The 243,521-nt window shown below is 41.8% G+C and overlaps 4 protein-coding genes, 2 long non-coding RNA genes and 1 pseudogene across 15 annotated transcripts; 4 read left to right on the plus strand and 3 right to left on the minus strand.

The window, feature by feature from the left end:
- Positions 1–22,141: 22,141 nt before the first annotated feature.
- golt1a (golgi transport 1A) lies at positions 22,142–26,313 on the minus strand. The gene is made up of 5 exons (XM_063911442.1): positions 26,102–26,313; positions 24,305–24,396; positions 23,595–23,773; positions 23,257–23,320; positions 22,142–23,128 (listed from the first exon to the last, which is right to left on the minus strand). Exons 1-5 carry the CDS (start codon positions 26,124–26,126, stop codon positions 23,099–23,101), a joined length of 390 nt encoding a protein of 129 aa, XP_063767512.1. The 5' UTR covers positions 26,127–26,313; the 3' UTR covers positions 22,142–23,098.
- A 2,140-nt stretch (positions 26,314–28,453) lies between these two features.
- On the minus strand, positions 28,454–162,749 carry plekha6 (pleckstrin homology domain containing, family A member 6). Of its 10 annotated transcripts, none has more exons than XM_063910092.1 (26): positions 162,581–162,749; positions 107,723–107,836; positions 94,258–94,338; positions 92,016–92,130; positions 91,393–91,509; positions 90,466–90,538; positions 64,743–64,843; positions 53,062–53,243; positions 52,073–52,603; positions 50,827–51,307; positions 50,385–50,471; positions 44,869–44,940; positions 44,448–44,528; positions 44,087–44,236; positions 43,866–43,961; positions 43,364–43,475; positions 43,111–43,250; positions 41,283–41,450; positions 40,626–40,674; positions 40,263–40,357; positions 39,479–39,637; positions 38,082–38,234; positions 35,685–35,818; positions 35,146–35,294; positions 32,835–32,937; positions 28,454–31,626 (listed from the first exon to the last, which is right to left on the minus strand). In XM_063910092.1, exons 4-25 carry the CDS (start codon positions 92,112–92,114, stop codon positions 32,879–32,881), a joined length of 3,288 nt encoding a protein of 1,095 aa, XP_063766162.1. In that variant the 5' UTR covers positions 92,115–92,130; positions 94,258–94,338; positions 107,723–107,836; positions 162,581–162,749; the 3' UTR covers positions 28,454–31,626; positions 32,835–32,878. The 10 variants fall into 10 exon arrangements, with proteins under 10 accessions (XP_063766162.1, XP_063766164.1, XP_063766161.1 ...); XM_063910094.1 differs by having other exon boundaries at positions 32,835–32,942; positions 53,062–53,177; positions 162,581–162,748; XM_063910091.1 differs by having other exon boundaries at positions 32,835–32,942; positions 162,581–162,747.
- On the plus strand, positions 113,930–156,743 carry LOC134883013 (zinc finger BED domain-containing protein 5-like; annotated as a pseudogene).
- A 15,217-nt stretch (positions 162,750–177,966) lies between the features above and the next one.
- Positions 177,967–180,769, plus strand: LOC134883574 (uncharacterized). Its single transcript, XM_063912000.1, has 4 exons — positions 177,967–178,349; positions 178,727–178,892; positions 179,470–179,585; positions 179,818–180,769. The coding sequence occupies exons 1-4, from the start codon at positions 178,191–178,193 to the stop codon at positions 180,622–180,624; spliced, it is 1,248 nt and encodes a 415-aa protein (XP_063768070.1). The 5' UTR covers positions 177,967–178,190; the 3' UTR covers positions 180,625–180,769.
- A 5,794-nt stretch (positions 180,770–186,563) lies between these two features.
- LOC134882293 (uncharacterized) lies at positions 186,564–186,888 on the plus strand. The gene is made up of 2 exons (XR_010168137.1): positions 186,564–186,743; positions 186,849–186,888. It is a non-coding gene; the product is annotated as an uncharacterized LOC134882293 (long non-coding RNA).
- Positions 186,889–199,433: 12,545 nt separating this feature from the next.
- On the plus strand, positions 199,434–201,456 carry LOC134882388 (uncharacterized). The gene is made up of 3 exons (XR_010168151.1): positions 199,434–199,616; positions 199,723–199,866; positions 200,887–201,456. It is a non-coding gene; the product is annotated as an uncharacterized LOC134882388 (long non-coding RNA).
- Positions 201,457–227,381: 25,925 nt separating this feature from the next.
- Positions 227,382–228,571, minus strand: LOC134882212 (uncharacterized). Its single transcript, XM_063909820.1, has 4 exons — positions 228,369–228,571; positions 228,098–228,269; positions 227,875–228,002; positions 227,382–227,737 (listed from the first exon to the last, which is right to left on the minus strand). The coding sequence occupies exons 1-4, from the start codon at positions 228,468–228,470 to the stop codon at positions 227,420–227,422; spliced, it is 720 nt and encodes a 239-aa protein (XP_063765890.1). The 5' UTR covers positions 228,471–228,571; the 3' UTR covers positions 227,382–227,419.
- Positions 228,572–243,521: the final 14,950 nt, after the last annotated feature.

Genomic DNA, 243,521 nt, shown 5'->3' on the forward strand with positions numbered 1-243,521 from the left:
AATTGCTATATTTATTCTCACTGAACAGGACATTAGGGCTTTATTTCCCCTCAGAAATATAGACGAATTGTGTGACAAACCCTAGTAAATATAATGGACAGATGTTTGTATGAGCTGCGGGAGCAACTTAAAGTGTTTTTCACTGATGAAAAGTGTGATTACGCAAAGCTGCTTGCAAGTGATGAGTGGTGTGCAAAGCTGGAGTAGGGTTCGAAATTCTATAGTAGGAATAGGCTAAAAGAATCCAAGAGACTTCTCATCTAAATTGAACAGGATTTATTCATACAATGATATGATAAGTTTACAATGGACTCTCGGCCGAGGTATTCTCCTATTTAATTGGTCCACAGTCCACTTTGGACTGGTTAGCTGTCTACAGCGTCGTAGGAAGAACGACTGATCTCAAACTTTTCAAATTGTTTTCTACTCTTTTTCCGGTCTCGTCTTCTCTTATTGGTTAGTAGCAACGGGGTGGGTCTTCGGCACATCTGACTTCGTCATCGTCTTCTGTCTTCTTCTATTGGCTGACGTCGACGGAGGCGGGCCCATTGCACGTTGAGCTTTCTGCTCTCATGACGTCTCTATTTATGATATCTTATTATACAATTCTTCTGAGGTTTATTATTTATTAAACACGTAATAGTATTATTGCAGCGTCAAGGAGTGAGAGGTAGAGGCGGTGTGTTAAGTATGTAATCCCACGCAGCATTCTCCCTCTACTCATATATACAATACAAGGTGGAGTCTAACTACAAGGGCTCCAACGCCAGAAATATGTGGTCTGGACTAAAAACAATAACAGACTACAGAAGGACAACGAGTGGTGCTGAGGAAGTGTCTGCATCTCTCCCAGATGAACTGAACACATTTTATGCACGCTTTGAGAGGCCCCTGGCTGTGGAGGCACAGAAGGCCCAGGATCCCTGCTCACTGGTTTTAACCAGTGCAGATTTGTGTAGATCTCTGGAAAGGATCAACACACACAGGGCTCCTGGACCTGATGGCATCCCTGGCCGTGCTCTCAAGGTGTGTGCAGTTCAGCTGGCAGATGTGTTCACAGACATTTTCAATAGGTCACTGCTCCAGTCTGTAGTCCCCACATGTTTTAAAGAGTCCATCATTGTCCCTGTCCCCAAAAAGACAAACCCATCTGCCTCAATGACTACCGCCCAGTTGCACTCACCTCCATCACCATGAATGGCTTTGAGCATTAGTCAAAACTTTTATCACCTCCTCCCTCCCTGACTCACTGGACCCCCTGCAGTTTGCCTACAGGTCAAACAGGTCCACGGATGATGCCATCTCCCTCACCCTCCAAACTGCCCTCTCCCACCTGGACCAGAGGAACACTTATGTGAGAATGCTGTAAATTGACTACAGTTCAGCATTCAACACCATTGTGCCCTCCAAGCTCATCATTAAGCTCAGGGACCTTGGGCTCAACAGCGCACTGGATCCTGAGCTTCCTGACGGGCAGATCCCAGGCAGTGCGGATGGGGAACATCACATCCTCCACCTTCACCGTCAACACCGGAGCCCCTCAGGGTTGTGTGCTCAGCCCTCTCCTCTACTCCCTGTTCACGCACAACTGTGTGGCCACACACAGCTCCAACACCATCATCAAGTTTGCTGACGACACGACCGTCATCGGCCTGATCACAGACGGCGACGAGACGGCGTACAGAGAGGAGGTCAGAGCCCTGACATTTTGGTGCGAGGACAACAACCTCCATCTCAACGTCAGCAAAACAAAGGAGCTGATTGTGGACTACAGGAAGAGGCAGAGAGAGGCACACACACCCATCACCATCAACGAGACTCCTGTGGAGAGAGTCAGCAGCTTCAGGTTCTTCGGGGTAAACATCAGTGAGGACCTGACATGGACACATCACACCAGGGTCATATCCAAGACGGCTCGACAGCGGCTCTTCTTCCTCCGCAGGCTGCAGAAGTTCAGCATGGACTCCAGGATACTCTGCAACTTCTACAGGTGTACCATCGAGAGTATCCTGACTGACTGCATCACCGCCTGGTATGGCAGTTCTCAACCGTAAGACTCTACAGAGGTGGTGAAAACTGCTCAGCACATAACAAAGATGGAGCTGCCATCCATGGAGGACCTCTACACTCAGCGGTGTAGGAAGAAGGATGGTAGGATATTAAAGGACCCCCATCACCCCAGCAACAATCTGTTCTGTCTGCTGCCGTCTGGCAGACGGTACCGCAGCATCCGGACCAAGACCACCAGACTCAGGGACAGTTTTATACCACAGGCTATAAGACTGCTGAACTCCTGAGCTCTGTGAATGTCTACTCACATCTATATATTATACACATCTGCCATAAATATCTGTTTATACGTAATATATGCATCTGTCTATACCTCCTCATTCAACAGTGTAAAGTGTATTTAAATTACTGTACAGTGTATTCCACTTATGTATATATTTCACATCCTCAAATCTTTATTGTTGTTATTGTAAATATTCTTCTCTCTTTTTGCACTATTTTATTTATCTTATTTGCACCATGTATGTTGAGTTGTTGGAGGAGCATGGGATATAAGATTTTCATTGCCAACATATACGTTGTATATGATGTGCATATGACCAATAAAACCTTGAAACCTTGAAACAATATAAGCTACATGCTAACTAAGGCTAAAAACACGGCCGGAAGTTCAAAATCTTGTCCGTTGGAAAACAGTGAAATATATCATTTAATGTTCCGTTTCAAAATATTGATTTATTCTCACTCTGGCATACATATATATATATATAAATAAACATTTGAAAACTCTTGGGATAAGTTGTCATTCTATTTCCCTCAACCTCCACCGAAACTTTGACTGGGTTAGGGGCCCTTATAGCTCAGCAGCAGTCTTCAGAACGGACATGACTTTGCATGAGTAGGAGGAACTAACTGAACTGAGACAAGACCGTGATTTAAAGTTAAGCGTGGCTGATCAATCTTTGAACAGCTTTTGGTTGACTGCTGCCAAGGGGTTCCCCATTCTGGCAAACAGAGCTATTGTGACATTGCTCCCGTTTTCCACAACATATCTATGTGAGCTGAGCTTTTCAGTGCTATAAAAACTAAAAACAGAGAGACTGAGAGCTGTTGAGGAAGCGCTTCGTGTGTGCCTTTCTTCAGTTCCTGCCAGGATATCAGCTTTGTCTGCATCTGAACAGTCCCAGGTTTCACACTGAGTGAGTATAAATAAATTAACAGACTATTGACTAACTGTCATTGTAAATATGTGATTTTATAACATTTTTGGTTGGTGGTGTGACTCAGGATTTGTATTGTGTTAAAAATGTGCCCTGGCTCCAAAAAGGATGAAAAACACTGCTTTACATAATGTTATAAGCACTGAGTTCATTTTGTGTTGCTGATGTGGTTTTATTTCTTTCTCAAAGAAATGTCTTACTTGTAAATACCTGAATAATCACCGTTATCCAGATTATATTACTCTTTAGGTTTTTTGGAAGCTTTTAATTTGAACCTTATCAATTATAGTGCTGATTGCTGTAATGCCTTGTATGACCATTGTTTATATGTTTTATCGAACATTCCAGGCTTAAACTTCAAATCATAAGCCAACCAACTAAGAATTTTTTATCTCTCTCTCCAGGTTTTCCAACTTCTGTAAACCAGGTTTCAAGAGTGAAGTTAGTGATTGGGTCGAGCAACTAAAAGCACAAGTTCTTGGAAGTATATTCATCTTAATGATATCTATTCTTGAGCTGAAGTCTAGTGTGAGTACTGACAACCTTTCCATATCTTTCTAGATTTCCTGATTTAGGGTCCTATAGTTTGCTTCATTTGGTGTTGTTAGTTCATTTGTTATATTCACACCTAAATATTTGATAGCCTTTGCACTCCACCTGAGTCTGTACACTTGTTGAATAGGAAGGGAAGAGGAATAATTGATAGCCAACACCTGGGTTTTTCCAACATTGAGTTTATAGCCTGAGATGTAACTGTATGCATCTAGTACATAGTTCACTAACAGGCGGACCGCGGTCCGGGTCCGGACCCTGACGGTGACCTATACGGACCCGGACCTATAATCAATACATCAATAAGGGATTTTCATTTTGACGGGGCAGTTCCATTTTAACCGGCGCGAACAGGGGGCGAAAGAGACAAGTGAGTGATACAGGGAGATAAACACAAGGAGAAGAGACAAGTTAGCGTGAGAGGGAGAGAAGACGGACTGAAACTCATGCTGCTGCTGCTGCACTTTTTTAAATCTTTCTAAAATGAAGCTCTTTTAAGATGCACACATTTTCAAAAGCTATTTTATTTGTTTTCTCAAATTTATTTTAAATGCAGCCCGTGTGGAAAATGAAAAATATCTACAGTGTTAAACTGTATACCTGTATAGTTCAAGTGACAATAAATATTGTTGTTTTTGAATTGTACTTTGTTTGTTTGATGAGACAGTCAGTTGTTGATTCCATGCAGACGTTGATACAGCTGCTAGGTCACAGCTCATTATCATACTCATTCATAACGCCAGTTAGACATTTTGATGTTCTGGACTTTTGCTTAAGGAAATTTTCTCTAACTGGACCTCGTTGAATTTTAGCTGACTACCCCTAATCTAGTAGTTTCATAAGTTTTGGAAGGCAGCGATCTGGCTGATTGAAGTAGATCAATATGTCATCCGCAAAGAGTCCAATTTTGTGTTCTGTGCCTCTAATCACAACTCCGTCTAAGCCTCCATATTCTCTAATAGCTTGAGCTAAGGGCTCAATACAGATTGCAAATAGAGAAGGGGACAGACAGCACCCCTGCCTGGTAGACCGTTCTAACTTAAACCTTTTTGTAAGGTTGCCATTTATTTTTATTCTTGCCTTAGGATCTTGATAGAGCAATTTAATGCAGTTGACCGATGTAGGGTTCTAAATTCTGTAGTAGAAATATGCGAAAAAATCCAAGAAGCTTTTCATCTAAATTTAACAGCATTTATTAATAAAATGATATGATACGTTTACAAACAAAACACAGCAGTGGTCCTTCCCCATGTCAACTGATCCACAGTCCACGTTGAAGTAGTTAGCTGTTGAAGGATATTATTGAATTATTATTTATTGCCCATAAAGACATGTTTATGTATAAATGCTACCAGAGAGGGTTTTAAACTATGAAGAGAAGTGAGCTCCATGACAGAGCTAAAGGTGAGCTAAAAACATAAGAAAGGAACTGCATTCTGCTACTTTATTCACAGTGAATACTAACTACACATTCCAGAATTGTTGGAGGAGGCAGAGAGGCCCAAGCGAGGGCAGAAGGAGATAGCGAAGAGAGGCCCCTGGGTGCTTCACAAATGACAGGAGAGTTACGGCAAGGGTAGAGAGAATCAGGAGACAGGATGCAGAACCGGAGATCGTGGATGCGAGAGGAGGACTTCTGCCCGTCCTGCAACAACAAACCAGCATGCACCATACTCATTAATATACATTTAACATGTCATAAGGGACTGCCCCTTTTTCTTCAAAAAGTATAAATATTATGTGATGTCACATGTCGAAGCTCTGGGTGGAAGGAAACACAGAACCTGCTTGCAGTCTGTGGCTCACTAAACCCAGAAACCTCAATACAGAGAATGTATATCTTCATCACAACTGAAAATAAATCAGCTTTATTATAACCTTACTACTTCGTTTGGACTCCTTGCCTTGTAGAGAAATTCAAGAACACAATACTGTCTACAGCTGCTTGGAAAAGACCTCAATCTTCTGTTTACATCACGCATTTCTACTCTCTGCTCCTTCCGGTCTTGTCTTCTCTCGTTGGTTGGCAGAGGGGGCCGGATACTGTTGGCCCCTTTTCGTCTCATCTGTTGGCTGACGTCGACGGGTCCAGGGCACGTTTGCTTAGCTCTCTTATGAAGTCACCACAAGTCAAAATATATTGATTTATTTTCACACCGATTCTTTATTAAAGCTACATTTTTTTAAAGCAGATACTGTATAGAGAAACTTCCAGCTAACGCTGTCAAAAGCTTTTTCTGTGCCAAGACTAAGGACTAACGGCCCGTCCACGCGGTTCCGTTGCGTTGACGCTTGACGCACCTTCACATTCACTTTGAACGGGGTGACGTCAAGTGTTGCCGAACAGCATTGTGGTTCCGTTGCTTCGCTTTGCTTGCGTTGCTTGCGGTGAAGGTTGAGATAAGTTCAACTTTTCAAGCGTTGACGGAAGCGCCAGCCAATCAAATCCTGCATATGCAAATATGCCAGTACACGCCAGAGTTGTGGACTCGAGTCACATGACTTGGACTCGAGTCATGGATTTGATGACTTTAGACTTGACTTGACAAAATCTAAAAAGACTTGCACTTTGACTTGGACTTTAACATCAGTGACTCGCATTTGGACTTGGACTTGCCCCTTTTGACTCAAAAAGACTTGCTACTTTCCCCAAACCCAAAGATTAAAAAGTATGTTGACATGGACAGCGCTATCTCCCTTTGCACCTGTGTGCATCTGTGTGCGTAACGTGTGGCATGACATCCAATCAAATTAGATCCACGTTGTTTTGATCTGACAGCATCCAACCAATCAAAGTACTGGACAACCAATGAGGCGGAACAAACTATAAGGCGCCAAGTAGGCAACAATGATACCACAGGTAGTTTCGTTTGGATTTAAAAACTTTGAGGTGGTCAACAAAAAAAGAACTGCAGTCTGTAAAACATGCAGGACGAAGATAACAGACGGAGACGCGACAACTTCCAACTTCGTTCGACATTTGAAGTTGCACAAAGAACGATAAGTTTTGAATGAAAGCTAACACTAGCTTATTGGCTAATTGCTAGCTAGCTACATATCAATGATACTGTAAACGTCACTTTGGCTTACGAACACGCTAAACGGTATCTCCTGTGGGTTCATTAATGGATAAGTTCACTATTTTGCACTTTGAGCCCCCTTTCTGGGTCGTCTTGGATGAAATAGAAATGTTGACGATTGGTCCAGTCTCCAGCTTTTGGCTAATTTGGAATCACCCCCTGCTTCAGGATGGTTGGCTACAGGCATTCATAACATTGTCCTTAAAACAACCCTAAACATTCGTTTTCAAGGATGAGCAACTCACCGAGTGGTAAGTGGTGTTCGTAGTTGTTTTTAAAAAATATATCGGCAACATATTTGGTTTCCATCCGTGTTATTTGCTATTGTGGAACTAGCTATGTTTTCAGATACCTCACTGAGTAGGCTATTAACTTCGCTTGATATTTGGAATACAAAAAGGCAAATTAAACACGACAGAAACTGTATTTCACTAAGACACTCGTTTTGGAGCATCACCACTAACCAGTGACCACTCGGTGAGTTGCACATCTTTGAAAACGAACGTTTAAGGTTGATATAAGGACCGCTTTATGAATGCCTGTACATGAAGCATGGGGGACCAATCGTTAAATGTTGGTGTCAAACACAGTATTTCATCCTAGACAAACCAGAAATGGGGCTCAAAGTGCAAAATAGTGAACTTATCCATACTCATATTGTAAAAGGATAGTTTAGGATTTTTTGAAGAGAGATTGTATGTACTTAGCAGCTAGTCAGTGGATCATACACAGTAGACTGCTGCCAGCAGCAAAACTAAAGCAAGCCTAATCAAATCAAGGTCAGTTTAATGTACTTTATACTATAAATATGTGTACCATTTTAGCTTGCTGCCAGACGATTTTTTCGGATAGGAAAACTAAGTATATCTCACTCTCTCCAGCACACCAGATTCCATTGACAAAAATGGCTATTTTACTTTGCAGCACAAAGGAGTTGCTAGTCTACTGCTGCTAGTCTATCGTTTATGCAATTTAAGTAAATCGATAGATAGAATCGGAGGATGAAACCCTCTTTATTGTCACATACATGCACACAGCAGAGCACACACAGTGAAATTGGTCCTCTGCATTTAACCCATCCTAGTGCTAGGAGCAGTGGGCAGCTATTGTGCAGCGCCCAGGGAGCAATGGGGAGAGGGGATTGCAGGTGTCCGGTGCGTTGCTCAAGTGCACCACAGCAGGGCCTAGGAGGTGAACTGGGACCTCTCCAAGTAGCAGTACACTTTCCATATTTCAAGTCTGTTCGGGGAACCGGTTGAACCGGCAACCCTACGATTCCCAGTCCAAGCCCCTACTGACTGAGCCACTGCTCAAATCACAACAAAGCTGAACTATCAACGAAGACATAGAATAGTACAATTAAACTTAATCATTGAGCCAGCAGTAGACCAGCAATTTCTGTGTGATGCAGGTAAAATTGCTGTTTTAGCCAATGGAATCAGGTGTGCTGGAGAGAGTGAATTAACAAGCATACTTCAGTTTCCTGTCAGAAAGGGCTGCTTGATGGCAAGGTAAAGCAGGAACAATATAAATTAATATAGTAAGTGTACACTGAAAATGGAAATGTATTGTATCAATGTAATGTTAAAACAAACACAGTCTTACAGTATACAATACAATTCATAATAATACAAAAATAAATATTAACACAATGTTAGCATTGATATATGAGGAGATAGTTTCAAATGCAATTTATGTGTGGCTATAAGAGACTTTCTGACATCGGTTTTATATGCTTACCTGTTACAGATTTGAAGAATACCAGATGAGTAGAAGCATCACAGATCAGATATGACTATCATGATATGACTCCCTCAAGTCATGTGATCATTTCTTAGTATTTGATCCTTCAACATGGCCTCAGGAAATGCAAGACCTCCACAGTTTTGGAAACACAACAGTTTGCAGCATTCTCAAGAAATATGAGGCCATCTTGCAACTTGACAAAAACACCACTGTGACAGAAAGGATGCGCTTAAAGCAGGCAGTAAAACGCCTGGGAGCCTCTTCTGTGTATGACTTGGTCCAAATAGTAAATACAAGTAACCCAGATGCTTACTTCAACATCAACAAGGTGGTTAAGCTGTCTCCTACACTGCCTTTAAGCAGTGCAGCTTGTGAGAGGGGATTCTCACATCTCAACATAATAAAAACCAAGTACAGATCTCGTCTGTCACATGCTCGTCTCAGCCCTGACGCACATTCACCTGTCAAAGCAGACCACAGAGACATTTGACCCAAAGCAAGCTGTTAACCTGTGGATGGAGACAGCTAATCGGAGGCTCAACCAAGGACAGGGAGGTGCATCTGCAGCATCATTATCATCTACCATGCAGGAAGCTGAAGCAGAGGACAGTGGGGTGACACTGAGGAGGACAGTGAGGAAGACTGCACTTATTAAGACCACGCTACATATTGGGTGAGTACCAAACACCATCTCCTGGTACTCACCTGAGTAACTCATTGAAAAAGTTATGTGCACCCCTGGATATAGACATGCAACGTCCCCTCTGTAAAACGCTAGGCTCTGCTTTATCCAATGTTCAGCTTTCTAACCTGGAAATATGTATGCAATGTATGCATGTTTCAGTTTATAATGTCCGTTTGCACATTTAAACATAACATTTCAAAAGACTAGTAATACTGTCTGGCGCTTGGGGTTAACGCGACCAACAACCAATAACATTAATCTCCCGCCCCGGACACACATACACACGGTTTGATTGGCTAGTGCTTGTACTGGCATATTGCATATTGCATTGAAAAGTTGAACTTTTCTCAACTTTCACCGCGAGCAACCGAGCCAAAGTGAAGCAACAGAACCAATATGCAGTTCGCCAACGCTTGACGTCACCCCATTCAAAGTCAATCGGAAGGTGCGTCAAGGTTCAACGCAACGGAACCGTGTGGACGGGCCGGAAATACTGATAGAAATGTTTGTAGTTAATACATTGCTGTCAAAGAGACGGTGACACCAGCAGACTTAAAAAACTAATTAAGAAAGCTGGCTCTGTCATCTGCATCAAACTGGACCGTTTTGAAGCTGTGGTGGAGAGGAGGACTCTGAACAAACTGTTGTCCATAATGGATAAATATTAATACTACGGCAGAGGATTAGGGCCACAAATCTTTTTTCTTCACCCCCCCCCCCACTTTTTTTTTGCTGCTAGCTAAACATGGTCTGCATTTCACATTCTAACGCCTTTGCATTGTTTTTAGGAACGCCAAAACGACACGTAGAGATTTATAATTCCCCTTTTGTTCTGCTATTTGGAATATGGTTTCCTCCGAGACCCCTCTGGCGCTCAGGAACTCTGTTACCTCCTCCATCGTTCCATAGTGCATTATGAGAGTCTCTCACTGAAGTTGGGCCACTACAGGTACCCTTACTTCTGACTTTAAAATCAGAACAATAGGAAGAGAAAAAATCCCCCAAAACAATATTTTTATTAGTTCTGAGATTATTATGATTATTAATCATTTTGATGAATTAATTTCGCTTAAGGCCCCAAGTTGGCCAGGGGAGGCCTGGCCGATGATGTGATGTTGGTTGCTTTTATGTCATTTTTATTTCTAGCCATAAGACGCAGGGCAGCAGAGCCACGTTTACAACGTAATACAAAGAGACTGCTTCTGGTGCAGGAGCTTTATTTATTTTTCATTCTGTCATGTGACGCTATGATACTAGCTGTGTTAGTCCTGTCACTGGTTTATACAGCTTTCCATTTTATCAAGATTGTTAGGAATAATTGCCAATTCCAACACAGAGAAATGTTGTCAGTAGTTTATAGAATACAATAAAAAAACAAACACCATTAAACTAAGACATCCCTATAAATAGTAAAACCAGAGAAACTGATAATGCTGCAGTGGTCTCTTAATTTTTTCCGGAGCTGAATATCATTTGTAATGGTCAACGTCAATATGATGAATTATAAAGGGAATTCCTTTTTCACAATTAACATCAATTTTTTAATTAAGCCAAACTCAGCCAAGCTAATGTTGCACTGATCTCAAAAACTGGCTGAATGTCCATGATCACTGGAAGATTAGCCACAGTCATTGGTCGGTGTTGTGAGTTACATTGTAATCCTGGTAGTAATCTGCATCTTTTAAAATGTAACTAATCGGATAACTTCTTTTTTTCTGTAAATGTAAAATACTTCAACAAATGGGATCTGGATTTTATATGGTGTAGTTATATTCACTTGAAATATATGTTTGACATAGTTTTACAAATGTTAATACATGGAAAATGCTTCCAGTGCAATGTATTAAAAATAGAGACTTTATGTAATTAAATACCATTCTCAAGAGCCAAATGAATGTAGTGATGTTTACTTAGGATAGCCTGCTTCCCCTGGAGAATGACCTTAGCCATTGACGATCTCTGAATCCACATGATGATGGCACAGATCTTTGCTGTACACTGAGTCCACTTAAAAAATGTTTATGGCTACATCCATATTGGATGCATTGTCAGCTGTGCCACTTCATTTTCATAAAGAATAAATCTGTCAGGACGTCTGCAATTTTCCTCTGCTACGACTCTGTGGGCTTTGTAGACAGCTTTTGTTTGGAGCACTTTAGCAACATTTTGCCCTCCACTAAATAGTGAGGTGTGGCATTAAGATAGTGTTCCTGTACAATCCTAATCCAGCCATCACGTCAGGGCAGCATAGCTGACTTCCCTAAACCGAGTGATTATATTGGACAAGATGGTTTTGACTGATTTGCCAGACACTCAGGTAGGAGGTTTAAAGCACTTGTGGTTAAAAGTATGAAGCATGTCCCTGTAAACAGAAAAATGATTTAGTTATGGTGGGTTAGGGCTGGGTAGCTAGCAAGTTAGCATAACTGTCTGCGACTTCAATGAAGCTGCTTCTACTTCAAAGAAGGGATGCAAGCTTGCAGCACGGAAGCAGAGACTTTACTGTGGCACTCCTCATGTCATCTTTCCCGTTTCTACTAAGGTGAATGGGGTGTCACAGGCACAAATATGCACAAATTTAACTCGCAGCCTCTCACTTAACATATTGTTGCGAAAGCTCTGTTGGGACAGCGCTGGCTATTGGCTGAGCAGCGAGGACGATGAAGGAGGGCGAAGTTTGAGCGGTGGAGGGAGATCGTTCGAACACGGTACACTCCTTGATTTGTACGCCTTGCATGCGAAAGCGTTTTGGTCATGTTTGTCTTTGTCCCTCCTTTGCAAAAGAAAGGTTTTTTAAAAGGGTTATGGTACAGTGCTAACCACATTTCCTGCCACCTGTCTAAAAGTATGGAAGTGCCGAGATACATTGCTTTAAGAATCAATAAGTTGCACCGATATCAACATTTTAAAATTATACTGTTGGGATCAAAATTATGGAACCAGTTTTCAGTACCAAACCCTTCAAATACATGTTCTTATCTCAAGAGTCACATGATTTTGTACCTTCAATTAAAGACGTTTTTTTGTAACATTAAGTATACATCAAGTATACATATTTTACATATTCAGTTTGTGACTTCATGTTCATTCATTTCACAGGAAGTTGATGATCAGTAAGGGTTACAGTAAGTGCACATGCCCCTGCTGTGTGTATTTTTAGTTTCTATTATATAGCCTACTTCACTTTCACTTTGTGCTGTTTGTCATGACCTCCATGCCTTCTTCCGTGACCACATACCTCATTTCAGGTCTATTATGGAAGGACTAAAGTAGTGACCCAATATGAGTGTGCTCATGGGAATACACATTCTGGAATGTTACAAATCTTTGTACGATCAAATCTCAAAAGAAGTAAGAAGGAAATAAGGGGTAAGGGTGTAGTGTGTTTTTTGGTGCATGGTATCACTCACTCACACACACACACACACACACACACACACACACACACACACACACACTCTCTCTACCAACCAGCGATCAATGATGACGGAGGAGGGGTCAACCTATAAAAGACACCTCTGGCTAAGGACAGGGGCAGGGGGTCTCGGTCAGTGCTCGCCTTCATCGCACAGGTAAGTCGCAGCATCACATTTCATATCCACTCATGTTCTGTTTGTATCTCAACAAAGTTTGGATTACCTATATGAGGATGTGTTCGCCTCCCTATTGGTCTGTATGAAACTGAAAAAAATAGTGTATCTAAATTCTTATGCATATGAAGTCTATGAGTAATGTAACAGTGGTCAGTGCACCACCAAACTTCACATTATGTGTGGTTAGTGGTGGAATCTGACAATGACAGGATGGAGGGTTTGGAAATATCACTCAGAATGCTAAGTGCATCGTTTGAAAATGACTGCAACCTTTTCAACAGCACAACATGGATAGAGATTGATAATGGCTGTAGCTGGATGGGAAGAGATTTGAGCGACAAAAGTCTTCACTCGAATGACAAAACCACAACAGTAACAGAAGATAACTGTCTCTAAGCAACTTGTTTGAGCTGCAATGTAAAGGAAACTAAAGTAGTTGAGGCATAATTGGCAAGAGGTCAGATTCAGCTACATCAGAGGGCTTTTTCATGTCTTTATTAAAAGCATTGTGATGAGAGAAGTTATCCTTGATAGACGAGTGACTCACTGCGGAAGGTTACAAGTGTTTTATAAGCTGCAGTTTACAGGAAGGACCAAAAAACGTTGGTGTTCTGTACATTTATCATTCAAACTGAAGTTAATTGTAAATGGGCATTTGATTTAAATTAGTGATGCTTACATAAACATTTGAAAATGAAGTTTAAACTAACAGCCTCAATGAAGAAACCACTGATCTGTGAACTGACAGTTTGTGTTGTCATGTCCTCTCCGTGCTCGCCTAATACATCCATCTCTTCTGGCAGAACCTTCTCCTGTGGGAGATATTCAGCTTACATACCTGTGTTTCTATTATTATTTATGGAGTGTATGTTGTTTGCCACACAGTAGGTTTAATGCAGATCAATATTAGTGATCAAAATAGTGAAGAAACATATGGTGTTAAACAGTGTAGGGAAAGATATTAAACAGCAGCAGGCTCACTACCACACATACAAGGACAAAAGGACCACAGTCTCTATTCTTCTGGGTTCTATTTTAATTTTTCTACATCTTTGGGGTGGGTGGGGTTATGCTGGTTATGACGAATCCTTGGTCTGAGATGTAACATTACTTTTATTATTGCAAACAAATACATTACAACGCACACTCAAACACACACACACACTCCTCACATGACCATAGACGTAAGCAGAAGACACTGATGAATTATTGATTTAAAAAAAGCATGTTTTTCATCTCTGTGGGGGGTGTTGTTGCTGAGGTCAGAATGACGCATTCTGCAGCCACAGGTCCAGCTGCCCCTAGTCGGGGGGGCCTCTCCTGCCTCTGTTACAGGAAAGGGAGTGGACAAATAAACAAGATCCATTTACTTCCTCCCTCGTTTTTTGTGACAAATAAAGGTTTGCTATTTATTGAAACTGTCATCCACAGAATGTGGATAATAATATTTATTTGTTTTATATGTTAAAAACAATCTTTGTGGTTGTGCAAATTCCAGATTGTTTAGCTATGACACATGCAAGATAAGCAAGGCCAAGGAGACCAAAGGCCTCTGCAGGCTCACTTCAGATTCATGCACTCTGAATGGATATGATTGGTGCAGCAGGACAAGGTAAAGAGGGAAGAGAAAGAGAGCACACTTAACTCCAATTTAAAGAATATCAGTTACCTCATGTGACTGGCAGACAACTCACTGCTCCATAGCCTCTCTGTGAACTGGACTTAACATGCACTCCTTCACAAATAACATTGTACATTTACGTTATTGTCTTTTTGGACATTTGTATAGTTCTCATTTTTATTCATTTTCATTTTTATTTTTTAGTTCTAATTATTTGTTATTTGTTTTGCTTCTTTTTGTATTTCGCTGCTGAAACGAAAAAATGTCCCAGTTTGGGATAAATAGGGTAGTTCTGATTCTGATCTGATGTTATCATGATGTCTTATATCAAACAACATCCAAAGGTTTACATTGTTGTTTTGGCAATACAAATGTCTCAGGCTTCTCCAACAATGAAACTTAGAATATACTTAACACAAAAAAACACAAAGACATAAGTTACAGAAGTGAAACATATAAACATATGAAATAAGTATAATGTACATTAAATACTGAACAGTATCTACTACTGTCCTCAGTGATGTGGACACAGAGGAACCTGAAGCTGCTGACTCTATTTACTGTAGTCCTGTTGATGGTAATTTTTGCTGAATCTGGAGCAAATGCTTACAGGACCCATAAACGTGTGCTGTACCCTAAATAACATAACCTCCACTGGGAGTTTTTACGTTTGATCATTTCTGTGTGCTTGCAGAGGAACTTCAGCTCAAACAGCAGTCATGATGCCACAACTCATTATTATGCTGATGATGTTCGCTCTGTCAGCAGAGGTCTATGCCACCATCAGCTTGGAGTCCCCCTACAGTGAAGGTATAGGCATGGAAGCTTTAAAAAAACGTGTCGTTCAACCACAACGGATGTGAAGTGTTTAAAGGTTATAGCATAGGTTTTATCCCTCAAGGATTACATTTAATTTGGGCGTCAGACAGAGGAATATTTTATATATTTATCCATCAAAAATGACAAGGTTAATACAAGAAACAGAGGGATAGCCCGATTGACACCGAATGTACAAAAAGCAATTAGCTTTCAACGTAAAATGTCTGTCTTTTTAAATAAAATGATAATCAATACAGCAAACAAACAGATCCCAGACACATTACAAAAGGGGCAGGAAGGGAGGGCCAGGGGGATTATTTTTATTTAAAAAAAAGATGAATTAAATTTCATCACCTTTAAAAAAAAATAGATTAATACATATCTTGTCATTAAGTGATCATCTTAAATGAGTTCAAGTCTCAAAGCTATAGGAAATGTTCAGGTTGAGTCATTCCTAACTTAAAAAAAGTAGCCAGTTAAAGTAGCTCAACCAAAATAAGCCAATAAAATAAGAATACTTTTGTTCAGTTGAATGTACCTTATTTGTTACTGCAGTATTTAAATCAATAATCCTTCTATATGACCAGGAATGGTTTCATAGTTTCACAATCAAAGGCTGGAAGTCAGACATCTTTGTGTTGTTGGTGTTTCAGATCAGGCATTACTAAAAGCTCTGAGAGATCTAAGCGACGCCTCAATATCACCATCAGCAAAGACTTCTGGGAACTTACCTTTTGGTAAAGTTCATTCAGCTGATGGACATTTCCACGGGACAGGATGGTGGATCTCCAAAGTGCTCCTCCCTCAGACTACAGGGAAACGTCAAGACATGTCCTCCTACAACTTCAACTCGTTTGGTCTACGTTACGGAAAAAGACAGAACACCTAATAACTGTTTTGACTTTTGATCTGATACTTTCACTAATTCATCATTATTTCATTTGTGTATTCAGATTGGGGAAATAAAATAACAATGTAAAGGTTAAAGGCTCAATGAAACTGTTGAACATTATTAAGATTTTTTTTCTTTGTGTGCATTTCATTTATTATTTATTTAAGATGGACCCGTACTCCAGAACTAGATTCAGGGCGGGTTAACACCAAGATCTGTCTCCTTAATGGTTTCAAGGATGATAATACAAGGATGAAACGTTCTTTACATTTAAAATCTGCTTTAGTTTGTATTTAAAGAAGGCAAACATGAGATGGTCCAGAATCCTTAAAGGTCACGTATAATGCAAAATCATGTCTTTTCTACATAAATATGTGTCCCCTCGTGTTAAGAGACATTTAAAGCTACAGACACAGGTCTTTGGGAACAGGGCTGAAGCAGAGGGGGTTATGGGATGCTACAATGATCTGTATGGTGTTTCAGCCAATCAGAGGCAGGTTCTGTATATCTGAGACCTGGAATATATTATTGAAAACGACTATAATAGGGGACCTTTAAGAAAAGTTGTGTGGTGGACATGTTCGATTATTGGAGTTTTGGTTTGAAATAATATCTTGATGGCAGGTTACCATAATGTTAATAAATATTATAATCATTTTTCAGTTGCTTTCTTATCATGTTCACTTCATTATTATTGTTTTAGGGCCATTATTACCCTCTTTCAAACATGTTGGTCTAATATTCCCAGAACATGTCACAGTTGTTATAACTTCCCCGGTTCCCCGCTGGGAATCCCCGCTCTCACTGGCCCGGGTTCGATTGCCGGTCAGAGAACTACACTTCGGGCGGCAGTAACTTAGTCTGCAGGCAGGGCCGGTTCTTCCTACAGGCCATCAAGGCGACCGCCTAGGGCGCCAAATTGGCGGGGGGCGCCCCCTAGTGGCGCCCTTAAGCACACATCTTTGTTTTAACAACATTGATTAACGATTTTTTTTTTTAAAGCATGGGATATATACGGAGCCCCTAAGGTGACATGAAAAAAAAAAAAAAACGTGAGCACGTGAAATTAAACTTTTTTTTTTTTTTTTCATGTCACCTTAGGGGCTCCGTAGATATAAAACCCTCATTGAATTAAATGAACATGCACCAACCCATATTTCGAATGAAAATGTAATATTATATTATATAAAATATACGTGCATGGTGGGGGGGGGGTCACACAGTCACACTAGATCACGTTAACGGTCAACTCGCAAAATGAAAAGGACCAAACTGTCTGGTGCACAGGGGCGAAAAAGAAAAAAAGACGAGGAGGAGAAGAAAGCCCAGTATAGAGGTATGTATTTTCATCTCAGACATTAGTTCTAAAGTTTAATCAAAATTGTGTTTTCTGTCACTGTTCATGGTTGACGTTTCATTGTTGGTAGAAGCTAGCTGTCACTGCATAACGTTACTCCGCTAGCATTAGCTATTTCTAGAAAGCTTGTGGGGTATCGTTTAGCCTACATAGCTTAATCCACAAACTGTCTTTCACAGGCAACAAAATCGTTTTTTTAAAGGAAACTAAAAACCTAGTGTTAGTCTTGTAAGCCAACCTACTTTAAGAAATAGCCTAGCTAGTTTTCTTTTGCTTTATCATTTAACATTTGTCGAGCCTTCCAGCTAGGTAAAAAATCAAAGTAATGAGAGAAAACGTAGTGATTGTGGTATGAGGTGGAAAGCTGTGGCATGCTTGGGAGACGTCAGGTTTATGAAAAAATTGCTAACAAATTCTATTCTAAGCCCTTTTTCCATTAAAAGATGTAACGTCGGTTTTGTCGTGGTAAATTAATTCGCTCGCCAGACTGAGGTGGATTAAGGAGAGTTATCCAGATGGAAAGGGTTTGGTACGACGGAGTATTAGGGCCACATATGAAGAAAAACAATATTTTTGCCGTGACGAGATTAAAGTCGACACGGCGACTTTAAAGTCAACATGTCGACATTAAACTCGAAATGTCGAGAATAAAGTTGAAATATTATGTCGAGTTTAATCTCGACATGTCGAGAATAATCTCGACTTTATGTCAATTGACACTGAAAACTATTCAGAGAGAAAGCAACCGCTCCACAGGTGCAGTTTGAGTCACGCATGGTTCTTACACTAATCACCACACTGTGGTTCTGCGCTAAAACAGCGAGGATCTCTTTATTGTTAAATCCAATTCGGAAGTATAATTTGACCAAATGATCTACACAAGCCATTTCGGATTCAGTGCAGGACCTGTGGGAGCGGTTGCTATGTCTCCCAACTAATTTCAACTTTATTCTCGACATTTCGAGTTTTATCTCGACACGTCGAGATTAAAGTCGACATAATATTTCAACTTTATTCTCGACATTTCGAGTTTAATGTCGACGTGTCGACTTTAAAGTCGCCGTGTCGACTTTAAAGTCAACATGTCGACTTTAAAGTCGCCGTGTCGACTTTAATCTCGTCACGGCAAAAATATTTTTTTTCTTCATATGTGGCCCTAATACTCCGTCGTAGTTTGGAGCGGTGAAGCCGCCTGCTCAGAATGTTCACCAAGTTAGTGAGAGTGCGAACATCTTAATTTGGTCTCGCGCAGACATTCACCTTGCAAGATTTGCTAGAATCGTTCTGTTGAATAGAAATCTATTTTAGTGCTTCAAATATAGCTCAACATTACATCGAATGAGTTAATTTGCTTGAAAATCTTATGGAAAAATGGCTTATGTAGAATCGGCTACGGTCATGTAAATAGTAGATACATGTGAATACACAATGTAATGAATGTGATTGTGTTGGTGAGTGGTGTGTTATGCTCATATTATTTCATATTTTAAAATGTCTAGATGCACTCCCCTCACCTGAAGAAATCTCAGCTGATCCCCCAGGTTCACCTCTCTCTGAATCTGGTAAGTTTGTTTATTTATTATAGTTTTTGGTAGTAATAGCATTCGGGCTATACATGCATACAATAGTAATGAAGCTATAGTCATCTGTTATAGGAGTATGTTAATACACTCAAAATATGAACTCGCACTTCCAGTCATTGTAAAACTATGAATTTCAACCTCATTCTCAATCATTACATTCATTTTATTGAACTCCACTGATCTGGTTATACTCTGTGCTTGAATACAGCTGTAGGTGAAGAGACATCTAGTATCACACCTAGCACACCTAGTACAGCAACCAACGAAACACAGACCAGGGACACAGAGCCTGCAGCAGGTAAGTCTGTTTAATAATCTGTATTTTACTTTACACTTTACACTTACAAAACAATGATTCACTTACACCTAATTTATTTACACCTAATGCCAATTTCAAATGCTTTAGTAATTTTTCACTCCATTAAACACCACTGATCTTACATATAAAACAAATATGATTTAGATGTATTTACTGCTTGTTGTATTATGACTCACAAGATCAGTGATAAATCTCAACATATGAACAAGAGAGAAACTCTGTTTCTCCTTAAAGATTAACATCAATTGTATGTATATGCCTCCAGGTCAAGGAGCAGTAGACACAACCGGCCCTGCTTCCACACTACAGCCTGCAGACACCCTATCCCCCACAAGAAGTTCTGATATCCAGGAGTCCGTCAGGGGAGAACCTATTGATCCTGCTGACTGGCCAACAATGTCTGACACGGTGAGGACTGAATTAGTCTGTAGAGGACCAAATCAAACCAGTCCAGATTTTACCTTTCCCAAACGAGAGGATGGACGAAGTTGCCATCACCACAATTTCTACCGAAAGTTAGTGAATGGAGAAAAAGTTAGGAGAAGCTGGTTAGTGTACTCAAAGGACAAAAATAGTCTTTACTGTTTCTGCTGCAAGCTCTTCTCAATGAAAAGATTTAACCTGATCAGCAGTGGATCAAATGACTGGAAAAATTGCGGTGAACACCTTAAAAGTCATGAGAGTAGTCCAGAACATACACAGCACATGTCATCCTGGAAAGAACTGGAGACCCGTCTCGAAAAGGGCCAGACGATTGATAAAGTTGAAATGGCGCTTCTTCAGGCTGAAAGGAGGAGATGGCGTGAGGTCCTGACTAGGTTGGTGGCCATCATTCAGTCATTGGCAGAGCACAATATTCCACTTAGGGGAAGCACAGAAAAGCTTTATCAGCCAAACAATGGGAACTTCCTCAAAGAGGTTGAGCTCATGGCCAAGTTTGATCCATTCCTCAAACAACATCTTGCTGAGGTGGAAAGAGGAGGACTGCACACAACATACTTAGGGAATCATCAGAATGAGTTGATTGATTGTATTGGTGACAAAATTGTGCAGCATATGATTAGGGAAATAAAACAATCAAAATATTTCTCAGTCATTTTGGATTGTACTCCGGACGTGAGCCACAGAGAGCAACTGTCGGTTGTAATTCGAACTGTCGCGATACAAGAAAGACCAGAAGTAAAAGAGTACTTTATGGGGTTCCTTGAAGTGGAGTCTTCCACTGGAGAAAGTCTCTCAATCCTCATTCTGAGAAAGCTTGAGGAATTAAACATTCCCTTTGAAGATTGTCGTGGGCAATCATATGACAATGGTGCAAATATGAAGGGAAAGTCAAAGGGAGTCCAAGCCAGACTCCTGAGACTAAACCCTCGGGCTTTATTTGTTCCATGTGGAGCCCATACTCTAAACTTGGTGGTAGCAGATGCATCAAAAAGCTCAACCGAGGCCAGAAATTACTTTGGCTACTTACAAAGGCTGTTCACACTATTCTCTGCTTCCACGCAAAGATGGGCCATCTTGAAGCAGCATGTTAAGACAACTCTGCAAAATCTCAATATCGCCTAGGGCAGCCAATGGGCTAGAACCGGCCCTGTCTGCAGGGACTTGGGGAATGGACCCAAAATACGAGTGTGGACTGCTGTCTGGACAGGTGCCAGTTCCCCTCCTGGCGAGGTGCCCTTAAGCAAGGCTCCCAAAACCCCACCTGCTACGGCGCCGAACAGACTGACAGCCTCTTCGCTCTGCCACCCCTCCATCATCACATGTGGTCCTGTGTGTGCACGTGTATATTAACAGAGTTGGGTGTAACGCGTTACAAAAGTAGCGGGGTTACAGTAATGTATTACTTTTTGCTGTAACGCAGTAATATAACGCATTACTTCTGAAATTTGGGTAATATAATACCCGTTACAATTCTCAGTAACGCAGTTACAACACATTTTAACCTGAAATGATGTGTTTTGTTTTTAAGAAATCACAAACATCAAGAGACATTCCGACACCAGAAAAATAATTGTGCCGGTAGAATAGTAACTCAGTAAGCCTGTTTACTATTGGTTAAGAGGGTTGCAGAAACAGATTCACAATGCAGAGCTGCAGGCTCACAATGCAGAGCTGCAGGCTCACAATGCAGAGCTGCAGGCTCAGAGAAAAGAAACAGACAGGAGTGCGCGCAGGCCGAAGCAACAGAAGGTAACTTTCTCTGGGTCTGCTGCTTGAACCCCGAGAAGTTCAGAGACTCGTGGCAGAGTGTTGAAGATCTGCAGCCTCTGTCCTCTGTGGAATCGCCGGCTTTTAGAAAGCTTGTCATCCAAATCCCCGTTAACACACCAATGACAAGGTGAGCTAACGTTGAATAGAGACTCGTTCATATACAGCAGGTCACAGGGCCGTGCAGAGGCTCCACTAACATGTTATTAATAACACACAGAGACGTAATGTTACCGGTATCACATATTATTCAGCCCACTTAAACGGAGCGTGAGTTTAATTTCAGCATACTGCCATAGATAGCTTTAATTAATGAGCTGCAATAAACTACATTTCAGCATTTAAAGCCATACTTTAGAGGTTATTATGGTGAAAGTAACTCAAAGTAGTGTAACGCATTACAGTTCAGACAGTAATAATGTAATGTAACTTATTACTTTAAAAAGACAGCAATAAGTCATATGTACTTTATTACATTTTGGAAGTGACTTGCCCATCATTGAATATCAACTATGTTTGTAATGCATAAATAACCCCAGAATGGAACCCTGAATTTAATTAATAAAGTATGTATTATTATTATTCTACTTGATCATTAATAAGTTATTCTCAAACTGTAGCCCACTATTTCAAGTTTTGACTCCATTGTAATGTAAAATGGGTTTGGTATAAGTTACGCTGAACACAGGTTCTTCTAATAACCACACCTGTTCTTGTGGATCCTGTCTAGGTGTAAGGAACTTTATAACAATGCTTCCACATGACTGATTGACATATTAATTACAATATTATAATATTACTCAAAATAAATGACAGCTGCAATACACTCGTGTTTTAATTGAATCTTTAGGAAAAAAATGACATTTTAAATGTGTTAGTCTGAGGACAGTGTCATGGGAATGCTATGCCACATGAGTCTGAACATAAGAAGCTGTTATTAAAATGTGGCATAAGAAATGGAAGTTTTCTGAAATAAATACATTTTTTTTTACATACAATAAATCCACTTTAATATATAAACATATTAATTGCCTTAGATATTGATTTGATGTACCTTTATTAATATATATGAGTTGCCTCATGTTCTTATTTCAGGACATGTTTAGTAGGCATATTCATTCATTTGTTATTGAAGCTATTTTTACTGGTTCTCTACTTTGGAGCTTGTAGAATATTGATCCCTGTATCTGGTATTGTACAGTAAGTGAAATTGTCAGACAATATGGGAATATTTATTTGTCTCAATGAAACAAAACAACAACACAATATAAACAAGCTTAAATAAAATGATAAACGATGGAGATGGAAAACCTCCTGTACTGTTACTCATCAGCCTTCCCCCTCTGCCTCTCAGTGCTGTCCCATCAGTCTGAAGACTCCCCCCCCCCACCCTGCTGCTCCATGTTCTGATCACACCATGGAGGGGCTGCTGGAGAAATACTGACAGGAAAACACGAGAGTTCATTAAGACACTGTTAACATCCTGTGGTGACATTGCTGAGGTATTTCTAACAAAAACATGTTAAAAGCCTTTTAGGTGGATTTACTGAGCAAATAGCAACACGTACTGCACTGAGGAAGGGGATATTCACAGCTGACAGCAGGAACCCCAGTGCCATGGGGAAGAAGGATCTACATAGGAAAACAAAAGAGTGTGATGAGAAAGAAAAAACTGTCTATGTTCACCTCTCGCCAGGGTGCATCAATAAACATTTCCCCCCAAAAAACATAATACAGAAATCAATCCATCAAACTGAGGTAGACCAAGCACACACAGCAGACCCCAACATGTTAGCATTCAGACCAATTACACACATGTAGTTATTTATTGCAATGTTATTATTATCATTATTAATATTAATATTTTAGTTTGAAAAAAAGGTTTTCTTGGGCTTCCTTGTCTTACCTAAATAAAAGCACAAAGCCGTAACTCTCCACCAGCATTCCAATGATTGCCCAACGGCACAGCACCAGAGACACGCCTCCCAGGAAGAAGAAAGAACCCCGGAACTTCTGTCTCTGGAAGAAGAACTGAGCTGTCCTCCTGAAGCCGATGATGAGAGCCAGACCGGTCAGAAACAGAATCTAAGGAGTCATTCAAATACAAAAAAGAAATACTCAACACATTATATTTTATCCTACTATTTGTGTTCTTTCTATAGACGGATCTAGCTGTTTCGAGGTTTGGTCAGAGTATTACCCTGGTTATTTTACAAAAAAAAAGAGCTGGTATGTTTCACAGAGACTAAAACAGGGGCAGGTTGATAGTGGAATAGCTTCAGTAGGCTTCACCTGACGCTGTCTGTGGGAAGAGTTTTGATGGAACTTTAGTACAGTAGTTGAATAGAATATTATTTTAATGTTATATTTATAGTCCTCTATAATTAAAATGGAAATACTGTATTGCACTTATAATTTCAGTACATTTAGTCAAAGGTTTCTTTACATATTAAAGCTGCAATAATCTATTTCAATGAATGGTTGATTCAAAGTCTGATAAGCTAGGTAACTAACTAACTATTGTCTCTGAATGTTAAAATGAGTCAGTGTCGGTGTGATATTTACACTGGTGTGTGTGTGTGTGTGTGTGTGTGTGTGACATGAAAAACTACTCACATTCCCAAAGGCCAGCAAGACCGAGTCAAAATACAGCAGCACACCAAAGAGCAGGAAGAATAAACCGAATCCCATCACACCAATGCCAATCTCTGGAGGACAGACACAATGAGTAAAAAAGCAAGAATGGTTAGTACAAAAACGGTATTATAAATGTTCCTATTTAACATTTTGGGATGGATGGGTTAATAGTCTAAATGGCCATTGTTACAAGAATTCCAATCAGGTAACATGTTACATGTTACCTGATTGGAATTCTTTTGTGTTTTTGCCAACAACAACCAACCAGATGTTAGTCTGTGTTTCAGTAGTCTCAGTTCTCCTTAAACTCTGTGTGCAGGAAAACTCTTGAATGGCACTTTAAGGGCACATGTGTAGTGTTTCCTTCATTATGAATTATATACAAGTATGATTGATATTTACTACAGTTGTGTTTTTGTTAACTTATAATGAGCCAATAATTTGTACATAAGCATCAGGTCCATGGATCTAATGTTGCACAGCCACATTAGGTCAGAACGCACCAACCAGCAACAGTTTTATTTTCACCTGCACACCTGCACCCCCTCCCTCTGATACAGGTCTGTTCTCCATCCCAGGCACCAAACTGAAAACCTTACGCAACAGAGCTTTCAGTGTGGCAGCCCCCTCCCTCTGGAACGTCCTCCCCCTTGAAATCAGGGCCGCTGACTATATTGATATCTTCAAAATAAACCAAACATTGAGTTTGTCTCTCTCTATATATATATCTATACATCTCTGTGACCAGCCTTTGTTTAGTTCTGTTTTAATCTTCTTGTTTGTTTTCCTTTTTGTCCCCCCCCACGGCCCCTTGTCCTATTGTCCTTGGGTTTCCTGAAAGGCGCTTTATAAATCCAAGTTATTATTATATTAAGTTCTTCTAAGTCCAAACCTGCTGATACAGTGGCTCCCAGAGGGGAGGAGGCCCCACAGGGCTAGGCTGAACGGTGACCATGAGGACTTGTGCTGGACACCCTCTGGGGAGTAGCAGTGATGCCCTCCCCTGCCTGGCTTCCTTACATACTGTGCTGCAGCTGGTAAGATGCTCTTGATGGTAAAGAGAAGCTAACCTGAGTCATAGAGAGGATTGCTTCAGCATGGGAATACTCGTCGCTGCAGACAGAGTGTGTCTTAAAGCACATAGGGACAACTGTTAACAGTTAGAAGTGCTTAACAACCAAAACAGAACAACAAACATAATCTAATTAATCAAAACCCTCAGAGGCAAACAAAGACGTCCCTTATTGCAAAAAAAAACCAGCTCAAAGATGTTCTGTAATAATTATTATACTGTGCTCTAGGACGGGATGCGTTGCACGTAAAAAGGTATGAAGAAAAACACTAACATTTATTTGGAACTATGGAGCCAGTGTGCACACAGCTGATTGACAGCTGGAACACGCACCACAAAATAAATAGAAATATGTTGTTCTGAAAACTGGGAATCTATTGTTAGTACAATGTGTAAAACAAATTAAATGCATTTGGTTACGTTTATTTTCAAAAAGGGAATGTAATCACATATTCTGAGCCATCCTGTTCGTAGTGAGCTTTTCTCTCGCCCTTAGATCTTTATAAGCATTCCAAAGTGAAGCTATTGGGAACATTAAGATCCCATCACTCATATTTCGTTGTCCTTACTTCTGAGCGATTATGTGACGCTCATAGATAAGAGGAAGTGATAAAACCGAAAATGTTCACCTTGAGATTAAAAAGCACAACAGGATCAAAGCTCCACCCTGACACTTTAAAGAGAGCAAATCTGGAAAAACTTACTCTGTAACTCTGTGATGGCCACCATGGTTAACACTAATGTCCCCCCGTCCTTGTGGAACCAGCTGAGTTTCTCTGTGCCTTTCAGAAACAAATGAATCCCTTCCCGTTCGCAGCGTGACCTTTGTGCACTGATGTTGTCAGTGTGGGTTGAACATTAACCGGAGCCGGCACACGTCGTGATCCTGAAGGCTCCCAGGTGAAGGGTCAGTTTCCTAAGCAATATCATCATCACACAGTTAATGGATTAATACTTTATTTTGTGTTTTGAAAACCTTTTAGAAAGTCCGAACTGCAAGGTTTGAATATTTGAGTGAATTATTCCTCTCACCCAGTGGCGGCTGGTGGAGTTTTCTCCAGGGGGGCTATAACTCCAAAATGTATATATATTAAAAAAAAGCATGCATACATGTACTAAGGTATCAAAGGAGTGTATTTACATAAATGAAAACAACAAAAACAACATTATAGATAGATAGATAGAAGTGCAAAGAGAAACAAGTGCGATATATATGTACAGTATATGCAGTTAAGAGTGATTATGTAAAGATAAGGGCAGTATAAAGAGGTGGGAATAATTGGCATAGTATAAACAGATATAGTATGAACAAATATACAGATGTGCTATATTACTATACAGAGGGCCAATATACATATATAATAAATATCTCTCTATCTATCTCTCTATCTATCTCTCGATATATCTCTATATCTATATATTTAAATAATATATATCATATATAACATGGACAATACACATACTTTATGACAGAAGGCTGTGACGTCAGCCCCGCCGCCAAATCCAGCTGCATTCAGCTCGGGGCGCAGGAGAGGTGCGCCCCAACATCGTCCTATCTCTTGTATTGAAGAGGAGCTACTGCGCATGTACAACTTTTAACGAGAGTCTATGGGCAAAGATTCCTGCGCCCAGGGCGGAAATACGTCACCAATTCAAGGAAATGTGGTGAGAGGTGAGTGGTGGGGCGGCACCCTAGCGCCCTCTATTGGCCAGCCGCCACTGCTCTCACCATTCTCCATCCATTCATCCAGGTCCAGGAGTGAAGCGATGGAGGGGCGTTGTAAACCTTGTTCTTAAAGTTGATATTCATACAATAATACTCATGAATGTAACCAATTTATGTTTAAATGTATAATGGATATCGATTTTCTTCCTGAAACAGCTGTTTGCAGTTATATTCCATCTCCCTTCTCCATTTCTATTTCTCCCCTTATCTTCTCTCTTCTATCTGTGGATTGCAAGAACTGTGTAAACAGCCCCGACAGACACATGACCGCAAGCTACATAAATACATCACTCCTAATCAGAGGGTAAAGAAGTATATAAGGGAGACTAAGCCCCCCACCCCCCAAAAAAACTGTTTTACTGTGACGGGTGAGCCACTAGATGGCAGCACAGGAGGGTTGCAGTCTGTTGTGTGGACTTTATCAGAGCACTTCATTTTGATAGACATTTTTTTGACTAAAATGATGCAGAATATTTTACAATGTGTGGTGGTCGCTTCAGTTTTTGTTTGGTATTAAAAAGGATTAGATAAGCTCCTCAGCAACTGAAACATTTCATGCTGTATTCATGTCATTTTGTGTTCTTGCAATATTTGAAATTAATGATAGCACTATAGGTGGATAATTCCTGTGTATCACAACTTATACTTATTGTCTGGTAAGAATCATTGGTGATAGTGACAACTTTCTCCTGCATTCAGAGAGAAGTTCATTTTAAATATCAACTTAAGTATTCCTGATAGATGTTTAAACATCTTGATAAAAATTCTGTATGACAATGTGTACATTATGGTGGTATGTGCCGTCTTTAAAAAACATAACTGACTATTGATTTGTTCCTCTACATCAGGGGTGTCAAACATATGGCCCGGGGGCCAACACCGGCCTGCCATTGGGTTTGGTTGAACCCTTTTGTTCAAGCATTGCCACAACATTTATGTCTATTTTATGTATACATTTTATTTAAAAGGCAGGGGGATCACTTAACTTTCTTTCTTAATAGCCTCATTTAGTTTGCATTGTGGCGTGTCTTCAGATTTTGAAGTTGTTTTGATCAAAAAGTAAAATACTATATTATTCACTAAATGTTTTTGTAGACACACTGTGATCTGTAAGGTGTAAATGATAAACTGAGGCGTAAAACTGTTGGAAATGCACTTGTTTTTCTTGAGAAGTATCAGATTGTTCATAATGTTTTGTAAAAAAAATGTGTAGCTTATGATGCTGTGATTTGACTGGTCCGGCCCACTTTAGATCAACTTGGGCTGCATGTGGCCCCTGAACTAATATGAGTTTGACGCCCCAAGTGTCAGTGGAAAAATTCAGTCGGCCTTTAGTTTGCACTTTATTCATTCAGAAATACAGCTTGATAAAACACAGACTGTAGAATATCCTCAGGGTATTGGAAACACGCGGCTGGACAGGGACCTCAGTCGTCTTCATGGCAGTGAACGTCAGCATCAACGGGGGGGGGGGTAAACTCAGAGCAGTACATGTTTCATTCCAGCCAGCCAGACATCTTTTATCATACAAAATACTTTGATAAATCCAGAAGCATGTGGAGATACACATTATTTGTATACATTCACTTTATTGCATTTATTTTCTGAAGCAAGCAGATTATGAGTCTATCATTTTTTAATCATTTGCATAGTTCAAGCAGAGTCTATTTTCCAGCAAAATAGCAATGGTTATACGTGATAGTAGGATATGCTGTAACTGAAATCAAAAATATTGCATACATTAAAGTAATGTACGTGTTTATATTCTTTTTTTTCTGAATCCACAAATGCTACAGTTAGTATCAAATATTGGTCACCACCTTTTGGCTGTCATTTCTCAACACATCAGATTCTAATTTATCCAAAAATATCTATGTTCCTTAAAACATTTCCTCCAGAGCAATAAAATAAAGTCTTTTTTGTGAAAAATGTAAAACGTAATTAAGTGTAAAAATGTAACCTGTCAACTTGTCATTGAATATTCATGCGTCTAAAAAAATATGAACTGCCTCTTTTGAATGCATTCCCTTTCTAAAAAACATAAAACAAGAAAAAATAGAAGTGTTCTCATAAATCCGTGTTTCGTTTTTTGCGTAGTGCTTTTAATGGTTTCAGCGTAAAAGTATTTTTTAAATTTCTTTGCCATATTGTCTCTGTCTCGGAGTACAACAACAATAAGAATAGCTTTATACAAAGGCAGGTTACTTGAACCTTGAAGTGTGTAAGGGCCAAAATAGCATAAATAACATACACATCAAAAAGACAGGTGTGTGTGATTGTGTGTGTGGTCAAAGTCTTCCAACCTGGAGGAAGTTTAATAACGAGGCATGGCCCAAACTGAAGAGTTGTAACATTTGAATGAAGAGCTTTTAAAAAATGTTTTAGGGCCTTTCTCTATGACCCATTGAAGAATAATACAAAGCACACGTAGTGTAGTCACCAGTCGATTTGTAGTGTAGTGTAGTTTATGGCACTGCATGACTGGATGACATGTTGTTGGGATATGTTACAGGACAGTGTCTGCATCACCCGCTCACTCTTCTCAACACAGACAAGTGCTTGCTAGCACTAGCAGTTACTCTTCTAAGGTCATTTCTATTTTTTACTTTCCACATACATGGTACCATTTCTAAGCAACATACTTTACCTACACTCCTGCAGACAAGCGTTTGGGAATTTCTTGAGCACTATGTGAAGGCCCAGGGAATTTCATCACAAAGGTCTTCCCAATATTTCGTGCCAGCACAGGTCAGAACTACTGTGTTCATGTAGAGCAGGTTACAGGGTAGAGGTCAGTGTGGAGCACAGCTGTGACAGTGTTCAACACAAGAGCCCATGTTCTCATCAGATTACACGTTCTCTTTGTGTAACCATCAGTGTCTGTAGGGGAGAGAGGTCGTATACATCTCTGTCAAAACTGAAGTTATAAACCATAGTGCCATGACCACATGTTGAAGGTATCCTGAAGGCAAATGTTCTATAAGGAAAAGGCTTCTGGCCTCATATGAAACCTGGTGATAGAGCAGGTCCTGTCCCTCCTTTGAGGGTCAGATGTTGCCTACATCTAGGGGAGAAGATGTGTCACAGCCTGCCGTTTTATGTTTTTGAAAAAGCTATTTTAAAAGTTCATATGGTTTCCCTAAGAATGTAATCCACTGCTGGTGGTGGGCTGTTTATCAAAATGTGTGACCCACAACACTAGGGAAGACATACAACAGTAGATGTGTAAACTCCACTATGCACAGAAGACAGACCAACCAAAATTCAACTTAAATAAGCTAAGGATGTTATCTTTACTATCGGACTTGCTTCCACACTAACAATGGATAAATAGTGCACAGAGCAAGGGGATTGTTTCCCAGCCTCGCTGTGCACACTACCTTAACGTTCATCCTTGACGAAAGTACCACTAAATGTAATGTGACCAAGAAACAGCCCCCCTCGATCAATGGCCCTGCAGCGATGGCAGGCTGCGAGAGGACTCTTTCATGAAGAAGGGTTCAGCCTATATCACGCTTTCTGTGTGTCAAACACTGTCACTTCTACCAGTACATGAGTAAGGGGCTACCAGGTTGGAAAATGTATAGTTTCAGTGTCTAGACTCTGAGTCTGATGTTGGACGAGGTGTCGTCTTTAGACATTTCATGCTTGATGTGTTGATGTTCATCCTCCGCTCTGATGCATTAAAGCATTCCAGGAGACAGTTGGTCTGACCCAATCAAGTGTATGTAATGTTAATGTTTGCACATCAGTTTAAATGACAGCAGTGTGTGTGTGTGTGTGTGTGTGTGTGTGTGTGTGTGTGTGTGTGTGTGTGTGTGTGTGTGTGTGTGTGTGTGTGTGTGTGTGTGTGTGTGTGTGTGTGTGTGTGTGTGTGTGTGTTTGAGGTCTAGATAAAACAGGCATCACAGTGAGTTTTTAGCTTTTTACAAAGGATGAGAGGCTTCTCTGAGTGTCAGTGTGTTTGTGTAGGGGAAGGCACTCAGTCACTAGTACCACTCCTCTCTGTGCCACTAGACCTGGTGTGTGTTTCCCAGGTTGATATGGAGATTAGAAGATAATGAACAGCAGGCTCAAAGCCTCTACTACTGGTCAACCTCAGTCCCGGTTACCTGGCCTCTACCTGGACTCATTTATCTCTGCAGGTCTGTCCTGGTTCCTCCTCAGGGGGCCTCTCATGTGCAGTTTTCTCTTGTAAACTGATCAACACTGAACAGTAGTACTGACATGTTGTCCTTATGAGTGTAAAATATCTCATTACCAACAGAGTCATCCGTAATCTCTACTTTGAAAAATATTGTCCTGAGCACAATTATTTAGCAATATTTTACACCTTGAGGCTGGAGAGGGGCCTGGAGCCTTCCACAGTTCATCAGCTTCCTCTCAGCTTTGCATTAGCTCTCTCTCCTCCTGACAGCTTTCCCTGCTTTTGTGGTAGCTCAGTTTAGGTGTGCAGTCCTCAGAAAGATGCTCCATCAAACTTGACAGCAGCCAGGGCTTGAGCTACAGACAGCAGGAAGCAGAGCAAAGACACAGTTAGAAAAATACAAATCTGATTTGCTCTGATTGAAATGAACTGGCACATTTCATGGTAATAGGATTTGTGAGCCATTTTCAGAACCACTTCTAAAGCATGTTGCGTTGACTATTCATTTAGTGGGCTCGTCAGTCTGGTTGTCAATAACAGTGTGCCATGTCTGGATTGTGTTTACAGCAGGGGGGTCCAAACTCTTTTCACAGTACAAAAAACATACGATGGTCTGGGCCCCTTACTAGTGGTGAGGTATGTTGCCTCATAACTTCATGTATAAGTCAGCAAAATAAATCAAATGCGGGTCAATTATACTTTATACTTCTATATGCTTTAAGAAAAAAAACAGCCCTCTTCACAGCTCTCTGTGGGGTTTACTGTTTATTGTAGGAAGCTCATTCCTTAAAACAGGAGCCTCAGATTGCTTATAATCAGAGGAAATATGAAGGGTATATTTCAAGCTTGTTATGTAAATAAGTTATATTTTATAAACTAAGATCTGTTAGAAAATGTTCTCAACTTGAATCGACTGAATTGGTTTGAAGAAGATTTTAAGAAGTACAATATAAGACAACCACAAGCTTCAGGTGTGGGCCATATTCCATTAAAATTTTAGAATTTGCTGAAGGGCTGATTCAAACTGGCTCCTGGGCTGTAGTTTAGACACCCCTGGTTTACAGTTTCACTAATTCCTTAATCTTTGTGTCAGCTGACATCTTTGCCGCAGAGTTTCTTGAATAGTATTGAGCTGGATAGATAGCTAGCTCGCTGCTTCAATGCTAACTCACAAGTCAGGTCTCTGAAGTCCATTCCTACTCTCATGTGTGGAAGCTGCTCAGACAGACCAACATTCAAGCTCCATTTCAAGTGCAAGATATAAGTGTGTTGTTTGAATTAGGTTTTTATGAATTCTTAGTCAGCTAAGTGTCTTTAAATAAAACACATTATTAATGTTATATCCATTAAATGACGTTACAAAGTTTTGCTGAATGGACCAATTGGAAACAAAACAGGTCATCAGCCTCTTTGATGTGTAATCACTTTAACTAAAACTATATGGGTTCAACATGATGTGCAATCATAAACTCCAGTAGATTACATGAGGAGAAACATGCAGAAGAAGTCTCAGAGAAGGTAGCAAGCGTGCGCGGGGGGGGGGTCTGTCGGATCAGAGACTCACCTTGTATGACTCACGCCTTCATGGTGTGGGCGGAATTAGGGAAGTCAGCAGAGGAAGGGGGGTGGGCCAGGCTGGTCGGGGAGGTGGGGGGACTGGGGGCGCACTGTGCTGGAATGAGATGGAGGGAGGTGGGAGGAGTGAACACACAGGATAAGTGGAAACAAAAAAAGGAGTGAACCAATCAAAGAGAGAGGTACAGTGAGGGAGAGGAGAAGGGGGCCGGTGCATTCCGATTTCTTTTAACATGTCAACTACGCATTCTGGTACTCTGACAAGAAAATAAAGCAAAAAGACAACATTTACAAACAACAGAGCTGCATGTGTTTGGGTCATTTTAGAATCAGAAGAGTAAGGAGAATTGTTTTAATCACTTAAGTGCAGAGTCTGTGCCCTGCACTGCAAAGCGGGAGCAGTGTTTGTTTTACATTTTCTATTAAAGGTTTACTGATGCTTCTTTCCCACCAAAATGGTTAGTGGCACTTGGGGGCTAGTGCCTGATTAAGCAGTGGTTCTTCCTGTTTCCACTGCAGTACGGCGAATAAAAGTTGTAACAAGCTGTAGAGCTTGGTGTGATTCTGTTTATTTTACCTTACTTTAATGACCCTCTGTTCACTGATATTGAACATTGTGAATAGGGAGACGTTTTCCTTCCTTTTGTATTATAGCAGTTTTCAGATGGAATCAATACATGGGCTACACAGGTTGCCATGTCCGACTATTCCAAGTAAAATCATAATGAAACATACACCGGTAAAATGTGGTGGGAAAACTACTGGGGCTAAAAAGAAATACCAGTTTGGAAGCAGAAGAGCACACGCACAGAGCTATGACTGGAACTGGCTTGGTGGGAAAGGGGTATAACATGTCAACATTTTAGTAGTCTTGTTTATGACATTTGTTAGCTATTTTTCAGAACAGTTATAAGTTATACTTTTATAAAGTGATGGGGACCAAATTGGTCATTTTAAAAAGTATAGAGGACATGTTCGCAGTCTCTCCGGCGAATATGACACCTATGGTTTTATCGCTTATCCAGGGTCGGATTGCAGAGGAAGCATTTCCAGCAGAGGGCCCTAAACTTCCTTTTCCCTGACCACGTTAACCAACTTCGATTTGTCACAAATACATTTGAATTTAAATTACACAGTAATGCTGCGTTCACACCGGCCGCTATGTGATTTTTAGGCGCGTTGCGATTACACATAAAGTCAATGTATAGATGCGGGTAGACACAAATTTGCTCCGGCAGCGCGAATGACGCAATCAGTCGGCAGTGAGGATCTCTGCCTGCCGTCACTGATGTTGAATCAGAAAACCAAAAATGTCAGCTGTTAGCTGTTAGCACACAGAGCTCACAGAGCTCACAGCTCCTCATATCTGTTCAGAAAGTGGAGAAAAGTTATACATGTACAAACCACAGACTGTCTATGGCATGGTGAATACAGTCTCTGCTTTATTTCTGTCTGTGTGCGACAGCGTTGTTGTTGTTGTTGTGAGTGTGGACGGAGCAGCTACATGTTAGCTTAGCTCGATCGATCAGATCTCCATTAGAAAAACACACATTTTAAAAGTGTGGTCTGAACGAACCATGATACAGTTCTTAACAACAACAAAAAACAGTGTTCTTTTAATACAAATACAGTTGTTTAGCTGGATATAAGCCCATACACTGACATGCATGATGTCAACGTGGAATACTGAGCATCTTTTCTATAGATGAGCAGTAGTTTTCAGATGTGAGTAGTAATGGAAGTATACAGTATGCAGAAAGTGCACGAGGCAGTGTGAGGGGTGTGTAGTTAGACGTCGTTTGCAGCTCAATGTGAACCCGGAAATATTGAGTACCCAAAAGTTTATGTTAGAAATGTAGGCCTATAGTTCGATCCCCAGAAACTGCCATTCTAACTTGGGCAGTTTGCACAATTAGCATAAGTTGCATTAATTAGCATTACTTTGCATTATAACATATGAAGACAATAGGTAAAAGATAGCTTAGCCCATTTGGACAATTTTGGAGTGGTTTGGAGGTTATTGTGGATGTTCAATACATTTTTGACATTTCAGGATCCAAAATGGCAGTTTTAACCAGAAAGGGGCCACGTTTTTTTAACTATTATTTGCGTAGCTTATATTGCAATCTAATTGAATAAGCACAACTTATGCTACTTTTGCACATTGTTAGCATCCGGGAGTTAGTATGTGCTCGGGATCCTTACTTTACATTTCTGACATAAAACTTTGGGGTACTCAAAATGTCTGGGATCACAGAGCTGGCAACGAGACTCCAGTGGTATGTGGAGGGGGTCCTCACCGGAGAGGAGGCGGCTTCGGCGGGATGCCTCAGCAGCCAGAGCGCAGGAGATCTCGATGCGCTTCTCCTGCTCCTGCAGCTGCTGCTTGGAGCTCACTGCAGCTCCACCCTCTGCCGGCCCGTCCAGCAGAGGAACCATGTTCTGCAGACTGCATGCGGTGGATGAAAAGTGACACAGAGGAAAAAGGTAAATAATGGAGTTTTTGTTGGTCATGGTGATGATAAACCATCATCTGCATACTGTGTTAGGAACTTGTGTATTCTATGTCATTTACATTTATACCTCAACAGTTCTGTCGGATCTTTTTTGTAAGCAAGCTAAAATGAGTCCTAAGCAAGACACTTCTTGGTTCTCAATTAAACCAATTACAATTGAATACACGTTAATAGCCACACGTTGCAATAGGTAACGTATTTTTTGATGCACTTTACAGAGACATGAAGACGGAGATCCTGCTTTATTTGAGCTGTGGGTATATTATGTTTAGGAACATGTCAGAAAACCAGCAAGATATGACTGATGTTGGAGTGAAACCCACTTTGATTTAGCGATGAGGGTCTTGATCCGCTCCAGTTTCTTCTGCTTCTCCTTCTGCTCCTCGGGGCTCAGAGGAGTGTTGTCCTCCACATCCAGGTAGCGCTCCGGGATCAGAACCTTGTCAGGAGTCAGAAGCTAAAAAAGGTATAATCTAATTACATATGGATCCTCACACATGTAGCCTACATGCACACAGACACACTAGTAGTGAGATCTACTGTATTTTAGTAAAATTGTAGAAAAATATGATTGTTTTAGAATTATGAAAATATGTATCAACGCGTCTCTTCCTGAGCGACGACCTAACAGGCCCATAAAGAGACAATAACAACAGCAGCTGAAATCATTTTCATATAAAGCTTGGAAGAAATAAAGAGGTCACTCCAAATTTGTCTTAAATCTTTATATCTACTTGTACATGTATTGCAGCCATTCCAGTGTCTTATTTCCTTCACTGTATATATATATATATACAGTGAAGGAAATAAGTATTTGATCCCCTGCCGATTTTGTTAGTCTACCCACTTACAAAGAAATGAACAGTCTATACTTTTTTATGGTAGCTTTATTTTAACAGTGAGAGACAGAATATAAAAAATAAAAAAAACATCCAGAAATGTACACGAAAAAAAATACATACATGGCCCCCTTATCCTCCTCTCGATGCAGTGAATCGCCCTCTCTCTCACCAAGCTGCTTGCTGGTGGTCTTGTCTTCTATTCCAGCCTTGTGCTGGTCTACAATCTGGTTCCACCATGATCACAAGACCTGTCTCTGGTCGGTCCCTTGGTGGAGAGGTTGTAATCTGATTTATTGACAGGTGTCCTTTATCCAGGTAAAGAGTTGACATCAGGAGTACTTTCTTAAAGCGAGAGGACTTATTTAACCGGTCCATGGGAGCCAGAATTCTTGTTGTTGCAAGGAGATCAAATACTTATTTCCCCCAATTAAAAGTAAATGAATTTATATCTTTAATGTACATTTCTGGATTTTCTTTTTGATATTCTGTCTCTCACTGTTAAAATAAAGCTACCATTAAAAGTATAGACTTTTAATTTATTTTTAAGTGGGAAAGTTACAAAATCAGCAGGGGATTAAATACTTATTTCCTCCACTATAGATAATTGTATATATATATATACAATTATCTATAGTAATGAAATCATTTTTGGTAGATCTCAAATAAATAGTATTGAACTCTGTTGATAATCTGTGTTTTTGTTCACACCCAATGCTCAGACACCCCGAGGACCAGCAGTGACCTAGGACAACTTTCAGGATCAGCATTGTGTCTTGTATTGAACAACTAGATACTTTTTGAAATGATAGTTTTTGTGATTTGTGTTTGTTTCTTTTGTCATGCATTTCTCTATTGTCCATCCATCCATCCATCCATCCATCCATCCATCCATCCATCCATCCATCCATCCATCCATCCATCCATCCATCCATCCATCCATCCATCCATCCATCCATCCATCCATCCATCCATCCATCCATCCATCCATCCATCCATCCATCCATCTTCTCCTGGTTTTCCGTCAGGGTCGCGGAGGTAACAGCTCCAGCAGAGAGCCCCAAACTTCTCTTTCCCTGGCCACATCAACCAGCTCTGACTGGGGGATTCCAAGGCGCTCCTAGGCCAGCAAAGAGATATAATCCCTCCACCTGGTCCTAGGTCTACCCCTCGGTCTCTTCCCAGCTGGACGTGCCTGGAACACCTCCCTAGGGAGGCGCCCAATTTCTCTATTGTTGTTTTTCCTCATTTTCAGCAGGGCTCTCATGGTGCATGCAGTATATTCAGGGTGACGCAGCAGTGGCTCAGTCTGTAGGGACTTGGCTAGGGTACCGACTGCCTTTCAGTACCTCTCCAAAATGCATGTGCACCTATGAATTGTAGTGTGCGTGTGTGTGTGTGTGTGTGTGTGTGTGTGTGTGTGAGTGTGTGTGTGTGTGTGTGTGTGTGTGTGTGTGTGTGTGTGTGTGTGTGTGTGTGTGTGTGTGTGTGTGTGTGTGTGTGTGTGTGTAACCAGTTACTTAGAGTAATCCCTAAGGGGGATCAATAAAGGTTCTTCTTCTTCTTCTTCTTACTGAGAGCATAAATTTGTTTTCCCTAACTCGATGCCCAAACATAGCATCAATACTGGAAAGCGCTGACTCAAGCAATACTTGGGGTTTAAAGGGTAATAGTCTTTCATTTAAAATGCGAGTGTAAGATGTTAGTATGTTATCAGCTATTGTTTCTTTTTGGCTGTAAGTTTGCAAATTTTGCTGAATCAGAATTATGATTCTGGCCCGGTTGAATACACTGACTTAACACACCTAGTTACATTACACATGACAGTACATCAGGGTAAACTCTTCATGTAGCTAAGGGTAGCTGATGGGGGCCACTCACCTCCGTGCTGATGTCCAGGTGATACCGGTTGGCCTCCCCCTTCACCTGCCTCAGGCGAGCAATTTCCTCCCGTGGAGACTCCTGCCCCTGACCCCGCACTGCCGCCTCCAGGTCATTAATGTCGATCTCGTGAGCGGTCAGCCTCCTTCGAATCTGTCTCACACACACACACACACACACACACACACACACACACACACACACACACACACACACACACACACAAACACACACACACACACACACACACACACACACACACACACACACAAATACAGATACACTTAGCGGCTGGAGTTCAGGAGGAAGATGGTCCCCCTCCAGTCGGAAGCTTGTGGTTCGATCCTGAACCCTGCTGTCAACATGTCTTTGGATGTCAGAGTGTCAGAGTGGGGGGGATTGTAAGTCTTCATGGCCAGGTGCAGCTTGTATGGCAGCCTCTGTGTCATATCTCGGAAATTATGTTAAGTTTATTTAAGTGTTTTGGTCTTGTGACTTTTCCCTTTATTTTTGAAAAGTAACCTTCCCTCTCGTTTCAGAATCCCTCTCCTGTGATTGCCCGCCCCACCCCTGATTATTTTCACCTGTTCCCCATTACCTGGTGTATTTATTGTCCTCGTCGCCCTTTGTCCTGTGCCAGTTCGTTTTTGTTTATGGTGATTTTCTACCAGTGTCATCAAGCCACGAACACGCCTCAGAGCTTCGAGCCACGTCATGATTGAGTTGCTTTTGTTTTTTTATGCTCCCAGTGTTTTTTCCTCTTTAAGAGTGATTTTGTGTTGATGCTGTTTTTTTGTCCATCATAGTGGATCTTTGGTTTGAATAAACCTCTTTTTGTTAAAACCGGTGTGAGTCGTGCATTTGAGTTCAATCCCGTTTTCTCAATCGCAACACTCTGTCTCTGTATGAATGTGTGAATGCTGATGTGTAAAGTGTAAATACTGTAAAAGTGCTATATTAATGCAATCAATGCACATAAAGGATGAATAGCCTGTTATAAAACATTTGAAATGGATTGTATTTGTATATAAATACTAACTGTGCTGTTGACCAGCTGTAGCACAATGACGCTATTCATATTTGTATCTGTTTATGAGATCAAGATATGCGATGCATTGTCAGTCAAGTTTCCTGCTGTCATGCACAAACAATCTTGTGAACCCTGTTGATATGACATAAACCTTATTGTGTGCATGGTGTGGATGTAGTTTACTAACAACAATTAGCCTAATAACTTTGATTAGCTAACAACATGTCTTGTCATAATTAAAAGACATGTGGTTAACACAGTTGCATAGGTAGAACTACAACACCCACCTGGAAGCACCCGTCAGGTTTTACCTTTCTGCCACTCAGTGTTATAATGCTTGACAGGGATAATCAGATGTAGATCGTACCACTCTGTAGTTGGCTGGAGACTGGCCTCCTGAAAGGTTCAGACTCCTCCTCTTGTCCCTCACAGAGCTGCTTTGGTTTCGTCGGATTCGCTCATTCTGCTCCTCCACACTCATTTTGGATTTGAGCTCTGCAGGAAACACAGCACTCTTTGGACGCTCCTGTGAATAAGATGTGGCATACAAACACACTTCAGTGTCAGTGTTCAAGCAACATTTCAGTCATAGTCCTAATGGAATTTACTGGCAACTTAAACAATATGTGGCCATCCAACTTTAAGAGGTAGAAAGCAACTGAGTTGGACTGAGCATGAAGTTCAGGTCCTATCAGCACAATGCTGCTAGGAACACGGCTTACACATATGAGGTCATTACGTTTAGAAAACACCTTAATAAGAGAGGAAGAATAAATACATTTACTCCATGACAGGACCTTCATGACATCCTTTGACTTGTTGTAGATGCTCTTTCATAAAAATAATATCACAAAAATACTTAAATATCATCTTCTCAACCCGAGCAACTTGAACATGATATTATGCTTTCTATCATGCTGGTTGTTGATGTTATTTACAATGCAGTAAGATTGTTTCAATCTCGAGCATATCTTATGTTCACATAAGGATCAAATATTTGACTCAAGCTGTCTGAAGTTATCTGAAAGTAGAAACACAAGACTTATCTAAGTGCTCAGAAAACCTGAACCTGTGCACACTGAAGGGAGCTGCATTTCCTCACAGGCTGTGCTCGCAGTATTTAAGACGGTAAATGGTTTGGGTTGACATACCCTCGATATTCCGTTGGGAACTTTCCAGCTCACTGCAGCAGAGCGGCTGTGGGACTCGGCGGTGGGGGACTTGGTTCTAGGAGGGACAATGCCAACTGGCAAAGAACAACAGACATATTAAAACCATGGGAACAAAGGAGGGGCTTGATTCTCAAAGGTAAGAGCACTTTTCAGACTGAATTCTGAACTGGACTGTTGTGCTTCCTTCATCTGTCTGTCCTTTAACCAGGTCAATAAGAGTAATGTCATCACCAAGCTCCAGGAGGTTCTGTGCACTACACCAAGGGTTCATTGCTAGATTTTGATCATCAGCAAAGAAAGGATTATTATTTTGACATAGAACTAGAGTTTAGGTGGTTTTACCTTTATTCATGGTGGATTGTCTGTCCTGCTCCTGCATGTCACTGATGAGCTGCAAGGCAGAGAGCTGATATTATTTCACAGGTATGAACCTCAAACCGGAAGATGGTGAAGAGACCAAGGATGTGCTCACAACAATATTACTAGCGAGACCTGTTAGCATGTCAATGTGTGAATGAATTTCACTGTGCTGCTTTCTGATGTGACCCTGTACTAACTACAATTACAGCTACCAGAACCCCAGATCGGCACATGGATGGTTGACTGATGAGCTTTGGCTGTACAGAACTCAACACTAGGATTCTTATCAAGTTTTAAAGTGCTGCTGTCCTTGGCAAAGCCATTAAAGTGCATTATAAACTGAAATGTACATTTAAAAAGTACACTTCTGGTCACAACATACAGCAGGCATGGCTTTTAGTGGCAGAGGCATTAAAAAGAGAGAAGCAGAGCAACCACTTAGAGAATATATCCTATGCAGGACAAAGACAGTCTGATATGACAGAGTCAGATGAAGGGGTGAAGTGAACAAATGGAGGAAACAATAAATGTTCTATGGTGGTTGACAAGGTTTGTATTAATGTTTCCAAAAGATGAAATTGGACAACAATTAGGACGAGGTGAAAGGAGGGTAGGACCGGGGCAGAATCACCCAAATACCTTTCTGCTGTGACAGTCTTCACCATCAAGATAAGCTTCGTCGATGCCCAAGCTGCGCAGCCAGGCGGTGCTGTCAAAGGGCAGGGGGGGGATGGAGGGAGGGAAAGTGGGGGAGGGCTCCAAAGGGTAATAAGATTTAGGGAGGGGAGGCCTTGGTGGAACACTTTCCTAGATCACCATAAATGGCAGGTGGGAGGGAGGAAAGGACGAGAGAAAGGATAGGTGGAAGAGAGAGTGCTGCACATCAGGAGTGACAATCAGCCAGGCGGAGCAGAGAGAGGGTCCTGTGAGAGCCACAACAGTCCCACCTCCTTATTTGTTCCCTACACTTATGAGGAGTGCCACAGCATTGCATTAATTGATACATTTATTAATGAGACCTGATGAAATTGTAAAGCTGTTTAACAGAGAAGGTTTACTGCAGTCAGAAAGATAACATGAAGCATCGAGTGACTCCTAAAGTAAACAGAACCATGCATAGTCATGCGAACAGATCAGCAGGAGAACTTCACTTTTCATACCATGAAAGGTTTTACAAGAGATTGAGAATCAATGAGGGAACATGCCAGCACAAGTAAACACTTACAGTTCTCTCTCTGGCCAAATATACTCGCATCAAGACCCTTGCAGGGCAGTTCATGGTAGTGCTCTAAAACTGGCTAAAGTTGTGGCTGCAAAGGAGACTACAGCCCGACCACTTTACTGCAGGGTGATGCAAGGATAACGTTCTGCAAAAGCAACATCAAATGCTTTTGATTCGGGGGAAAATATTGTCAACCTATTTACAGTATTACAAATCGAATCAGTTGTAATCGGATGTGAATTTCCCCCCCCCAGGATTAAATAAAGGTACATCTTATCTTATCTTATCTTATGTGAAATTGTAAAAATCAACTATTTTGTGGAGGATTTTTTTTTTTTAAAGGTGTGTCTGCATGAACACTTTATTTGAGTGATTACTTGGGGATTCAGACTGTGTTACAGTGCAGGCCACCGGATCCATGCAAAGTCCACTCTGGTGGTTTGGGTAAGTGAGGGGCCGGGCACTGGCACCAGCGTGACATGATGGCCGAGGAGCTAGCTGACGATGGAGTGGGGTTTCATGTCCAGCACTTTTCAAACAAGGTACTGAAGATGTGATAAGATCTGGGTTGTAGTATAATGATAGAACATCGGTCCGATAAGAGTCCTGGAGGAGCAGGATCTGGGATTCAGGTATAGAAAAATGTTTGATGGGGGGCAGGTCTCCGAAGCCACCAGCTGAGCCATGATACCGGCTGGACAATGGGTAGACATCCTTTCTGAGGCCAATCTTGACTTCTTGGCTGCAAACATTTGAGGTTAACCAATCTGCTTTCTGTAGGCCGGATATGGTTTGGACTGTGTCTGCATACTGATTGGAGTCCTGCCATACTACTTGGATATTCTCTCCTGCCCCGGCTTCGACTGCGTTTAAAGGTTGGTTAAAGTGGGAGTTGGTTCTGCAGTGGAGGTGTTGGTCTGTTTCCTCTATCACAGGGTCTAATCTACCCAAAGACTCCTCAAGGTTTTGTAAAACTACGGAGAGTTGAGGGAAGTTGTGTTCATGGGTTTCACAACCACAGTAATTGATATTGTCTGCAGGCAGGCATGTGTCAGGTTCCCGGTAACTCATGGGTCTACATCTTGGCTTAGGGTCAGATTTGAAATGAGGGACTATACATAAATTGGGACGGGGTCTAGAGCTTAATTTTTTATGCACTTCTGGGATTGTTCTATAGTCCATGCATGGACCTGTACTAGGTTTTGGATAAGGTTGGGTCTCTTGCTGGGTGTGTCCGGTGCTTACCTCCGGGCCCAGCGGTTTGGTGGGGGAAGCCTGGGAGCCGGGCACTGGGGAGAAGGGGCTGAGTGGGCTGGTGATGCTTACTGAGCTCAGGGGACTGGCTGGACTATTGGTGCTAAAGGAGCCTGAAGCACCGCTGGCCACTGCGAGAGAAAGACATGGAGGGGGGGTTGAGATAATGTTGTTAGAATCTACATGACAGAGACGCTGGTATTTCAACCTAACCTGTGAACCTTTTCCCGCACCAGTGTGTTACCTCTGTGCTTGGCTGTGTCAGTGCCTCTGGATGAGTTATTCTTGTGCAGTCCCTCTAACACATCCTGGACTCTCCAGAACTCTTTTTGGATGTGCCGACGAACCAGCTCGCTCTGCAAATGCCCAGAAAAGACAAAGTCATATGAGAGAGGGAACGTTACTACGTTTAGAACCCATTGAATGTGAGGTCCATGGATCCAAAGTAACAAACAATGTCTTTTCTGGAAGGAACCTTTGCTGACATATTCAATGTTTTTAATTCCTGAGCACAACAGGACAGAAACAGGACAGATTTGAATCATTTACATCATGATGCAGGCAGAAAGAGAGTAAGAGATATCTGACAATCTGGACAAAGAAATTAGAATATGCACATATGTTGTAAACAGTAACTCCAAATTCTCAAGGTATCTCTCTGGAAACATGCTTTTCTTTTCTCCTTAACATTTTGGCACAGCTGGACCTAAAGGTTGAACCAGGCTTATGACAGCGGGACCCTCTACCTGCCCTCCTGCATTCAGCTGCTCCCAAAGATCTCCATGAATTGCATTGGCCTCGTCCTCTAATGCTTCAAACTCCATACGGGTGGTGGTTAAAGCCTGAGTGAGATACAAATAAAAGACCAACAAAGGCCAAACTAAATATGATAGAATTTAAAGTTCAAGGCTCTTTAAAACTCGGCTTTGGTTCTGTGTTTGGTCGTGGGTGTTCTGCATTGTCTTACACTGGAGGCCTGGGACAGTTCCCCTCTAATGTTGATCAGTTGGTTCTGCAAAGTGTCCTTTTTATAACGCAGCTTTTCCATGGCCATAGGCTGGTTATGGTACAGCTCCATCTCCTGATGAGTCCCCACCAGCACCTCCTCTAGGCTGTCCTGGGAACAGCAAGCATGGGAGGCAAGAGAGCAGAACTTTATTGGATCTGAGATTTCCTGTCCTTCTTCCTCAACTTCAACAGGAGAAGAACTTTCAGTGATGTATTCCACTTCGATAAAACAGTGGTGGATTTTATGGAAGAGTATGAATTCAGTTAGCTTTCCAAAATATTTCTTAACACATGGTATATTCTTGTGAATAATGAAGTACCTTGTCCATTCTCAGCCTGTGAACCACAGCCTCGTGGTCTTTCAGAATTCCGTTCTGCTCACACAGCCTACCCAAGAGTTTCTATTTCAGACAGGAAGCCAGGTGATTATCACATGTTTTACATATACATGCATAGGGCCAACAAAATATGGACCTTAGGACATCCAACCCATATGAAATGGAGGAGTTAAGGAGTATTCAGGTTGTTTTCAACCAAAAAAGTAATTAAAAAAATAATCCATTACAAGCAAAAGTGTTGCAATAGTGATCGTACTTGAGGTCAAGTACAGGCGGCCTCAGGCCCAACCAAAATGAGGAGAGATTTTCATGGTGGAGATGGCTTTGCTCTGTCAGATGAGCAGTTTTAGAGCAGTTTAAATCATATGGTAATCATATTATTGTGTACATAAAGCGCTCTTACACTAGTTTCAATCTCGTTGAGCTTCAGTGTAGGATGTAACTCTCTGCTGTAGACGTCATGGAAAGGCGGTACCTGTTCAAACAAACAATGATCACATTTTATGAATCAACATTGATCCAGCAGTGGAGACACTAACTAGCCTACAGAGATGAAAGCAACATTCAATGTTTACTGATGTTCTTTATTCTGAAGAATATAAAGATTCATTCATTCAGAAAATCAGCAAGAACGTGTAGCTTTGTTTGGCAGAGAAATAATCATTAGTCTGTTAACCGAGACAAAACTATGAGTGATTATTTTCCTGGCAGATTTTTCATTTTGGCATGTTAGCATATGGCAGATGAATACATTTTTACAAAATACACCATTCAAAATCTTCAATCAGTAAATGGAAGAAGAACTTCACTCTCACACCTGATAATGCATCCCTGCACATCGCCTCATTTATAAATGTCCAAGCTCCTTTTGGTTAATGTCTCAGAATAAAGAAAGACATTGAAATATGTCATGCTACAATTAGAGTATGGCTATACATAACTGAAAAACCCAGTACCCCTCTACCTGAATACAGCTGCTTCGTCAGTATATAAAATGTGTCTGCATGAGAACTCTGACCCAATGGGAACGTGACAAAGCGAACATAAAGTTGAAAACAGCAATGCCTGACACCAATCATTACAACAGGACCATGTAGAGTGGGGAAAATGGCCCAATCTGAATGTCACTGCACTAGTGTTGGAAATAGGCTGAAGCTCAAATTGTAATTAGAAAGCCGTTAGTGTCCACATAACTGTTATGCAAACGTCTTTATCTTCCGATGTCTGCGAGGATATACAGGTGTCACCTTGGTGTCTGTTCAGTCTTCCACATTCCACGCAAAACATGACTACAAAGATGGTATGCATGGACAGTCCAAGCATTTGCAGGGTCTTTGAGGACCGCAAATACTCCAACATAGAAAAGGGACACATACAGTGGTATGCAAAAGTTTGGGCACCCCTTAGGAAAACCACTGCATCAGTTTGTCACTTGCTGAGCTTTTGAAGCAGCAACTTCATTTTAACATATGTTATACCTTATGGTAACAGAAACATCTCAGTAGTGAAATAACTTTTATTGGTCAAACAGAAACATGTTTATGTGCATTCAAACAAAAATAGGCATGTGCATAAATTTGGGCACCCCTAAGAAATAATTCCATTAATATTTAGTATTGCCTCCTTTTGCTGCAATAACGGCCTGTAGACGCCTCCTGTAGCCACAGACAAGTCCCTTAAGCCTGGCAGGTGGTATTTTGGCCCATTCTTCCACACAAAACGTCTCCAGTTCAGTCAGGTTTCTTGGCCTCCGTGCATGGACAGCCTTCTTCAAATAAATCCATACATTTTCAATGATGTTAAGGTCTGGGGACTGGGATGGCCATTCCAGAACATTGTACCTGTGCTTCTGCATGAATTCCTTGGTGGATTTTGATCGGTGCTTAGGATCATTGTCCTGCTGAAAAATCCAACCCCGGCGTAGCTTCAACTTTGTGACTGACTCTAGAACATTCTTGTCAAGAATCTCCTGGTACTGTAAGGAATTCATGTGGCCCTCAACTTTAACAAGTTTTCCAGTACCTGTGCTAGCCACACAGCCCCATAACATGATAGATCCTCCACCAAATTTTACAGTGGGCAACAAGTTCTTTTCATTGAATGCAGTGTGTTTTTTTCGCCATGCATACCTGTTCATGTTATGACCAAATAACTCAATCTTGGTCTCATCTGACCACAGTATTTTGTTCCAAAATGCTTCTGGCTTGTCCAGATGTGCTTTTGCATACCTCATGCGACTCTTCTTGTGATTAACACTCAGGAAAGGCTTTTTGCACATCACCCTTCCAATGAGCTCTTCCTGGTGCAAAGTACGCTGGATTGTGGAACGGTGAACAACTACACCATCAGCAGCCAGATGTTGTTGTAGTTCTCTGGAGGTGGTCTGTGGCTTCTCTGTGACCATTTTCACCATCCTTCGCCTGTGCCTTTCCCCTATTTTTGTCGGCCTACCACATCTTTCCTTCACACGGACTGTTCTACTACGTTTCTGACTGTGGAGACAGACAGTTTAAACCTGTCAGATAATTTTTTGTACCCTTCTCCTAATTTATAATGTTGGATTATCTTAGCTTTCAGGTCAGTGGAGAGTTGTTTTGAGGTCCCCATCTTGCCACTCCCTAAGAAAGAACCTAGGCCAGGCACAGCCAGCTATTACCTATGTTAAATAGCCTTTTTCATGATTGGTTCCACCTGTCTTTGTAATTGAAGGTCTAATGAGCTAATCAAAGCAATTTTGTGCAGCAACCTGTCAGCTATAAATCCGTACAGGTGTTGAAATGAATGCTATTTATAAGGGTGCCCAAACTTTTGCACATCCCATTTTTTGCATTTTATTTTATTATAATAAAACTATGTAATGCTACCCTAAGAATTTTGGTCTGGAAAACACTAAAACGTCTACATCTTTGTAGGAAAACAAATGTTGTTGCTGTGATCTTCTATTATAAAGGAAAAGCAAATTGTCATGAAATCTCAGAGGGGTGCCCAAACTTTTGCATACCACTGTAAGTGAACAGCAGGACACACTGCCAACAGTTCTGTTGGACATGTTTTCCGCGCTTCTTTTCTGCTTATATTCGGTTCACACAGTCATGAGATTTTGGCTGAACATCGTCAAATATATGCAAATGGTCCCCAGCAGACATGAGTAGATGGGACAATAAATGTCACACAGACAGTCCAAGCAAAAGCACATCGTATGATTTGAGCCTACAAATGAGTAATGCAGAGTATGAATCTGTTCAACTGTGAGTGATATTATAGACCGCATGCAGAAGACACAAGGCCTGAAAACGAGAGAGGCAGGCTTGGATAGGTATGGAATATCTAAATACATATATATACTGTATTTATAATAAAAGATTTATTGTCAAGACTTATTGTCAACGTCAAATAAAGGTCTAAACTGGCCTCGGTAGAGGCGGAATTGGGACTAACTCTGACTAGACTGGACTAACAGTGGCTTAGAAGTTCCCTAATGATTCCCAGAAGACAGTCAAGCAGGATGAAGCGAGTTAATAGCTGAGTTGTGATGTAGGGCTGCTAGCTGAAGCCTGCCTCCCTGTGGGTCGCTCCTGTCTTACTTGTACACAGAGCTTTGGTGCTGATGATGAGCGATCCACCATTCGAGTAACCGTGCCAATTAGATGACTTCCCTGGAGCACCTGAAGATTTAGCTCAGATTACACAGATCTGACAACAAGTGGACAGGATGACTGAAATATACTTTGTTTGGGTAAGGTGAAAACATTTAAAAAACGACTTTAAGGGCAAGCATCTTTTAGGAGGATAGACATAGGCTAGACACGAGATTGTTCGGAATAAACAAGGGAAGGAACAGCAGGCGCTAGGCCACTCTGACCGGGAACACCAGCACGAAATGATGTAATGACAATCAGCTCTGTGTGTCGGTCCTCTTACCTGTTGGTCTAAGTAATCCAGGTTACGCTGGAGCTGAAGGTCTAACATGTCCTCCTGAGCCAAGCAGCAGTAACAGCAACACACATGAGATACACACAGACTGTAAGGACAGACGAGTTTCAGCAGCAAGCCAAGCACACAGAGGGTCTACAGCTCCTATGCCATCTAGTTGGATTATTCAAAGCTCCAGAACGTTCTCTGGGCATGCTGTCTGAGGCAGCAGAGTCCAAACCAGAGAAGCTTCAAAATAACAGGCTGTCATTTTAGTGTTTGACAGCCTCAGCAAGCGGAGTTTGATCGATTGTCTTGAAATGTCTTTTTTGTGACATAAGTATGAGACTTTCATCACGTATGAAAGGTAATGGTTCCACGTCTGTGGAATCAGCTTCAAGAGAACGTAAGGACCTCTACATCACTATCGGTTTTTAGGAAAAGTCTCAAGACCCACCTGATCCTCACCACGTTTCACTGACTGTCCTTTATTTTATATTTTAACCCTTTATGGTCTTTACCTTTTTCTTTTATCTTTTTAAAACTCATCTCCCTAGTTTTTTAATTTAAAAAAAATGTATTTCATTAAATATGTTTCCTAGATAACTTTTATTTGTTTTGAAGCACCTTGAGATGACGTTGTTTTTAAATTGTGCTATAGAAATAAAAATGTATTAATGACAACGTTGTGAACGTCCTCCCTTAACATGCTTCAGCCATCCACTGAGTCCTGGTCCGTGACCTTTGACCTCTACCAGCGATACGATGAGAGGTTTTGGTTTAACAGACGGCTGATATGTTTCTGCCCTTCAAGGAAAGGAGGATAGTTTATAGCTATTGTGCCACAGAGGGTTGTGCAGCTGAAGGCGGTTACAGTCCCTTGCCAGACATGCCGGCTGACTCTTTATTTAGGAGATCAAAATGATCATAATTCATGTTGAGCGTTGACTCACAACACCTGGGGCTGATATCCTGGATTGCCTGCAACATATCTTTGTGTTGAGTCGTTGCCTCTGCTTCCCCTCCTTTATGCCAGCTGTCTCACTCTGGCAGTGATGTATGCTGTCATGTTATTTTTCTGAGATGCAGCTTTTTCTCAATCTTCCCTTCTCCTCTCCTCCAGGCCTTTTGGTTGGGGAATAATTCTATCGTCCTCACTGATAAGATGCTTCTAATTTTTGATGTAAGCGGTTGTTGAGATACTGGTCTGAGTTCCCCTCAGCCCAGGTAGGCTTGAATAATGTAATATGAAGGGGGAGAATTAGGTCATGTAATAACAATCAAGCAAACTCCATCCACTGAGGAAAAGGTTTCGAGTTAAGATTATTTTGGTCAAACTGCCATTTCTAGAGTCAATAAACAGTAGGTATAGGTCAAGCTCAAACACAGCTGCTAACTTATCAAAATGACTGAATGTGCCCAAAGCATTTGTTTTCCTCATAATATTTTCCATCGATCACAAGTGTAGGAAGGGGAGCCCATGGAGATTATTTGTCTCTTTCATTTAGTCATATTGTTAATATGTTAACTCTCTCACACACATTGTTTCATCCATTTATGCGCATAACAGCAGCCAGAGCACCAGTTACAGACAGGACAGCAGCAGAGAGGAGGAAGGACAGAGTGAAAGATGTAAAGCAACATACACATGTCTTTACCGGTTGAGAGTGTAATTAAAATAGGCCGCTGTCATAAATAAGGACACTGAACTGTTACACATGCATTACGAATACACTACTTCTGACTAAAGCAAATCGACGGACCTAACCCTGACACAGCCCAACATTTGGCAGGATCAAGACATAGAGGGCCAGCTAATGTAATCTACTGGTCCTTAGAGACTGCTGAACACGCTGGTCCTGGCATGACACCAATAACCCCCCCAGTCTCCCCCCATTCCTCCTACTACAAGTATTGTACTGTTGTTTCAGTTGCCATAAACACTTTAGACTGTGTCTAGCATCACAGACTGTGTGTACGAGTTGACAGCGGATTAGCAGAACATACCGTTTTACTGTGGAGGGAAGGGGATACAGGGTAGTTGTAGTGGTATAATCCTTGGTTTAAGGACCTCCTTTCACCAGGGTAGTCATACTGAAGGAGGGAGGGAAGGTAATAAGGAAAGAAGGAAGGGAGGAATGGAACGAAGAACGAATGAAAGTTGTTAGAGTGGAGGAAGATGAATATATAGAAACAAAAACATTCCTCTGATATTCTCCCCTTCTTCTTTAATCCTGAAGTCTTTCCCTCAATGAACATTTTTATTTATTAACTTTCCTGAACTCAAAACCTTAATTTATTATAATAAGATGTTGAATCTAAAATATTAAGACATTGAATCTCCGATGCAAGAGTCTGGATTTTACAACTAAAACCAGAAGTGAGCTGTGGCCTGTCTAGTTGAGGTGGCTTCTACATCCACTGCATGCTCCTGCAAACACTGCTTTACCTTTGGGGAGCTCAGAGACCTCCTCAGGCTGTAGACGGAGGGGTCAGCGTAGATCACGTCATCCCTCAGCCTGGCTGGCAGCCGGTCGAAGCGGGCGGACGGCGAGCGTGCAGGCGAGGTGAAGCTGTGCTGCACCGGTGAGTAGGGCCCCCCACAGGACGAGGAAGGTGACCTGGGTACAGATCTAGAGCGTGGCTGTACGGACAGACGTCTCATGGACTTTTCCATTCCACCATAGTAGGCCGGCCCCCATTGGTCCCTCGGCATTGGGGGTCCATACAACTGATGGGGTCCGTCCCTTAGTGAGTGCCGCTTGTTCTCCACAGTCCAGCGCCGGTCGCAAGCCCCCATAGCAGAGCTAATACTGTCGGGTCGGACCCCTGGCGGGTAAAGAGGGCACTCCTCCATGTACTGGGGGCCACCAGGGTAGCCATAGTAGTCCCCTAAAAGCCCTTGATTTACTGGGTAGTAATGAGATGGGCTGGAAAGAAGGACAGGAAGGTTTAAGAAACGTTTAGCCACTAATTCTGTTAAATTAAGGCAAAGCTTCAATAGAGATGAGACATGAGTTCCTTTTCACATCACTCTAACTTTACCACAACTTCTATTATTTGTGGTATTTTACTTGAGTATTTCTAGCCCATTACATTATTGTAATACCTTTGGTTACTTTGCAGATTTGGAATGAATGATGAACAATATAATCAACCCTTAAATCAGACTTCAGTTCCACCTGGAGTAAATTCACAAGCTGTGGAAACAAATTATTTTAAAACTTTTAAAATATGCATATATACAAAATATATGATCGTAAAATGGGCCAATATATTTGCATAAATATATTTGCACAATGATTGCTTTTACTGTCGCTACTTTAAGTACATTTAGATGAGAGTACTTTCTACTTTCACTGGAGGAACATTTTGAATGCAGGACTTTTACTGTGACAGAGTATTCCTACACTCTGGTACTTCTACTTTTACTCAAGTACAAGATCTGAGTACTTCTACTTTTACTCAAGTACAAGATCTGAGAACTTCTACTTTTACTTGTGCAGGGCTTTGATAATAGTATTCTAGATGGTTCTATATGAATGAATAATAACATTGCATGTAGAAAGTGGTGGAGTGTTGATTGATCACATCACTATGATCTGAAGCTAGGGGCAAGAAGAACGCTGAGACAGAGTGTAGAGAGGGTGAGGGTGAAAAGGGGGGCGGAAATGAACTCTCCCCCACTGGTGTACCTGTTGAGGTCCTCCTGGGAGGCCATGCCTCTCCGCTGATTGACCCACTGCTGCAGCTGGGCCATTGAGCTCTTTCTCTGGGCCACCCTCTCTGGAGCCGTCCTGGGCACGAAGCCCCTCCTCAACACAACATTCTCCTGCTGCTCCCTGCTGTCCTGTGGGGGGCCTCCACCCCTCTCCAGGTGGCCCTGGAGGGCATGATGTCCACTGTGACTCCTGGATAGAAGGGGTTTGCTGTGGCTGTTGGGGGGCAGGCTGTTACGAGGGCCGGTTTTGCCCCATCCATTTGGATGCTGTCTCGGGTGAGAGGTGGGGTCAGGACCTGTTCTCCAACCCCCATCCTCACCTTCTCCTTGTCTTCCGTCAGTATTTTTTCGCTCCTGATCAGAGCAGGGGGTGGAGGGTGGGGGTGTCTCAAGGCTGTTGACCCCGTTGGCCTTAGGCTGTGGGGGGAGCTCACTGACAGTATCATTGTTTGTGTTTGGGGCCTTGGTCACCATAGTGTGGTTTGGATCCACTGCAGGGTGTATTCTGTGAAGGTGAAGAAAAGAGACGCATGAGGATAGAAAGACTGTTGTTGTTTGTTTCACATCGGTCACCAAGACAACTTGGAAGCAGAAAATGGAACAGTAGGTCAAGTACATGAGTCAGTGATCAGTAACAATGTTTCTATTATATTATTATAAAATCTGACATATGGAGGCTGGGAAGTGGGTGTATGACATGTGGAGGAATTGAAGGTGTAAATAGCAACATGTCATAATGCAGTTTTTCATAGTCTCTCTGACAGCAACACCACAATACCGTAGTACTGCTTAATTCCTTTTAGATATAAATAGCACATTCTGCCATTGAGGGGAGTGCTGGGTCAAAAGTAACACTTTTTAGACAAAAGTGTGTGTGTGTGTGTGTGTGTGTGTGTGTGTGTGTGTGTGTGTGTGTGTGTGTGTGTGTGTGTGTGTGTGTGTGTGTGTGTGTGTGAGCAGCACCTCTGTGACGGCTCGATGGTGACCTCTGCTGCCTCACTCATGGCTCTGATCCACTGCTCCTGTTCCTCATGGCTGTCTGCGCTGAAGTAGTAGGTCCTGGTCCCAACGTGCCCCGCCTGCATACAAAACACAACTGGATCCTTCAGCTCCCCTTCCTCACCCTCCTCCTTCTCACACCTCACCTGCAGGGGGAGACAAAAACGAAAGGTCAGTGGGCACACAATCATGCGTTTCATCATCCTCAACGTCCCCATCAGCACCTTCATGACCTCATGCAATGAAGAAGCATTCCCAATCAACCCCATTATCTGTGACCACCATAGTGAGCACCACAAAATGTCTTTAAGTATGAAACAAAACATAATGATCGTCTGAAATAACATTTAAACGGGTCATTTTAATATATTTTTCAATCAAAATAACAATAAAGTGGCAAAATATATCAATCCCTTCAATATCTTGAATCATATTCTAACTACAATATCAATGAAAAGGATTTCAATTAGTTTTTTTTTTCCAATTCGTGCAGCCATAGTGAGCACTGAACTACTGTTAATTAAGTACGTTCTATCTAAGCTCAAACAGGAAGTGCTTTTCATGCTGTGATGGACATTTTTGCAGCGGACAGTTTGAGGGTCTGAGAATGAAAGCCTATTTAGGCATTTGTGATTTATAAAATTAGGCTGTGTAAATTCTGTTGACCTAATGGGTGTGTTTCCAACCTGTCTGACACTCAGTCAGCAATTAGCTTCGACATCAGCAAGCAGGTAAGATCAGCTGATAAAATATGAAGCATTAACATGAGAAATATGAAGCATGAGAAATAGCTGAACAGCACTAAGTGACCAGAAGGTGGGACTTTTTGGCCATTTCACATTGAGTGGGCTAACCAGCTTAGATTTCCTTTAATTATTATCCCTTCCGATGAGCAGACACTACAGCTTTTATGTTCATATCGATCGGAATGTTTTATTTCATATATTTTAATTAAACCTTTACAACTCTTAGTTTATTCCCTGCTTAGTTCTAATGCTTTGAAACTCAAACAGCTTCTTGGTAGAGTTTAAATCATTGTAGGGTTTACAATAAAACAATCACAGAGAGTCTATTTGAAAAGCATATTTGACAGGCAGTTGGGTAAACAACCCCAACAGAACCAGACAGGACGGGTGGAACGAATCCTCGGGCAGGACATGCAGTACAGCAGACATGAGCATGCTTTCCTAACACACAGGAATATAAAGAAGGCTGGTGAAATATGAACACTGTACCTACTGTACTCTCTACCACAACGGGACACAGCGAGGGCCAGCAGGACTCACAGGGACGGACAGATGTTGGGGGGAGAGGACACAATGGAGGAAGACATGTTAAGGGTTGTGGTGATAATGGTCACAGGTCGCTGCAGGATGCCAGGGCCTGAATCCTGTAAAGGCTGTTCTGCTGTTTCTAGCTCTTAAAGTGGAAGCATACAGACTTAATGCATTTCTCTTTGTGTTTCAGAGCTGCATCCAAGGTAAATATACACACTGCTACACCTTCTAAATGTGATGTATGAGACTTAAACTTTATAGAGTTTCTCATAAATGATTTTATTTTTTGTGGGGTAAACTCTTTATTCACGAATGCATGTATTTAAAGGTCCAGATCAACGGATGGAAGCATGAACACAAAATAAATGCAAAATCCCTTCAATACACAACAAACAAGGAATACATATTTTTCATTATAGGACTTATAGAGCAGACCCTCCCTCCTTGGTAAAGAGATAATGAAATGTTTAAACGTTATTTTAGTTTGATCGCACTGTATCGACACCTGTTGACGTTTCTCACTTCTGAATTGAGCCTCAAAGGTTTGTTGATTAATAGAATTAAATTAAAAATATTAAAAAAATACAAAGTGAATGAAGAGCCTACATACAGGTGTCAGTTTATTGCTCAAACACAAAATAAAGAATTGTAATACAAATCACAGATAAACAAGACTAAATGCAGTTGATGATATCTCAAGGAGAACACCAGAGGGCAGCGCAGGCAATGAAGTCCGAGCGAGATGTCATTCACTGATTCCTTAGTGTCCTCATGATCTGATGTACACAATGGATCATTTTTATTTCATCTCTTTCTAACACAGGGCTTGCAAATACGAAAACAAGATATCTAAACATGTCATTTTAATCAGCGATTCAACAATACGTGTAATACAGATCCGTCCATCTGTCCTTGGATGCTGTGTAAAGCAGTAATGAATGAAGGCGTGTGTGTGTGTGTGTGTGTGTGTGTGTGTGTGTGTGTGTGTGTGTGTGTGTGTGTGTGTGTGTGTGTGTGTGTGTGTGTGTGTGTGTGTGTGTGTGTTTGATTGTTTTTGAAAAGGAGGCGGAGCAACACTGCCATAACATAGCAAGAGGAAATGATGTCACTGATAAACAGGAGTCACTTCCTTCCACGGTGGCGCACTCTGAGGCCCCGCCTCCAGCAGTGACACGAGGTGATTCAATTGGCTGAAATGACCGATTTGTACAAGGCAGCAGTAACCTAGCAACAGAGGTGGGGCTATGGGATAAGTGTGTGTGTGTGTGTGGGGGGGGGGGGCGTGCGTGCGTGCGTGCATGTGTGTGTGTGTGTGTGTGTTGTTCAGCCTCCTTCATTGTCCTTCCTTTGTTCCTTCAGGTAGTCAAAGGGAGAAGGATGGATGACAGAGGGTAGTTGACAAATCTACCTCTCTCTTTTTTACAAATAACACAAATAAAAAACATTTTATATAGAAAGACAGAAAAAAGCACAAGTATGGAAGTATAAGAAAGATATGATAACAAAAGAAATAACATGAGAGAAGAAAGCCAAAAAGAGAGCTATAAAGTGAGGGTGGGGGGGAGCAGAAAGCACAAACTAAGGGTGGAAAGATGGACAAAACAAATAATTGAAGAATGAACCGATCAATAAATGCATTGAGAAAAGAAAGAGTGAAGAATAGGGTTAGACAAGGGAGGAAGAGAGATGGGGAGGAAGGAGAGAAGGATAGTGCGTATGTGCGTGCGTGCGTGCATGTGTTTTCTATGTGCATGAGAACAACAATTAGCAGTTAAAGGACTTACTGCAGACTGACAGGTGTACATCTGTACAACGGGACATTTTAAATGCTGTTCCAGTCAATGGTCTAGCCAGCACATGGTTACCATAGCAATGCTTTTCATAAGTTGCTTTAACAGTTAATGGGCAGTGTCAGTGGTAACCTGTCCCTGCACTGATTTGTAAAATGAAACAATAAAGCCATCCGAATGTATTTCCGTCATATTTAAACCCAACAACATAGCCAAAGAATTCCCAGGATCCCACACACCCATGACATCACCAAACTCTGTCTTTTGTTATTCATTTGATAGATTGCAGATGGCAGACAATGACCTATTATGTGTGCTTAACACTAACACTCTCAAATAAAGGCCACTCAGTAAATACAGCTTCCTAAGGATTAACAGGAGGTTGATATTCATATTTACTGTTAGAACGTCTCCTGTCAGATTGATCCTTATTGCTCTACGTTGCTAAAATACTACTCCAAATGTACATAACCTGCAGCCAACTATATTGTCCACTGTGTTGAATTTCGGGTAAAGTATGTCATTTACAACATAATAAATCTTTTGCTGGTAAACTAACCATTGTGGCAGTGATGGAGTCTCTTTCAGAGAATCAGAAACCCAGCCTGGAAATGCTTTTTGGAAACTTTATCCAATACATTCAAAATGATAAATCCAACAGCCATTTTATTATGTGAGACAACATACATTTTACTGTACTTTTCAAAAGCAGGGAGAGTACATTTGAGCCTTTTTAGCCATTTAACGTTTAGCCGTTTTTTACCTATAACTATTGCCTTTGGTTGGGTTTTCAACCAATGAGAAGCTGTGTTCCTGAGCTGTAAACCAATGAGAAGCTGTGTGTGCCAAATTCAGAGCATTTGCTTTGGGCAGCTATGAATAATATGCAATGTGTGATGAAATACCCTGAGACTTTTGACTAAAATGTATATGAACACTGCGGTCTATATAACCAGGGTGGCAGACTATTTTTTAGAATGGTTCAGTCAAATGCTAAACTCTGTTTGCACCTGGATTACTCTGCCCTGTGTTTGGAAGACAATCAGCAGCGATGAGTGTCCCCTCAGTCCATGACATGAACACGAGAACCGAGAAAGAGCACAAAGCCCCAAAGGAATGAACTCTCCTCTGTTCACAGCCACCTGATAGCTCTGTTGAACTGCTGGCTGTCAGGAAGGGTGAGGCTTAGCTCCACAGCACACACACTTCACATATATACACCCAGAGGTGTAACCCTTTTGACTCTGGCTTCTGAGTCACAAACACCCATGTACGTTTAAGCATTTGCCCTCTTTTAAGTAGAGAGGATAAGGAAGTAAAAACAAATATATCTTGGTTTTCTAGACACACACCCAGAATTATTATCAACTACAGACTTTGGGTTCTATTTACAGACTGACTTATAGTACAACCTTCAGTTGGACAGAGGTTTCTCTCATACTGAATGTTTCCTGACGCCAGCCACACCCCCACAGTCAGGTGGTACAGCTGCAGGTTCAACAGGTTTGGACAGCTCTCTGAACGAGCTGTGATCAAAAGCAACACTCCTACAGAGCAGAGACTGCTGCTGTGGGTGAGGAGCAACAGTTATAGTGTAGATATACAGACACAGTCATACTACTGACTAGCTGGATTAAAGATATATGTATGTTAATAATTGTTTTATATGGCTGTACAAAAGATGCAGGGATGTAACAAATAAGCAATCGTGAGCGAGAGTAGTTAGCTATTTAAACGCTGGCTTTGTGCAGGATGTCCAATGACACACTGATGTCAATTCTCTCTGACCGATGAGAAGTCTGCAGCGTTAACATCACTTCTGAGGATAACCTCAGCTGAGATGGTACTAAAAAAAAGCACATGGTACCAGGTACTATCATTAATGGATAATCAGAAAAGAGTGAGGCAGTATCAGTCAGAGGTAGGGGAACCATGTGTTCCACATTGTGCACTGCAAATCAAGACGATGTGGCACATTTGATTGAAACCTGGATACAAAGCAAGAAAGTTCTATCCCCATTGCCTGTATCAGAGGTCAAACAATCAACACACCTGTGGTAACGATTAGAGGCTATCCGCATGCACTTTTTTTGTGGAATACGATAGAAACTGCAGATTCAGCTACACCAAAGTCTGGGAATGTTTTTGAGTGAATCCACTGGAAGGTCATTCCCAAAGAGTGTCTTTGTGACATTTGCCAGAATTTTTATTCTACATGCAAGACTCGCAAGACATAATTGACTCATAAAGAATAACTGCGATCTATTGATACATTACCAAACCGATATATATACAGTGTAGTCAGACCCCAGCGTATCAGAGGGCCTGCTCTGTCTGTGTCACTGCGGGTCGTTTTGAAGCAGCAATTGTCATGAACATGAGCTGTTGGACAGGTATCACCACACAGCTTATAGCAGGCATGCTGGGGCAGGACCAAAGAGAGTCTCAGCCCCACCTCTGAGACACCCTGAGGGAGCTCCTCCAATGAGACGAAAACAAGAGCAGTCCACCTCGGAAACACACACTGCTTCTCACTACGATCTCATCAGAAGGACTCTGCACTATCTATACTGTAGATACCAACACTATGAACTCTCTAGACCTCAACTAAAATTCAACGAGGTCCAGTAAGAGAAAATATCCTCAAGCAAAGGTCCGGAACATCAAAATGTCTAACTGGCATTATGAATGAATGTGATTAGCTGTGACCTAGTAGCTGTATCAACAACTGCATGGAATCAACAACTGACTGTCTCATCAAACAAACAAAGTACAATTCAAAAACAACAACATTTATTGTCACTTGAATTACACATTATAATACTGTAGATATTATATAAAATAGAGAAAATAAATAAAATAGCTTTTGAAAATGTGTGCATCTTAAAAGTAGCAGCAGCTTGAGTTTCCCTTCCTCTTTGTTAACTGTTTCACATCTTAACAGTTTCAGCCAATTATATAAGATATCAGTCCGAACACATCATAACAATTTAACAGTTTTAAGGTTTGTCTTTCTCTCCCTCTTATATCCCACTCCATCACTGCCTGTCTTTAGTTCAGTGAGAGAACTGAGCTCTAGCCTGTCCGGATTTTAAATCGGGGCTGAAATGGTGTCAGGGCCATCTCATACACATGTGAAGGTGCTCATTGGTGCTCCACTCACCGCCTTCTCTCTCTGTCTCCCGCTAACTCGTCTCTCCCCTCACTCTTCTCTCCATCTTCTCTCTCCCGCTAACTCGTCTCTCCCCTCACTCTTCTCTCTGTCTTCTCTATCCCGCTAACTCTTCTCTCCGCCTTCTCTCTCTGTCTCCCGCTAACTTGTCTCTCCCGCTAACTCCTCTTTCCCCTCACTCTTCTCTCCGCCTTCTCTCTCTGTCTCCCGCTAACTCGTCTCTCCCTCGCTCTTCTCTCTCCTGCTACTCGTCTCTCCCTCACTCTTCTCTCCCCTTCTCTCTCTCTCCTGCTAACTTGTCTCTCCCCTCACTCTTCTCTCCGCCTTCTCTCTCTGTCTCCCGCTAACTCGTCTCTCCCCTCACTCTTCTCTCTCCTGCTAACTCGTGTCTTCACTCACTCTTCTACCAGTCTTCTCTTTCCCTCTCACGCTAACTTGTCTCCTCTTCTTGTGTTTATCTCCCTGTAACGCTCACTGGTCTCTCTTGACCCCTGGCGCCGGTTAAAATGGAATTGCCCCGTCAAAATGAAAATCCCTTATTAATGTTATAGGTCCGGGTTTGATAGGTCGGTGTCAGGGTCCGAACCGCGGTTCACCTGTTAGTGAACTATGCTCTACATCTTGGCACATGATTAAAAATAACAAGGATGGCTCTTGAAAACAATATGAGCTGTGTTTACTTTTGCCACATTGCATGCCAACATCAAATAGGGCACTGCATTGCCAATAATAGGCTATACATGCAAGCTCACATTCATTTTGTTGGATTACATTGGCACTTGAATGGCATATTTTATTTTTCACTTTCAAATGTCACAATAACAACAGTTCCAGGCCAGGATACTGTTTAAATCAAAATATGGAATGAAAGGCCAGGAACAGATGATATAGATAAAAAAGGAAAAATGTTGTATCCTGTGCAGCCCACATGGTGTGTGTGAATGGTTGAATGTTGGCATGTGGTGTAAAGCACTTTCAGCAGTGCTCAAACTTGCTGAAACAAAACTGAAAAGGAAAGAGAGGAACAGAGACATGATACTCCACTTCCTGAAAATAAACCTTTCCCGGATAGTCGTGTATCGAGTTATTTTTGTATGACAAAAAATAATCACACTGATACCACCTGGGACCTGCCATCATCGGGTGTGTGTGTTCTGATTTCATCCTCTATGCTTACATTTAATGCCATTAAAAAGTAATCATGATATTGGGAATTTGGATTTATATTTATTTTATAATTACCCTACCCTTCTTTGAGTTGAAGCAGAGCTCTTGAATGTTATACACTCAACAGTGTGTTTTCTACCAAGACACACTGTGGACCTCTCCAGGTTGTAGAGGGAGCATCTCAACACAGACAATGCGATCAAAAAGTTGTGCTTAGTCAATCAAAGTGGTAACTTGCTTGTTTTTGTAAAGGCTCCCTGGGACCTTAAATCAAATCAGCCTGATGCGCTGCAATGCTCACACAGGCTGAAGAAGGTTTCATGAAGAAGGTTTAAGTAATGTGGGTTATGAGGGCTACTGCTGTTATTTTTGGACTGTGGCTGCCTGGGGACCATGGTTTATGACAGGGTTCTCCAGCTCTGTGCCCTAGTTTTCAGTTTTCTCATAAACCCAGCTCAAAGAAATACACAGAGAAAATGTGTCATTTACTTTTCAGCAGTTCTCTTATTTTAAGATTGTAAAGAATTCTAAATTAATATTTTTAAAATACAGTGTTTCAAACATATACATTGCTTTCTTTGAAAAATCCATACATTTTCAAATAGATAAAGAAAATCTTAAAGGGACGTCAGTAAAATCAGCCCATATCCTTTTCCTGGACAGACCAAAACAAGAAGAGAGCACAGCAATGAACAAACAGCCTCATTCAATAAGAGCAGCAGTAGGTAGGCAGAAGAAAAAGTGACCTCTTCCTGCACTTGACTCAGGACTGCTCACCATCTTCATCCTCTTCTACCTCACAGCTGGTTTTTGACACCATCTCCCACCCACTACTCCTCAAATGGCTGGCTGACATCGGGATCTTTGGGGTGGCACTCACATCATATCTCGCTGACAGACCACAATATTTCAACTACCACAAGTCAAGATGCTCTACTGTTTCCTGTAGTCTTCCACAGGGATAAGAGCTAGGCCCACTCCACTCCCCCCACACCTCTCTCACCACCTGCCTTCAGGACATCTGGAGCTTGAATGCAGGAACTTCCTGAAGCCCCAAAACCACCCCCAACAAAGTTCAATCCTCTACCCACCACTCCAAACATGATCATTGATGGCTTCTCCGTACCCTTGTTCTGTCAAGTCAAGAGCCTGTTGTCACTCTGGACAGCCCCCTCTCCTTTGCACCTCACATCAAAACATCACCTGGATTGCATTCTTCCACCTATCTCCAGACTCCGCCATCCCTTTCTGATTCCAAATCCAGGTCGAAGCATTTATCCCTTCCCACCTCGACTAATGCAATGTTGTCCTCTCTGGCCTCCCCGCCAAACTTAACAAGCTACAACTGATGCAGAACTCTGCTGCTCGGATCACCAGCCCCCATCCTCATCCAACTACACGGGCTCCCTGTTAAAACTGGACCAAATAACGCTCCACAACCTGGCCCCCTACCTCGGCTCATCTTCAGCCCAATCTGCTAACCATCTCCACATCACACCTCACCACCATGGGAGCAAGGCCGGACTCTACAATGAAAAAACTGAAACGTTGCCTTCAAATAAGTGTATTGATTCTACAAATATCACATAACTAACTGTATTAGGTTGGTTGAAAGCATTAAAATTAAGTTTAACCAAATATTTTGTATTTAAACTTAATATTATTGCTTTCAACTAACCTAAATCAGTTGTGTGAAATTTGTTGACATAATACATTTAATTAAGGTCAACGTGTAGAACTCACTCCCCTCCACACATCAGACAGTCTGACACAATCACCAGATTCAACTCCCTTCTCAAAACTCACCTGTTGAGATTATCCTACTCACTGCAGTCATCTGGTCTGTGTATCAATGCTACTTCCTGTCCACAATACATGCCTGCTTTTAAAGCATGTGTCTTTTTCTGTCTGTATTTTATTTATACTTATTCAGTGTTTCTTTTATCCATAGTAGGTTTCCTTATCTTGTAAGGCACCTCTGAATAAAATGTATTGTTATTGTTATCATTATTAAGGGGCAAAAGGGATCACACCATACCTGCCATTATAACTTTTCAACATTGGAGAAGCCTAAAATAAATACAACGCAATGAATATAAAAAACAAATACATTTATGTGTACACATATCACCAGAGCCTGACAGCCACAGCAGCAGGCTCTGAGAGAGGGCCAAGGTCAACGGGTCAGCACATATTTCACTTTATGTCCACAGGCAAGCTGTCTGATGAACTACCTTGTTGACGTTGGCCAGAGTTTTACTGTAGATTTACTGGACAGTTAATGTGTCAGCAGGGGAAGGAGGGAAAAGTGTTAGCCTGACTGTCAAAAGTTTTAAAAAATCACAATATTTTTGGAGATGACATCTGCTTATTGTGTGATGATGGGAGATGATTCTCCCTGTGAGCCTGGCAGAATCAGTGTGCTCTCTCTTCCTCAGGATATCTTTGATACAGAGGCCTCGTCAAAGTCTTTAGTGTTTATATTCCTTTGTGATATTTTAGGTGTGGTGCTTTTTTAACATATTTATCCAATATATTTATAGCTGAAGAGTTTTTGCTCTTTACTACAACATGATTTTGAAGTTTTGTTAATATTAACTCCAGAGTGACATTGGACAGGAACAGTACTGAGTCCAGTCAGAACACGAGCTAACTAGCAGCACCCTAACCCCTGGCAGGCTGTCAAAGCCACACTGAGCATATTTACTCAGTCTGTGTGTGTGTGTGTGTGTGTGTGTGTGTGTGTGTGTGTGTGTGTGTGTGTGTGTGTGTGTGTGTGTGTGTGTGTGTGTGTGTGTGTGTGTGTGTGTGTACATGCCCTGGACTTTGCACTGGACATGCAAAGAGAGAGAACAACAAGGACTGAATGTTCGGAAAAGTGAAGAAAGATGATAATGGCAAACAAGTGAGTGAGCGAGAGGGCAAACAAAGAGAGATACCGTCAGAGATCTGGAGAGAGAGCTGTCACTGTGTGTGCTTCCTGCTGAGGCTGATGGGGAAACAAGGTTAACTATCTGACTTATATAAAGCCTTACTCAGCAGACTCAGCTAACCTACATTACATCCTCATGGTCTCGTCTTTACACAGCCTGACACACAGCCCTGTCTGTGCTGAGCTCTGTGAGGGAACACAGTGTTCATGTGTTTAGGAACAATAAGTATACAATTAATATACTTTCTGTCTTATTTCCTCCCGACAATAGTACATGAACGTTTCAGAGAAGCTGCCCTGTGTCTTTAGACTACACGCTGAATCAAGCTGGGACATGGTTCTACTGTACTTGTGGGACAGATGAGGCTATAGCCATATCAAAGTGAAAAATGTATCAGTCACTCATGATATTACAGCTGCTGCTTCTATCCAAAGGCTCTTGAATACACTTCAACACCATAGACTGGGGATAAATATAGGGATTCAGTATCTTGCCCAAGACTCTTTGAAATGTTGACTGCATTGGCTGGGGATCGAACCACTGACCCTCTGACTGTTAAATGCCTCTTTTTCTCTGAGCTGTGGCCGCACTCATCTTCCAGAATGTTGTTGGTAATTAACCTAAGCAGATCCTGTCTGGGTGGTTTAGGAAGAAGCTAGGAATGTCATTGACAGAACTGAATGTTTGAGCCACTCTCAATAAAGATCGAATCATGTTAGTTTTCAAATTGCAAGTGGATGGGTGTATTGTAGATGAGAAATGAAATGATGACATGAATCAATGTCAGCACCATAATAAACACAACATATAAAGATGTGGGGCTCTTAAGATGATCACACATTAAAACCCAAAGTCGGCCGCCACAACTACAACATCAACCCCCCAACCTGAGAGCCTCAGAGCCTGTAGTCCCTGTGAGGCTCTGAGCTGTCATAAATAACATCATATGACTCAGCCATGAAGCCAGTCAGCTTCTATCACTCAACTAAAACCAAAGCAACACCCTTCACTAAGCCACAGCGAGGCAACCGAGGAACAAGTTCAAACATCAGTAAATCCTGCTTTAAAGGTCACATTGCACAGTGATGAGTCTTCTATGGTCAGAGCAATACACATGTGCAGACTTCCCATTCGCCTGCTATGGAACATGTCTTATACTTTGAGGATCCTACTTACGGTATCCATTTGTTTCCATTAAGTCTCAAACATCCAAGAGCCATATGTACCCATGATGTGGCATCCCCTGCATGAAATGCAATTAGGCATCTCCCAGCACCCTCTGTCCCTCCACCAGCATGTTACTGACCTTAAAGGCAAACTTGCGGGTGATGTTATCCGAAGGTTCCACTCCTCTGACTCGGAAACTGAGCAGCGGCAAACTCCCTAACACTGTGTCCTCGTTCTCATCTGTGGAGGGAAAAATCAAAGTGAGGAACCATCCCGGGAAAGAATGAGAGGAACAGAAATACTATCCAGAGCACGGCTACAACAACCGTGTGAGAAAAATAGCAATTACAGGCTGTCAGTCAGTTCATTGAACCTGCAGGAGAGCAGACAGGCAGACAGAGGAGGAGTGTTTACAGTCCAAACAGGAGGGAGCAATCCAAGCTGCTCTCCTCCCAGCACACTCTCTGCTCCCACGGTGACAGCTTCCTAGAATAGATATCCATTATGGTCCGAGGGTCCCTCTGATAAGCAGCAGTAATGGCTCTCACACACACACACACACACACACACACGCACACTAGGATCCAGTGTGATATGTAGCAGTGCAGTAGAAGGGGGAGCACCATCTGACTGAATAATTGAAGGAGGCATGAAAATTTCAGCAGGTTGAAAGGGATACATTCCTCTCTATGCGACCTCCTACCTCTTATTTTCCAAATGTAGCTCTGAAACGACGCTCTCTGCTGAGTGCGTTTATATATGGGTGTGTGACAGAGCGAGAGAGAGAGGAGGGAGAGAGAAAGCAAATGAGGGTAAGGGAGCAAAGAGAGAGGGAAAGAGAGAGGAGATCTGGAGGAGGGGGAAGGGCTTGTGCAATCATACAATACCCTGATCCATGCTCTGTGTGTGTGTGTGTGTGTGTGTGTGTGTGTGTGTGTGTGTGTGTGTGTGTGTGTGTGTGTGTGTGTGTGTGTGTGTGTGTGTGTGTGTGTGTGTGTGTGTGTGTGTGTGTGTGTGTGTTTGCAGATAATGATCAGCCCATGTGACTCAGTGTTGCAGGAATCTTGGCCATCGGCCAACTATACCTGCTGCTCGTCTGCACCATTGACACACACACACACACACACACACACACACACACACACACACACACACACACACACACACACACACACACACACTCACACACACACACACACACACACACACACACACACACACACACACACACACACACACACACACACACACATATTCATAAATGGACAGCAGGTAAATATAAACACGTATCTCTCCTGTTCATGTCCCTTATACATTTGAATGATTTATTGATGGCTGTATTTATAGACTGCAGCCATGAACATGCCTTTCCTTATCTGAACTGAAAGATACTTTTGGTGTTAGTTCTCCACATAGTAGCTGCATAGCTTATTAAAATAATTGAAAATATACTAAGGTTTAACATGGTTATTATAGTAAATATTATTAGTTGTACGGGTGCTGGAGGGCTGCTCCATGCTCAGCTCAGCCAGAGGACACCGCACATCTCCAGTGTTCATCCTCCTCACTAACATCTGGACTCTCCTCTGGCGCACCAACAAGGTATTCAGCGGGATTCCCTTTCCCATCAGTACGACAACTCTCATGTTCTGTTATTCCCAGAATGTTTTTGATTATTTTTAACATTAGAAGGCTTTAACATTGGACCAGATCAACCAGTGCCCTTTGGGATTCCCCTGGCCCTGGAGGCATAATCCAGACTTATATAATTTGTTTCAAGGTCACTCTGTCTTCTGTTCATAGCAACATTCCTCCTACGTCCTCTGAGCGCTCTTTAAAACTCAAAGTCATCCCCCCAGACCAGATTTATTCAGCAGGAGGACCAACAGCTCACAGAATAACAGCAGGTCTTTGCAGATGTAATTGTCACTGGGATGGGGATAATGACACACACATATGCTCCAGACAGGATTAAAATCCAGCGCAGGTGAAGCTGAAATCCTCAGCTAGAGACATAAAACCAGTCCCACTACGCTTCAGTTCAGCTTTTTGTTTGCTTCACTTGGTTGGGATTGTAGTAGGCTTCTCCAAATCTCATCACACACAAATAAAGAGTTCACTTCCTACTGTGTCAGGTTCAAGGACTGTCAAAGTTAAGAGGGGTTTGTGGAAATATTGGCCCGCTCAGGACTTTTCAGACTTGGCTGCAAGAAATACAGTATCTCAGTAGAAATAATGAAGAGAGAAAATACATTTTACAACTTTAATGACCTAATGTTTAAAATAAGGGCTTTAAAAGTGTTCAAACTGGGCAGTTTATTTACAGATGATTTACAGACGTCGGAAAAGTAAATTGTTGGGACAAAAGGAGTTTCGTGATAACCAATTATAAAAAAAGATGCCGAAGCTTAAGATTTTTTAAACCTGTAGGCCAGGATGAGGAGGCAGCACAGACAGGTTCTGTGGTGCCGGCGAGGATCGCTTGTGCGAGGTCTCTCAGCTCCGCGTTGCATCGGAGCCAAGTAGGCAGATACGTCTGGTTGAGGGGAGCCAATCGGACAAATACATCAAGGAGGTCTGTTAGTCACTCACCTGGAGGAGAGAACCAGCGCAGGCGCGGGTAGAGCAAGTGTGTGTGTGTGTGTGTGTGTGTGTGTGTGTGTGTGTGTGTGTGTGTGTGTGTGTGTGTGTGTGTGTGTGTGTGTGTGTGTGTGTGTGTGTGTGTGTGTGTGTGTGTGTGTGTGTGTGTGTGTGTGTGATATTCAAAGAGCCTGCCGAAGCTATAGATTACTTTGATTTGTTCAAATAGTCATTGTATAAATACTGTATGTATTTATAACTTTATATTTAAATGTTTTATACTAATCAACTATACTTTTTGTGTGTTTATTTTGTGCAATTTTGGTAATATTGGTGGTATTATCTGGCTTCGAGAGGGATAAGTTAATATAGACTAATGGAAAGGGCCTTCATTTGCCATGTAGAGAAAATCAGATTTTTACAAAAGAAATGTGTAAGAGTCCAGTTTGTATTATGTTTTCGATTTCTAATAACAGGGTTATCCACAGAGAGGCTGTAATTGTGTGTTTGACAAATGCACACATAAGCATAATGCCTCGACGGCCTTAGAGACAGCCCTGTAAAACAAAACCCAGACAACAAAAGTCCTGTCCTCTTTCTCCTCCCCTGGTGCCCATTTCTTGGCCCACGGTCCTTGCTGGCATAGTAATGGCAGTGGTGAACTGCACAGTCACAGATTCTTCCCCCATTACTCCCTCTCTCTAAGCTTTCTTGTTCAAAACACAGCTGGGCCAGGCAGACATTGAGGCAGGAACAAAACAGACGTGTTCAGAATAAAAAAGAGCATCCCCAGCTCAGGGTGAATGAACTTCACAACATGAGGGAAAAAGAAAATCACAATCTTAACCTGAAAAATGCAGTTAAACGGTTCAAAGAGAACGAAAGATAAAGAGACAAAGAACTGAGCATTATATCTGCAAGAAAGAAAAATAGTTTGCCGTTCTACTCTTATCTGTTCTCTTTGCACAGGGTTATTGCTCGTGGCTCTGAGGTAGATCAGAAGCAGTACGGCCCTGCTATCCTGTGATTAGTCAGGGTCATGTCAAGGTAAGCCAGCCGACATCAAGGCCGTTAGCAAGTGCAGTCATAGAAAGAGCAGATTCAGAGTTTTAAGTAAAAATCAAGTCTTCAAAATGACCACTACAACAGCCACTCAGAATCAAATTGTACCACAGGCCAACTCCGAGAATACTAAAACGTTGTACGGATTGTGACTTTTAATGACGAAAATGAGTGGCTAGCTTAGCACGAAGCGGCAGCATATGAAGGATTGTGGGAAATTCTACGACAAGGTTATTGACTACTTCACCACCAGGTAAAACAGGAGAAGGGCCTTTTTCTACATATAGGGGGAGGGAAATACACAGCGCTTTTTCTCTGTGAGGCTACAGTGTACTGAGCTGCCGAGGCAGGGAAATACACAGCACATAGATTCTGAGTTAACATTAAGACATTCAATACATTTTCAACTAAATTGTGGGGAAGAAAAGAGGGATTTACCAAAAAGATTAGATTTTTTCAAAATGCCAGAGAAAAGTGTTTAAAACTGCTGTTAATAGCATGATTACAAGTCAAACCATACAGGACGGGGGGTTTTAAATATTACTTCCCCATGAATTATTGCCTGTCAATGTTGTATCCTCAGCCTGCATCAACTCCGGCAGATTAGTTTCTCAATGGGAATATGATTAAAAGCTGCACAGGAAGTCGAGCTCCACAGACCGCATTTTTAATTCCAGCTCCGTCTCTACTTCGCTCTTTAGCAGCTCTGCTCCTCTCTACATCAGTCAGTGAAGGTATCTCCAGTAAATGTTATTCAGCCTTTCAACCTGCATGTTGTTTGATTGGACCACCATTTCCTCTATGAAGTTACTAAGCCTGTCGGTCTTCATCGGCGCTGTCCTCACACCCCCAGGACTGAGAGACAGTCAGTTTCTTGCCCCTGAAGCCATGTCTACACAATTATTTTAATGAATCATACTGTTGACATATGTGTGTATGATTGACTGAGATGTATTCTGTACTACTTACCTGCTCCACACCATAAGGGGGTGCTGTTGATTTTGTATGGGATGAGTGTGATTGGTGACGTCACACCCCCTATATATATGAATGTTCTGCGCGTGATTTTTCTCTTGGCCCGCTCCCAATATGATGAAGGCTGGAAGAGCAGTTCCTTTGGTTTGCTATATAATAAATATGCCCTAAAGGCTGAAGGAAGAATTTGTCTCGTCTACCTTTCTAGTGTTGCACTATTGGACTCCTGCTGTGTGTTGGCACTACTCCTGCTAACAGGTTATGGGCCCAGTAACGACGACAGTAGTTGCAACAACGGAAAGTGTGGTGACGAACACGTTAGCTAGTTAGCTAAAAGTGTGGTAGCTAGTTTAGTGCGGTAGAACCGGGGAGCTAAGCTAAAGCTGAGAAGAATGGCAAACCAAAAGGCAAAGTGGCCGACGTTCGACGGTAGGGCCGAAGAATATGAGCTCTGGGAAGAACGGATGCTGTGTTGCATGCACCGTGTTGGATTAAAAGAGACTATTCTGAATGAGCCTGGTGGACCGCTGACCGTTGAGGAACGAGGCAAGGATAATGAACTGAATGTGGACGCATACTGCGCGTTGGCGCCATTGCTGGATAACGTGAGTTTGGGACTGATATTCAGAGACACTAAAAACAAGGGACGTGAGAGTCTGCAAGTGCTGAGAGAGCACTACATTGCGTGAGCTTAGAATTATAAGGTTCTATCTCCGTTTAGGGTAGTTCTGAGATATTGAGCATCAAAGTTTATACATCCCAGCTGGCAAAACTGTTATGTAGTATAATCTACTATTATAGCTCAACAAGACCATCACCCTACAGGTACTTTGAGGATAGAAAATCCTGGCACATTTGGAGTGGGGATTTTTAAGATGGTCCAAATGGAGATAGAACCTTATAATTCTGAGAGCTCTGATTCTGTTCGGAATTATAAGGTTCTATCTCCACTTTTATAAATAAAACCCTACATTTCAAAGAATAAATGTATATAACCATTGATTTTAATCAATATATATATTTATAACACAAGTTCATAGCTTGTAGTATATAATATAATATATAATAGTATAGTATAGTATACATCAAAGCCAAGCAAGTTTTTAAGAAAACAAATATTTTATTTCAATTTTCAAAGAACATCATAGAAAAATTGCACTTAAACTAAATATTTTTTTTTCTTCACACATGACACCCACCCCTCTGTCCTCTGTACTGTTAAAACATTAAGGAAGCATCTAACATACATTAAAAACTGTTCATTTAGTAGATTAAAACATACAAAATATTGTGTAACATCATGAAAATGCTCTGAAACATTTAAAAACAGTGTTAATTCATTTCATTAAAAACATTCTAAACACACTTCTAATCAATAACGTATTGTTGTAATTCATTAGATTCTTTTTTAAATCCTCCACCCCTTGACATCCCCTCTTCCCCACCCATATACCCCCCCCCCCCCCACACACAAACTGTTACTAAACATCATTAAACACTTTTTAAAAACACATTGTTCATTTATTGTATAAGCTAGTGTCAAACTATGAGACACTTTGAGAACAAACTATGAGACAATTTTATTATTTATTATTCTGTCTGTTTTGTTATGTATGATGTACTTTAATTTATATGTAATTTATGTTGTCATGACTCTTTCTGACCCTCCAATCTACTATCTAGATATCACTTTCTAAATACTGCCATGTAGTATGCTTTGTCAACGACAGGCATGTACTTGAACATGGATAAAATGTCTGACTTCTTTGCCTCTGCGATTGTGTTTTTGTTTGTGAGCAGCTTTGGCTGGGGCAGCAATAGAGACGTTGGCATGTTAGCCCTGGTTTTGGTGTTTGAACCCCTAATATCCACCTGTATAGGAGGCTGAGCATGGGAGGTACTGTGAAAATGTTATTTGGGCCACTGAAGCAAATGGTACCTGCTTGTATTGGAAAAGTTTTGAGCATGACTGAAAGTCTTTAAAATCTGAATCTTTCATCTGGATGACAGTGTAAGGGTTGGTTCTGTTCGCTCTCAGAAGGACACGCAAGAAGGATAGTGGGCTGTAAAACTCTGAACATGCCATTGCCTTTTCAATGTTTCTGTCCATGTTATCTACTTCTTGGACAGCCGAGTGGCCAGGCGTAGAGTATTTCATAGTGATCTTTTGTATTTTGGGGTTTCTTGACAAGAACTCTATGATTGCAAAAGACATAATCGAATTTCTATTTTGTGGCACACAGCTGTCACTCCATGTGACTATCTCCAGAGAACTTTTAATATTGACGAGAACGTTCACTCTCAAAACCGTTCCGGTATGGTACTGCACCTGGGGGGCGCTGGTGGGCCAGTGCAGAATGAATGTGGTCCTATGGAGCCCCACCCATAGATTCCTACATTTCTTTGGATATAATTTTTTTTTAAATCACTGCTATAGTTTTTTAAACATGGAATGGATAATCCTCACAAACGACACATAGCTAGTATTTTATATTCGCTTGATTTTGACTAAAATTAGGTTTTTGTAAATCGGATGACGTCATGCGTGATAAATTGCTTTACGGCACCTTGTGTCTCTCCTTCCCTTTCCTTTCCCTCGCAGCAACAGCTGCATACGATCGCAGCTGATTTGGCTCCGTGGGACTGATTTGAACTCGGCCCTACATGTTTTGAAAAGGTGTGACATTATTTGATACTCATAATTTACAAATCTTAACAAACAATTAAGTGTTAATGAAGACTTTCTGATGTGAATATGTCGTTTTTGAAAAAATACGTTATTTGGTTGCTTCAGTTGGCTATATTAGCACTGTGTACTATTACCAGAGGGAACTTTGCTAACGTTAGATATGGTCAGCAGAAAAAAAAGGCTTTGACAATAAAAATGTGTGGTTAACTGGTGAAAGTATGATGCTGACGAGTTAATACAAGCGTGTATGAAAACAGTTTGTCGATTATATAATGTTAACATATTGTTTTAGTCATCCATCCAAAGTTGTAAGTGAGATCAGAAATGGGAGCTAGGCTAAAGCTAAACGATATTTGACGAGATGCATAGATCTTCGTGCTCCCGGCGCCATGTGACCTTATCATTTTATCTCTGTCACATTCACATATCATTCATGTACATGCTCATAGTTCTGTGTAACTTACACCAGTCATAGACATGACGAGCTACTGTTATCAAAGCAGTTAAAACAAAAAAACCTTCAAGAGAAAAGACACAGAAAGGTTGATATGGTTTGTTGCAGACTAGTCAAAAACAAGCCTGCATTCATTTATTTATACTGTATTAATTAACTTGTAAATGTAGATACTTTTTTTTCTGCCACCTTTTTCTCGTTGATGGCAGAGAGGCCCCTGTTTCTTATCCGGATCTCTGCCCCCAGCCTACACATTGTAAATTTTTTAATCGAGATTTCCTCGATTAAAAGGGCATGTTCCGGGTGGTCTCTGTGGAACTCTTTGAAGGCCTCTGTTCCCTCCAGTGTCTTCTCAAGGTTCTGTCGTACCCCACTCTTTGGCCAGAAGGTATTGATGTTTCTTCCAAATGCCTCCTCCAGATCCCTCACCGCATTAAAGAACCTGGTTGAAGGCCTCATCAAATTCGCGTTGGGAGTGAAGCGTTTGGCTTCCAGAAATGGGTGCTCCTGTGGAGACGCGTAACTGTGATCATGCAGTGTGGAGCCCAGCAGCAGCACTTCACAGTGATGACAGACCTGGATGCCTTGATCCAGTACATCCAAAGTTGACCATAATCAAATAAAAAAGTTCGATTGTAATGTCCTTTCAGAGTCCTCCTTAAGAGCTTTCTTCTTCTTCTCTTTTAACGGCGGTTGGCACCTTAAGAGCGTTGTTGATGTTCTGTGGACAGGTACCACAAAGCGTATTCTTCGGTCGTAACCAGTCGTGAGTTCTTCATTGACCAATCGGCTTTCATTAGCCAGATGCTAGCAGAACCTGGGTCGCAACTGCCCAACCTGTAAGAAAACAAAAGGCTATGACCCCCAGATTATTCCACTTTTGACGAAAAATCCCTGTCGACCTCTCGGAAACCACAGTAGTATTTTGGATTTTGTAGACGATATGCTAGGAGAATGATGTAGCTAGCCGCCTAGCTCCATAGGGGTCCATGTATTCTGCACTCGCCCGCGATCGCCCCCTAGGTGAACTGCAGCCAAATTCGGTACAATGGGGGTGAATAGAGAGTGAAGGGGCTTTCCGTAGACGGGCTTTGCTATCTCAGTTACCTCAGGATGATCTTGAACAACTCTTTCAAGGATTTTGACTATGGCACTTGCCATGTCATTCCCTCCTCTACCTGACATCGCTTCCGTCCACACAGCACAATACCCTTTCTTAGTAAGTGAGCTGTGGGCAGTCATATTATATAGATTCATCTTCCTTTTATAAAAGAATGAACTAACCTCAGCTCGTGGACATGAGATGACATTTTCTAAATCAAAACAGATCGTAAGGTGCTGTTTATCATCTCTATCTCTTTGGCGCTCTTGGCGCATGGCATTTTTTTCATATACATGCTTATTGTGTACATCCTCTTGGTGCTGGTTTAACAACCCCTGTTTTTGTGCTGCTTCATGTGCCTCACATTCATCACACCTGTCTGATTTGGGGACATGGAAACCAAGATTAAACTCTGTGTTAAATATAAACCTATAGTAAGACATTTTTACTGGTGTTTCATCTACAGCACATTTGATTTTATAGAGATCATACATCTTGGCCACATTTAGAGTTGGCTCCAGATATTGCGTTTGGGTGCGGGCACGACAGTAGTGTGACTCGACGACAGGGAAAGATCTAATGTGCTCCAGCACCTTCTCTTTTTTGTCCTCATCTATGTGTTTTTTAGGATGCTTTCCCCGTGCATCTGACTTTGGCATGCCAGCCTGGCTTCTCTTTTGGTGTACATTATACACTGTTTTCTGACTTACTGAAAGAGTACCTAGAAAAAATGGCTTGCATACTCTGACTTTCTGACCCTCTCCTATTTCATGAAAATATTTGAATGAGTGTGTACGGCGTGAGTCACCGCCAGTACCACGTTGTCTTTCTTTGACATGGCACTCAGTTGTCATCATAATGTGGTCGTATTTCCTGTCCTGACTCAGCCTGTAGTACCCTTCAAAACACCTCTCCCTCTCACCATAGGTGATTTTCCTGGCACAATTAAATTTACAGGACACAGTGCAGTCCTTAAATGTTTTTATTTGTTTGGCTGGCACTGTCTCTTTAGACATGTTCATATGTTCTTTACCCTCTTGATAAAGCCTCTTTTGACACACTGACTTCCATGATGATGGAATGCGGACCCTTTTCCGACACTTCCCTTGCTCTGGTCTCTGCTCTATCCCTAGTGCTGCCCTAGGTGTCTCTGTTATCGGCCTAGGTGTCTGTGTTGCCCTGGCACTGGGTGTCTGTGCTGCCCTGGCACTGGGTGTCTGTGTTGCCCTGGCACTGGGTGTCTGTGCTGCCCTGGCACTGGGTGTCTGTGTTGCCCTGGCACTGGGTGCCTGTGCTGCCCTGGCACTGGGTGTCTGTGTTGCCCTGGCACTGGGTGTCTGTGCTGCCCTGGCACTGGGTGCCTCTGTTGCCCTGGCACTGGGTGTCTGTGTTGCCCTGGCACTGGGTGTCTGTGTTGCCCTGGCACTGGGTGCCTGTGCTGCCCTGGCACTGGGTGCCTCTGTTGCCCTGGCACTGGGTGCCTGTGTTGCCCTGGCACTGGGTGCCTGTGTTGCCCTGGCATTGGGTGCCTCTGTTGCCCTGGCCCTGGGTGCCTGTGTTGCCCTGGCACTGGGTGCCTGTGCTGCCCTGGGTGTCTGGGTTGCCCTGGCATTGGGTGTCTGGGTTGCCCTGGCACTGGGTGTCTGGGCTGCCCTTGCCTTGGGTGTCTCTGCTACTGTCCCTATCGCTGGATAAACAATCAAATAGGCCTAGTGAATAATGTACTTCTTAGTGTACACACTGCCAGTGGCATGTTTGCCTCCTGTTCATAGTAGTGCAACTCGAGCATTCACTGCCCATCAAACCTGCAAAAAAATTAACCTCAGCAGTAGCCAAGAGAAGCTAAATATTCTTATTATTATCAAATGATCACATGATCCAATATTATAATAATGTCAGTTTATTATTTTGTTTGATGACACTGAGAACATTGTTTTGGTATTTTACAAACAAATGCACAGTAAATACAACAGAAATTCCACTCATCTATGGAAATACCCACCACTAGATCCTGCTGTCCTCTTTGCCTCTCCAAGTTCCTTTGGAGGTCTTTCATCAGCATCATAATTTCTGTAACAAAAAACAATTGAATTATTATCCTGATATAAATGGGGCAACTTTTATCAAGACACCAACTATCTAGCAATCTTTAAAAGCTAGCTAGCTTGCCTTTGTTGAAGGGGAATAAGTTAGAAATTGGCGTTATGTGAGGCTGCAGTCATCATTCGCTAGCAAGCTAATGCTAACGTTCGCTAATGCTAACATTCGCTAATGCTAAACGAGCTACCTAGCTACCTTCGCAAACAAGCTGGTTTATATTAGCTAGCTAATGATTTGTTATAAGTATTAATTAAGTATTATATACCAGCTCTATGTGTGCTTCAATTTACCGATCTCTTCTTGTCCGTCTTTTGGGCGCCATCGCCGGCTTCAGATGTTCAGGCTAATGTCCAGCCCTTAGCTCTGTGTCCAGGCTACAGAGCTAAGAGGTGGGTTTTGATTGGTCCGTCCGTGTTCTTTCGTGGGTTTTGATTGGATATTGAATCTACTGGAGATAGAACTTTATAATCCCAACTCGGTTTATGTTTTGTGAGATGGAACCTTTTTATTTTACTAATACTAACTAAAAAAATATTTTTGTAAAAAAATATTTTTTTTACAAAAATAACACCACACAGGCATTAATAAACACCTAATGGATAAGATTATGTCAAAAACTCAATTTCGACCAAAAGTGGAGATAGAACCTTATAATTCTAAGCTCACGATTGGCAAAGGTAGGCCACGGATTGTTTCTATGTACATTACATTGACCTCGCTGAAGAAAGCGGATACAGAGACTGTAACTGAGTACATTATCCGGGCAGAGCAGATCTTTACAGCGCTCAGAGGTGCTGGCGAGGCACCGAGTGAGGGACTGATGATGGCAATGATTATGAGGGGACTTCCAGAAAATTACAAGCCGTTTACGCTGATGGTAACCCATGGTTCAGCGGAGATGAAACTGGCGGAGTTCAAGACTAAGCTGCGAAACTTCGAGGCGTTGGAGGATGCAGAGCCAGTAGCCGAGATGGCGGGAGAAAGGGTGCTGAAAGCCCGCGCAGCACTGAAGAAAAGGAGCGGCGGATCTTCGACAGACATGGCGTGTTGGCGGTGCGGAGAAAAGGGACATCGAAAAGATGAATGCACGAGGAAAGTTTGGTGCGGTTCCTGCAAAAGCACAAGCCACAGTGACAAAGCCTGCAGGAAGAAAGAGCGTGCACAAAGCTCTAGGTGCGCTCGCGCTGAAGATGGCAGCGGTGGCGGTCGTGCAGCGAGTGGTGGAGGACGGATCGGCGCGCGGGGACCCGCGGGAGACGAGGTCACATTCCGGGCAGAGACCGAGGACACCTGCAAGCCAGCGCAGCAGCGGCAGATCGAGGGAAAAGGGTTGATGGTCGACACAGGCGCGACATCCCACATGCTGAACGACAGAAGCCGGTTCAAGACCTTCGACAGCACATTCAAACCAGAGGGCCACAGCATGGAGCTGGCCGACGGGAGGCGGACATTCGGGTTGGCGGAAGGCAGAGGGAACGCGCAGGTGTGTCTCATCGACAGCGAAGGACGCAGATGTACAGTGACTCTTAAGAACGCCCTGTACATCCCTTCATTCCCACAAGAACTGTTCTCCGTGAAATGTGCCACTGCACATGGTGCCAAGGTACTCTTCGAGGAAGGTAACAATGTTGTTGTGGCGTCTAACGGCGCAAGGTTTAACATTCAAGTGTGTAACAGAATGTATTACTTGCAAACAGAGTGTGATGAAGATGATGTGTGCAATGTTAGCCATGATATCCAAACCTGGCACGAAATTATGGGGCATTGTAACTATGATGACATACTGAAACTGCAGGATGTAACCGTAGGCATGCACATTAAAGGTGCAAAGCGTAAGCCTGACAAAGAATGTTATGTGTGCATAGAGGGGAAGTTTACTCAGACGAGAAACAGAAATGCAACTGACAAGGTGCAAACACCACTTGAGTTGGTAAACACTGATCTAGCTGGTCCAGTGACAAATGGTTCAATTGATGGTTAGGTATATGCAATCTTTTACAGATGTGTGCACAGGAGTAGTTTTCACTTACTTTCTGAAAGCGAAGAGTGATGCCGTACAGGCTACTGAAAAGTTTCTGGCTGACGTAGCGCCTTATGGCAGTGTGAAGTGCATCCGGTCAGACAACGGGACCGAGTTTACTAGCAGAGAGTTTAAGTCACTACTAAGTAAGAACAGAATAAGACATGAGACGTCCTGTCCTTACTCCCCACACCAGAACGGGATAGCTGAGAGGGAGGGGCGCACTCTCATCGAGATGGCTAGGTGTAAGCTTATTGACAGCAAATTACCTAAGACCCTATGGCAGTGGTACTCAACCTTGTCCTAATCAGGAGCCACATTGACGAAAAAATATTTTTGCAAGAGCCACAATCCAAAAACGCTCCTTTCCTCCCTGAAAGCATTATGCATTTGAGAATATGGATCATAGTAATATGTTACTAAGGAATGAAAAGCATAATGTACAGTGCAATAACTGTGATTTATTATTTTCACTGCAACCACAAAACACACATTGCTGATCATCACTGCCCATAACAACAGATAACAGACAGCATGTTTACTGATCATCACAGTCCATATAACAGCAGATTATAGACAGCAGGGGTTGTCAGAAGAGTAATGTTGTGCTTACTTCACACTCAATGTGATTTCTGACACTCCTTCTGCCGCACAAGTGATTTGAAGTCGGGCTCTGTGCTGGAAACGGCGATCCGAAGGGCCTCTATTGTGTGCTGCAGACTCAATCTGTTTCGGTTGCGACATTTTATTTTTGAGAGCGCAGAGAATGCTACTTCACACCGGTATGTGGACGGAAACATTGAGATGATGCGTCTTGCCAGTCTGGAGATATTTGGTAGATGCCCCACCAGTTTCCAAAAGTCCACGACATCTGTAATCCGAAACTGAAGCTGAAGTTCATCTGAGCTCTTTAACTCCACAAACTCCATTTGAAGCTGCACAAGTCCGAGCTGGTCGCTTATTTGCTTCATTTCATTGACCTCAATCAGGAATGGGTTTTTCACAAGTAGAAAAATATTGCTATGGTCCTTGAAGTCGTGGAATCTTGATGTGTAGTTTTGCTTGAGCTCAGTTAGCACGTCACAGCATTGTGATTGACAGGGCAGGAGGGCGTCTGCATGCATCGCCATCACTTTCTGCACGGTGGGGAAGAAACGGTAATCAGAACCACGGACACTTCGTTCAAGTACATCCAGTTTGTCAGAGAATACTCTGACAGCCGTGTAGAGCTCATACACGGTCTTGTTTCTTCCCTGCATCTTGAGATTAAGTTTGTTCAAGTGCTGCGTAATGTCACACAGGAACGCAACAGACAGCACCCACTCTTCATCATCCAAAAAGGAAAATCGGGAAGTCTCCCCTTGGCCGACAATGAAGGATTTCAGGGGTTCAAGCAGGTCCATGAAATGTGCAAGCATACGTCCTTTAGACAGCCATCTGATCTCGGTGTGTAACACCAAATCTCCATAGTGAGTGTTAAACTCCTCACACAGCAGTTTAAAATTTAGGTGGTTTCTTGCACGGGCCCTGATATAATTAACCACTTCGATTACATTTGCCATCACTTCATTCAGACATTTGAACTTAGCAAACAAGGCTTGTTGATGCACAATATAATGGTATGAGAAAATACCCTCAGCAGCAACCCCGCCGTTTTTCAGCGTTTCTTTCAACAAAGCCACGGCTCCGTTCCTCTTACCAAGCATCGCCGGTGCGCCATCTGTTGTGAATGCTGTGATTTTTTCTGGTCCAATGTTCAACTTTTCTAATGTTTCCAGCACAGCGTTTTTTATTTCAATGCCCGTTGTTCCATTTTCCAGTGAAACCATGTCAAGCAGTTCTTCTGTAATGTCAAACTTACTGTTGATGGCTCGGATAAAGATGAGTAATTGTGGCGTGTCATTGATATCCAAGCTTTCGTCCATTGCAAGGCTGACAAACTCAGCGGATGACAGTTTGTCCTTAGGAGTATGTGCAATGTTCTCTGAAATGTTTGATGCCCTCCTAGCTACAGTAGAATCCGACAGTTGATTTTTTTTGCCTCTCGTTCCAGGTCTTTTTTCTCAGGAAACAACGTTGAACAAGCCAGCAGTATGCAATCCTTCACCATTTCTCCATCAGTATATGGCTTCATCTGTTTCATCAGTTCATGTGTGATTTTGTAGGATGCCTCTGTCGCTCTTTCACTCGTATTAGTGTGGAATACGTTTTTTTGAGCAGTTCGGTTCTGTTTGAGTCTCGCCAGCTTTTCCGCCCTCAGCTCTCCACCTTTCGGAAAGTCGGTGCTGAACTTCGGGTGTTTTGTGGCGTGATGGCGCTGCAAATTGGACCTTTTAAATTGTGAAATGACGTCACAAAGCAGGCAGATGCATTTTCCCGAACCGGTGGAGACGAAGAAAAACTCGAGTTCCCAGTCCTCTTTAAATGTTCGATATTCCTCTTCATATTTTCTTTTCCTATATTCCTTTGCCATTTTTGCGTAGTGCTGTATGCTAGTTTTCCCAGTGTGACGGAGCATTTATCTCGCGCACCTGCAATCAGAGCGGGAAACCTGAAATCATTTGTGATTGGTTGTTCAGAGGGAGGGGGGAGGGGCGGCTTAATACACGTGACTTGTGAGTGATAATGAAATGTTGATGAATTCTGCTGACAATGTTTTTGTTTTTCGTTTTTTAAAGATTTTTTGAGATTTTTATTTTTTTTAAGTGGGACTTAAAAGAGCCGCAACTAGTCTTAAAGGAGCCGCATGCGGCTCGCGAGCCGCGGGTTGAGTATCGCTGCCCTATGGCATTATGCTGTTCAGGAAGCAGCCTACACCAGAAACCGATGCTTTAACAAGCACATTGGTACAACACCGTACACAGCATTGACAGGGAAGAAATGTGATCTAGCTAAGATGCACAAATTCGGGTCAGAGTGTTACGCGTACCAACAAGACAAGGGTAAACTAGATCCGAGGTGTAAGAAGGGGCTCTTCGTAGGGCACGACAAAGGCAGCCCCGCTTTTCTAGTTTACCACCCCACCAAGGGAAAAGTGCAGAAGCACAGATTGGTCAAATTTATCACAAAGACCACATGTGACAGTGAGACTCAGACTCAGGACTTAGGATTTGACCCCATTGAAAATAGTGAGAAGACAGACACATCACAGCCCAGTGCTACGAGCACAGACGTACAGACTGACAGTCCACAATCCCCAGGAGATGATGGTGAGGAGCACCACAGGGTGACGCCACAGGCCCCAAGCAGTGGGAGATACCCCACTAGAGAGCGTAAGCCCCCGAGTTATCTTTGTGATTACGCTACTCAGGAAGATAGTGGTGATGATGATAGTACGCTCACCAATATTGACTATTGCTATCGAGCAGTGTGTGGTGTGCCACTGACCTTTAAACAGGCTATGGCATCACCACAGGCAGGTAAATGGAAGTGGGCAATGGACGACGAGATGCAGTCACTCGAGGAAAACCAGACCTTTACCCTGACCAAATTGCCAGAGGGCAGAAAGACAGTGGGAGGTAGGTGGGTATACTCTATTAAGGAGGATAGTGATGGACATGAGCAGTACAAGGCCAGATTTGTGGCAAAGGGATATAGCCAGAGAGCGGGGATAGATTATGGTGAGACATTCTCCCCCACGGCCAATATGACCAGTGTGCGTGTAGTCATGCAAAAGGCAGCCCAAGAAAACTTGGTACTACACCAAATGGACGTAAAGACGGCGTATCTACATGCACCCATAGACCGAGACATTTACATGGATCAACCTGAAGGTTACGAAAAAGTGGGAGGAAACCTAGTGTGTAAATTAGAGAAGTCTATTTATGGTCTGAAGCAATCGGGGCGTAACTGGAATGAGATGCTACACAAATGCTTGATAAACTTCACACAGAACCCAGCGGATCATTGTGTATACTCAAAAGAGTCTAAGCAGGCAGGGAAGGTGATTATAGTCATTTGGGTGGATCTTATCATCGCAGCGAATAACATGAGAAGTCTAGAGCAAGTGAAGGCAATGCTTTCCACCAGGTTTAAGATGAAGGACCTAGGCAGGTTGAAGCATTTTCTAGGCATAGACTTCAGTCAGACTGATGATTGTGTAACAATGTCACAACAGAGGTATGTTGACAAGATTCTCAACCGTTTTGATATGCAGGAGTGCAGAACACGCGAGACACCATGTGAACAAAAGGGTGACTACACTGATGAAATTTTCAGGGGCCATGTTTGGTGTAAGCGTCTGATGAGCTGTAAATATGTTAAGTACTCTATGTACTGTAAAATGTTTTGATTTATTTCTGAGTTTATTCTGTTTGTTAAAAGCTGTACAGGATACAAGTCACTCATAAGTGGGAGTGTTGACATATGTGTGTATGATTGACTGAGATGTATTCTGTACTACTTACCTGCTCCACACCATAAGGGGGTGCTGTTGATTTTGTATGGGATGAGTGTGATTGGTGACGTCACCCCCCCTATATATATGAATGTTCTGCGGGTGATTTTTCTCTTGGCCCGCTCCCAATATGATGAAGGCTGGAAGAGCAGTTCCTTTGTTTGCTGTATAATAAATATGCCCTAAAGGCTGAAGGAAGAATTCGTCTCGTCTACCTTTCTAGTGTTGCACTATTGGACTCCTGCTGTGTGTTGGCACTACTCCTGCTAACACATACCCATAAACAACATCAACAAAAGTAAACCGTATGCACATTATTTGCACGCTCCATAAATCTAAAGTGGATTGTTAATGGATTAGTGTAAAGGTCTTCATAAATACAACTGTTCAATTTCTAAAGTAAATAAGCATGTGACCCGTTTTGACGCCCGGCTTAAAGACTCAAAAACAACACGGAAAATAAACGTAATTGTTCAAATAAATAAAAGGAAACTTTAGTTAGTATAAAGAGTTAACTTGCAAAAAGTAACGATATCATGAACTCTGGTTAGTCAAACACTTTCACATAACTCAACATTACGTAACGTTTAATAAACTGACAGGAAGTCCTCTCTGACTCCGGCAGGGGATGCGGTGTCTCTGCAGCTGTATTCAGTCGCTGTGGAAGTGTAACCTTTGCCAAGGAAGAACCCTTCTAATTTTTGACTTGATCCGAATATACAAATTATTTTTTCACCTTCGTAAACATTGAATGAGTTAACCTGAAGCTATACAACAAAAATTGACATAAAGATCTCTCTGTTATTGAGATTATACAGCACTATTTTAGAAATGCTGGTTTCACATATAGACATAATTTGCAACACTAGATGTTGACCAGAAATGTGGCCAGTGTTACCGTGAGTCAGCGTAACGTAAACGTTTAATTTGAAACAGAATTTTAATTTTCACATGATTCAGTTCACGAGTCGTTTCTATTGAACACTCGATTACAACGTTACTTTTAATACGTTTAATAAGCTAAGTTACATGTGATGGTAAATGTATTATTGATACTGGCTTGCATAGGCATAGCTATTATTGCTGCTTTAAGGAATTATACCAAACAAGACACATTATCAGTGCAGAGGCTGTTAGCGGAGCTAGCAGAGCAGACAACTAGCGCCCACTGACGGCGCTAACCTGTCAATCAAAGCGACCACGCCCTTAATTATGCATAACTTTAAGCCTTAATATAATTAAAACGGGAGAGTACATAGAAATTCACCCTTCTCACAGTTGTCATGAATAGGGAAATAAGCTATAAATACCAAAAGCAATGTTTGTACCACGCTGTAAACATGTTTATTTCTGCTGTAAAAATTGGCATTTTAACATGGGGGAGGGGGGGCTATCTAAATTGCTCTGTTTTGGAGCCAGGCCACGCGGCCATTCGATGAACTGCAGTTTTTGGCACTTCTGTATGTGTTTCACTGCTCAGTGTGTTGCCCCTTGGGTGGAATTTATCTATCCTATGGATACGGATACTATTCAACTGCATCACAGCAGTGAAAACCTTATCTACTCGAGGGAACAACTGCTCGGACTGAGGACCAGGGGACACACCGGCATAGTTCACGACATCCTGGAAGAATTGAAGCTACACCTCCGCGGAAGCGAGGCTGGAGCCCTGATAAAGGTTCTTGGAGAAGCGGTGGAGGTTTAAGCTGACTATTCCGTCATGTGTGATGGGAAACATGAACTCTCTGGCCAACAAGGGGGACGAGCTAGCTGCCCTTGTGAAGAATGTGAAGCTGTACAAGCAGTGCAGTCTAATGTGCTTTACGGAGACATGGCTCACTAGCAACATTTCGGATGCTAACGTGGAGCTAAGCAGCTTCACTATCGTTCGGGCGGACAGAGATCCATGCTAAGCGGCAATGAAAAGGTGGGGGCCTCGCGCTGTTCATTAACAACAAGTGGTGCAACTCAGGACATGTGACTGTGAAAGAGTTAATTTGCTACCCAGACATCGAGCTGCTAGCTGTTAGCCTACATACAGGGGGAAACTCAAGGTCAAGCTGAGAGAGGCAAAGGAGGAATACAGAAGGAAGGTGGAACAGAAGTTGCAGGAGAAAACTTAAAGGAGGTCTGGGATGGCATGAAAACGATCACAGGATGCAAGAAGAGGAGTAGCACAGCGGAGGGAGACGGAGGCCAATGGAGGCAGAGCTTAACAGTTAAATCTCTTACAATAGGTTTGACCGCCAGGCTCCTGTGGCAACAGCCTGTCCACCCCCCACAGCTACTCCTACCTGTCCACCCCATGCCCCCCACTCACTTTCACCCCCATCATCAACGCTGCTGCACATCCCCCTCATGCCGGGACCACAGACTTAGTGGCCAAAGACAAAGAGACTCCCTTAGCCCCCACCATCACGGCAGACCAGGTCAGGGGAGAATTGAGGAGACTTCACCAGGGAAAGGCAGTTGGACCTGACAGAGTGTGTCCAAGACTGCTCAAAGCCTGCGCTGCTGAACTGGGGGAGCCTCTCCAACACCTCTTTAACCTGAGCCTCCGACTTGGAAAAGTCCCGGTAATATGGAAGACATCATGCCTCATCCCCGTTCCAAAGAAGCCACACCCAAGTGAGCTTAACGACTTCAGGCCAGTCGCTTTAACATCACACATGATGAAGACCATGGAGCGACTGGTACCTCACATCCTCAAACCACAGGTTCACTACGGAATCAACCCGCTGCTGTTTGCGTACCAGAAGAAGGTGGGCGTGGAAGACGCTGTCATATAGCTGCTGCACAGAACACACTCTCACCTGGACAAGGGGAAAGGTGCCGTGAGAATCATGTTTTTTGACTCCTCCAGTGCCTTCAACACCATCCAGTCCATGCTCCTGCAGATGGGGGTGGACACCCACCTGGTATCCTGGATCACAGACTACCTGTCAGAGAGGCCACAGTTCGTCAGATTGAAAGACTGTTTCTCTGACACTGTGGTCAGTAACACCGGAGCACCACAGGGAACTGTGCTGTCACCCATCCTGTTCACCCTGTATACGTCAGACTTCTGCTACAACACGTAGTCATGCCACATGCAGAAGTTTTCGGACAAAACCACAATTGTGGGGTGTATCAGGGATGGGCAGGAGGCAGAGTACAGGAACCTGGTGGATGACTTTGTGCAATGGTGCAAGCATAACCATCTGCAACTCAACACTTCAAGGAGATCAAGGAGATCAAGGAGATGGTGGTGGATTTCCGCAGGTCAAAGCCCACTCTGCTGCCAGTCTGCATAGAGGGGGCTAATTTGGAGGTGGTCAACACATACAAGTACCTGGGGATACACCTGGACAATAAACTGGACTGGTCAGCTAACACTGATGCACTCTACAAGAAAGGGCAGAGCTGGCTCTACTTCATGAGGAGGCTGCGGTCCATCAATGTCTGTCGCAAGCTCCTCTGTATGTTTTAGCAGTCTGTTGTCGTGTTATCTTTTATGCTGTGGTATGTTGGGGAGGCAGTATTAAGAAGAAGGATGCTGGGCGACTGGACAGGCTGGTAAAGAAAGCTGGCTCTGTTGCTGGCTTTGAACAGGAGGGTATCAAAGCTACTGCAGAGCGAACGACACTGAACAGACTGTTCACCATCCTGGACAATGATTGTCATCCACTGCACAGCACCTTCACAAAGCAGAGGAGCATGATCAGCTCAAGACCAAGGGCACTGTCATGCTCAACGGACAGGCTGGGGAAGTCATTTGCACCCAGTGCTAAACATCTCTACAATGTGTCACTAAGCGGTAGAGGAGATCTCCCTCTCCACCACTTCCATTTCCACTGCCACTTATAACAATGTTTGTTGTCTGACTGTCTACTGGCTATATTAGCCCATAAGCACACACCCCTCCCTCCTTCCCTCAACCTGGACTGTGTCCTAACCTTTTAAAAAACTTTTTTTTTTTACTTTCAACTTATTACATGGTCTACTTCACCATGGCACACATTCTCCTTGAGCACCTTACAATGCACAATGAATCACAGGGCCAAGCCCTGCCACTGCAAGCGTCCTATGCCTATACTTTTTCTATTTACATTCATGTTTATGTTGTATGTGTATGTTGTGTGTGTTGTCTATAAGCTACTGGAGACCTTGAATTTCCCTCGGGATCAATAAAGTATCTACCTACCTACCTACCTACTTAACAGCAGCACAAGGTGGAATTCATGGTGGATGAAATCAATAGGACTGAATCCAGAAGAAACGGCAAATAGGATCCATTTCACAACAATTTGCACAGTGGGAACCTTTAGGAGCTGCATCCATTCGAAGGGAGACAATTGCCTGAGCATGAGTGGTTCACAGACAAGCTGAAGTTACCCTATTGGTCACTTGGTCCCAGGATGGAGAACCAATTCAAAACGTTTTCCTCCTCCTCTGAGCAGGTTGTCCAAACTATGGCCCGGGGGCCAAATGCGGCCCGTTGTCAATTTTAAGTCGGCCCTCAGCAAATTCAAAAAATATAATGGAATATGGCCCACACATGAAACTTGTGCTTGTCTTGTATTGTACTTCTTGAATATATATGTAAACATATACAGTGGGGCAAAAAAGTATTTAGTCAGCCACCAATTGTGCAAGTTCTCCCATTTAAAAAGATGAGAGAGGCCTGTCATTTTTATCATAGGTACACTTCAACTATGAGAGACAGAATGAGAAAAAAAAATCCAGGAAATCACATTGTAGGATTTTTAATGAATTAATTGGTAAATTCCTCTGTAAAATAAGTATTTGGTCACCTACAAACAAGCAAGATTTCTGGCTCTCACAGACCTGTAACCTCTTCTTTAAGAGGCTCCTCTGTCCTCCACTCGTTACCTGTATTAATGGCACCTTTTTGAACTCGTTATCAGTATAAAAGACACCTGTCCACAACCTCAAACAGTCATACTCCAAACTCCACTATGGCCAAGACCAAAGAGCTGTCAAAGGAGACCAGAGACAAAATTGTAGACCTGCACCGGGCTGGGAAAACTGAATCTGCAATAGGTAAGCAGCTTGGTGTGAAGAAATCAACTGTGGGAGCAATTATTAGAAAATGGAAGACATACAAGACCACTGCTAATCTCCCTCCATCTGGGGCTCCACGCAAGATCTCACCCCGTGGGGTCAAAATGATCACAAGAACGGTGAGCAAAAATCCCAGAACCACACGGGGGGACCTAGTGAATGACCTGCAGAGAGCTGGGACCAAAGTAACAGAGGCTACCATCAGTAACACACTACGCCGCCAGGGACTTAAATCCTGCAGTTCCAGACGTGTCCCCCTGCTTAAGCCAGTACATGTCCAGGCCCGTCTGAAGTTTGCTAGAGGGCATTTGGATGATCCAGAAGAGGATTGGGAGAATGTCATATGGTCAGATGAAACCAAAATAGAACTTTTTGGTAAAAACTCAACTCGTCGTGTTTGGAGGAGAAAGAATGCAGAGTTGCATCCAAAGAACACCATACCTACTGTGAAACATGGGGGTGGAAACATCATGCTTTGGGGCTGCTTTTCTGCAAAGGGACCAGGACGACTGATCCGTGTAAAGGAAAGAATGAATGGGGCCATGTATCGTGAGATTTTGAGTGAAAACCTCCTTCCATCAGCAAGGGCACTGAAGATGAAGCGTGGCTGGGTCTTTCAGCATGACAATGATCCCAAACACACCGCCAGGGCAACGAAGGAGTGGCTTCGTAAGAAGCATTTCAAGGTCCTGGAGTGGCCTAGCCAGTCTCCAGATCTCAACCCCATAGAAAATCTTTGGAAGGAGTTGAAAGTCCGTGTTGCCCAGCGACAGCCCCAAAACATCACTGCTTTAGAGGAGATCTGCATGGAGGAATGGGCCAAAATACCAGCAACAGTGTGTGAAAACCTTACAGACTTACAGAAAACGTTTGACCTCTGTCATTGCCAACAAAGGGTATATAACAAAGTATTGAGATGAACTTTTGTTATTGACCAAATACTTATTTTCCACAATCATTTGAAATAAATTCTTTAAAAATCCTACAATGTGATTTCCTGGATTTTTTTCCCCCATTCTGTCTCTCATAGTTGAGGTATACCTATGATAAAAATGACAGGCCTCTCTCATCTTTTTAAATGGGAGAACTTGCACAATTGGTGGCTGACTAAATACTTTTTTGCCCCACTGTATAACACAGTAGTATTATTGTATATATGAGCCCACTTTTCAAATAAATGCAGTCTATTAAAGTTGAAAACATGTTCGAACAAATCTAAGTTGATAAGAAAAAAGCCCAATAACTTATTTACATAAAAAGCTTGAAATATACCCTCCATATTTCCCCTTAATTTAAGCAATCGGAAGCTCCTGTTTTAAGGAAAGAGCTGCCAACTGAATAAATGAAACCCTATGAAGAGCTGTGATGTAGGCTGTTTTTTTCTTAAAGCATAGTTGACCTACATTTGATTGATTGTGCTAACTTATAACTCACTTTATGAGGCAATATACCTTACCTCTAGTGAGGGGCCCAGCCCTTTGTATGTTTTTCTGTATGTGGCCCTCGGAGGAAAAAGTTTGGACACCCCTGTATTAAACTAATAGTTATGTGAAATCTGTTAATTAATACATTTCATTTTGGTTAATGTTTCAGTTTTTCAGTGAGGTTTAATCCACACTGGGCTTCAACAGAGCCGCGTGGAACTATTGAGCCATGGATGCTCACCATAAACATCATGACGATAGGAATGTTTTTTTCTGTCTGTTAAAACTAACAGGGACGGCCTCTCCACGGAGATCAAGCCCGACTCAAGAGAGCCTTACATCATAGCGACAGAACTGCATTCAGAAAGGAAAAGCATGTCATGTCAGAAACAAAGGAAATGTCAGGTTCAGTTTGGATCTCTTTTATTCCTATAGAATAAAGACATTTCTGTTGTTAGTGTTGTTGTTCGTATAGGATGTGCCTTTTAAAGCTTCCTTTTGTATTTTTCCATGAAACCTAGCAAACAGGTTTTTTGTTGTGTATATCTCCATTACATAAATAAGGTAAAGTATTATTTTTCAGCATTGATCTCCACCAGCAGTATGGAAACACAAATGCCACAAGGTGATGGTTTTGTTAATTTTCAAAGAAATGTACTTATATGTGGTCAACATATTGTATTGTATTATACTCAATACTACAAATAATTCTATAAAATTCGGAAATATAAGAATAGTAAGAGCAAAAAGCTGGTATTGTATGGACTTCAACCACACAATGTCAATTTAATAACTATGCACAATCATTCACAGTCACTGTTTCCATTCTGTTTCATTATACAATCAATAACTGAATTCAATCAAAGAAATCAGGAGAGTGAAGAAATGTTTGAAATGTTTTGTGAAGGGACTCTGACAGCTGTGAAATGTGTGTTGGCGAAACAGCTTTATTTAATACAAGTACTCTCAAAATCCATGTGCTATTGGAATCAGTGCATTCAACTGAAATGGCAGTAATCTTCTCATGGATATTAAAAAACAGGCTGCTGCATTTAAGACAGGAGAAAATGCAGAATAGCCTTTTTTTTCTGGTCATGAGAACATGTTCCTGCCTCTTGGTTTCACACTTGTGTCTCTGTGACGCTCTGTTATTGCTTGTCACATCCTTGGTAAAAAGAGAGCTACAGTCCTGAGAGCAGAGCCACAGCTAGCTCAGCGACCCACTAATCTGCATGTAAGAAATACCTCTGATGAGTGTGTGCACATTCATACATCTCACACACTACTCTAACACACAGAAGCACCCCACTCTAAACAAGCTCTGGGGATTTATAAGATAATTGAGCATGTAATAAAGTAAAATACATCAGATCATTTTCAAGAATTGCATACATCTAAAGAGCTGATTGTTGTAATTTCATTCCTAAATATCCTCACATCTGCAAAAGATCTATCAGCATTATCCTACTGCAGAACACACCCACACTATAAATACAGCAGGAAGAACAGAGAACTCCTCATATGCACTCAGAGAGCACAACCTTGGACATCAAAAATAAACAGTATAGGCAGCCTGAATGGGGGGGGGGGGCTATCCTGTATCTGCTGTTTAGCTGTGTGTGTGTGTGTGTGTGTGTGTGTGTGTGTGTGTGTGTGTGTGTGTGTGTGTGTGTGTGTGTGTGTGTGTGTGTGTGTGTGTGTGTGTGTGTGTGTGTGTGTGTGTGTGTGGTGAACAGTCGTCAGCCTAGCACACCACCACTAACATCAAATATTTAAGAAATGTCGAGTTAGCAGCTACCTGACTGTAATGTCAGCAATGTGATGATATGGAAATTATTTCACACATCGTCTTCAGCTGTGTGTTCCATGTTTTTACAGAGGGGATGTACTGAAGGATCATGCTCGTAACACATCAAACACAACAAACACAAGACAGCTTCTCACTGAAAATCATAGAAGTAGATATTGAGGATTAAAAACCGAATGAAGCACAAACCTTTGTAGTAGAAGAGACATCTGTCGGTGAGGACGAACCACCTCTTGTTCCACTGCTTCACCCCACTGCTGGCCTGCAGGAACACACATATCAATTTATTCATATTATTATTGTTGTTTGATCTGATCTTTTCAGGGAATTTATTATTTAAGCTTTTTCAAACAGTCACAACTGCTGGCAAGCAAAAGAGTGCAAAGTTGGCTAAAAGTAGAATTTCTACATGTCTCCACATCCATGAAATACGAAGTCAACGTACTTTGTGTTTGACTTGATGCTACGATATACTGAAGCAGGTACACTGGGTCTAAATTAACCTCTAAATGTTACAACTGTTCTAAAAGCCCATCATATTTTTATTTTCCTGACTGATAACACTTCAAACGAACAATTTTGTTAGGCCATTTCAAATGGCTATGCAACTGCTGAATTGCAAAGTTCAGACTTAACACAGATTTACAAGATCTGATGTTCCGGAAGTCCTGGTCCAGTAGACAGCGTAAGAGGATTCACGTTGGAGCACACAATAAATAAAGGCAGCCCGAGACAAACAATACAACAACATAGACATACACACATTTCACATGAGCTCTGGATTATGTGAAATCCCATGAAAGTATTAAAAAATCTGAATCCTGCAGCTCTTTCATCCCCAGGGTGCTCTTAAAGAGTACACAGTATTCATTTTTATTTGCCCGAAAGGTACAATTGAGAAACTGTCATCCACCTGGTGGATCTGTTCATGGTGAGGATGCTACTTACAAGCTGTCACAGGAGAAGACTTCCTCAGTGTCTCTTCACATTTCTATCATGCAACATGCAATGTCGTTAATGATACCCAGATTGTGCTTCAAATCACAGTCACTGAAGTCCTTAAAAAGGTTTTCAACATGAGTTTAGTTCTTCACTAAGAGAGGAAAAAGGCTTTACCTGCTTGCACAGCCACCCCTGTTTGCTGACCTCTGCTTTAGGATTTCTGCGCATGGAGTTGGAGCGCTTCCCAAATGTAGCTGCCGTTCGAAGAGAACTCCTGGGAGTACGAGATGCCTGCAATTACCCAGATATAAATGACAGGTTTAGTATATAGGTTATGGAAATGTACACGTTGAGAGTGGGGTATACAGGATTGAAATATAGGAATATCTTTTCCAGTTATAGAGTTCATAAGGACCATAAAGTATCTTCCACGTATAGGTGCTAAAGGAACATGCACAATGAAATGGGCATAAACACAGAAGTCATGTCATTGCTATAAATGTAGCAGATACCAGCCGTCATTAACTGCAAGCTTTGTAACAATGTAATGAATAATGAAAAAATGTGTAAATTATTTTTTAACCTTTTGATGAGGGAAGTGAGGTCTAACAGGAGAGAACTTGTCTGCTTAGCAAAGACCCGTTAAGATACATGGCAAATCTGATCACCCTACTTCCTCAGGCTGATGAAAGCAGTGGCTCTGCGCTGATATCTCCAAACCTTTGTCATTGTTTAAATGATGTATTTCCTGGAACGCTACATCTGCCATAGATGGGGAGTCTTTGTGTTGTGCTCACCCTTGTGCAAGGCAGGCCTTCTGGGGACAGGTTGGACACCATATTAGCGCTTTTTGAGTCAGTGATCTTCTCAGCAGTAGGATTCACTTTCCCATTCATTTCCAAGTCACAGTGCCTGGACAGAAGAGCAAAGGCATGAGCTCCTAATAGTGCAACAGAGCATGCTGTGTACTTCTACCATGTCACCTGTCAAGAGCGGTGTGTGATGGCAGAGTAATTACTTTGCAAAATGACAAATGGTACAACTCAGATCTGAACTTGTTTGATGAGGTGTGTAGCACCCTGCAGACTTGTGTCGATGTTAGTGTTTGCCTGACAAGGACCTCTAGTGGTTGTGTGTGAAATGAATGTTGGCTGTCACAGAGGGAGAAAGCTGTTCTACGCCTAGCATAGTTCATTCATTATCAGCCAGAAACACACAGTCTGTGTATACCCAGTATGGCTCTTACTTCAGACCCATGAAACCAACTTCATCATGTTGACACTTCCAAGATTTCTGTCTAACTGAGTTATTGTTGATTTGTTAAATGCAGGTATTATTGAATGATCACAGGGTAACACAATCAAGAAGCAGCAGTATACCAATATGTACCCCCTTTTTTTCACTTATCCTAAGCACAGAACACATTCTCCACATGCAATAAAATGATACAAAGTATAACAAAATAAATTAGGTCAATGAAAAAATTAATTATTATTATTATGATTATTATGATTATTATTAATAATCATAATAATAATAATAATAATAATAGTAAGTAAATCCCAAAAATAAATAAAGAAAATGCAGCAATACAGTAGAAGGAATATACAGACGTGTAAACTGAGGGTGATAAGACACAACAATTACATAAAGGCTTGTTAGACATTTACTATATGAAATATGCCTTAAAATCTCCGTCCATGTTATTCCGTAGAAATGTAGGTATGTTGACATATACTGTATATTAACTAACATAACTGTGGTTCCACATTTTTTCCTTGTTTTTTTCTCATTGGGAAAGGTGAAATGGGTTAACACCATGATGTAATTGACACCAAATAAATTGTATAAAGAATTCAATGACAATACATGAGCTATGGTAACTAAATGAAACCAGATCAATATGTCCATATGCAGGGTAGGAGGGTCAACTGAAACAGGGAGCTGCTGGTGCCAGTTTACAGCTGCCATGTTCATGTGGCTCAAACGTGTGTTAGTAATGGCTGAGTGGCCACCAATCATATCAATCTACTGACAAGGTGGGGGGATTAATGCATGTCATTTCCATTCTCTCTCTGCATAGAAACTGCTTTGCTCGCATCCTATCACTTCCTCACAGTTTGTGTGTAACGATTAGAGTGCTAGAGATGTTTCTGATCACAGTAATGTCACTGATGCCTTATTACGGAAAGCACACTAGATTTGCTTTACCATAATGCTGTTCAAAAAGAAAAATGCATATTTCTAAAACTGGTGAGAAGTTAATTCAGCGATTAAAAGGCATTACCATCACCTATGCTGAATGGCTGACAATTCTAAGAAACATTTATACAATGGAAAGAATTACATATATGCTATGATTATGGAGGGAAACCTTTAAAGAAAGATGGACACCATTGGTGGAGGTAATAGGAGGAAACTGGGATTAATGATGGAAGGATTATAGAAAGGTGTGTGACACCCCAAAATAATATAATATGCTTCTTTAAAATAGGGAATTTGAATTTTTGAAATTGTCTGGTATATGGATATTTTTTCTAACTATATTGGACTGTATTATTGTAATATGTAGGATGATCTTATATATAACCATCTTTTATTTTATTTTATCTATACCTGTATTATTTACCTTGTGTTATTATTGATTAGATTTCTATACATTTTGTTTTTCATATTCTCATTTTGAAATGTTTGTATTTGACTAAAGTAATCACTTTTATGGTTGTTACAATGATGGCAAAACCAATATAAAAGCCTTTCACCTTATACAAGTTGTGACCTCTTGTTAAAGAAACCGTTCATCTTAATTGCAGTACTATTGGATGTACGCACGCACCGGCTCAGAGTGTTGTTTTTCTATCACTGATCACCAACTTTCTTTTTGTTTGTGCTATCAAACAACACACTTATCTTGATGACACACGGTGCATGTGTGTGGGGTAGAGGACATCATTTGTAGAGTGACATGTATGTGTGTAGGGGTAGGGTAATGGAGCGGAACATATTAATGCTGCTTAGTTCAGTTCAAAGGTCACTTACTGCAGGTAGGAGTGAAAGGTGGGCTCTTCCAGCTGGAGGGGGCTCAGTGCTGCTCCAGCTGGTCCACTGGGGTCATGTTGACTGCAAACACAGAGGAAGGAGACAGAGGGGACAGATGACGATTACATTTCTTAATGTGTCCATATAACAAACACGGCTAAAGATACCGATAAAGATACAGTTTACCCAAACCATGCTCTTAAATTATCCGATATGATACAGCAGGTATAATGTTTGCCTCAGATGACAGCAATTTACTTATTCAATGTTCGTATAAAGTATGTAATGCAAAGACATGGGCATAGTAAATCTGAATTTTCTCTTGCTATAGTACGACAAAACCTACATTGTCATACTATTTGACTTTCGCTCCTCTCACATGTCTCTGTGTAAGAGTGCATCTGTGAGTGATGCTTGGGTACATTATTGATTTTAAACAACAAGCAGAGATGTGTTTGTTCATAGAGGTAATGACAGTCCAAGTTCTTCCTTTTTGAAACGCAATTACAATATATGTATAATATAAACATTTACAAGTGTAAGCATAAGAGCACTGTCGGCGTGCCTGTGTGTGTGTGTGTGTGTGTGTGTGTGTGTGTGTGTGTGTGTGTGTGTGTGTGTGTGTGTGTGTGTGTGTGTGTGTGTGTGTGTGTGTGTGTGCGCGCGTGTGCGTGTGTGTGTGTGTGTGTGTGTGTGTGTGTGTGTGTGTGTGTGTGTGTGCTGGAGGACTACAGTCTCCACAACTGTGAGCACACACACAGAAGAAACAAGAACATCACCTTTTAGGCTCTGCTATGCTATGTTAGTTTTAGGTTTTGAAAGTCACTCAAAGGAGCATGTTTCCCATGTAGGAGCTCTCCTCCACCGTGTGTGGGGGCTGTTCTGTGTGGGTGGTGATGGGGTATGACCTTCAACAGCCAGGAATAGAACCCTGCCTAACCAAGCATATATCAATATAAAATTAAAACGGCAAGAGGAAATATTGAAATGTGAATAAACATTTTATTTTTGCTGTCAACCTTTGTCAAATCACTCGGCGTATTATGTTCTGTCTTTTCCCCACCTGTAACAATATGCATGTGTGGCCCCTCTATTCCCTTTTCTGGGACTAATAAAGGAATTCTGAAGAAAAAGAATACATTACATGACACTTATAAGACACTTTTACCCAATCAAATTACAAAGTCATTACTGTCCCACAGGAGCAGTTTGGGCTGAAGTGTCTTGCTCAGGGACTCAACCACATGCTGACTGCAGTGGGACTGGAACCTCCACATCACCACAGCTTCCCTCAATACAAATTCAAATTCATTTTAAGACAGTTTTTGTGTGAAAATGGACTCAACAAGGTGGTGGTTAGTGTAGGCTAGAGAAGGGTAAGCCTTTCCTACAGTACTTTTTTTTACAGTATTGTGTACCACAGTTATATAAACTTCAGGAAAATGCCACCATTTACAGATTTTAGAATCTGTACTATAATACAGGGTTACATCTTGTATGCAGGGTTCTGCTGCTGGAAGCCATATGAGATAATGTCCAGAAACTACACAGTGCAGCTTGTAGGGCTACTCTTTCATTATCAAAGAATACATTTCATTTCCTTCAAATTTATTTTTTATTATCTTTATATTTCTGACCTACTTTTACAACTTATTTTCTTTAAATGTTTTTGTTCACACCACCAGACACCAAATCCAATTCCTTGTATGTGTAAACATACCTGGCAGTAAACTGGATTCTGATTCTGAGCTGAACCAAAGCTTCTTCTGAACTTCTGTCATGTGCAAGGGGCAGATACCATAAACATAGTGGTCGGGGGCAGCGAGAGGGTCTGGTGCCTTGCTCAAAGGCACCTCGGCAGAGTCCAGGAGGTTAACGTATCCTATCGGTATGGTACCTGATCTGGGGCTTGAACCAGCAACCCTTTGGCTCACATTACTTTGTCCAACGTGGCTTACATACTCAATACTGGAGACAATCCCCACAGGAGCAGTTTGGGGTGAAGTGTCTCCCACAGGGACACAGTGACATGCTGACTGCAGTGGGACTCGAACATGTTCTTCCCTGATCTGAAGATCAGTGCACTATCCCACTGCGCAACAGCCTCCCTATTCCCAATCCCTTATGAGCAAGGTTATGGCACCCATTTCAGCTGTCTTGGGTTAGCATATTAGCCTGGGATCATTGAATCTCTTTTTTTTCCTAAAGCATTGAACCTATAGGGGAGAGTGGGGTAAAATGAGCCAATTTTAATTTATGTTGTCCTCTAGCTACGGAAATATGAGACAGAAGTCAAATGAACAACAACCTTTACTTCAGGATGTCTTCTGTCAATTAAAATGAAAATAATGCATCTATATTCAAAGGGAAATGAAAATATGACTCCTCAAAAAAAGTGGTCTTGTGGCTTAAGTTGCCCAATCTGTGGGGTAACTGATCCGTGTCAAGGGGTACATTGAGCCATCTGCGGGGAAACTTTTCAAGTTTAAACCTGAGTATAAGTAAAAACATAATGTCATCCTTTCTCTAATAGTTATATATGTTGGTTATTCTCTATCTGTTTATCACTTTAACCAGATTGTCAAAGAACTCCTGCCAGGCATATGGCAGGAAAGAGGGAGGCCAGCCTTAAAATGATTGAACCAATCTAAACCTAAAATAGTAGAATTCATTCTATGCAGATTCTGTATTAATCTACACAAGACCAGTTGTGTAAAACTACACTGAAATAGCATTTTAAACTACAGAGACTAAACGTAACGTCAGTGCCTCATGGGGGGTTAAGATGAACCACTGGCTCACTTTGCCCCTCAGCCACTTTTTGGGAAAAAGCTGTTTACTCCTTCATGTTAATCTTTATCTAAATGATTCTCATGGTTTACACCTTGCTGAATATCTAACATGCATGATACATGTTTTCAGAGCTGGATCATTTCACCAACACTGCATCAACGGGATCCCACACACTGATGTGTAGCAGGGAGTGTTTGTGACCCATGACACTCAGAGCACTGCACCACACACACACACACACCACACTGTTACATGTTACACACACACACACACACACACACACACACACACACACACACACACACACACACACACACACACACACACACAGTACTTTATACAATATAACAGCGTATGGTTTCCTGTGTTTCCTGCTGGCACTGCATTGCAGTACTCTCTGACCTCAAAGCTCCTGACTGTCCACTCCTCCATCATCCTCCCCTCTTCCACCCCTCTCTACCTCGTCTTGTCCTAACTCCAGCATTGCGTTTCAGTTATTTACTTGTCCTCTACCTACCTGGCTCTCCTGTCCACACGGAACTTCAGCATCCTCCTCCGGATGAGGCATGTACCGACAGAGACGGGACGCAAGGACAGACGGGTGGAGGGGAGATGGAGCAAGGAACAGAGAGGGGGAGAGCAGCTGGACTGATGTAGAGGAGAAGGAAGGTGCACGCTGCTGTCCTCTCCTCTCTCCTTTAGACTGCATGCCTCTCTCTCTGCCTGTTTCCCCACCTGTCTCACCCTCCTCCTCTCTCTCTTTCTCCCCTCCTCTCTCTCTCTCTCTCTCACACACACACACACACACACACACACACACACACACACACATGCCTTCTGGCTGAGAATTGCAACACTCAGCGTATTCAGTCCCCTCAGTCTGGGTGATATGCGCTCCATCTTTATCTAAGTCTCTCTCTCTCACTCTCTTTATCTAATTTGCTGTCCACCTCTCTCTCTTTCTCTCCCCCTTTCTCTCCATGCTTTATTGGTATACAATGGTAGAAACATCTGCTGTGGCCCAAGCAGATCAATCAACACAAACATAATATAAAAAGATATATATTTGATAATAACATCACATCCTCTTGTCTTAAAATAAATAGATAACTGAATAATAATTAATCACAATCAGATTATGGGTAGATTTAGAGAGAAAACTTATGTTGAGTTTGCTAGTATAAAACACAACCAGGAAAGTTCCATATTCCCCTCCAACATAGCGCCAGTGTTAGGTTGTGTTTGGCTGAAAGAATAAGGGGTTGTTCTTGTACTAAACACACTTTCATTAGTTCATGGCATGTTGTCTCCGCTGCCGAATCTCTGTAAATAATCATATGAACCCAGAATCTGTTGGCAACGAGACATGATGTTTGTACCAATCACTTTAATGCAAGCTTTGATTATGACATGGTATCTGCTGTAGGTTTAACAAGCTCTTTCTGGCTTTCTTTCTTTCTTTTATAAGCAGTAAAAAGAAAAAGTGGACATAAGTCTCTCTTCGTGTTAATACTTGGATGTAATGAAAAACTGTCTTCTATCCTGGAAAGAACACGTTGAATATATCTGCATCAGGACAAAACAAAGAATGTATTTCCTCTGCCAATGCTCCACCAAATAAAAATCAGTTCAAAGGATCGGTCAACCCATTGAGAAACTAAATGAATAAACCTCCCATAATGATATGATATTTATAATGATTTAATAAGGCTTTCCACAACATCGTCTCTGACCCCCACCCTGTCCTCTACAACAAATACCAACAGATTCCATGAAATCATGAAGAGTCCCACGGTTTAAAGATTCATGCTTTTTGTGGTGTTCCCTCATCTGCAGTGTGTTCAATAGGTTTTTATGCATGTAAATGGTTTGCAAAGGGTGAAATCCCTGCCCCCCCCCGTGCCTGAAACGCCTCCATTGTTTACTGCCTTGACATAGTGACACAACTATGCAATACTCACGCTTTTATTGGCTAGTGCTCCAACACATTGAACGTGATAGGCTAAGGGGTGGGAAATCTCTAAGTGGTTGACCAATCACAACATAACCAGCCAGCTAACTAATCAGAGCAGAATGGGCTCTGGTTTCAGGCAGAGGGTGAAAAGAAGTAGTGTGAGAAAAAAAAAGAGCTTTTTGAACATTAAAGCTTGGGGAGATGTCACAGGAGAGGGACACAATACTGGTATACACCTGAAGATCAGCAGGAGAGGACCCCTTTAATATATATTTATACATAAGCATTTAAAGTAAAAATGTAGCCATCGGGACAATCCTTCTTGACTTGAAAAGTCCTGAGGCCATCAACGGAAACTTAGTCATCAGATAGATCCTGGTGCAGCCATGTTTCCATAAAGCGTGTTAAACTATACTCCATATATTCCATCTGACCCCTGGCTAACACCGTTAGATCTTCTATTTTATTAGCCAGTGATCTTACATTTCCAATGATGATGGGGGGACTCAGGGCTGATATCTCCTTTTCCCCATAAATCTAAAACCCAGCTCTTTTCAGTTGTCTCTCCAGTTGATCCTGCGTCCTCTGTATGTCCTTCAGAGTTCAGTGGGGATAGCCATTGTTCCACCATGCTAGCCGGCTTTAGCATGATCAGCTGCTCCTTGGTGTAAACAAGGCAGGTGTGAATACACAACAGCTGGTTCATCTCTTCACTGAAAATGTGTTACGGTGACTTATTATGTGTTACTGTATGTCAACAGGTTCCACATAATTGTATTACGTCATTTGAAAGCGATAGCATCAGTTGAACCGATTGTTTCTTATTTAAACTAAATATTATTGCTTTTAACTAACCTAGTAGAAGTAGAATTGGAGGATGAAACCCTCTTTATTGTCACATGCATGCACACAGCAGAGCACACAGTGAAATTTGTCCTCTGCATTTAACCCATCCTAGTACTAGGAGCAGTGGGCAGCTATCGTGCAGCGCCTGGGGAGCAATGGGGAGGGGGGATTGGAGGTGTCCGGTGCCTTGCTCAAGGGCACCACAGCAGGGCCTAGGAGGTGAACTGGGACCTGTCCAAGTAGCAGTCCACCTTCCATATTTTCAAGTGTGTTCGGGGACTTGAACCGGCGACCCTACGATTGTCCAAGCCCCTACTGACTGAGCCACTGCTGGACAACAATTATGTGTTGTCTGTTAACATAACACATTTATTTAAGTCAACGTTTCAAATTGTTTTGAGTATAGTTTAATGGTCATCTAGTCTGAACATGGCTAATTTCAGTTTTGGGTTTTTAACACTAACCATGGATTGTGTTTTAGGAGTTATACATTATACAATTCAATGTGCGTGATTTTTCTTTGCTTGTCAATCATTTTAGATGACTTTTGGAGGAGTGATGGGACATAGGCCATGTGATGGAAGGATCCAGGATCAGTTTTTGCCACGTCAACCTGCAACTGGATCTCTCGTTAGGTCATGTTGGAGAGATAGACGGGTTTGGACAGTTTCTCTGGAATTGGAGGATTGATGCTAAAGAGAACAGTGGATGTAGCCTGAGAGACACATCCGTAGTTTTAAAAATAAAGATTGATAAACTGATAGAGGGGGAGAGGTGATGTAAGGCAGGAAGCACTTCCTGCTGTTATCTCTTTAATGAAAGCAAGAGTCTGGGATATAGTTAAAGTCAAGTGGGTTGTATTTATTAATGCATTTTCTATCACTGAACAAATGGAATGGAGTGTTTGTCTTTTCCAGAGTCTTCTGGGCATAGCTATTTGTTGAGGTTGACATTAAAAGCTGGTTGAGTGGGGGCCGCTGGGCCTAGAGCTCAGCCAGACTCATACACTGCCTGGCCAAAAAAAAGGTCATACTCTAATATTCGTTGGACCGCCTTTAGAATTTTGATTACCAGTATTCAGGTAGTCAGCTGACCTCATTCTTTGGGCACATAATGTTGCCAAACCTAGACTAGACCAACTGCAGCAACCCCAGATCATAGCACTGCCCCCCACAGGCTTGTGACCTTTGTTTTGGCCGGGCAGTGTATATTACCATGTCATCCTGTCAATATTAACCTGAGAGGCTGGATCCTGCTTTGCTGTCAGCGGCTCTGCACAGAGAATGTTTACTTACGATGTGCTGTACCTACAGAAGGTGTCCCAATATGTACGTTGGGAGGCAGTGGAACAGTGGGGTAGTGCACTGATCTTTGGATCAGGGGAGAGTAAAACTAAAAACTGCTAAAACTGTACACTGCTTCCTGAACAATAAACCCTGGATCACAAGTGACCTGAAACAGCTTTTAAACAAGAAGAGGGAAAATGTGGTAAATGCATGATGACCCCCCCCACAGGGATTGTGACATCATACATCACATCGTTGTGATGCCATCATTATAAGTGCAAGAAGCCTGATGAACCTCGTGGCCATTTTTATCTGCATGGCCACTTGTTTTCTTAGGAGGCATTCATTTAAATGTGTCAATCACTGGGACCACAACAGACTTAAAATAAAATGTGCTCAATATGATGTAATAAAATGAGCAAGAGTTAATGGCACACTTTGACAAATTTGTGTTCATGGTCCAAAAGAGGGAGGGAAAGAGGAGGCAAATAAACCGAACGTGAAAGAACAGCAGAAGCCAACGCCATCAGCTCTCTTTAAACACCGGAACAATGCAGTGACTCAATTCAGATACACTTTGTGCACTGTGAACACTTTTGCAGTGTGAATGGTCATGCATCACTGCTGTGCCGTCACCCGAAGTGAGGACAGCCGCTGTTAGCTAGACAGCTAACTCGCTAACAACGATCCTTTGTGGGACCAAATCATTACAATCCACAGAAATACCATAAACACGTGCCTTCAGTCGATGGCAAGATGGTGATCATTGAGTGTGAGCAGTGTCCCAGAAAGAGCGGCAGCTATTGAAGCAAATTTGCATAGTGGCCTAACGGTGGTACCACACTCACATTATAATCTGTGATGTTATTAAGGCCCAATAAGTATTTTTCCCATTGACTTACATCTGGAAAGAGACATTTGTATATGAGCAGATTTTTTGTTTTGTTTGGTGAATAAACTACAGGACAGTTTTAGAGCCCGATGCTGGACACAGTTCTCTAACATCCATGGTGATGTCCAGCACTCCACACTGAGTACTGAAGATGCATTTTGCCATACTTGGCATTAGAACACACTTGTCCAGCAGAGGCTCAGTCAGTAGGGGCTCGGACTGGGAATCGTAAGGTGGCCGGTTCAAGTCCCCGAACAGACTTGAAATATGGAAAGTGGTCCCAGTTCACCTCCTAGGCCCTGCTGTGGTGCCCTTGAGCAAGGCTCTGGACACCTCCAATCCCCCATCCCCGTTGCTCCCCGGGCGCTGCCCACAGCTCCTAGTTCTTGGATGGGTTAAATGCAGAGGACAAATTTCACTGTGTGTGCTCTGCTGTGTGCATGTGTGTGACCAATAAAGGGTTTCATCCTCCGATTCTAATTCTTACTCAAACCAGCAAGTTTAGAAGAACATGATTTGGTCACGGTCCAAACCCAGAGTTGGATCAAGGAGATCCCCAGAAGCCTTTCCCTGACTCACCACATGCAAGGACACCTGACCGAGTTCTATTTGCTGATGAAGACTGTGACAAATGGCGGAAAGCACCAACAGAGCTAGTGAGATAACCTCAGCTGAGGTCATCTGGCACACACACCCAAGGTTTAGAAGAAACTGTCATAATGTAGGCTGTGGAGCTGAGACGTAAAGATGTGTAAATACTGGTCTGAACAGTACGTACAACATGTTACTATGTGAGACATTTATATTTAAATTTACATTGAAAAAATCATCCAAAATTAAAGGGGCTCTGTGTTTCATAAGAGTTAACTAACCAAAAGTGATTTAATCTTTAACAATGTTCTCTCTTCTGCTGAACACTGTGACATATGACTGAAAGCCCCACAGATTATGTGGTCAACATTTTATATCAAAATGTTAAAAGACAAAACATTATTTAACATCTATTATTTAAAAGTGTTACAGATAAAAATAACAATATTTCCTAATTTCCTCACATGAAATGTATAGTAATAGAAATAGACTAACAGACAAGTACAAATTCTTTCTAGCTGTACAAAGAGTACAGTATGTAAGATGTTACATGTGGTTAGTTATCTTTGACCAATGGTGTGCTTTAGGAACTAAATGTTCGATTAAACTGTACTTGGTTTTCAACATCACTATGTTTAAGTTATTTAAATGTCACATGGATAAATGTGTCTGCTAGCAGGCCCTTACCATAAAGCATAATGGACATTATTACTGGGACAGTTATTGAATCTCTTAAACCATTAATGCTTTCTGCTAAGCATACTGGACATATTTCTCATGTTAGTGTTATGCATCTGTAATATGTATTTCCCCCCAGATACCACACACTGCACTGGCAGTCTTCTATCAACAGAGATAACAATAACCCCCCCCCCCCCCCCCCCCCCCCCCCCCCAACGAAAATAATTCACCTTATTATAATTGCTTTTGTTGCATTTACATAGCAAAATGCACAAATAAATAATTATTATACATACAAATAACAACAAGCTCTGCAGGAGCTGCAGTTCAGATTGCTTCAGACGTTTCTGAATATGCTCCCGCTCTGCAGCTACAACACGTCTTTCATAACTCACCTGCTGGCCGGCTCTCAGAATGTCGCAGCGGCAGAGCAGCGAGCAGGCCGCAGACGTCTGGCCCAGTTGGCAACAACTTTGTTTCCTCTTTTTTCACCAGGGGACAGGAGGCTCGTGCCACACTGCCCCCTGGTGGAGCAAGCAGCCAGACAGAGAGCATTACAATAACTCCATCATCACCGTGTCAGTTTTCTGGGTTGCATGCCAAAGCAGTTCTATAAAACACGTTCACACAGCCGCACACTCAAACTATTTACAACATCATATAAGTCATTTGACCTTGTGTGTGTGTGTGTGTGTGTGTGTGTGTGTGTGTGTGTGTGTGTGTGTGTGTGTGTGTGTGTGTGTGTGTGTGTGCGTGTGCGTGTGCGTGCGTGTGTAAAAGGGTGTTTATGGTCCGTCCTATCGCTGCCAACAACTGCTTCATAAGAGTAGAACTTTAATGTCACAGTATGGGGGCACTTGTAGCAGTAATAGGCATTAGGTGTCACTAATCTGACGTTAATATTATGGAACATGACATCAATATCCTGTCACAAGTACAAACATTAAAGTCATGAGTAAAAGCACGTTGTATCGGATGTCAATCCAAAAAGATGGTATACACCAATTTCTAGTCAAAGTTGTGGTTTTAATAAAGCTTGATTGGAGAATATTGACTCATGGGAACGCACAGAAACTGGAGGAATGAGAAACTGCCACACTGTTGGCTGAAGGAAGAAAGAGAGACCCATATAAAAACAATACAATCAATCAAAATATAGGAAGATGTGCACAGTGGCTCCACCATATGGTGTCAAAGAATTGGAGGAAAAAAATGTGTTGTAAAAAAAAATATAAATGGTGTTGTTTGTTTCCATACCTCTTGTGTTTTTACAGTGACTCATCACATCCTAGTGTGCGGCATGATAATAATAGGTTTGAATGTAGAGAACCATTCAGAGACAACCTACTTCACAATAACATGCAGTACACTGATTTCTGGCACAACTTCGTCCACTTCGAAGATGCAAGACATCAACAACACTACAAGACAGCTTTGTGTGGTTTTGTGAATAACTACTATAACTATTCTGTTGCCCTCACAAACACACACACTACTCTCAGACCGAGAAACACCTGTGCAGTTACCCGCCTGCACCTTTGCCCATGCAGGAAGGTTCAAGTGTGTGTAATTCTTAATGAACATCATAAAGAACTAGTTACTAAGCAACACAATCAGATCTAGCTTTGTTCAACATCGTCTCTACTTTTCCCTCCAGCTCCAACCCCATAATCTAAAATCATGTTAATCAAATATAATTTGCCTTTTTCAAGTTGTCTTTCCATTAGTCCTGCTGCACGTAATGTAAAAATGGCAGTTGTAATTCTAGCTGTGTTGCAAATACTTGAGTGACTGAAGGGGAACGCTGTTTCAGTTAGCATCCACACTGTGTATACAGTAGTCATGGTCTGTTGATATGTTTTTCTGGATATGTCTGATTACTTCACACTGCTGACATCCAGCTCCATTCACACATTGTCATCATCTTTAATGCACACTTCACAGCTCTTTATATTGCATCCATCTGTTTCTTCAACTATCCTTTTCCTCTGTATGCATGTCTCTAGCATTTGCTGCAGAGAAAAAATCTAAAAATCTAAACTTGCATGTAACGGCTGCCCCCTTTGTTGCAAATCCTTTATTTAGTCATTGCAATGTTCCTCTTGGGGGGTTTAAACAATCAACAGTATACAATATGTGTAATGTTGGTTACCAGAAAAAATATTTTAAAGATTTAATCTTTCAATACATGTGTTAAATCTTGTCATTGTTTATATTCATTTTAATTGATTTGTTAAACATTAACATGTTTTTCTCAAGTGACTTTTTGCAAACACAGCCACATGGCACCCTAATGCTTTCATTGAAACATAACTACATTCTAATATGGTTGCTTATCCAATGTCAGTTATCATCAGGAAAGTGTAAGGTGGTATTGCCCTTGTTCCCTTGTCCTCCTTGTAGGAAATGATCATCTAATGGTGGGCGGGATCACCACAGACAGATTCACCATCGAGGCAGTGTCTGGTGTTTGTATGCAGTAAGTCAGACGATGTAGCATCAAGGATCAAATGAATGGATTGGTAAATGTTCCATGTAATGATTTTGGCAACCCTAGGAGGAAGAATACTGACCCCACGTGGTTCTGAAGAGGGATTGATGTTGCCTTTTCGCAATAAAGACACAAATATTAACGGTTGAAAAATGAGGAAAAGCAAGCTCCTGCCCTATCAATACACATCCACTACAGTAGCCTAAACAATGCACCATCACATCTTCACTGTGGCACACCACTTCCTGCATTTGTACTGAATGTTGAGAGTGAATATGAGTAAAGCTGCTCTGCCTGATTACATCCCTGAATATGTACTAAGAACATGTGCCGAGCAGCTAACTGACATTTTTTACAGTTCCCTCCTGCTTCAAACCTGCCGCCATCTTCCCTGTACCTGAAGAGTCTGCAGTGTCTAGTTCAAACAACTACTACACCCCCATCCTGATTAACAACCCAACTCTGCAACTGGATATCCTCACAAATAGTGGACTTCCTCACAAAAAGTTACATTTTCTCCACTGTACTGCAGAACAAAGGCACCCCCCAGGGCTATGAGCTTAGCCCACTCTTGTTTACGCTGTAAACCCATGACTGCAGCCCCAGCATGAAGAGAACTCTGTTGTGAAGTTTGCAGATGTAACCACCATCGTGGGCCGGATTACCAATAACTATATAAATACTGACAAAAAATACTTATTACACTTTACAAAAATAAAATAAAATCCACAATATTGTCACCAGAATCAAAACAGCTTGAGCTCTATGCTAAAATGCATTTTGCATACTTAGACATTTCTGTTCTCTACCTAAACAACCTAACATGTCTCATTAAATCCTCTGGATTCAGATTTAGCCACACTGATTCTGGTTTGAGCATAGACTGATGCATAAAAACCTTTTGTGTCTAAGTGAACTTGAATCGCAAGCTGGCGGGCAAACATCCGAGGAGTCAGAGGAGCAGCAGGTCTGGGCATGCTCCTGCTGTGAGCTGCTAGAAAGAAGCACGCCACAGGTGAGCCAGTAATCTACTGCTAATTTGGAATTGATTATATACTTTAGTTTTGGAAGTTTCACAAATACAGAAAGGCCTTACATCATCAAACTCATCAGAATTCACAGTGAGGGAGTGGCATGTATCATGACACCCATGTATTTGTATGGAGAGACTTGGACAGGAGGAATGGTAACATCACTCTTCTCTCTCTGATGAGTAATGTTGTTTGAGTGTTTTGTCACACTATTTGATTATGGGTTGTTTTTGTGTAGTTTAGGTTGGAGGTTAAATATTTATGAAAACATTTGCAGGTTTGACCAACTTCTTTTCAACATTATTTATTAAATTGAAGGCTTTATTATTGAGGCTTTCGATATTTTTAAAAGATTTGCTATGAGAGTGGTTAATTAACATCTGCTGTTGGAGCTTCTTTGAACCCTGTCACCGGTGGGGGGGATGATGTGACGCCTGGCGCACTTCACAGCCTGCTGGTAGAATCTGTTTCCTGCCAAGTTTGGGTAATCCTAAAGAAAGCTGTAAATCCAGACATAGTTCACAATCCAATGGGGGACATCACAATGACTACGTCCATTTCTTACTGACTGTAACCTCATAAACATCCAACCATAACTCCAGGAATATCACAGATCAGGACGTTGTGCCACTTGCATCTACAAATATGTCCTCTGCATAACTGGATGTAAACACATGTGTCTTGTTTACATTTAAAAAGTGTACACAGACACACACACACACAGACACACACACACACAGACACACACACACACACACACACACTCACACACACACATACACACACTCCCTCTTCAGAAACACAATGAGCAGAAACTGGAGACCCTTCCATATTACTGCCCCCCCACCCTCTTGTCTGCCTTCGAGGTTTTGAATAAAGAACACGTGCAGCAGTGCTTACCCTTTCTCACCATCCCTTCCCTCTCTTTCTTCTCCTCTCTCCGGTGTTGCTTTGTGCTCCAGTCTTTCTGGCTACAACACGCGGCTGGGCTGGTCTGCAGAGAGCCGCACTGCTCTGGAGAAAATGAAGGAAACGAAAGGAAGAGATTCAATGTGCATGTGAGCAGAGAATCGAAAGAAAAGAGAAATTTGAAACCTTCAAGGCTCCAGAAATAATCACCCCCTCCCTTCCTCCTCCACTCTGCTGTCTGCCTCCATCTCCCTCTCTGCTGCCCTCCTTTTCCCTCCTATTCTCCCTCTCATTCATTTAGTATGCAAGTTAAAGCAGTCACCCCTTCATCCAGTCCACTGACAGCACTGTTTCTGCTTCTGCACCTTTTCCACTTCTCTTCTCCCTCTTTCCCCTCACCCCTGTTTTCTGGCTCCCTTTGCTTTGTTTTTTCCCCTTCCTCTTTTCAAATGCAGGCCAGGTTACAATGGGGTGGAGCGGAGAAGGAGAAAAAAAGGTTTTCATTCCAGAAATTCACCAAAGTCAATTTAGAGAACGTTAACAGAGTTTGCAAGGCAGATATCCTCAGTGTGCACAGAAATATCACGCTACCATTCTTTAACGGATCATTGTTGGTATAGAGTAGAAGGAAAGGTGATATATTTCCCCCTTATGATATTCATAATGCCAGCAGGTTGTTTTGGGTTCCATTTATGTTTTTTCAATAGCATAATCTGATAAATAAGGCTACACAGTTGTGATTTAAAAACACAAAGCTTAGGAATTAAACACAGATCTTGATCAGTTCAGGGTAAGGCAAGGCAAGTTTATTTATATAGCACCTTTCAACACACGGGAATTCAAAGTGCTTTGCAAAATATAAAAGACATTAAGAAAATACAACAGAAACACATTATAAAATGTCATTTAGAAACAGTCATTAAAAAGCAAAGACAATCAAATAAACACAACAAATATAAAATATATGAATAAAAGCCACACTGCAGGTTGACAAAGAATGAAAACACGAACATAGGGAAGCAAGGCATTAAATGTCCCATATTATTAGATATTGAAGCAAACACTGACAGAAGCAGTCACACACAAGGTTTCAAGGTTTCAAGGTTTTATTTGTCATATGCACAGCAGATACAGCGTATATGTTGGCAATGAAAATCTTATGTCCCATGCTCCTCCAACAACTCAACATACATGGTGCAAAAGATAAATAAAATAGTGAAAAAGAGAGAAGAATATTTACAATAACAACAATACAGATTTGAGGATGTGAAATATATACATATGTGGAATACATTGAGAGTATTTAAATACTTTACACTGTTGAATGAGGAGGTATGGACAGATGCATATATTATGTATAACAGATGTATATGGCAGATATTTATAATATATAGATATGTGTACTATAAACAGATATGTATGGCAGATGTGTATAATATATATATATATATATATATATATATATATGTGTATGTGTGTACTATAAACAGATGTGAGTAGACATTCACAGAGGTCAGGAGTTCAGCAGTCTTATAGCCTGTGGTATAAAACTGTCTCTGAGTCTGGTGGTCTTGGTCCGGATGCTGCGGTACCGTCTGCCAGACGGCAGCAGACAGAACAGATTGTTGCTGGGGTGATGGGGGTCCTTTAATATCCTACCGGCCTTCTTCCTACACCGCTGGGTGTAGAGGTCCTCCATGGATGGCAACTCCGTCCTGGTGATGTGCTGAGCAGTTTTCACCACCCTCTGTAGAGTCTTACGGTTGAGGGCGGTGCAACTGCCATACCAGGCGGTGATGCAGCCAGTCAGGATACTCTCGATGGTGCACCTGTAGAAGTTGCAGAGTATCCTGGAGTCCATGTTGAACTTCCGCAGCCTGCGGAGGAAGAAGAGCCGCTGTCGAGCCGTCTTGGATATGACCCTGGTGTGATGTGTCCATGTCAGGTCCTCACTGATGTTAACCCCGAGGAACCTGAAGCTGCTGACTCTCTCCACAGGAGTCCCGTCGATGGTGATGGGTGTGTGTGCTTCTCTCTGCCTCTTCCTGTAGTCCACAATCAGCTCCTTTGTTTTGCTGACGTTGAGATGGAGGTTGTTGTCCTGGCACCAAGATGTCAGGGCTCTGACCTCCTCTCTGTACGCCGTCTCGTCGCCGTCTGTGATCAGGCCGATGACGGTCGTGTCGTCAGCAAACTTGATGATGGTGTTGGAGCTGTGTGTGGCCACGCAGTCGTGCGTGAACAGGGAGTAGAGGAGAGGGCTGAGCACACAACCCTGAGGGGCTCCGGTGTTGAGGGTATGTGGAGTTGTTGAGGAGCTCGAGACACGGCAGCCATCCTCGGCGCCATCTTGTGTGAAGGTACAGTAACCCGTGTGCTGCCTGCGGCTCTGCTCTGTTACTTGCTGCTTTGCAAACTTCCTGATGATGTTATATTTTATTTATTTGTACTATGAAAAAATGCTTCATATCATGTTCAATTAATCAATCAATCAATCAAATCACTTTGTTATTCCAAGAGAGAAATGAGGTTTCACCATATTAGAATAAAATAATTACATATTTATATAAACACAAGTTGAAGTAATGATTTGCATTAAAAGTTCCTGCAGCCGCAGAGCGTGTATCAGCCAGGATCCATCAAAGGAAACGTGGAAACATTGATGATGGTAAAGTTAATGTAAAAGATGACCGAATAATCTTGAAGCCATTGATGGAAACGATGTTGTCAGATATCATCTGGTGCTGCCATTTATCCATAATGCTACACATTAAACTACACTCCAGATATTCCATCTGACTCCTGGCTAATGACGTTAGATTGTCCCTCATTAGCCAGTGATCTTACGTTGTATGATGAGAAGGGGGAGACACAGCTTATATCTCTTTTCTCCATAAATGTGGACAAAGCTCTCCCTCTCGTTTACCCAGCATCCTCTGTATCCTTTTTCACATATCAGTGGGGAAATCCGTTGTTCAAACCAGCATGCTAGCCAGCTTAAGTGCTATTAACTTCAATGAAAAATCTCTATAATACATTTAAGAAAGTCTTGAGCATTATAAGTTACTAATAAGCTACTTGAAAAACAATTAGATCACATAAGAAAGCTAAACGTTTAAAATGATACAGATTTAGCAGGAGTAGCTTCCACAGGCTGCATATAAGGTCCATGGTGCGCACGAGAAATGTTCTACAATGATTGCTGTTAGTGCACACGGGTACAGAAGAAACTAAACCACAAACAAGCCAGGAGAGAGAGGCCTGCTGCAGGGACATGTTGCCATCCCACTACACTCATTCACATGTCCACACAAGCCTCTGCCACGCACACACACACACACACACACACACACACACACACACACACACACACACACACACACACACACACACACACACACACACACACACACACACACACACACACACACACACCATGGGGGTCGAATCAGGTTATCCAGGTTTCTGTAGCAGCTCAGCAGACAAAAACTGCTCACGCCCACACTTCGTCTCAGTGAGATCCGCTCAGTGAGTCACTGTGTTTATACGTGTGTTGTATCATTTAATAAAACAGCTTCTCAGAACACAAACTGCACTCTTACCAAGGGAAAAACAAAATGTGTGAATTGATTTAATTAAATCTGCATGACTTAATGGACCAGCCATCAGGAGTACCAGGTAATTTCCCCGTCGTAAGAAAGGAGTAAGTGGTTTTTAACCTGGCTGCACTCACCTGCTCAGTGTGGTTTTGTATGGACAGAGGGGGGGGACTTTCTGTTGACCGCACATTTATACTGTGAAATCCTGCACCATCAGTGGCATCATCATCACACTTAAGGTTATCAGCACTTTGATATATTGTATTTTGGGTTTTTTTCTTACAATAAATGGTCAAACAAAACGGAAGGAGTGGAGCAATTGTTTGAGCATGCCAAAGTGTTCATCTTCCCCTATTTAGCCTTAGCTTATAATTGGATGGCCTATAGCAACAGGCATGTTCCCAATTGTATCAAAATGCTTGTCAGACCCCATAGGCCAACAGTCCCAACACTTTGTTGTTCAGACTTCAGACTTGTTGAGGACATTTCGACTCGTTGATCAGAGTTCAAATTCCCAGGTATGAATCCCCGCAGAGCTGATCAGGAGCAAAGCAGGATGAGAAGGCTTTGATTCCTTCAGCCCCACTCTGTCATCACTGTGTGTGTGTGTGTGTGTGTGTGTGTGTGTGTGTGTGTGTGTGTGTGTGTGTGTGTGTGTGTGTGTGTGTGTGTGTGTGTGTGTGTGTGTGTGTGTGTGTGTGTGTGTGTGTGTGTGTGTGTGTGTTGTAGCAGTGCAGTTCCAGAAATAGGTCCTGCATGAACATCGACTCTATAATCAAAGTGTTCCCATCATAATTTGCAGAGAGAGCGGCGGCTCCTCTCTGGAACACTCTCAGTGTAGTGAGGACGCTCTACTGTTTCCATGTCACCACACATTTCCTTAACACACTGCACACGGCTGTTCTATGACAATAGGGCTATGGCTCTACATGGCTTGATTCTGTTGGACTTTGATGTTGTAGGTCACAAGATTATTTTAGTTCCATTTTTCTTTTGGTTTGTGTTTCAATTTTGATAATAATCTGCCTGATTTGTGTATGTCTATAGAGGCAGATAGAAACAAGTAAACAGTGTTCCAATGTACTTCATCCAAAAGAAAATACTTTAGCATATATAGGCTGCAATGCCACGACAGTTCATATTTTTTTGCAGAAAGGTTGTTTGTTATAAATGAGATCCTTCTGTTGAGCATCTCACCAAATCAACAACACAGCTTTTATTTATTTATCATTTGGATCCATTCAATTCCTCACCTTCATGTTTGGGTCATGGGTCTTTGTCATGATCCTTGTTTTGTGTGTGTTTCCTGCTTTATTTTGAAATGTTTTCCCCTCTTGTGTAATGTTTAGCTTCACTTCCTGTCTGCGTTTCCCTCCTGTGCCTGAGTGTGTCATTGTGTATTAGTTTTAAGGTGACATTAAACAGCTGATCCCTTAGTTTTGTCAATTGCTGTTGTTCAATGAAAAATCTTTTGTAAAATCATAGTTTTAAAAGCTATTATTTTTGGTATCTGTATTGAAACTCACTCATTACATTAGCACCTAAGCAGTGTCTGCTGATGATAGCAGCCATGTCTATAGTAGTTATGGTTCCAGGAGTTTCAACAGGGCCCGAAATAACATGTGCTTACCCTCCAGTCTTTAAAAATCAAAAAAACCTCTAAGACCTCAGAAGCATCTTACAACTGCTTGTTTCCAACCAACATTAACACAAATGTTTAATCATGAGCTCATCAATCATTCATCTTTGCTCCGCTCTGAGTGTGTGTGTGGGAATCTTTGGGTGTGTTACTGATGTATTTCACCAAAATCATTGTTAGTTCTTATTTACTTAGTAATACCTGTTTTTGAGATGATTTTATTTAGAAAAGTATGCTTTTATTTCGGTACTCATGGAACCAACTAATTATGCAAATTCGCGCTACTTTTCTCAGTCGGCTTCAGAACCCACTGAGGAGAGGTAGGTGCAACGAGTGATGTCAAACAAGTTGTATTTTTTTATGTTTATAGGTTGTTTAGTAGAGGTTCATGTTGTTTTTTGTTCAAGTCACATTTGTTTGTCGTTAACAGACCTATTTTGCTGTGTGTAAATTCAGTTTGTATTATGTACAGGGTTTAGACAGTGTTAGCCGGCTTTCTGAATTTGAGCTATGCTAACGGAGCATGCGGGTCGTTTCTCTAATGCTGCTCCCCAATCTCTGTTCTTCAAGGAATGAATGTGGAAAGCCGGTGAAGCCAGTTTGCTGTAATTATATTCTGTTTTAAACAGTGAATAAAATCCTGGTTGGTAAGGAGGACATTGTTCTATTCTACGGTACACAACACAACGCAAAGAGTAGCTACTGTGGCGTCAAACCAGTCCGGTGACACATGACAGCGCTTGAGACACATGAGCGGAGGATATTCATGGTCGTGTGACAGAGCGGTGCTTAAAATGAATACAGGTGACACACTGAACAGATCTTTATGTCAGTGTAGCAATACAATTAACAACTTCTCCATATTTGCCATATACTAATAGTTATGGCAGTAAACTCTCACTTGGCATTATGAGTGCTTGTATAAGACGATTCCCCGACACGCCTGGGTAGACTGTTGGAATGGCGGTACTAAAATTGTGTCGTAATAGAGGCAGTCTTTCTCAAAGAGTGGTCCGCGGACCACTGGTGGTCCGTGAGCGACCCCTAGTGGTCCGTGAGTATTTTGGTAAAATGTCACATTTGAAATTAATATAAGTTCAAAGTGTTTCTCAAACTGTCTTAAAATGACTAGTATAGAGTGTAGCATAGCGTAGCTACGTAGGTTCGTAGCTACGTAGGTTACGATCTTAGTCATAAATGATTTGCGCGGTCAATTTGAGCTGTCAACTGACAAGATGGATCGATGGCTAAAGACAGGGTCAGTTAAAAGAAAATTAAATGACAAATCTGACGTGACAGTCAAGGTGCATCTCCTGATGCAGGAGATCCAGCAACTACAAGTGGTTCAGCCGCAGCGACAAGTGATTTTGTGTGCGTTACTGAGTCCCAGGAGAGCGGTTCGCCTTCTAACCACCACCCGGCTGAAAGCTGTGAAACTCGGCTTGATTGCGGAAAGTCTAGCGCTAAAGTGAAGAGAAAATATCACAGCGACTACATAAAATTTGGATTTTTCTGGACTGGAGATGAAGAGGATCCCAATCCACACTGTGTTTTGTGCTACGAGTCGTTGGCTAACGAGGCTATGAAACCCCCCAAGCTCAAGCGTCATTTTGAGAGCAAACACAAGGATTACATCGGGAAACCTTTAGCATTGTTTGAGAGAAAACGTGATGAACTTAAAAAACACATGACGAAGGCGCCCTCACATTTTTTTGCGACGGGGGAAAATGCGAAGGCTACAGAGGCATCATACAGGGTATCCCTTCTCATCGCAAAAACAGGGAAACCTCATTCGGTGAGAATTTAGTCAAACCAGCTGCCAAGGTTATGGCTAATGTATTGTTTGGGGAGAAAGCAAGCGACGAAATTAACAGGGTCCCCCTCTCCAATGATACTGTCCAGCGGCGAATAACAGCCATGGCCGAAAATGTGAAAGATCAGCTGATCACACGTTTACGCCAAAGCCAGTTTTTCACACTGCAACTGGACGAGTCAACTGATATCGTGAATGAGGCAAATCTGCTGTGTTTTGTAAGGTACATTTATGATGGCGGTGTGCAGGATGAATTTCTGTTTTGTCGTTCCATGCCGACCAACACCACAGGGGAAACCATTTTTGACTCAGGCAACGATTTCATCCTGCAGAATAATATCGACTGGACACGATGTGTTGGTATTTGCACAGATGGTGCAACTGCAATGACTGGGAAACACAAGGGACTGGCAGCGCGCATACGCGCAGTTGCACCTTGAGCCACAGCAACACACTGTTGCACAGAGAACAGCTGGCTGTGAAAAAAATGCCACCATGCCTCAAATCAGTACTGGACGAGTCTGTGATAATTGTTAATACAATAAAAACCAAAGCACTGAACACACGTCTTTTTAAAGCTCTGTGTGATGAAATGGGAAGTGAACACACAAACTGCTTTTCCATACTGAAGTTCGCTGGCTGTCGCGTGGGAAAGTTCTCACCCGTCTATTTGAACTGCGCGATGAGGTGATGTTGTTCTTGCATCATACTGATGAACTGTATGACAGACTGCATGATTTCCAGTGGCTCTCAAAATTGGCATACCTGGCCGATGTTTTTAGCGCACTCAATGCTTTGAACTTAGCGCTGCAGGGAAAAGCCGTCACCGCCTTCAATGTGCAGGACAAAATTAAAGCCGCATGCCTCAAGATGGAACTGTGGTGTGTCCGTCTGGATCGCCAGGAGCTTGACTGTTTTCCGACGCTTGTGGATTTTCTCCTCGCTGCAGATGAAGAGCTGGACGGGGGCACAGTTGCAGCCTTCAAGGAACATCTGTAACAGGATCAATGTGGACTGTGATATGAGACTAAAACTCTCCAGTTTGGATCCAGACATTGTTTCACTGATGTCTCAGCACAAGCAGCACCATTCCTCCCATTAGGTAGCAACAGAGACACGCGGTGTATGAGTGAGTAAACAATGCTATTTGTAAATGTAACAGTGTAAATAATTACCTTGTGTTTATTGTTAAATTCTTGTTAAACTTGGGCCTGCAACCATAGTTTTACTGTATTTTATTTTTGAAAATACACAGCAGAAGTTTGTGTCGTACTAAATGCGGTGCATTTTGCGTATCTCTCTGTTCGCTCGGACATAAACTCAGTAATAAATGTAGTCTATGTTTCATATGATGTGTAAAATCTATCAGCATTTACCGTTTAAATCGCATGTGAACGAAATGCTTGTAGAATCCGTAGTTGTATTTGTATTGTTGATTTAATGTATGAACGAGCGATATAGAGAAGGTCACATAAAGCTGTTATTATGAGGCTGTAATTTGTAATATACTGTTGGAGTAGTAAGCAGGCCTATTGTATTTATTCTAGTTTATATTTAGTTATATTTGGTGTATATTTAGTGTATATTTCTCCTTCCTTCTTTGTATTGAACTGTTGCACCTCAATTTCCCTCGGATTAATAAAGCTTCTTGAATCTTGAATCTTGTTTTGGGATATTGGGGAGTTAGGTGGTCCGTGAGTATTTTTTTATTGGTTAAGTGGTCCTTGGTCTGAAAAAGTTTGAGAAACACTGGAATAGAGGCATGTCGTAATAGGAGCATGTCGTAATAGGGGGATGTCGGAATAGGAGCATGTTGTAATAGGGGCATGTTGTAATAGGGGCATGTCGTAATAGGGGGATGTCGGAATAGGGGGATGTCGGAATAGGGGCATGTGTTATAGGGAGATGTCGGAATAGAGGGTGCATCCCGGTCCCTGGATGTTATTGTTTTAAGCCTCAACTAGCATGTAGCTAATGGTATACCGTGTATGTGAGTATAAGGACCCACACAGCAGAGGACTCCGATACGGATCCGCTTTCAAGTCATCACATCCGCGTTACTGTCACATTCGTTTTGGTTCCGCTTGGCGGATCAGCGTCGCCACCGCGCGCCGCCGCACATTCTACTGTCAAAACGCGGATCATGACCGGATCCAAATCTGATTCACAAACACGGACGCGCCTCTACCAAAGTCCTTCTGCCTCTACTGTCAAAATGCGGCTCCGCGACACACCCGTATCGGATACGCAGACGCGGACGCGCCATCATTCCAACGGACGCACGGCCAGCACAGCATAATTTTGAGCTCGCAAAGTAAGTATTGATTTTTACATTATTATATTGTTACATAAAAGTAGATCGTCCCTATATAATTTTCATTATATGGATATTGTCAAACTTGCTTATGACTTGGAATACAATTATAGGAAAACGGTGTAAGTTATGTAAAACAGATTTCCAGATTTCCCTGAATGGGTAGAACAGAACTGTTCGCAATGGTGCGGGTGAATTGCCACTATCATATGGCTAGATAGACTAGTCTGTATTACACAGATGGCCGATAAGTTATAGGGGCTAGATAGTTGTTACACAAATAATTCAAAGCTAGTGTTATAATACCGTTATACATCGGTGCTATACAAGAAGTGACCACCGTCTATCTTGTAGCCGCCTGTGTTTAGCAAGAATGCTAGCTAGCCATGAGCTAGCTAAACCCGCGAACCACTTTGAGTGATGAAATGCTATTACACATATCAGTTAGTAATACATTCTATGTTATCATACTTCATATCCTGTATCCTGATATCTTATAACATAAAATCCGTGAACAATCACACTGATCGTTAGGTCTGAGAACAGAACACGTCCGTGTTGCTACTTTGACAAGCAACACAAGATATGGGAGTTAGCATATTGGTATCAGCTAATCTACGTGGTAGCCAGCCACTAGCTAGCGCTGTCCATTGGTCAAATAGACATGAGCTCCTTTTCAGGTCCGTTCGGGAGATATTAAAGTTATAGCCACAAATTATGGTCACTGAAGATATTAAAATGAAATTAAACACGTTCACACCACAACTCCTTGCAGTCGGCTGTGTTGTCGGTATGAAATGATTTTCTCTAACGTAAGGGGTCATATTCTCTATTCCCAAGGCGAACCATAGTATAGCTATTTGGGGGGGGTCCAAAATAGAAGTATAGACCTTTGTGAACAGATTTGGCAGCGGGGGGGTCTTGGGGTTCCTCCCCAGACTATTTTGATTTCTTAGATTCCATTTCCTGCCATTCTAGTTGCATTTTAGGGAGACCTGTATGACAAATCCTAACCCCATGAAATAGATATAGACTTATATGTCATATGTCACCATATTAGACCAAATATTGGAGGGGACAGATTGGTAATTTCCCAACATTGGGAGGGACTTGTTCCCCCTCAATGTCTATGGTGGTTACGCCCCTGTCTAGACTGTGGATGCAAAGCCACAATATACCACCCCAAAAATGTGTGTATTATACATGTTACAAACAGTGCTTCCCCTGATTGCAGGCAATTTTTTTTTTTTTTTTTAGAACAAAAATGAAATGAAAGACTTCTGCCTGTCTGCTCGCACACAAATTCGAATGAGGACCCCATGAGTCCAAAAGCGACTTCCCAAGAAATACTATGATGAGTTGACCATGACAGAAATATAGGAATGGTGACCAGAAATTGTGACAGGGGAGTTACAGGGGTAGTTTTAATGGAGGAGGAGGAGGGGGAGGGGAGGAGGAGGAGGGGTGGAGGAGGATGAGGAGGGGGAGGGGGAGGAGGAGGGGGGTGGTGCATAGGACAGAACTACATGGGCCTACATGTGTTGTGGGCATGGTCCAAGGACATCCTCAGATTCTGATGCTCTGAGTCTGACGAGGATGATGGCCAACCAAAGCACAGATCTGGACACATTGCAACATTGGGCTGTACATTATGGCATCTCTTTGGTTGCTCTTACTGCACTCCTCCAGTATACTAAGACCAGCCATCCCAAAATTTGCCAAAAGTGCTAGGACCCTACTGCGAACCAAAGACAGAGGGATACGAATACAGACAAGGCTGGTGGGCAGTTATTAACCATTTTGGAAGTGTGAAGTACTCAAATCTGTACTCACGCAAATCTCTAAAAAACACTGGCAGAGGCATGACACTGAGATTAAATTAAATATAGATGGCTACACTCTTAAAAGCTCCAGTGACCATGCTGAGGCCATACTTGGCTTGCTAGTGTCTGTACCCGCTAAAAAGGGAACCAGTCGTCATTGGGAAGTATAGTGGGCATTAAAAAAACGCATCCTCGGCCCACGATTCCTGTCAGACTTTGTTGTGAATTAGGAGCGGTTAGAAGGAGGGTTATCCTTTGCAGAAAAATTCTTCCGAAATTGTACCTAGACACCGTAGTATGTGACACACCAGCACGGGCCTTCGTATAAAAAAGATAAAGGCCCCTAATTGCATATCCATGGGGTGTGCATAAATGCACACACCCAGGCATCTATCAAAACAGGCGCATTGGTCTTTCCCGGTCCACAGTACCCTGATCGGATGACATTTCTTTCAACCAATTTCTGGATGAACGTCCCACCCATGAGGGGCACATCCCTTTGAAAAACCGTTAATGTTGGCATGGTGACACAATTTCCACTTGACTACTGCACCTGGTCTGTCAGGGTTGTGGTTAATAAAAACTACTTAAAAACCTGGCTCGGGGGCCTTACCGGTTAAGGCTGCCATCTGGAATAGGTGGACAGAATATCCGTGGGCTTGTGTCAATGCGGCCTATGTGCCTGTTTGAATTTGCAGAAAGACCACCCCATCCCTACCCCTCCCCAGCCCGTTCCAATGGGACGCTTGGGTACACTGGTCGGCTACGGATTTGGACGTTGGAAAGCCCCCACTCGGCCGGGAAAGAGTAGAGTTAGAGAGTAGAAAGAGCATAGGAGTAGGAGTAGTAGTTAGCGTAGAGAGAGGTAAGCAGTAGGTAGGTGTCGAGTTCGAAGAGTTCGAAGAGGAGGAGAGGAGGAGAAGAAGAGAGATGTGTTCCGAGTAGAGTAGAGTGAGTTCAAGTAGTAAGTGAGTAAGAGTTTAGCAGGAGAGTTAGAGGAGGAAAGAGAGTGAAGAGCAGTTCAGAGAAGATGAGCGAGAGTTTCGAAGAGGTCTCAGGTTCAGTTAAGAAAAGAGAGAGGAGGTTCCAAGTGGTTTAGAGTAAGTGCAGGAGAGCGTCAGAGGAGAGGTTCAGGAGGTCAGGGGGTGTAAGTAGGTTGGAAGGAGACGACGTCAGGCCGAGAGTTAGATGGGTGTAGAGAGCTGAGAGAGAGTAGACAGAGTATGAGAGAGGGAAGGTAGAAGTAGTAGTTTGAGGAGAGCAGGTGAGAGGAAGGAGATGAAGAGGGGAAGGAGAGGAAAGAGAGAGAGTGTTACGTGAGGTAGTATGTCAGTCCCGAGTTAGTTATGATTGTGTTGTCAGAATGTTGATCAGCGTTAGTTTTTTTGGGAGCAGAGACCGAGTGAGAGAGAGAGCGAGAGCAGAGAGAGGAAGAAAGAAGTTGAAGAGAGGAGGGAGAGCAGAGAGAAAGTAGTGTAGGGAAGTGAGGTAGAGATGTAGAGGAGCGAGCATGAGAGAGTTAGAGAGTTAGAGGTTTAGTTCCAGTAGTAGAGTAGAGAGAGGAGTTAATGAGAAGAAGAAGTTAGAGTAGAGAAGAAGTAGAGTTGGGTAGTGAGAGAAGAGAGTAAGTAGTGGAGAGTCAGTTAGGCAGTAGTTAGAGAGGAGAGCGTAGTTAAGTACAGCAGTGTAGGGAGGTAGGAGTCAGTGAGTTGAGTAGTAGGTAGAGAGGAGATGAGCAGTTAGTAGTTGCAGGTTGCAGAGAAGTTAGAAGTAGTAAGGAGAGAGTAGTCGAGAGTAGTACGTTGTGAGGTAGAGGAGTTAGTCCGTCAGAAGGAGGAGGTTGTAGTGAGTATGAGCGAGAGGAGAGAGTTAACGTTAGAGAGAAGACGGTTAGTGTGAGAAGATCTGGTGTTAGCAGAGGTAGTAATGTAGAGAGCAGAGTAGTTGAGTAGGTAGTAGTTGAGAGGTGTGCAGAGAGTATGGTTAGCAGAGAGTTAGAGATCGGTAGAGTTCCTGGAGAGAGTGCAGGTAGACACCGAACGTGTAGGAGTGTGTTCGAAACGAGTAGTTGACTGTTAGTTTCAGAGGTAGAGGTTACAGAAAGAAGACGAACGCAGAGTTAGTAGACAAGTAGTGGTAGTACATGACTGTGTTCCGTCAATTCCTTTTCTTTTTTAGTGGCCCTGTTGTGCTGGCAGCCAAAGTTAGACGAAAACATGTATAACAACTTTTTGCTTTGGTCATCGGCCAATTTCAATCTAGTACCCCTACCAAAGACCCTTTAGTCCAATTATGCCGGGGGAAATGCTCAAGTGTTTTGTTCAGATTTTGGGGAGCTATATGGGACTGACAATCATGTTTACCAATGTTTCACGGGTGGTCACCTGGCGGATGAGGTAAAGGGCATGGCAGTCTGGACTCATCTCTGCGTTCCCCTTAGAGAAGCCATCCTTGGGGGGAAATAAAAAAAAAACTTCTTCGCAAGTCTGAGGTTCCTTGGCTCAATAATTGACGCCTGTCAGAGTTGCCTGACCACTCCCCCCCCCCCACCATCGAAAAAGAAAGTAGGGAAACCAATTGAAAAGGCAGCATTTGTGTTGGCCAACGTTGCGGGGATGCTTTCTCCGTGGTCACAACCCATTGAGGGGTCTTCGTGATTGGTTGGGGAAACGCCACCCGGCCGGGGTAAGTTAATGTACAAAGGGGGTATACAAGCCTGCGGGCGCTCACGATGGCGGCCCCCGAAGTGATAGGAGACGAAGGCTAGGTCAAATAAAACACTCAGTTGAAAAATCGATATTGGCCTGGTGGATGCAGTTTTGTACTCCAGAATTTACATCACAGTCTCATTCTCTACATACCATTCAACTCTGAAAGGAGTAGGGGTCTATGAGGTAGCAAAATCTGTCTGAGAACTCAGTCAGTTGAGGTGGCGGGGCTGCAACAAAAATATGTCGCCCCTTCCCACACTACATGGTTTTGTTGGGCCACTACCCTCCTCCACTAGCCAAATTCATATCAATCTGTTCAATCAATCAGTTCTTTAGTCAGTTCAATCAGTTCTAATGACTAATGGCTTTGACTAGTTCTACCACATCTGGATGTTTATTGCCGTAAGTTTTTTATAAAAAAGGTGATCTATGTACAATAAAACCTGTGGTGTCAATAATAGGCACACAATAGTCCTCTAACATATATTTCCCCAAGCAATACACAGTAAAATGTGTTACAACATTAGTTACAAAAGTAGGTGGCATATGTCTTTGATCCTGGCTGATTTTGGTTAGCCCATGTGTCACTCTCCAGCTATCGTATCTAAAATTCAATATTTTGAAAATGAAAAAAAAGTAGAATTTACCAAGTGTCCTAACTTCAACTGAGTTGGGGGTTTGTATGTGGAATAGCTTTGATAGGACATGACAATTCATTCAGTTAATAGTTACAATTATGACTTCCCCACCTGGACAATGATGTTTATTAAGTGAGGTATAGCAGGGACTACACTACAAAACTTGACTGCTAAGACTTGCTTGTTGTCATGACCTGAGCTCCATGGCTTTAACTTTTGGTTGATTATATTTTCTTTTGCCTATATGTAGATTGCTGCTTTATCCCTCATCTTCCTCACGCCACGAACGACCATGCTGTGGTGAGGACAGTGGTGTGACGATGGGAGGTGTCCTGGCCAAGTTGTCAAAAGCTCTGACGAATAAAAGAGCTGTGGCTAACTGTGAGGAGCCAGAGCCAAACTGGCTCCAATTACGATTTGCGGGTCATCAAAAGCTGTGGTAAAATCCATGTTCCTAAAAGATTTCATGTGATTTCTGAAAACCATTTTATACTGCTGTTATTGGACGTTCACAATACTGAATTGCAGTTGTATGTTTCAGGTCAATGGAGGGCTGTTAATGCTCTTAGGATTACACTCAAGTGTTCTACTATGCATCTCTGTAGAAAATAATTTTTTTACAATGAGCTTTTCCTGACATTTCAGAGGGGTGCTTGTTGCATAAATACTGTATATCTCAATCCTCTGTGTGCAGCTGTATACCTGTAAATTATTTCCTTCTATCCCACTTAGGATGCTGAGGCGATGCTGGGGTCCTATGGGAAGGCTGCAACACTTCGAGCTGAAGACGGATGCAAGTAAAGCTGGAGACAGGTCTGCCAACTAAGGTCCTTGGAGGCAGTGTAAGTGCGATATGCCTTTCCTTCAAAAGTTCAGGTTTCCTGCACAGCTTCTATGTGCTGGTTACAGCAGGATAATATTGTTCCAGAGACCAGGTTAGACTTATATAACAGGTAATTATATGCTTTACTTATCAGCCATCCGTCTTAGGAGAGATGACACCTTCCGCGATGAGGGACCATGGGGCACCTGAAGTTATGTAAACTCTCCAGGTGAAGATCTGATGTCTGGCATTAATATTGAAAACAATTATCCAAAGCGACAAACTTTTTTATAAAACGCAACTTACAGTACACAATCAAGCAACATATAAAAAATGTGTGAAAAACATATAGACGGTCATATTTTACAATGTTCGTGCTGATGAATATAGTTTGTTAGAAGGAGGTTTATCCTGGTCAATCGTTACTAAATGAACAGAATACACCTGCGTAATGCAAGATTCATGCATTACATGTTCAAATAATTAAAACATGTCAAATTTCTCTCCCTTGCCATGGTGCAGGTGTGTCCCAGCTTCAGAGTCCCCTATCAATCCGAGGAACTGCTTCCGAAGCAGAGGATGCCTCATGGGTAAGAATGAATTCTGAATTATTAAATAGGAAGCACATTTGTTTTATCAGGCACGGTTAGCACACGAAAACACCATTTAATGGCACTGTATTCTCTTCTTTTACACTTGCCATTTCACCAACGCTGCAGGAACAGCACCAGCCCCGGCCTCTCACACCTCATGAAGCGCAAGATCCAGCGTAGCGGGCCATGGTGGAATAACCATGACTGCCCCTGCTCTGGTGAGAGCAATACCGCTACATTAAAGGGTTTACTAGGTACTCAGGAATTGCAAAAACTGCAGGCCTATGAGGCCAAATCTGGACCCAAGGCTTGTGTTTCAAATGTCTGTATTTAAAGTTGGTCCACATAGTAAGCAGTTTTACTGCATTACGTTGGCTTTTAGTGTAGATGGGCCTGCCAGTGGGGGCTGTTCACACTTGTGGAAATGCTCAACTACATCATAACAACATTACTATTGACATTGCAGGGTTGGCCTATTAGTAATAGAGTAAGACTTGGTCAATACAATTGTGTGGACAGTAGGTTTTAGGCCACTAGGGAAGGGGGTTAACAGTATGGGTATTCATTATTTTAATGGTTGAGTATAGTAAATTCTCATTTCCTTTAGAATATATAACGCAAGAAAACGTCAGGCATTGGTCTTTATGGTGCAGGGGACCATGTCCATAGCTTTTTTAATTTTCTTAATCGGATCACTAATCACTAAACCATGTTCAAATATTACATGTCAAATTTCTCTCATTGCCATGGTGCAGGTGTTGTCCAGCTTCAAAGCTCCCTATCCTCGAGAACTGCTTCGAAGAAGAGGATGACTCGTGGTAGGAACGATTTCTCCCCCCCCACCCCCCCCCCCCCCCCACCCCCCCCCCCCCCCCCCCCGACTTATATAATATGGAAGCACATTTGTTTTATCAGCCACGGGTTAGCACCAAGAAACACATTTTGGTGGCACTGTATATTTCTTTTACACTGCCATTTTCACCAACGCTCAGGAACAGCACCCCAAAGACAAAACCCCCGCACTCTCACCCCTCCTGAAGCGCCAAGATCAGACGTAGCAAGGCCATGGAGGAATGACCTTATGCCCCCTGCTCTGAGTGAGCAATACCTTGATACATTAAGGGTTACTAGGTCACTCAGAAATTGCAAACTCAGGCCTTGAGCCAAATCTGGACATGGTGTGTTTTTTGGCCTTGCCGATTGATTTAATTATGTACTGCAGTTTGGCCCACATACCCAATGAATTGCAATAATAATGTAATGATTAAAACAGTAAAACATGATATGGTATTATATACACTGCATTGAAATTACACCAATATTCATTCAGGTGTTATCGAAAGAAAGAGAATTACAGTGCCATAACAGAAAAGATACAAGTTTTTCAATAGCGTTGAAGGTCCAGAAATTGACGCATGCTCCAGAAAATCGTTCACCAGAAACGAGCAGATTCTGGCTAAATTGGATTCTGGCAAGCCGCCAACAACATGGCCCACGCCAGAGATGAAGGACCTGAGATTTCCACCGTCAATGTCCCTGGAGGACCTACAGGCAGTAGATGCTTTTGAAGATCTACTTAAAGACCAGGCCAATGCCTCCCACTCGACAGAAATTTATGAGTTTTTTTTTTTTTTGCATGGAGCCAATAAGATCTATAGATGTCCATATGAAAATGTGAATCGTAAGTGTCTACTCTATGCTTTTAGATATCTTCTTATTCGATAATCGGAAGGCAGGACCTGAAGAGGATAACCTGGATACATCCCTTGGTCGACTATTCGGGAGTGTGTGGCCCACCAGATAAAAACTGGGAAGGGGGTGAATTCAAAGAGGCTTTCAGCCGGATGGCAATTAGGCCTCTTCTTTTCTGTAAAGTAGTTGTGCAACACAGCACAAAGACCTATCCACAATTCACAGCTTTTCTAATTAGTTTGTTTGTCCATGCAATTTATCAGGGTTCCCCACCCGTTCTGGAATATCTGTAGTGGTCCTGGAAATTCAATAGAGGTTTTTTCAGTCATGGAAGTTCATGGAAATTGAGCATTTTGCATGTGCCAGTCAGGGTATATCATGAATTTGAGCAGTATTGTGCTTTTTTGTTTTGTCTAGAATGCTGCCCACATCATTTTAGAAATACTGAAGCGCTGAGCGGGTTAGCACTTCAAAAGGATGAGGGGAGGCAGCAGACAAATGACTGCGTCTTCGTTTCTTTCCTGCCATTCGCACAGTTGTAATGTGGGGGCAAGGAGGTGTCCCCAAGAATAATAAAACACTGCTAATCACTTAAACTAAATAAAGTTACACTCTAAAATCAGCAGGCTTTCCCCTATTCAATCTGCTCAGCTCTGACTAAAAATAACTAACGTCTTGGAACCCTTATCGTAACCCACCTTTATCAATAAACCGTCCTATCTAGTGGGGATTTAGTCTGGCTGCAGACGTATCAATCCAGCACCTGGGCCTACTCGGCAACCTGGCTTGTTCCAGGCCATTTCTGGACACTGAAACATGTCCTCTACTGACCAAGATATTTAAAAAATGTAACCTAGGCCTACTTTTTTCAAGGTCAAAGTTGGAGATTTCAATTAATTTTTCATTGGGGAGCCATAGGAGATAGGGTGAAATAGGATAACATTTTTAAAACTGTGGATAACTATTCTATTTCTATTTAACTGTGATGCTTTAACCTTTGAAAAAAAACACAGGCCCTTTTTACTTTATATCAATCGTGGAGAATATTTGTTTAATAATATCATGCATAGGTATTTTTAATAGTCAGTATGAACCTTTACTTTAGGCAACATTTTTCTCTGTTTTGCGTTTTTGCATTAGATTGATTGGGACTATTTTCCCCTTGGAACACGCATAAAAAGCGCTCGTTCTATATTGAAGAGACCGTGTTTATCGCACAAGTTTATTTATATGACTTCCGGTTAAAATGACTGCTTGGTTAACTAGGATAGATCATAGTTCTATACGCGTGGTTCTGCCATATGATCTACCTGTCGGAGACTTTCTAGGCTTGGATATATTTTTTGTTATAGCCGATTGTTGTCGATCCCCACTAGTCTAGCCGTAAATATTTTGTTTGGCTTGGGTTTTCCCAGTGTCGCATCGTCTATAGGGCCAATGTGCGATTGAAATGTTCCGGCACAAACATGAATTCTGTCTGATCCAGGTGCGTGAGGAAAAACCAATGGCCTGCAAGTCTGCAATGGACGAAGCATCAGCAAGCAACGCCATAGTTGGTTTAATTTAGCTGGGGATGGGGGCCACCAGGAAGGCGAAATACAAAGAGATCAACAATCATTAAATACAATACATTAAATACAACAGTTATCATTTGTCGGGGTTATTTTTGTGTAGTTATTCGCCTAAAATGTGGCTTTTGCAGCTTCAAGAGCAAGTGTGTTTTCTGCCAATTAGACTGTAATCAAAGCCTGTTTGAAACAAATGCTTAATGTTTAGTTTATTTAGGATTACCCTAATAAGAAAAGTAAGTTCATTAACACGGATCCAAACGGTCCCGGGGGGCCCGGAAACATTATGAGTCCGGAATGGGTCGTAGCTGATACAAAATAGTGGGTCGTGACGGGATGCCAGTCCGGCGGACACCGAATTGAGTCCGTCTCGGATGTCGCGGGTTCCGAACCGTGCCCGTTACGGAGTGAGCTTTTGAGGCGATCGTTAGGGTGTTGTTTTACGGGTCCTTTTTGGGGTCCGCCGCAACGCCTCCGCGGCGGAAAGATACGCGGCGGCACGGTGGACGCGTACGGATCAGTTTGGCGATCCGGTTCCGGAGGAATATGAAACTCGGGGCGGATCCACCGCGGGTATTTTTGCTGTGTGGGGAGATGACACGCGAGTTACATACTAAAAACCCCCAGAGGCTGGGACCAAGTTTATTGTTTGCAAGTCCACAAGTTAGTCTCAAGTCTTTGCTTTCAACGGTCCCGAGTCAAGGACAAGCAAGTCCTGAGTCAAGTCCTCCCTTTTGAGTTTAAGTCCTTTCGACCCTTTTTAACAAGGGAGAAATAATATTTAACAAATCATAAATGCTTTTTACGGAACCCGTAAAGGGACATGGGGAAATATATATAATTTTAAATGTTTCTTGGCTCACGAAAAACGTTCCCGTGCTCAGAAAAAAGTTTCTCGTGCTCACGTGAAAGTATTTTGTCAGGGGATGCGGATTGTTTTCTTTAGTAACAGAGGGACGTTAAAGAATTAGTTAACTGTATTTTGACCGGGGGACTTCTTTATAAAGACAAGTTACTTACTTGCAAGTCTCACCGTTATGTTGTGTCTCAAAGAATTTAAAAAAATTCAAGTGGGGGTCTTACTCGGCGCGGGAAATACCCATTTGGATCGCGTATTTTAGTTCTGGGGAAAAAATTAAAAACATCTGGCCGCTCGTGGGTAAGGGTGGATGTACAAAAAAAGCGGAGAAGGATTGCACCAAAAAAGAAAGACCCGATATTCTGAAAGAATTTGACCCACGGGGGTTTAAACTCAGAGATTGGACGTCTCCATTGTCGAAGGATTTTGAAAAGGCCCAAAAATATTTTGGATTTTGATCCTACGACAAACTAAAACCCTTTTTGGGTATCTGTAAAAAACGGCTGCATTGGGGGTTTCCGTAAAATTATTGATGAATGCATTCCTACGACAGTGTTTAAATTGGCTTTTGAAAGGGGGGGACCCCTTCACCGCATGCAATGTGCAAAACATTCTACTATAGATACACGCCTAACAACCTTTAATTCACATTGTTTCTTTATTAGTTATTTATCCATATGCACATATCACAACAATAACAAAACCCATTTGTCCTTTGAAAATTTTTTTTGTCGGGCAGCAGTTTTAATGGCTTTTATTGCAAACATACTGGGGGCCCCACCTCACAGTGCACCTTAAATTCGCTTCCCCAAAGGCACCATGTCAAGCTTGTGGTGGCTTTCATGCCTCCTTTACAAAAAATGGTCGCACCCCCGGGGTCAAAACCCATTTTTTTAACCGTATTTTAGGGGGTTCCACACTCAGTGGTGGGCCCACAATTAAAAACATAAATATGAAAAATTCCAACTTTTAGTTGATTGCGAATGGGTAAATTTTGTTGTTATTAGGGAAAACCCCTCTTTCACACCTGCGTACTGACGGCCAGTGTGTCTCTGCTGTTTCAACTGTATCAGCCTCCTTTTCAGTGGAAACCCCTGTCCTTAAGGTCTCTGAAATCTTGCTTACATTTGAGAAGTGGATTTTAAGGGGTACAAACACCTTTAAATTGGGCCCTCTCCAAAAAGGGGCACTGGATTGGGCCGGGTTTCGGGTTTAAGAATATTCAGCAGTCAAAAAAGTTCAGTTCACCCTCTGGCCATCCGGACGCATGCTTTTCTCAAAGTGTGAAAGAATTTCTGGGGTGGAACATTGTTTCCCCCCCCCGTTTCCACTGGCACCCCTTTGAAAACCCCTTCTCAACCCCCTACAAGAAAGTTTTAGTATCCCCCTTTTTTCCTCCCCCTTTGTAAAAAAATTCCACCCTGCTTTTTATTTTTTTCATCGTTTCAGAGAGACTTTCTCTGCTTTTGAATGTTTTCTGATAAATCTTTTAGTTCCCCCCCAAAAGCATATACATAAGTCCAAGATTTTTAAGAAGTCCCGATGACAGTTTATCTCCCGGCCTTTCATAATCACCTCTCTAAAGGGGTTCAGCCGAATCTTGACTGCACTGTGAAGTGCTTGTCGGGCCTAACATTTTTCCACACCCTCAACGTTCTGTGGGGGGAAGACCCACCCACACCTAAAACCGACCATCCCCGCAATTTTTCCCCTGATGCTGCAGCATTTTAATTCCGTGTTTTGGGTTGGCGTAAAGATGCCCATTTGGGGGGGAAGGGGTTAAAGTAGTTAGTAAAACAGGGTTTTGCTAAAATGAGATTTTCCCAAAAAAGTTTGGGAAAGTGCCACCCAAATGTCAGGGTTTTTTGCTTTGATTTTGCATAACGCCTGTTTTTTACCCAGCATACTGTCCCCCCACTGGCAAAATCCAACAAAACAGCCTTCGAAGTCATATCTATCCATTGCCCACGAGGCACGGATAAATGACAGTAACCCTCTGCTGTAGTTTTTTCCGCTCAATACATTTAAGAAAAATGAAGTGGTCGCATTTGCCACAAATGTCGAAAGTATATAACAAGACGGGATTTCTTACTCACTGTAGTCTTTCATCCATCGGGAAGAAACCTTTGGGGGCTTTGTAGCCTGATACTGGACATTGGGGGTTTCTTCATCTCTTCAGCAAAAAAAGAACAATGTAGTGCATACCCTTTACTGTGGAGGACTCTGCCCATTTTGAGCCCAATTGATGGACTTTAAATGATAAAATATGATGGTTACCTTCTAAAACTGTATTAAATATGGCGGGTTTTTTGTTGTTTGTTGTTTTTTTTTTTTCCAAAATGCCCCCAACAACCCCCCCGAAAAGTCCCCAGTGTCCGCTTAAATTTCGATTACAGCGTCTAAAACAGAAAAATCAAGTTAAATACCTGTATGTGGGGGTCCACTACGCACAGGCCACAAACTTGAATGTATTAAAAAAAACAGAGACAGTACGAATGAAAAAAAATTCGAGCTACCTAAAGACATTGTGCACGAATCCTTGTGTTATTACGTAACAAGGAAGCAACAATAAGTTTTCAAAACCTCCCCTACCCCCTCCATTTTACCATTTTCTGAAGTAGGCTACCACTCCCCTTTTTCCATTGGAAATAACTAATTTGTAACGAAAAACGAAGTTTAGCGACCTCAAAACTTGGCCAAACCATGGGATTGGGTACACGCTACCCAGGCTGGGGGGGTTCTCACTAGAAGAGAGACTTTTGCTAGTTTCCATACGCAAAGCCTTTGCAGAGGCATTCCCCAAATCATTGCCAACTCTTTCTTTTTTAAAAACTTCGATGTATTTTAATAGCAGGCTAGAACCCACAAAAAACTAACTTGGTAAATGAACAATCTGACAAAATCAGCCAAAAAATCGAACTTGAGGGTGATTTTTTTTTCTCGATGGGGAAAACGTTTTAATGAACAAAAGGACATTCATTGCCTAAAAACAAAATACAGAAAGAAAAAACACAAAACCCCTGTCTTGCAAAAGAATTGTTCCCTAGTTGAAAAATGTATTTAAAAAATTCATAGCACAAAGATCAGCACAGGCAGCGACCACGCAAACTCGTTTCACTCAGAATGACACTCGCATTTCTTCTTTTTTTTTTTGGGGTTTTATGGGGGTTTGGCCAAACAAACGGAATGGTGCATTCCCGCCAAAAACTCGCATTTTTGCACTGACGGGCTGGATTGAATAATGCGTGAGTCAGGCTCGCACAGTGTTTAAATTCCCCTAAATTTGCTTTTATTTCAGCTTATTATTGACAAACTTCCTTACAATTTTTAAAAATTTATTTTTAAAGCTTAAAATTAAATTTTAATACATTAAAAAAAAAAAAAAAATTAAAATATGATCAGGGAGGGGGAGCGGACCCCCGTTTGCCGGTCCGCCCCAAAGTAGGAGGGGGGACGCGCTCCGAGGCCCCCCCCAAATTTTAAACCCTGACTACGACAGTGACCCAAAAATTTTGGAGGTCTACATAGAGGCAGTAAGAGATCAGGTGCTGCAAGGGGGTTCCCGGAGGCCCGGGGGCACAGATTGGAAAAGTCAGAGACTTTAAAGGTTTTTCTCCGCCCAAACTTTCACGAGGTTTGGGTATTGACGGCTACATCAAGGGGCAAGACACAAATCACGAAAAAGATTTGGGTGGGGTTTCCTCAGAAGGGAATAAAAGGAATTTCTACATTTCTCTTTCCTGATCTAAAGCCCGGGGTTTTTTAAAGCTACTTTTTGGACAGAATCAAATTCAGTTCGCTTCGGGGTATCATTCGGGTAGTACAAATTCCCACGGGGCTTGGTTAAACTTTCTACACAAAACCCCCAAAGGGGCAGGCACTGATGGTGGTAAAAAGGGCCTACTGTAGGGCACTAAAGTGTATCATCAATGTGGTGGTCCTACAGTAATAAAGGCATCTTCCAGCTGATGCTTTTTCAAACAGTGGGTTTTTTTCCCATTTTAAAAGAGAAAAGATCTGCGCCTAAAATTGGGTGTAACTAATTTTGTTGTGGTACAGGAAGGAGCATTGCTGATGTTTTACTTTTACTTTAATCTTAATGAACAGGGGCCAAACAAAACCCAAAAAGAAAAAAAGAAAAAGGGAACTTATTTAACAAAAGAACAACATTTCTCTTGACAGCCGTACCCAAAATGCAAATTTTGTATTGCAAACATTTGTATAATGGCTACACGACCCACCTTTCTACTTGTCAAAAATTTTTAAACTAGACCGTCTTTTGGGCTTAACAAAATTCCAAACCCCGAGTGCTGGCACAATCACAGCAAAAAACCCAAAAAAGTTCATCGTTTAAAATTTTCCCCCCTTTAGTAGCCCCACTGTTGCTTAGTTGTAATACTGAATAACCAATAATCACAGACCTTTTTGACTAAACCCAAAAATGTCTGTTACTGTAAATTCCAAAGTGGATTCCAAAACCCTATTGGCCCACATCAAAAACATTTTGAGTAAGGGGATAAAACCCAAAAAATTTAAACTTAAAAGTGTTTGTTTTAAGGTTTCACATTACAATAATTATCTATGTTATCTCTCAGATCTCTTCTCCCTTCAGTGTTTTCTTGGTTTTGTAATACATATAACAAAAGGGTTTTTTAATGTAAATAAATGTAAACGAGAAAAATTTCAAAGAAATGGGGGGGAACACTTTATTTTTAAGGGGTCCCTGAACAATAATTTACACACTAAATCAGGGAACAACCATGTAAATAAAAAACATTATTTAAAAAAATTTACCTAACCCCTAACCTTTCCCCAAAAGTATGTAAAATGTAAATGCGTGGGATTACATATTGTAGTCACACCACTTAATGGGGGTGATACATTGTATCAGGGGCCCCCTTAAAATAAATTTTTCCCAAATAGGTAAAAATTTTTTTTACAATGACAAATGTATCTAAATCATAAGTGCTTGGGAACAAACTGTGGGACTAATACCATGCTTTTTCAGTGTCATGGGTAAAAGGGGCCGTGGTTTAAAACATGAAAACCAATTTTTTACCAGTTTATTACATTCATGGGGTAGATGGTGTCATAACAATATCTTGGAAAATGGGCATGTGTAAGTTCCCTTTCATTCCTACACAATACCATTGTAAGCATCACCCAAAAGGAATTGTCCAATTCTTTATGAAACTAGGGGATGATGTAGGTGCTGGTAACGAAAACCGTTTCCCCAGTGGTGCTAAGGCCTTGACTTAAAACCAGCTTTTTAAAAACAGTGGTAGTAGAACGCTTACAGTAAAGCAAATGAGTAAAAAAGGGACTTTTTTTGGTAAGGTACTTTTCCCCCCGTTCCTTTTTTTTAATTTGCAATTTTACCTTACCCGGGAAAATTTGAACTGGAATTCTACCTTACTCAATTACATTTTTCCTTTTGCCCTTATTAAAATTAGTATTTTTAAAATAACATTTTTCTTAAAGGGAAAACAAGCCACGGTTAGCGACCGTCCTCCCCCGGTTCAACATTTTTGCAAATTTCCCAAAACCCAGAGACAGTCAAACGCCAAAGGATGCAGAGATGGGCGGTAGTAGAACTGGGGCAGCTCCCACCCTTGTCAAACCCCCGACCCCTCTGGGCCCCACTCTTTCCCTTCCCTTTGGGAAAAGGGAGAAAATTCAAATGAAATGCTTACTTGCACCCCAAGTACCCGATTCCCGCCTTCAAAAATTTGCACTAACCTCCCCAAAAACCTTTTAGGTAATTACATGTTTTCTATCATGCTGGCACACGAGGAACCTAGTGCTTCGACCCCGAACAAGCCTAGCTAGCAGTATAGGGTATTGCTTTAAAGTATAATTAAATTTTTAATAAAGCTCGGAAGTTGACAACAAAGTAAAGAATAAATGCAGCAATTTGTTGTCGGCATTTTGTAGATTGCTGAACCAAAAAGTAATGGTTTGGGAATTTTTTAGCTTCATGTTTGGTCGGCAACAAATTGAGCTGGAGACCTAGCAGTTTCTACCCCGCAAATAACACTATTCTCTAGCTTGTAGGCTCAAGTTAAACAGTCGACTAGGGATTGTTTCAAGGGATTTTAAAATTAGGCGCCAAAATTTTCAATATCTAAAATGTAACTTTTATTTTGCAGACAAAGATATTTCCATACCCGGGGGCAGTTTTTAAGTAAAAAAATTTTGCAATAAAAAACTTTTGGGGATTACTTTAAAAGTGTAAACTTGACAGCATGGTTTAAGTCGCCCAAAATATACCACCCGTTATCTTAGCCCATATGCTATCTGATTTAACTAAAGCAAGGTCCTGTCCTGATCACATCAAAACATTATCGCAGTTGATCTGATATCAGATCATAAAGTTTAGTCTTGCGGTTGTCTCGCTTTAATGTTTTTTGTAACAGGGTTTTTGAAAAAAAAGGGATTCCTGGGTGCCAATAAGTGTGCATACACCAGCTGACCCAGTGTGCCAATGGGTTTTTTTTTCTTGTGCTTCCATTACAGGGAAAAACCCAGGGAAAAAAACGCGGGATGGTAATTTCCAGATAAAGTGACAAACCCTTGTTAACCTTACTGTATCGTTGCTCCCTTTTTCCCCTTTTTGACTCTCCATCCTTCAAAAAAACTCATTACAACATTGAGCCCACTCTTCAGTGATGACAAGGACAAATCTGAGGGGGGAGAATTAAATGGGTGTGAGGGCATGAAAAGCAAGTTAAAGCAGGGACTGAGCCGCAATGATTTGTGGCCATACAACAGATTTCTGGGAAGCTCACTCCGACTTTCCCCGGTGTCACCGCCTTTGGGTTGATGAGGGCACCTCCAGAGGGTTCCGCTGGCCTTTCATGCGACCCCTGAAAGGGGCACACACTTTTACGCCTCGCGTGCACTGATGATGTTCATAGGGATACCCCAACAACGGTTAAAAAAAACCCCAGCAGGGATTAAAATTTTTTGAAGGGCCCTTTTGGGGTTTAGAGCACTCCCCGACGGAGGATAACGTTGAGCGAGAGAGGAGATTCTGAAGATGTTGACTTTTACAACATGAGTAGTATACTAACGCAAACCCTCAAAGTTTTTGACCACCACACAAAAATGTGCTTCCATTTGCTTAAATCTGATAGCAATGCAGACATTGGAAGGGCGGGAAAAGGGAAATTTCAAAAGTGTGTACCGTTCAACATTCCCAAATGTTCTCCCCTTTTGGAACAAATTTTGGTCGTTCTAGCCAGGGAGCAGAAATTTTTTGCCAAGAGGGTCTCCCAAATCTCAGGCCCCCCAAACACTTTGGGAAATTCTCGTTTCCCGGCGTTCAGGGTAGAGCGGTTTCAAAGAAAAAAATGAAACCCTTGAGGGAAAGTCTGCTCAAGTTTAAAGTCAAAAGTAAGATTAATTTACTGAAAGTTTTCTCCTTTACCAAAATACACAACTCCCTCCCCTCTTTCTGCCTTTTCATCATCCTCACATCTCATCAGAACACACACCCCTCACTCCTAACACACTCTTTTACTCACTTATTCTTTGTTCATTTTTTTTAATTTAAAACTAAAATTTTCCCCTTCTCCTTCAATGTAAGGTTCGCCTGTAAAGAGTCCTTCCTGGAAATATTTGTGTTTTGAAACCTATGGCAGAAAGGTGAAATTCTCCTTCGAACAAAAGCCCACAGGGGCTACTACCCATCTCTACTTTCTGGAAGAAATTGGGGAATATGGATCATCAGTAAAGGTTGCCTCCATTCCCCATTGTCTGCACCACGGTCTGAAAAAGCGTTTCGGGAAAAAAAAAGACCCCCGGGGCTTATCGTGCGGGAATATGCTTTCAAAATTCCCAAAAAAAGTGGACAAATCAGAAAAACACCCAGGCCGGGAGGTTTTTTTAAACAAAATACAAGGAGATGTTTTCATTTTTGAGATGGCCAGGGAAATATTGAGAATAAATATATACTCATACTGTATGTTTGTCAATTTTTTACAGGGCTGAAAAAAATCAGGTGAACCCTTCTTTTCCATTTGAGGGGCAAGAAAAAAAAGAATTGGAAGGCTACCTCTCCTGCTCTGAAAAAAAGGGGGCATTTTTGCCTCAAGAAACGCCATAAAAATAAACACTGCACTTCCTGCCTCTGCAGCGTGCGAACGGCTGTTCAGCTGTGGAGGGCTGCTCTTCACAAGCAGAAGAGCAAGACGGGGCAAGAATTTTGAAACCAGCTACTGGTGAAACTGAACAAAAAGTTTACTCAGTAATTAGCTCTCACTCCCCCTTTCCCATTCCCATTCTCATTCTCTCTGTCTCTCTCGGCCAGCCTGTGTTTCAGTGGTAGTTGAAATTACATTACATTTTAGCATATATTTTTAAGCATGTGTTTGATGGCCTATATGGTGTTATTGTCTGTCTTGTTTTTGTTGATTTTAATAAGCATATATTTGTAGATGATTAATGAACAATACATACAATGAAGCAAAGAAATGTTTTAAGATGCATCTCTTTCTCTCTCTCTCACTTACTCACTCACACACTTTATGTCTTTTCACTGGTCCAAGCACTCCACTACAAAAAAAAGTAATTTATAATTTGAGTAACTTTATAACGAAGTACTTTTTTACTCTTACTCGAGTAGGTTTTCCAATTGGAATATTTACTTTTACTCAAGTAGATTTTGAAGGAAGTATTTTTACTTGAGCAGAGATTTTCAGTACTCTACCCACCACTGATTAAAAGTTACTTTGATTGTGTCTTTGCACAGCACAGTTGATCCTAGGCAGAAGCGTAAGAACATCTCCAATGTTTTTTGGTCGATGCTTCTAACATACCGTAAGCAGGTGGTTAAGAGCTGTCTGCTCTTGAGGATTTAGACTTTCAGTTGATGGCTTTATCATCTGGGCCACTTTCTTGTTAGTTGGCCTCAGATTCGTAAAGCTCCATTATGCTCTCTTTGGTTATGAGTGCTGGCACAGCATTGTGAATACTGGAGTGGAAACAGTCAATTATGAACTTAGCTCTTGAATCCGAGCTTTGTGCGCCATTGTTAAGATAGCAGCTCGTAAGTTGTGTTTAGAGGGCAGGCAGTGTGAGCCCATTCTTGAAAAGATCTCAAGTAAGTCCCATTCAGTAGTTTCATCAATGTTGCCCTGTAGTGCTTTTTCAAGCGATGCACGCTCATTCCCTGAAAGAAATCTGGCAAATGACATCATCAAGAATTCTTCATCCACCGAACTAACTCCTTGACAACAGGCTAGAACAAAAGCTGGTGACAGTCTGATTGGCATGAATTTATGGTCCAGGTATCCTTTCAACCACACTCTTCCAAGAGCTTGCCATTTCTTCTCGGAATAGTCTGGTTGCAGTCTGGGTACTCATTCTTCCCCCTCACACTGTTCCAACAAATGTTCCCAGAACGCAGAGTATGCCTCTCTTGACACACCATCACTATCCCACAGCTTTCTCATTTGTAAACTCCCTTTTTTAGATTAGCTTTCAGTACTTTTGGTTCCATGAAGACATTAAGGACATCATCGACTATGTTTACCTCGTCTTACTTTCCTAAGGAGAAATTCTTTTTCAGATGGGTCTGGAGCAGCTGGAAGACTGCTTGATGATTCAGGTCCGTCATTCAATGTAGAGTAGGGGTGGCACGGATCACAAAACTCACGGTTCACGGTGTATCACGGTTTGAGGTCCACGGTTTACGGTTTTGTACGGTTCTTGGTGTTTTTTTACTTTTTTATCGTAGCCCCATAATACACGCCGTTACACCAGTGGAACACTGTAATAGTCACTGAAAAGATTTACTACCACAGCACAACACTTCTATGACATTACACAGTGCCTTTAGCAATGCATTACAACTTGGTCCTTGCCATTCTGGTAACAGCCAGTTTATAACAGGAGCCCTGTCTCTGAGAATATTCTTAGGCAGATGCTATTACTAACCATAGTTTAGGATACAGCATTTAAAAGGGTATACAATTATAGTTATAATGTAATAATAATGCACAAACTTGAATTTCAATTGACTCTTAGCACACTGTTTTAACAATCTCAGAAAGGTAGTATTTTGATAGAGCAAGAGGGAAGACATGGATGATTTCAACATGTTTTACTTTATTACTCAAAATAAGTGTCAGAATGTTTGCTGTCCTTTGAACAGGCGAACACAATTGCCTATGAGAACATGAGGCCGTAAACATAATATGAGCCCACCATCCAACAGCCTAACAGAAAACAAAATCAACAACTCTTCTAATCCCTGAGAGTGAGGATGTATTTTTTTTCACTTGAAATTAAAGTGTAGTGCTTTGAAACATATGGCTGGATTTGGTATCTAAACTTAAAGGGCCAGTGCCACTGTTATATTAACAAAATTTCGAACAAAATACACACAGACACAATCAGTATAAAATATTGCAATAGAACCAAACACTGCACTGTTTAAAACAGCCTTCCCCCTTCACTTAATTCTCATATTCTTCTGCATGAAAATGAGTTTTGTCAACATTTTCTGGCAAGAGACGAGACCTACTTGCAGTTACAATGTCCCCTGCTGTGGAAAAAACCCGCTCACTTGGCACAGATGTACCTGGGACAGCCAGGTCACGTTGTGCCAACTTTGCTACATGGGGGATACTTATGTGCGTTGGTCTTCCACCATGCGAGGGGATTTTCATCCACAGAGATGCAGCCTGTTTCCATGTATGAAGTGACCTCTTCACGAATTATATCTTGGAAAGGCTTTGTGCTTCTTGCCTGTGTTGTAAAAAAATCAGCAAAAACTGTTGCCATGGCAGATTTTTTTTGGGGGGGAGGAGAGGTCTCTGACGGCCCGGATTCCGCTCCTGGGGATGAACTGGCTGCCTGGGCTTCACGGTGTTGTTGAGCCTGACAAGATTCAGAAAATAAAATAGACATTTGGGGAAATGTTAATGACATAAAGCACTCATGACAGTGACACAGTTACAGTATGTTGCACAGGGCAGTGTGGAATATAAACATATTACAAAGGCAAAAAAAAGATTAAATCCAGTTTATAATTGATAAATAACATTTAGGCCTATTTTAGATATCACCAGAAAATCAGAATAGCCTACCTGCTTTTCGAGGTTCACAATTTCCAATGTGAGATCCTCCCAGATTTTCTTTAGACAGGCTTCATCCAGATAAGGCAAGGACTTGAACCTCGGATCCAGTGCTGTGGCTCTGTGCAGATAATCCTGTATGCTTGGATCACTGTATCTCGATTGAAGGTCTTTGGTGATTGCTGCCTTGGCGTCTTTGATGGCAGAACTGTCTTCTGCACTTGGCGTCATTGTTTTTAGTACCATCCTCTGCAGTGGCATAATCATTGAGACAGAGGGGGATGTTTCTGTGCTCATCAGGGTGGTCACATTCTTCAGTGGCTTAAGAACATCAATGAGGCCCTCAGTCAGCTTTGTTTCATTGTCGTTTAACAGGGAAATGTCCTTGTTTTTTTTTTTATGTCTTTGTCCGTCACGGCGGAATAGATGGCCGCCTGTTGCTCCACATAGCGCTCCAACATATCGTAGGTGGAGTTCGAACGAGTTGGCACGTTGTGAATTAACTTGTGGTCTGCAACGTCAGCATGTCCTGCTTTGTTTTCAGGATGAAGGCGGCTGTTGTGCTTCGATGGAAAAAAGTAACCACCTTTCTGACTCTTGCCAGCAGTCGCGAGATTTGGGCTGTAGAGATGGCGCTTTTGGCTGCCAGGTTGACTGTAATGAGCAAAGCAGGAGATCTGTGGCCAAGCCCCTCCGTCAAACCTACTGCATTCACTATTTTTCCTGGCATTGCCGTTTGACGGGAAGTGCCTTTTGCCCCCCAAAAACTTCCATTCCTCCACCACCTCTCGTATTTTTTTTAAAAAAGAAACGCTTTGGTTGTCTATATTGGGCCATTTGTAATACCACTTCGAAACTCCCTTGGGGTTAATGTGGGGGGGCAGTCACTGTCAGGTAATTTTTCCGGGACCTAGAACCATCCTCCGCGTAAAGGCTACGTGCATGCCAAAGACAACTCCTCACTATTTCCTCCCTTGTCTCGTCATATAATTTTGGGAAATCACATTGGTCCAAAAGTACTGCAGGGGGGCATGACGTACCGGGGCCCCAACCCTTCACCAAAATTCATAAACCCCTTACCCTCCACCACCGAGGCTCATGTCTTTTGCGAGAATATACCAATAGCTTTTGAAATTGATTTCACCTTGCTGTGCCCCCAAACCAAGGCGTTTAAATGCCGCACTGTTTTGTGAATTTTTTTTTGGGCGGCCCCTCCCCTCACCCTACGGACACATTTGGTGAATTCAAAATTCCCGGGGCATTTTGGGAAGGTTTCCACAGCGTCCCAATGCGTTTTTTGAAATGCTTCATATTTTTAACTTGATCGACGTTTTTTTTGCCATACATGTGGTGGGTGAAATGACCCCCAAATGTTTTTAAAAAAGGATTTATCTGGGCCCTGGGCCCCCCTTCTCCACTCCCACTTGCCAGTTTGTAAACCTGACACACCTCGACCTTTTAGCTTTCCTTCTTCGCGCAAATTTAAAACCACGGGTAACTACGGGCTTAGCAAAAATGAAACGCGAACGCCCCTAAAAAAAAAAAAAAAAAAAAAAAAAACCGGGGACTCCGTACGTGCACAGACGCACCGCACCGTGGCAAGAAAACCGTACGGTTGGGTTTTTTTTCCCAAAACCGGCATCCCTAATGTGAGTGAAAAAGATTTTAAAAAAAAAGGCAATTACGTGTTTTGATTTTTGATTGATTCTCAATTATAAAAAAATGAAAACATCTTTGACAATCAACATATTAATCCATAAAAGGGGGGGATTTGGTACAGTAGATATTATAAATTACATAATGTCTGCTTTTTTTGTTACATCAAAAATAAATAGAATATCTTCAATCGGGAATATTTGATAAAAACAATCGGACATTAGAATGTGTGTATTTTGTAATTTTAAAACATTTAATTATAAGAAAACTTTAAATGGATAAAAAGGGGTTATTTTGGAAAGTTAGGTTAGTTCTCCCTTTTAAAGTATTTAAATAGGTGGTTTAGGGGGGTGGGGGGGTTTTTTTTAAATATAAAAAAGGGTAAATGTAGATTTAAGGGGAAGGGGATGGAGGGAAGATTTAATTTAAGAGGGGTTTTGATTTGATTTGTCGATTCATTATTTAGATATGGTGTGTTGAGGGGGTTGGGGCAGATGGGGAGATTGTTTATGTTTTTTGTTTGTTTTGATTGGCGATTGGGTTTTTTTTATAATTAAAAAAAAATTGTGAATTATACCTTATCTTTGATTTTGCATCATCTGATCCAAGCAGTCATGTGTACTATCACTTTCACACCTTGCACCTGAGCAGGTTTGTTATGGTTTATGCATTGAGTTTATGTGGCATTGAATGGAAAACCATTGGCCCATTTCCATTAGCTGCAGTCAAAATTTAAGATCGAATTACATTGGTTGTTTGCAACGAAATCATGATCTCTCCATCTCTCTGTCCTCACAGATTTCCCCTGTGATTTATTCTAAACATAGCTGCTGTGTCATGCAGGTGTAACTTAAATGTCACTACAGGAAACTATAACTTTCAATACATATTTTTTTGTTAGAATGTTGAAAAGTAATGTTTGAACATTACTGCACAAATTAATCTCCATACAACACAAGTTCTATCACAGACTGGCTCCACGAAATGGGGCTTACGTTTTCATGTTTTTCCTCCATTGAACCACTGGGTGCTGCACCTAAATCGGCGGAGCTCTCTGGATGATCCACTTGATAATCAGTTGTAGTCCTCCAGTGATGACTTCTCCTGGTTTTGTTCCTCAAGGATCGTCTCAGCCTTGTCCTAGTCTATACAGAATTCAGATGATCAACACATTGTAAGATTATACAGCCACATATTGTCCAACTGTTCAAAAAAATTCCGGAACTTGTTATAAGTGTAGGGAGAATTCAGTGGAGCAAATAGAACCTCTTGTTGCAACTCAACTATCACCCTTGATTCAGTTTTTGATTTTGCAAGCTTCTTGTTCCTAATAGATTCAACATTGAATTAAGACACTACATTTATCCTCACAAATCACTGAGGATAACAGTGAATGTACAGTGCACATTTAATAAGACCAACAGTAGCCTATATTCACTGTTGTCCTCCGGAATGACACTTTAAGTGAGAAAGGCCCGCAGCAGCTAAGCGCCTCTCTGGCGGCGCACCTTCACTTATCATACACGCATACACGAGTCTTTAATCAAATTCTGTGGCCCATTACTATTCAGTAATTACTCCGTTATTTTCATTTTAGAATCTGAAATACATGTTTGTCTAGCCTGGCTATAACCAGACCAAGCTCAATCTTATTTAAGCTGCAGGGCGAAATCAAACCGCCGGCAGATCGGGTCGGGTTTACCCAGTCTAATGTTTGTCCACAATGGGCTACCACTTGATAACCACCTCCCGCCCCAGATTTCACAATTAATAGCCTATCAATATAAATACAATATAGTATTGATACGAGGCAGAAGATATATTACCTTCATTGGACTCTCCTCTGGGGGCTCGAGGTCCGGTGATGCATCAGATACCGGTGTCACGTCTTTAGCCAGTGTGGTTGTGTAGACGCGCAACATCCTTAGTTTGGTCTGCTCGTACAGCTGGCCCACTGTGACTTCAGGGGATACAGCGCTGTGACTATAATCACAAATATCAAATTCAAAGTTTGCCATCGGCCCTTTGGACGAATGTCCATTTGGAAAAAACAAGCCTTTGCCTGTCTCCAGCAGTTCTCATCATTATTGATTTAGAAATATTTTGTTCAGGGATGCCTGGAGACTTCCGACCAGGCCGCTCAGGAAACCAACTTGAGGCTTCAGCTTCTCAAGGTGATGATTGAGGGACAAGACGGATGGAACAACTGCACTGATTGTGAAGACCTTCTCTCCCTGTGTCAAATCAATTGCTTCTCCAAACAGCTTCAAGATGTCCACCAACTCCTTCAACAGATTCCACTCTCGTGGTTTGAATGACAACTCCTTATGCCCAGCCTTTTCTAGAATGGCACAGAGCTTTAGATGATCACACTGGAGAACTGCCTTTACTTGCCTCAGTGTTGAGTTCCATCTTGTGTTGACTGCAGCAGGGATGCCTTTCTGTTCCCCAAATTCACTATCAAACACATCTTTGAATGTTGTGCTTGTGTGCAGCAATGAGCTAAGTTTTGATAACTTGGAAAGAGAAGGTTATGCCACTTTTGTTTCTTTCAAACCGTCTCCCACCACCAGCTGAAGGGTATGTGCAAAACACTGCAGGCGCTGTTTCTTTGCCATAGCAGCATCTACTGTTTGCTGTTCTTCCAGGGTTAAGTCACACCAGAGATCAGGGTCATCAAGATGATCTCCGTCATCATCCTCTTGTTCACTGGGGAAGCACACAGTGAATGCCTTTCGCATGTTAGCAGCACTGTCACTAATAATGTAGTCCAATTTATCTTTGATGTTGTATTCATCGCATATTGACTCAATTTGGTCACAGATTCGTTCAGCTGTGTGTGAGCCTTTGAAGCGATTGCAGGCCAACAGATTTGTATTTAGCTGTATCCTCTCTTTAGCTGTCTCTTTCTCTATCCAGTGGGACAGTGACACCAAGGAATCCCCTCATCTTTCGGTCAGACCAAATGTCCACAGTGACTGAAACATGCTCAGTGTTGCTCGATTGAGTTTTTAATCTTGAACGTCTCTCCCAGCGAGGCTCTCTGTTTTTGATGTCAATGTTCTGCGACACACTGGGCTGTACTTACTGTCAATTACTGTCAGAAAGTGCCGGAAACTCTTGTGTTCCACAATAGACAGTGGAAGGTTGCAATCAATAATCAAGTCGGACAGTATTGTGTTACTGATAGCCTTCTGCTGTGGATGACTCATGCTGTAATGCGCTTCACGACTGTCCAAGAATTGTGAGATTGAAGGCTGTTGTGGTTCATCTATGATGCTTCTACTCACCTGGTATTCTTCACATCTGTAACAGGTAAGCATATAAAACAGATGTCAGAAAGTCCCTTATAGCCACACATAAATTGCATTTGAAACGATCTCCTCATATATCAATGCTAACATTGTGTTAATATTTATTTTTGTATTATGATGAATTGTATTGTATACTGTAAGATTGGGTTTGTTTTAACATTACATTGATACAATACATTACCATTTTCAGTGTACACTTACTATATTAATTTATATCTTTCCTGCTTTACCTTGAAGCAGCCCTTTCCGACAGGAAACTGAAGTATGCTTGTTAATTCACTCTCTCCAGCACACCTGATTCCATTGGCAAAAACAGCAATTTGACCTGCATCACACAGAAATTGCTGGTCTACTGCTGGCTCAATGATTAAGTTTAATTGTGCTATTCTATGTCTTCGTTGATAGTTCAGCTTTGTTGTGATTTACCTAAATTACATAAACGACCTGAATGAGGCAGCAGTAGACTAGCAACTCCTTTGTGCTGCAAAGTAAAATAGCCATTTTTGTCAATGGAATCTGGTGTGCTGGAGAGAGTGAGATGTACTTAGTTTTCCTATTGGAAAAAATCGTCTGGCAGCAAGCTAAAATGGTACACATATTCATAATATAAAGTACATTAAACTGACCTTGATTTGATTAGGCTTGCTTTAGTGTTGCTGCTGGCAGCAGTCTATTGTGTAAATCCACTGACTAGCTGCTAAGTACATACAATCTCTCTTCAAAAAATCCTAAACTATCCTTTTACAATATGAGTATGGATAAGTTTACTATTTTGCACTTTGAGCCCCATTTCTGGTTTGTCTAGGATGAAATAGTGTGTTTGACACCGACATTTTAACGATTGGTCCCCAATGCTTCATGTACGGGCATTCATAAAGCGGTCCTTAAATCAACCTTAAACGTTCGTTTTCAAAGATGTGCAACTCACCGAGTGCTCACTGGTTAGTGGTGATGTTCCAAAACGAGTGTCTTAGCGAAATAGTTTCTGTCGTGTTTAATGTGACATTTTGTATTCCAAATATCAAGCGGAAGTTAATAGCCTACTCAGTGAGGTATCTGAAAACATAGCTAGTTCCACAATAGCAAATAACACGGATGGAAACCAAATATTTTGCCGATATATTTTTTTAAAACAACTACGAACACCACTTACCACTCGGTGAGTTGCTCATCCTTGAAAATGAATGTTTATGGTTGTTTTAAGGACAATGTTATGAATGCCTGTAGCCAACCATTCTGAAGCAGGGGGTGATTCCAAATTAGCCAAAAGCTGGAGACTGGACCAATCGTCAACATTTGTATTTCATCTAAGACGACCCAGAAAGGGGGCTCAAAGTGCAAAATAGTGAACTTATCCATTAATGAACCCACAGGAGATACCGTTTAGCATGTTCGTAAGCCAAGGTGACGTTTACAGTCTCGTTGATATGTAGCTAGCTAGCAATTAGCCAATAAGCTAGTGTTAGCTTTCATTCAAAACTTACCGTTCTTTGTGCAACTTCAAATGTCGAACGAAGTTGGAAGTTGTCGCATCTCCATCTGTTATCTTCGTCCTGCATGTTTTACGGACTGCAGTTCTTTTTTTGTTGACCACCTCAAAGTTTTTAAATCCAAATGAAACTACCTGTGGTATCATTGTCGCCTACTTGGCGCCTTATAGTTTGTTCCGCCTCATTGGTTGTCCAGTACTTTGATTGGTTGGATGCTGTCAGATCAAAACAACGTGGATCTAATTTGATTGGATGTCGTGACACACACGTTACGCACACAGGTGCACACAGGTGCAAAGAGAGATAGCGCTGTCCATGTCAACATACTTTTTAATCTTTGGGTTTGGGGAAAGTAGCAAGTCTTTTCGAGTCAAAAGGGGCAAGTCCAAGTCCAAATTCGAGTCACTGATGTTAAAGTCAAAGTCAAAGTGCAAGTCTTTTTAGATTTTGTCAAGTCAAGTCTAAAGTCATCAAATTCATGACTGGAGTCTGACTGGAGTCCAAGTCATGTGACTCGAGTCCACAACTCTGCTAAACACACCGCCTCCAACTCTCACTCATTGATGCTACAATATTAATTATTATTGTGTGGACCTTAGAGTAGAAAACAACTTGAAAAGTTTGAGAACAGCCCTTCTTCCTACGACGCTGTAGACAGATAACCACTCGAAAGTTGACTGTGGACCAGTTACTGAACAGAAAGTAGGAGAAGACACTGGCTGAGCATCCATTGTAAACTTATCATATCATTGTATCAATAAATCCTGTTCAATTTAGATGAAAAGCTTCTTGGATTCTTTTCGCCTATTTCTACTATAGTATTTAGAAACCTACACCCCTCAGCTACCGGCCTCATCAACAAGGCCCGGAACCCCCTCTGACAATGGGTTTTATCCCCCCCAATACTTCAAGCCTTTACTGTACCTTTTAGGCAAAGCAAACTGGTTCCCAATGATTGCTAAAGACTGTAAGGTGCAGCAGAAAGCAGAGACCATGTGTCAGTTATCACACTCCAACAGACCTGATACTTTCCCGTCATGTGCATACACTTTAATAACAGCTTGTCAGTTTGTTGGCAATTTTCCATCTGTGTTAGCAGTAGCTACAGTGTTACTTTTTGATGCATATTTGTTACATCTGGTATCCTTGGAAAAGGCAAAGGATCTCCATACTTTGAATTTGTCAATAGTTTACATATTATGTTTGATTCAGTTTAAACAAGAAGTTTTCAGCAGATTTGCAACATAACATGTTAACTCAACACACATAACTGTTACAATATCAAAACTAAATATGACATTGCAAAATATACATATTATTTAACAATCATACATTTTTGGTTATCACCAGTTACAGACTCTTTTGAAATGAATAACAACAAATAATACAAATGTGCTAATACACATTGTTAATTCATCTTAACTATTAATTTCCTTTTTGTTTATGTTTGAAATGGTCTGTAAATGAGTCCTGGTGGCGTGGGTGACATTAATCCACTGACTGAACTAAAGTGCTCTCAGGATCAATTATGACACTGTTGTCCAATCTCAAACAAATAAAGCCCTGGGCAGAGAACATGCTCTGCAATTTAAATTTAGATGACCTTTGACCTTGCCTGTCTCGACAGTGATACTGTGATGCAGAGTGATGTGGACGGGGGGGATGGGGGGCTGCAGCTGCTCTCCCTGCAGTCTCCTCCTGCAATGAAGACATGACTATTACATAAATAAAGACAATCTTTGGATACATTAGAGACTTATACTCATCTTAAGAAGTATATTTTAAATGCATCAGCAGCATTTTCTATCCAAATATAGTCACAAAGAGTCGAGATTAGGCGACATAATCCCTGGGGCTGGTTTCTGCTGCATCGTGCTGAGCATCACTCTCTGATAACTGCTGCAGAGGATTAGAGCTCTCCCATCTGACAAAAGAGCAACATCTGCATTCTTACGCAGACTGAAGTATGAGACAGCACCAAGGGTTATACAACCACAGTGGTGGGGGAAGGGGGGGGGGTGGCTTTGCACGGGTGTAGGCCTAATGACACTGCAGATTTGTTGAGCAGCTGCAAACAGGCACATATGTAGGTCTGATTGTTGACTGCAAATCAGAGCTAACACGGAAACTGTCTGCACTGTGCTGTCGCTGACACACACACACACACACACACGCACACACACAAACACACACACACACACACACACACACACACACACACACACACACACACACACACACACACACACACACACACACACACACACACACACACACACACATACTCACTCACATTAATTTAAGCTATTCAAATGGACATTGGTTCTCACAGTTACAGCTGAGGAACTACTGCTTGGTGTGTACTGCTGTCATGGTAAGGCTTCACTTTAGACAATAACAAACCTCTCTCCTACAAATAAGGTTAATGTAAGACTCATTTGGAACAGCAAATGTGAAAAAATATTCGGACAGTCCTCTGAAAGAATGGGTTATAATCCTTCAGATTGTCATCAAAGGTGCTAATGGATGGTGTGTTCGACCACTACCTGTCTCCCCAGAGTTCAGGTGCAACCTTTCAGATTGTATGTAACACTGGTGCCTTTAAATTCCCTCAATCAGAGCTGGTTGCTGTGGGTTGATATGCATGTTCATGTTTGCATTAGCAGTGACCACATTCTTATACGGCCAATGGCAGTCGAGTGACTGGAGTATAAGCTTACTTTGTTTTCTGATCATCTGCTGTGTGAGAGGTGTGGTGGAAACTTCTGAAGCAATGGAGATGAAACTCAGAGAGACACTGGAGAGCAGGAACTTGATGGCAAAACACTGCTGGGTTTATTCGGAGTTACGGCCGGAGAATTGACAAGACATCTACTGTAGACACGAGTTGCCACAGCGGTTGCCAAACCAATTCTGAAGATCTCGACAATAGGAAGAGGTTTTAACTAGTTCCAAATAGATAATCAACATTCTTCAAACGCCAGACTAAACAAGCTCAGACAATATGTTTGTTTTAAACTGTCATCTATGTCACAAATAAGGTGTTTACTGGAGCATCTGGGTCCAGATAAACTGGCGCTAGCTGTCCCTAAACAATAAAGCCAATCTTAGGTCAGCTTGAGCTTGTACCCACTGTGGGAACAACAAGGCTTCGGAAGCCCAGGCTGCCCCTCTTTAATGAAGATAACAGCACCTGCAAGGCCGTAGAGCCAGGTCAAAGGAGGACAGAGAGAAGAGATGCAAATGAGCTAAAGATTTACAAGCTGACACAAAATATTCCCTAACAAGAGGGTAATGTGAATCCTATTCTGGAACGCTGGACTCTTCTATTGGCAATAACAGGCGATGGGAGAATGTTAATGTGTCATCATTTATTCAGGAAGTAGCCCATCTCATAGTGAAGTAAGTTGGATGGTGGATGGATACATTCTAGAGCAGGGATTCCCAAAGTGTGGGGGTGCGCGAGCTGCCACCAGGGGGTGCGCGAGATGAGCCATGTAATGGTGGTCTGGTGTAAAAATAGTGTTGTTTTTTAAGTGGGATTTTTCCATAGGCTACAATAAAAAACAGGAACAATAAACATTTCCTTTGTAATTCCTTTTATTTTAAATAAAACAACTATAATTTATTAGTTTTTGATAGAAACGTAGAAGACTTCAAACAGTTATTGTAGTGGAGCAGATAACATCATATTTTCAGAGGAATCGTTCAAATGGTGATACAAGCACCAACATTGGCACAGATACTCCTTAGACATTACTCTTTTCAAAAAGTACGCGGGCCACTTGAAATTCAAGATGGCCGACCATTTTCAAGATGGCTGCCATAAGCAGTAATAAATATGCACAGACCTGGCCAATATGGATGATTCTGACATCAATATATACATTTTTTACCATGTAGAATCCAAATATGGGACCCTCAAACCTCTCGTAACCTTATTTTGGCCTTATTCTGGCCTTAGATAAAAAATAATCCACTATGTTGGCTCACGGGCTAAACCAGGTGAGGGTCTCTGTGTGTGATTAAGCATTTTAGACTGTAACACATTGTGCATGAAGACAGCACCCACAGCTGATTGATGTGGAACATATCCCAGGAATAAGAACTGAATTGGATGCACCCCCAGTGAGGGGGGAGAGAGAGTCAGAAAAGAGTGGATGTCAAGGCACAGCCAGGGCACACTGGTGACATCACACTGCTGTGAAACTCAGCATGGGGTTCAGTGTCGGATAAACAAGCTTTACTGTAACTAGTAGTAGTGGTAATAGTATAGTTTAGTGTCCCAAATGCTATCGAATTCAAGCCTCACAACAGTTAACTATTAGATAGATATTAGTTGTATAGTTAGATAGCCGCACCTGAATCGACAGGGTGTGCCAGCACGGGAGAGCCGAGCCAAGCGTGATGGGACTTTACATAACTTTGCATGTAGTCACCCAGAAGGTGTACAGATCGCACTGGGCTTAAATGGCACTGGATAAACGATTGGGCTAGGTGTAGGATTTATGTCTGAACCTAGTTGTATCCCATATCTGAATGTGTATAGTCATACTGTGGTAAAGGGGGGAAAACGATAAACCCTCAGCCTTACTGCATTAATTCATTCATTACCGAACAAAATGGCAAGTTCAGCTCCAGGATTATGAAAATGGAAAACTGACTGAGGCAAATGTTGTATTTGCCAAGAGGACAAAGATAGTGAGGATCTAAAATCCCCACCTAAACGTTATGCATCTCAACAAGATGGCTACACCATGATTGCGACCAATATTCCTCTGTTCCATGCCCTCAATGAGATGCCCATTGTTGTGGATCCAACCAGACTGGATGAGGGTGGCGGTATAGAAGAAACACTGAGGAGGAACATGGCACAGTACCACCAGAGCTGCCAATATCTTTTCAAGAACACCAAACTGGACAGGGCAAGAAAGAAAAGGCTTGGACCTCAAAGTGCTCAATCAGAAGAAGGGCAAAACAAACTTCGAATACTACTTTCCAAAGTAACTATACCCAACACTGAACATGGCCTTAGCATTTCATATGACAGAGTACTGGAAATATCTGCACAGCTTGGAGATGCAACCGTCAACAGGTACAGAGAGGATGGGGTGGTCTTCCCACAGGTTCTGAGGAGAGGGTTGTTCACCACAACAGCCATAGACAACATTGACCACAACCCCACTGCAACAACCCCTTTTCATGGCACCAGCATCTCAGCTTTCCAACATCCAACCAAAGACAACCAGGGTGAATACCGTGAACCTGTGAGACTTGGAGAGGAGAAGGGTTTCAAGAGTTTCAAGGTTTTATTGGTCATATGCACAGCATATACAACGTATATGTTGGCAATGAAAATCTTATATCCCATGCTCCTCCAACAACTCAACATACATGGTGTAAATAAGATAAATAAAATAGTGCAAAAAGAGAGAAGAATATTTACAATAACAACAATAAAGATTTGAGGATGTGAAATATATACATACGGGGAATGAATTGAGAGTATTTAAATACTTTACACTGTTGAATGAGGAGGTATGGACAGATGCATATATTATGTATAACAGATGTATATGGCAGATATTTATAATATATAGATATGTGTACTATAAACAGATATGTATGGCAGATGTGTATAATATATATATATATATATATATATGTATGTATGTGTCTACTATAAAAAGATGTGAGTAGACATTCACAGAGCTCAGGAGTTCAGCAGTCTTACAGCCTGTGGTATAAAACTGTCTCTGAGTCTGGTGGTCTTGGTCCGGATGCTGCGGTACCGTCTGCCAGACGGCAGCAGACAGAACAGATTGTTGCTGGGGTGATGGGGGTCCTTTAATATCCTACCGGCCTTCTTCCTACACCGCTGGGTGTAGAGGTCCTCCATGGATGGCAGCTCCGTCCTGGTGATGTGCTGAGCAGTTTTCACCACCCTCTGTAGAGTCTTACGGTTGACGGCGATGCAACTGCTATACCAGGCGGTGATGCAGCCAGTCAGGATACTCTCGATGGTGCACCTATAGAAGTTGCAGAGTATCCTGGAGTCCATGTTGAACTTCCGCAGCCTGCGGAGGAAGAAGAGCCGCTGTCGAGCCGTCTTGGATATGACCCTGGTGTGATGTGTCCATGTCAGGTCCTCACTGATGTTTACCCCGAGGAACCTGAAGCTGCTGACTCTCTCCACAGGAGTCCCGTCGATGGTGATGGGTGTGTGTGCCTCTCTCTGCCTCTTCCTGTAGTCCACAATCAGCTCCTTTGTTTTGCTGACGTTGAGATGGAGGTTGTTGTCCTGGCACCAAGATGTCAGGGCTCTGACCTCCTCTCTGTACGCCGTCTCGTCGCCGTCTGTGATCAGGCCGATGACGGTCGTGTCGTCAGCAAACTTGATGATGGTGTTGGAGCTGTGTGTGGCCACGCAGTCGTGCGTGAACAGGGAGTAGAGGAGAGGGCTGAGCACAACCCTGAGGGTTGAGGGTCAAGGTGGAGGATGTGATGTTCCCCATCCGCACTGCCTGGGATCTGCCCGTTAGGAAGCTCATGATCCAGTCACAGAGGGCGCTGTTGAGCCCGAGGTCCCTGAGCTTAATGATGAGCTTGGAGGGCACAATGGTGTTGAATGCTGAACTGTAGTCAATGAACAGCATTCTCACATAAGTGTTCCTCTGGTCCAGGTGGGAGAGGGCAGTGTGGAGGGTGAGGGAGATGGCATCATCCGTGGACCTGTTTGCCCTGTAGGCAAACTGCGGGGGGTCCAGTGAGTCAGGGAGGGAGGAGGTGATAAAAGGTTTGACTAACCGCTCAAAGCACTTCATGATGATGGAGGTGAGTGCAACTGGGCGGTAGTCATTGAGGCAGATGGGTTTTGTCTTTTTGGGGACAGGGACAATGATGGACTCTTTAAAACATGTGGGGACTACAGACTGGAGCAGTGAGCTATTGAAAATGTCTGTGAACACATCTGCCAGCTGAACTGCACACACCTTGAGAGCACGGCCAGGGATGCCATCAGGTCCAGGAGCCTTGTGTGTGTTGATCCTTTTCAGAGATCTACACACATCTGCACTGGTTAAAACCAGTGAGCATGGATCCTGGGCCTTCTGTGCCTCCACAGCCGGGGGCAAAGCGTGCATAAAATGTGTTCAGTTCATCTGGGAGAGATGCAGACACTTCCTCAGCACCACTCGTTGTCCTTTTGTAGTCTGTTATTGTTTTTAGTCCAGACCACATATTTCTGGCGTTGGAGCCCTTGTAGTTCGACTCCACCTTGTCCCTGTATTGTCTTTTCGCACTGCTAATAGCTCTCCGGAGTGCATACCTGGAATTCCTGTACTCATCCAAATCACTGCCGCTGTGCACGATGGCCCGTGCTTTAAGTTTAGCTCGGACCTCGCCGTTTATCCAGGGCTTCTCATTTGGGAATGTCCGTACAGTAATCCGCGGCACGACGTCATCAATGCATTTGCCGATGTAGCAAATGACCGCGTCAGTGTGTGTGTTTATGTCGTCCTCCTCAAACACACACCACTCCGTGATGCCAAAGCAGTGGCGGAGAGCAGAGTCAGACTGCTCGGACCAACGCTGCACTGTCCTCGTCACAGGTCGGTCCCTCTTCAGTCTCTGCCGGTAAACGGGGACCAGAAGAAGAGATATGTGGTCTGACTTGCCGAAGGGGGGGCGGCGGAGGGCTTTATATCCATGCCGGAAAGGAGTGTAAACATGGTCCAGTGTATTTCCACCGCGCGTGGGGCAGCTGACGTGCTGATAGTATTTCGGCAGGACTTTCTTCATGTTGGCTCTGTTAAAATCCCCGGCCACAATAAATGCGGCCTCTGGCCGAGAAGTCTCTGTCCTGTCGATAATCCCATACAGCTCCTCCAGCGCTGTGTTGTTGTCAGCGTGCGGCGGAACATACACTGCTGTTAAAACAACCGATGTGAACTCCCTCGGCAGATAAAAAGGCCGGCATCCGATCATGATGTGCTCTAGGCTGGGAGAACAGTCCGAAGAAATTATTTCCACATCTAGGCACCACTTGTTGTTAATCATGAAGCACACACCTCCCCCCTTGCTCTTCCCTGAGTTTATTGTCCGGTCCTGGCGATGAATGGAGAATCCGTGTGGAGCAATGGCGGCGTCCGGTATCGTGGGGTCGAGCCAAGTCTCCGTGAAAACCAAAACATTACGGTCTTAATGTCCTGTTGAAATGCCACCCTGCTACGGAGTTCCAGCTTATTATCCAGGGATTGGACATTTGCCAGAAGTAAACTCGGTAGAGGACGCCTGTTTTCACGTTTCCTCAGCCTGACCAGGACCCCGGCCCAGGAACCTCGTCGTCTCTTCCTCCTGCGCTCCACAGGTAGAGCTCCAGCAGGTAAACACAGAGACTCTCCATTGTTTGCAGGTCGTCGTGGATTATTGCTGTCCACCAGCGACCTGATGTGTAAAAGTTGTTCTCTATCATATTGGATCATAGAGCTCGCTTGGGCGGTTTGTATGTTGCAAAAAAAAGTTTAAAATGACCAACAAAGTAAAACAATAAAAACACTAAGATGTGGAGTTGGTGAGGAGCTCGAGACACGGCAGCCATCCTTGGCGCCATCTTGAGTGTATCTGGTGAAGACAGTTCCAGAACTGCCTGACTCCTTCACCAATATACGCCCAGCCTTCTTTACCAAGAAGAAGCCTTCTCCTCCACATAGCCTGAGCAGTATGGTGAGGATAAGTTTGTCATAATGTTTGGAGGCCTACACATTGAGATGGCTGCACTGAAGTCAATTGGAACACTTCTACAGGAGAGTGGTTGGACAGGAGCCCTGGTGGAGGCAGGTGTGGATTCCTCTGGGACTGCAGAATGTTTCCTATCAACAGCAAGCATCACTAAGACACGCCAGGCTCACCAGATAACAGCATGCCATCTCTACCAGCTGTTGCAGGCAACCTACAATGACTATTGCACTGAGGCAGCTGACAACTCTGAGGAAGTGCTATGCTTTGATGTTTGGTGTGATAGTCGCAAGCTTCAAAGTCCGCAGTTTCAGTTCTGGAGTTTGGTGCTGTCCATGGAACTGGCGATCCTACTACTGATCCGAGCATTCAGGGAAACAACTTCAACCTGTACTGCCAAGCATTGACTGAGCTCATCCCATACTTCTTTGCCAACAACAACACTAACTATGCACGCTGGCTCCCCATCCTTCTCCGAGGCATGCAGTTTAGCACATTATGCTAAATGTGTTTTATTGTTTGACTTAATTGATTCATAACTGGAGATATTTTCTCATCGCTTAAGACCATTTGAATTTGCCCTGAGCAGGAGAGAGGAAAAGACGAACACGTCGATCCAGAGAACAGTGAAACATTGCTTTGACATTGTTTCTTACAGCGTCAGTAATCTGACCTTGCATAAATACAAGCCCTGCTAATCCGGAATACTGGTTCAAAGTATCTCCTCTGAAGTGTTATGCATTTATTTTAAGCGTCTGCAATGTCTTATTGATATTGGCTTCATAGGAGCTGCTGGCATAATGTGTGTACTTATGCATTTAGGTAGAATAGTAAAAGGGGAAACAATATTTAATATGCTACTTCAGTTTATGCTCACATTCAAACCACTGACCATAACCACTGTGTGTTCATGTTTCCAATGCCACATTTCCAATACAGCTGGAAATAGTAGCCCAACCTCCACATATAGCTGCAGTGTGCAGCCTCTCCAATGCCTGAGAACATGTCTTACCATCCCTTCCATCTATCTACTATCCTCAAACAGCTGCTGAAATGGGTGTCATGCTTTTATTACTCGTCAAATGGACTACTGCAATTCTCTTTATACCGGTCGCCCTAAAAAAATCCTAAAATAAATTGCAATTAGTTCAGAATGCTGTGGCCAGGATTTTAACAAGTATTTTAAAGTGCTTTTAATGATTAACAAGGCTTTACATAACCTTGCCCCGACATATGTAAGTGACTGTCTCTCATTTTATCAACCTGCAAGGACACTCAGATCCTCCAATGTTTTACTTTTAGAGGTACCCAGAGTTCATTACAAGAGTTGTTATGGCCCAAACTGTGGAACAGCCTCCCATTGGATGTTAGAAAAGCAACCTCCGGTGGCATTTAAAAATATAAATGAAAGACGTATCTTTTTCATTTGGCTTTTAATTTGGGGCAATTGTAATTTTAGTAGTATCACTGTTCATGTTTTATTGTATTATTGTTCTGTGATACAGTATAACTCCATCTGTTTGTTTATACCTTGTTTTTAATTGTGTTCCTCACTTTTTATTATCATTTTCTGTCATACTCTGTGAAGCACTTTGGGCTGCATCAAGCATGAAAAGTGCTATATAAATAAAGTTTATTATTATCTGCATACTGCTTCCCAAAAGTCTGTCAACCATAACAGCCAGATGACAATAAAGACGAGTCTGGATCATATCAAACATCATTACATGAGTATAAATAAAGTATTTCTGATTCTGATGAGGGAACACCTCCTCTGTCACCAACTTGGATTCTAAAGCAAGGAGTTTCCCTCTCTTCTCTTTAACAAGCCCAGGCTTTGAATTTTAGTTTGAAAAATGTCACTATTCTTGTTGAAATACACTTGAGCTGTGCAACGATTCACATGTTTACATTTGATTAATTGCAATGTTTTGTGCAAAATCCAACAATGAATTCAAAAGTATTGTATTGTGCAATGTTATTTTAAAAGTACTGCCATATGAACAAAAGTGCAATAAATGTTTCATGATTGAATGTAATCAAACCAAATATAAAACCAAATCTGCTTGCCACTGCCAGGGCATTAACGTTTATCTAGCTATAGAAACACCAGTTCCCCTCAGAGTCCAGAGATAACAAACCTTTACTCTGCAGTGGTTACAAATAACTGGTTATATCAGCTCCGCTGTCTGGGAGAGATGTAAAATGCAAGAGTTCGGGACCTTTCTCCATGTTTATGTCCCCCTGGTTCTGTTCTGCTTTGGTTCATGTGAGTGCTGCAGCAGTCTTAGTCCCGCCCCAAATGCTCTCATTGGTTGAGACACGTAATGACACCCTTCTTAAGCCAATACTGATCAACAATACCACCCCTCCTGTGACCCATGGTTTGTCCGGACTTTTAAAATAATCATAATTATAAAAATAATAAAAAACTCTTGATGCGCGATAAAATAATTGTCAGGGATAATTAATTAAACCGTTACCACGATAATAAAACAGGCTTGTTTCCCCGACAGGCTGCAGGGGGACAGGCTGCTGGGGGACAGGTGAAGCCACTGGAAGACTTTCCAGCTGATGCTCCTCATTCTGTCTCTTTCTCCATCGTCATCGTCATCATCATCATCATCATCATCATCATCATCATCATCATCCTCTCTTTTTGAGTTGGTTTTCCTTGTTGTTTTGCTTACACAACAACAGACATACATTACATACATCACTAACCATGGAGATACATTGTGTTTTTATCTCAGTTTAAAAAAGGCTTTTGTCATATCTCCACTTTGTGCCTCCTTGTCTTCTTCCTGCTCACTGCGTTTCACCCTTCAACCCATCTCAGTGCTGTGTGAAGAGCGTCCTAATTCCTAAGAGAGCTGCAAAGGAGGATACACCGGCTCAGCCCTCCATCTGACGCAGCAAGGGTGTCATGGCAGGCTGCCTTTTACTGTCTGTTACCATCTGTTACACTCTGTTACTGTCTGTTACCGTCAGTTACACTCTGTTACTGTCTGTTACCATCTGTTACCGTCAGTTACACTCTGTTACTGTCTGTTACCGTCTGTTACCATCTGTTACCGTCAGTTACATTCTGTTACTGTCTGTTACCATCAGTTACACTCTGTTACTGTCAGTTACCGTCAGTTACACTCTGTTACTGTCTGTTACCATCAGTTACACTCTGTTACCATCAGTTACACTCTGTTACTGTCTGTTACCGTCAGTTACATTCTGTTACTGTCTGTTACCATCTGTTACTGTCAGTTCCATTCTGTTACCATCTGTTACTGTCAGTTACATTCTGTTACTGTCTGTTACCATCTGTTACTGTCAGTTCCATTCTGTTACTGTCTGTTACCATGAGTTACATTCTGTTACCATCTGTTACCGTCACTTACATTCTGTTACTGTCTGTTACCATCTGTTACCGTCAGTTACATTCTGTTACCATCTGTTACCGTGAGTTACATTATGTTACCATCTGTTACCGTCAGTTACATTCTGTTACTGTCTGTTACCATCTGTTACCATCTGTTACCGTCAGTTACATTCTTTTACTGTCTGTTACCGTCAATTACATTCTGTTACCATCAGTTACATTCTGTTACCATCTGTAACCGTCAGTTACATTATGTTACCATCTGTTACCGTCAGTTACATTATCTCACTGTCTGTTACTGTCTGTTACCATCTGTTACTGTCAGTTACATTCTGTTACTGTCTGTTACCATCTGTTACTGTGAGTTACATTATGTTACCATCTGTTACCGTCAGTTACATTATGTCACTATCTGTTACCATCTGTTACCGTCAGTTACATTATCTCACTGTCTGTTACTGTCAGTTACATTCTGTTACTGTCTGTTACCATCTGTTACTGTCAGTTACATTCTGTTACTGTCTGTTACCATCTGTTACTGTCAGTTACATTCTGTTACTGTCTGTTACCATCTGTTACTGTCAGTTACATTCTGTTACTGTCTGTTACCATCTGTTACCGTGAGTTACATTATGTTACCATCTGTTACCGTCAGTTACATTATCTCACTGTCTGTTACTGTCAGTTACATTCTGTTACTGTCTGTTACCATCTGTTACTGTCAGTTACATTCTGTTACTGTCTGTTACCGTCAGTTACATTATGTCACTATCTGTTACCATCTGTTACTGTCAGTTACATTCTGTTACTGTCTGTTACCATCTGTTACCGTGAGTTACATTATGTTACCATCTGTTACCGTCAGTTACATTATGTCACTATCTGTTACCATCTGTTACCGTCAGTTACATTCTGTTACCATCAGTTACATTCTGTTACCATCTGTTACCGCCTATTACCGTCTGGTCTGTCTGTTACCGTCTGACTGTCTGTTGAGGCTGTGTGTCGCAGTGTGTGCAGTGTATTGTTGTTTTGCTCCTGCTCTTCTCTTTCTGTGTGCTCCCTCAGTAAGTAAACATAACTTCAGTCTCTCTGACTGTGGTTTTCTCGGAGCATATTTTTGGAGCCCCTCCGATTCACTACACATACAGCGGGTAAAATAAGTATTGAACACGTCACCATTTTTCTCACTAAATACATTTCTAAAGGTGCTATTGACATAACATTTTCATCAGATGTCGGTAACAACCCATGCAATCCACACATGCAAAGAAATCAAACCATAGATGTCCATAAATTAAGTTATTTGTATTAAAATGGAATGACACAGGGAAAAAGTAGTTATGCATGCTGGGTACAACGTGACTTTTGTCTCTCACTGTTAAAATAAACCTACCATAAAAAATACAGAGTGTGTGTAGTGGGTTGCTAACTATACTGGTAGGGGATCAAATACTTATTTCCTCCACTGTATATATATATATATGTTGTGTCTTGTCAAAAATGTTAGTCTTGTCAAGTTTCTTGTTTGGGTCATCATGCCACAGGTCTATGGTTGGTCATGTTTTATGTTTTGTTTAGTCATTTTTGTCTTGTCTCCCACTTCCTGTTTTATTTTGGTACTCACCTTCTGTATCTCGTTCCAGGTCTCTGTCAGTGCCCCTCGTCGTCTGATTGTTTCCACCTGTTCCCTGTTACCTCATGTTTAAATAGTCCTGTCTCCCCCTGTCTTGTGCCAGTTCATCTTGTCATGTCTGTGGGTCAGTAACCAGCGTTCCAGCATTTAGTTTATTAATCCTCCATGTGAGCATCTTGAGTTCTTGTTTTTGTTGTGCATTTTTGGAAACAAAGTATTTTTTAATACTTTAACTCTGTCTCCTGGGGTCGTGCATTTGAGTCCTACTGCATTGTGTTTAAAGTTTGTGACATATATATATATATATACAGTTGGGTCCATATATATATTTGGGCACTGACACAAGTTTAGTTTTTTTATCTGTTTACTGAAACATATTCCTCTCGGCTTTCATTTGAGGGTATCCACATTCAAATTGGATGAAGGGTTTAGGAGTTTCAGCTCCTTAACATGTGCCACCCTCTTTTAAAAAGGACCAAAAGTAATTGGAGAATTGACTCAAAGGCTATTTCATGGGCAGGTGTGGGCAAGTCCTTCGTTATGACATCATCAATTAAGCAGATAAAAGGCCTGGAGTTGATTTGAGGTGTGTTGCTTGCATTTGGAAGATTTTGCAGTGAAGACAACATGCGGTCAAAGGAGCTCTCCATGCAGGTGAAACAAACCATCCTTAACACTAGAACCGCCAGGGGTCGCTGTATACCTAAAACCGCCAGTGTGTAAAATGTACCCGCTACTAGAATGCATGGATTTTCAAGGTACAATGCTCTTTCATTTATCATGCTAGAACACAGGGTTCTAGTCTTTAATACAATTGTGAAATAGATGTATATGTAATACTGGCTGTACACAAAGCTGGCCTAAATCTTCGGTCAGAAAGATTGCAGCAATCCAGGGGTGTCCTTAACCAAACTTTATTGTTCCACTTGAGTTGGAGTAGAGTGTGTGTGTGTGTGTGTGTGTGTGTGTGTGTGTGTGTGTGTGTGTGTGTGTGTGTGTGTGTGTGTGTCTGTCTTTAACTTGGAGTCCTTGGTTGACCTGATTCCTATCTGGCCAACATGTTGCTTGTTGTGTATTTAGCTGCGTCTGTGATCTCATTAGTACTAATCGTTCATTTTGCTGAAGTCTATGAGCAATATCAAGTCATCTGAATCCCTCTTTTGACTAAATAACAAAATATTAAATGTTGATATACTGCTGAATGAATATCACGATGCATCACATATCCAGTTCCACTTAACTTAACCTTTAAATAAAATGGGTGTATAGTGTATTAACCAAACTGGCTTCAGGATGAGGTTCCAAATGTGGTCAGTGATTGATCATCTCAGGAGACATTATCCTGCCTGGTGTCTGTCAGGGCAATGCAGCCTCCAGCCAGCTGGAGTCAGGATACATGGCTGCAATGTTCTGAGGTTCTACATTACCAACAAGTAAAACAAAAAACACACAACTACGTCACAACTCACAGTCTTTCCTTCAGCATGGAGGACTCGGTGACAGACGAGGATACAGTGTAGGGGGGTTCCTCAGGGAGGCTTCAGGTGGCATCAGGCTGGATAATGTCTAATAGCATGGTGTGCATGCCGTGCTAAACTATCAGGATGTGTCTTCAGGCTTTCTCTTGTGCTATTTAAACACACACACACACACACACACACACACACACACACACACACACACACACACACACACACACACACACACATACACACACACACACAGTGATGACAGAGTGGGGCTGAAGGAATCAAAGCCTTCTCATCCTGCTTTGCTCCTGATCAGCTCTGCGGAGGATTCAGTGGAATTGGCTGGGATTAGTTTAGTGCTGCCATGTGGCAATCTGCACAGCACTCTGCCAAATGACAGGCAGACACACCCACAGCACAGTCTTTCAGGCTGATTCTGAACCAACACTCACTGCTATGCATCATTCTTCTCTGGTTGACAAATAAATAATAAACAAAATAAGTATAGTCTCAAGGGATGAACAGCTGTGTGCAGGCTATGCTAAAGAGCTGAAGTTACTTTACTGCGGACGGAGGACAAACGCTAAACAGTAGTTGAGGATCCCATCATGTCTTTGTAAGCAATGAGCTCGCTATCGATTCCTCAACTCTGTTTCTTCGTGCAAACCAGCTACACTGTATTTCCAGTATTCACAATATCATTGGAAATGTATTAATAACAACAATTCTAAAGTGGAAAAAAAAGTACCAGAGTTGATCATCTGTTCCAGATTATTTAGTCCTAAATCAAATTAAGAACCAATATCCCTAAACAATATATGCTGCATGGAGGCCTCAGATCAATATATGTAATTAAATGCATATTAAATCGATATGGTGTTAATGCACAATATTTACCTCAAAAATAGGTCTAACATGATCTATGTAAACCTAACATTCTTGTCAAAACTATATTACAGGATTGGTAAAGAACTAAATGTTGTGGCGTAAACTTTATACCTGAAGTTAAACCGAACTCTTTAATCACCCCCTACCCCGGTGTTAATCCTCCTGAATTGAGGCTCAGTACCCTCTCTGCACTCTGAAGAACAGTCAGTGATGCGTCACAGCACGGCTCCATCCTGTCAGTCACACCTTCAACAGGCTGACAAGACACATTGATGGTGTAGATATAACGATGTACAATTGTGTATATATACACATATTCTTATCTATGTTCAAAATAAAATCTAATCTAATCTAATGACATCTAAAATGCTCTGGATTTACACTCTTTCAAGCATGGTTCTGAGTGCAGTGAAGCAGCAGTGTGATGACGGCGCTGTGAGCTCACTGAGCTTCAGGAAGGCTGCATCCCTCTAACAACCACAGACGTCAGGCAAAGTGTTGCAGCCTATCAGGGTGAAGGCATTACTCTCCTGAACCTCACATCAAACAAAATACTATTTACAGGCCCATGTTGAAGCACCTGCTGTCCATGTCTTTGTTTCAGCATGGAAAGATGGACGGCAGCATCGGTCTGCCAGTTAGTCCATAACTTTGGTCCCGACTGTGGTTGCCATGGTGACAACTCAATTGGCAGCCCCTACCTGTATATGTGTTTATAATAGAGGAGCACATTAAGGATGTGAGTCTGATCTGTGTCATACCGCTGATTTTGAGGAAGACATTCACAAAACACAAGAACAGACAGGAGGCTTCCTCACACACGCTCACAGGCTGAGCACAATCACCAGGGACACCTGCACCTCCACCAGCAACACAAAACAGTCTGAATCATTTCAGTTATTCAAATAGTGTTTGCAATACGAATACCCAGTCAGCCGGAAGGGAGGCTTTGCAGTTACAGCAGGGGGAAGCAGTGGAGAAATTCATGTATCCTGACACACACGCACGCACACACACACACACACACACACACACACACAAACACACACACACACACACACACACACACACACACACACACACACACACACACACACACACACACACACACACACAAAGAATGTCACTTACCAGTCACATGTACAAATGCTGTCTGTCCCTGCTGCCGTCTCTTACTCCTGCACATATATTCCAAAGTGTGTGTGTTTGTTGATGAGTCTGTGACAGAACAGTGTTGTCTCACAACATTAGAACCATCCTCCAGCAGCAGAGCTGAGCAGAACAATAACAGCAGCCTCTCCTCACACTCAGAGGAATGGAGGGAGAGAGACAGGGAGGGAGGGAGGAGGAGAGCATGCCTGGCAGAAAATCCCTGGGTATTAAACATCACATGACCTCCCATCCAGCGTCACAGTGAGCCGAGGACATGAAACAAGGGGAGGAAGAGGCAGAGAGAGGACAGTGAATGGGTGGAGGGGCAACGTCCCCCCCCCCTTCAATTCAGTGACAGAGACACAGAAAGGAGCCAATAAGACAAACCCCTCCCTGGGCAGAAACAGAGGAAAACATGGAGAGGGAGAGACAAAGGAGAGGCAAAGAGAGGAGCCACAGAGCCAGCTCTGACTGACACTGTGGGGACAGTCGTGGAAAGGAAATAAGGGAGGAACATGTCATTAAGCTACTGGGTTATATTTACATATGATCTTCACTAAGATACGGAGCAGACTCATCAGGTTGAGCAAAGATGAGATCAAAAAATAAATAAAGATTTTTATAAATGTGGATGCAGAGAGGAAGTGCACGATACACATCCATCAATAATCTGTTCAGTGAAATTAACATACTGAACACAGTTCGTCCTTTTATAACATTTGTTGTGATTTCTTTTTGTGTTAATTTAAATTCTATGATAACAGTTTAGATGAGCTCATTTGCATCTGCTGCTTCACCACCATCAAGTGAGCAATCATATACGAGAGGCCGTTCTTGAACGTCATTATTGGTACGACAGTACTGCGAACCGAGGTGCTTGTACTGGTGGATTACACAAACTATCACTGTAATCAACAATATCGTAAAATAATTTCATAATGTGCGCTAATTTGCTCCCAAACCTCCATCAGAAAGTACTTCCTAGAAAGTAGTTCCCATGGTAACGATGGCCGATCAAACACTCTTGCTACCCCGCGGCAGAATCCTCTTTTTGGGGCTTGGATTCCAAATCCACTCGCATAGCTAGCACTAGCAACAGTTTAGCAACCAACGAACTTGCTTGACATTGTCATGAGTCATGAGCTAATGTTAGCCTACATTTTTCCACTTCCTGAGACCAATAAAGAACACAGCTGTCAAAGATGACTCACATTTATTTACAGTAGGCTATTTACAGTTATTTATATAATTACAATAAATAATATATTATTAACCAATTTATTGAAAACAATTCTTGAATTAGGCTATTTAAATATCTGAGTGATTGCTGCGTGGGATTAGCGGAACAAATCAAATCAGGCTGTCCATAGTGCTGAAACATTTTGGGCTCAGAATGAAGGTTGATGTTCATGCTGCCATTAAAAGTGCAATTCTTGAAATAGCTCTCCATGAACTCCCCGCCAATGACCCAATGCCCCTCCAGTAGATCTGCTCTGGCGCCGACTCTGGGACTACGTTATAGGAAGAGCTTTCCTCCAGTGGGCGTTTCATGTCGTGTCCCGGACCGGCAAAAAGCGCGTTGCTCCACCTCTTTCTGCTAGAGATGGAGCCCAGTAGCTGCAAAGCGATGACTCGTTTATATGTCCGCTAACGGAATTGATTTCTTTTGTATCCACATTTTGTGGCTACCGATTTCCAACGAGAGACAATGTAACGGCTGTGTGTCGCTAAACGTCGCTATGGAAACCACACGATAGGCTCATGGAAGTAGATATAGGCTAGTGGCGTAGGTATGCCACTGGATACTTTGTGATTAGGCACGTTCTATTTGATCATTGTTTGACCGTGGAATCAAACACGCCTATTGCCCAATCAGAGAGCTTGCTCAAACCTACGTGTTGGCCCTGTAGGGAGCAGTATCATGACATTAATTTCAAATATGGATCGGATAAGGTGTAGGTGTTCTCTTCATCAGCGAGGTCCGTTCTCCAGTAGGCCCTCCAAACACAGATGTTACTGAAACTATAATTCTATATTATGTCTTAAAATAGGGCTTTTTGTTGTAACTTGTAGGCAAAGGCTTCCTCTGAACATTTACATAGGAAAAATTGATGGAATTATGGATGGAATTTTTAAAACAGGGCTAATTTCCTCAAAACAGTTAACACAATTCACAAAACCACACACACCCAAGTGCAAATCAACCTTTTTTTCTGTAGATTGTTCAAGTCTACATAAATATGTGCAGAAACTCAAATATACTGCAGTTATACTTTTATTTTTGTCAAAAACAGGTTGGTGCAACACTCATGAACAACACAGTTACAGTTTGAAACAGAAATGATGCCTCTGTCAAAGACAGTAAATGCAAAGGAAATAGGAAAAACAGAGGAAAGAAAATTGCCTAGGCTGAATCTCGCCACCTATCTGGGTCCGGCCACAGCTCCCCATCAACCTGCAGAGGAAGTATGCACCTAGAGGCCTGATTGTCCTACAGGTCCAACCGTTAAATAACTCTTACTGACTTAAGTTTATCCTCCCTCTCACTTTTATCCTCCCTCTACCTCTTCCTCTTGCAGCCGTCCGTCTGGGCAGTGTTCTGTCTGATGTGGTGGTTGGTAGTACAGGAGCCCCACAGGACACTGTGCTGTCTCCTTTCCTGTTCACCTTATATACCACTGGCTTTCAATACAACTCAGAGTCATGCTACCTGCAGAAATGTTTGGATGACTCTGCAGTGGTAGGGTGTATAAGAGATGGACAGGAGGAGGAGTACAGAGCGCTGGTGGAGGATTTTGTGGAGTGGACGGGAAGAAACCATCTGCTTCTGAATGTAGCCAAGAGAGATGGTCATTGACTTCAGGAGGAAGAGGACGTCTCCGCTGCCCCTGTGCATTCTGGGTGAGGATGTGGCTGTTGTGGAGGATTACAAGTACCTTGGAGTGCATCTCGGCAATGGACTGAACTGGAGGGCCAACACTGATGCTGTTTACAAGAATGGGATGAGCCGCACTATTTCCTGAGGACGCTGAGATCCTTCAATGTGTGCAGCAAGATGTTGGAGATGTTCTACCAGTCTGTTGTTGCTAGTGCACTCTTCTTTGCTGCCGTCTGCTTGGGGGGTAACATCAGAGCTTGTGACACCAGCAGACTTAACAAACTGATCAGGAAAGATGGCTCAAACTGGAACCTTTTGAGGCTGTGGTGGAGAGGAGGACCCTGAACAAACTGTTGTCCATCATGGATAACCCCACCCACCCTCTCCACCTGCAGCTGGAAGGTCAGCGGAGCTCCTTCTCCAACAGACTGCTTCAGCTCTGCTGTCAAAAGGACAGATACAGGAGAACATTCCTGCCTACTGCAATAACACTTTACAATAATTCCCCTCTGGTTGGTATTTTAACTCACTGCTCCATAGCCTCTCTGTGACCACTGGAATTAAACCATACTGTTCCTTCTACATTTATTGTATTAATATTCCACACATCTCACACTCATTGTACATATTACATCCTGCTTGTTGTGGAAATTTCACACTTAATCACCTTCTGGTAAGAAAAAAACAAATCTACAAGCTTCAAATCAAAGTTGTGTTATTTAATAATGAGCAGAGCATTTAACAGAATCAATTCCAGCTGGAGGCCAGATAACCTGCACAACCTATGTCTTTCAGGATCTGACCCTGATCAAACATTAGACCAGATTATTTTAAAGTGAAGGAAGAAGGGGAACAGCCAATCAAATTCTACATTATAAGATACTAAAACAAAGGCAGGGGGTAAAGGGGGAGCTAAATCAACGGACAGAGACAGACATTTGTCTTTCTCAGGAAGTCAATACTTGAACAGCTTGATGTGAATTTCATTAATGAGATGTGGATTGAAACTGTGGGAAAGTCTAACTACAGAAGAAACGTACAGTGACATATATATATATAATTAAATGGGACAATTATACATTTCTACAATACTGCTTTATATTTTGTTTTCATTAATATTTTCTGTACTTTTTTTGTCAAAAATGTTTATTTTTTGTTTTCTTGTATTGTAACTATATTGCCTTGTTTTTTTGCTGCTGCAACATAAAAAAATTCCAAAATTGGGATCACTAAAGTAATTCTATTCTATATATCCATTGTTGTTGTCAAAAGTTCCTACTTGTAGCCTTCTTCTAGTGCTTACGTCCTGGTTGATAAGTCAGCAATAAAGCAGTTTGGTGTTTATGGTAATTTGGCATGTGTATTTGTTAACTGGTTCATGTGTGAAGCATTTTTAATGGCAGTGTTCTGTCAGATTTCTGTGTATTACTGAGAGAACCGTGTGCAGCGTCTTGCAAAAAAGTGCCAGGTTGAATTGCAAACTTGCTACAGAGCTGACAATGTGTTCACAGTTTTTGTAGATTTGAGCTGAGCTTTTGCACTTTGAGTGTCAGTTTAAATAATTAAGCTTTATGTGCCATTTTAGTGTGTTGAAACAAACTGAAAATTCATTATTTATTTACTTATTTATTTATCATACATACATACTACATGTAATTGTAATACAACAAGGAATTAATTCAACATTAGTTTATATTTGGCACCCTGTCTCCAAAGCTCAGTTCAACTGTCAGAAATCTTGGTGTAACTTTTGACAGTCATCTCAAGTTCGACAAACAAATCAGTAATGTTGTCAGGACCAGTTTTTTCCAGCTGCGTCTTTTAGCTAAAGTTAAAATGTTTTTAAGCCGCCACGACCTCGAGAAAGCCATTCATGCTTTAATTAGTTCACGGCTAGATTATTGTAACGCACTTTATGTTGGCCTCTCTCAGTCCTCCCTCAGTCGCCTCCAACTCGTGCAAAATGCCGCGGCACGTCTTTTAACCAACACTCACAGACGTGTGCACATTACCCCTGTTCTTAACTCCCTTCATTGGCTTCCTGTCCTTTTTAGAATTGATTTTAAACTTATAATGTTTGTTTTTAAAGCTCTTCATGGCCTTGCCCCATTATATTTATCCGAACTTTTAACCATCCGAGATCCAGGTAGAGCGTTGAGGTCGACAAATCAACTTGTACTGGAAGCGCCCAGATCAAAATATAAACACTGGGGTGACCGAGCCTTTTCCGTCGCTGCTCCCAGGCTCTGGAACAAGCTCCCCACCGAGATGCGTCTCATCTCGGACCCGGGCCTTTTTAAATCCAGGCTAAAAACCTACTTATTTAGGATGGCTTTTAATACCCAGTAGAACGATGGCGCTTTTATCTTATTTTATTTTATTTGACTTTGCTGTATTTTATTGCTCTCACTGTTTTTATTGTTTTTAAATTGTTTTTATTTCTGTCTTTTTATTGTTACACTATGTAAAGCACTTTGGTACTCCGAAAGGATTGTTGTAAAGGGCTGTATAAATAAAGTACATTTACATTTACATTTACATTTATATAAAAACGTCATGATATTTAGTTGACTTGCCTAGTTTTTGTTTTATACTTGCCTTTTTTTCTCTACAATAATCTTTTTTGTAAGGAATAATGACTTAAGAAACATGAAGGTTGGTGAACGGAATATACAAGCAACAAAACAATGTTCAATCATCTATTTTCATCCTCTTGAAAATCTCAAATATAAAGCATCAAGGTTAAACGCTGGCGTTTTCTGCCCCCTGCTGCCCAACGGATGCAACAACCGAACAGACCAAACTACTGACGTGTTCTCCTCCTCCTCAGAACAACATCTGCTGAACATCCATACCTTCAGCTTTTTCTGTCAGTGATATTTTATAGAACATGTAACTGGAAACCTAAGTCAGAATCATTTCTCTATCATTTCATGAAACATCCAATTTAATATTCAATAATGATCATCTAATAGAAGAATCCAGGTTTATAAAATGTAAAACGATTTTCCTTGAGCCATAACAGACATTGAAAATACAAAAGACAACATATTGATAAAAGGTTATGAGAAATATTATATAAAAAGAGGTGAATACATAATATCAATTAAATAACATGATAAATGAACCTGTGGAATTTTAAAATGTCATCATCATTATCATAACCAGGAGAAAAAGGGCATGCTTTAATCGATGGTTTCTGCAGATATAGCTAGCTTATGTGTAATGACACGTACGTAGTGAGGATTTTTCCATTATTTGTACTATAAATACTAATAAACCCCTAAATTGAAAATGTTTAATACTTAGATTAGACTGAAACATACAATATTACACTACATAGTCTTTTCCAGTATTAATACTGCTGCATGGCAAGAGTGTAACTAATAACCATTTCTTTGCACTGAAAAGCAACTACATTCTGTACTCACTGATTTTTGCTAAAATAATAGTCATTATTGTTTTGATCAACATTAGGATCATGATTGTTTATCAGTTATTTATTGTTCTACCCCTATGGAAAGATGAAGGGTTTTCAAATATCTGGGTTTATGGATTAATGAAAAATATACATGAAAAAATCGTATTGTTTTTATTAAGATCCAAAAAGGTAATACATTTAAGGAGTTGTGGCAGGATTTGAATGGTCAGCACTACTAGCTCTGATGGATCCTCTCTGGATCCTGGTTGCATGCTGTATGAAGCAGCAGCAAAAAGTCCTATTGAAAAGACAGAATACATCCAGAGCAACAAGACTCCATTTGGGAGCAGGCACAATCACAGATAATGGTCGCCAGTTGAATCCAGTGCACTGCCATTGAACTTCGAGAGAAATAAGTCATCACTGATATACTGGAGAGGAGTTCATGGAGGAGAAAATGCACACCATTACTGGTAAACAGAGGTGGGACCAAGTCATTGTTTTTGCAAGTCACAAATTAGTCTCAAGTCTTTGCTTTCAAATCCCGAGTCAAGTCCCGAGTCAAGACAAGCAAGTCCCGAGTCAAGTCCCAAGTCAAGACCGACAAGTCTCAAGTCAAGTCCCAAGTCCTACCGTTTGAGTTTCAAGTCCTTTTGAGTCCTTTTAACAACGGAGAAATAATATTTACACAAATCATGTTTGCTTTTAAGATCTGTATATATTTATCAAACCAACAACATTGTTCAAACACATCTGAAATAAACAAAGGCAAATGTAATTTCCACAGAAAGTGCTGACGTTGTATTTCCATTGCTTATTGCACTATAACTGTCTCAAAAGATCCTCATTTTTGCAAAACACTCTTCACCTTAAAACTTAAATCTAGCCTTGAACTAAAAAACATGTCTTCACCCTCAAACAGGTATTTGGAGGATCACAAAAGCAGTTGAATGTAACTTTTCCAAATGTGTTACCACTTTATAAAAAATATTTTCAGTCTTTTTAACAAATTTCAAAACCTAAGTGTAGCCTTAACCTATTCAACCACCAAAAAAGTGTGTGTGTGAGTGTGAGTGTGTGTGTGTTGGTATTCCTATCTGTATGGGGACATTGATCTGTTTACACAGTCACGCCATGGGGGCCTCTAACCTCATGGGGACCAAAATGCAGGTCCCCGCGAGACAATGCCTCTTAAATGAATGCTGGAGCCATTCTGAAGGTGCCTGTGAAGTTTTAAGCTTCGGCCCATAAGTCATGTTTTTCCGTCGGGAAACACACACACAGATTTCTCACTATTGCCCCCTATCGGTCCCCATGAAGTATTGCAGTCAGTTGATTCACACACATTCTTCCATATATGGTAAGTTCCGCCCCCTTCCTGGTCCCCATAAAGAATGTTAAAAGCATTCATAGTGTTATTAACACTAATATACACTAATTAACACTAACATGTATTAAATATGTATATATATATATATATATACATATATGTATATATATATATATATATATATATATATACATATATGTATGTACATATATGTATATATATATACATATATGTATGTACATATATGTATATATACATATTTAATACATGTTAGTGTTAATTAGTGTATATTAGTGTTATTAACACTAATATACACTAATTAACACTAACATGTATTAAATATGTATATATATATATATATATATATACTAATTGTCTGATATATGGTGAAATGAAGAAAGGTACTATGAGTGAGAGGCCTGTGGTCCTTTATGTAGTTGATGATTTACTGGAATGTGTAGGTGAAATGGAAAGGATGAGAAATATTCTTGTGACTTTGGTGAACAGAACACCGGGGTCAAATGTGGAATTATTTAATAATACTTAGGAAGTAAATAAACTATGATACTATCTCATAAGGGTCAAATGGAATGGAGTGTATATAGAAGACCTAAATGCTGCACATGAAACATTTTTAAACAGCTTTGGTATTATGTGATAAACATGTAAGGAATAACATAGAGTGGGCCGGTCACTATAGAGAAATAAATCCCTTCAGGGTGATGCAGAACCCTGACATGCATCCTTCAAAACCATGAAAAGACAACACCTATTCCATATCACTACATACTGTATTAAGAGTTAAGAAGGCTCTTGAGAAGAAGTACGCTAAAGGCCTCTACAGACAGACCGCGGTTTGCGCAGCGCATACCGCGGAGTAGGGCACAGTTGGGCGCAGAGCAAGCTGCACGCGTGCGCAGAGAAAGGTGCATGCACGTGTTGCCTAGTGTTTTTCACGGCTTTTCCGCACTTTTCCCTTTGGTTTTGGACATACCATACTGCATAGGGGAGAGTGGGGTGAGTTGTGCAGGGGGGAAGATGTGCCTCCCCCTTCCTTCCCTCCTCCCCCTCCCTGTGCACATCATGTTTTGCTATTGCTGGAAAAATTTACTTGAAGAAGCAGAAGTACAGAGTTACAGAAGAACAGTGGGCTGCTGGTCTTTCAAGGAGAGGAAGCTTATTTTGGGCCTATATCATAAAATGTGTCAGTTTATTTTTATTATGTTAATTCAACCCTCCGGTCGCTAACGAGCTGGGGCTGCTGCACGAGGCTAGTGTGACCGGCTGTGAATGCTTAGTGACTGTGGAGCGGCTCATAGCAGAAGCCGCTGCTCGCTCGGGACAATAACTGCAGAGCGACAGAAGTCAGAGTCGCCAAACACCAGTACAGTCTCCAATAACACCACTACAGTCTCCAAACACCAGTACAGTCTCCAAACACCAGTACAGGCTCCAATAACACCAGTACAGTCTCCAAACACCAGTACAGTCTCCAATCACACAAGCACAGTCTCCAATAACACAAGTACAGTCTCCAACAACACCAGGACAGTCTCCTCTAACACCAGTACAGTCTCCAAACACCAGTACAGTCTCCACTAACACCAGTACAGTCTCCAAATAACAGTAGTCTCCACTAACACCAGTACAGTCTCCAATAACACCAGTACAGTCTCCAAACACCAGTACAGTCTCAAATAACACCAGTACAGTCTCAAAAAACACCAGTACAGTCTCCAATAACACCAGGACAGTCTCCAATAACACCAGTACAGTCTCCACTAACACCAGTACAGTCTCCAAACACCAGTACAGTCTCCAAACACCAGTACAGTCTCCAATAACACCAGTACAGTCTCCAATAACACCAGTACAGTCTCCAAACACCAGTACAGTCTCCAATAACACCAGTACAGTCTCCAAAGACCAGTACAGTCTCCAATAACACCAGTACAGTCTCCAATAACACCAGAAACAAGCACACGCATTCCAGTTCACGCCTAGAGATCCTGGCGCTAACCCCTGGCGAGCTGTGCTTGACCGGAGAAAATTGAGCTAATAGTGGCTAACATATGGACGTAACTCCGATAAGAGGGGACGCGCCGAGCTCTGTGCACCGCCGGAGGATGTCATGTACCCAGAAACGACGGCGGCGTTTGGTCCTCTGTATTTCGGACTTCCAGAGCAGTACAGTGCAGTGATCGTTGTGATTTCAGCCATGAGAGAAGAAGCATGTTGTTGTTAGGGGATTAGGGGAAGCTTCGCTCGCTCGCTGCTCTCTTCCCTGCAGCTTCTCACTGTGGGCTGCGCATCCATGTTTGTGGGGGCGTGGACTTAGACAGATCACTGATGTGAGGGGGAGGAGGGGGGTGGAACTTAGATGAGGTGCTACTTTCAAATCTTGCTAGCTCTCCAACATTACATACTATAGCTTTAAAGCCTGCAAATATATTCAGACGCCCAAAACGATGTCCTACCAGTAATCCAGTCTGCTCTGCTATGGCGTTTCGTTAGCACCACCTGTGACACGTGACTTGTGTTTTCTGATGAATAAAAGATGCAATATGTTGTTGTTTTGATAATAATAATATGAAAATGATATATAGAGTAAATATTAATGGTGATAATAATAATAACTAGAAAATGCATTTCCTGAAGGAAATACCAGTGCATGAAATGCAAAAATTAAGGAAAGAAGGAAAAAAGAGTGAAATGATGAATGAAGAGTGAAAATAGTGAAAGAAGAAAGGAAAGAAGAGTGAACAAAAGTGGCTATGGATAAATATAGTAAAGAGAGAGTGAGAAGGTAAAAGCTTGAAAGAAGGAGAGAAAATGGACTGAAGAGATGGAGTGTGAGAGAGGAGTTTGGAGAGGGATAGAAAAAAACAAGTTGATGAAGGTTCTACAATGATAATGAGATAGAGAAAGTGAAAATATTGAAAAAAGGAGAGAAAATGGAAAGTCAAAGAAGGGCGACAAAAAAAGTTGAAAAAAGTGTAGGAATTGATGGACAGAATAATTAAAAGAAGAAAGGATAGAAGAGTGAACAGGAGTGGCTATGGATAAAGAGGTAAAGAGAGAGTGAAGAGGGAAAATAATGAAAAAAGGAGATAAAAAAGGAGTGAAGAAGAGAGATGGAGTGTGAGAGAAAGTAGCCTGAGAGGGATAGAGAGAAAGATGGAGAGATGAAGAGAAAAAAAAGTAGAGAATGGAAGGTGTCTCATAGTGTTCCTAGTTACAGTTGAATTGAGAGGGACAGAGAGAAGAGGTGCCTTGGAATTGGCACAGGTGTCAGTGAAGCACAGGTGCAAGCCAGGTGCAAGACCCTATTATGATGTCATAATGGCCCAATGTAAGTCAATGGGAGAAATTTGATTCGTTTTAATTTAATATCTTAAAAAGTATAAAGTTTATAAAAGTGAAAAATACATAGCATAAGTAATAATAATAATAATAATATATTTAATTTGTAATGCACTCTTCATTCCAAGGGAATCTCAGAGTGCCACAGTACCTACACACAGTGTATATACAGTCAAAACACTAATAAAAAACCTAGTAAACAGATACATAGTAGAAAAAAAACCAGCAAATCAACAGTAGCACGTAAGAAATAGCTGACAGTAAGCTATTACTGTGTCAAAAACGCCTTTTTGAATAGAAATGTTTTTAGGCCATTTTTAAAAGAGCCCAGAGTCTGTGTTTCCCTTAGGTGGTCAGGGAGGCTGTTCCATAGGCGCGGGGCTGCAGAGCTAAAGGCGCGGTCGCCCATGGTTCGGAGCTTGGTGTTGGGGACCCGGAGGAGCAAGCTGTTTTGGGATTTAAGGGTGCGGTTGGAGGTTTGGGGAGTAATCAGTTCCTGTAGGTAGGGGGGTGCATGCCCATTTATGCATCTATGGGTGAGCAGGAGGACTTTGTAGTCAATCCGGAATGGGACAGGAAGCCAGTGTAGTGAGTGTAGAATCGGTGTTATGTGCTCATATTTCCGAACTCTCATCAGGATCCTGGCAGCGCTGTTTTGGATGTATTGCAGCTTCTGGATATTTTTGCCAGTGATCCCAGTGAAGAGTGAATTACAGTAATCCAGTCTTGATGATATAAAGGCGTGGACGAGCTTCTCTGCATCTGACAGGGTTAAGGTGGGGCGAAGTTTGGAGATGTTTTTGAGGTGGTAAAAGGAAGTTTTGCACAGGTGGTTTATGTGGTCATTAAAGGTCAGGTGAGGGTCAAACTTAACTCCCAAATTCGTGACTGTGGAGGAGAGGGGTATGACCTGAGTGTCAAAAGTGAGTTGAGTTATGGAGGATGACTGAATCTGATGTGGAGTGCCAACAAGGAGGGCTTCGGTTTTGCTACTGTTTAACTGGAGAAAGTTGTTGTTCATCCATGCCTTTATCTCCCCAAGGCAGGTGGTGAGACATGACGTGGCTGCAGAGGGGCTTGGGGCAGTTTTAATGTAAAGTTGTGTGTCGTCAGCATAACAGTGAAAAGACATATTATGTCTGCTGATGACACGACCGAGGGGTAGCATGTACATAATGAAGAGGATGGGGCCCAGGACTGACCCTTGTGGAACACCACAGGAGACAGGGAGCAGTCTGGACTTGCATCTTCCCAAGGAGACATATTCAGTTCTGTCAGAAAGGTAGGACCGAAACCACTTGAGTGCAGAGTCTGATAGCCCAATGGTTGTGTGGAGGCGCTCTAAGAGGATGGTGTGATCCACTGTGTCAAATGCAGCAGTCAGGTCCAGGAGGATGAGGAGTGAGGGTGATCCTGCATCGGCTGTCATCAGCAGGTCATTCGTCACCCTGAGCAGAGCTGTTTCAGTGCTGTGGGCTGATCGAAATCCTGACTGAAATTTTTCAAACAAGTTGTTGTGCTTGAGGTGGTCCTGAAGTTGTGAAGCAACTACCTTCTCTAACACCTTGGACAGGAAAGCAAGGTTGGAGATGGGCCTGTAGTTAGCTAGAACCTCTGGGTCCAGTGTGGGCTTCTTGAGAAGGGGACGGATGACAGCGACCTTGAGAGCAGATGGGACACAGCCAGACTCAAGGGAAAGGTTCACAACTTTGGTGATGAGAGGACTGAGAGTGGGGATGTGTGACTTTAGCAGAGCAGTGGGAATGGGGTCCAGGGTACAGGTACAGGATTTCATTTTTCTGAGAATTTCCTCAACATGGCTCTCCTGAACCTCAGCGAGATATAGAGGAGACAGAACACTTGCAGGTAAGGTGCTTGTGTCAGAGGGAAGCAAAGATGAGGAGCTAGACATCAGTGAGCGAATGTTGTTTACCTTTGATCTGAAAAAGTCAATGAAGCTGTTGCATTGCTCCTCTGTAGCCTCAGTGGAAGAGGAAGGTTGTGGCTTCAGAAGATGGTTTATGGTGGAAAAAAGCTTTTTAGAGTTGCCAGGGTTTTCATTGATTAAGCTGGAATAGAACTGTGATCGAGCATCTTTAAGGGAGTTGGAGTAGGCCCTTTGATGTTCACGGAAAGCCAGTTTATGGACAGTGAGCCCAGAGTGTCTGTAGCGTCGTTCCAGGACACGCCCAGCTGTTTTTATTTTCCTCAACTCAGGTGTGAACCAGGGAGCAGAGCGTGAGAAACGAGGCATGGAGATCAAAAACACTGCTCAGGGATGTATTATAGAGTTCTACTAATTCATCCATTGATGCAGAGGCTGGGCAGGTGATGAGCTGGAGATCTATGGTCATAGTGGCTGAGTCAATGCTTTTCCAGTTCCGGAAAGACATTTGACGCTTAGGTCTAATAGTAGGCAACATAAAAGTCAAGGCCATTGAGAACACCTTGTGGTCAGACACACCAATGTCATAAACCTGTAGGTTACTGATGGGAGCAGAGTTAGTGATAACCAGGTCCAGAGTGTGCCCCTTGGTGTGAGTAGGAACTTCGACATGCTGCTGTAGACCAAGACATTCAAGCACACTAAGGAAATCTGCTGCAAACTGACAGGAGGGGTTGTCGACATGGATATTTAAATCACCAACAATGACAATGTTAGTTGACATAGTGCAGAGTGAGGTAAGCAGATCACTAATCTCCGGTAGAAAAGATGGTTTAGGTTTAGGAGGACGGTATATTAAAAGTACTGTCATGGAGTTAGGAGGTTGGCATTTGAAGGCCAGGCATTCCATAGAGGAAAAATCAGGCATTGGCAGAGGAGAAAGTTTGAGTTCATCCCGATGCATGATGGCTAGTCCACCACCACGACCAGAGCTGCGGGCTTTCTCCATGTAGTTATAGCCAGGTGGGCATGCTTCATTAAGCACAGAGTAGTCCCCTGGTTTATGCCAGGTTTCTGTTAAGCACATGAAGTCAAGCCCTTTGTCCAGTATATGGTCGTGTATGATGAGGGATTTGTTAGTGAGGGATTGTGTGTTTAGCAACTCCATGGTGGTAGGAGACAGAGCTGAAGGTGGAAGTCTCTGCGCACTGCGATCCACTCCATGTTTCCCATTTTGCCTAGTATTGGGTAGTCTTGCGATGTTTCCGACGTTGATTCCTAGGTTTGATTCATTTCCTGATTCCACGTTAAAACCGTGGCGCGAACCTCTATCAGCACGGTGTGATGTAAAAAAACAGTAAAGTGTCCTTTACAAGACCTACGTGACAAAGTTTGAACGAAGTTTCTACGTTAAGTGGTTAGATCTGAATTATCCGCAGTAGTTTGGTACAAAGAATAATAAGAAGAAGAAGATAAAGAAGAATAAGAAGCCTAGGAAGAACAATACAGGGCATTTCATGCACTGTAATAATAATAGAGCAAATGTCTGAGAAATGAATGTAGCCTACCTATTATGCAGACACACATAGGTTATTAATAATAATAACGATAATAATAATGATAATGATAATAATAAAGACCCTAGAAACTAAAGTCTCTAGTGTTGAGTGTGAAATATAGCATGTTGCTTCAGCCTGCAATAAAACGGTTGTCAATTGAATTCATAATACTTTCTCATCTCCTAATTTTTATACTCAATATACAATGTCAATGCTGTGTAAGAAGAATGATTACATATTTAAATGCTGCTACACAATAAATAGGATAATATATGGATTCAACGCTTCAGTGATCAGTGATCAGCAATATGCAGCAGTATCGGATCGGTGATTGGTTCCAAAAAACATGATTGGAACATCTCTTCTTCTTAACCCTCTTGTTGTCTTTGGGTCAAGAGGGAAAGACGCAAAGGGAAGCAAAAAGGGATGGAGGAAAGAAGAAAGGAAAGGAGAGAGAGAGAAAGAAAGATGGAGGAAGAAAGGGGGAAGAAGGAAGGAAAGAAAAGGAAAAATGAAGGAAAGAAAGAAAGGAGGGACACACGCACGGCAGACATAACAGTGATTATGTCCAATAAACTTAAATAAAAAATTTGAAAAATACAGATATCAACATTTTAATTAATGGAATGGACATACAAATATCAAGAAAATCAAGGGACAGTTCACTTCTCCCCTTTAAATTGCCTGAAATCGGCACTTCCGCTGGTGGACTTTTATTCTGAAATCGGTTCAACCTGCGGTCAATGATGATGTCGGATGATTACCCGGAGCTGTCTTGAGTTCGTGGTCAGCGGCGTTTTTCGGTATGTATTAATCATTTTATTGAAATATAGCAGTTTATATTTGTTCATTTATTCAAACTATCGTGTGTTGTTGTTGTTGAAGGCTATTAACGATAACGTTAAGCTGGGCAGACACTGTGCGATTTTTTCAATCGCGGTATTCAGCTGCTGCTCATACTGTACGAGTGAATCGCAAGGGTTAAAACGTCGCAGCTCACGATTCCCGTTCTCACACTGTACGATCCGATGGTCTGATGCGATCTGGCTGCTCACACTACACGACACGTCGGACTCGGTCGGACTGACCGGAATTGCAAGAAGAAGAAGCCGGAAGTGGGAGATGCTTGGATTCTCACAGATGCTTTCCTGAGATGATGCTACTCACCAAAGAAAAGCGCGTTGCTCTGGCAATTTGTGCCATTCTGTGTGCAGACAGCAAAAAAAAAAGACGACGGCGACGTGTATGGACGAGGAAATGGCTTGGTAGACGTGGGCAGTATGGCCTGTCAATTCTTCAACGAGAGCTGGAGGTAAGTAAATTGTTATAATAGCACATTAGGCCTATCAGACCCTTTCAGCTCGTGTACACCAACGTGGTCAGTCAATAAATCCATAAGTACACTACTTGTTATAGTTCTGTCAACTTTAACTGACTTTCTACTGTTCTGTGTTTGTAGTAGCCTAGGGTAGCCTACAGTAGATACAATACAGTTGAAATGTGATGGTCTATCCAATGACTGCAGCTGTCTAGGGGGAGGAACTATGCAAACAATCTTATTGATGTGATGGAGGCATCAGTTTTACTTTGACAGTTTGTCTTATTATACAACATTTAAATGTTTTGATCAGACTCTTAAATTAACAACGACATCTAACATCTATAATGCGCCTGTGTTCTGTTTTATAGGTTGATGATATGAGGGGTTTTCGGGACCTCCTCAGAATTTCTGTAGAGGAGTTCTATTTTCTTCTGGAGAGGGTTACTCCTCACATTGTGAAGCAGGATACTCACCTCAGGAAGGCCATCAGCCCTAAGGAGAGGCTTTCTGTTACCCTTAGATTTTTGGCAACAGGCAAGTGTGTTGACATATGCTCCCTATTACTCAAAGGTTGAAAGTGAGGCAAGGTCATCTATCTGTCATATTAAAAATCAAGTTCACACATGCAACTGCATACAACCACACTACATCATACAACTTTCACCTTTCTACATCAGTTATGCTGGCACCTCCAACTACACCTCTTTCTATCCATGTAGGTACTATTACCACCTACTAGATTCTATTCTCAATCCATACTAAAATCTGTCGATGTTCATCTTCCCTTACATTAAAAGGTGGACTATGAGATCCTGCATGATGTCACTTCTGTTGATATTCCACGTAAACACCAAACAAAATGTTACTTTCAATTTCACACTACTAAATTAACTTTACTTATTGTCCCCCAACTTTGCTCATTGCCCATGTTGTCTCCCAAGACCGGACTTTTTCACAATGTATTCTGGGAGCAGGCAGCAAGCTGATCATAGGGAGATGCTTACGATTTTAGACAAAAATGAAAATTTACTAAAAACCAGGCAAGATCTCATTGTCCACCTTTAACATTTAAATCCACACAACACTATAGACATTTTCTCCATTTTGATAGGCGAGACCTTCAACTCGTTGAGTTTCCAGTATAGGATTGGAAGCACCACACTGAGCAGGATCGTCATGGAAACATGCACAGCCCTTACCTCTGTGTTGCGTGAAGATTACTTGAAGGTAAATTTAACTGGGAATAATAATCTAAAATCATACAGAACATCACATTACCCATGGTCAGACTATTGAAAGGTTGACTTGCACAATGATTTCTCACCTAAATCAGCTGAGTCCTTTGTGTATTTATACTGTCTTTATGAAAGGTGAAATTTAAAAAAAAAAGAACTCAAAGTGTTTTTGAAAACATTATTTCACCAGATTAATGTCATGTATTACTTTGTACTTCCTTCAGACACCATCAACTGATGCCGAATGGAAGGCCATTGCCAGCGACTTTTACCATAAGTGGCAGTTTCCCCAATGCTTGGGGGCTATAGATGGCAAACACATTTTCATCCAACCCCCTGCCAAGAGCGGAAGCCTGTTCTACAACTACAAGTCACGATTTTCCATCATTCTCATGGCTGTAGTGGATGCTAATTACAAGTTCGTCTGCGCGTCCGCAGGGACACAGGGAAGGGTGTCAGACGCAGGAGTGTTTGCGCATTCGGACCTGAGGGAGGCGATGGATAAAGGCACCCTGAACTTCCCCCCTGTGGAAACCCTGCCAGGCACTGACGCTGTGATGCCATATGTGCTGGTTGGTGATGAGGCTTATCCTCTCCGCCCTGACCTCATGAAGCCATTCCCCCACAGAAACCTCAACACCAACCAACGCATCTACAACTACCGCCTGTCCAGAGCACGACGTGTGGTAGAAAATGCATTCGGAATTCTGTCAAACCGCTTCAGAGTTTTCAGAACCACAATCTGCCTGGAACCTGACAAGGTTGTGAAGATTGTCTTTGCCTGCATGTGTCTTCACAATTTCCTGCGGCAACGCAGATCAGATGCCTATGTACCACCTGGGTATGTAGACACAGAAGATGCCAACCACAGGCTCATTGAAGGAGCATGGAGACGGGAGGGAGGTCTTCAGTCAGTTGCGATGGGACGAGCAAGAAACCCTTCAGTGGAAGCGAAAATGCAGCGGGACCTCCTTTGCAGCTACTTTCAGACACCTGCAGGGAGTGTGTCTTGGCAAGAAGGCATGGTGTAGGAGATGAGACAACCAAATTGTCTGAGAAAAGTTACCAAGTCATTATTTTTGTGTTATTATAAAATGACAGTTCACTTCTGTATTTGAAGAAACATTACTCTTTGTTTATTGAACATGTATAAAAACTATGTACAGAAACATTAAACACATCCCTTCATTATTACAAAAATAAATCTACCTCTGTGGGGAAAATAAACAAAATGATTTTCTTCATTAACAATTATAAATAAATCCAAAAATATTTCCAGTAACACAAAGAACAACATTGAGGTAGTTGGTAACTCACATTAGTGACTTATAAAGAACATGTAAATTTAGTGAAAGAACACAGGAAGGGTGTTATTGTTGGACTAGTCTTGACTAGTGTTCAGCATTGACAAAAATGACATTGGCTGGGTTGTGGCCTGGTGGCTTTGGGGGGCTGACTGGACCTGATAGGGGTGCAGCATGGGGTATAAAGGTGGCCTAACCTGTGTACCTGGAAATTGTGCTTGGCTGCCATACAGATTTCCAGGAACGCTGCCCTGCTGGCTGATCGCTGTCTCCTGAGCATCATAAATTAAGTTCATAATGTTCCTCCTTACCCTTAATTGTACAGCGGGATTGGTAAGGTTTCTTAGCTCTGATGCTACTTGTTGGCCAAACCGTTCCTCTGAATCAGCATCGGAGCCAGATAAGGTTTTCTGGACCTGCTGAAGCACGGACAATTTGGCCATTTCAAGGTTGTGCTCATCAAATTTTGAGTTGGATTTCTGGACTCGAGGTCTTTTGCTAGACTGACCACTTGACACTTTGACTGGTGGACTGGGGTTTTCCGTGGGCTCTGACAGTGGACTACTGATGTTCGAAGTGACATCTTCGACATCTGCGTCAATGTCAACTGTGGTTTGGTCTTCCTCTCCCTCCTCTGTAATACTTGTGTCCTCCGACTCCGACCCAGGCTGAAGGAAACAGTGCAGAAAGCAGACAGGGAAAGTGATTACACACAAGTTAAGATCTTAACAGTGTTGTTTAGGTCAAATACCAATTTCTCATTGTATTACCACTAAACCTAGACAATGTGAGCAGGAGTAACTTAATTTAGACATAGCACTGCCATGGGAAAATGATTATGATTGTCACATGATGAGGGGAGTGGTCTGCAGGTCACAGTACCACCCACGATCCAGAGATTTATTCCCCTGGTTTCCAATTTCCAAACCAGATCTGGAGAAGCCTTTTGGATGAAAGGTGAAACGTCTTCAACTCCAAAAAGAAGTCCAGTTGCCTTAACTAACTGAACTGAACTCATCTTCATTTATATAGCACCTTAAAACAACTGCAGCTGAATACCATGACCTGGATGAATGAGAATCTTCACAGACATATTCTTAGCCTACTTTTTTGTATTCTTTTTATTTGAAGCACTTTTGGATTTGGATCAATTATGTTGTGTGAAAGTGCTATATAAATAAAGTGACTAGACTTTACTTTATTTAAAACTTACTCTCAGAGTGGACTCTGTAGATCTGTGCGCGACATGGACCCTCAAAAAGTCCAAATGCTGCAGTATCCACTGCTGTTTGGGGGTCAGTGTTTTTTGCCCACTGCCACTGGGCTTGGGTTTGATCAATTTCCCAAACTGCGTCCGCAGTGATGCCACCCTCGTTTTTACCTCGTTCACTGCAAAAGTAGGCTAACATTAACATACTGTATGATGTATGCTTACTACATGTACTGCTAACATTATTATCTGCTAATCATCTATACATTTTCGATGGTCCCATAAACTTAAAAGAAATTGAGTCACACACACACACACACACACACACACACACACACACCACCACCACCAACAACAGTTATTGATAACAGTTGTTATCCACATTGCTAAATTGCTAGTCCGGACAAAAACTTACCAGGCAGCTGCAATTGGGTTGCAATTGCCATCCAACTCTTATCCCTGTTGTTGCGGTCATGGTAGGACTGTGAAGCCACATCAAACAAGCAGGGATGTGCCTGCCATAGCTCAACAAGCCGACCCTCCGTTGCCGGCGTCCAGTTCACGCGTTGTGCTGCCATGCTGTTCTGTTGTCTTCTTCTTCTGTTGTCAATTTTCTCTTCCGTATCTATGTTCGCGCATGCGTAGTGTGACAGGATGAGGCAAATCGGCTCGTGAAACTGCTTCAACTGTGCGAGAGCCTCACGAGGGGCGACCAGAATTTCAAACAAGTTTGATTTTCATCCGATCGATCGGGAGGTGGTCGGGAGGGCTTAATCGTTTGTCGTTACCCCATGTATACTACACGATGCGAGACGCACGATTGAGCCAAAACTCGGCCCGATCTCCAAAATAGTCGCACGAGTGAAAATCTTGTCGATATCGGGCCAAAAATCGCACAGTGTATGCCCAGCTTTACCCAAGTCAGTTAACGTTAGCAGTTGTCGAATTTTTCGGGAACCAGGATAGATTTATTCAGTTAATGTTAATGCACATGTAGAAAGTAAACGGATAATGTTAGAAGCCAAGTGAGAAGTCGACGTTGCACCGTGTCAAATGCTCTGTTTAGTCAATATAGTATGTAACTTATGTCATTTAACTAGAGAAAATGTCGCTAGCTGTGATGCTACCGTCGCACCTGTAGCATGCCGAGCTGTTGCAGCTAGCGCTAGCTCCAACAGCTCGGCATGCTACAGGTGCAACGCACAGACAACAGTAAATAATACGTGAGGTGATGCTGCAGTGTGAACGCTAACATCATCGTTCTGTCACTTTATGCTTTTGGGGGCTACAATAATCTTCTGAGAGCAGCTGAAGTTTTTAGAGTCAGTTTCTCCGTAGACTGTAGGCTTCTTCAAGTTGAAGTCCACCTTGGCTGGGGGGTGGCTGAGCGCACATGGCAGCAGAGCCAGGCATTTAACTGGGCCTAGTCAGACAGTTGTCTGTCTGACTAGGCCCAGACAGTTGTCTGTCTGACTAGGCCCAGGGGGGGGGGGGAGCATAAAATATATAATATATAATAATAATCTACTAACAACGGCAATTTAATGGTAATACATTTAAAACTATATACAGTGGAAACCGCTTATAGTGGTCACGGATATAGTGATCAACCGCTTATGGATCAAAAGGCTTGGGACGGAATCATTTCTATACAAATGCTGTTTAAATAATTCGGTTATAGTGATCAAGAAATCCGCTTATAACGTTCATTTTTGGCCATTTTATGAATGTAAACATGTGCAAAATTAATTTTAAAACTACCTGTAGCTATTTTATTTTTCATTTTTGGACGTCCGCTTCTGCGCAATCCATCCAAAATTATAGCTCTGATCAATCTAGCTCCATTCAGAAAACGAGCATTTAAAGGTTTTCTGTTTTTTGTCATGCATTGTCATGTTGTCATTTCAGCATCTATTTGGTCAGTTTAAATAACAGTGAAATATAAGGTTGAACAGTTCGCTTATCCCTTCCTGGGCATGGTACACTTCGTTCACATTTATTAAACAAACTGGACTTTGGTATCAATTAGGGCTGGGTGATATGGACAAAATCAAATATCACAATATTTTTTACCAAATACCTCTATCGATATTTCAACAATATTGTAGGGATGACTATGTGACTAAGTGAATAAAGGCAAATAATAGAACAGCTAGAAGAGTCTTCTAAGTTCAGAAAATTACATTTACTGTAATGCAGCCTTTAAAACCAGGAAAAGACAATGCTTAAGCCGTATCACGGTAATACCATATCCAAAATCTAAGACGATATCTCGTCTCATATTACAATATCAATATATTACCCAGCCCTAGCATCAAGCGTGCCCAAACCATGACATCAACGCTGCTTTTTTTTTTTTTTTTTTGAGTCAAGCTGCAAATGAGTGGAGCGTCAGTAACGACAGATCAAGGAGGCATACGCGACTCTTATCCACTTTTGCTCACCTGCTCTATTTTTTTCCTATACAGCCATGATTTTTCGCTTAGGCAGATCGCAAAAATGCTTAGGGGCTGTGCCTAAGCCGTATAATGGCAAGGAAAACTCTGGAGAGGACGTCCGATGTCTCTCCTGTTTCTCCTCAGTGAGAGAGACTAAAACACAACGAAAGGAGAGAAGGAAGGGAAACAATCCTGAAATGAAGGACTTTGGATGCACCCATAGTCAGAGCAGACGCTACAGACCATTTTCTTTTTACTTTAAATGCACCATTGTGTTACTAGAAATTTCAGGATGAAGTAAATTCCGTGAATTAAATCACTATACCACTAGTTGGCATCTCAACTTAGTTGTGCTGCCGTTGAATAAAAAGAAAACAGGTGTTTGTCACTCTTAAGCTGCAATGTGTGTGTTTATGTTGCCATAGAAGAAATATCCATTGTAGTACATGATTTGCTTTCTTGTTTTGATCAAAATTTCCTTTAATTTTTTTCTTGCAGGACGTGGATTGTTCGCACTAGGTTCATTCTGCAAAGGAGATTTTGTGGTTGAATACAGGGGTGATTTCATAGATGATGCTGAAGCGCAGAGGAGGAGGAAAGTGTACCACCCCTCCTGTGCTGCTTTTTTCTTTCTCTTCAAGTGGAGAGGGAAAACATGGTGGTAAGATGTAAAAGTTCACCTTTATCTCTGGTACATGCCTTTATATAATTTGTATAAATTGTTAAAATTGACTTCACAATCGATGTCTGCCATTTAATAATGTAATAACATTATTTTTAAGTAAAATTGTTTTTATTTTACTCTCATCTCTTTGTCCATTCTTAGTATTGATGCCTCCAGAGAAGACGATTCATTTGGCCGCCTAGTGAACGATGAACACAGACATCCAAATTGCCGGATGAAAAAAATTGAGGTGGAGGGAAGCCCATACTTGTGTCTTTTTGCTCTAAAAGACATAAAAGGTGAAGAAATAACTTACGACTATGGAGGCAATGACTGCCCGTGGCGAATGCAGGTGTGTCCACAGGACAGTCCTCAACAGGTACATTCACCTTCATCACTTGATGTTTATTTAACAGCCTCTCTTAGGTTTAAGTAACTAAGTAAAGCAAATGGGGTCATTGTGCAGTTAATTTATTGTCGATCAGATCTACTAACAGTTAAATCTAATGCCTCAATGAGGCAAAAGATAAAAGCACGTTTAAGATGGATCTGAACCTGTCTGGGCATTTTCTTTTGGCCTAAATATCACTGTAATCCAACACATTTACGATGTCCCCACAATGTACTTATGATACTATTAGTGTTAGATAACATCCAGAGATGCTTAGTCCCCGTGAAGGATGATAACATGGTGTGTATTAAAGTCCCCATGAAGCTTGTTGTATTGAAGATAGAAATTTCCCTAAGTAGTGGCTTAAAAACTTCTGTCAATACATTTTACTATCATTCTCTAAAGAGTGTTTGAGTCTCATTTAGCTTCATACACTACTTTTTTTGTACTTTTCAGTTTAATTTCATACTGTATAATGATTTAAGTTGTTGCTTATTTTTACAGACTCTGAAGGACTTCCATAATGAGAATGAAGAAATTGTACCAAGACTAAGACGGACAAAAAGCATTATAGTAAGTCCACAACTAAGTGCCTGGATTAACATTGTGGAAATGTTCCACAATCTTTCATAAAGTACATGATTTAATGGAGTGTTTATTTTAGAGAAAATATGTCCAAGTGACTTTTTTTTTTAAAATTATCTTTTAAAAAAATCTCTTAGATGAAGGACATATTTCTTGAAGACACAGAACTGTATGATACCACATAATCAGTCAGTGGAGATGAAGACAAGTATGTTCCTGATTCTGACTGGACACTGACAGTGATTCTACTACTGACCTCACTCCAAGAAAAAAAAGACTTCTTGACTCTCGTCTAAACCTTGGCTCAGATATGCCTTATGAATGTGACACCACAACACCTGGTGTTCTGCCCCTGGCATTGAAAGTGTGTATTTTGTAATGTATGTGGCATAGGTTCCTGTACCTTTAAGAGGGAATGCTCTAAGGGAGGGGCTGCTAGTTAGGTGACCGGAAGTCACAAGCACGTTATTCACATAGAGAGCATGCAGGATCGACAGCTTGATCAGCTCTTCCATTAAGATGCAGTTCCACATCTTCTTGTTTGTTAAAGCAACGTCTGTAAGTGTTATCTTTATTTTCCATGTGTTGAATTATAGATTTACTTCTTTATGCTTACTGTTTAGCTTTATTAATACTTACCTTATGTTTGTATTGTGTTTACAGTTTCACGAAATTACCATTAAACTACATGAGTAATCCTCAACACGCTGTGGAGTTTTTTGGGAAACGTTTAACTGAATGGATAGTTAGCTTGCTTGGCTAGCGAGCCCATTACAGTGAAAAGACGGCAACACAGCTAACAAGATAGCCGAAGACAGCCATCTTACAGAGCTAAATTGCTAACCGGCTAACGGAAAGACATCCATACAGCCTGTACGCCATCATATCTGTTGCTGGTATTAAAAACGCACCGTCATTATGTCAGCAGCTAACAGTAAAAACAAAGAAAATGGAGATAATAAGTCTGTGAGCTCTCGCTCTTCCGGTACATCGTCCAGCTCAAAGATGTCTATGGCTGTGGCCATGGCCAAAGCAAAAGCTGAAGCAGCGCAAGCTAGAGCGGCACATTCAAAAAGGGAAATTGAATTAAAGGTAGAGCAAGCACGGATTAATGCCAATCTTGACGCATTAAACGAAGAGAAAGAAAAAGATGCTGCCATAGCGGAGGCTGATTCTCTGATGGCTGGTATGAGAGAACAGTGGTTCGAAGTGGTCAGTGAGGCTGCCAGTAAAGTATCAAAAAAAAGCAAAGAAGAGCGTACTGCTGCTTACGTGGCAGAGCAAGCCAGTATAACTGCAGTTGATTCGCCAGCCAATATAAATGGTGACAATCCCACATTACCAAACCCACAAAGCATCAGCCAAGCCCAAGACACCACTCCTTATGAGACTACGTCATTCTACGCATCTCAAGTGTCGCATTATAGAGAGACTACACCTGACTACACACCGCAAGACCCTCATCATATTAAAGCGTCGCCACATTATAGCCTAAATAAGCATTTGCCATCCCCTGTACATCAGCCTGTCCATGGAGCGCCCTGTAGAGTTGGATGCGACCACTCTCAAACCACCAATGACCTCGCTAAATATCTGGCCCGCAGCCACCTCGTGACATCAGGACTCACTGTATACGATGAACAACCAATGAACTACTGGTCATGGAAAATGTCGTTCCATAGTGCTATTGACAACCTGGACTTGTCTGCTGGAGAACAGCTCGACCTTCTCACCAAGTATCTCGGAAAAGAGTCAGCAGAACAGGTTAAACGGATTAAATCGGTCAATATCAGACACCCGCCTACTGGATTGACTATGGCATGGGAGCGGCTCGACGAGCTATACGGCTCACCGGAGGCCGTCGAACAGGCCCTCTTTGGTAAACTGGAAAGCTTCCCCAGAATCACAACAAAGGATCCACAGAGACTTCGAGATTTAGCAGATCTGTTGTCAGAGCTGGAAGCAGCTAAACAAGATGGCTACTTCACCGGTCTTTCATACTTGGACACTTCAAGAGGAGTCAATCCTATAATTGAGAAACTCCCACACAACATTCAGGAAAAGTGGATCTACTTCGGATCACGATACAAACGTGACCATTCGGTCAGTTTCCCTCCTTTCTCTGTGTTTGTCGACTTCATTCGCAATGAAGCAAAAGCACGTACAGACCCAAGCTTCAACCTCTTCACACAAGTTCCAGCAGAGAAAAAGAACAAGTGGGAGAGGCCTATGAAGGCGCCTGTATACGTTCACAAGACCCAAGTCTCTTCAGTGGACAAGCCTGAGTCAAGAGTAGGTAACAAACCAGTGGACCCAAGCAAACACTGCCCCCTACATGGAAAGCCTCACCCCCCTGATGAAATGCAGAGGCTTTCGAGAAAAGAGTTTAGAGGAACGCAAACAGTTACTCAAAGAACACTACATCTGCTTTCGCTGTTGCTCCTCCACAGAGCATCTCGCCAGGAACTGCTCCGCCGATGTCAAATGTATGGAATGTGAGAGCACCAACCACACGACAGCACTACACCCTGGACCAGCAACCTGGAAGTCCAATTCGTCCCCTCCCGCTTCAGAGCATAGTGGGGAGGAGGACAAAGCGGAGGCCCAGGAGGTCACTTCGAGGTGCACTCAAGTGTGTGGCGAAGGATTAAGTGCGAGAGCCTGTGCTAAGATCTGCCTCATCAGTGTGTACCCCACTGGACACAGACAGGAGTCCAAGAGGATGTACGCAATACTCGATGATCAAAGTAACCGCTCCCTTGCACGTTCAGAGTTCTTTGATGTCTTTAAGATCTCTGGGTGCTCCTACGAATACACTCTCAAGACATGTGCAGGACTTAAAGAGACAGCGGGGAGAAGAGCCATCGGTTACACTATCGAGTCACTGGACAAGAAACTTAGCTTTCCTCTACCTACGCTTCTCGAATGCAACGAAGTCCCTGACAATCGAGCTGAGATACCTACCCCGGACGCCGCACGCCACCATACTCACCTGAAACGTATTGCAGATGAAATACCACCTCTCGATCCTGATGCTAACGTACTCCTCCTTCTGGGAAGAGACATTCTGAGGTTACACAAGGTCAGAGATCAGATTAATGGTCCAGGCAATGCACCCTTTGCCCAAAGACTGGACCTAGGGTGGGTCGTCATCGGTGACGTTTGCCTTGGAGGTGCACACAGATCACCACAGGTGAACAGCTATAAAACATCCATCCTAGAGAACGGTCGTGCTACCCATCTACAGCCATGTAACAACCAAATCAAAGTGAAAGAGGTTTTCAGTCAAGCACCTACATATCAAAACCATCCAGTACCTACCTTCGCATATAGCTTAGGAAAGCTAGCAGAAGACAGCTTAGGCCAAGCCATCTTCACTCGTACTGCCGATGATCACAGACTTGCACCTTCCATGGAGGATCTAGAGTTCCTTCACATCATGGATGCTGAGTTCCACCAAGACAGCTCCAAAAGCTGGGTCGGACCTCTGCCTTTCCGATCCCCAAGACAACGGCTGCCCAACAACAGGAGACAAGTGCATGACCGCCTCCTCTCGCTCCGCCGCACTCTGGAAAAACGACCGCAGATGAAGGCCCACTTTCTAGAGTTCATGCAGAACATGCTTAGCAGAGGACATGCAGAGATCGCTCCACCCCTGCAAGTAGGGAAAGAATGCTGGTACTTACCCCTGTTCGGCGTGTACCATCCCAAAAAGCCGGACAAGATCCGAGTGGTCTTCGACAGCAGCGCATCACATGAAGGAGTCTCACTCAACGATGTCCTGCTCACCGGCCCGGACCTGAACAACAGCCTGCTAGGCGTACTTATGAGGTTCAGGAAGGAGCAAGTAGCCATTACGGCTGACATCGAACACATGTTCCACTGCTTCGTGGTGAAGGAAGACCACAGGGACTATCTCCGCTTCCTATGGTACAGGGACAATGATCCTACCTGCAATGTCGTGGACTACCGGATGCGAGTGCACCTTTTTGGGAACAGTCCTTCTCCTGCTGTGGCCGTGTACGGTCTGAGAAGAGCGGCCAAAGAAGCAGAGGCAGAGTATGGCAGTGACGCAAGAAGACTCATTGAACGTGAGTTCTATGTTGACGATGCTTTGAAGTCGTTCGCTACTGAGGAAGAGGCCATCAGCGTTCTTGGAAGAACACAGAAGATGCTTTCAGCCTCTAACCTCAGGTTGCACAAGATTGCATCAAATCGACCAGCAGTCATTCACGCATCCCACATGGGGGGAGCGTGGGAATGTATGATTGGCATCGCTCGCCGTATACTGGATTGTATGCTGTTGGAAGAAAAGAAATCTCGTCTGACCCATGAAGTTCTCACAACATTCATGTCCGAGGTAACTGCTGTCATGAACGCGAGACCACTCATCCCAGTGTCATCAGATCCGGAGTCGCCTCTCATCCTCACCCCAGCAATGCTCCTGACCCTCAAAACAGGCTCTACTCCTCCTCCTCCTCCTGGCCACTTTGATGAGGCAAATCTCTTCAAAGAGGAATGGAAGCAAGTTCAAAGCCTAGCTGACATCTTTTGGAGCAGATGGAGGAGTGAATATCTCAAAACCCTGCAGCTACGTCACAAGTGGCAAGGAAAGAAGCCTTGTCTCCAAGAAGGGGACATCATTCTCTTAAAAGATAGTCAAGCAAAGAGAGATGAATGGCCCATGGGCATTCTCACCAAGACCTTTCCAGGAGAAGATGGACTGGTTCGGAAAGTTGAAGTGGAAGTCGTCAAAGGTGGAACCAAGAAGACGTTCTTTCGTCCTGTTACAGAAGTTGTTCTGCTTCTGTCTCCTAAGACTGATTCTGTTAATTAATGTAGAGTCTTGTAAGACCCTAAGTGGGGAGTGTTCTGCCCCTGGCATTGAAAGTGTGTTTTTTGTAATGTATGTGGCATAGGTTCCTGTACCTTTAAGAGGGAATGCTCTAAGGGAGGGGCTGCTAGTTAGGTGACCGGAAGTCACAAGCACGTTATTCACATAGAGAGCATGCAGGATCGACAGCTTGATCAGCTCTTCCATTAAGATGCAGTTCCACATCTTCTTGTTTGTTAAAGCAACGTCTGTAAGTGTTATCTTTATTTCCCATGTGTTGAATTATAGATTTACTTCTTTATGCTTACTGTTTAGCTTTATTAATACTTACCTTATGTTTGTATTGTGTTTACAGTTTCACGAAATTACCATTAAACTACATGAGTAATCCTCAACACGCTGTGGAGTTTTTTGGGAAACGTTTAACTGAATGGATAGTTAGCTTGCTTGGCTAGCGAGCCCATTACACCTGGATTGGACACCCACTCCGTTGCATCTGAATCCTCTGTAGAGGAAGAACCCTGCCCTGAACTTGGTGTAGAGGAAGAACCCTGCTCAAGTCAGCGAACCAATGATAGTCTAGTAGTTGGTGCTCACCAAAATAAAAATGGCAAGAGATGCTACGATAAGAGACACTATTGTTTGTATTGCAAAAAGCCATATGCCAAAATGGCAAGACATTTGGAACATGCACACAAAAATATGGTGGATGTGGCAAGAGCTTTTAGCTTTCCAAAACAGTCCAACGAGAGAAAAAATCAGCTAGAATATATTCGGAACAAAGGCAACTATGCCCATAATGCTACTGTGATGGAGTCAGGAAAGGGACAACTTGTCCCATGTAAACGGCCACCAAAAGAAGCGCAGGGAAGTGACTTTATGCACTGTGCATACTGCCAGGGACTTTTCACACGAAATGTTCCAAGGAGACATATGCGAGTTTGTAGATTCAAGTCTGGATCAGTCAACCCAAAACCTGGCAAGAACCGTGTTCAGGCTCTATGTGCATACACTGCGCCTGTGCCTTCACATATCAGCAGGCAGCTTTGGAAAGTTGTCAGTGCCATGAATCCGGGTCCTGTCACAGAAATAATTAAGAATGACCATGTCATTATTGAATATGGAGAGCACTTGCTCAATAAAGGTGGAATGACATTAAAAAGTCAACAGTGCATCCTTGAAAAAATGCGTGAATTGGGACGACTGCTGGACAATGCCAGGAAAAATACCAGGTTAAAAAAGATGGAGGATTTCATTAATCCTGCGAATTATGTGGAGATGGTCAAAGCTGTCAAAAGTACTTGTGGCTATGAGAGCAGTACCAACGCATTTATCATTCCCTCACTGGCAACAAAACTTGGAAATGCTTTGGTAAAAGTCAGCAAGCTCTTGAAAGCTCAAGAACTCATTTCCGACAACCAAGAGCTTGTGAAGCATGCATCTGAGTTCCAAGAAGTGCACAACGAGAAATGGAATGCATTGGTTTCTGCAACAGCACTAAGGAACATCGTTGAGGCCAAGTGGAATGCACCCACTGTGATGCCCTTTACTGAGGATGTGCAAAGAATGCACCAGTTTCTCAGTCAAAAACTAGATGAATGTTGCATCACATTGTCTGAAAGTCCCTCGACAAAGGCTTGGATTGACCTTGCAAAAGTTTGTTTAACACAGACCATCATGTTTAACAGACGCAGAGAAGGAGAGGTGTCAAGCATGCCTTTGTTGGCTTTTTTGTCAAGGGACACATCAGATCCCCATGAGGACTTGGACTGGGCACTGTCAGAGGTAGAAAAAAAGCTCTGCAGACATTTCTCCAGAATTGTCACCAGAGGAAAGCGAGGCAGAGCAGTTCCAATTCTCCTGACTCCAAAAATGCTCCATGCTTTCGAACTCCTCGTTCAGCAAAGAGATGTCTGCGGGGTTCTTGGTGATAATCCTTACTTGTTTGCAAGACCTTCAGCTATGTCACATTTCCGTGGCTCAGACTGTATACGTGGCTTTGCAAAGTCATCTGGCGCAAAGTGTCCAAAGGCATTGTCATCAACCAAACTGCGAAAACACGCTGCAACTCTATCAACAGTGCTTAACATGACTGACACCGAGATGGACCAACTAGCGAACTTTCTTGGTCACGATATCAGGATCCACCGAGAGTTTTATCGACTCCCTGACAAGACCCTGCAACTAGCAAAGATCAGTAAAGTTCTGCTGGCACTAGAGAAAGGAAGACTGGCTGAGTTCCATGGAAAGAACTTGGACGAAATCACAATTGACCCAAATGGTATATTTGATTTTCACTGTACTTGATGTATCGTCTTTTCATTTTGTCTGACCGAATTATAAGCGTGTCATGTCTCCTGCAGAAAACGTTATGGGGAGTGATGAGGAAGATGCATGCGGAGAGGATGGAAATCGTTCATTTCCTGTTGATGGTATGTTTCAGTAATTTCATGTAAAAAAAAAAGAAAAAAAAAAGAGTAAGATGGTTGTTTTTAAAGGTGCAATAAGGGATTTCATTTCACCGCTAGGGTTCGCGTTGTGCGCTGCCTGAACACCAAAACATTAGCCACACCAAAATAAAACTCAGATTTTCATGAGATTTAATCGTAATAAAGTGATCAAAAGTATCCCGAAATGACAATATCATGATGCAGATTCATAAAAAGTCTGAATTGTTTCTTTGTGAGGTCTGTCTGCAAGACGACACGCAAACAACTGTTAAAATGTTTTTGTGAATGAGGTCTGGTGGGTCAGCGCTGTACTGTGCAAACACTGTAGTTAATTGCTCTAACAACACTCAAAATAATGTCATCTAAAAGGCAACTTAAACATTATAAACTGACCAGGTTTTATTGATGAAGGCAGCTGAGCCGGCGTGACTCCTCTTGCTCCACCAGGTTGAGGTTATTGTTGCATTCTTGCAACAATAAATGACCTACTTTTGTTTTCTATGACCAGAATGTTTGTATTACTTTTGAAGTATGTCTTATCGGGTACATTGTGTGAATGTCATAGAACCGTCAACAGAGGAAACTGTTGCAGATACTTTGAGGAATGAAAACTCAACAGACAAGCAACGAAAACTGCCATCAGCAGAGCACGGATCATCTTCTGGAGTCAGTACTGTGGGACATTCCTCCAAAGGTAATTGTTTTTTTTCCTCTTTTTTTTGTGAAACAAACTTTTGTCAAGTTAATACTGGATGCAACAATGTGACGTGAAGTAGATATCACCCCAACTTGATCAATTATTAAAGAATATTTAGATATAGTTAATGAAGAAAACAGTTTTTTGAAACTTGTTGTTTGCACAGATTTTTCTTTTTGTAATTTGAAGCATTTTTGCAACAATAAATGACCTACTTTTGTTTTCTGTGACCAGAATGTTTGTAGTGCATTTGAAGTATGTCTTATCAGGTACATTGTGTGTATGTCATAGAACCGTCAACAGAGGAAACTGTTGCAGATGCTGTGAGGAATGAAAACTCAACAGACAAGCAACAACTGCCATCAGCAGAGCACGGATCATCATCTGGAGTCAGTACTGTGGGACATTCCTCCAAAGGTGATGTTTTTTTTTTGTTTGTTTGTTTTTTACTCTTTTTTTATTGTAATATCACTAGATTTGAAGACAGGAGATTAATGAGAGCCATCATTGCAACCCTCAGTCTGGTGGCCCCCAAGCACTGGTGGACTGTAACTGAGTACATTTTAGTACTGCATTTCAGTACAAATTGACCCTTTGCTAAGTCCCGCCCCCCTTGGATACTGTTGCTACGCCTGTCAAGCTTTCGCTCCTAGCATGAGAAATACTGAGTTTTCAGCTATATCAGTGAGAGATATACCAAAGGAAATAATATCAAATTTCTGGAAAAACGGTTCGGAGATATCAGAAAGAAGACAGAAAGGTCTTCAATACGCATTGAGAGCTACATTCACAATATCATCTGCTGGCGGAGTATTGTCAATCATGAGGAGATCATTAAAATAGAGGGAAAAGCTCAGCGGTCACAATGCAAGCGTCAGGTACCCCACGTCTTGACACTTCACGTGAAGGACAAGAATAGCAATGCTCTTGTACAGCAGGGTAACTCAATATATTGTTTAAATTTTAGTTAAAGCTATAAAAAGTGATTTTATTTCACTGTTAGGGTTCGCAGTGTAATGTTACTGCCTGTACACCAAAACAAAGTGTCATTAGCCACATCAAAATAAACTCAGATATTCACGAGATTTAATCGTAATAAAGTGATCAAAAGTATCCCGAATTGACATCATGATGCAGATTCATAAAAAGTCTGAATTATTGCTTTGTGTCGTCTGTCTGCAAGACGACACGCAAACTGTTAAAATGTTTGTTTTGTGAATGAGGTCTGGTGGATCAGCGCTGTACTGTGCAAACACTGTAGTTAATTGCTCCAACAGCACTCAAAATAATGTCATCTAAAGACATAAATACTGCAGCGACATTATTGATTATGTACAGAAAACATTGTTGTTCTTTGTTCCACGTCCGGAAGGAAACTCCAAAACTAAAGCACTTTTAAGGGCCTTTCTTATGGCCTATAATGCCATCTAATCACAAGTTGTGGCTCGGCTGTAAATTTGTCAGCTGTAAACTGATCAAATCATTGAGGACCGATGCTTATCTCAGCTCTGATCAGCCTCTTAATTTCACTTGTACTGTATGTACTGGCACAGGACTTGGAACTGTAGCGTCTCCCTTACACTGTTTGTTTTTGTCTCCTCACTTACAGGTAAAGCTCCACAGAAAAGAGCACGCTGGCAGCCGGCAGAGATTAGGGCAGTAGAGAGGCAAATGAATCAGTTAATCCGATCTTGTACTGTACCGTCAAAGAGTGATTGTGAAAAATGTTTAAGGGCTGAACCTGAAGCTCTCAGGAACAGAGACTGGCAGAACTTGAAATTTTATGTGTACAACCGGATTACAGCCTTAAAAAGGAAAATGTCTAAGTAGTCTAATCTAAATGTCTAGATTTAACCCTCTTGTTGTCCTCGGAAGAAAGAAGAGGGAAGGATGGAGGCAAGAAAGAAGGATGGAGGAAAGAAAGTTAAGTAGAGGAAGAAGGAAAGAGGGAGGGAGGACAGAAAGGAGGGAGGAAAGAGAGATGGAGGGGAAGGTGGAAAGAAGGGAAGGAGGATAGAGAAAGGAATGGAGGAGGAGGGATGAAAGAAGGAAGAAGGAAAGGATGGAGGAAGGGAGGAAAAAAGGAATAGTCAAAACATATTGGGTAAATAGTATGGCAATTACAAAGAAAAGGGTTGTAGAGAAGTTTAGTTTTTTCTTAGATATGTAGTTTTATGATGCCAATTGTTCAGTTTGGCAGGTATTTCTTTAAAAGCTTGATGCTTTATGGTATCGCAGAAGTTGTAGATGTGTATGTTGCAAAATTGTAATATATGAAGAAATGTAAAAGAGATAGCGTTTAGGCTTTGACCATCAATAAGCTGGGAGTGTTGAATGGCACAAGTGAAACAAACCTTTGTCTGAATGCCAACTTTATTAGTTATAGAACATTTGGATAGTTACAAATGAAGAACATTTGTTTTATGGTATCACAGAAGTTGTGAATGTTTTATACACATACTGTTAATTGCAAAATTGTAATTTGTGAAGAAATGAAAAGAGAGTTCTCCGCCAATTTACCTTGTTTAATAAAAGGTATGGTGTACAAGTCAAATTGGTTTGATTTTTGTGTGGATGAGTTGACTGAGTAGTAGCGCAGTCTTCATAGGCTAACAAGACCAGACATGATATATTTTTTTTTACACTTGGGAATCAGTCTCCATATACAGGGTTGCCGCGGGGTAGTGAAAGGTAGTAAAAGGTAGTAAATGAAATTAGGCCGAATTAAGGCCGGTAAAAAGTAGTGAAAAGTAGTAAACGTCATCTGACGAGGTAGTAAATTTTCGAACACCAATCCAGCTGGGCGTATGATTTTTTCTATTTGTGTAATTTATGTGCAGGCCTATCTCCTTAAATTACTAAACTTGCATGGATTTATTTTCATGTTGCAAGTAGCAGGGCCGCGGGAAGTAATTTTGAGCAGGGGGTCCTGAAGTTCGCCAAGCCACGCCCCCCTTAGTTATTGTTGCTAAGTCCAACAAAATTTTCGCGGCTATTCAATGATGTCACATGTACCTCGCGCACTCCCTCAATCATTTTAGGTACGATACAGGGATATATTGAGGCGCATGAAGGACCCGACTTGGCCACCGGGCGAACCGATGAAGAGCGTACGGACATTGAAGACATGCTGGCCGTGGTTAGAGGATATCCTGTAGTGACTGCAGCCCGCCCTGGTCCGGTGGCTGATGACTGAGAAATCTGGAGGGACTCTAAGACACTAAATGCCTCAAGCAATGGGTCTTTCCTTATATAACCTACAGTATTATTCCGATCTTGTTCGAGTTTCTTATTCTTGTTATCTGTTCTACAACAAACTTAGTTAAGACTAACTTCCAATTACGCTACTTCATTTACTACCAATATTAACGGAGATAATCCAATATAAACATATTGATTTAAAAAAAAATAAAAAAATCATTTTAGGTACCCGGCTAGCTTGCTGTCAAACCTCTTCGCGAGTTCGCCAGTTAAGACATGGGCAAATGCAAATTTTCGGACCTCTGGCTGGAGGAATCGTTGTTTAAAGAATGGCTTAGGCCAGTAGTTGGCAACAGCCAAGAGGCTTATTGCAACGTCTGCAAGAAGACGATAAGCATTACCTGGATGGGGGTGAAGGCGGTGAAATCGCACATGCTATCAAGTAGCCACCAAGCTAGGATGCGTGGACGTAACGCTCAGCTACCGCTGTCACTGTTTTACACTGGCACAACGGCTACATCGACGCCCTCAACCTCAACTGCTCCTTCAACCTCCACTGCTCCCTCAACCTCGCTTGCTCTCCCCCTGCAATACCCTGCCAGTAGTCCTACCACCAGCAACAGGTGCACGACAGACGGTCAGAAGCAGACGCTAGGCACTACCACCTCTACCTTGCAGGCTGAGGTACTGTGGTGTTTAGATGTAGCAATGAAACACCACTCGTTCAACTCGAACGAAGGCATAGGAGAGCTGTTCAGAAATATGTTCCCGGACTCCGGGTACATAATCAAATTTGGCATCGCACCCTATTTTAAGAGGCAACTGGTTGAGGCCATAAATAATGCCGGACCGTACGTCCTTATGTTCGATGAGAGCCTCAATCAATCGTCAAAGAAAAAACAAATGGACATACACATTCGTTTTTTGGAGGATGGTTGTGTACGCTCGAGGTATTTTGGCTCACAATTCCTGGGACATGGGAGAGCTGACGATCTGTTGCAGCACATCAAAGTAAGTTTATTTTCCTATTATACTTATTGGTTACATAGGGGAGATTGTTTGCACATTTTCATGGATTTTTGATAATTGTATTTATTTAGCTTACTGTTGAATTTCTGTAATATAATATTGTAAAATGTATGCAATTAAAAAGATGTATCAGCCAACAAAGCTTAGGGTGACCACACGTCACAAGACTGTAGGTCAAAGTGTTAGCCGTTATGCTTAAATTCGTTCGTTCGTTCGTAAATTCAATCTGACGCTCTGAAAAATAGAATCGCGCTCTGAGTTTGAAAAAGACGAGCGTTCTTCTGGCCGTGAATTTCCGAACTGTTAAAACGTTTCAGAGTGTGCTCGGAGTGGCAATTTACGAACGCACCCTTAATCTGAAGGTTGAGCATGGCTCTGATAAAGCCAAACCTATATTATAGGGATTTAGTTTATTATAGTGAGCCACATTTGGAGAACCAATGATCTAACTTTGACAAAGCAGTCCTTGACATAGGCCTAATATCTATCACTGTGAAATGTATCCCAAGACCTGACTCATGTTTTACTTTAGGATAATAAAGCTAAATGTTTGATTTGAAGCATATACAGTATTACCTTCTGATGTGTATTGAATGTGGTTTACTTAAGCAATACATTAACTTCTGTGTGACAATTCACAGGAATGTGTTGCAAAACTCAACATGAGGCAGCTTCTCTCAGTAGGAATGGATGGCCCAAATGTAAATTTCAAACTCCTGGATCTCCTTCAAAAGGAACATGCTGAGCTGCATGGAGGTGCTCAAGTCCTGATGGTTGGGAGCTGTGGACTCCATACCCTCCACAATGCCATGAAGGCAGGCTTTACAGGCTGGCAAATTGACAAACTCCTGCGCGCTCTCCATTACCTCTTCCACAACGTTCCTGCCCGGAGAGAGGACTACACCAACATCACCGGGTCGTCCTGCTTTCCCCTCTCTTTCTGCGGCCACAGATGGGTGGAAAATGTGCCGGTTGCAGAGAGAGTCCTGGAAGTTTGGACCATGATTCAGAAGTTTGTCAATGCTGTTGAGGATAAGGTCACAAAACCAAACACGGCCTCTTATGATGCCATCCTGGCAGCACAAGGGGATCCACTCTTAATCCCAAAGCTTCAATTCTTCCTCGCCATTGCGAGAAGTTTTAACCCATTTCTCAAGAAGTACCAAACAGACGAGCCAGTGTTGCCTTTTTTGGCAGAAGATTTAACTGAGCTCCTGTTGGTAAGTATCACTGTAAAGATTTTGATTCATTAATTTGAATGTAAACCTATATTAATGTATATGAATGTCTGGGTAACTATCTTCTTGTTGTTGTTGTCATCATCAGAGTTTACTGCGGCGGTTCATCAAAAGGGAACTCCTACAGGACCAAACCCCCCTGCAGCTGATTAAATTGGACATCTCTGAGGAGAAGAACTGGGTCTCCCTCAAAAGGGTAGATATAGGCTTGGGGGCTGAATCTGCCATCAAGGTAATTTTATTGTTGTTTATTTGTTTTGCGGGGTGAATTTGTGAATTATGATGCTTGCACAAATCAACTAGCAAATACAATTTGTTCAGTATTAATATTATCATCACAATAAGTTATGTAAACATTTCCTTTCAAAGAAAGCATTGACATGAATGTTCCTTAATGTTCCTTAATAGGCACTCCTGGGCAAACCAGGATCAAAGATAGGTGAACTCTCTGTACTCCACCTCAGAAAAGAGTGTTTGCAGGGTCTGATTAAGATCGTAAAGAAACTGCAGGAGAAATCGCCATTGAAATTCCCCATAGTTAGGCAGATCACCTGTTTGTATCCCACAAGGATGGCCAGGGATCCAGAGTGGTGCATCCTACAGATGAAGTCATTAGTGCAGGCTTTCATCCAGGGGCAGCAGCTGGCAGGTGGCATTGCAGCTGGTAAGAACATATTTTATAGGGACAGTAGAAGTGGATAAGTTATTCAAATTGATTAAGGTCTTGTGCGTGGAATCTCTTTTGTGGTTTTCTGCTTTTTTACTGTGACAGGTGTGAAAGTGTCTTGCTTTTACAAAATTAAACTTTATGCTCTCATAGCTCTCTATATCAGGGGTTCTCAACCTTTTGCAAGTTGAGCCCCCCTTTCAAAGGTTAGAATATTGTCCCCCCCCACCAACCTTGATGTCAATGCATGATTTCAAGCACTCAAATTATTCTACTTTTCTTTTCTTTTTTGATAGCCACATCCAGTGTTCTTGTGAGTTATGTGATTTTACTCTATCTGTTTGATGTAGAAGGTGTTTTGGCACCTTGCAAGCAGATTCAGCTAAACAAGTCACCGACGCGCAATTGTATCAATTTGTAATTTAGACAAGACCTCCGTGCCCCCAGGTTGAGAACCACTGCTACAGATACTATTATGTGTATCTACGATGTACTGTATGTACTTTTGTCGAATGGATGGTGAAGCAGTTGACTGGAATGTGTTAATGAAATTAATATATCTTAATTTTCGTATCAATGTTGCAGGTGATGTCATCATTCAGCAATTCACATCCTTTCTCTCGGTCGTGGGCAGAGAAGAAGAATTTGTTTCCTTCCAACCCCTGAGGCAGCGTCTGGATGTCTTTCTCCACTCCAAACTCTGCACGTCCCACCCTGACCTGCTAAAGTTCTGCCAAAGTGCTCTCCTCCTGTCCCATGGACAAGCCACAGTGGAGAGAGGCTTCTCAGTAAATAAGGAGGTAGAAACGTGCAACCTCCGTGATGAATCTCTCGAAGCCCTCAGATTAATCTGCGATAAGGTAATTGTCTGTGGCGGCGTTCTGAAAGTTCCTCTGACCAAGGAGCTCCTGGCCTCTGCTGCTTCATCGAGGTCACAATACAGGCTATACCTTGATAGTGAGCGGAAAAAAAAGGAGAATGCCACACAGGAGCTGAAGAGGAAAGCAGCAGAGAAAGAGCTGGAGGACCTCCGGAACCGGCGGCAGGTACTCCACAGTGTGTGCCATTCACTCCAAAATGACGCCGACAAATATGCAGAGATGGCCGAGGGAAAGGCAGGAACAAAGATGGCTGAGCTCATCACAAAATCAAACACTTTTCAGAGAAGACACAGGGAAAAAAAAGCAGAACTTCTCCAAGTGGATAAAATGATTGAAGAAAAGGCCACACAGTTGAGGCACTTGTGACCCTGCTGGCTAACTGTTGTTTAAGTTCTCTCTCTCTCTCTCTCGGACAGTTTTTGCGTCCAGTTGAAGTTAAAGTTATTTCTTTGTTAATAAGATATTGTAATTACAGTGAAAGTTGCACTTTATTATTATCTAGTTTATTCTTTTTTTTCAAGGCCCTAATTTAACCACTTGAAATTAGTTTTTGTTATGCAATTGTTACTTTTTGACATTTTGAGTAAAAACTATGGACCAAGGCCTGTTGTGTCATCTTGATTAATCCAACTCCTATGGTAGAGTTCCTTCTTACTTAAATGTAGCTCACTAGCTTGCTCAAACAAACAGACACTCACATACACCTACAGAGTCTCTCGCTCTCTCTCTCTATGTGTGTGTGTGTGTGTGTGTGTGTGTGTGTTGGCCAGTTTTTGTGTCCAGTGGTGGAAGTTATAATTACCCTGTTAAATTGTGATGAAATATGTTATTAATTCGTTTTGGAAAGATATTTCATTACTTTACGCGTCACTTTACTTCACACTTTACGCTGCTACAGTTGCAGCTTGAAGTCGTGCTGGTAGTAAAAAAAAAATTGAAGGTAGTAAAAGAGGTAGTAAAAGGTAGTAAATTCAACTTAAGAATCTCTGTATATACCCTGATATATTTAGCGGATACTGGAGTTAGTTCCACAGATCTAATCATTCAGGCACAGCTGTTACCCTGTTAGCACATTACTTAAATAGCCATGAAGGTTTTGAACCGATTCAATAGGTAATGTGTTGACATGGGTAGTATTTATAATAGTGAAATTTGTCACAATGGCCATCCTTTTAAGAATCACCCTCATCACTTGCAAAACACGAGTGATTAGAAATGAGTCAATCTGCATCTTTCTAGATACCGCTACAGTAGAAGTTAAACTCCCAGATGCAATATGTTGGAGAATTTAGCAAATTGTTTGCCATGTAAATATAAAGATAGGGGGGGGGGGGTTGCAGATCACTCACTGGGGTGGGAGGGTTTCTCTTTTTTTTTTGTTGATTAATTGCTGACATTTGGATGTGTGCATGAAGGTGTGTATGGGTGAGGCGGACTGAGTGTTGCGGCTTGTGTGTTTGTTTGAGTGCGTGTGTATATGGGTGGGTTGACGAGGAGAAAGACGAGCATAAATGTACATGAAATGTTTCTGTTGTAGGACGTTGTGTACCTGTTTTTGTTTTTCAATGTATATTGGACAATATGCTGCTACAACCAAAGGTACAAAGATAAGCATACTGTCTGTCTGCCCTGTTTAAGTTGGCATAAAATGAATTAAAATGGATGGGGACTTTTGTTTTTTAAGTGTCACCTATTTTTGTTTTATGTCAGGCCATCTTTGTAAATAAGAACTTGTTCTTAATGATCTGCCTGGTAAAATAAAGGTAAAAAAAAAAAAAAAAAAAAAATGTGAAGTGTCATGAACATGACAATGAACAGAGTTGTGCTTTTCTATGTCAGGGCCCTATGCTGCATTGCATTTGCAAAAGATCAAATTGGCCAAAAGTCTGTCAGTCATTTGTGCACGATGGGGACGTAGTATGATGCCACCATGGCTGAAAACTCGCTCCACTGGAGAACTAGAGGCAGGCACTGCCAAGACTCTGGTGGCCACTCGGAAGAGTGAAGGAAGAGACTTCATGTTCAGTGCCCAGAACAAAAGGGCATTCTGTCCTTCGGCTGTGTCTAGGTAGTGACTTAGCTGTAGTGCTGGAGTGGTCCCAACATCCTTCTTCTGCCTCTTATGGCATGCAGCAAACAGCCCTTCTCCTTGTCCAAGGTCCTCTTGCTCTTCTTCATCAACCAGAGGCACAGGTTGCTCAGTCTCTGCAGCATCTTGCAGGATCAATTCTGGAAAAACTTTTAACAGCAGAAACAAAAGAGCCCTTATTACCATTGGTGTTGGTGATACAGTGTTAGACTGAAAAATGCAATTATTGATGCTGTCAATAAGATCAGACTACGAGAAAAAAAGTTGCATTGAAGTCAATAATATTTACCTTTAACTTGTTGTGCCACCTCTGCCTTGATGTCACGATTGACCAGTACATGGTGCTCCACCAACAGCAGAGGAAAGGCTGGATCCAAGGCGGCTGCTTTGAGGTACACTGCGTCTGAAATGGGGGCAGTGATCCCATCTTGAGTCCCGGCCATTTTCACGTTAATGAAGATCCCAAGAAATCTTTTGTTCAGGGATGCCTGGAGACTTCCGACCAGGCCGCTCAGGAAACCAACTTGAGGCTTCAGCTTCTCAAGGTGATGATTGAGGGACAAGACGGATGGAACAACTGCACTGATTGTGACGACCTTCTCTCCCTGTGTCAAATCAGTTGCTTCTCCAAACGGCTTCAAGATGTCCACCAACTCCTTCAACAGATTCCACTCTCGTGGTGTGAATGACAACTCCTTATGCCCAGCCTTTTCTAGAATGGCACAGAGCTTTAGATGATCACACTGGAGAACTGCCTTTACTTGCCTCAGTGTTGAGTTCCATCTTGTGTTGACTGCAGCAGGGATGCCTTTCTGTTCCCCAAATTCACTATCAAACACATCTTTGAATGTTGTGCTTGTGTGCAGCAATGAGCTAAGTTTTGATAACTTGGAAAGAGAAGGACATGCCACTTTTGTTTCTTTCAAACCGTCTCCCACCACCAGCTGAAGAGTATGCGCAAAACACTGCAGGCGCTGTTTCTTTGCCATAGCAGCATCTACCGTTTGCTGTTCTTCCAGGGTTAAGTCACACCAGAGATCAGGGTCATCAAGATGATCTCCGTCATCACCCTCTTGTTCACTGAGGAAGCACACAGTGAATGCCTTTCGCATGTTAGCAGCATTGTCACTAATAATGTAGTCTGATTTATCTTTGATGTTGTATTCATCGCATATTGACTCAAATTGGTCACAGATTCGTTCAGCTGTGTGTGAGCCTTTAAAGCGATTGCAGGCCAACAGATTTGTATTTAGCTGTATCCTCTCTTTAGCTGTCTCTTTCTCTATCCAGTGGACAGTGACACCCAGGAATCCCTTCATCTTTCGGTCAGACCAAATGTCCACAGTGACTGAAACATGCTCAGTGTTGCTCAATTGAGATTTTAATCTTGAACGTTTCTCCCCAGCGAGGCTCTCTGTTTTTGATGTCAACGTTCTGCGACACACTGGGCTGTACTTACTGTCAATTACTGTCAGAAAGTGCCGAAAACTCTCGTGTTCCACAATAGACAGGGGAAGGTTGCAATCAATAATCAAGTCGGACAGTATTGTGTTGGTGATAGCCTTCTGCTGTGGATGACTCATGCTGTAATGCGCTTCACGACTGTCCAAGAATTGTGAGATTGAAGGCTGTTGTGGTTCATCTATGATGCTTCTACTCATCTGCTATTCTTCAAATCTGTAACAGGTAAGCATATAAAAACAGATGTCAGAAAGTCTCTTATAGCCACACATAAATTGCATTTGAAACGATCTCCTCATATATCAATGCTAACATTGTGTTAATATACATTTTTGTATTATTATGAATTGTATTGTATACTGTAAGATTGTGTTTGTTTTAACATTACATTGATAAAATACATTTCCATTTTCAGTGTACACTTACAATATTGATTTATATTTTTCCTGCTTTACCTTGCCATCAAGCAGCCCTTTCCGACAGGAAACTGAAGTATGCTTGTTAATTCACTCTCTCCAGCACACCTGATTCCATTGGCAAAAACAGCAATTTTACCTGCATCACACAGAAATTGCTGGTCTACTGCTGACTCAATGATTAAGCTTAATTGTGCTATTCTATGTCTTCGTTGATAGTTCAGCTTTGTTGTGATTTACCTAAATTACATAAACGACCTGAATGAGGCAGCAGTAGACTAGCAACTCCTTTGTGCTGCAAAGTAAAATAGCCATTTTTGTCAATGGAATCTGGTGTGCTGGAGAGAGTGAGATATACTTCGTTTTCCTATTGGAAAAAATCGTCTGGCAGCAAGCTAAAATGGTACACATATTTATAATACAAAGTACATTAAACTGACCTTGATTTGATTAGGCTTGCTTTAGTTTTGCTGCTGGCAGCAGTCTACTGTGTAAATCCACTGACTAGCTGCTAAGTACATACAATCTCTCTTCAAAAAATCATAAACTATCCTTTTACAATATGTGTATGGATAAGTTCACTATTTTGCACTTTGAGCCCCATTTCTGGTTTGTCTAGGATGAAATACTGTGTTTGACACCGACCTTTTAACGATTGGTCCCCCATGCTTCATGTACGGGCATTCATAAAGCGGTCCTTAAACCTTAAACGTTCGTTTTCAAAGATGTGCAACTCACCAAGTGGTCACTGGTTAGTGGTGATGTTCCAAAACGAGTGTCTTAGTGAAATACAGTTTCTGTCGTGTTGAATTTGACATTTTGTATTCCAAATATCAAGCGGAAGTTAATAGCCTACTCAGTGAGGTATCCGAAAACATAGCTAGTTCCACAATAGTAAATAACACGGATGGAAACCAAATATTTTGCCGATATATTTTTTAAAAACAACTACGAACACCACTTACCACTCGTGAGTTGCTCATCCTTGAAAACGAATGTTTAGGGTTGTTTTAAGGACAATGTTATGAATGCCTGTAGCCAACCATTCTGAAGCAGGGGGTGATTCCAAATTAGCCAAAAGCTGGAGACTGGACCAATCGTCAACATTTCTATTTCATCTAAGACGACCCAGAAAGGGGGCTCAAAGTGCTAAATAGTGAACTTATCCATTAATGAACCCACAGGAGATACCGTTTAGCGTGTTCGTAAGCCAAGGTGACGTTTACAGTATCATTGATATGTAGCTAGCTAGCAATTAGCCAATAAGCTAGTGTTGGCTTTCATTCAAAACTTACTGTTCTTTGTGCAACTTCAAATGTCGAACGAAGTTGGAAGTTGTCGCGTCTCCGTCTGTTATCTTCGTCCTGCATGTTTTACAGACTGCAGTTCTTTTTTTGTTGACCACCTCAAAGTTTTAAAATCCAAACGAAACTACCTGTGGTATCATTGTTGCGTACTTGGCGCCTTATAGTTACTTCCGCCTCATTGGTTGTCCAGTACTTTGATTGGTTGGATGCTGTCAGATCAAAACAACGTGGATCTAATTTGATTGGATCTCATGCCACACACGTTAAGCACACGGGCGCACACAGGTGCAAAGAGAGGTTTGGGGCTTTGGGTTTGGGGAAAGTAGCCTTTTCGAGTCAAAAGGGGCAAGTCCAAATGCGAGTCACTGATGTTAAAGTCCAAGTCAAAGTGCAAGTCCTTTTAGATTTTGTCAAGTCAAGTTTAAAGTCATCAAATTCATGACTGGAGTCCAAGTCATGTGACTCGAGTCCACAACTCTGATTACAAATAAAGTCAAACTTATTAAATACTTTTTATTTTATCAGGGATAGTTTTTAAGTCACCAATATGGACTTTTATAGAAGCGCATGGTTTGTGTGCTTTCGATACATAATTCAAAATGTATTACATTTTATATGAACTAAGAAGGTATAGTTTTTTTTTTTTTTTATAGCACTCCTTTACAATTATATTGGAATGGGTATACTTGAAAAAAAAATCAAACCTTTATTTTAAATTAATCAAACAGAATAACATTTGAAAACAACACTCAAAAGTAAAACAGTATAACAAAATATGAAAAACAACACTTAAATAGAACATACAATAAACATTCAAGAAACCTCCCACTCTTTTTGCACGTATTGTGCACTACCTTGCGGGTCTGCTTTCTGTGGTTGTAGCAGGACTAGGCCTCTGATGGCCAGAGGGTGGAGCAGGGAATAGCTGCCGCTGGGGATGCTGCTTTACAGTTGCCAGTTTAGCCACTGTGGGGGAGACATTCCTCGCTTCGCCTGGCCAACGGTGCTCTTGGGAATCTTGTAGTGCTAAGCAACACTTGGCTGGAGGGGTGCTGATTGGGGGCGCACATAATGCAAGGGGAAGAGGGTCAGATGCCACAGACAAGCGGCAAGGCAAGACCAGCACCTGCAAAACCACTGCATTGTCTTCCCTCTTCACCCTCTTATTGTGCCACTGCATCAGAGTGGTGTGGCTCACGTCCACCAGCTGCAGGGTGGTCTGCTGCATAACTGCACCATTTGACAGAATGCGCTGCCTGATCTTCCTGTAGTCTTCTATGATCAGATTCCATCTTGACACTGTGCCAGTCCTACTCTGCTTGGGACTACGGTGGATAACGCAGAGCCTGACAAATATTGCCTCAATCAGGCGGCAGCAATCTGGCCACTGGGCAAGTGGGGCACTGGTAGTGAGAGCTTGCCTCTTCAAACTCTCCACCCCTGGAGTGAACTCCTGCCTTTTTTTGGGAGACCTGAAACGCCCTGTGTCCATCCTACCCTGATGTCTGGCAACAAATACCACCCTTTGCTTGTCGTATTCCAGGAGGTTCTGCCACAGAGCAACAATGTTGCTAACCAGTGTTGATTTTATCGCCCATTTTTCAATTTAGTCTTAGTCTTGTTGTCAAAGTTCCTTATTAGTCTTAGTCATATTTAGTCATTCACATATAATTTTTTGTTATTCATGTTTTAGTCCACTAAAAGTCTCAACATTCATGTCTAGTTTTAGTCAAATGAGACCTCGAAACATGTTAGTCTTTTTTTATTTTTTATTTCAGAGATGATTTTTAATTATCATTCCAGTTGAATTGTGTTCCACACAGCTAAAGTATTGATTAAATGTCATAATAACCTGGAAAAAGAAAATATCTTGAATCAATGCAACTTTGCTAAACGTGTCTGGTTTGTTGAGTCAATACAAATTTACAAATGATGCACTTGTTCTGACAACATTTTATTTAGAATCACCAACAAAATTTAAAAAAACTGGTGTTAAATAATGCAACTCTTACAGCTACATCCTCTTATAGCTGAGCAGAAACAGGTTAAAATATAATAAAAAGGTACAAGGATAGACCTACTGTAGACCTACAAATGTTGGGTTAAATGTTGGGTTCGGTTCTGTGCTTGAGATTACAGTGTAACAAATGCAATTTAGTTCTAATCAGAAATAATGTATCACAAAAACTAGAATAGACCCATTGTTAAGTTAGAAAAATCCATTACGAGATGGAGGTCTAGAAAAAGAAACGTGTCTTTGAATGAATGGTTTTTAAAGTGAAAACATAAACACAGCAAACACCTATAAAAAAAAACCAGTCATGAGCAGTTATCATTGTACTACACTCTATTTATCTTTATTGAGCCTAAGGAAAGCACTTATTTCCAATGTAACTTTTGATCTGTTGCGGCGGACAATGGAAAGGTCACAAGTTATACACCAGCTCCGCAAAGGCCTGGGAAGCTGACATTGCCAGAACATCTAATGCCAGAGGTTTCAGGATTGGAAATGTGGTGGAACTTTGATAGGACCAGAGCTCTATTCCCGATTCTTCTGTGTAATCGGACAGGATCTCTTTGAATTTTTGTAGCTCTTGTTTTATGTTGGTCTTGGAACTCCTTAGCCTAGATGGCCGATGGGCACTGAAGAACCTAAACCATGGCCACTTTTGCATAGGTGCCTCTGCAACCTCTGAGTTTCCAACGTGCGAGTGATGTACTCTTCAGCTTTGCCTAGGAGATTCTGTATGTCATCATTGTAATTGTCAATCAGGGTTTCTGCTGAAACACTAGCATCAACAAAACACGCAGCTGCACCAAGAGGAGAAAACCAACATCTTCTGTGCCACTGTAGCTACATCCCTGTAGCTCCTCATATGAGCAAGGGAGAAGTCAGACAGGTGGCTCTTCAAGTCCAGTAATGCAGGCACAACCAGAGAGAGACAACTTGTGTCACTTTCAAGCACTTTTGTGTGCTCTGCAAATAGAAGAAGCAAGTCCTTCAGGATGGTCACCTTCTACCACTAAGTCCTCAGTCAGGCAGCCCCAGCCCATGTTGTCAGCCACCGATACCACATGGTCCTTCACTTCAAGTAAACGAAACAACATCAAAACAGTGCTGGGCCATCTGGTAGGACAGTCATTTGTGAGGACAAGTCCAGACTGTTTCAATAACTGTTCTGTGGCAACAGATGATTTCCGAAACTGTTTCACCAGGTGACTGACCTTGTCCAGTAAGCGTTTGATTGATTGTTCCTTCTTGATCATGTTAACGACGAGCTGAAGTGTATGGACGACACATGGGGTCCTCTCCAAGGTTCCATATCTGATAGAATTAAACACAAAACAACAATCTTTTCATTAATCCTACAATAACTATTAGCCTACAACATAGCATAATGGCCTTTCATGAAAATAATTGATTAGGTATATTTCATTATTTTTTAATTCAACATAAAATATCTACAACAGTGAATAAACTCTATATATGACAAACATCAATCACAGACTGACCTTTCTTCTGCCTCTTCCTCTCCCTCACTATCCTGGCTATTGTCCTCATCAGAACTGGTGTCCTCTTCTTCATGATGAAATGCAGAAACCATGTTACTTCCATTATCTGTTATTATCATGAGAACTTTTTCCTTTGGGATCGCCCATTCTGCTAAGCACTCATCTACATGAGCAGCTATAGACTGAGCTGTGTGTGGGTGAACCATTTGCTTCATGTTTAAGAGGATGTGTTCTGCTTTACTGTCCTGTGTGTTGAAATAGCAGGCGCAAACTGCAAGGAAAGAGGCTGTTAGTCCCTTTTTGCTCCAAATATCTATTCCAATGTTTACTTTGCAAGCCATCATGGCTAGTCTTTTTTTAAATTTGACTTTTTCGTCCAGGTACATTTGGTCTACTAGGTCTGAAATGTTTGTCTTTTTCGGGACCATCAACCTTTTATCAACTTTGATGCGTTGTTCTTATGAACCTGCTTTGTATTTCGTGTGAGAAAAGAATGCACCTGAGACAGATAGGCTCTCTTGGCTGCTGGCTTGATGACAATGAATTCTCATAAAATGCTATACAATAATATCTAGGATACAAGTGTTAGTAGAAATAAGGATGACAAGCATACAGTCAAGACTGCAGGTTTATTTGATTTAAAGTATATGACAATGCAAGCCTAAATGATCAACTTAAAGCAGGTTCTGAATCTGCATATTGCACACCCTATTATGATATGTGACCCTGTACGGCAAAACCAGTCGCATGGGTCAAATTTTCAAAATTAAGTTATGGACTGGATATTAAAGACCATAAAACAAGCTTTCAAACTGCACCTATATCATGAATATTGGCCCACAAACAGCGAAGATATGGGCATTCAAAGTCTTATGGTTGTACAAGACACGGGAAGTTAGAAGGGGAGAAAACAGCCTCTGAAGTTTTCTCAGTGACGAAACGCAACCTGTCCCTTTGCTTAGGCGCCGCTATACGGAGAAGTGTCAATAAACTCGTTGGCTCAATGGCCAGGAAATGGCCAAATATGTAAATAATTAGCTGTAATACAGCTGTTCTAGCTTGCAGCTGAAATAAGTGTGGACTTAACATGGGACATGGATATCTCCTCATGGCAGAAGGTAACAAATGAAAACAGACTATTGTTTATAGAAAGAAAGAAAAGTAAAATGTGCTTTTATTAATCCCCGTGGGGAAATTTGAGATTATAGTAGGCTATGTGTGGAAAGTAAGTAGCCTATTTAGCCTAATTAACGTGTTGCTGGATGGATGCTATGGGCGCAGATAGGTATGTTAGACTACATTTTAGTTATACAGCCGTCAGCTTACTGTAGAAACTCAAGTGTGTTGGAAAAATTGTTAGTTTAGTTATTCACAATCCCGTTAACCCTCGGAATTTGGCGCTGTGAGCCAATTTGAAAGTCACTGACTACCATAAAGTCATAGCAGCGCTTGAAAACTAGCTGATAACTAGAAGGCTAGCAGAACACCGGTGTACACACTCTCAACAAAAGCATGAATTTATGCTTAATTCCATCACAGCATGGATTCTTAGACATTATACTACCAAATTATACAACCATGCAAAACATTTTAGTCTCGTTTTTATTCGTCAACAATAAGGCACATTAACACAGTCTTAGTCAGTGTTTTCAGAACATTGGTGCAGTCTCGTCTTAGTCATGGGAAAAAGGGTCATTGACGAACATATTTCGTCTGGTCTCGTCTGACCCAATTAATACTATTGCTAGCCTAAGCAGGGAGAGAACAACACAGCACATGAGAAGACGAGAATATTTTTAATTGTGAACTTTTATGCACAAAGGAAATGCAGCTAGGCTGTTTATGATCCTGACCTGGTGGTTGGTAGGACCATCGACAGCTGGTTCCTCAGCTCCATCAGGCACTCGGCCAAGCTGTCCACTCTGTCCATGTCGGCCATGCCAGAGTCGTCCACACCCTGCCAAAATAAAGAGATTAGCAAAATAATTTGAGGACAGTGAAAAAGGACAAACACATATTCAGCAAAAACACATAATTGCGTATTTATTATATACCCCAGACTCTTCAGGAAGCTCTGAATCAAGTGCTGAAGAGACACCTGGCTGAGGCATGGAGGCTGGATCCTGGGAGGAGGCAGAAGGTTGAGAGCAGGCAGCAGACAGGGAGGGCAGGGAGGGCGCACCAGGCAGAGAGGAGGCACAAGGATTCAGCAGCAAGAGTGGATGCCGCAGCTTGCCAGGACGCAGCAGCCAGGGAGGAGGAAGAGGCCGGGGAGGAGTAAGCAACCAGGAAGGAGGCAGCAGGCTTGGACGAGGAAGCTACCGGGGAAGAGGAAGGAACGAGGGAGGAAGCAGCAGGCTGAGGAGAGTGATGCAGAAGGACAAGGCAAGGAGGAGATGGAGCACCCTGGCTCAACGAGGAGACTTGAAACTGTGGGTTCCTCAAAGCCCTCATCTTCCTCGCCTTCATCCATATCCTCCAACATGTTCTCCGTCTCCTCAGACTCAGGGATGATTCGGAGTGGCCGTCCAGTCTGACTCAGTAGGTAGTCAACACCAAGCAGTGCTCCTGTTAAAAATCATAACAATTGTGGGAATGATTGGTTAACTTTACCTTTATACCAAAAGTGTTATCAAGATATCAGATATCAATTATACTTACCAGTGTATTTGGCAGGTGGCCTGAAGGTTGGCACAAATGCTCGGCCAAACACCTTGAGGCTGTTGCTGTTGACACAGAGGCTACATCCCCAGCATAAGTAAGCAGTGATGCCTGCTTGCTGGTCACCGCAGCAGCCCCTCTATCCTGGTTCCACCTGTTCAGGCTTTCCAGGAGGTACAATTGGAAATTCAGTGCATTTGCACTGGTTCCTAGGAATAAATAAAAATATTTTTGCTGATGAAAAAGGTTTTTCTTTGCAAACGGAATACTTATGTCATAAAGAAGAACATACACAATGTGTAACCAACCTGGAATAAACCTGTTCCGGTGGAGATGAAAAGACTCAAGCAATGTAGAACCTCTTGCTTAGTGAGGAGGATGCCACTCTTGGTGGTGGTTCCTGTCTCAGTGTACAGCTGCACACCTGGCACATCCTGGATGCACTTGACGTGTTGTTTCTGTACACGCCCAATGTGCTCCATGCACACCTGGTCCAGCAGGGGCAACCCCATAAGGTCTCTCCCATTTTGCCCCCCCCAGTTTCTCCAGCAGCTGCTCAATGAGGGTGATAATCGCCACCAGTGTTAATTTCGTCAACGAAAAATGTTCGGCAACAACCTTTTTTACATGACTAAGATGAGACGATGACGAGCTAAAAATAGATTTTTGCTAATAAAAACTGACAAAATCTATATTTTGTTTTTGTTGATGAGACGAGACGGGACTAAAGTGTTAATGCTGGACTATCGGACAATCAAAATGCAGGATATTTTATTTTCCCCAAATTCTCCATCTTTTCGTTCAAAATGCATCCCTGGTTGAATTAGATGGTATTTTGGGAATCCCTATGAAAGGAAGACACACTGCACTGTTACTGCGGGAGAAGGAGAGACGCCATTTGGGTACAAAGTAGTTGGGAAGAATACGACCAACCTGAAGAGACACTTGAAGGCGCACCACCTGCTATTTATGCCATGGTAGGTTAGCTACCTGTAAACTGTAACGTTACATGATAAGTCGTAATGCAAACTAAGCATATCAATTCGCTAACGTTAAGTCAATATTACTGGGCAGTCGGCAACTAGTGGCACATTTGCTAGCTAGCCTTGTTGGCTTAGCCTTTCTTGCAAAGAAGTTGTAAATTGTGCAAATGAATGAGTCTGGCTTCCAGGCTAATGTTGGCTGGGCTTGCATTGCAATAACTATGTAGTCACACTGCAATACTTTTTTTTTTAAGATTAGACAGCAATGTATTTGGAAGATATTTGTGTATGGTTTCTTATCTCTAAGGCCAGGTAGGCATATATAATAGGCTAGTTGTATTGTATAATTTGAATCTTCAAAATCTAAACATGATATTATTGATAAACTATATTTTAATGATAATATTATTATATTAGTATAGATAGTATTCACCTTAGCGGATCAGCATGCCAGCACAGCATCATCACATCAATGTGAGAGTCTAAGCTCGAGATATCCAACTAAACTAAGGAAAGGAATCCAGATATTACACAAGTAAAGTGTCAAGAGAGTGAAATGTTGCTTTACGAATTTCAACACTTGATACTGTCAAATTGTTTCCAGTTTCAGATACCTGTATTTGCCTAACTGCATTAATTTAAAGAACTACTTGCACTACCGTCAAACTGTGTTGATTGTGTCTAACATATGTATATTACTTCGTTTTTTTTGGGTATACCCCTTTTTACCCCCCCTTTTTTTCTAGGCTCTTATCTTTTTATGTTATATCTTCTTGTTTATATTTGCACTGTGGGACTGCCAGAAACTGTATTTCAATATTGTGTGTGTAACACATGTGGAAACTTTGACAATAAAGTGGACTTTGACTTTGACTTTTGAATTTGACTTTAAAGAGAGAAAACATTTTGACTAAAAGTTGACTAAAATGTAATGATTTTTCATCGACTAAAACTATGAAGGATAAAAAGGGCTAAAATGTGACTAAAAATGTGAAGTAATAACCATATTCATCTTAAGACTAAATCTAAAATAGCTGCCAAAGTGAACATCGGTGGCCACTTCCCCGCATGTCCTCCTGTGACAGTACAGGCTCAGCTCGTTCTCACAGATTTTTCTGTCCACTATTTGATCAATAAGAGGCCGCACACCCTCCTGCATGAGTAGAGCTCTCTTTGCCTGCCGCAACAGAGTGAAGTCTATTGCGTCCCACTCAAATATCCACGCAGACAGGCAGCCGATGAAGGTGGGGTAAAGGGGGTAAGCATCAGTGGTGCATCCAACAGTCAACCTCCTCATTAAATGCCAGATGTCCAGCCGAATGTGGAGATCTGGCCAATCACTGAACCTGCTCTGCAGCATGCTCATCCTGTCACTCACACAGAAACCACAGTCGACATACAGCAGCACTGGGGGTGGAACAGCTGCCTGGTGTGGGATATTATTGAATTTGTATTGCTTGCTCATAAAGACATGTTTATGTATAAATGCTACCAAAGAGGGTTTCAAACTATGAAGAGAAGTGAGCTTCATGACAGAGCTAAAGGTGAGCTAAAAACATAAGAAAGGAACTGCATTCTGCTACTTTATTCACAGTGAATACTAACTACACATTCCAGAATTGTTGGAGGAGGCAGAGAGGCCCAAGCGAGGGCAGAAGGAGATAGTGGTGCCAGGCACCTGGGTGCTTCACGTGAGAGGAAAGATATGATAGGGTAGAGGAGGATTAGATGATAGGATGCAGACCCAGAACTACTGGATCCAGGAGGCGAGGACTTCTGCCTGTCCTCCAACAAGAAACCAACACGCACCACACTCAAAAATACACATATGTCTTGTCATAAAGGGACTGCCCCTTTTCTCTTTCACAAAGTATAAACATGGTGTGATGTCACATGTCGAAGCTCTGGGTGAAAAAGTGACGGACAGAACCTGCTTGCAGTCTGTGGCTCACTAAACCCAGAAACCTCAATATTGAGAATGTATATCTTCTTCACAACTGAAAATTATTCTAAATGTACTACTTTGTTATATTCTAAATGTACTACTTTGTTTGGACTCTTTGCCTGGTAGAGAAATTCACGGAACACAACACTAACTCTATGTGTGGTTCGCGAACCACTTGGTCCGTGAGTGTATTGGTAAAATGTCACATTTAAAATTAAGATGGATTGATGGCTCAAGACTGGGTCAGTTAAAAGAAAGTTAAAGGAAAGATCTGACGTGACAATCAAGATGCCAACATCGACCTGATGCAGGTGATTCAGCAGCGACAACAATTCATTTATATTGTGTGTGTTTCTGAGTTCCAGGAGAGTGGCTATTGTTTTTTGATATTTGGGGAGTTAGATGGTCTGTGAGAGATTTCTTTATTGGTTAAGTGGACAAAATCTCAAAATCTCTTGAGGTGAATGTTTAGAGAACATTTTAAATATCACCTCTACGACAGTATTAATTTAAATATATTGATTGGTTTTGTTTCAGTTGAAACACAATTTTTTGCTCCCATTTATTTGTGTTTGAAATGATGTACACTTGGTAGTGTTTGGTATATTATTATATCCTAGGTGTGCATTTTTTATTTTCTTTCGATTTATCCTTAAGTGAAATTCTTTGTAATTGTAAGGGTTTCTATTAAGATTAACAAATCCTTTTACCATATTTCCTCTAAACAGAATTGAACGATTGTGGCGGGATGTATGAACAGCAGTTCATACACCGGCTGCTTTTATGATACACCTGCTTGAAGAGGACAGCCATTCGGATCTGTCAAATGCACTGCTCATATTTTTGCTGCCACTATGTCTTCATTCCACTTCTTCAAGCCCACTTCAACATTGTTAGAGATGGCTGGGATGACCATCCCCTTAACACCGATGGGAAACTCTCTCCCAATCAGTTGTGGCACTTGGGGTAGCAGCACCATTCCCAAGAGTGTGATGAGGTGGGGCTTAAGTTCATTGGCTATGACTTTTTATGTTATTTCATTTGAATTATTTTATTTTATTTTAAAGGATCTCCAAATTCCACACATAGACTGGGAAAGCAGTGGCCATGGGGGTCAGCCCTATGTTCCAACAGCCCATTGGTCCCACAACCCTATGTTCCCTCATTTCAAAGATTTTTTTTATTTCTATGATTTTTCTCAAAATGAAAATCAAGTCAAGTCATTTTTATTTTTATAGCACATTTAACATGTACTGAGTACAACCCAAAGCGCATAAATAAAAATAAAGTAAACAGAAAAAAACAAAGAAACAGACAGACAAACAAACAAATAAACACAAGTCCATCTGAACCATGCAGTCCTGAGTCCTCAGTTGCATTAAGCAGAAAGTGTCCCATAGAATTATAGAAAGTTAATTGTGTGCAGTGTCTAAATTGCACTAACTCATGGAGGTGAGTTTAATTTCGGTATTATGTTTCGTCACTCCACAGCAACCCCGTGTTGGAGTAGTGGTGCTGAGCTCGAGAGAGTTTGGAAGGGGTCAGCCTTATGTTCCCAGGGGCCTATTTTCCCCAGATTTACATGGTACTCAATGGGAACATGAAAAAAGGCCCTATGTTCCCAGATTTAGCTAAAAGCTACATTACATATGTAGTCAATTGCTACTGGATAAAAGGTTGGGTGTAATTGGCTACCAAATTGGGAGAAAGGGGGATCAAATCTGATACAAATTTATGAAAAAGGCAATGTGGGAACATAGGGCCTAATCTTGAAAAATAATCTTAGAAATGAGGGAACATATGGCTGAGGGAACAGAGGGTCGTGGGAACATAGGCCCTAATTTTGAAAAAGATCTTGGAAATGAGGGAACATAGGTTTATGGGAACATAGGGCTGTGGGAACATAGTGCTGTGAGAACATAGGCACGCTCCCATGACCTTGTACCCACTGACCCCAATCCAGGTTCCTGAAATAGAAAGCTCACTTACCCCAGTGGAATTTGATGAACTGAAAGCTGCTGTGGACCCCGTTGAGTCTACAAGTCTGGGTACTGACACCTACTAAGCTGCAATGCAGTACATGCAGAGTATTGGCTATACAGTATCTCACAAAAGTGGGTACTGCTGTGTTCTCTGAATTTCTCTACGAAGCAAGGAGTCCAAACGAAGTAGTAAGGTGATAATAAAGCTGATTTATTTTCAGTTGTGATGAAGATATACATTCTCAATATTGAGGTTTCTGGGTTTAGTGAGCCACAGACTGCACGCAGGTTCTGTCTTTCATTTCCACCCAGAGCCCCGACATGTGACATCACACAATATTTATAATTTGTGAAAGAAAAAAGGGGCAGTCCCTTTATGACATACATATGTGTATTTTTGAGTGTGGTGCGTGTTGGTTTCTTGTTGGAGGACAGGCAGAAGTCCTCGCCTCCTGGATCCATGAGTTCCGGGTCTGCATCCTATCATCTAATCCTCCTCTACTCTATCATATCTTTCCTCTCACGTGCAGTATCCAGGTGCCTGGCACCACTATCTCTTTCTGCCCTCTCTTGGGCCTCTCTGCCTTCTCCAACTATTCTGGAATGTGCAGTTAATGTTCACTGTGAATAAAGCAGCAGAATGCAGTTCCTTTCTTATGTTTCGGCCTTCCATAAACTCTTTCATGAAGCCCACTTCTCTTCGTAGTTTGAAACTCTTTCTTGTAGCTTTTGTACATAAACATGTCTTTATGATTAAGCAATACAAATTCAATAATATCCTTCAATCCCTCCTTTCACATCATTAATGATGTGAATACTACACGTGGTTAACTATTAAAATACATAATCTGTGACACTGTGATAAATTATAGAATATGAAAGAAAATACATAATCTGAAGTTCTTTATTCAAACAAGTTCATCTTCTTCCTGATCGGAATAAGAGGGTGGATCATCTTGCCACCACATCAATAATTGGGATTGTTCCTTTATTAATCATTAATCAGAATTTAGTATTAAAGTTAACATTGATCAAACTTCTTTCAGTCTAAATTTGAGTTTAAAAAAAGTTATTCTCCCTCCTGTTTGTCAGTGTTACTATATTCTATATCATGTAAATGACAATCTCACTCTCCATCCTCACAGATACTTAGTTTTGGCAAATTGGTGTTACTGTCTCTTACTAATCCTCTTATTAAGCTGTAAAGTAAAGCTCCCATACATGTTAAAATAAAACACACAACAAGTATATCAAAAACTGATATCAAATCAAAACATTTCAAACAATACAACCCCCCTTAGGTCAAATGTGTCCTTGAGATATTTACTGAAAGGTTAACATTAAGAATTATGTGAGTTTAAAAATTCTTTAAACTCTCTAAAGCTTGTTTCCAAATCATTTATTTTATCCAAGGCATTAATGTTGAACTTGCTTCACCGGTCAAATTTATATTAGATCATCTAATCTTATCAGTGTCCAATCACTAAATAATTAATTATGATAAATGTTATACTAGTCATTTCTAATCCCAGTCCATTATTATCAGTATTTCAACATTTCTTCCTGTCATTGAAAAAAACCCTTATGGTCTGATGTAGCTTCAAAAATGTTATTAATTGGCTTATGCCATAATTACAAACAAAATAAAACTCCAACATCTGCCGGTGAATAATGTTTACATGTTTCAATGACTCTGGATATCTATTGAGTATCAAAGTTATTCCTACATCTTTAAAATCCAAATGAAAAATCTAAATGTGATAGTTAACACTACTCTCATTTCTGGAGAGAGAAAACAGTAATGATGATGATCAAATGAAACCAATGAAACCATGATGCAGCCAGAATGAATGAATTTCCTGGGTGTTCTTCCTGAAAAGGTGTGCATGAAAAACAACTTCTGGATTAGGTAAACACTTTTCGCTTTGTGGCATCTCCTTTACCTGTATAAAATGTAAAAAATGCAAAAAAATATCATGAACAAAAAAGAATCATCAAACAGCATCTTATCCTTCTTATCCATCTCCCCCTTTTTACACATACATGTGACAATAACCTGTGCAGGAAAACACTTTAGTTAAGCAATGTTTCAAAGGCACACAACATTATTCACACATTTCAAATCATTATTATTTACACAGTGAACGCTCCAGTTAAAAAGAGCGTTGCTCTCCATCCGCCAGTCCTGGAAGAAACAGAATCTCTGGATTTAGTTTGTGTTAGTTCAGAACATGCTCAGTTAGTCTCTGTTCCTCTCTAAACTCATGCAATCACATTGATCAGATGCAAACATTCATTCTCACTCACATGGTTGGGTTTGGTCGGATACAACCCAGAGTCAGTCATCAACAGTGCTGTTGTAAAATAACACTGTCAGTCCAGGTCAAAGGTCATTTGGTCTCTGTCTTCTGGTCACATCATGCTCTGCAGAGTCTTTAATTATTCAGTATAGGTGATATCCATCATTTACAAAAAGAGTGTCATCATTTATTTCCTTTTATTTCCGACTATATTTTAAAGATGTCTTTTAACTTTATATGGGGACAGCTGCTTCCCTCATTTTAAATTTAGTAAGTAAAAATATCTCACTTCATTTTTCTCCCATTGAATCTTTATCAGGACCTAATTTATACCAAAATATCTAATAGATCTTCCAAAACCTTTGCACATACCTATTATCTGAATTCAAAACATTATTATGAAATGTGAAACTCTGCTACGCATTTCTTAATACACTGCATTATTTATTATCAATTCTGGTCTACTTAAAAAATATTTTAACCCTTTAACTGGGAAAGTAATGTGTGAAACTATGAGAGCTTTGACATGTTATAATTACACCTTCCTTCAATAAGAATTTAACAACAGGTGTAATTGCAATAATGGTTTCCATCCATGTGGTTAATTATATTTGACATGGTCTGTAGTCTAATTCTTGAGCTATCACTATGACAAGTTTGTTTCATTTAAATATCATATCTGAGATCAAGTGTGTACTAAATCTCTCCCTCCTACAGTAGATCAAAACTCTTACAATTAAAAACTCTACTAAATTCACACCTCAATAAAGGCTCTGAAAGAATAATTGGTTAACATGATGAAAATGTTTCTACCCTGTCCTCCGGACTCCTAAACAGTGTCTGCCAAAAAGTGTAGTGGATCTTTCTTATCTCTGTAATTTCCCTCCTTTCCTAGAGTCTGTCTCAGGCCTATTTACTAATTTACTTCCTCTTTTGTTATTTATCATTTAACAATTACATACATATTGTGTAATAACATATTTTTATATTTCATTTTATATATTTTTTAAAACAATTCAAATTCTTTAAATTTTGTCCACTTATGGGCGTGTGTGAGAGAATGTGTTTGTACAAACTCTCTTATCTCCACATCCCTTTTCTGCCTCCTCTGCTTCTCTAGCTTGATGACCCCGACCTCCTCACATTCTGCCTGTTGACCTTATCGCCCCTTCCTCTGATTGTGGTTATTGACAGTCTTTGACTTTTGATTGGCCCAGTTGAACCTGTAGTCCACTTCAAGCTTCTCTCCTTGTACTGCTTTATATTTCAGCTTTAGTCTGCTCAATCACAGTCTCTGGATGTCTTTCATGGGGGGGCGGAACCCGCTTTCATGTGCCTCATTATTGTCCACCACCATCTGTGCTCTTAGCCAGCACTTGTGGCTCTGGATCTCTGTGTTCTTATCAGAGGGACTGGTGATGAGTAGATCTCTGTCAGTCAGCATGCTGTGTGTCTGTGGCTAACACAGGTGGAGATGCAGACGGCTGCAGCTCTGGATACAGCCTTGCTGTTGTTTTTCATCTCTGGTTCTGTCTGTTGGATGGTGAAAGGAAGTGTTCTGTGTGGGGATGGTCTTTGGTTGTGCTCAGGAGGGTCGGGGGTCTTGTCCACCAGATTGCAGAGGGACACTCCAGATTGCAGCACACTTAACCTATGAAGCTCAACACACTGGTTAAATAAATCCACTTACTTTTCACTGTTTCCTCTCAAAATACCATCTAGTGGAGCAGATAACATCATATTTTCAGAGGAATTGTTCAAATGGTGATACAAGTGCCAAAATTGGCACAGATACTCCTTAGACATTACTCTTTTCAAAAAGTACGCGGGCCACTTAAAATTCTAGATGGCCGTCCATTTTCAAGATGGCCGCCATAAGCAGTAATAAATATGCACAGACCTGACCAATATGGATGATTCTGACATCAATATATACCAAATCAAGAGCTACACCTGACACAAATGTCCAATTCTGGAATCTAATGCAGAAAGAGAGCTGCCGTATCTTTTCAAGATCACCAAACTGGAAAGGGCAAGAAAAAGAAGGCTTGGACCTCAAAGTGTTCAATCAGAAGAAGGGCAAAACTAACTTCGAAGAACCAGCCGTGAAGGTCTGGAGTGCTTCCTTTGTGAACAAAAAGAGCCAGCATCAGAACTGAGACATGCCATGACCATGAAGCTTAACAAGAGACTCAATGACTGTGCTAAAACTCTAAATGATGGAAGACTCCTGAAAGTACTGAGTGGTGGAGATGTCATAGCATAGGAGCTCAAGTATCATACTGCATGTTTGACATCCCTGTTCAACAGAGAGAGAGCCTACCTGAGAAATGTTGAAAAGAGCGAGCAGAGCCAGCAGTGGGATGTCCACCCACTGGCATTTTCAGAACCAGTAACCTACATAGTGGAGACCAAATTAAGTTCCAAGGGACCTGCGATATTCAGACTTGCAGATATGGTCAACCTGTACAAACAGCGTCTAGAACAGCTGGGTATGGAGACACCGGATGTTAACGCCACCAGATTGAAGGACACACTGTTGACTGAAATACCTGAGCTGGAAGCTCACAAGAAGGGAAGAGATGTCCTGCTGGCTTTCTAAAACGATATAGGCTTTGCCCTGTCACAAGTCTCTGGCTATAGTGATGCTATGACACTTACCAAAGCAGCCAAGATCTTGAGGAGACACATGCTGGACCACAAGTTTTGCTTTGATGGAACCTTCCATGAGGGATGTATTGAGGATGCTATTCCACCCAGCCTTCTTCAATTTGTAGGCATGATTGAACACAGGGCTGATATTAAATCACAACTGAGATTTGGTGCCTCCAAGTCAGACCGTGCAACAGCTCCTGCAGTATAACTGCTACACAAGACACAAGGAAGGAGCATCGACTCACTGGCATTCCAAAGATCGGGTAACACCATTCCCCATTTACATGGGAATGTCAAGATATGCCAAGACTAGGAAGAGGATGCTGGTGACAATGCTTCATGAACATGGCTTTAGCATTTCATATGACAGAGTACTCGAAATATCTGCGCAGCTTGGAGATGCAATGGTCAACAGGAACAGAGAGGATGGGGTGGTCTGCCCACAAGTTCTGAGGAGAGGGTTGTTCACCACAACAGCCATGGACAACATTGACCACAACCCCACTGCAACAATTGCAACAACCTCTTTTCATGGCACCAGCATCTCAGCTTTCCAACATCCAACCAAAGACAACCAGGGTGAATACCGTGAACCTGTGAGACTTGGAGAGGAGAAGGTGAAGACAGTTCCAGAACTGCCTGACTCCTTCACCAATATACACCCAGCCTTCTTCACCAAGAAGAAGCCTTCTCCTCCACATAGCCGTCCTGTGCAGACAGATCCAGACACCACTCTGTTAGGACCACAACTGGCAATGGAGTATAAGTGGCTGGAAAAAGTCAATGCAACTGAAGAGACAGATGGGGCAGTGAACATGACCTGGCCAGCCCACCGTGCTTCCAAGAAGAGAAGCCCTGAAGCTGAGGTTAGCGTAACATCACTGCTATCTCTCTTGCGAGACTCAGCCCTGTCTTCTGTCATTGCCTGGTAGCGGGAGCTGGATCCTGTTGGCCCCTTGGCGTCACATGGGTGTTCCCGGTCTCTTCTATTGGCTGACGTCGTCGGGGGGGGGTCCTCCTATGACGTCACCATCGCCATCTTGTTAGCGTAGTCATGAAACTTCCACGTACGATATTCTATTATGCAATCCTTCTGAGGTTTATCAGTTATTAAACATGCAATAGTATTATTGCAGCATCAATGAGAGGTAGAGGCGGTGTGTTTAGCATGTAACTCCACGCGTCCTTCTCCCTCTACTCATATATACAATACAATATTAGCTACATGCTATCTGAGGCTAAAAACAACATCCGGTTACAAAATAAACAGTTTCAAAATAAGACAGTGTTGTAGTTACACATAATATTGATTATCATTTCTTACAAACGGAGCTGTTCAGGTTCCTGGCTGACAAGATTGCACTTCTCTACACCCAACTTGGTCATCGTGACCAAAGATGAAGATGTTGCCTGCAACGACACGATCAGCTTGGATGGGATAGCACCATGTAGTCACGAGGAAGCAGACACGCATCTTTGTACATGCCAGGCATGCAGTGGAGGAGGGGAGCAAGTTCCTGATGGTTAAGGCCAGTGACACAGATGTCCTCATCATAGCAATCAGTGTTATGCCTCTCCTTCAACAGATTGGTTTGCTGCAGTTGTGGGTGTCCTTTGGTCAAGGATGCAACCTGAGGTGGTTTCCTATACATGACCTTTACACCTCTATCGGACTGGAAAAAAACAAAGGAATACTCTTCTTTCATGCCTTCACATGTTGCGATGTTGTTTCAGGCTTCCACAGCAAAGGGAAAAAGTCTGCATGGCAAACCTGGGATGTGCGAGTTGAGGCATCTGATGTCTTTGCCAAGCTTAGTACCCACCAACAGTAGGTGATGATGATCTGGAGGTCCTCAAGAAGTTTGTGGTGACAATGTATGACAGGTCCAGTACAGTTGCATGTGTAGATGATGCCAGACTGGAAATGTTTGCTCAGAAACAGAGGCCTTATGAAGCCATTCCTCCAACTCGTGCAGCACTACTTCAGCATGTCAAGCGTGCTGCACAGTAAAAAACCTAGTGTTAATTTTACTCCTTAAGAGTTGAATTTAACTCTCTGTCAGATAACATTTGGTCCCACTCGAAATTAGTGTAAATTTTACTCTATAGCCAGTGTAAGATTTCCAGAGTTAATTTTACTCCATTTTGTGTCAAAATTAACAATGAAATGTGTAAAAACATTTAACACTGTGATCTGTTTACACTGTCAGAGTAAATTTATTTCACTACATAGAGTAGTTTTCTACTCTAAATATGGTTCAATTACACAAGTGTATATATTTTTACACTGTGATGTTTACACTGTCAGAGTAAATTTATTTCACTACATAGAGTAGTTTTCTACTCTAAATATGGTTAAATTACGTGCGTATTAAGTGTATATATTTTTTTATTTTATATGAATGAAATAGTAATAATTCTTAACTGCTGTAATATATAAGGCAATACACACAATCGGGTACTGTATCACACCTTTTATTGCCTGATTAGAGATAACAGTATGGGACAATGTACATTGCTGTGTCATTTTCCCCACATGACATTTTTAGGTCAAAAGGCCTTTGATAAGGCAGATCATCAACATTAAAGGCAACACATTCTTTTTTTGTCTTAGTCACTTCATAAGCAAAATAATGTTCATTAAAAGCTACAGTAAATAAAGGAATGGTGAGCAGCACCGGTTTCTCATGTATAATCACAACCGATTCGACCTGGTAAAACAGTGGCATTTCAAATTCAACTTCACCACAAACGACCAGGTGTGGGCGGTATACATATCCATTGTGCTTAGCCCACGTCACTTTAATAACCTTATCACAATTGGACATTTTCATTTGCATAGCAATCACTGAACCACCTTTAATCATATTTAAAGAGACACATTTTCCTGGACCAATGTCCAAGCGAAGGAAGGTTGTTGAGGATCGCCACTTGTGTGCCATATGATTCTGGTGCTTTTTGGCCAATGTTTTGGTGACATTTTTAAAGGACTTAAGCTGTGTCTTGAAAAAATTGTGTTTACCTTCATATCGCATGCACCAGCTATGGAGTACAGGTCCTATTTTCTGAATGCATCTAGGGTAATGAATCAGGAAATGATGTTTTGGTAACAGTCTTTTATGAGGATATACCTCCTTGAACAGTGTGTGATGCTCAACAATCAAATGTTTCAAATACACGCATAAGCCTTGAGATAAAATGGGCGAGAAAACAATGTTGACGATCTGTAACAACAATAAAAGCAGGGTCCAGTGTTGGTCTGTAGAGGCTACCAAATCTCCAAATATAAGGGGAACATTCCTCAGCAAGCACCATGACTGAATTGCGTTTAGTCCCAAATCATTAGACTCTGCACTTAAATTCACAGCCACTGGCCTATTACATCTCTCTGTAAATCCATAATCAAAACATAGAATTCTTGAATTCAGTTCTGCCAGTGTAATTTTTTCTTTCAAATAAAAAAACAGCTGCTTTAATTCAAATTGGGCCACACCTTCTAAAAGATCATGCATCACATCAACTGAGTAGTTCTCGGTTGTGTGAAAATATGTAAGTGAATTTAGTAAGCATGATCTCTTCACGCCAAATACATAAGGAAGAGAAGGCCTATGTGCCATTTCTTGGCAGTGAGCACTGTGGGCCTCTTTGGTACGCAACACTATTTTGGGAGACTCTTCGGAGAATTCAGTTTGGAAGTCCTCTTTTTCGGCTAAACAAAACCTACAGCAATACCTTGCACTGAAACTCTCAACCAGACCAAACAAACTATGTAGGCCTAAATTATCTCCAGTCACCTGTATAACACTGCCACGAACACAACCACCATACAATGGAATATCAATGCCATTACTCTCTAACTGTTTGAGATCACAAACAATAGGATCTAAAATAGCACTAAAACCGTAACGCTTTATATCCTGAGCATGAAACAAGGCACAAAGATGTATATTGGCCAAAATAGAATTCCACTTCGGTGAGAAATTCCTTAAAGTAAAATAAATACCACCCATTTTATGAACTCCCTTCTTGGACCCCAAGGGGTTGGCAATCTCGAAATCGTCATAAAACATTTGAATCTGTACAGTGTGTCTCTCTGTTGAAAATAGAGGATGAGTGTTGAAGAAAGAGCCATCACAAATATCTTTGAGTTTTGAATCACTTATATTTGGGCTTTTGAGCATTTCTCTGGCATGTTCACTTTTAAATATTGAGTTTAATGTCGATTAAAATTGGAACATACATAAATTTGTCTTTAACTACTACTTGGTCATATGTTCCTGTCTTTTTGTTGAGCCTCAAGTCAAATCTTGAGCCAATTACAAGCTCCACTGGCTCCACAGTTTCCCATTTGCTGGTCATAAATTTTGATTGTTTGTATTCTGAATTTAGAGCTGTGAATGGATTCTCTAATTGGTCAAAACATCCCTCAACTTTCTTGCATGATTCAGTTCCTCTTTGATCATGAAAAACACCCTGGATGACTGACTCTCTAGCATGCTCATGTATATCCTGCACAATATCCTCCATAGAGGTCACAACTGAATTAATAACAGACTGGGCTACACCTGCTGCCTTAAGATCTGAAATGACAGAGGCACAACTATTTACAAGATGTTCTGAGGATAACGCTTGCTCTGACTCAACCTCAGCCTCATATGGCTCTTCTGCAGGACTTTCATCACTATTTAGAACACTTTGACAACGTGGTGGTTCAGTTTCAACAACAACATTAAAACCACTATTCACATGGGACTTGTTAAGATGCTTCCTAAAACCCGAAAAACTATTAAAAAAACGTGAGCATCCCACTTCGCCACATTTAAGATGAAGAGTCTTTCCTGTACAGAGTCCATGTATAACTTTGAGGTGCTTTATAAGATTTTTGCCTCACCAAGTTCTTTGCTGCAAAGAAAGCACCTCATTGTTTAACGCACCATTCGCACTCGCAACTCTGCGATTCTTGGCGTTTCCTTCGTTTCCCCCACATCAATGCTGTAAATGGTGGTTTGCAAAAAAGTGAAGAAATTATTCAACACAGGACTGTAAGATGTACAAAAGACGTAGTGGGCCTTAAAGAGTTCATCCAGGGCTCCGACTGCGCTGGTTGCTTTGCATGGAAGTGCATGCTTGTCGATAGCAATGAAGAAGGAGGTAATGCTGCTTTTTGTGGGTCCCTGAGCAAGGAGGTAGGGCTGACTGCTTTGACTTATGGTGTCAAGATGCTGCTGCACGCTTGTTCCCGTCTGTAACAAAACACATTCAACAACACTATTTATTAGAAATTAAACAATAACATGAGATCACTCCAAACAATTAAAGGATTCAAGAATTTGAGAAGAAATTGATGTTTGATTAATTATTAAATATTAGTGTAGTGTACCTTTTGGAATTTGATGAGGTGATCTACTGCATGAGATGCTGAGATCTTCCCTGGCCTCTTTCGTCCCTGTGCGGATGGCGGTAGCAGATGTAGCAGCAGTATGATGGTTGACATGTCACTGTCCCAGCCTAGAGGCCAACAAGTAGCAGGTTAACATTATGCCATAATTTCCCACCATCCTCAATATATTTAGCAACATGCTTCTTAACATTCAAAGACATACCATTTTCGACTTCAGTAGATGTCTCAGCGTTGCGCATCAAATCAAGAAGGTCTGTGGAGGGGACCAGTCCATGGCTTTCCTTAATTACTTTTGCTTTGAAAGTGGTAGGCCACCTCTCCAGGAAATTGTTGGCAGTCTGCTCACCAAACATAAGTCTGAAATCCTGTTCTATCTGTAGTTTGAAAAAGAAAAAAAGAAGAAAAGGAGGAATTGGTACCTTGTGCTACATTTTACAATATGTCTCAGTATTCAATGAATGTAGATGCCATACCAGTCCTGGTGTGTCCAGGAACCGTGGAAATACTGAGAAGACCTCTGCTGATTTGTCATTATCATTGACCATGGCATGGCGATAACTGAAAGTGACTTTCATCTTCTCACGGATGGTGTACTCATCAGCAGTGTGTCTCAACACAGCGATAGCGGATTCCACTTCCTCGTCAGTCAGGACTTGGTCGGCAGTAAAGGGTCTAGTACGCCCATGGCCTGACCACCAACTTTAGAAAAAGACAATTTTGTTGTTACTCTTTATAAACTACACAGTTTTATATCCTCCTGTCAACACATTTCACAGGTTGATAATTCCACCTCATGATAAATATTACCTTTAGGAGATCTACTAACTGCTGGACCTCTTTCCCTCTGCAGCTTTTCTTTGAATAGTCTTCAACCGCCATGCAAGGTATCCTGAACCCCTTTCAGGATCGTAGTAATGATCCTATGTATAATGTATGCACAGTGTGATATATACATTCATATGATATCAGCAGTTCGAAGGGCAAATATATTTCAAAACCTTTACTTACATAGCCATTCTGTGAAGATGGGTCTTCAAGAATGGAAACAGAGCGACAATCCCTGTGCATACATCACTCTCACACTCCGGGGCGGAGATGTCCTGGTGTATTCAACAATCAACATTCATAGATAGCATTGAACAACATAACCTAAACAACAATTGCAATAATGTTTAAACAATGTCTCATGATAACGTATTTGAATCTATTTTACCCATGTTTTCTGTCATCTCTGCGGTAAGTATGTTGATTAGCTGTCTTCTGGTTGAATCTGTAATGGATTTTGTTTTTGCATACTCCTCCATGATACGGTCACCTCCAGGCTTTGTCGTCAAGATTTTTTCAATTAGCTAAGGGATCAAATGTGCAGTATTGTATTTTTAAAATGTCTTGGAAATTACGATACAAATACGATGCACCTCAAATTAAACAATGTGACTCAAACTCCACACACGCACACACTGACTACTCACAGCTTTTGCTTCATAGTTGATGCGGCAAGGCCTTTTAGGTTGACTTCCTCCGGCTGCAACTGGTTCCTCAGCTGGGTCACACAAAGAGAAGTTGAGGATCACTGTGTCTTCAGATGCAGTAGAGCGTGGAGATGACGTGGACTGAGGGTTACCTGAGCATTGAGAAATATAAATGCAATTTCATAGTTCAATACATCCACTTCAACCATGTGTGTGTACAGTCATATGCAAGTAGTCAGCAATTACCAGTGCTTCATTGGCCAATGAAACAAGGAAAGGTCCTTGAGACTCTTTAACGACCTCCTCAAAAACCTCAGCGTCGACCTCTGTGTTGGACTGGTCATGGATCTTGATGTCCAACCGTCTATCTTCATCGATGTTAAATTTAATACTCACTAAGTAAAATAAATAAATAGTGCACAAACATTTCTGATGAGAAATAATTGCAATATGCAAATTGCAACTTGAACAAATTAGGCTACTTTCAATCCAAATTAAGTGCCTACCTTCTCTCAAGAAATCACCAAATGTTACTTCAGGCAGCTTTATGTACTTCTGCTCTCACCAAACGAAACACGCAGCAGCATTTTCTGTAAAATTTAAGGAAGGTTGAATAACTGTTAATATCCATCAAAATATTCTCTGAAGAATCAGAGCAAAGTTATTAGAAAACGTAATTGTCTAATAAACACTCACGGAGTATGGTACCAATAGGCTAATTTAGGGGGTGCAAATAAACTTGTTAGCTGACCTTCAGTCTTCCTAATGACTTTCTTTGCAATTCAGCAATTGTTGAAATAACTCAAGACTATTTCTGGTTTCAGACAGGCACAAATTAAGCACGAGAACATAACATCTTGCAAATGATGGCACCTTGGGCAGAAACCAGGTTGTCAAGCTAACTTGCTAACATTTTGGTAATGCTACGTTAAAGTCACATTGGGCAGAAACCACGTTGTCAAGCTAACTTGCTAACATTTTGGTAATGCTACGTTAAAGTCACATTGGGCAGAAACCACGTTGTCAAGCTAACTTGCTAACATTTTGGTAATGCTATGTTAAAGTCACATTGGGCAGAAACCACGTTGTCAAGCTAACTTGCTAACATTTTGGTACATTAACCTAACGTCACCAACCCGGGCAGAACAACTTAAATCATCACTACCCTATACATCGCAAAGTGTTAACAAGCAATTACAGTCTGAAATGTGTCATTTCAATTTCGTTATCAACTATATTACTTCCAAGTTCTTAACGTGGTATTGCAGTCAAATGCATCTGAACCTTGAAGTCAGTGATACTGATTAGCTAACTACATCTATCTATGCACGTCTAACATAAAATTTTAAAGCTACAATCGTCCATCGTCGTCAATATATTGCAAAAGTTGGTCGTTTAGTGGAAAAATATCTAGCTAGATGGTGAAAACCTACAAATGCTCCAAATAGAATTACCCGATAGGTCTACAGGGAGAGTGATTTCCAGCGTGCCAGCTCAAGCTCATTGTGTAGTAGTTAGCGTCAAGGCTAACACACTTTGCCCTCATCCAAAATTGATTGTTATACTGTGGTTAACATAACCTATTACATGTACAAAATGGCATTTACAGAAGTAGATTACAAATTCTATGTGCAGGTCAATTTACTGAGAGAAAAAACGTTTGTCTAAAATGAATATGCCATAGTGTTGCAGGCAGCTGATGGTAAGCTCACCCCACGTTTAACCTAAGTCAACCGGCTCACTCGAACGTTACCGACGGAGTTTACAATACAATGTAGAGAGGGTAAAAGTAGCCTAACTAACCCCATCAACATCTACGCAACAAGGCTATGCTACATTAAATACATATGTTTGATGTTGAAAACACAGGACTGCTACTTACCAACCGGCGTCTTTCTCCAGTCTGAGCAGTTTCTGACGTGGTGTAGTTTCGCCCCCCCCATAAACTTCACAGAAAACAGTGGCTGGGGAATATTGGAAGGGGAAACGTTGAGGTGATCTGCACGCTGTAAGTAAATGTTTTCACTGCATGATACTACAGAATTTGACTTCATCTTTTATCTCTTACGGCTTAGGTCAGTGTTTATGTTCACAGGGTCATGGAAATACACAATCTTGTTTTAATATATACTTATCTGTAAATTAACAAACCGCCATTTTTTATAAACTTGGTGATTTCTGATCCTCCCTGTCCATCCAAGCTCCCCTCTGCGGAATTGATGAGTGACTGCAACATCGCTGTCTTGGTGAGGTTCCTGGCCTCTTTGATGATCTTGGGTTCAGGAAAGTTCCCCACTTCTCGATTAGTTTGGTTGCCGTCCCCTCACCGAACATCAGTTCAAAGTCCTGAAGCAGCTACATAATGACAGAAATAATTAGAAATGGCAATATTTAGATTAGATTACATGCATCATTGTTATTACACAATATAAAGTAATGAAATGCATTTCAGTATCTAATCAAAGTGTAAACATGTAAGTGGAATGTAGAGGCATCATGTAGTATTTACAAAATAGATAGTTACAGTTAGTGCAAGTACGGAGAGTATGCATGTGCAGGGTATGTACAGATACAGATGTACGGACATTGGAAAATGCTTATGTGCTGCGAATGTGCAAATACACAAAATGAAGCGAATGTTAGACTTGCAGGTAGGACAATGTAAGAGACGGTGATAAATGATTCGGTGATAAATTATTGTTTGACACAGAACAACATACAGATGTACTTAACAAATATGGTGTACTATTCAGTGGTGATGTCAGTATTTTTATGTTTTGATATCTACTCACCAGGCCCTTTGTGTCCAAGAACCTAGGGAAATGTTGTAGGACAGAGGAGGACATCTCTGCATCGTGGATTAATTTCTGACGGTGTTGAAAAGTTTCTCTCATCTTGATGAAAACCTGGAGCTCATCAGTGCTGTGTTTCAGCAGGGACATGGCCTCCAACACTGTTCTCCATCCAGCTGGTGTACTGCCGTCACCTCCCTTTCGGACTCTGGCCCCCTTGATGGATCCCTGCTAGAGCTGCTCCTCTTCCTTTTGCCACCCCCACTGAGTTCACGCTGGATATTTTTCAATTTCCAGGCGATGTAGCCTTCATTGCTTTGTGCATCAAAGAAGTGCTCCTATGTACAGAGATAGAGAAACAAGATTGACAGTTAAGCCCAATGGTTCCCAAACCTTTACTGCTGGGACCCCCTTTCAAACCCAATATCATTTTCACGACTCACCACCCATCCATATTCACCATATTAACACCAATGTTTTTTTTTGTCCATGAAATGCCAAATTTTAATTTGACACTCACAGGATAAGTAAATCTACTGTATGTTTTAGCAATACAAGTGAGTATTGTTGCCAACCAATTTATGGAATTTTCCCATTTCCCTAGGGGCCCAAGAATCCCACTATCGAAACAGCTTGTTTAATCACATCTGATAATAAGGATTTTATTTTTTTTTACCCAGGCCCCTGATTAAACAGATAACTAAAATAGTGCAAAATGTGTACAGTATCTTGCTTAGATACAGTACTTACGTATCCTTTCTGAGAATATGGATCTCTCAAGCAGGGAAACAGGGGTGACGATCCCCAATGCATATCGAGTCCGGACTTCCATCGGTGGAGCATTCCTAAGAGGGGGATTTGTAAATTACCATAATTTCCATTAAGATCAGCCATCTGATTTTCAAAGTCATTGTTGCTCTTGTTTGACGGAAAGAGACTGCACTTACCCATGCTTTTCGATCATTGCCGCAACAGTCATGTTTACGATTTTTCTCCGAGTGTGATCAGTAATTTCTGGCTTTCTTTTATATTCAGCAAGTATTTTGTCACCACCTGGCTTTTCTTCTAGAACACTTTGTACAAGCTAAGAAAAATAGAATGAGGACAAAGTGAAATATTTATTTTTTAACCAACTTTACCCAACATTAATTGTCAAAAGGATGACAATCATCCTGTGAGTGAGCCCCAGTCTTGACATACTTAGTGTTATTTGTAAACTTTGCATACTTTACATTCATTAGCAGTTATTGAGTGATGGCATGTCTTATTTACATAAAGCTATGGCGAGAACAATTAAGACAACTAGATGGAGCAGCTTACCTCTTTAGCATGTAAAGAAAGATCAGAATGAACAGCAGAAGTCTGAAGACCATCAGTGCATGGGACTGTTGTGGGCATCATTTGTAGATATGGTGTCAAACGAAGACTGTGCAAGTGAGTCTGAGAAAAAACCCAATGACGTGAAAGTCAACCAAAATTAATAAACATTGATTTATGCATGCAGCATCAAAACATAGAATTTTAAAACTCTACATCAGGGGTCTCAAACTCAATTTACCCGGGGGGCCGTTAGAGGTAGAGTCTGGGTGAGGCTGGGCCGCATCAGGTTTCCCTCAAGAAAAGTACTGAAAAACATTCCAATGTTATCAAATGTCTTTATTTTTATTTTTTAACACAAAATAAGATGAAAAAATTAATTAACAAATTCATAAGAAAAAACAATCAATCAGTAATAAATAAATGAAATGAAAATAATAATAATAATAATAATAATAATAATAATACAGCAGATATAGAAGACTGAAGAAACCACATATAGTTGCTGACTAGAGAAATGTAATTATTATTATTCAGATTCAAATATCTGTATTAACAGTTTCTTTAACATTTCACTTTCTGAACATGAATGGAACATTGAACATAAACTGTTCTGACATGGCTTCTTCTGCCCACTTCTTGCTGCTAGAGATCTGGCAGCGCTTCCTCTCACATAGCCGAGCCACATTTGGCTTAAGCAGGGATGAAGCAGTTGAGACCCTCAGTAGGGCTTGAAGATGCTCATCAGTAAGTCTGGACCTGTACTTGGACTTATTGAAGTTCAACGTAGAGAAGAGCTTTTCGCACAAGCATGTGCTCCCAAAAAGACATATGGTCCGCTTGAACATTCGTGAAAGCTCAGGGAAGCAATTCTCTCAAAAATTGCCCGAGCTTGTCTGCTTTTCCACTCACCTCCCTGAACTTGGCTTTGAGTTCAGAGTTGCACTGCAGGTCAATGAGCTCCATTTGAAGCACAGGAGGGGCATCTTGCACATCAAAGGAGAAGGAGTCCGCAAAAATTTGAAATGTGGCTCTGTGCGTCTTGAAGTCTGCAAATCTGTGATCAAATTCCTCCTGTAGCTTCAAAATGACATCCACATACTCCTCACAACTGAATGGTGTGCCTGCATCCATGAGTTCCTTGCATGCTGGAAAATGGCAAAGGTTTGTCTGAGAAAGCTGGGCTTTCCATAACATAAGTTTTGTAGAGAATGCTCTCACGTCGTCATAGGCAGCACTAACAAGTTGCCCCTGGCCTTGTAACTTCTTGTTCAGTACATTAAGCTCATGTGTGATATCAACAAAAAAAGCTAAGTCCATGAGCCATTTGGGATCACTTAGCACAGGAACAGCAACCCCATCTTTCTCCATGAAGGCTTTCACTTCCGCTCTCAACTCAATAAATCTCTTCAACATGTTTCCCCTGCTGAGCCAATGTACCTCGGTGAAGTAGAGCACATCCCCATATTCTGACTCCATTTCCTCTAAAAAAAAAAGCACGGAACCTTCTGTGCTTTAAGCCCCTGGATCTGATTTAGTTGATGCATTTCACAACGAAAGACATCATATTGTCAAACTTCAGGCATTTGCTGCAAAGAGCCTGCTGATGGATAATGCAGTGCAGAGCAATGGCCTCCTCCACCAGTCCATTTTCCTCCCTGTCATTGATGGCGCTCCATCGGTTGTTATTCCAACAAACCTCTTCCATGGCAAACCGGCATTCTCATGGCATCACACAGCTGGTGAAATATCTCCTGAGTGGTGGTCTGGCCATGCATTGGAATCACTGTGAGCAACCCCTCTATGACTTCAAAATTGTCATCAACACCACGGACATAGATTGCGAGCTGGGCAGTGTCCGTGATGTCTGTGGTCTCATCAAGAGCGACTGAGTATACACTGAAACATTTTGCTTTCTCACACAGTTTGATCATAAATGTCACTTGACAGGTCAGAAATGCTCTCTGCCACGGTGTTGGCAGAAAGGCTGATGTTGCTAAACTGACCTTTATTTTCTGGTCAGACAATACTTGCAGCCTGTATATACACTTTTTGACAATTCACCTTCTGTGAATGGCTTTCCTGCTTTAGCAATCATCTCACTAACCACGTAGCTAGCTTCGACTGCTGCATCATTCTCTTTGGTTGCTTTCTCAAAGAAATCTTGTTGCCTCAGTAGATATGTTTTAAGATTAGCAACCCGGTTGGCTCTCAATCCGTGTATCATTCGTTCATTTGTTTTTCCGATTTCAAAACCAAAACCAGAAATCGGATAACGGTTCGTTTTCTCGTTTTTCCGATTTCAAAACCAAAACCAGAAATCGGATTACGGTTCGTTTTCTCGTTTTTCGTTTTCTCGTTTTTCGATTATGCACCCCCAAAAATGGAATATGAAACATCTTCGGCATAAACAAATGAACGAATGATACACGGTTCTTGCTCAGGGCTGGCTGGGCTCGTTTGGTTGTCAGGGAAACAAACATCGCGAGCAAGGGTAAAGATCATCGGTTGCCTACTGTATGAAGCTGCTTGTAACATGGGTTTTGAGCATTTTGATCTAGAGGATAAAGACGTCATATGTTTAATCCTTACCTTAGCAATTCCATCGTAGCCTATTCGCGTTAGGGTCTGTCCTTGTTATGTGCATTTTTGTTGTTGGCTGATATCAGGCTGCTTACTATGAAAAACACATGAATGTCACAATAGGATACAAGAGTAGACTAGGAAATCACCTTATACCACTGTTGGGCAAGGGTACGCAAAACTGTAAAGCAGCCTACTGATCAGGCTACCATAGGCTAGGCTACTGTCTTTCAATTAATTACATAGGCCTTTTACTATTTAAAATTTAGGCTAAGGCTTTAGACTTTTGACATTACTTTAAGTAACTTTATAAAGACTAAAAAAATTGAGGTTCGCTGGAATAGAAATAATAAACCTTTTCTGACACCGCACACTGGAACACCATTAAATATCCAGGTTACAGTAAAACGTATTGTAACTTAACGTTACTAGCATGTAATAGTATATTTTACAGTTCCCCTTGCATTGCCTTACAATTAGTTAAGGAAATAAATAATTAATGTCGTATTACAGTCATTACATACTTTTGTAATGCTTTATTCCCAAACTGCTTATCTGGTGGGTTTATATCAACAAAATTACAACAATACGATAAGATAGATAAATAAACTTGAGTGTCATTAAGAAAGCTTTCTGTGAGGAGTTCTTGTAGTTGGTGGTAGTAGATAGAAATCTCCTGTTGAGTGGGAGTTGATATGGAAGGGGATGAGTGGGGTCCTTCTATCATAAATTAATTCTTTTATGGTAGTAGCGTAGGACGTTCGAGGAGTGTGTCATAGGCTGCAGGAGCATAATGTTTGCAGGGAATAAAGTTGACGGTACTTGGAGAGACTGTTGCCTATCAAGGAACTTGGAAGGACCATGTGGCGGTGGGGATAACAATGTAAGACTCTTCGGAAACAGACGCAAGAGTGAAGCAGATCCCGAAATCAGGAACTTGCAATCTTGCTGTGGAATGAAGATCAGAAAAAAAAAAACAGGTATTAGTATCTGGGTGGTTAACGTTGAACTCAAATCCCAAAGTGAAACACATGAATTACTCAGAAAATATGACTCGGTCAATGACATATAATTATAATCCCTTAGATATGTGAATAATTCAAGAACTTGTAATTGTGTTCCTTTAAAATTCTTTATTATTTTGCATATTGATTCACCTTTTTGGTGTGGTTGTCCTAAATGTGTCACCGTTTTGCAACAGACATGAAGAGAATTGCCATATTTATTCAGAGATGTTGACAGGTAAGCTAGAGAAGCACAAGGCTATTAGTTTGTCCCAGATTTTTAAGTTTCCACAGATAGAAAGCATAGCCCAACAAATTCTGAATTTGTTTTTTACGTATATGCGATAAGATGTACAAATTGAGACTTACCAAAATGTCTGGGTACATTCTTTATAATTTGTTTAAACTCAAGGAATTCTTTCTTTCATCTTAAAGCTGCATAGTGATGATTGCATTGTTATACTTATCCATACACTTTTTACAATACATTTTTCATTTAACATAATTTTCCCCTCACAATTCAAATTGATTGTCGCTCCCGACAGGACATTTTGGTTGCACAGGTGGGACAACAGGCAATACTAGTATGCCTATGTTGGGTCAGTCAAATTTATTATTCACCACTCTTTTCACCCCCACAGATGACAGGTACTGCGCCTGTCATATATTTACGTCCGTCGTTGGACCGGTCTCTGAGACTAGTAAATAACAACACAAAACTAAACCAAAAACAAACAATACCCTAATAATTTAAAGTCATTAAAGGATTACAATGTGTAGCTAGCCACATTCAATTTTTAGGCGAAGGCTTATGGAGGTAAAGGAGCGTTGTCAGTTGAATTTATGATGAGGGGATTGGCTATTTCGGCTACGGTTTTACCAGACGGCAAAATATGGTTGGCACGATCTAGTTTCTATCTGGTGGCATCATGGGGTCCATGAATAGTTTTCGTCGTATTCATATGGCATATGGCAATAATATTCAAAACAAATGCTTGAGTTCTAGTATCATAGGCTTATTACTTTTGAATAGATGTCAGGGACAGTTTCTTCAGCTCTTGGGCTGTTGATGTGCCCCTTGCGTCTTCAGTCCCAACGTGCACAGGAATTCCTCAGCCGCTCATCTCCGAGGACCCTTAATTGACCCATTACTCTTAATGTCTCGAGACTTTCGGCGAGTGAGTTTTTCCCCGGAGCGAACGAGTTGTATTTATAATCTCGTTGTGAGACTCAAATTAGCCATGTTTTCCTATACAGATCAGTTGAGGCAGGTGTGTTGTTGGCGCCGCGATCGGTTTTCCTGAAACTAACATCCCAGGTTTTGTTATCTCCGAGATGGTTTATTTCCATTTTTCCGTTGGGGAGTGCATTATCGAAAAACGAGAATGGGGGAAAACGAAAGTAAAAAAACGAGGGGGAAAAACTGAACCGTATGGCTTTTGGTTTTGTTGTTTGAACATCGGAAAAAAAAAAATAACGGAAAAACGAATTGTTATCCGATTTTTCTGGTTTTTGGTATTGAAATCGGAAGAAACGATAAAACGTTAAACGCTTTATCCATTTCAGGTTTTGGTTTTGAATCGGAAAAAACAAATGTAAACGAAATGAGACACGGATTGCCTCTCGCATTCCTGGTATTTTGCATACTCCTCCGTGTCATAGTTGTGTAAATGGAGTTTCAAATGGTTTTGTTTGTTGCACTGCTAACTTTCTGTTCTGTGCAAATAATGACACCGTCCGGGATGCCTGTGTTCAAAAAGATAATATTGCACTTCCACTTTTCCTGAAATTGTCTGTGGCGTGCTCACAACTTTCGATGACTAGCTGGTTTTTTGAGAAAGAATGTTTGGGGCGGTGTAATATTATTTCCAGTGGTGTCCTGTCGCGTTCGAAGGTTCAGTTGTTTAGCCGATAGTCTTTTCGCTTCTTTTTTGTCCCGTGCTTGGAGCAGCAATTTCGCGGCCGCGCTCGCTTTCTGAGCCCTGCGGGGCAGATGTCCGCGCGTTGCTGCGGAGCAATATACCCACGTGAATTGTAGGTTACGTTAGTCTCGGCGTGTGTCACACAGAACACTGAAAAAATGCCGATGGCGTATCAAATCGCGTATGGTATGGTCTCCGCCGGCGCATTACCAAACGGCTGACCATATAGAGGCTGTAAAAAACCAGATGAAAAGTTCATGAAGATAATATGGAGGTTGGGATTTGGGATGGGAGAGGGATGTCAGATGGTTGTTATGATCAGAGAAGTGTCAATAGATGGGTATTAGTTGTTGTTTCTTCATCTCAAAGCGTGGCGATTGTCTTGATCACGATTAAGGACCTCAGTGCTTGGATCCTGAGAGAGAGGAGTTAGCCGCAGGTGTGGCGTAGTGGAAAGAAGCGACAGTGCTCGGTGTGATTGTTGAAAGGCGAGAAGATACCTGCTCGTGCAGCACTAAGGGAGGAGAACCTGAGCCACCCAAGAGAACAGCTGCTACTGATGGGATCCGTCATCAGAATCAGATGAGGAGGACCCCAGAAGACCGTACAGTGGAGAGCGACAAGGTAGAGCCCAGTGCATTTATCAGTGTCCCACTGAAAATGGTTGGTGGTGCACATGCTGTCATGGTAAGCTGGCCCAATTGCCCGTAAATACTAGGGGACACTGCCACATACTGTCCCATGCGAGAGACTTTTTTCTTTAGCAGGCCATATGTGCTCAGAAGAGGAGAGTTTGTTTGTCAATAGAAAAGCTGTGAATGTTGGGACGTTCCTGGTCTGGTCTGAGGTGACTGGATGGGAAGAAGGCAGAATAGTGCTTGGTGAAGAACAAAGTTACTGACTGTGAAATCAGTGCAATCTATCAACTGTTATAATAGGGCCTAGCTGTTCAACTAAAAATAACAGTAATTAAACACTCAAGTACTTCTATTGTCATTGGATTATTTTCATCACCAATTATATAGAAACACAGCTTTTTCAGAAGAGTATGTGGATGATTTTGGTAGAACTGGAGTATTGAGCCCTCCTGGTTCATAATGCACCACCTGGATGAGAAACCGATTCTCAATAGGACTTACTTTTAGTTTTTTTATTTGGGTAGCACACATATTCTGACATGCCTTCGGCCGAATTCAAATGAGCAAATTTGTAATTAGATTAAAAAAATATCTATGCCCACATAATTAAAAAAGACACAGTATCTCTTACAATTAATGTACCCATTCACCAACACAGTGCCACGTTTTGTCCTGCTTTTCACTCAAGAACTTCTCTCAAAACGTCTTCGTCTCCTATCTCTCTGGTGGTGTATTCCATCAAAAGTATGCTTGTGTCTCCTCGGATCAGAATTTCTCTTTGGCTGTAAAAGGCTGTTCAGGGTTATGTTGAACAAGTAATGAACATTCCAGTTCAGTGGCTTGTAGAAGATATACTCCGCAAATCATATTTTAATTTCTGAAAGTATACTATAGGTATTTAAAATACTGTATGTCACATGAGAGTGAGTACACTCCTAAACATTTTTGCAGATTTGTTCAAGAATATCTTTCCATTGGACAACATTTAAGGAGAATTTCAGGACTTTGACGCAGTATTGAAGTAGGTAAACTCTCGTGTACTCATCAAAATACAGAGGGGTGGTCGCGCGAAATTCTAAGATTGTGCATAGTCTTTTTTGACCTTTTTAAGACCTTCATGTCAAAACTTAATACCTATTTCAAAGGAACATACCGGCAAAGAAAAACTTTTTTTTTTTTAACTGTGTTGTATTATGATTAATAACGTTATTATTTCTCAAACAAATGTTAATATGTGGACTGTAGAAAGCCTTTTATGAAGAATTATGTAACTGGCAAGCACAGTAGATGAAAATAGTGAGTACAACCCCACAGCTTCACAGCACAGACCACAGAAACAGTCAAACAGTGGTGTGACAAAATCTATTTATTAGCTAGCTTATTCCATGCTGGGAATATGGGGGTAGTAGTAGCGACACCCCCGCACAACAACCAAGAAAATCAATTCAAGAAATATAATAAAATGTATGAGTTCAAAGTCAATCCTATATGCTCTTCACTTTTTGCAGCGATCTCTCTTTATTCAGAAGGAGAGACAGTTACTGCCAACTTCTCTTATGGCCCCTCCGCCAGAGGTTGGACCCCTGGAGATCAGAGGGTATGTGCGGCGGCCAGCGCATTTATTTTGGCTCTCCTGAACCGTATTGCCTTTTAGCGTCTGGCTCTGGGTACAGCCTGTCCGATCGACGTCGCGTAGCGGTATCGAAGCCTCGACTGGTATACCTCTGTGTACGTGTATCTCTTACCTTCAAGTCTCCTGCAGCCAGTCGCTCTGCGCGCTCCTCGCCTCGTTGTCAGCTTTTCGAGTAGTGGCTGGTATATCTGGCCTTCTGCGTCTTCTTTTTTTGCGCGGTTATCAAAGGGGAGACTTACGTCTACGCTTGATTAGTCGCCTTTTGTGAGTTTTCTGTCGTGCGGTCAGTTTTAGGTGCTCGACTAGTGAGGGTGGGTTTATCTGAGTGGCGAGACCTGTGGTATCGGGTGTTTGGGAAGAAAAGGAGAGAAGGTCTCGCTCAGTGGATGGGCGTCGAAGAGTTGTGACCTAAAAGGATAGAGTACTCATACGTATGGGTGCTAGTTCTATAGATACTTTTAGAAGTCAACAGCATATTCTAGTGCAGGCAGGATTCATCTTATTGGTAACACCTCATGTTGATATTGTAGTCAACCAGCCAGAGTGACACGTGTTCCTCATGCAAATATTGACTCACCTCTTATTGTATGGAAATCCAGTTCAAAGTAGCTTGGCGTGGGAGAGGTGGAGAGCTTCTTGCAGAAGGCACAGCTCTGGATAAGGCTCCATGGCACTGCTAGGTAGATGTCAGCTTCTTTGCATGGGAGCAAAGTAGAGGAAGTCCTCACTCCGGTCTCTGAAAAAGGGCACAGAGAGTCTGTCAATGCTGCAGTATGCATCCTATGACAAAACAGATGAGAAAAATTTGAGAAATAAATAGATAACTCATTGGGCATTGCCAGAAAATCAAGATTGAAAATAAATTCAGTGTAGCTATAATTTGCCTCTCATATTCTCCCGGCTGGAGTAATTAGTTAGCTGTTTGTCTTGGAGAAACCTATGAACCAGGGCCCTTTCATGTGGATTCCTGCATATTTTGGTTCTCTAAATTTTATGCGGGATCAGCACACATTGCCTTACAGTCAGATACTTGAGGGGGCCTTTTGCCTGCACTTTCCTGGTTGATGTAACACATTCTGCATGCACTCTCTCTTGAAAATCTAGCACCCTGAGCTTGCACCTTTAATGCTTAGAGAGAAAGAAATTAGATGAATTAGAACATGCCTTCACTACCTGGTTTCGCTAACCATTTGTAAAAAGATCTTTGAAAACATCCACTACCTTAAGGAACTGCTCTGCAACCTAGACCAATGTGATGTTTTGTGGGCTTGAGCAAGAGTGGTCTTGTCTAGTGGACATCCAGTTTGGTCAGCGGCAGGGCAGTGCTATCGTTGAGAATTCTCTCTTATGGAAGCGTCGAGTCGACTCTGTCACACCAGACCCCAACACCAAAAATGTCTGTGTGGGGTTATCTCCTAATCACCAACATCAATATTTTTTAATCTAAACAAATGCCCATATTGTCAAAATGTGTATCAATGAGGCCAATCCATTGGTTTATTATAACGTGAAGTAAATTATTACTATCATCATTTCGGTCAAGTCTTGGAGAGGACTGGGTGCACGGTCGTATGTTTGATTTTTTGTTAGAAGGGGCGTGAAGGTTCATGGCAAAGTGTGCGTAGATGTGAATATGGCCAGAATGAGTGGATTCTTATGGCTGCAGCAACCTGTGTTCATATGATCCTGTGAAAGGGACAGAGCAGGCCATTTCACCAAAACTTATGGAAAAGGCCCACACCCCCAGGTAAGACACAGTCACAGACCTATTCACAGCTTTTTAGTAGGGCCACCTGTTCCAGGGTTAGGGAGTTTTTTTTGTTTCACAGGCGTCCATGTTAGGCTGAAGTGATGGCAGTGTAACTGGGTCTCGCTAGCCAAGCAAGCTAATATCCCATCAGTTAAACGTTTCCCAAAAACTCACAGCGTGTTGAGGATTACTCATGTAGTTTAATGGTAATTTCGTGAAACGTAAACACAAATTACAAAATAAGGTAAGTATTAATAAAGCTAAACAGTAAGCTTAAAGAAGTAAATTATAATTTCAAACACATGGAAAATAAAGATAACACTTACAGAGTTTGCTTTAACAAACAAGAAGATGTGGAACTGCATCTTAATGGACGAGCTGATCAGCTGTTCGATCTGCATTGCGCACTATGTGAATATCGTGCGTTGTGACTTCCGGAACCTAACTAGAGCCCTCCCCTTAGGCATTCCCTCTAATGGTACAGGGAACCTATCCACTACATTACAAAAAAACAC

The sequence above is a fragment of the Eleginops maclovinus genome, chromosome 20 (genome assembly GCF_036324505.1).
Source record: "Eleginops maclovinus isolate JMC-PN-2008 ecotype Puerto Natales chromosome 20, JC_Emac_rtc_rv5, whole genome shotgun sequence".
NCBI lineage: Eukaryota > Metazoa > Chordata > Actinopteri > Perciformes > Eleginopidae > Eleginops > Eleginops maclovinus.

Bases quoted from the DNA above. Each gene is read 5' to 3' on its own strand.
- plekha6 (XM_063910091.1), bottom strand. From the start codon at position 92,114: ATGAATGGGAAAGTGAATCCTACTGCTGAGAAGATCACTGACTCAAAA. The intron at 53,244-64,742 runs GTCAGTAACATG...CTCCCCCTGCAG, and splicing joins CCCGCAAGTTTGCCTTTAAG to GTGAGGTGTGAGAAGGAGGA. The intron at 35,295-35,684 runs GTGGGTTTCACT...CACCGCATGCAG, and splicing joins ACCCTCATCGCTAAATCAAA to TCTGCAGAACATGGTTCCTC.
- LOC134883574 (XM_063912000.1), top strand. From the start codon at position 178,191: ATGATGCTACTCACCAAAGAAAAGCGCGTTGCTCTGGCAATTTGTGCC. The intron at 178,893-179,469 runs GCAAGTGTGTTG...CCATTTTGATAG, and splicing joins CCTTAGATTTTTGGCAACAG to GCGAGACCTTCAACTCGTTG. The intron at 179,586-179,817 runs GTAAATTTAACT...TACTTCCTTCAG, and splicing joins TGCGTGAAGATTACTTGAAG to ACACCATCAACTGATGCCGA.
- golt1a (XM_063911442.1), bottom strand. From the start codon at position 26,126: ATGGTGGCCATCACAGAGTTACAGA. The intron at 23,774-24,304 runs GTGAGTAGTTTT...ATGACTCCTTAG, and splicing joins TCTTGCTGGCCTTTGGGAAT to ATTCTGTTTCTGACCGGTCT. The intron at 23,129-23,256 runs GTACGTGTTGCT...TTTTCCTGTCAG, and splicing joins ATATCCCCTTCCTCAGTGCA to TATTTCTCCAGCAGCCCCTC.
- LOC134882212 (XM_063909820.1), bottom strand. From the start codon at position 228,470: ATGAAAGTCACTTTCAGTTATCGCCATGCCATGGTCAATGATAATGAC. The intron at 228,270-228,368 runs GTATGGCATCTA...TTCAAACTACAG, and splicing joins TCCTGGACACACCAGGACTG to ATAGAACAGGATTTCAGACT. The intron at 228,003-228,097 runs GTATGTCTTTGA...GTTGGCCTCTAG, and splicing joins ATCTACTGAAGTCGAAAATG to GCTGGGACAGTGACATGTCA.